The following is a 288,358-nucleotide window of genomic DNA, read 5'->3' on the forward strand; positions in this document are numbered from 1 at the left end:
CAAGCCAGTGATGCATTACTTCTTGCCCCTGAGCTTTTTTGAAGGTAAGTTTTATTTCCAAAATATGTTTTTGTCTCACTTAAGATGTCTTTTTTCTTAACATTGCTTATAAAATCTCATTTTCTCCATAAAATGTATTAGCTTCAGGGAAGCAAAAAGCAGATAATACTTCACTACATGAATATGTACCATTATGTGACTCTAGATCATGACATACATTAAATATAATATAAATGTCAATAGACAGTCCATCATTTTTGTGAATACATGTATGATGTTCATTTTTGTCAGGCTGAATTGATTTTTAGCACTAAGATAAACCACAGAGTGCTATTAGCGTCTTTAGTTTTAGCATATATACAGTTTATCACATTTTGTAGCATTCCTTGTTGAGAACTATTTCCATGATTATATCGGGGTATGCCATTTGTTGGATCTTATCCCTAGATTTTGGGAAGATCTTTGGCATAGCCTAAAGTATTTCCAGAAATAGTGGGACTGATTTTAGCTAGACTCCTGGCTTTGTTTTATTTTATTTTATTTTATTTTATTTTTTATTCCACTCTCTGGACATCCATTAAATTCAAAGAATGTCTTCCTTTACTTACAAAATGCCTGCCTTTTAATTTAATTGAAAGTCATACTGGCCACTGTTATCGCATTTCATTTTGAAGCTGGAGCCAAATATATAGTGGCTGAGTTGCTAATGCAGCTTAATACCAAGCTAATGTAGAAAATTATCTTGGTTCAATGTTATTTATCCGTGGAAATAAGTGAAAGTTGTAAGTAATAGGGAATATTGAAAACAATCTTTCTGTAAATGGATATTTAAACATTTCATTTGTTGATGAAGAGTGTTTTGTTAGCATGAGGAAATGTAGCAATTTCAAAAACATACACATGTTCTGGCCTTGGGTTAACTACTACTTGCCTCATGTTGACAAAGTCATACAGCCACTAAGGTACTTAGGATTTTGTTCTTAAAGTGGGAAGAAAAAGCCTTGTTTTCCATGGAGTTGTCTGTGAAAATGTTTCACTAGCTTTGTAAAGGTCTTTTTCTAAGAGACAGATACTAAGAAAATTATGTGAAATAATCTAAAGTTTTATGTATAGGTAAAATTATTGTTAGTTCACTTCAATAATTTGTTCTTTTAAAGGGCGATATGTATATATTAATAATCATAAATCTATTAGTAATTGCTTACATACAGATGACACTTGGCAAAGAATCTCAGTCTTCATGTAGCACGTAAAATGTTTGTTGTAACAAAGCAAACCAGCTGTGGACCTTTGATCGATACATCAGTATCTAGATGTTTTTCAGCTTTTTTCCTGTTCCATTCTGCCAGACAGAGCTCTTTATGCAAATGTGAAAGAATACAAACAACTAGTAACACACTTGATGCATCGTTCTGATGAACCTTAGAATGCTTGATATCATCTTGTTTAATTTCATGTTTCATAATAGCTTCTCAACTGCAGGATCAATTACTTTCAATCTCCACATCAGTCAGTCCAGATGGTTCTCATTATTTGCTTAGCATAGCTGCAAATTGACATTTTTGAACCTGTGATGCATAATGTGTTAAACCTTGATGTGGAAGAGTCTTTCTAAAGAATAGTAAGTGGAGTTGAAAAGAATGTGTCTTATACTCACAAAATGAACATTACATTAGGACTGAAAGACAACATTTAGAGTGTTAAACCAAGATGAACACTAAAAACAAATTTGAGAAAAATAAAGTGTTCAGCTGTGTCATTAACTTGGGTATTATATTCATTGCTGAAATAAGAATGTCAATTCATTTCTAATTCTAATTTGGAATTTTATTTAAAAGTCAAAAAGCACTTCAGAATCATATTGCATTTTAGAAAACTATAACATGGTGTGTAAATACTTTGTTGCCCAGATGGAAATCTTTTTATATATAATGGTAATTATTTTCAATATTCCTGAATTTGTAGGCAGAATATATTTTAATTTAAATAGTCTAAAACATGTAACTAACACAGGGCAATAATTTCACTTTGGGTACTAATTTGATTAAGAAGGTGATATTTAGTTGATTTATATTAGTTACATTTTCACCTACTTTATTTTCTGTATTGAAAACAATTATGAAGATTAATTCTTATGCAAACCTCTTGCCCATTGCATAAGCAATTTAACGGCAAGTTGAATTTGAGGGTGGTCAGCCTCAGTTCAATCCTTATGTTGAATAGTTAGAAGGAATGGAAATTCACAAGACTGAGAAATTATAATCTATACTCTCCATTACATTGTATTGAAATTCCTTCATTTCTTTTTTCCACTAGATCTTGAGCTCTTGCAGTCATTGCTTTTCAAGCAATATTTTTAGGGAACTTGTGAATAACACTGTTGGGATTAACTTGCTTTTGAATTACAGATGTTATTTGGAGAACAAAAGAGAAGGAAGAGGACATAACCATTATACAGTGAATAAAACATCTGGAAGCCTGGACGCTTTGTGTACTTACTGCATACATAAGTTCCTGGGGATGAGAGGCAGGTATAAAAGGATCCTGGAATGCAGAATGACATATTTTGAGATAATGTCCAAAATACATTACTAGGTATCATGAAATTCTTCCATAGAGTTTCTCCTGAGAGGTAGAACTGGTGAACATATTCCATCCATGTGGAATATAGACTCAGGCTCAATGTGATTTAGGAAGGAATATACCTAGTATTTTGTAATAAAATGTGAATAAATCCATCTGATTAATATGGTTCTTCTGGAAAGCAGTGAACTGTGATTACGTTAGTAAGGTAATGGTTTAGGAAGATAAATTTTCAGTGTTTGTATGATAGGTATAAGAATTAATCCATTTACCTTTATAAAGTACTTCTTGTCTTCTGTACTGATGTTTGCCAAGGTTTGTGTGGCCATGTACTTTCATTATGATTATATGTATATATATATATATATATATATATATATATATATGTACAAAAATTGAAACTAAAATAATTGAAAGTGTGTAAAATTGCCATCTCTAAAAAAATCTTATTCTGGGAACTATAGAAGGGTAATGGCAAAAGAGATACAGCATTATGCTCTTCAGCTTGACAAGCACACCTCACTCTGATGTTAACTATGAATAGATGCTGCAGTGAAGGAACTTCAATGGAGAGGGAATATGAATAGTCTATGCTTATTAAAATAATTGTTTGGTGTCTCTTTTGAGCAAATATACCTGTTATTGTCTTATATCTCTCCCTCCCTCCTTTCCTCCTTCCTTCCTTTGTTCCTTCCTTCCTTCCTCCATATAAGAATTTTTTTATTAGAAGAATTGCTGTGCGATGATTAGGAAGAGGTCTTCTAGATCTAAACTGCTTGGATTAAAATCATGCCATCTTCTGATACTAGATCTATGAACTCAAAACAGCCACCAGTCTATAAATTAGTAACACTGAGATCTTGTTATTGGACTGATGATATGAAAATCTTTTTGTGCATGCAAATATTTGTATATGACAATGACTGTGTACATTTTAATTGCATTATTTTTGTTTATTGAACAACCAGCATTTTAAAGTTTTTTTTCTATTGAAGTAATTATAGATTCAGAGAAAGTTTCAAATATGAAGCAGTCTCAAGTATCCTTCATTCAGTTTCCTCCAAAAGTTAACTATCACAATCTGAGCATTGACATTGGTACAATGTGCCTGTGTAGTTCTACATCTGTCATATCACTTGTGTAGAGTCATGTAACCACCACTGCAATCAAATTATAGACCTATTCCATTACCGCAAATATTGCCCTCATGTTTTGTAATTGTACTTATATCCAATACCCCTACCACCTCTAATTTCTGAAAGTCACTAATCTATTTTTAATTTCCACATTATTTTAAGAAAATGAGATAACTGGTATCATGTACCATGTGAGCCTGGCATTTTCCACTCAGCATAATGTGCTTGAGATCAAATCAAGTTATTTCATATGCCATTAAATATTGCCCTGTAGTACCCCATCCTATGAATGTATGCAGTCTGTATAACCATTAAAAAAGCCAACATTTTGTTTGTTTCCACTTTTTTCTTATTGAAAGTAAAGCTGCTAAGAAAGATCATGTATAGGTTTTAATTTCTCTAAAATAAAGTTCCAGTAGCATAATTATTAGATAATGTGATAAATATATGATTAGTTTTAAAAGAAACAATTTTTCAGAATATTGAACTATTTTACATTTCTATCAGAAATGTAAATAATGCAGCTTGAATGATATAGTTTCTAAATGCTTAGTGGCATGCAATACTTACAACTATTTTTATGTCAGCTGTTTTAGTATGCCTGTGGTCTCCTAGTAAGAGCTTAGGATATAAATTTGAATATAATCTCAAACTGAATGAGATACAATAAACAACAAAGCAAAAAACCCAGAAAACAGTAATTGAAGATTATGATGGAAATAAATGAAATGAAGACATACCTAGTAAACAAGGAAGCAACTTGAATTAAAATATTTTTAGCTGAGATTTCAAAGAAACAATGATCTAAATATATAGTCAGGGAAAGATTATTCCAGATTATTCCAGAGAAAAAGAACAATAAGCACATAAACTTACATTCAGAAAGGATTCTTATATCCCAAGATGGAAAATGATCAAAAAGTTTGTAGCATGATAAGAAGAAAATAGTATGGAATGTGGTTGAGAAGGTAGGCAGGAGGTTAACAAGGATGTATCACAATCATCAAAAAAAGAAATTAGATTTTTTTCTTTCAATTAACAATGGGAAACAAATCAAGTAGTGGAAGAAGGATGTAGGGAGAGATCTTGTGTGCTTTTTAAAAGTGTCACTCTGACTACTATGGAAGAACTAACTGAAGGAAGGGGTGACGTGGGGACAGAGAAGCAGATTGCTATGTGTTATTATATACTAAAGGACAGAAGAGATGTCTTTAAAATAAGTAAACTGTAGAAATACAGGGGAGTGGAAATTTGGGGACATGAGGACCGGTGGGAAGGAAAGAATCTAGGCTGACCTGTCATTTTAGGGCCTGTGTCCCATAGGCACAGTGTGGTGACATTTACTGAGATGAGAAAAAATGTTGGAGAAATTTTTTGTTTTATTTCTTTGGAAGCATATATGACAGATTGATATCAGAAAATTAAGTTTAAAGTTTTTCTTAGGCTTCAGGAGATTTCAAGAATGTGGTTAAATATATTAGCTACAGTAATACAATTGCAAGTCTCTTTCCTCAGCTGATCACAGATGAATTCATAAATCAGACAAATCAGTTATGTAACAGCAGAAAGAAGATTCCATTAAATGTGTGTTTTGAGGTACCATGTTATATATAACAAATAAAATCTTATGTATCAACTCAAAAGTATAAATGTGAAAAACGAAACTGGATAATCTGGGTTCTTTTTGTGATTCTTTTTATGTTCTTATTGGGTTGGTTTCTCCACTTTTATACTGTGTGACTAGAATGAGTAACAAAAATTTCTCTGAGATTTTGTTTTTCATCTGTAGAATGGTTAATGGTATTATTAAATAATAGTACTATTAAAAAAATCTTCAAGTAGACCATTCATCCACCATTTTCACATGAATCAATCTTTCAGTATACTGTACAGTGACATAATTCTTCAGAAGCCAAGGTATCATTAACCTTAGGTACTTCTTTTTCTTTTTCAGCAATCCAAGAGGTCAACTTTATAGCACCAATGCTCCTCTCTCAGAAATGGAATGAAATTCATATGCGAGACATAATTTTGTGGAAACCCTTGCTTGGGTTTTTCTCAATCAATTTTCTTCATCACGTATAATTCCTCTTCAGCTCACCCAGCATGCAGCTGCTTGCTTTCATCTGGCTTCAGATGCCTAATTTCTGCATTAGTGACTTCATTTAACCTATTCTACTGAATCGTGCTTGTCTTTTGTTTCATAGCTTGTCTTTTTTCTTGCTGGCTAGGAAAACGTAGGTAAATAACTGGACCTGTAGTTTCTTTTAGCTTTAAGAATCTAGGCATTGTCTTGGACATCCCATAAAAATGGTAGCCAGTGTGTCTGCTTTCTGACTCATTCTCCTCATTGTAATAGCAGTGGAAAGTGGAGATTTAGGCATTTTTTTCTGTCTTAGAGGAAATGACCCAAAATTTCCTACAAATGTACTAAATTTTAATTAGTAGTGATTTCTGAATAATATAAGGTTAAACTGCATGTGTTTGTGTGTGTGTGTGTGTGTGTGTGTGTGTGTGTATGTGTACAGGGCTGTGGGTACATTTGCATTTTCTCTCTGTATGAACTTTTTGTACCTCTATTATCATTTATATAGAGAAATTTGATAAATGTTCAAATCTTTTAATAGAAATGGAGTATCTGGGTTAAAATATAGTAAACAACATAGAATCATACATCCTTGGTTTGGAAGCTTTTCTGCACAGTTCCTTGAAGAATTGCTCAATTTATAATTATTTCAGCCTTCTCCACAAAACAGACTAATATTTGAACTGAAAATAGAAAAGAAAATCTTGAAGTATAAGTGGAATTTCTTTAGGAAGTAATTGTAGTTGAATTAAAATAATCACCATAGGAATTTCCTTGTTAGAGAATATCCAGCCCGGCCTTGGGGAAAAATGTATTTCTCTCTTGTTGCTTTGTTTCTCATGTCTTTCACTATGCCAATTCCCACCTACTGCAACCTGTTCCAAGACCATGGCTCTTATAGGTGCTAATATTTATTGGAATTGATCGGCTCTGGTTCAATTATATTTTTTTCCATTTGTGTCTTTCCTTAGCTTCCATAACAAACAATTCTCTGAAACACACACACACACGCACACGCACACTCACACGCACACACACACACACACACACACACACAAAAGCATATGCCTGAGTTTCAAAAGTGGTCTCTTTTGGGGACATCTGTTTTCTATTCCTTGAGTCTGCTCAATGGCCTTTGCGGGATGTAGTTACTGTTTCATTTTCTATTCAATCAGAGTTAGATCTTTGACATTCTTGGCCTAGTCTTAAATTTGGTTTTCCATTGCAGAAATAACTCTCATATCAATCTTAAAGCCCCAAACAGATAACAAGATCATAATATTTTTGAGTACTCAACCTGGACTTTTGTTTAATTTAATTTTATTCTAGGAAACCAATTCACTTAAAAGTTGGATTTTAAAGTGATTGTCAGTGATTCCTAAAAATTACTGTGTAGAACAGGTAATATACTTGATTAGAATGTTACTTCAAAGACTCCCAGTGAACAGTGTCTCATACTCATATCCTTGGGTGGTCCTCTCTGACATTGCCTTTAGAAATACTTGATAAGTGATAGGGAAATCAGGCTTACCAGATTGAAATAGCATTACTGCCGTGTAAGAAACTTGATCTATCCTTCTGAAGAGGACCAGTGGAGAAGAATTAAGGTTCCTCAGCCAACAGCACTAATGAACAGCCAGACATTTGATTGATATGTTTTGTGACCACATCAGCTTCATTAGTCAAGCAAGAAAACCTAGGTAAAGCTTACAATACTATCCTATTGAGCAAGCCCAATTCATTAAATTGTATGCTTTTGTTTTAAACAACTAAATTTTATATTGTTTGTTACAAAACAATTAATAATTGAAATAACAACTGAGAGTAATGATGTAGAAAGATACTATAGTTAAAGAATTATCATATTAGTGTTTCATAATGTGCTCATCCCCCATGCTTTTATAAGCTCATCCCCCATGCTTTCATAAGCTATGTTTTACTGGGCATTATTATTATTATTAGAAGAAATTATTTAGGCATTGATGAGAAAGTGAACCTTCATACTATTTATTTGTTTCAGTTATTGTTTGAAAGCAGGATGTTACTTTCAACAGCATTTAAGGTATTTAAATTGAAGTTTTTTAGGGTGTTTTCACATATCAGGTCAGGAAATATGGATAGGATATGATAAAAATAGGTTCATTGCTCTATACCCAAATAATGTTACTTAAATGTGTTTAGTACATTGAGGACGTCTTGATTTGATGTTTATTCTGGTGTGTGATATAAATTTCTTCTACAAAATTTCTTATGCCTCTTCTTTCTTTCCCTTTTAAAAATTATCAATATAAGTACAACTACTTTGGAAAACAATATGGAAGCTTCTTAAAAATTAAACATAGATCTGCCATATCCAGCAATCCAACTCCTAGGGATATACTCAAAGGAATGCAACTCACATTATTCCAAAGGCACCTGCATACCCATGTTTATTGCAGCACTATTCACAATAGTCAAGCTATGGAAATAGCCAAGATACACCACTACCAAAAAACAGATTAAGAAAATGTGGTATTCATACACAATGGAATTCTACTCAGTCACAAAGAAGAATGAAATTTTTTCATTTTCAAGTAAATGGATAGAACTGGAGATCATCATCTTAAGGGAAGGTAGCCAGGCTCAGAAGACCAAAAATCATATGTTCTCCCTCATATGCAGATTATATACCTAAAGCAAATGTAGTAATATTATTGGACATGGGTCACACTCTAAGGGGAGATTGTGCACGGGAGAAACAAAGAAAGGGAAGGAAATCTAAAACTTGAAAGCTAGAGGAGCTAATAAAGTAATCTTAAACTGGCTGAGGCCACTATGGGAAGGGGACTAGGAGGTAGTGAAGAGGTCTGGCAGAGATGAACCAATGTGGGTTTCAATACACATATGCATGGAACCAATGCTAGGAATCTCTCTGTATAGCTATCTTTATCTCAAGCTAGCAAAAATGCTATGTCTTTCTTATTATCTTATATTTTCTCTTCAACAAAATTGGAGAAGAGAACAGAACAGGTTCTGCCTGGAAGCGAGAAGGGTTGGGAGGAAAAGAGGGAGGAGTGGGGAGAGGTGGCCCAAACAATGTATGTGCATATGAATAAATTTATAAATAAAAAATAGGAAGCATATATCCACATACATTCTTACATAAAAAATATAGATAATAACACAGCATGTATACATAAAAATGTATACATATTATAACTGGAGAACAGTGAATATTATGTTGTGTAGTATTATAATTCTAAAATATTGACCCAGGTTGGAATAATGACACAATTTAGCATGATAAAATCGAATGGAATATGGAACATATAAAATCCTGCATTGCTTTATGAAATGTTGCTTAGTTGCTGCACTTATTTTTAAAAACTATCAGTTTTAATTTGTAGTGGGATATGCATAAACCAGTTCTCAATAAGCTAATTTTGAAGCACAGTAAAATGAACAAGTTTATAAATGCATTTTCATTTCTTTTCTGCTCTTGCATATGTCTGGTGTCATCCAGAATTATAAGGTGAACTCTTACAAATGGTTACATTTGGCCTATAATTTTAAAATAAAAAATGTTCTTGAAAATTCTTTTAAGTTTTTTTTTTTAGTAGTCATTGTGGAGTTTATAAAGTACGTGACCGATAGTGATCCTATCTATCTGTTGGAATCACCTGCTATCCACAGTAGGCTACATTATTATTTCCATTTAATATTGTAGAAAGAGAATAATACAAACATTTTAAGAAGTGAGTTTAGGCTCAGCAAGGAAATTCATTTAAGATTATTGTTGCTTCCACACAAATACAAGTTTGTTGAGTATGTTAATGGGCCATGTTGTAAGATAGAATGTACCAGGTGGTTTACACTCTGAGACTAAACTAAAATAACTGTGACCACAATATAAGAAATAATATTTATACTTTTGCAGCTGTCTAAGGGCATTGTTCACTCTCTTGAGAAATATTGAGTTCTTTGTACCTGAACAGATTAGTGAATCAGAAAGGATCTGGGCTCCTTGAGTGTTCAAAATCCATTTAGACCATAGAGATTTTCAGTCTGTGATGGTAATTACCATTTCATGAGAGTGTGATTAACTTACTTTAAGAGACATAAGTGGTCCCTCTGTGATATCCCCAGCCACAAATTACCCCAATTGCCTGGAGCATTTTAGCAATCCACCTGGAATTATTCTCAATGAGGCCGAGAGAACATGTGAGATGAGGAAAATGTGGCATGGCTCATAGCTAATTTTGCATCTACTACTGTGCAGACCTTAGATTATGGTGCATGTCAGAATAAACATCAGGGCTGTTAGACTGGCTTCAGTGATAGACTGCCTGCCTAGCAAGCATGGGACCCTGAGCTTAAACCCTTGTATCATCAAAAAGAATTTTAAAAAATCATTAGAACCATGACAATTCAGAAAAATAGTCATATACTCTGAACCTGTGAGTCAACATCAATCTCTGCTCTAAGGCCTGCAAAAGAATTTTACCAGTTTCATTTCAATGATTTCTGTTCCTTTCATTTTGTTGATGTTCACTGAATAACAAAGTTGTCACTATTAGATAGAGATCAAAGTATCTTTATTAATAAGAAAAACCTCATGACTAAGTCCCATCATTCTGTTTTGTAAGTATACTCTGAGAAAATTACTTTGAATAGAGCTGTCATATTAGAATGAATAAGTTACACATATCCATTGTCTAAATCACATTTTAAATAGTACCACTTTCAGTTCTAACCTGGCCACACAGTATATGTTCCTCCTGGTTGGTGAACATAGTGTTTTAATGATTTAGAGACACTGTTCTACAGAGGCATGTAAACTCAGAAATAGACTGAGTGTGTGACTCTTAAAGGGACTCTCTTTGGTGTGTTTTATTCTCATTAGTACTCACACTGAATAGCTGATTGACCACTTCATCCTCAGGGCAAGTGTCAGGATTCCTATAAGCATTTAGTTGTTTCAAAAACAGTGTCCATGTAATTAAAATCTTATATTTTCCCAAGTTTTTATTTGCCCTCATTTATATAGGTTCAGAACATTTCTCAATTAAAATGAAAATGTCTATTTCTTTCTAATTCCTGAAGCATGTAATTGTGTATGGGGACTCTTATACTGCTTGGAACAAATTTAATTCACAGTGGAGAGGCATTTTTATATAGATAGCCCCCCAAATGAAAATTTTCAAAATAAGAGCTTTCAGCATCAAAACATCCAGAAGAAAAACTGAATAAAATCTATCAGGTCCAAAATGTTTTCTTTAAAAATGCTAGCATGACCATGACATTTTTACAGAGAATCTTTCAAATTTAAGGATAGTCTTTCCTAAGGTGAAACTATTTTTGGCCCACTCAGACTTTGGATAATGTTTAATTGATTTAGACGTTCCTTGGACAGAACCAGGGTAGGTAGTAAGAATTATTATCCCAGGGAGAGAATTAAAATTCTTGCCAAATCTGCTTTCAACCCCTGTTAGAAACTCTATACTGTGGGTAGAGCTATTACTAATTGAAGTAGTTTTGAGACTAAGCCAGTGAGCCTTAATTATTGATTGATTGATTGTATAATTGTTAAATATTGCTTTTAATGTAAAATATTGTATATCCCTTAATAATTAGTTTGCTAGGTTTCTGATGCCAAGACTACACAGGGTATACATTTAGGTATTAGTTATACAATTGATAGTATGAGTGCCTACATTAAGAAAAAAAGATATAATTCAGAATCCAGTAAGCCAGACTTGAGGCATTCTTTTTATTATTATTATTCATTTGTTCACATGTCCATACATTGTTTGGGTCATTTCTCCCTCCTGCTCCTGCCCCCCACCTTTTCCCCCTCCCCCCTTGCTTCCAGGCAGAAACTGTTCTGTGCTTTTCTCCAGTTCCGTTGAAGAGTAGAAATAAACAATAATAAGAAAGACATAGCATTTTTGCTAGTTGCGATAAGGACAGCTATACAGACAGATTCTTAGCATTGCTTTCATGTACAAATGTGTTACAACCCAGGTTGATTCATCTCTAACTGCTCTTTACACTGGTTCCTGATCCCTTTCTCATGTTGACCTCTGTCGGTTTAAGGTTTCTGTATTAATTCCTCTGGAGTGGGGACGTCAAATGCTTACGTGTTTTGGGTTTTCTATCTAACCCCGTACCTCCCGTATATGTTCTCCTCTTGTCATGTAACCCAAGTCCTACAACATTGCTGTATTTGCCCTAGATCTAAAGACCACATAAAAGGGAGAAAATATGATTTTTGATCTTCTGATTCTGGCTAATCTCACTCAGAATGATGTTCTCCAGTTCCATCCATTTACTTGCGAATGATAAGACTTCATTTTTCTTCATGGCTGAGTAAAATTCCATTGTGTATAAATACCACATTTGCTTCATCCATTTGTCAGTAGTGGGGCATCTTGGTTTTTTCCATAACTTGGCTATTGTGAATAATGCTGCAATAAACATGGGTGTGCTAGTGGCTCTGGGGTAACCTGTGTCACATTCTTTTGGATAGATCCCCAGGAGTAGGATTGCTGGATCATATGGCAGATTGATCTTTAGATTTTTAGGATGCCTCCAAATTTTTTTCCAGAGTGGTTGCACCAGCTTGCATTCCCACCAGCAGTGTACAAGTGTTCCTTTTTTCCCACATCCTCGCCAACACATGTTGTTGGTGGTGTTTTTGATGATGGCTATTCTAAAGGATGAGGTGTAATCTTAGTGTGGTTTTGATTTGCATTTCCTTTATGGCTAGAGATGGTGAGCATTTTTTCATGTGCTTTTTGGCCATTTGAATTTCTTCTCTTGAGAAAGTTTTATTTAGTTCAGTTGCCCATTTCTTAATTGGTTCATTGGCTTTGGGAGAATTTAGTTTCTTAAGTTCCCTGTATATTCTGGTTATCAGTCCTTTGTCTGATGCATAGCTAGCAAATATTTTCTCCCACTTTGTGGGTGGTTTCTTTCATTTAGAGACCATTTCTTGTGTTGTGCAGAAGCTTTTTAATTTTATGAAGTCACATTTGTCCATCCTTTCTCTTAGTTGCTGGGCTGCTGGGGTTCCATTGAGGAAGTCTTTGTCTATATCTATTAGTTCCAGAGTGTTTCCTGCTCCTTCCTGCACTAACTTTAGAGTTTGGGGTCTGGTATTAAGATCCTTGATCCATTTTGAGTTGATACTAGTACAGGGTGATAGACATGGATCTAGTTTTAGTTTCTTGCAGATGGATAACCACTTTTCCCTGCAGCATTTGTTGAAGAGGCTGTCTTTTCTCCATTGTATATTTTTGGCCCCTTTGTTAAAAATGAGGTGGGTATAGTTGTGTGGATTCTGTTCCACTGGTCTTCATGTCTGTTTTTGTGCTATTACCATGCTGTTTTTATTGCTGTTGCTTTGTAATATAGCTTGAAGTCAGGCATTGTGATACCACCAGCATTGCTCTTTTAGCTGAGTATTGCCTTGGCTATTCGCGGTCTCTTGTGTTTCCAAATGAACTTGAGGGTAGATTTTTCAATCTCTGTGATGAAAGTCATTGAGATTTTGATGGGAACTGCATTAAACATGTAGATTGCTTTTGGTAGTATAGCCATTTTTACTATGTTGATTCTACCGATCCATGAGCACGGGAGATCTTTCCATCTTCTGTAGTCTTCCTTGATCTCTTTCTTCAGGAGTTTGTAATTCTCCCTGTAGAGGTTTTTTGCATCTTTTGTTAAATTTACTCCTAGGTATTTGTTTTTTTTGAGGCTGTCATAAATGGAATTGTTTCCATGTATTCCTTCTCAGTTTGTTCATTTTTGGTGTATAGAAAAGCTAATGAATTTTGTAAGTTGATTTTGTATCCTGCCACCTTGATATACTTGTTTCTGGTGTCTAAGTTTTTGGGTAGAGTTTTTTGGGTCTTTAACGTATAGGATCATATCATCTGCAAATAGGGATATTTTGACTGTTTCTTTACCTATTTGTATTCCTTTTATTTCTTCTTGCCTAATTGCTCTGGCTAGGAATTCCAGTACTATGTTGAAAAGGAGTGGGGATAGTGGGCACCCTTGTCTCTTTCCTGATTTAGGGGAAATGGTTTCAGTTTTTCACCATTAAGTATGATTTTGGCTGTAGGTCTGTCATATATAGCCTTTACAATGTTGAGGTACATTCCTTCTATTCCTAGTTTTCTTAGAGCTTTTATCATGAAGTGGTGTTGGATCTTGTTGAAGGCTTTGTCTGCATCTATTGAGATGATCAAGTGGTTTTTGTCTTTGACTCTATTGATGTGCTGTATTACATTTATAGATTTGTGTATGTTGAACCACCCCTGCATCCCTGGGATGAAGCTGACTTGGTCATGGTGTATGATCTTTCTGATGTGTTGTTGAATTCAGTTTGTCATTATTTTATTGATTAAGGCACTTTCAAAAAGTAGGAAAAAGAAACCAAAATGCATCATGTACTGCTCTGGATTCTACTAACTGTATGTAGAATTGGTACCTGTATCCACCCATTGAGAATGGCTTAAGAAGCTGAGACTGTCTTCACTATCAACTTTCCTGCTCAAAATGATCCATTTCTTCCTCTTGTCCCTAAATAATGACAATAGTAACTCGTATCCCTGCATTAAGGAAAAGAATCATATAGATTAAGATATTGAAAAGTTCTGAAAAATGAAAACTCTGTATCAGAAGGTATAAAATATGAATTGGAATTTCTAAACTTTTCTGATCATTTTTCACAGCCTAACATACTCCCAACAGGGACCATGTGCTACTATAAGAAGTGACTCTCAATTTGAATAAGGGTAGAAATACAATGCGAAACTCAAAGAGGCAGATACTCTAGATGGGGCGTATACATTTATGCTGTGTCTGTAGTGTATACCAGGAGTAATACAGAGGTATTATGTTATTTTTAGTCTTCTTTTTCTGGCAAACAAGGTATGGGTGAATAAAATATGATTCTCACCAGTTTGGTAGTATATTAGATAAATGCTAACAACTAATAAACAAACTCCAAAATTTGTAATGTCACAGCAAAAAAATAAAAAGTGTATTTCTTACTCACCTAAAGTCCAAAATTGTCAATCCACATGGCATGTGATCTTCATCCATGTGATGGTCCACGTACCCTTCCTTCTTTGCTTTGCTATTCTACCATGATCTTGTCCATAACTGTGCCATCTTCATTAAGCCAGAAAAAAGTGAAAAACAGAAAATCGTATGGGGTAGTATATTTATGGATAATACCTGGAAGTAAGGCATATCATTTTACTCATATTGTCTAGTACTCATACAGCACTCTTCTTCAAATGCAAAGCAGACTGGGAATTATAGTCTAGCTATGTACCCGGAAAAATGATGAAACAGAATTGGAGAATGGCTAGCATTTGCTGCCATGTGCAATGGCATCAATGTTGTTCCTTAGCATCTCTACTCTAATGAGTATAAGTGCAAAGTGAAGAGACATAAAATAAGACTAAATACAGATTCTTGTCTGCCAAACTTATGGCACAGAATTCCAAGATTTGTGTATTATATATAATTATGTATTTCAAATGATGTATTCAAAAGTTAGCTATTGCATGCTGTACTTTAATTTATGTTGCTTTTATGGCTTACCATAATTGTGGTCTTTGGAATTCTACACATCTCTTTAAACACTTTTAGCTCTTTACTTAGTAACTCTGGAGTTCTTATAACATGACAGTGTGTTTAATGTACAGTCATGAAGGTCTCTTAAACAGAAATGGGTAAAGGATATTGAATCCTAGGGGAGAGTAGGGAGAAGATATTGTACATTCCAGAATTTGCAACATAACATATCTACTTGCCATTCAATGTAACATTTCAACTCCAGCATATTCACAGCTGAAGTTGAGAGAAAGAGGTGATACAAGAGAAGTATCTGCATGTTATAGCTATATTAATCTGATCAACACCTCTCTGTGTTTCTTATTTCTAAGAAACAACAGACTAGAAAGAAAACTTTAATTTTTTCTCTTTGTCCAAATTCCATTTATAGTCCTGTAAAAATACAGTTTTTGAAACTGTTTCTAAAAATAGAAGTGTTCTCAAGTGACCCTGTACAATTGTATGGCCCATGTGAGGATCTTTGCAATACTTTTCCTTTCACAATGAAGATTACAAATTCACAGCATGAATGGGATGAAGATCAAAGGATAGTGCTGCTTTATTAATGCTTGGAAGTCCACAGTTTTTGGTATAAAATTGTATTTCATTGGCAAAATATTGACAATTCTTTTTAATTTGAAAGCTCAATGCTTTAATTGCATCACTAAATAGGCATAGTTTTTATATTAAAAATATTTCTACTATTTAAAAATCTTGTCATGAATATAAGATCTGTAGCCTGGCTGCTTTTCTGAAAGGAAAGGATTCTTTGTTGTGGTACAGTAACTACTCTACCTCTTGTCTTGCTGAGCTTCCAGCTCTGAGGTCATTAAGCACTGAGCTGGCAGCAAATCTTTTATACAGCCCAGTGGGAAGAATTTGTTCTTGATGCAGGGTAAGTAGCAGTCAATCCTGAAGATATTTGGCTCTTCTCTTTGAAGTCTTTCTTTAAGTAACCTTTTTTCTTTTTGATCATCATATTCTTTACCCTTTTACATTAATTCTAGTCCTGTGTCTTTCTCTGTCCTTCCTTTTTCCTTACCCTTTCTCCCCCTCCTCACCTTTTTTTCTCCCTCCCTCCCTGCCTCCCTTCCTTCCTTCCCCTCTCCCTTCCTTCTTTTCTTCCTTCTATTTTCCATGTGCCACTTTTTTTTGCATTATGTTACAAATTTCTTTAATGTACTTTGAGAAATTCAGTACACACTAGTAAAATGAGCAAAACTTTATGGCTTATTCATGTGAATTGAGTCAGCAAAGGCAACCACCCCAGACAGGCTTTTGCCATGGGGATTGAGCAAGGCAGAAACAATATTCATGTGGCATGCAGCACACTAGATTTTGTTTAAGTCTGAAATCATTTGGGCTTTATCCTGGAGCAGAACTCCACAGGAAGTTCTTATCTACTGCAGAGGGAAGATTGGGTTATATAAGTGTCAACAAACATTGCAGATCACAGATATTCTGATCCTGCAATGAAATAAATATTTCAAAATTCAATTTTATGAACTTTTAACAAGGAAGGTCTGGGCAATGGAGAATTTCAGGGAAACAAACCAACAAATATCTGAATATCCTCATTCTTCCTGCCTTGTGCTATATTTGGATATTAATAAATGTAAGATTTTGATAATTGTGCATAATGTTAACAGATGTTACATGACCTTAGAATAACTTCTGAATATAAATTCTAATTAATTTTAAAGGGATCAGAAAGGTTTTGAATTTGTTGCATTAGAAAAATTATGTATTAAGAAGTTTGAAACTCTAAAGAGTTTCTGAAATCATTCTATTCCTATTTTATTGATGGGGAAAGACAGGTATAGAAAGGTTGAGTGACTCTTGCCCAAGTTTACAAATGAGTCACATATGTGGAGGTCTTTTGATTCTCATTATAATATTCTTTAATATTAAATACATATGTAGTTGTAGAAAGTTATTTTAAAGAAGACATTCATCTTTGCAAACTGGAAATGTACATGTTTTCAATAGTCACAAGAAATGAAAAGTCACAGTTTTGACTTTTACTATTTGAATGAGGAAAAAAAGTCACATACTGAAATAAGTAAACATTGATCTAGGATCACTCATTGTAGTTTTACACTAAAAACTTCTGAAATAGTCAGGTGTTGGGTGCTCATGCCTGCAATCTTAACTACTTGGGAGGCTGAGATCAGGAGGACTGCAGTTTGAGGACAGCCCAGGCAAATGGTTTGGGAGATCCCATCTTCCCATCTTCAAAATAACCAGAGCAAAATGTATGGGAGTTGTGGTTCATGTTGTACACCTCCTGCTTTGCAAGTGTCTAGCTCTTAGTTCAACTCTAGTCCCACCAGGAAACAAAACAAAAAAAAAATTTCTGAAATAAAACCTTAATGGAGAAGAAAGATTAACTGAAAATTATCAAAGTGAAAAAAATCACTATTAAGCAGGTCAGTTATAATAAAAATAAAGCTAAACAAACAAAGAAAGACAACTAAGAATTTCAGCATCTTATTATTCATAGACATGGTGTCACTAGGTTATTATGGAAATGTGTAAAGGCAAAAATCCAACTTCTGGAAGCACCAAATTTCTGAAAGTAATTTACTTCTGCTGATAAACAACAGTTTATATATGTCAGAGGAAAATTCTTTGGATCTTGGCAGTGTTTTTGCAGGAACTAGCTGTAATGGGAATGTTCAAGGGTACATTTTACCTAAATTAAACAGAGAATAAGACAAATTAGGTGAATGGCTGTCACCTCTGAATTGGGAGAAAACATGAAAGATGGACCTTTCAGATAGACTTTCAGATTTATATACCCCAAAGTTCTGGTCTTGGTGAAATACTGATTAAAATAATTAATGTGAATAGTAAATTTACTTGTTCAAAGTTCATCATGGTATAATTATACAATGCTAATTCTATAGTTTACCACAGAATGAGCTTGGTATCCAGAGAACATGCAGAAATATATGTCAGGTATAAGATAATTACATTATCATGTACATACTGAATCTATGCCTCCCCTGTATCTTTCTAAGAGTCATTAAATGGGTGTGTATACATTGATGCTTTAACAATAATAAAAATCTATATTAATAAACTTTATAATGTGCCTACATGAAATTACTATGGGAATGGGCTACAGGAATGATTTGAAAATGTAAATTTTGTCTCTTTTTTCTACAAAAGAAAGGCATAACTCCTACTCATTTGAGTGCATTTTTCTGGAATGCAAAAATCAACATGGACATCAAACAAGCAGACAATTCTACATATTAATTTCAGATAACGTCATTTAACCATTGCTCTTTGGGTATACCATTTTTCTGTTAAATGTAAATAACTCCATTAGAATGAGATATTTAAATCCTATTTAGATGTCCTTAAGTCCACTGTAGCATGAGGCAATGCAAGTAATAGTAATTTTCATTTAATGACATATTCTTTTCTATCTTCTGACTGCTGTCAAATAATTTAATTGCTCCTGAGGGAAAGGCCCATTAAAGAAAAGCAGCAGGTGCATTGGGAAGGAATCCTGATGAGTGTAGTTTATTAATTTAGCTATAAAACAAACTTATGGCAAGATTCCATGCCTCAAGTGATGGTGACGTTTTCTAAGAATTGAAATTAATAAGCAAGATAAGTACTGAAGTATCACATTTTACTATCTACATTTGAATTTAAAATGATACCGGATCTTTTTTAAATAGAGTTAGACTGATTAGGCTAATTTAATGATAATTCAGTTGGCCAATTAAGTTATATATTATAATTTTTTTCCAAATTGTTCTAAATTTGTAGCTCCAAGTATTTGGTATTAATATATTTAAAGTCTATGAAGAAAGTACTTTAAGATGGCGATGGAGACAGAGCCGCAGACCTTGTGAGCTCATGAACCAGGGACCCTGTGGAGATGCTGGAGACACACTTGGCTGAGGTAAAGCACCAGAGAGAGCCAAAAATACGGCACTCTGAACCCTTAGATCGTGGAAGGCTTCTCCACGCCAAGATCCAATAAAAGAACAGCCGGCCTGCAAAGTCCCCACCCTGTAGGCCTGCAGAGCTGCTGCTCCACTCTGCCAGGCTCTCTGCCCCTTGGCTGCACTGGGTCACAGCTCCACACTGGATCCATGCACCACCACCACCACCACCAGGATCCCTGCACCTCAGGCCGTGTAGAGCCCTAGCCCCATGACAGATCCACACCCCACCGGGCCCCCTGCCTCTTGGGCTGCACCGGATCCACTCCATGCTGGGATCCCCACCCCTTGGGCCACACTGGATCCACACCCCACTAGGATCCCTGCCCCTTGATCCCCACGCCTCTCCTAGAAGTTAAGTCCTGTAGACTTTCCCACATGGTGCCTGTCTCTCAAACCATGGAAGTTTAACTTCTTGAAGCCTAGCAGGAGACCTCTATCCATGAAGTGGATTTCTCAGATTAAATAATATAACCGAGGATGATATTTATTTTTATAAATTTAAAGTCAGCAAGTATGGTATGGATCTTGATGGCATCAGCAGAATACCTTTACTATTGGCATTTGATGTTGTCTAACAATGGTAGCATGATGCATTATATCCACAGTCCTACAGACATTCAAAGTTGAGTGGGAGGAGATGAAACAGAGTATGTATGTTTGCAAGGAGATGAGAATGTGAAGGTCATTTTATAACTTTGCCCATCACAGTGTAGTTTCCAGAACTTGAGAAGGAAAAGTAATATTTTAGGACTGGTAACTATTTTCCAGTTATTGATTATAATTCCAGTTAGGTGGCATCCAATAAGGAAACTAGTGTATATGCTAAACAAATATAGCAGCTGATTATTAAAATAAATATTGTTGGTCAATCAAAATGTGGTGTGCAACAGACAATATGGAGGTATTTCAAGGAATTGAGTGCTGTTAAATCCTTTTCCATTACCATTTGCTCAAATTCTTTGGTCTCATCAATATCTGTTTTCTGTTTTTTCTGAGTTCATAGACATTTTAGCTGCATTCAAGACTCCAATTCTAGAGACTACATTTCTGTTTCTATTGCAGTTGGTAGTCAGTGACTAAATTCTTATTGATGGAATGTAAGAATTGAATTATGCAATTTCTAGCTCTGGCCTTTAATGTATTGAGTAAATTCCTCTTCGTTATTTCTTTACTTTTTAACAAACTGAAATAGTGTGTTAGTCAGCTTCCCATTGCTGTATCAAAATACCTTAGATAAACACCTTTATAAGGAGGAAAGGCTTATTGTGGCTCATGGTTTCAGTTCATGGTTGATTGGCTCTACTGATTTTGTGCCTGTTGTGAGGCAAAATATCATGCTAGAAGCTTATGGCAGTAGGAATTATTCATCTCATGGCAGGAGAGGGACAAAAAGTGAAACAGGGAGGATCTGAGTCCCCAATGTTCTCTTTAGGACACATCACAAATGACCTAACTTTATTCAACTCATTCCATTTCTTAAAGTTTCAACTACCTCCCAATAGTGCCACAGGCTGGCAACCAAGCTTTTGACACATGGACTTTTGAGGGACATTCAAAATTCAAGCTTTAGCAAACAGGAATTGCTTGGAAACCAGATTTGACTAACTTAAACAACACTTTAGGAGGTGCCAATACAGAGTACAAAAAATTATATCTTCTGGTGATCCTACAGAGCATATTTACTTCATTAAATTGGACTCTTACTTAGGGACTATTGCATGTTAGAAAAACCATCTCTGTTCATTTCTCACTTATCTAAATCTTTACTGCTAGTATTGAGAAAGGCAGTAGTTTTGGGTGAGTTTTTTGAGTCAGCATTACTTTTCCTCTTCCTGGTTTCTGACAAGTATGAATTGCAAATGGCTCAGATTGCTCAGAGGTTAGATCTATTGGACTAAAATACTCCAATCTTCTAAAATGTGCCAAATAATACATATTTACTTATTTATTCTTTTGTCAGCATTCATAATACAAAATGTCACTGTCAGTTGAGTAATTGGTTTTTGACATCCTTTCCAACTTCTGTCTAGTGAAATTTTCTCAACTGAATAGGGTAGAAAAACTGAAAACACCTGTTTTGAATTCCTTTACAAGTAAAATTCCTGAGAAACTGGGAAATATTTTCATGCATCGTGAAAGGTAGAAAGTGAGGCAGAAGTCAAACATTTAATGTTTCTGAGGATTCTGCCTATAACCTATGTGATATAGACTTTTAATTCTATTTATTTTGTATTTGTTTGCAGAACAGTCAACCTAGGTACGGGTCTAGTGAGCATCAGCATAGGCACCAGGAGAACATCTATTTTGAACATGAAGAACATCTATTTTGAACATGACCATTACCCCATGATTTGGAATCTGACACCAGCTTGTCAGTCATTAAGAAGGGACTCTATGTGCAGTTGTGGTGTGTGGACTAAAACAGCTCTGTCAGTATCTCAATTCAGCATGTGGTTTCCAGATCATAGAAACCCTGGCACTTTTGGTAGCTCATTCTCTGATGTAGTTTTGGCAGTGTTTCCTGAAAGTATCATCTTGTATTTATTTTTGTCAACCTCCTAATGATTCATTAAACTATTTAAAACCCTGTAGTGAATTTCTTATTGCTCTAACCAGCTAGAATGTATCCTCCTTTTTGTGGAATATTGTCTAGTAGCAGTGCTACTTCCTTATTTTTACTGATCATTCCTATTGCTAGAAAAAGACATAGTCACCCTACTTGTAGAATAGTAATTTTACTTATTTCCATACTTACTCTCAGGCCCTCTGGATATGAGTGGATCAATGTAACTAATTATTGATGCTTTTTTCTTCAACTTGAAAGATTTAGAAGTGACCCCTTAGAGTTTGGACTCAATTATAAGTGCACTTAAGGATATTTTTCCTCAAATCTGTATGATGGAAGAGAACAAGATAGTTTGTCATTAGAATTCAATGACTATTAAAAATGCCCATTCATAAAAAAAGGGAATGCATTATTGCTTATTGTAAATTCACTAAAAATCTTCAGATTAAATGGTCTTTTCTGTAGTTAAATGTGTAGGTTCACTGAGACACTTGTCCATGGTTATTCTTTACCTGTCAAATTAATTTTCTTCTTTTTTTTAGTAACTGCTACTTTAAAAGTTTTTACCCCATAAAATCTCCAAAATTGCTCTAAAATGTATGGAGAATCTTAGTTTGAGGAATAAAGTTGAATCCTTGTTTCTTTTCATGTTTACAGTGCTAACATGCCATTATGCTTCAAACTGTATAGTGTGTTGAGAAAGTGGACTCAACATAGCAGAAAAAACATTTGGTTTTAATGTAACAAGACCTTCTTGGCAGATAAGCTCTTTCAGCATAGCAGCTACCTTAGTGTCTTATTATGTACTCGGTATGATGTACTCATCAGAGAATATGCAATGTTTGAATACTTATAATACTTTAGATGATATGCTGAATTTTTAACCTTTTACCTTAAAACATATTTCATTAAATCATATCATGTATGTGTTAACAATGCCCTCTTGTTTCCTCTTTCACAACACTCATTATATTTGCAAACCTTTGTGTAATATCTGCTCCTGTCGCTAAACTCTGAGTTCCATGAGGTTCCGAAATCTTTTAATCTTTCTCTAATGTACTAGTTATTGAACTCAAGGCCTCTCATACACTAAGCATGTGCTCTACTACTAAACCACACCCCAGCTTCTGCATCAATTGTATGTCTCGCCATTGTTAGTTCATCACACCAAATAACTAAAGACGTGCAGGAGAACACCTGTCTTTAAACACTACTGTCTTTAAACACAGAATAGTAGAAACATAAAGGCTACAAAAACTTAATGCCTTATAAGAAATTAAGGCAGTTTGAATTCATCTCCTATTTATTTAACAAATAAATAATTAATGCTTATTGTGTGTCATGAAAAAGTCTAAGTAAAATTCAGTATTTACTTATGTTATTCTCAAACAATCCTTCAATCAAACAGTTCCTTTTAAATCACTTTGAGTCATGATTGACATGTAAAAAGTTGTATATATTCAATGTATGCAACTCTATGAGTTTGGCACTGAGTATACTCTTTTTTTTTTATTTTATTATTCATATGTGCATACACGGCTTGGGTCATTTCTCCCCCCTGCCCCCACCCCCTCCCTTACCATCCACTCCACCCCCTCCCTCTCCCTCCCACCCCCTCAATACCCAGCAGAAACTATTTTGCCCTGATTTCTAATTTTGTTGTAGAGAGAGTATAAGCCATAATAGGAAGGAACAAGGGTTTTTGCTGGTTGAGATAAGGATAGCTATACAGGGAGTTGACTCACATTAATATAAAAGCATTTACACCATCAAAGGCCATAAATATATTCAATCCATCATCTTCCAAAGTTTCCTCCAAGACCTTTTTCTGCTATTATTTCATATGGAAAGAATACTTAACATAAGATATATATTAACAAATATTAACTATGTACTATAATTATGTTATCTGCAGGCATTCTGCTGTTCAGTAGATCTCTAGAACTTGTTCATCTTGTGCTATTGTCTCTTTGTACTCTTTGATCAATATCACCTCTTTCTCCCCAACTCTAGCTTCTGGCAAATACCACCAAGCTTTCTACTTCTATGAGTTAGACTATTTTACATTTGGCATATAAATGAGAACATAGGGAATTTTTTTCTGTGCCAGGTTTATTTCACTTAATATAATGGCCTCTAGGCTCATCTGTGCTGTTACAAATGGTAGGCTATCCTTGTTTTTTAAGGTTGAATAATATTCTACTTCATGTATATGCTATATTTTTTATCCATTTGTTCATTGAAACATTGGCTATTATATTGGCTATTTGAATAATGCTGTAATGAATATAGAGGTACAGATAGCTCTTTGATGCTTTATTGAAGGATCGCTGATCTAGAGGCAGTCACAGATAGCTAGTTAAGGTCCTGTTTTTAATTCATGTGTGTGTTTGCATGTGTGTGTGTGTATTTTCCATTTCTTGATTCATATGGGGTTTGTAGGTTCATATGGAATTTGTATTTTCAATTTTACTTATTTCACTGTGATAACCTGATAATTAGTGATTTTTTCATATTTCTTCCATCTTAAGTTAGGAAGCATAGCATAACATTGACTAGCAGTTATAGTCATATCTCCTTTTGGTTCTGCTGGTCATTTGTATATATTCTTTGCAATCCCATTCTATAATGTAAGGCAATTGAAACAAGGAAAAGTTTGTTTAAGGTTTCTCAGGGAGAAAATGTCTGAGCCAGTATTTAGATCCAGAGAAGCTGGATCTATAGACTAGGTACTTAATAACTACAAGGGGGAAGTCTTCCAAACTTTGTGAATTTAGGATAAATACCTATATTAAATATTATATTAACCATTTATGATAAACAGCAAGAATCCATATAAGCATCCAGCAATAATAATAAAAGTTACTTATCAAATTCAAACAATTCACTTGTTTTCAGAGGAAAGTAGAACAAAAGCAGCTAACAGTGATTCAGTGAGAACCCTTTGCCAGTAGCTTTATCTTTTCAGTCTTTTCCTCTCTGTTTGATTCAACTCCTCCCTTCTTATTCAGATGCTCCCAACTATGAAAATTTGGGTGGGAAGACTCTTGGTGGGGTCCATAAAGAAAATACTGTAGAGTAGCAATTATAGAGTCAAGCTTTTTGGAATGGTTTGTCTAAAGTGTTAGCTCTGACTAAAATGTTCTCTCCTACAAAGCACTAGCTCAGAAGTCCAGGCTTACGCACATCACAGGTGCTTCTGGTATGTAATAATGTCTATCACTGTTTTTTAAATAGTGTGGTAAATCATTCAACACTTTTAAAAGCTGTGGAAAATTTCTCTTGCTTGCTAGAGTATGAATGCAATAGAAAATCTACTATATAGTTAAGATATTATCATCCTCTGATTATTTAAATAAAAATATGTGAATTTTTAACTCAAATATAAAACTGATAAGTATTCTGCTTTTGGTAGTAGAATTCAGTCCTATCTCTGCTCTTACCACTACAAGAACTTAAAGTTACTAATGTCATATGTGCATGAAAAGGACATGATTTTTCTATAAAATTCTCTGACCATTTATGGCTGTACTTCTGCTGGTTAGAAGTGTCATGGTTTAGATCTTTAGTAACTCTCAAAGGCAGATGTGTTGAAGGAGTGATCACTAGTTTATTGTGCTACTAGAAGGTAATGGAACCTTTGTAAGGTGGGACTGTTAGAAGGGAGGTCACTGGGATCATGCTCTTGATGGACAGGGAAATTGGGACTTCGTCCTCTCCCTCTTTCTCCCTGATTCCCGGTTGCCATGAGGTAAACAGCTTTGCTCCACCTCAAGATCCCCACTATGATGTTCTGACTACCACAGGCTCAAAAACAAGAGCGTCAACTGAGACAATAAGCCAAAGTAAACTCCTTGTCTTTTGAAGTTGTCAGTCTTAAGACTTTTGTCTCAGTAACAGACAGGTCACTAACATAACAATGTAAATCACAGTATGCCACTGTGCTTCTTTGCCTCTCTCTGGATTCCTCACTATTCTTGTGAGTTCCTTGAGAACACAGACTATACCATGTTTTTCTAAGGGAACTAGAAATTAGAACAGAGTCCTCATTCAGCAAATACAGGTTGAAAGGTTAGCTAAGCAGAAACTTGTACCGTTTACTTTCTAGGTTTGTTTTTATGTTGCTAATGTAACAAACTATCAAAGACCTAGTGACTTTTTAGGACAATACAAACTTATCTGATAGTTCTGGAGGTAATAAGGCTAGCACAGAAATGACTTGCTAAAAATCAAGGGATTAACAACTATATTCGTTATGGAATAATAGAGGAGAATCAATTTGTTTGCTCTTTCAAGATCATAGAGGCGGCTTTCATACTGTTACTTGTGGTTACTTGTTCCATCGTCAATCCAACAGTGTGTAACATTACTCTGACCAATGATTCATGGTCATCTCTCCCTGCTTCTCTTCTGCCTCCCTCTTCCTTTTTAAGATAGTCATAATTATATTCAGCCCTCCCAGGTATCTTGATATCATAGCACAGTGCATTATTTATGTCTATGGTGATGCTGGTAAGACTAAACTTACTGTGCTGCTAGTCATGTGAAATTATAGCAATAAAGTTATGCATATTTGATCAAACTTGATAGTACACAACTACAGTACTGGTTCATGTATCTGCTATAGTGTGATTTTAAATCATTAGTTTAGAGTATATTCCTTCTACCTGCTATAAAAGACTTTACTATAGAACAGAAAGCTACTATTTCTCACATCTTTGAGTTTACCACATCTCATTTCATCAAGAGGCCAGTTCAAGTGATTCACCTGTACTATCTAGGTTTACACAGCAACAAAATTGACTAATGACCCTTCTCAGAATGTATCCCCACCATTAAGGGACATGTTGCTATGCGTGAAATAATGATGTGTTTGTAATCAATGTTGCCAGATATGTGAAGTATTGCTAGTTTCTCTCTTGGAGCATCAACTAGCATGGTGCTGGATGACCATCAATCCTGTCTTACAGTCATTGCTTCACTCCTAGGTCAACAGCTTGTGACCTTTCAAATTCCATCTAAGACATAGACAAGCATACATTTCTCTGCTTTCCTTTATAGTATGTGTGTTCTGACAAACAATGGTGAAAAATGGGCTTTGTTCAGTAAAACAGTATCACTGCAAATATATTATTATGTAAAATGCATAGGATGATCTAAAGAAAAGTTTGTCATAATTAATTTATAAATAAATTAAAAATGATTCTGATGATTTCACTTTCCAATTTGATATTATTAAAGTCACAATTTATCATATACAAGATCTTTTATTAGGTTTTCTGAATCTCATTGCCTTTTCTCTACTCCAAACTGTTGTATATGAAATGTCAAAATATAGAAAGTATGCATGGTATTGAAAACAATTTATCTTTTGCCTAAAATTTCAATGTTAATTCATAATTCCAACCTAGAAATCAAAGTATTTGTAATTAAGTTATAAATATTATGCAAGAGGACAATGATAAAACATTCATAGCTGTTCTAACAATAAAGATGCAACTGTAATTTGCTTGTGTGCTCTTAAGGTTAAAAGCAAGGACAATGCTTCACCAGTTAGCTGATATTTAAGCCTTTACATTCCAAGTCTTAAAAAAAATTCCATTTGAAAGAACTGTTCCTAACATGTCTGCCATGCATCCTTGATGACTGGTTTACACTCTGTCTTAAACTTTTCTTGGTGACAAATGCTTATTCTATGCTCATGCAGCACTGTGGTCAGGTGCAGATCTAGGTGGGAAGGGATGTATTTGATGGGGTTTCTGTAACCATGTTGACTCTGAAGATTTTCTTCTTGAAAAAGGATTGCAGAGTATTTTTGTCTATTTTTCATGAAGGTTGAGTTAAAAATGTTCAGTTTCACTGTTCCCCTAACAAGCCCAAAAGCTTCATTTTTGTGAAAAGAATCTGTGCTGAGGAAGAAAATAATTATTGAGTAGAAAGTTACTTTATCATTACCTCTCCTAATCAGAGTCCTTTGACTTATCTGCACAAGTTTCAGTATCAGTTATGATTTCTGTATCACTAACACTGTGAATCACAATGTGTCTGATTTTGCATCTTGCTGCTGTGTTTGCCTAGGTTGAATATCTTCATCTGTTCAGTGTTCAAAAATACTTACGAAAATGAATTTCTGGATGTTTCACTAAAACATTTCTTTCTTTTTTTGTGGGGAGTGGGGAAATAGCTTATCACTGTGTAGCTCAGGCTGGCCTCAAACTCTCTATTCTCCTGCCTCAGCCTCCCAAGTTCTGGGATTATTAGGTCACTTTTCTTATTTGATACCAAGCCACAATCTCTGCTAAGTTTTACTAAAGAAAGCACTATAGAGCAAGTAAATTTATAATTCCATGTTTATTCTAAGAACAAAGTTGAAAGTTCTCTACTGGATCTTTTATGTGATAACACTTTACATTCAGAGACTTAATATCATGGTTGATAGTTTGAATGTATGAGTAATACTGAAAGTTCAGGCCAATAATATAAAGTGTTTCTAAAGTTTATGCCTGCCCCATAAATGTTTCTTGGTATTCCATATATAAAAGAATACTATTGTATTCCTACATTTATCAGGCATTCTGCTAGAGTTACAGAAAGGACAGATGTGACAAAGAGGGCAAATGATATTATCTCAGGACAGCACCTATTTTATTGACAATATATAAGAATGATAAGATCAATTGGAATGTGTTTTCATTCATCTGTAACTTGTTTCTTTTCTGTCAGCAACAAGTAAGAGCGCTTAATGTGGGTGTTGATGCCCAGTGTTTTATTATCTCTAAATAAGAAGTCAGTCTGACTTTATTCTCTGCTGGCACAAAGTGAGATTTGATTTACTGATAATGTTTGTGATAAGCATTTAAAATCTATTTTGATGTTTAGCTATGTTCAAAATTGGAATGCTCTAAGGAGCACAATGTATGTGTGTGTATGTGTGTATTTGAGAGAGAAAGAGAAATAGAGAGAGAGAGAGAGAGATTTAAAGCTTGCTATTTTCTGCCTTGCTGTGTGTGTGTGTCAGCTTGGAATACCAACATCTTTTGCAAAGGCAAGTGGCTCAGTCAATCATAGTACTTTATTACAGGACTTTATGATGAGTACTAGATGGTATATGTGGAAATGATCATGTCTCTTCACCACTATCTATTAACAAATGAAGTCTATGTCATCTAAATTATGCAGTTCTGTAGTACAATATTATAGCATAACTCTAGATTAACCCAGAATGAAAATTGTTATAGCTGATTTCATGAACAATAAGATATGTACAATATGTACAATCATCAGAAATTTACTGTGAACAAAAAATTTAAAGATTAAAAAAATCACCTCATCAATTGCTTTAGCAACAAAATTATTAAATAGTAAATTAGCAAGATATTTTTAACCAAAATGAAAAAAGACTTGTATACTGAGAATTATAAAACAAATGAAGGAAAATTTAAAGGACACAAGTCAATGGAAAAATATTGTATGCTTACAAATTTTAAGAATTAATATTTTTGAACTCTCCATTCTACTCTGAGTGGTCAACATCAATATAATCTTTATCAAAATTCCCATGTTTTATAGAAATAGAAAAAACAGTTCTGAAATTCACATGGAGCCACTGAGACCCCATGTAGGAAAGCAATCATGAGCAAGAAGAATAAACCTAGGGGCAGCACATTTCCTTACTCTAAATTGCATTATAAAGGTATCACAATCCAAACAGCATGGTCCTGCCATCAAAACAGACATCAGAAAAACAGCAATAAAATTTACACATCTAAAGACAGAGTTGCCAAGAATACACAATGGAGAAAAGATAGTCTCTTCAAGAAGTGGTGCTGCAATGGAATTTTACTCAGCCATGAAAAATGAAATCTTATAATTTGCAAGTAAATGGATGGAACTGGAGAACATCTGAGAGGTTAGCCAAGCTAGAAGACCAAAAATCATATGCTATCCCTCATATACAGACTTTGTATCTAGGGAAAATGCAGCAATGTGGTTGGACTGGAATCACATGACAAGGGGAGAGCACATACAGGTGATATAGAAATAGGTAGAAAACCCAAACCATGAAAGAATTTGATGTCCCCACTCCAGAGGAGCTAATACAGAAACCTTAAAAGCGACAGATGTTATCATGAGAAGGGGATCAGTAACTAGTGTAAAGATCATTTAGAGATGAATCAACATGGGTCATAACATGTGTACACGAAAGCAATGCTAGGAATATTTCTGTATAGCTATCCTTAACTCAACTAGCAAGAACACTTTGTCTTCCTTATTATGCTTGTCTATTTTCTTCAACAAAATTAGTGATAAAGGCAGAGCAGGACCTGCCTGGAACTGAGGGGGACAGGGGGAAGAAATGACCCAAACAATGTATGCACATGTGGATAAATGAATAATAATAATAATAAAAAAGAAGTGCTGCTAGATAGCTAATGCTATTAGATATCTTTGATATATCATAAAGCAGTTAACTCAAAATACATTAGAGACTTAAATAATTACACTGTTTCTGAGGGACCTGAAAAGAAGCCTGATCTAGGTTCTATACTTCTAAGGGTAACTTGAAATGCTGAGTCAAAGTATAGAAGAGAATCCTCCGTCCAGGTGGGGACTGTGATAGAGCCACGTTGATTTTAGCTCCTTCCTTGCCTCAATACATTGCATTCCCTGCATACTCTGCAATTATTTGATGAGGCAAAGGGGAGAACTGGGTCAGTCAAGGCATCCAGAGAACTGTCCTGCATCCATTTCTAGTTGTAAACCCAAGGAAATTGAAAATAAGACCAGGAGGAGATGCCTGCATTCCCATGTTCATTTCATCATTATTCAATATGTTTATTTAAACATATTTTCTCTATATATACTAAACTTTTGCACATTGTTTTTGTATTACTACTTTTTGAATTTCAGGAGAGGAAGGTTATATTCTATAAAGATGGATGACTTCTGACATGCTTATTTTGTTCCATTGTTTGAATTAACATTATTGTTTAGCAGATAGCACTCATTTTTTTTTATTAAAGTAGTTGGGTCTTCTTTTTTTTATTTATTTTATTTTTTTGTTCATTTATTCACATAGCACTCATTTTTTATTGCTCATTTTATTATTACACTGTCCACTTTAACCTGTGTAAAACTCTTGCTTGGGTCTCATGATATTAATGCATGAACTGCTTTAATTTCAATGACACATATTTAATACTCAATATTGGGAGCACGTACCAAATTAAAATAATGGATTCCCAAAAACTGAATTGCTGTCTTTATTTTTGAGTGGACTAGCTAACATATTTTATGATCTCATTTATATTTTCTTTTCTCTTTGCCTGAATAATTTTGGTAAAATCTCATTTAATATTTATGTCCATTTTAGCATTGTTTTAGATGAGGAGATCAAATAAAAAAGATCTGGACTTGCTTCCATTTAAGTCTGAGTGCTCAAAAGTAGTAGAGAATCTATAGTTGTGAGGCATTGTGAGATCAAGAATTAATGAGGAAGAACTTTAAAGGAAAAATTTAAAACCTCAGATTGGAAGAAAGGTGTGGTGGTAAAGACTTATAATCCTGGTAGTCTAGAGCAGAAGCAGGAGGATCACCAGTTTGAGGCCAACCTGGGCTACATCAGAAGACCCTGTCTCAAGAAGCAAAAACAAATACTACCTTTATTGGGTAATAAAGACCCTAGGAACCCAAGATTAGAAATGGCATATGATATGGTGATTAATCATTATGTTGATTCTTAATAAAATTCTTTTTATGAGTTACTGATAATTTATCTGGAAAATTAACAATTCACATCATTATTTGAAACCTACTATTATTCCCCAAAATATTTATCTTATACATCTCATTGAGGGATATGTTCCATTTCTAAGAAGTTAGTTTTATAAGTTTTTGGAATGCCTCATCCAGCATCTAATTAGCAATGGTATAATGGGAGCAGGAAATTAGATCTAATCTAAGAACATCCTTTTATAATGGGAAGAATGGGAGACACCCAGAAGTCTTGGGTCCATAGGAATTCTGGCATTATCTTGTACAGCAGACATTACCTCTGAGAGACACTATCTTTTCAGTTGTTTTTTGTGTCTCCTTACTGTTTTCTAGTTACTTCTTCTTTGTTTACTATTATTCATGTACTTCTAGATTAAGTGCTGAGAATTATAGCCTCCTTGGGGAAAATGAGCATAAATCATTACTGTTCTTGAAAATTCAGTGCTCCAAGAATTATTACAAATTAAGACTATTAAGGCCTTTTTAAAAGTTTTGTGGCTCTTTGTGTCTTACCAATGAAATTCTCAAAATGTTAATAAAATTCTGATGATAGTGATGGTGACAATGATGATGTGTTTCAAAGCTGTCTCATGTAGCATTAACCAGGAAATTGTCTAGGAAATTTTAAGCTAGAAAATTTAATTTTTTTCCTAGACAGTACACAGGGAGGACGAAACCTGCTAGAACTTGGCGTCATTTTTCCATTACTGGTTTCTGCTCTATCAGCCATAATAGGGGTTTTATTGGGAATAGCAATTACTGTTCAGTTTTAGTCTTTGAATAAAGACACAAATTATAGTGGAGGATGTTACCATAAATACATAAAACTATTTCTTGGCCTAGTTATAATAAAAATGAAGACAAAATAAACAAACATTGAAACCAAATTAACCTGAGGACAAGTTATGAAGCAATCAAATAATTCAGTAAATGCAAATAACTATAAACATTATTATATTCATGTGTGATATAATGAAAGATAATGCTCAAAATTATTCATGCTACCAGGTGTTGCTTCATAGAGATTACACAATGGGTTCTAAAATTTTATGTGGCAGTGAGTGTAGCTCAGCAGTGGAACAATTGCCGAGCATGCACGTAGCCCTGTGTTCAAGTTCCAGCCATGCAATAATAAATAAATAAAAATAAGTAAATAAATAAATGGATACTTTCAACCATTTGCAACTCTGTGCAACTTCTGAAGCATTTTATGCCTCTTTCTGTCTTTGAGAACAGCCTGGGAAGATTGTTGAAAACTATTGTTGCAGAAAAACGTTAAGTACTCAGCTATTTGGAAAACACATTCATTCTCTCATTCAGTTATTCAGTAAGCATTCATTAATAATTTCCTATGCATCAGATATGGAATTAAGTTCTAAAAAATCCAGAGACTAAGAAAGTACAAAGAGTGGTTTCAAAAATCAGATGTCTCTGAATTTCAAGTCTTTTCAGTTCATTCATATAGCCTTAAAGAAATTCAGAACTTTATCCTGTAAACACATTTTATTATTATTTCAATGACTGCTGTTGAATGAATGTGAACAACAGAGCGAGTAACTCATCTACAGAGAAAAAATATATAGAAATTAAAACTTAAACATCTGTGTGCTAACATCTAATAATTGTTGAACAGATCATATTCTACTTAAAAGCTTGAAGTCACATCATAAGAAGTAGCTGAAATATTCTAGACAGGCCCCTTTGCTTCCTTCCCCTTCTTTTCCCTTCCTTTTCATGTCTTTCCTTTTCTTTTTCCTAAATTCAGTCAGATCCTATCACCTTTAAATAAATATGATAGTTGGCCAAATAGAAAATGTTAACAGATTTTAGGCCTTCACAAAGTAGTAAAGGGCACTATTGGAATTATTTTTTCAAGAAGTCTTTTTTTAAACTCATTCAAAGAGTTTTAAATATATATTGAATATTCTACACAACTTAGGGATGAAGATATAATCTTAGATCTTTTCTGCAGAATTCTACCATGGCAGTTAAATTCCTTAATGATTGGGAGTTGAATTTCACAAGAAAAGAAAATCTCCTGAATAGAACCCTTCCAAATGTGGGAAATGAAAATGATAAATCAAAGAATTAAAACTAAGGAAGCTGATGCTTACCTGGGAATTATTCCATAATGGGAATGTGGCATTTGGATTTCTGTCAATTTATAAGGTTACAATTTCACATATAATAAACCCTATTTTTAAAAAGCCATCCTCTGCTTTAACTTTAAAGATATCTACGTTTAAACCTTTCATCATATTTTAACTGTACACAATAAGAACAAAATACAAATAATCCAGTTTTTTGCTCATTTTTTCTGCAATTCCTCACAGGTTAGACATTTCAGAGTGAGTAAAGAAATCCAAAACTTAGAGATTTTTTGATGGAGGGAGTCCCAGAAGTCACTATGCAAATGTTCCTTTTGCTGCTGTGTTAGCTGTTCTATTCTAAAGGAAGCCTGTTTCCTGAAGCATTTCTTGATCTAAATGTAAATCTGATATTTTACACTTAGAATGTTACCTGTAAACCTTCAGCAAAGGTCAGGGAACCCTTACTAGGAATGTCCTGAGTATCAACTGAAAATTTACACAAATCAGGATGATATTTTGATTTCAAGCAAAGCCAAGTTTTCCAAGGCTGGGTGTGTAAAGCAGATTAAGAAATTTGGCTTTAAAGAATATATGAAAACAATTCCATTTACAAAAGCCTCAAAAAAAATCAAATGCCTAGGTGTAAACCTAACAAAGGATGTGAACAACCTCTACAAGGAAAACTGTAAACTTTTAAAGAAAGATTGAGGAAGACTATAGAAAGTGGAGAGATCTCCTGTGCTCATGGATTGGTAGAATCAACATAGTGAAAATGTCTATACTTCCAAAAGTAATCTACATGTTTAATGCAATTTCCATCAAAATCCCAATGATGTTCATCAAAGAGATTGAAAAATCTACGGTTAAATTTATATGGAAACACAAGAGGCCACGAATAGCCAAGGCAATACTCAGTCAAAAGAACAATGCTGGAAGTATCACAATACCTGACTTCAAACTATATTACAAAGCAATAACAATAAAAACAGCATGGTACTGGCACAAAAACAGACATGAAGACCAGTGGAACAGAATAGAGGACCCAGATATAAAGTCACACAACTATAACCAACTTGTCTTTGACAAAGGTGCTAAAAATATGATGGAGAAATAGCAGCCTCTTCAACAAAAACTGCTGGAAAAACTGGTTAACAGTCTGCAAAAAACTGAAACTAGATCCATGTGTATCACCCTATACCAAGATTAACTCAAAATGGATCAAGGATCTTAATATCAGACCCCAAACTCTAAAGTTGGTATAGGAAAGAGTAGGAAATACTCTGGAATTAATAGGTATAGGCAACAACTTTCTCAATGGAATCCCAGCAGCACAGCAACTAAAAGATAGCATAGATAAGTGGGACTTCATAAAACTGAAAAGCTTCTGCTCAACAAAAGAAATGGTCTCTAAACTGAAGAGAACACCCTCAGAGTGGGAGAAAATAATTTGCCAGCTACACATCAGACAAAGGACTGATAACCAGAATATACAGGGAACTTAAAAAACTAAATTCTCCCCAAATTAATGAACCAATAAAGAAATGGGCAAGTGATCTAAACAGAACTTTCTCAAAAGAAGAAATTCAAATGGCCAAAAAGCACATGAAAAAATGCTCACCATCTCTAGCAATAAAGGAAATAAAAATTAAAACCACACTAAGATTCCACTTCACCCCTGGTAGAATAGCCATCATTAGCAACACCACTAACAACAGGTGTTGGCAAGGATGTGGGGAAAAAGGAACCCTCTTACACTGCTGGTGGGAATGCAGGCTGGTGCAACCACTCTGGAAAAAAAATTTGGAGACTACTTAAAAAGCTAAACATTGATCTACCATTTGATCCAGCAACACCACTCTTGGGGATATACCCAAAAGAATGTGACACAGGTTACTCCAGAGGCACCTGCACTCTCATGTTTATTGCAGCACTATTCACAATAGCCAAGTTATGGAAACAGCCAAGATGCCCCACTACTGACGAATGGATCAGGAAAAGGTGTATCTCTACACAATGGAATTTTATGCAGCCATGAAGAAGAATAAGTGCTATCATTCACTGGTAAATGGATGGAACTGAAGAACATCATTCTAAGTGAGGTTAGCCTGGCCCAAAAGACCAAAAATCGTATGTTCTCCCTCATATGCGGACATTAGATCAAGGGCAAACACAACAAGGGGATTGAACTTTGATCCTATGATAAAGCAAGAGCACACAAGGGAGGGGTGAGGATAATTGGATTTTTTGCCCTCAATGCAGAGAAACTAAAGCAGATACCTTAAAAGCAACTGAGGTCAATAGGAGAAGGGGACCAGGAACTAGAGAAAAGGATAGATCAAAAAGAATTAACCTAGAAGGTAACACACATGCACAGGAAATTAATTTGAGTCAACTCCCTGTATAGCTATCCTTATCTCAACTAGCAAAAACCCTTGTTCCTTCCTATTATTGCTTATACTCTCTCTTCAACAAAATTAGAGATAAGGGCAAAATAGTTTCTGCCGGGTAGTGAGGGAGAGGGAGGGGGCGGGGGGGGGTGAGGGGGTGGAGACAGGAGGGAGAAATGACCCAAACACTGTATGCACATATGAATAAAATAACAAATTAAAAAAAAAAAGACATTTGACTTTGAACTCTGAGAGATCTGAATGTTAATTCTGATACAGCATCAACTATCTCTGTGAACATGAGCAGATTAACAAGATTCTCACTTCATAGTTACACACTTTTCATTTCTCAGGTTCCTCGTCTGGTCAAACCTGAAAGTGCTCTGCTTTTGAAGTACTTGGCATAGTAGGCAGTCCAAAATGTTACCACTATAAACCTCATGGTGAGTTTTAGAAAATGTTAGCATTATTATTTTAAGTAGCCAGTTTAATGTGTATGCAGTCTTTTGTACGTATTATTTGGCAAATTTTATTGTTATGCTGATATCTTTTACTTTCTCAAAGATTGGCATCATTTTAACTTTCTTGTGCTATAATTTACATAAGATAAAACACATTTACTTTAACTATACAGTTTGCTGAGTGTTGGCAAATGTATACATAGGATTTTTTTTTGGCAAATGTATACACTGCAATTGGATTAGAAAAAGGTTTTTTTTTTATTACCCCAGGATAATCTCTTTCCAGGAAATCACCCACCTAGCCTTAGAAAGGCTAGTCTGCTACAATAAGAAAATGATTTTGAGAGTAAAGGTTCTATCAATACTAATGTATGCAATTTTGCACAAACATAGGCTTTTATTTCTATTAAGGATAATGCTGAGAACTGTTACCGTTGCATTCTAAGTATGTCTATAACTTTATAAAAAAACTGAAATACCATATTTCTAAATGATTATGCCATCTTGAATTTGAGGAAACAATTTATTTGAGTTTGAGATGTTTTATATCCTTACCTACAGACTGTCACTCTTTTAAAACAAATACTTGTATTTGTTTATTTATTTATCTAGGGAGGTTTTGAGCTTTCATTTTCTTTTTGGAAGTATCAGGGTTTGAATTCAGGGGTGTGCTTGCTAAGCAGGAGCTCCACCATTTGAGCCACACTCCAGTCCTTTTGTGCTTTAGTTATTTTTCCAATAGGTTCTCATGTCTTTGCCTGTTACAGACTTCAGACTGTAGGATACCTATGCCTCCAGCATAGCTATTATTACAGATGCAGACCACCACACACTGCTTGCACATTAACATGGGGTCTCGCTATTTTTTTTATTGTTTTTTTATTCATATGTGCATACAACGCTTGGGTCATTTCTCCCCCCTGCCCCCACCCCCTCCCTTACCACACACTCTGCCCCCTCCCTCTCCCCCCCACCCCCTCAATACCCAGCAGAAACTATTTTGCCCTTATTTCTAATTTTGTTGTAGAGAGAGTATAAGCAATAATAGGAAGGAACAAGGGGTTTTGCTGGTTGAGATAAGGATAGCTATACAGGGCATTGACTCACATTAATTTCCTGTGCGTGTGTGTTACCTTCTAGGTTAATTCTTTTTGATCTAATCTTTTCTTTAGTTCCTGGTCCCCTTCTCCTATTGGCCTCAGTTGCTTTTAAGGTATCTGCTTTAGTCTCTCTGCTGCCTGTCTGACTTTGCACCACAGTCCTTCCAATCTCTGACTACTGAGTTGCTGGGATTACAGGAGACTGCCATCATACTTGCCCTTTCATTTTTTCTTTATGGGCTTAATGATTGCCTTGAAATTTGATGTAATGTTAAAACATTTATAAGAGATTACAAAGATTACACATTTCTGAAAGTTTTATTTTTATTTTAATTGAACTAATTCTACATATTTATAGGGTACAATATATATTGTGAAATAATAATTCAGAATACTTAGAATATATATCACCTTGAACATTTAATATTTCTTTGTGCTGAAAATATCAAAACCCTTTTGGATATTTTTGGAACACACAGTGTGTTGCTATTAATTATAGTTACTCTACTGTATAATACAACATTAGAATTTACTTCTTTCATCTTAGTGTAGTCATATGTCCTGTGCAAACCCATCCACAGGCTCTGGTAACCACAGTCCATTCTTGACTTCTGTGAGACCAGTGATTTTATATTGCACATGTGAGTGAGATGAGGTATGTGGTCTTATCTTTCTGCACATGGCTTATTTCCTTTCACATAATGATCTCCAGTTCCATCCATGTCCTGGAAAATGGCAGGATTCCTCTCTATGATGAGTAGTTCAGTGTGCATATGGACATTTTCTTTATCAATTCATTGGTTGTGAACACCTAGGTTGTTTTCTGCTTTTAGCTATTATTCACTCTATGTATCATTTTTGGTTAATAATTGCATGTTTTATTTTACTTATTTTCTATTGTTGTGCTGGTGGTACATTGTGGCATTTGCTAATGTTCTTACCATGTATCAAGTATATCATACTTGAATTCACTCCCTCCATCACTCTACTTTATCCCCCTTCCCACATTTCTGGAATGGTTTCAACAGGTATCATTTGTCCATTTACATACATGTGTACACAATATTTTTTGCCAAGTCCTATTGGGTTTTGTAGGCTTTGTATAGAAATGTACAAGAATATTATTTTTAAGGTTTTTTCTTTAAAATTGAAGCATAATTCACAAATACAGAACCTAAAACTGCATGCTAGCTGTTACAATAATAGATTAACATAAGAAAAAATTTTAAGTATTTTTCTGAAAATGGTTTTAATTCAGAATATATTCTACATAGACTTGTGATCAAGAATATCTGGCAGGCTTTCTGATACCATGTTGGATCAAAATTTCTGACACTGAATTAATTTCATAGATTTTGCCATAGTCTGAGTCATATTCTAAGGCAAACAAAATACTATTTGAAAATTTAAATGCTACTGGTTAATGTCTTTCAACAATCATTAGCTTTTTGGATTTCAAAGCATAATTTTTTTGCCACATAGATACTGCATTTAATTCACACAATATAAAGATGACTATTCAAGCACTGCAGAGCTATATACTTACAATAAGATATAGATTTAGTGAAGATTATTTTTGTTTTATAGCCTAAAATACATACAAATTTGTATAAATTATCAAAGATTTAATAGTTTTATTCCTCTTCATAATGTTGATTTTTCTGGTCTCTAAACCTCAATGGTTGTTAGACATTACTTATACTTGACATATTTATTGGTGAGAATTCCCTGAGGTATATTAAGCACAAAAGATACTACCAGCATTTTATTATTTCTGTACTATGGAGTTTTTTCAATTCATTACTTTGGAATTCCACCTGACTAGAGTTCTATATATCATTTTCTCTTGAGACAGGTATGTGAAGCTATTGTTTTTCCATTTAAATGGCAATCAATTTGTGTGCTACCCAAGCAAATCAAAATCCAACAAGATTCTTATTTAAAAATCAGAGAAGACACAAATTAATCATCCTAGAAATGAAGGGGGGAACCACTGCTAATAGGACAGACTTCAAAATGATAATAAGTGATTCTTAAGAGCAACTCACCATCCCCCACCTCCCAAAGAATCTTAATTTATCTGAGCATCAACATTTGTCTTGTTTGGTTCATACTCTGTCAAAGTTAATGCTTCTAATAACTACACATTTTATTATTTTATTCATTTCTTCAAAACTGATAAGGAGCATCATTATGCAACAGCTGCTGTTTGGAGCCTTGAGGGTACAAAAACATCAGTGCATATTACTCTAATAGAGTTTTGGTATTGTTTGATACCTACCAAGAGAAAAACTTTTCAGTAGGTTATGGTGTCTCTTACATGGTTAGTTCATATAATAGTGAATGTTAGCACACTTACATGGGCTCATGTGGCACTTGTTAAGACATCAGTGTTCATGGGGAATGGCTTTCTTAGCTTTTATCCTGGTATTGTACTAATTAGTAGAAGTGGGAAGGAATTAGTAGTTTAAGTTAGATAAGATTAGTTGAGAGTGATTGAATAAATAATATCAATGAAACACTTTAGTGTTTCATTCATATGTATGAATTATGTTCAGATTAGTATGAATATGTTCAGAGACTATATGTACTACATATAGGGTTGCTTCATCTCCATGTCTAAATAACTTGTAGAAATCTTTTCTATATTGGAGATGACAGTCCATTTTCTAGCCAAGTCTTAGTTTTCTTTTTTCCTAAGTTTGAAAAATCCTCTTCTTTATCATATATATTCATTTATAATATACTGGATTGATATATGATATTGCTTTCAATTTTTGAGGCTTTTATTACAAATCTCATTTTTCTAATTATTAACTTCCTTTTTCAAACTTAAATGTACACAAATTGATGTTTGTATGTATTTTGAGACATGTGATAATTTGTTTTCCAATATTTGAAACATAATTCGCTGCTGTTACAAGTATTTTTCAAATCTTGTCATTGGAGTCGTTGGACAAATAAGTAAATAACAAAAATAAATATGAAATGATGATATGCTAATAATAACTGGGTGTGGTGACTCATACCTGTAATCCTAGCACTTGGAAGGCTGAGGCAGGAGATTCACCATTTCCAGTCTAGTCTTAGTTAGCATGGTAAGACCTCTCTAAAAAGCAACAACAACAAAAAAATGAAGTATTGATAATTAAGAAATACATTTAAATAGGATAGAGATATGTCCCAGGGCTGTTAAAGAAAGATAGGGGTAAATGTGTGCCTGAAATGAAAGAGTTGGTTTTCAAGTTCCAGGGATGTAGTTATCTTTAGCGCTACACGTTAGGAAGGAATTTGAGAATTTCCCGAAAAGTTTTGTTAAATTGTCCTGTGACTGCTGATATTTCTTGTATTTGAATTCCAGTTTTCTGACGATAAGAGTTGCATCAGAGAGATACTTAGTAGCAACTCATTTATTTTGGGATACAGGAGATTGAACTCAAAGCCTCATGCTTGATCCATGCCCCAGTCCTTGTGCTTTCAGTTTATTTTTCAGATAGGGTCTCACTAACTTTTGCCCTGGCTGACCTAGAACAGTGATTGTTCTACCTCCCAGAGTAGCTGGGATTACAGGTGTGAGCCACCCATACTCAGTTATTGGCAATTCTATGATTGGTGATGACTTAAAAGAATTCATTGTGACCTTAAACTTATAACAATACATCTGTACCTCAGTGCATTCAAGTATGTTTAATTTAATTGATAAAATAATATTTTAAAAAATTGCCCATTGTCAAAAAAGATGGCTCAGCCCTTTTTATTAAGATTTAATCCTCTTTTACAGGTAAAGATTTTATCACAATAATGTCAGACCCATACAATTTTGTTATGATCTAGATATTTATTGCTTAAGTTGGTATGTGAGACCCATAAACATCTTTTCAAGTATGCAGCAGTCAGGATAGTTAGTTGTTCACCAAAATTTTTGAGTGAAGTTACCTAATATACAGTCCTTTTAAAAAATTAGTCCTATTATCACCAATGTAAAATTGGATGATTGTATAATTAATGGCAGAGTATAAGAAAGTTCTTAAAAAAATTCCCAGTTATTTTCAAACTAATCCAACCCAAATTCATGATATGCTAAGATTAAGAATATTAGCTATCACATTACCTGATATACATGGTACTGCTCTAAGTAAAATCAACTTAATGGTATGTTTATTTCCTTTAATTTGATAAGGATTAGATCTATTTGCTCTGTTCTTCATTCTCTTGTGATTTTGTTTGTTTTTGTTTATTTTACTTTTCTATTATGCTACTTTTTCCTTTCCCATCTCCCTCAATGATTCTTTAAGTTATATGTTCTTCCCTTAGATGGCTATTGCATTAAGTTTCAAATGAGTCATTACCTCTGGGCAAATTTATGTGTTTTTGCTAAAAAAAGATAAAATCAAAAATCAGGGTTTTATTTGAATTTGGGGCTTCATGCTTGCAAAGCAGGTGATCTACCACTTGAGACACACCTCTAGTCTATTTTTCTCTGGTTATTTTGCAGATGGGGGTCTCAAGAACTATTTGCCTTGTCTGGCCTCAAACCACAATCCTTTTTATTTCAGCCTCCCAAACAGTTAGGATTACAGCCATCAATGTCCAGGTTGATAAATATTTCAATGTGGTTTCATGAAGTCATGATTCATGACAGAAGGTCTCTATAATTGTCCCTATAATTGTCCAAACTCCAGCTTCAGTATCAGGGAATGTATATTTGCCTGGGTCATTGAAAAAGAGATTGAAATGGAATTTCTGGATGTGACTAAACAACATTTTTGAGAAATAAGTATCATTGCTAGAGTTAAATGCATTGGATGACCTTTGTATGGGTGTAATGTTGGTTGCTGTAAGTGTCTGGACTTGAACATATACAATAGACATATTGAAGAAGAGCTGGACGATTTGTAGGGGCTATTTGATACTGCCATAAAGCTACTTGTAGTGAGAGCAGAAGGTGTTCTCTTGAATGAATGCTGGGTGGTCTACAATGCGGGTGCTGCTCCCTCCAGAGTCAGCCATAGGCATCATGGTCCCAACCGTCTATCATTAGGTCATATACCTCATGATAGTTTTCTCGTCTGTGCAACTGAACTAACTTCACTTTATTATGGGTTACAAAAGCTTAATCTGCATTCTTTTCATCACATTGTCTTTACAGTTAATTTCAAAGTTTGAGGTCCCTTAGTTTTTAGCCAATTTGGAACTTCACAACACTTGTCTTATTCAAATAATTTACCCCTTATAAACTCCTTTCATGCTTATGTTTCTTGGGGTAGGTTTCAAGAACTTATTCTGAAATAATTAAACAAAAGATAGTCTTTTGCCTTGTTTATTTATTCATTCATTCATAAATGATCATAATGCTCAATCAGCTGATCTGGGTAACAAAATAGAGATAATGGCAGCTTCTGATTTCTTATAAAACCTGCATCAGTGGAGAGAGATGAGGAAGGAATAAGAGAAAACAAGTAAGTATTCAAAAAAATATTAGAAAGTTGACTGCATTGCAGAAAAGCTCTATAGGGAAAGACGATGGCATGACTTGATAGCTACTTTAGTTTACGTGGCCAGGTTTGGTCACCCATACTAGAGAAAAGGTTAGATTAAAAAGAATTAACCTAGAAGGTAACACCCACGCACAGGAAATCAATGTGAGTCAATGCCCTGTATAGCTATCCTTATCTCAACCAGCAAAACCCCTTGTTCCTTCCTATTATTGCTTATACTCTCTCTACAACAAAATTAGAGATAAGGGCAAAATAGTTTCTGCTGGGTATTGAGGGGGGGAGCGGGAGGGGGTGGAGTGGGTGGTAAGGGAGGGGGTGGGGGCAGGGGGGAGAAATGAACCAAGCCTTGTATGCACATATGAATAATAAAAGAAAAATGAAAAAAAAAAAAAAAGAATGACCTATATGTTAAAATCGAAAGATTAGTGTCACTCATCAACACAGGCATATACTCAACTCTGAACAAGTGAAATGATGTGAAAAATGAAGGTCAAGGAAACACAAAGGACAATGCCATCAAAACAAACCTGTTTTAGTTGTTTAAACTGTATTCCAAAACATTATCCACTCTTGAGGAATACTCAATATATTTCTAGAATATTGTTGAAACAGATAAAATCCTAGGCCATCTAATATTCTCTTTTCTCTCTTTTTCCTTGCATTTTTTCTTTTTTTACTTTTTTCCCTCCTTCCCTCTGTCCTTCCTTCCTTCCTTCCTTTCTTCTTCCTTCCTTCTACCTTCCTTCTTTTTCCCTTGTGCTGTTGCATTTAATTCCTTCTTTACATCCTTCCTCTCTCCCAATTGCATATATTAAGACAGCTATCATACAATAGACACTCTGTTGGACACTGGAAATGCTGTAGTATGCAGGAAAAATATAAATCTGCTTCTCATAAAAGTTAAACTTCACTAGGGACAATAAACATGACAAATATGGTTATGTGAATATTTATTTAAGTCAACTTATCATAAATACATTCCCAAGAAACTGATTCTAAGTAATTTTGATCAAGTTTATATTTAACTACATGCTGTATTTAAACTTATGATATTTCGTGCATAATAAAATCTGCCTTCCAGTTTTGTCTAATAAAAGCAACCAACCAAAATATCTAAATAGAATAGAAGAAAAATAAGTTTTACTCTAAGGAAGTATTTCAGCAGTAATTTTCTAACTTTATCTATATTAAATTATTGATGGTGTTTTTCATAATCTAAAGTTCATATTTATTTGATTTGGAGTCGGGCTTGTGTTTGTGAATTATTATCAAACTGCACAGGATAGTTCTCTATACTTTGAGAAACCACTTGGTGTAACTATAGTAGAGACAGCATGGACCCCCATCTAAATTGGTTTTCAGGCTAAGACTGATGATGTCACAGACACACCATGAGGTTACAAAAATGCCATAATAAGGCTTTCTGGGGGAACCCAGCCAACTTTTTCAAATTGTTTTAAAATTGTCTTAAGAAAACAAGGAAAAGAAATTGGCTTCCGATTTTTATGAAGGTTACGGAAAGAAAGTTAGGTAAGGGTTATAAATTTCTGCTAGCACAAAAGGCGGAATACATGGCCTTTATTTTAATCTGCTTTCCTAGAGATGAGGAATAAGTGGGACAGGGAGGGGTGTGACTTAAAAGCTGCCAGTAGTCAAATGCTAAACAAGGATTCAAGCCCCTTTTTTACATATCCAAGAATAAATACTTGCAGAATTGTGTAATCTCTTAAGAGTTTCGAATGAATTCTGTTCCTAGACTTCCTAATCCTATTGAACATTCTTTTTCATTTAAGTCAAATGGAATGTATACTTCAGTTACATATGGCAGCACGCTTAGATAAGACTTTTGATTTTATCATGGCTCATCGCACATTCATACCAGCTCTAACTTATACAAAGAGAAGGCACTACACTAACTTAATTGATATTGGACTAGGCCATAAGAGTTTTCTTTGACAACAAATGAGATAATGGAAAAAAGTGGCATGTGCTGGCTCTGAGCCTTAGCTCAGAGAATGTTGCCATTCTCTCATTTTAGAGCTTGAAAATATTTTCCTGAAAAAAAAATAATCATCCTTTAGTTTTGAAGCTTCTGATCTAAAATGATGAATATTTAAATAGACCAAACCCACAGCATTGAGCCAAACCCAGCTGGACTCAGCCTTGATCAGTTAAACTCCAGCAATTTATTTATTTTGTTCCTTTATTGTGTTGGATAGGGGTACACTGTGGCATTTACAAAGGTTCTTACAATGTATCAAATATATCGTACTTGAAAAACCCTCTCCACTGCTCTTCTTCATCCCCCCAGCCCCATTCCTGGAGCAGTTTCAACATGTATCATTTTTGCATTTATATACATGTGTATACATTATTTGCATCATAGTCACCCTCCTAACCCCTTTCCCAGTTACCTCCCCCCTCCCACTGGTGCCAATCTCCTCCCACAACCTGTTCTACCCTCCTAGTCTCTGGTTTTGTAGAAAAAAAGATAAGATATAAAAAGAAAAATATGACATTTTTGCTAGTTTGGATAAAGATAGCTATGCAGGAGTTTCCTTGTGTTATTTACATACACATATGCATTACAGCCTCAATTGGTTCATCTCCTCCAGTCCTCTTCACTCCTTCCTAGTCCCGTTCCCATGGCGGCACTGGCCAGTTTAAGAGTTCTATATTCGTTCCTGTATAGAAAACACATAAACCACATTCAAGTTTTTAGTTTTCAGCAAAAACAGAGCCTACACAGCAACCTAAATATTAGTGAGCATGAGAATAATATTCACTGTTGTATGGCATTCAGTATGTTTTGTGGTACTGGAATTCGAATTCAGGGCCCTGTGATTGCTAGTCAGGAACTCTACCACTTGAACCTCTCCACTGAATGTTGGTCATTCTCTCTCTCTCTCTCTCTCTCTCTCTTTCATCTATTTTATTTAATATTGGCAAAAATCTTAAACTCATTTTAACTAAATATCTTATTTATTTATCATCAGCCTGCGGAGAATATATCTAAAGAAAAATATCTGAATCCAAAACAAAAATCCACCATTTAGTGCCATAGTTATTCAGCTTTTTCTTGTCTTTAATATTATATTTCTACCCACTCTTTGGAAAGTACTTTTTGGGAAATATGATTTCTTAGGAAGCTCACATTGGACCCTGTCATTTCTTTCCAATTCCATCATTTTTACAATCATCTTGCTCTCTTATAAGAGGTTTTTTATTTTCATTCTCACCCCCTCAATATTATAAGATACATTAATATTACTGGCAAAAGGTAAAAGTTAATTTTTAATACTTTGACTATTTTTCTTATGGGGAACCTGAGGTAGCATATTAGAAAGGTTCACCAACTAGAAAAGTATAATTGATAATGCACTTGGAACTTATTTGCACATGATTTTCATTCAGCTGCATATGTTGAGTTAGTGATCAATAACTATTTCCACTGTGTTTAAAACATTATCCAAATATATTGACATCATCAATGAAGCTGAAGGGTATTTTAGAACTTCTAAATAAAAAAAATCTTTATTTCAATGTGGTGGATCCTTCAAACTATACATTCAGTTGATTGAGCCATTTTAATAATCAGAGACTATTATTAGGCATGGGTGCACAGCATCCAACTAGAAGCTATATACATATTATGACACATAATGCTAGAAAGACAGCCACATTTGACCCCATGATAAGTGAAGTTAGTTTTAAGCATTTAAATTACAAACTCTCAAATTAATAGTCATAATATCCCTGTGAGGATTAAGTATTATTGTCATCATTTTGCAAAAAGAAAATAGAGACTAGAAACTTTAAGGAATTTACAGTGTTTGTCAGGCCCGGCAAGGATGGATGGCGACAACAAGCTTGAAGTTCAATTATCTTAATGCAGAAAAAGTTTATTACCAGGTTTATTAAAAGAATATGCTGCAGATTTCAGTGATTCTGCAGGGCAATTTTCCTTGCAATGGTTTTCAGGATAAGGGAGATTCTAAAGCCAGTAGCTTCTCAAGCTCCTTGGAGAACCAAACATTGGCTTTTAAAGACTGCCAGTCAGAAGGAATTCTCACCAGGTCTGGTCTTATTTCATTAGTCAAAGATAAATTCAAGTTTCCTACTATCCTCAAGGGGAGAAGAGGAGAAGTGGAGATTGGCAACACCTGCCCCAACTAGACCAGATTGTCCAACTAGGAAGCAGAAGAAAAAGACTCCAAATTCTGTGTCTTGATTATTAGGTTGTCTTTCCTTCATATGAATTAATTAGAAAACAATTTTTTAAATTCATATGTGCATACACTGCTTGGGGTCATTTCTCCTCCCTTCTCCCATCCCCTCCCTCCTTCTCCTCCCCACCCCCTCGCTACCTGGCAGAAACTATTTTGCCCTTATTTCTAATTTTGTTGTAGAGAGAGTATAAGCAATAGTATGAAGGACCAAGGGTTTTTGCTAGTTGAGATAAGGATAGCTATACAGGGAGTTGACTCACATTGATTTCCTATGTGTGTGTGTTACCTTCTAGGTTAATTCTTCTTGATCGATCCTTTTCTCTAGTTCCTGGTCCCCTTTTCCTATTGGTCTCAGTTGCTTTTAAGGTATCTGCTTTAGTTTCTCTGCATTGAGGGCAACAAATGCTATCTAGTTTTTTAGGTGTCTTACCTATCCTCATACCTCCCTTGTGTGCTTTTGCTTTTATCATGTGATCAAAGTCCAATCCCCTCATTGTGCTTGCCCTTGATCTAATGTCTGCATATGAGGGAGAACATAAGATTTTTGGTCTTTTGTGCCAGGCTAACTTCACTCAGGATGATATTCTCCAATTCCATCTATTCACCAGTGAATGATTACATTTCATTCTTCTTCATGGCTGCATAAAATTCCATTGTGTATAGATACCACATTTTCTTAATCCATTCGTCAGTGCTGGGGCATCTTGGCTGTTTCCATAACTTGGCTATTGTGAATAGTGCTGCAATAAACATGGGTGTGCAGGAGCCTCTGGAGTAACCTGTGTCACAGTCTTTTGGGTATATCCCCAAGAGTGGTATTGCTGGATCAAATGGTAGATCAATGTTTAACTTTTTGAGTAGCCTCCAAATTCTTTTTCAGAGTGGTTGTACTAGTTTACATTCCCACCAACAGTGTAAGAGGGTTCCTTTTTCCCCACATCCTTGCCAACACCTGTTGTTGGTGGTGTTGCTGATGATGGCTATTCTAACAGGGGTGAGGTGGAATCTTAGTGTGGTTTTAATTTGCATTTCCTTTATTGCTAGAGATGGTGAGCATTTTAGAAAACAATTTTTAAGTTTATGAAAACTCAGAAGAAAAATAATTTTAAAAAGTAGAAAACTAGCTTCATGGAAACAGCTAAAGGATTTGTAGGATAATTTGATATTCTGAGGGTTTGAATGGGTGCTTTGTACATCCTACTAAAGAAGGAGCCTAAGGAAGAAAAGAAAACCTAGACACATTTAGGGAAAACAACACATACTAAAATAACTAAATGCTCTAGGTAACTTTGACTGACAAGAATTGACTTCCTAGGCAACAAAGATTTTTAGTGGGGAACGACATACTCATACTAAATATGATTTTAAAAATGTATTCTGTGTCTCAGACAAAAACCTCTGAGTATTGGATTCAGATAAACAATCTATTTGGATTCTTGGCATTCTGTCAAATTGAAAGCAGAATCTCCTGAGATGTCTTTCAACAGGAAAGAACTTCTCTGTTAGGAAAAAAGTTAATTAGTGTTTGACTGACCTGTTGAAACTGTAGTTGGAACATGGGATATAAGACTCACCTTTCCTGCATGGTCCTTTGAGAAACCTCATTTCCCATTGCTCTAAAAGAGATGCATTAGCATTCTGACTGCTCATGATTTGACATTATAGATATGGCTGGAGTTACAGCTTTCCTCTTACTGAGCAATGATGTCTAATGATGTTTTCATTTTGAAAATAAAAATACCTTGCATTCTTTGCATAGCACATCATGTCAGACAGTAGCTTTTTTTTCATGACAGTTTATTTATTTATTTTTATTTCTTTTATTCATATGTGCATACAATGTTTGGGTCATTTCTCCCCCCTTCTCCCACCCATTCCCTTATCCTCCCATCCCCTACTTCTCCCCCAAGCCCCCTCACTACCAGGCAGAAACTATTTTGCCCTTATCTCTAATTTTGTTGAAGAGAGAGTATAAGCAATAATAGGAAGGACCAAGGGTTTCTGCTAGTTGAGATAAGGATAGCTATACAGGGAGTTGACTTGCATTGATTTCCCAGACAGTAGCTTTAAACAGGTAAAAGTCAAAGGAAACAAGCAATGTAAGATCTAACTAGATCTGTTTTAAGGAATAACAACATATCAATCCAAAATAATTATAATTTATTACTTTACTCAAATTTATTTTTTAAAGCCTCCTTTTTGTATCTTTGAGGGTTGAGTTGCTTAAAACATAAAAAAAAATTCAAAAACCTATTGGCAAGCTCTTCATAATTATAACTACTTAAATTTTTTATACACATGAACAGGATTGGGACAAAAGCAGTTGTCAATTTGACTTTACTGATTGCAGGGCTGCAGACAAATTTTAAAAGTCTACTGCTCTTATGATTTTATATGACAATTAATGAAATAACCAATAAATGTTTAAAGATAATTTCGGGTAATGTATATTCTTACATATTTTTAGCAGTCAAAAGAATGAGACTATAATTGGGAAATTCCATTTCTAATCTATGTATGGAAAATGTTGATACTTTAAGCTACAAGTTATTGCCATGATTGAAGAAAATACTGCACAGAAAAGGGCAACTTGAGGAATTTTTCACCTTCAGTGTCAGCAGATAAATTACCTGGTAACTTACCAAAATTCATATTAAGGAGCATTAAACAGTACTTGAAGTCTTTTAGAAAAAGCCGTGCACCTGCCAGGCTAAGGTTCCTTGGATTTAGTCACACAGATTAAATTTTCAATTAACACCACTCTTCCAATATTAGACTAATTTTTCCATAAGAAAAAATAGACACATTGGCTTCTTATAATTTGTGACTCCCGATTTAAAGTAATATTTTGGAACTTCTTACTACAGAAAAACAAACAAAATGTAAGAACGCAGTAAAGTTTTGATTAGATCTGAAGTAATTTTATAAGAATTTGTTGATTATGCTTATAATTAAAATTCTGCATTGTATTTTCTAGTGATCCTTCTAACAGTGTCAAAAATAAGTTTTCCTTAATGGAGAAAAGAAGAACAGAATAAAAGGGAGAAGATAAAATGTATGAATAAAAAAGGCCTATGTAAAATCACACACTGAACTGATATTTAAAATTTGAACATGTGTAACAATGAAACATTAAAATATCATGTTTTCCACTTTATCATTCAGTAGAGATTCAATTAATAGGGTCTAAAATGTAAATAAGTTCTATGGTATTAATTTGTTTGTTTTTGAGATAGGTTTTTGCTTAGGCCAGGCTGGCCTTGAATTCAAAATCCTTGAGGCCTCAGTGTCCAAATACATGGATTAGAGGCATATACTACCATATCTGGCTTGACAATGAATTGTGAAGAAAAATTTAACATCTTTTTGGAATCTATTTGATCATAGACACCAGTCATTGAAAGTACAGAAGGTTATGCTTTAAGAGACCAGGATGTCAGAGTTAGAAAGTGCTCACCAATTCTTAGGAAAATATTAACAGAGTTTTTAACATCCTTTATGATTTTATTTTAAGTATATTTCTGTCTTTACCGAATCTTTTATGGCCTAAAGAAATGGTGTAAGACAAGATTCCTTAATCACATTATCTACATAACATGAATAACAGAAAAATTTGAGTGTGTATAAGGAGAAAAATATTTAGCCCTGGTCCTGCTGTGTTTTTTTCTTTGACACTAAGTGAATGACTTGGTGTCTTAAGCCTAAATTTCCTGCTATAAAATGGGTAAACTGCCTTTGCTGAGACTCTCAATTGTGTTGGAGGTAAATAGATAACATACAATGAAACACTTTCAGAATTGAAACTTGTGATATGAATTGCTACTAAACAGAACAACTACACTAGAAACACACAATTTTAATTTATACTTTCCTTACTACTACATGCACCTGAATTCCAAGTTGGTCAGCCATACTGTTTTATTTCCTTTTGTAATCAACTCTTGGTTTTGAACAGGACTTCCCTCATTTCCTCACTCCTATTTTCAGGCAGCTTAAATCTCATTTACTTCTGTACCTGACTACATCTCAGGGAAACAAGTCGAATAATATCAAATGGTAAGAAATTTACCAAGAACTGCTTCATGTACTTCATCCTTTCTAAATATTTTCCTGTTTTCAGTCTTGCTCCATGTTCCTTTCTTGTCTTTCTGTATTAGAATCAAAGAAAATACCAGAGCAAATACTTTATCTACATCTACCATGGTGCCTATCACCACCACCACCACAACAATTTTGACACCTGTTTCTTCTTCTTATACTGGTATTACTCCTTGTTAGTATGTTTCAGGCACTGATCACAGCATTTCACACTTAATGTTCCACAGAATCACAACAATCTTGTTCAGAGGATCCACCAGTATCTCCAGTTTGCAGTCAAGTAAACTGCGACCCAAGTAGATTTCCAAATTCAGTGACCAGCCTCTCAGACAATGAGGTAAAATTGACATGAGGGAGGAAGAATTTAAAATTTGGAAAGAGAAGAACTCCACATAGGCAGAAACCAATATAAAATGTATAAAGAGTAGACAAGTGTTTCTATGAAATTAACCTTCTTCAGCTGTTGTCCAACAGAAACAAGTGGATATCACAAAGCAGAAGCAAATAATCATTAGGCAAGTCTACTTGCAACAAGAGTAGAGTGGAATAGAAATTTTGGGGTAAGATATTATGAATTTTTTAATGAAGGAAAAGAAAGACCTTCTGGGAAAAGATAAATTTACCTTGACTTTGTAAAAACTGGAAGAACATCATAATGTGCCTTTTCTAAATCCATCATCACCCAAGCATATTTTGAAATTTGATCTTTTATGATACATGAATTAATCTGACTTAACTGCACTGCTCTGTAGTTATTTGACCTTCATTTGGCTAAATTGTTTCGGTATTCATCTATAAAATGGAGGTGATAATAGTGCCTAGGTATTTAGAGCTCATATGAAAACTGAACTTGATAGTTTATATTATTGAGCCTGACCCATCATAACTTTTGCACATGAATGCTATAATTGTGATAATTATTAGTACTGACCAAAAGATTATTAATCTCATTTGTTTTAGAAACTTTCTCCTAATACCGAGTATTCATGGCCTGTAAGGCCCTAACCACCATTAGTTTATTTTTCAGGATGTCTTAGGGAAGACAAACCTAATTATCTCACCAAATACCACTTTTACAAACTAGTGCATTAGTATTATAACACTATACTACTAATGTTCACAACTGTGAACATGTGTCTTGTGACTTCCCTTATGATCAATCAGTGAACCAGAGTTTGGATGGAATTTGCCATCTGAAATTTTTCTTTAAATGAAATTCCACATTGTTTCTTTTTATGTGTGCTCAGGTGAATAGCCACAAGTTTTAAATGTCCTGTGGTAGAAATATGTCACAAATTTTCTTCTCTGTAATAAGATCAAGCCAAATGAACCAGCTTTAAGTGGGAAACTATGGGACAATCTCATCAGTGGGAGAGATGCTTTATGCTTAATAATGTATTATTCTTTCACCTCCTTCCACAGATTTGGAACTTTATTTATTTTTACAGCTTATCTGGACTCAGAAGTCTAATTTTTAAAATCAAAGCCCAAGTGATCTGTTTTTTCTAAAATAATGATCTTCCTTTGCTTGTGACATTATAAGAGACCTTGCCTTGCAGAATTTAAAATCTACTGATGTGTGTCTCAAACCTAAAATGAGTCTGTAAAGAATAATTGTCTCACTTTGCCTCCTCAGGCTAAAATATGCCATGCTGTGGGAAGTCAGTAGCAAAAACAAATAACACTTCAATAGGAAAATCAGCAAGTAATTCAAAGCATAAAACTTCCTTGATACTTCAACTTATCTGAAAAAAGCCATACTTTCACTTACTGTACATTATTCTGAAAAGGGCAAATGTAAATGGTATTAAAGATGATACAAGAAGATTATGATAGTCTATGTAAGAAATGTTTATAAATTTAAAACTGAAATTATCTTCAGGTCAAATAGTTCTTATTTCTTTGATATTCTTAAAAAACCAATAGCAAATGAAAAATACCATAATTCTAAATAAGAAAACTCATACACATTATCTCATTTTTTATTTCAAATGTCCAAATTTTACAATTAATTTTATCTTCCTTATTTAAATTTTGGATTCATCCAAAATGCACATCATTTCTTCAATTGATGGTACTCACAGCCCTAGATGTTTCAGGACCTCCTGAATGTTTACTTACATGTATTTTTTGTAAATGTTAACTCAATCCTAAGAACATTGCATATGTCTATACTGCCTTTCATTTTCTCTTCAATGTACAACTATGAGCTCTATGTTTCTCTATCATTGTATTAATTATGCTAACTGTCTCAACCACTGTTTAGTAACCTGGGACAAAGTGATTGGTTTTGCCCATTTGGGTCTTTGTCAAGACTTGTCTGAACATTATCTTAACTCAACACATGATTTCAACACTTCCCTGATTTCTTCACCCTGTCTCTGTCATTTTCAAAGAACCCTGTGCTTTGAGTCAATGACATATAAATTCTTTCATTATGAAATAAATTGAATCTATATGTCTTAGTATAATATTCAACTTCTTTTAATAATTTTAGACCTGCCTAATTTAAAAAGATTCAGAATTTTTTATATTTACTCATCTAGTTGTTAATGTCCTTATGAGAGTTGTTTTAAGAAAATTGTAAGCAGGGTGGCCTGTGTGATATTTTTGAGTAATTATAGAGTTAACAAGTAATAAGACCTGAATCCAATGACAGGAATAAGAATAGTAAAAGTTTCTCTGCTTTTCATCTTGTGGAATTCACTTATGATAGTGATAGAAGTAAAGAATGTGTGTGCGTGTGTGTATGTGTATGTGTGTGAGAGAGAGAGATAGAGACAGAAAGAGAGAAATAAAAGAAGAGAGAAATTTCTTTCTGTTAAGGATTTGGCTTATATCTTGAAATCAGGCTTTTGTTTTGTAAGTAAATGTATTAAAAAGAAGATGTTCTTACAGCACAACTGTGAAGGTGCAAATTTGATGTGATGACTATATTTTCATAGACATTAAAATAAAGAAAGACATAATACTCAAAAAAAAAAGGATTTGGCTCATATAATGGAAGATGATAAGCCTAAAATGATAAATTCAGTGGAGTGATGCAATTCTGTAGCAGAATTTCTTTGCTGTGAGGCTTCATATTTTGCTTTTAAGGCCTTTAACTGGTTGGATGAGGTCTAGCCACATTTTTGAAGGTAATTACCTTTACTCAAAACCAACTGATTAATGTTCATCCCACCTAAAAACATTCATGACAACACCTAAGTTAGTGTTTAGTTAAATACTGGAATCTCCCTGTATATCTATCTTTATCTCAAACTAGCAAAAATTCCATGTTTCTCTTATTATCTATTATTATCTTATATATTATTATCTATTGTTTATGTTTTTTTCTTCTACAAAATCAGAGAACAGGAGGGCAGAACATGTTCTGCCCAGAGGTGGATGGTGGAGGGTAAATGCAAAAATTATACCTGTTGAAACTGTTCCAGGAATTGGGGGTGTGGGAATGAAAGAGAGCCGTGGAGGAGATGAATTCAAATATGATATATTTGATAAATTGTAAACACTCCAATGTACCCCACCCAGCACAATGATTAAAAAAAAACTGGTCTAGCCATGCTGACCCATAAAACTGGCATAGTCACTTTCTTATTTACCATATAATATTTGTTTTGTACAATGGTCTCAAATAAATTTCATTACCTTTTAATGTTTAACCATGGATCATTTAATTATCCTTTTAATTATTACCTTTGATTTTCAAGGAAATCTTTCAGCCATAAGTTACATAAGGAAGCTTAATTAAGTTCTCTGAAGTAGTAAAATATGTCTTGGGAGGTTTACAGAAGTTTATTCGAAAGAATAAATAAGAGATATACTTGAGAAAGTTTAAGAGCCTATGAAAATACATGGAATTACAGAAGATCTCTAGACTAGACTATTTATCCTCCCTCTCATTTTTTTGTGTTTTGTTTATTTGTTTATATTTTTGGTGTTCTGACATTTTGTGAAGGCAGAAACTTGAAAATGGGTTTTGTGCTGCCTCATGAAAAGCTTCCAGATCCCACACAATGTGTACAGTGGAACATTTTACATGAAAGCAAGAACTGTCATTCACCAAGATTCTGTTATTAAAAATTAAGGTTGGCAGAATTGACTTCCAGCTATATTTTGCTTTCTTTCACATATTTGATACAGTAGAAGAATAGGAAACAGAACTGATACACTCTCCTCTATTTAATTATAACTACATGAAACTTAGAAGTGTTAAAGGAAGGACTTTAAAATCATTGAAATAATTCATTGGTGAAGGAAGATGTATAAATAAGGAATCTCCAGTTCTAGATCTCAGAAAATGTTTTAAAAGCAGTCTTTCCCCATGCAAACCAGACTTTCAGGACTTTTTCTTATTTTTATAAGGGAAGTAATGGTTATAGAACCAAGTGATAGATCTCATGGACAAGTTTTACATTAAACAATGGAGGCTGCTGTTAGAGAAATTCTGCACTGTGCTCAATTCACAGTTATTACCACGATAGATAAGATGTGTGGATTAAAAAAACACACTTAACGCCCAGCTCATTGATCATATCTTATAGCTTTGTTTCTCATTGAGGAGGAGAACTAAGTTTTCCAAAAAAAAAGGCTAAGAAACATGAAGCAATGAATTATTACCTGAGTTCTATAGAGGTACTATAAAAAAATAGAGTTCACACACTTGCACACACTGGAATAGATAAAGAACATTATCGGAAAATATGTTGCTACAGAGCAGATGAAACCTCTGACCTAGTGTCTTCCAAGAACAAAAATAAAAAGGACAAATAGGGCAAAGTTGTTTCTAATATAAAAAGACAAAGTAGATGTAAGTAAAGTATTCTAAAGACAAGTCAAAATAATAGATAGATGGCTATGAAAGTTAAAATAGCCTACAAAAATAAAAGCTGAATTCAGATGAACATGAGTATGGATATGGTTGAAATCACAGTAGGGATTTTTTTTCTTAGTTTAAGTTTAGGAAATAGAACCGAAGCAGGAAACATGCATACCAATACCTTGTTAGGGTGCGTATGTTCCGGGATGGCAGGAGGACATGGAGGAAATGAATGAGAGAAAGCAAGTGTTTGGTAGTAAATTACTGACTTTCACAGAAAGTGCAACTGTTTGAGTGCAGTCTGCATCTACAGAAAGACTTTACAACAATACCATGCCTCTGAGCATTCTATCAAGGCAAAGGAGGCAGAAAAATTATTTGATGATTCTTTCTAGTCTACTTTTCCTTATTGATCAAATTAGGCTCATGGGCCGTTTACTTTCATTCACTTTTGATTTGTGGTATGTGGTCCAATGAGTAGATCTCTGGGTAAGCCAGATACCAAATTTCATGATGCAAGAACTTCACTTGAGTTGGATCCAGTTTCCATGGATATAATTGGTTGAGCTTGGAAACTGGAACTACTTCAGCTATTGTGACTTGAGGGATAAAAACTGGCCATTATTTCAGTGGAAATTGAGATAATTAAGGCATTGTTAAATGAGTAAGTCATGAAGCCAAAATCTGGAAGTCAAGAACCAAGATAAAACTGGGAAGACTCATACCTTGTGTCCCAAAAGTCAATCAATCCCTTTCACTACTCAAATTCGGGATCCTGATCTTATATAAGAATGAGGAACGCTTATTGCATTCCTGAAAGGCAAAATACAAAATCTGCAGTCAGTTGTAATATCTTTACGAACACTTAAAGATTTTTGATAAAGCAAAGCAGGATTCTCACTGGTGTAACTTTCTCAGGCCTATAAATTGCCATCAACACCTCTATAACCCATTGTTGACTCCTCATACCTGCAGCTCGCACTTGCTTTATTCACAATATCATTGAAGTCAGAAGCATCAAGAGATACCCAAATATCCCTTGATTTCCAAATTTGTTTCTCCCTGACCCTTATGTGTGAGCCACCCTGGCTCTTCATAATAATTAATTACAGTCAACTACCCTACAAAATGCAATGTTCCTTTCTGCACCCTCTGGGTCCCTGGGGTTAGTTATAGATTATGGTTCAATAATGCTATATTCCTCATCTAAATTATCCACTTCTTGTCCTATCACCATCACCAGAAATTAGAGACACAAATCTATTAAATCTTTAAGAATTCATGGGATAGAAGCAAAACTGGGAATGTTGAGGCAAGTTATTTCTGTCATTTGTTCCACAATCTGTACATTCTGGTGACAGAATATATTTTGATCATTTCTATAGTGGTGATGTGGCATCCTGAAGAAGAGCAATCCAAAAATGCAGATGCTCCTAGCTGCACCTCACCTGAGCATTCAGTATTCCTTTCAGTCATTCTATCAGGTCAGCTGGGTCTAAATGATGTCACATATTATAATGAAGCCATTGTTCATTGTTATATCTGTTGGTCTAAGGAATCTGTGTAAGATGTCATGTCAATAAATCAGATATTCCATTAGCCTGTAGGTGACATTGTTCTTGGAAGTACTATAGACTGAGGGGACAGACCCATATTTAGAATATAAATCATTTTGGTATGTGAGCATCACTGAAAAATTCAATGTGAAATAAGTATGATATAATCAATTAGTTTCTAGGTTCCTATCTTGAGTGCTTAACATTAATCTCTCCCCACAGCAAGTTGGGCATTTAGTAGTGACAATAGCTAGAATAACTTTCATGTGAAAAGATGTATGTTTTTGATCCCACATATTCCCCATTTCTGCCTCCATGACTATGCTTTTTAATGGCTCAACTATATGAGCATTGGAATGACTGAAGATAGAGGCTGGTTGAGTCAGTCTGTCAACCTGCTCACTGAGAGCATTCTTTCCTAGACATATGTCTGGTCAAGAGCATTTTATCAAACACAGTATAGCTCTTAACTTTAAGAAACAATAGATATGTGTTAACATAACAACTATTATGTTAAGGCTTACAAAAAATTTCACCCATGCTTTTTAGCAATTACAGATACATAAAGTACTATCTTACTTGCCAAACCATATGGTAGACATAAAGTCATGACCGCTGTCTTTAGAACATGGACCTGTCACAGAGTCCTGTCCTATTTGAAACTGGCAGTTTTCTGTGTCTTCCCTAAGTATTTCTGAGTGAAATAAGCACAATTCAGAAGATCACCAAATTATTTTACTCAATAGCAGTAAAAGGTATAGAAGTGAGGGATGACAACTTGCTTCTGCCTTAATGGGGATGTCCCAGCATGTCTCAGACCATAGAACTTCTAAAAGCTAAATCAATGTCACATGTCTGAATCTTCATGAAGTTTATTTCCTGAAGTCTGACACATAAATGGCTTACATGGATTTCTAGTGCTACAGAAAGAGAGATGAATGATACAAACAGATCACTAAAAATACAAATGGTTTGTAAATATGGAAAAAATTTCAGTCTCTTTCTTATAAATAAGAAATCCAAATTAAAATTATCCACTCATACTATTTTATGTATTTCAGATCATCAAAAAGGTATGTGTCAAAAAGAATGAGAAACACATTTACTTATATATTGCTGGGTATAATACAAGAAATTTTGACAATCTGCTTAAAAATATCAAAATTTCAAATGAATTACATCATTACTGTTTCAATTTCTTTCCTCACAGGCAGTTTATTTCCTTGGAATTTATCCTACAGATAATCTTGCATGTGAGAACAATGATATATGTAAAATTATTAAGTAGAGCTTTGTTTATAATTGTCATATTAACAAATGATTTAACAAGAGATTGGTTAAAGAATGTCATTCAAAGGGGAAGACTTATTGAAAAAATGATTATAGATCTTACTAATATGGAATGATCTTCAAAAACTATTTTAAGTGGAAAAACAAAGTCCTAAGCAGTGTATATGGCATGATACTATTTTTGTCTGTCTCTGTTTATGAAGAATCTTGGAAACAATATTCAAGAAACTAATTACTTTTAAAAGTGTTTTCTCCAGCAGTGGAAAAATTGATAGTTTCTATGGCAATGATGTAAAAGCATCTTTTCTTTTTCTGTATAATTATTTGTTCCTTTTAACTTTCTACTATGTGCATATTTTATTCATTTATAAACAAATATAAAATTAATCCTATATAATGCAATTTAAAAATTCAATCACATAATTCAGAACTTCTTTCCTCTTTCTAACTTAGGTCTTAACAGGGACTTGGAGATTTACAGTAAGGAAGACAGTAAGGTCTGCTTATTCAGTTTCTCTTCAGCCTCTCCTGTTGTACCCATTGTGGCTACCTCATTAGGCCACATGGGCAATTACTTAACTGACCCTCTTCTTGGAAGTTTCACGACTATTTTAGGGTATTACTAAATGATATAAAAAGTAAACCCTCTATTTTGAGTCATATAATAAAATGTAATCTTATTGTCCAAATAAAGTCTTATGGAAATATCACTAGTCATTGGAGTTGAAGAATAGTTGTGGGAGGTTTTGGCCTGCAGTCATTTAAGAACCCAGGATGTTGGGTTCTTAAATCTCATGCTTTCTTCACCATGAGATTACATAAGATTTCTTATGCACTTCCCTGCAACCAACACAAAACATGAAAACATAGAGGCTTATAGTATGGAAATGTTTTACTGATAGTGGAATATACCACTTCCAGTTCAATTTCATGCAGCAGAACTAAGTTAAATAGCCATGCAACACAGCAAGGAAAGCTAAAAAAATGTAGTATTGGGCTGGTCAGCAAATTCCCACTACCACTCCACACCATCGAAGAATGAGGATAAGATTTTTAGTAAGCTACCTGTCTGTGGCATGCATTCTTCAGTGATTTCTCGTGTCAACTGCATCTGACAGTCTCTTATTGCTGAAAAGGTAGGGTTGCTTTTCTCTTAGAAGGCAATCTTATTCACAGAATATTCAGTATAAATACTCAAGTTTGGCTACCTTTTCTACTTTACTCAACAGGAATCTTGCAATCATTTAAACATTATCATTGCTGTGTCTCCTTGTCCAGTTTTCAAGCAAAGCCTTAGAAGTGCTCCTGGCCTTTTCTAAGTTCTCCAAGTAGCAAACACACTCAAGCCTCTTTGTTATGTATGTAAAATATACATGAGTTGAATACTATGATGAGTCAAATACACACAACTCAGTCCAAAGTGTTCCAAGAAATATTTCATGATGATCCACTCTATGTCAGGGGTGGGGAATTCATGTTTCTTTGGATAAATTAAAGCTAAAATATTACATTTGATGAGTCTCCGGGAAAGAGACATTGAGTCAGAGTTAGATTATATGGTACTTATGGGGATGATTAGTGGAAGTGCTGGGACATATTCTCTTTTCTGCTAGTAAAGCTGACATGGGAGTTAAAGAATTAACTCCAGAAGGTAAGTAAATGGTAATCTAAGAGGACTATCCATAAAAATTGAAAAAATAAAAACAAGACAATCTAATTTGTATAGGCAAGACAGCCATGGCATTGGTGACTCAAAATTACTTTCATAATTAAACTACCCATTCAACTTCAGGGAGTGCTTTTTAGCTGACAGCTTTCATCCATTAATACCTTCAGAGTTTATCTCATCTTGTGGGCTAAGCCCATGTTCTTTTTACCCATTCCCAATGATTGAGTATGTTATTTTACTAGACTGTCCATTTTACCCAAATGTGGATTTATTTTAACTTGCTATCCTTGCTCTAGGGCTCTCTATGGGGTTGACCAACACTTTTTCAGATTCACCTTTCAGCCAGAGTTTCTGCCTACCCAATCTTATTTCCTCCACTCTTTTCTTCACTGTCATCAAAATCAACAATATCTGAAGGCTTTTGGGTTCAATCTTGCTTCATCAGACATTTACTCTCCACAATCATCCCGATAAGTACCATTAATTCTAACTCTGACTCAATGTCTGTTTCCCAGAGACTCATCAAATGTAAGATTTTAACTTTAATTTATCCAGAGAAACATGAATTTTTTTATTGTTTTATTATTCATATGTGCATACAAGACTTGGGTCATTTCTCCCCCCTGCCCCCACCCCCTCCCTTACCACCCACTCTGCCCCCTCCCTCTCTCCCCCACCCCCTCAATACCCAGCAGAAACTATTTTGCCCTTATCTCTACTTTTGTTGAAGAGAGAATATAAGCAATAATAGGAAGGAACAAGGGTTTTTGCTAGTTGGGATAAGGATAGCTATACAGGGAGTTGACTCACATTAATTTCCTGTGCATGTGTGTTACTTTCTAGGTTAATTCTTTTTGATCTCACCTTTTCTCTAGTTCCTGGTCCCCTTCTCCTATTGGCCTCAGTTGCTTTTAAGGTATCTGCTTTAGTTTCTCTGTGTTGAGAGCAACAAATGCTAGCTAATTTTTTAGGTGTTTTACCTATCCTCACATCTCCCTTGTGTGCTCTCGCTTTTATCATGTACTCAAAGTTCAATCCGCTTGTTGTGTTTGGCCTTGATCTAATGTTCGCATATGAGGGAGAACATACAATTTTTGGTCTATTGGGCCAGGCTAACCTCACTCAGAATGATGTTCTCCAATTCCATCCATTTACCAGCGAATGATAACATTTTGTTCTTCTTCATGGCTGAATAAAATTCCATTGTGTATAGATACATTTTCTTGATCCATTCGTCAGTAGTGGGGCATCTTGGCTGAGAATTCTATATCTATTCTCAAATGGCTTATCACTTGATTCCCATTTGAAATCAATATATAAAGTGGGAGAGAGATGAATAGAGAGAGAAAGAGAAAGAGAGAGAGAGAAAGAGAGAGAGGGAGGGAAAGAGAGAGAGAGGGAGAGAAAGAAAAGTCAGAGAGGGAGAGGGAATCGAGAAGATATCAAAGCCATAAATAATAGAAGTTTTCAAAAAAGAAACAGACTTTAAAATATTAAATAAGTCTTGTTAAAAATATTAAAAAGAGAGAGCAATGGATGGTGGGGTTAATCTAATCAAAGTATAATATATGCGTTGTGAAACACCATGGAGAAACCCCTTTGTGCAATTAATATACACTAATAAAAATTCTAAGTAGATTAAACCTAAAGTATAAAAATTTAAAAATTAAAAACATTTATATATGGACTAAATAAGTTGAAAATGCATATTAATTTAGTGGACAGGGAAAAACTAATAAATGCAAAGTAGATTAATTCAAAATATCCAGCATTTAAATAACCTTAGTCAAAAATGTAACAAAAAGCACAACTTTATCACTCACTATCTCTTTATAACATACATTTTCATAATGTACCTGCATACAATGATCTTAAAATGTTCATAGTCCCCAAAACCACCTCCATGTTCAGTGGTTATTTTGGAAGGACTAATGAAGCTCAAGATATACGTGGACTCTTGGTTAAAATTTATTATATCAAAAGAATGCCAAGTAAAATCAACCAAGGAAAAGGCAGGGGGAAAGTTTGGGAAAAAGCACATGCAAGCCCACAAGAGTTCATTCTTACTGAATTAATATAGAACACACTTAATTCCTTCAGAAATGAGTTCTGACATGGGTGGAACTTGATTTTATTATAGAAGCTCTTTAGAGACTCAGTGCTCAAAGATTGAGGGGGACACTGGCTGTGTTGCTACTTTCTGCCTTGTATGTAACAACGTTTAAGACTGATAGAAGAAAAGCAGATGATCAATGTAAACCATGTTGTTTACAGACAGTAGAGGCAGAGAAAAACTGTTCTTATAAGATAATGGTGTGAGAGTACTCCTAAAATTCAAGTTCCCAGATGCTAGTCCAGATCCATTATAATAAGGATGACTTTCTGCAGTCAAATGCTCTACCCCTGAGCTATACCCCCACCTAATAAGGATGACTTTCTAAGGAACCTGCTTAGACTGTGTTATAGTTTGAATATGGAGAAGTGTATAGTTTTCCTTGTAGAGGTCGTTCTCATCTTTTGTTAGGTTTACACCTAGGCATTTCATTTTTTTTTGAGGCTATTGTAAATGGAATTGTTTTCATACATTCTTTTTCAGTTTGCTCATTGTTAGTGTATAGAAATGCTAATGATTTTTCTATGTTGATTTTATATCCTGCTACCTTGCTATAGCTATTGATGATGTCTAGAAGCTTCTGAGTAGAGTTTTTTGGGTCTTTAAGGTATAGGATCATATCGTCTGCAAATAGGGATATTTTGACAGTTTCTTTACCTATTTGTATTCCTTTTATTCCTTCTTCTTGCCTAATTGCTCTGGCTAGGAATTCCAGTACTATGTTGAATAGGAGTGGAGATAGTGGGCATCCTTGTCTGGTTCCTGATTTTAGAAGGAATGGTTTCAGTTTTTCTCCGTTAAGTATAATGCTGGCTGTAGGTTTTTCATATACAGCTTTTATAATGTTGAGGTACTTTCCTTCTATTCTTAGTTTTCTTAGAGCTTTTATCATGAAGTAGTGTTGGATCTTATCAAAGGCTTTTTCTGCATCTATTGAGATGATCAAGTGGTTTTTGTCTTTGCTTCTGTTAATTTGGTTTATTATGTTTATTGATTTTCGTATATTGAACCACTCCTGCATCCCTGGGATGAAGCCTACTTGGTCATGGTGAATAATCTTTTTGATGTGTTGTTGAATTCGGTTTGCCATTTTTGGGGAGACTCTTGATTGTTGCTTCAATTTCATTTTGTGTTATAGATCTATTCAGGTGGTTAATTTCCTCTTGGTTCAGGTTTGGATGATCATATGTATCTAGAAATCTGACCATTTCTTTAAGATTTTCAAATTTATTTGAATATAGGTTCTCAAAGTAGTCTCTGATGATTTCCTGGACTTCCATGGTGTTTGTTGTTATCTCCCCTTTTGCATTCCTAATTCTATTAATTTGGGTTTTTTCTCTCCTCATTTTAGTCAGGTTTGCCAGGGGTCTATCGATCTTGTTTATTTTTTCAAAGACCAACTTTTGGTTTCATTAATTCTTTGTATGGTTTTCTTTGTTTCTATTTCATTGATTTCAGCTCTTATTTTTATTATTTCTCTCCTTCTATTTGTTTTGGGATTTGCTTGTTCTTGTTTTTCTAGGAGTTTGAGATGTATCATTAGGTCATTGATTTGGGATCTTTCAGTCTTTTTAATATATGCACTCATGGCTATAAATTTTCCTCTCAGGACTGCCTTAGCTGTGTACCATAGGTTCTGGTAGGTTGTGTTTTCATTTTCATTGACTTCCAGGAACTTTTTAATTTCCTCTTTTATTTCATCAATGATCTATTCTTCCTTAAGTAATGAGTTATTTAGTTTCCAGCTGTTTGCATGTTTTTTGTCTTTACTTTTGTTGTTGAGTTCTACTTTTACTGCCTTGTGATCAGATAGTATGCACAGTATAATTTCTATTTTCTGATATTTGCTGAGACTTACTTTGTGCCCTAGGATATGATCTATTTTGGAGAGGTTCCATGGTCTGCTGAGAAGAATGTATATTGTGTAGAGGTTGGATGAAATGTTCTGTACACATCTACTAGGTCCATTTGATCTATTGAATATTTTAGATTTTGGATTTCTTTATTGATTTTTTGTTTGGATGACCTATCTATTGATGATAATGGGGTGTTAAAGTCTCCCACAACCACTGCGTTGGTGTTTATATATGCTTTTAGGTCTTTCAGGGTATGTTTGAGGAAATTGGGTGCGTTGACATTGGGTGCATACAGATTGATGATTATTATTTCCTTTTGGTCTATTTCCCCTTTTATTAGTATGGAATGCCCTTCTTTATCTCGTTTGATCAATGTAGGTTTGAAGTCTACTTTGTCAGAGATAAGTATTGCTACTCCTGCCTGTTTTCGGGGGCCATTGGCTTGGTAAATCTTCTTCCAGCCTTTCATCCTAAGCCCATGCTTATTTCTGTCGGTGAGATGGGTCTCCCGTAAGTAACAAATTGTTGGATCTTCCTTTTTAATCCATTTCATCAAGCAGTGCCTTTTGATGGGTGAATTAAGTCTGATAACTTTAAGCATTAGTACTGATAGATATGTGGTGATTCCTGTCATTTAGTTGTCTTAGTTGTTCAAAGGTTGGATTGTGTATCCCTAAGTTGAGGTTACTCTCTACTGTCTTGCTTTTTTTTTTCCTGTGGTTTGGTGCTGCTTGTCTTTTTATGGTTAAGTTGGGTTTCACTTTCTGTGTGCAGAATCCCTTGAAGAATCTTTTGTAGTTTTGGCTTTGTGGTCACATGTTGTTTTAGTTTCTGCTTATCATGGAAGACTTTTATTGCTCCATCTATTTTGAATGATAGTTTTGCTGGGTAGAGTATCCTGGGGTTGAAGTTATTTTCATTCAGTGCCCGGAAGATCTCACCCCATGCTCTTCTTGCTTTTAATGTTTCTGTTCAGAAGTCTGCTGTGATTTTGATGGGTTTACCTTTGTATGTTACTTGTTTTTTCTCTCTTACAGCCTTCAATATTCTTTCCTTAGTTTCTGAACTTGTTGTTTTAATGATGTTATGTTGTGGGGTAGTTCTATTTTGATCTGGTCTGTTTGGTGTCCTGGAGGCCTCTTGCATCTGTGTGGGAATATCTTTCTCTAGATTTGGGAAATTTTCCATTATTATTTTGTTGAATATATTATGCATTCCCTTCTCTTGCACCTCTTCTCCTTCTTCGATGCCCATGATTCTCAAGATTGGTCTTTTGATGGAGTTGGTGAGTTCTTGCATTTTCTTCTCACAGGTCTTGAGTTGTTTAATTAATAGTTCTTCTGTTTTTTCTTTAATTACCATTTCATCTTCAAGTTCTGAGATTCTGTCTTCTGTTTGTTCTATTCTGCTGGATTGGCCTTCCATTTTGTTTTGCAGTTCTGTTTCATTCTTTTTTCTGAGGTTTTCCATATCTTGTGTGGTTTCCTCTTTAATATTGTCTGTTTTTTTCCTGAGTTCATTTATCTGTTCATTCATCGTGTTCTCTCTTTCACTTTGGTGTTTATACAGTGCTTCTATTGTTTCCTTATTTCTTCTTTTGCTTTTTCAAATTCTCTATTTTTGTTGTCTTGGAATTTCTTGAGTGTCTCCTGTACATTTTGGGTGACCCTATCCAGTATCATCTGTATAAAATTCTCATTGAGTACCTGTAGTATGTCTTCTTTTAAATTATTCTTGTGGGCTTCATTGGGTCATTTGGCATAGTTTATCTTCATTTTGTTGGAGTCTGGATCTGAGTATCTGTTTTCTTCATTCCCCTCTGGTTCCTGTACTAATTTTTTGCTGTGGAGAAACTGGTTTCCCTGTTTTTTCTGTCTTCCCGTCATTGTCTTTGGTGTTGTTACTGTCCCTGTACTGTGTGCAATTAAGTATTTTCTAGCTTGTAATAATAACAATGGTAATACTTAGAATGGAAGTATGAGCAGAGATGGAAAGAAAGAAGTTAAAGAAAAGGGAAAAACAAATAAACAGACAAGAAGGAGAAAATAGAACAAGGATTCTGACAAGAAAGTTTCAATGGTATAAACAGGGAGCTTTAGTGTACTAATTGACAGTAAGCTGAACAGACATTAGAGAGACAGAGAGAGGATTGAAAATCAAAACTAAAAAAAAAATAAAGATAAGAATAAAAATAAAAAATTAGTAAATGAAAGAAATATCTATATATAAAAATAAATTAAAATAAAATGAAAATTAGAAAATTAAATAAAAAACCAAAATACCAAAAAACCAAAAAATCTCCAAGTTCAAATGCAATGAAGTTTCAGTGTTAATAATTTTGGTGTCCGTCTCAGTCTCCAATCCTGGAGATGTGCCTCAGTTGTTCTGTAATTTTCTCATCAAAGGGAATGCATAAAGTAGAACAAAACTATACACACAAAAAAAAAACTCCACCAAGTGTCCCAAGTTCAAATGCAATACAGTTTCAGTAAGTTTTTCAGCATGCAGGTGTAATTCGGTTATTCTCTCATCAGATATAGGGATAAAAAGAAAATGAAAGAGTCTGAAGACAGTTCTGTGAATAGTATCTGCAGCTGTGGTTTGCCTGCCCACTGCTGTCGGTGTGCTGTTGCTGGTGGCATTATTTATGCAGATCTCTGGGGTGAGTTTAGCACTCACCTGGCCCCACAGGCTTTGTTTACTCAGAGTTCTCCTGTGTGTGAGCCTCTGGTACAAGCTTTCCTCTTTCCAAGCACACTGGGAAAGGTGACACTGCACCCGCATTCTCAGGCCTGCGTTTTATTTACAGTTCATGTGGGAAGTGGGTCTTCCCCTGTCTCCTGTGCAGTTTTCCTCTCACCGCCACTTTCACAAGCTTTCCTGCTCCTGATTACTGGGCAGTGCTGCTGCTCCTGCCAGCCGCCATGTTTGTTTACAGTTCACGTGGGAAGTGGGTCTTCCCCCTCTCCTGTGGAGTTTTCTTCCCTCTGTCACTCTCACAAGCTTTCCAGCTCCTGGTTGCTGGGCACGCCCCCGCTCCCACCAGAGCCTTTCCGTCCCGCCTGGCTTGTTTATTTACAGTCCCAGGAAGGATTCCCTTCCCCCAATCTTTGGCACTCAGTGCGCCCCCACCCTCTTTCCCATGTGTCTTTATTGTTCTTATTGCTTATTAGTCAGTTTCTCTTTTTTCCCTGGGTGGAGGTTAGTCTGTCAGGGGGCTATGCTTCTCTGCCCCAGGCTTGTCTGTGGGAGTACTGCAGTATTGCAAAGCTTTCCTGGTCCATGTCTTCCCAACCCATCTGGGCATGGGTGACTGGCGGCCTGGGGGACCTTCTTGTTTCTCTGTTTAACGTGAAGTGGAGATTCTCTGTGCCGACTGGAGGTGTGGAGGGGTCAAAGTTATGCCTCTTCTCAGAGATTATGCCTGCAAAGTGTGTCTCCAGCGTCTCTCCAAGATTTCACCTTAGGAGGCTCACTTTCTGCTTCCTCCCTCTAGCTGCCATCTTGGAATCCCCCTGGCCCTCAGTTCTGATAATACCTTTTTCATGATTCTTCCTCCCTAGATTAGTTTATCCAAACTAATTTCCTAAACAATTTTTAAACTTTAATGATTCTGAAGTTCCTATCACATCCTCAGATCTTACGAGGTCCACATCAAATTGATAATTTGATCTTCATTTTGGATATAAATTTACACATTAAATTAGCATATTTAAAAATAGCCTGATAAGTTTGAAAATATTAAACCACTGCCTTGACTATATTACATTTTTAAAAATTTTTATATTGTTTTTATATTAGTCCACTTATAATCTTCATGTGATATAAAATGATACATTTATTATTTATTGAACACATTATTCAATACACATTATACTAATATGTTACACTTATTACTCATTTGGTCATCACAAAACACTGGGAGATGCTGAAATTCCTTTTGTATTGGTGATGAAACTCAAGGTTATGAGATATTTTTTTTGGATTTGGCAAGTAACTAAGCCTCCTGAAAGAGCTGGGACTTGAGAACAAGTTTATCTTACATTTATATCCATATACACCCATCAGCAATTCTATTTCCAGTCTTTTTCATTTCAGTTATGTATTGTCAAGGAGAAATTATTTCATTTAAGTCATTATTTGACAACTTGCTACCCACTCTCTTGCCTGTTGTAGGCAATTAAAGACATTTATTCAATTGAAAAGGAATTATGTGGGAAAAATAGCTGTGAAATCGCTTAGGGCTTTTTAGTTATCTTTTGAAAGTTTATTACCACTTCAGGTTTGTCTGGAAATTATTTCTTTATGGACATTTTACTTTAAGATGTTGTTTTGTCATATATTTGGTGATAAGTCTGGTAAGATGTGGTATAGAGTCATGTTTTAGATTTTATTTTTGAAAAAAACATATTTTCCCAACTTAAAACATTTTGTAATTTAGTAATGACACATACTAATAGGGTGCAGTGTGACATTCCAACACGTGTGTTGTGTGCAGTGATCAAATCAGGGTCATTGTCCTTTCCCTAAGAGTTATACTATGCAAATCATTCATGTTGGTGAAATAAGTCCATAGAAACATAGTCAAGATTTCCAGAGTCCATACTTTCTTGTATCAGTATCCAAATCCTGTTTTAATGGAAAATGGATACATACATACTTATACACATTTGATATGAAGAGACTCAGAGACTTAAAGCACATGATAAACTGAAACCTACCTTTGGTGACTTGCATTTCTTGTTACAAATAAGCTTTCAGTGAAAATAATAAATCATTTTAACATAATGTATATTTCTTTATTATTTATGTCTGGAACATCAGCCCTTCCCGATTACCTTTGTATAAATATATATGGATATACATATATATATATATATATATGAATATATATATATATATATATGGCCAATGAACCTTTTAAATAGTGAAGCTTTATAAACCAGGACATAGGCTCATATATAAAAACTTCTGGTCATAATCCTTCATTTTTAATATACTTCACTCAAAGTATATTTTAGGATATACTTCATTTTGACAGTAGACCCAAGTCTACTTGTCACATCACACTTTATGCAATGCTAATAATTACTGACAAATACTGTCTGCTGTCCCAGCCCAGCTTGGTTTTCAACCTCTTTTTTTGGTGGCACTGGGGTTTGAACTCAGGGTCTCACGCTTACTGGGTAGGCACTCTACCACTTGAACCACTCAGCCAGCCCCTGTTGTTCAATTTCTTACCTTTCTTGTTTACTAGTGACTGAGAAGTGGTAGCATCATGCTCTGAACCTGCTCAACAAATAAGTGGCAAGGGCCCATTTAGGGTAACAGAGATTATGCAACACAGAAAAAATGAACAATTATTAAATAGCATTAGTCAACAACTACAGACCTGGTAGCAATGGTCCTAACACCGTTAAAGAATTAACTTCAGGTGGGTGTTCATGGATTATTCCTGTAATCCTAGCTATTGTGGAGGCTGAGATAAGCAGGAGGGATTTCTGTTTGAGGCCAGCCTGGGCAAAAATGTTTGTAAGATCTGATCTCAAGGAAAAAGAGCTGTGCATGGTATGTACATCTGTCCTCCTAGGAATGGCAGGGAAGTTTAAAATAGGAGGATCGTTGTCAAGACCAGCCTGGGAAAGAAAGTGAAGCCCTATCTCCAAAATAAGTAGAACAAAAAGGGTTGGCTGTAAGGCTCAAGTGGAAGAGTGCCTGCCTGGCAGGAATGAAACCCTGAGTTCAAACCCTAGTACCTCCCCCTGACAAATTAATCTCTACTATTACCTTCCTGAATGCAGACCTTGACGACAAGAAAGTGCAGTTAGTGATACTTACAGGGTCAAAAAAATCTCATTAAAAACTTAGAGCCCACTCTAGTGACTTATATTTCTTTAGTTACAAATAACTTCTCTGTAGAAAATAATAAATCTCCAGGATAAGTAACAGATGGCTTAGATTGGCAAATTTGCATTTAGTAAATTCATAGGAGAAACAAAATCCCTTATGTATCAAAAAGGCAGCAATAGGTCAAATATTCAGATTTGGATCCGATCCCTTAGCACCTGGACTGTGAATGAATTTCCCTGATTTAACACTACAGTTAAGAAAATTTTCTTTGGAGTGCTGGGCATCTTTTAAAAAGAAATCTGATTACTTTCTCATATGCTCTGCAGAATTGCTTTAAGTACCAACCTCCTCTGGGAATTAAATATTTAAGTGTGTGTATGTGTTCACTGCTCTATGTAAGTTGATAATAGGAGCATAACTACAGACTCAAGGCAATATTATTATTTGCATGGAAATATCCTAGAACATCCTTTCATTCCCTGAGTTTATTTTGCAAAGGAGAAAATGCCAGATAAATAAATGAGAACTTGTATCTTAATTTATACTAAAATGAGCTATGTATTTTTTTCTAGCAAAATTGAGGCTGAATAGACATAAAAGATCTTGTCAAAAGATTCTTAGGTAATAATCTTCTGAGTCACTCTATCAGTATCTATTTGGCTCTGAACGCATAAAATTCTACCACTATATTTTATAACAGTTATAGGTTAATATTTCTCATGTGAAGAAATTCTGAAGGAGGTTATCCAAAGCTGGTAGTTGTGACGTAACACTGCATTGGAAACTCGGCTTCTTTTATCTTCCTAGTTAAGTAATTTTAGTCTTTCATTTTTGGCATTGTGAATCACAGGATGATTGACATAGATTCAGGATATACTTTAATTAAATTAAGTAAAGAGGAAAGCACCAAAAGAAGAAAGGACCTTAATGGGATGCTTTACATAGCTAGTCAGAGCTGCAAGAGAATATTAGAAGATATACACATTAGCTTTGCTACTTTGCAAATCACTTTTACAAAGTCCATCTAAGTCCATCTAAGTCCATGGTTATTAATTAAAATGTCATCTTTTTAATGAAAAAGGAATGTGTCACTTTTAGTAGTCAATTGAGCACCAGAGTGAAATTAAACTTAATACATAGTAAATTTAGAAAATTTGATTTAGATATAATTGCTCACCATGTGTTTATAATGTATAGAGTTCTTTATTCTTTATTTTGCAGTCTGACACCTGTTATAAAATCATAATTAGTAAACTGTTAGCTCCTAAGAACAAAAGTCATCAGTTATTCATATTTCTCTTTTTTTCCAAACAATTGCATTGTTTGGAATATCAGAAGATATTTCAAAATACTTAAATTAATAAGTATTGTAGGACTGGAAGTGTGGTAGAGCACCTGCTTAGTAAGTGTGTGAAGCTCTGAGTTCAAACCCCATACCACCAAACAAAAGTATCTTAACCACTTTAAAATCTCTAGTAAGACATAAATAAGGTAGTTTTAAGGAAAATTTTATTTATCATAACTATCATATGAGCAACATAATTTAGTTAATAATATTAAAAACTATTAAGAAAAAGTTGTGACAAACTTCACAAGAGCTCAATGAAATATCTGATTTTATTCTGTTCTGGGCACACATCCCTCAGAGATGAGAATGGTCACATGATTATGTTGATCAATGTCATGTGAACCTAAATTAACATATGTATTTTCTGAGTAGGAGCATTGAAGAGTCGAATATCCATGTACTCTTCCTCTGCCACAGCAATAGTGGAAGCACATGTTAAGATAGAGTGCCATGAAATCAGAGAGGCCTGGAGTGATTAGTCTACGTTTACAAGACAGCTGCTTTGAGAGTCATCTAGACACACAGCAGAATATGCATGACTGAGAAATAACCTTTACATAAGTCTCTGGTCCTTTGGTGATGTTGTTAGTACAATATAAATAAGCCTATTCTCACTGAAAAGCCTACTTACAGCACTGTCTTATTGACCTGTACAATAGCTTCCTCCGGTGCATAAATGTATATATGTACACCTCTATCTGTCTATCTATCTAGTCATCTATATTTTCATTTATCTTCTCCAATTATGTGACTGGTATTTCCATTCTCTTAATATTACATTTTGATAAAAGTTGTAAATTTTATAAAGTCCAATTTACCAATGTTTCCATTGTGTTTATAACTTTTTATTTCAAAGAAGGTTATCATAATAAAATTATGCTGAAATCTTTATGTGGTTCCTGGTACAATAATATGTTGAGGGGATAATATTTGTTTTCATTGTAAACTTCTCTGTTGAATAATTCAATTGGCAACTCTCATATACAAATAATGACAAGGAGCGTCCCAAATGATGAGTCTAGATAAGATCATTTGGGTTAAAAATGGCGTATGTGGTATTCATTGCCTGTGATTCTCAAAATTTAGGTATGAACAGAAAAGTAGATTTCCAGTCCTCACACAATATAATAACAATGAGATATGAGATGCTTGAAAAAATATCTTACATGGATTTTCTCATTTAATTATTTAAAAAACTATCTCATGAGTTATTTTTTCATTAGTTTTTCAAATTAGTAAAGGAAGTCTAATAAAGAATTCCATAATCTGGATTTTATCAAGCTCTCCAAGTGATTGCATTAGAAATGGTTAAGACTACATAAAGTGAGTTATATTACTTATACTAGGGTTATTAATATCTAAATATGATATACAGTATATTTGCATGATATAACATTATATATTCTTTAAATTCCCATTCAATTAATGAGTCCAAGACACTGCATTAAAATTATACATTGGCCTATGATAACAGATGTAAACCTACAACATTAAATGTATGAAGAATGTATGATGAATAAAATAAATAGGTTTCTTTATCTTTGAACTATACTGAACTATTCACACAATTGGTAAATATTTTGAAATTGAATTTTCTAATCTTAAATTTATCACTTTATCATCATTTGAATTTCTTAAGCTGAGTATTATCCTTGTTTGGACAAACCCCAAGCTCCTTGATTCCTAATTAGGATTGAACTGCACAATTGTAGCTGTACCCAATTAATCCTCTTAGAATAGCTGCTTATGAATAAGCAATGTTTACAAATCAACTTCAAAAACTTAATTTTTAAAAGCAATTTTATTCAGTATGTATTAATTGCACAAGTTAATGTGTTGCATTATGACATTTCATGCATGTATATAATGTAATTTGATCATATTCACCACCCCATTTCCCTCTCTTGTCCCCTTCCTGATGATCCCTTTCCTCTTCCCAGTCAAATGTAGATTCTGCATGTGAGAGAAAATGTGGTATTTGTCTTTCTGAGTCTGGCTTAATTCAGTTGACATGATGATGTCTGGTTCCATCGGTTTTCATGGAAAAGACATAATTTTGTTTTTCTTTATAGCTGAATAAAACTCCATTGTGCATACATGCCACATTTTCTTTATCAATTCATCTGTTAATCAATACCTAGACTGATTCCATAACTTGGATATTATGAAAAGTGCCATAAGAAACATGGGTATGCAGGTATAATACAGTAGAGATTGTGTATATGCTGACTTAGCTTCCTTTTGGTGTATACTATGGAATGGTATAGCTAAAACCTAAGTTTTAATTAATTTTTAGGAGTTGTAAATTTGAAAATCTGATGACTTTTGCTCAAGAACAAACAAATCATCTTGCTTTTGCTCTTTGAAGGAAAGATTTGTTGTAAGATTTTAAGTAACTAAAGAGCAACTATTTTAGGTATAAGACTGCTGGCCATATCCAATTAAGGTAACCTCTCTTCAGGTCTCAGATAATTATTTACAAGCAAACATAGAATGAAAATATTTTTTCACAAAGTTGATTGGAAGAAAAGATGTCTATTGGTTCATTTAAGTAAGTGTTCGTTTAGGACTGGCAATTTGGATGAATTTGTCCTTTTCTTAATTAAAATAGCAAGTTTCAAGGTTTAGGTAATGTATAAGGATAATAAAGATAATATTATATATAAACACAGGTAAATGAAAAGTAAGTTTCTTAGCTTTAAAGAATGCATAAAGGCGCTAAGAACTTCAAATTTAGGTTGGATTTTAAAAAGTCCCCAAAATTTAGGATTCCTTATGGAAAGAATTTTCTGAAGAGAAAATGTAAATGTTGAGGTTCAAGTTCCCCACCCAAGCCTCTGACTGGAGACCCATGAGCAGAGTACCCACAATTTACTACTCATTGGTCATAACATTTTTCAAGGATATGCTCAGTTCTTGATGATGATAAGTGAAGTATGGTAAATAGAATAATGCCTTCCCTAGTTTCTTCACATGAGTAGAAATTCCATCACAGTCTCATTTTTCGTTGGGATTCCTGATATGTGCTCCTACACATGTTTTTCATTTTTGTAAGCACTGGATGAAAATAAGAACGCTTGGTTGTAAGAGTCTCCTTCTCCAGTTCCATTCCAATTCAAACACTGAAGACCTTCAACATAGTCTTATTTTTGTCAACCCCCTGAACAAATCCTCAACAAAGCAGAAAGCTGTCTACTTTAACCATGCAAAATGTTGTGTCCTGTGGACCTGAGTTAAAGTAGTTCTTTCCTTAGAAAGAACTCCAGCTGTCTATAGCTTCTGTTAGGTTTTTCCCATTCAGTGTTCTGAATCAAAATGAAATTCAGTTTACAAAACAGAAAGCATATTTCATGAGAGCAGGGTATTGTAACTTTTCACTACAGTACTTCACCGATACTTATATGACAATATTTACAGAACCCATGCATCAACCAATTAATATTAGTTTTAGTCTTCTGTCTACATCTTTATCAGGCTGAAATATGATATTGTATCTATTAATACAGATCAATATTATCTTTTAGGGACTTCATAACATTTCTCCCTTCCCTAAATTCTCTTAGAAGTTTTGTTCCAGACAGATACACTACACAAAATTATCTGTCTAACATAAAATGTTATTAATTTTCAAATTCTGCTCTCAAATTTTAATTTCCAGATTGGAGACCCAGAAGCATCAACTGGCAAGATTAATATAAGTTTTCCTTGTTCCTTTGATTTATATAAATTGCTGGAGCACAAAGTAGTAAAAAAAGCCTAGGTTTTATAATAAGCCGCATCAGAATTCCAATACAGGCTCTGACACTGTAAGTGTGTTGTGTCCATAGGCAAGTTTCTTCATTTTATTCAATAAAAAATAATTGATTGTGTGTTCCAATTCATCAGGCAGTGAAATATAATCCAGGGTTATGAAGATGTAATCTAGCATTCCAGTGTACTCTAAGCCTTGCCATCTCTCCTTGAAGGAAAGGGCACAATCTCTCTGGTTCTGATTTGTCATACTAATCTTAAACAATATACGTTATGTTATTTCCCTGTTTCAAATTCTCCAATGCCTTTCTACCACACTTACAAAAAAGCACAACTGTTTATCATGGGCCACATAGCTTTGGCACAGTGAGTAACTAATCACTAAACCTTCTGTAAGGTCAAACAGCTAGATGGCACGTCTGTGCTATATAGAAGTATGCTAGTTTTGTGAGTCAGTAAAATATGGATTCATATTTTCCAAGTTAGATGTGACTGCTACCTTGCCTTCATGGCCATGATCTCCCCTTCTACCTCCTGTGTGCTTCAGGCATAGGCTTGCCTATTTAACCCTATTATTGTCTGCTATTTCACAGCCTGGAACTATAACATAAACATTCTTTAAATATACTTCTAAGCAAAGTGCAATACACTTAATAGATCAAAATTATTTACTGAAATGAATTGTATTTTCTAAAGAGCATTTCCTGATTTTTTTTAAACAACTCAACTCAGATTTTTCACCCTCTGCCATATTTAATTAAAATAAAAAAAAGTAAAATGAAATCTTTATCCCTTATACTCCTATTTTCTTCATGGATATTCATATACATGTTTGTATAAGATTCATTTTTTTGTGATTCAGGATGCCAATTTCCACACTAAATTAAGCAAAAAGCTATCCTGCTGTGCATATCTGAATTGCAGGTGCAGAAATTCAGTGCTTAAGTAAATGTAAGGGAATTGGTGATGCCTGTGGGTTATTTGAAGTGTATGCACTTTCCTGTTGGGTTTGAAATATTATGTAAAGGCACTCAGTTAAGAATGTAAATTTTGCAAAGCTGCCTTCAGAAGGAATTTAGATAACTCAAGCAAGATAAATTGCAAGAGCCTAATCCCATGAAGAACAGTACTAATTTTCATTTGCCCACTTAATTGTTTTCTTTGATAATAATCATTTCTGGAATTTTGGATAACAGTTTTATTCCTTTCCTCTAAGTCACATTATTTATTAATGTATTAAAGTAGATAATGGAAGTATTTGGGTTTGATGAAGGTGTCCTAGCATAGAGGAAGCTCTCAGAAGGTATAGAAATAGCATTAAAGCTACTCATCTGTATTAATAGCTGTCATAGAGATCATAGTGTGTAGATAATGTTGCTAATGAGTTGAAGTCCCCTCATGAAAAGCAAGCGGTACCTCCTTATCTGCAAGGGATATGTCTGAAACTACAGAGTGTCATACTCCATATGTACTATGTTTTACCTACACATACATCTACAATTATGTTTAATTTCTAAATTAGGCATAGTAAGAGATTAACAACAATACCAATAATAAAATAGAAAAATTATATGATATACTTTAATAGAATCATGTGGTGAGTGTGGTCTCTCTCTCAAAATATCTTTTTATATTATATTCACCTTTCTTCATTTGATGATGTGTGGTTACCCAAATGTAATTGGAACAGCAGAAAGTAAAACATAGATAAGAAGAGACTATTATATGTGAAAGATAGTATCAATATTGTATGTATAAAAGTACCTTAAATCAATCTACCAGTGAAACCAAGGTGTGGTAGAATGTTAAGAAGAATGTTGTAAAATTTTGGTAGGTACAGAGACTTAAATAATAATAATATTGAAAATTATACATCACAATTGCCAGAAAGATTATTAGTGATCAGAAAAACAGTGACTATGGAGGAGAGAGAGATGTCAGGTATAGTCACCTGAGGTTTATTTTAGGAATTAGAATGTCACTCTGTTATTAGTCTCTATGATTGCTACCAAACCATCACATATTTGTAGGACTTTTGTCTATCTACTTAAGTGTGACCTTAGAATTTTGGGTAGCTTTTACAGTGATATAATAATTCTGTAGTTTCCATTCCTCATTGGGAAATACAAATGGCATCATAAATTTGTATCCATCAACCCCATAATGAACAACTTGTGTTTTATATACTTTTTGAAATCTTCTGAATGGTGTAACTATTTACTGTTTTGCCCCTCTAAGAATGTGAATGACCACCAGTGACTCTTTCTGAATATTATAGCACATATTAAAATTTTTTGAGTTTGTACAATCAATTTGAGAAGCTGCAGAACTTTAGACTGCTCGATTTAGAGTTAAGGGATGGCACTTGTGACATCAATGGGATAGTAAGAAGGTTGAAGAGCAAGCCTATACCATTTGAAAAGCTGGGGCTGTAAACAGAAGGACATAGACAAATAACTAGAAGGTCATGCAAGAATAAGTCACTTTTCAACAGAAATGAGACTTCAGTGGGCTGCTAAAGTTTTTGAGACATTAATTAAAGTCTACATTTTCAACATCAGAAAATTATAAGTAATATATTAAATTGAAATAAGCTTGCCATTTAGCTTTTTCTCTTCATATTATACATAAAATAAGAGGTTTATGTGAAATGGTCTTTTATGCTCTCTTTATTTCTAAATTCTGATACTCTAGGCTAGCTTTTTGAAAAAAAATTTATCATTTTTACATTTACTCATATGTATATACATTGTTTGGGCCAACACCCCCTTCCCCCCAAAGCTGTTTCTGGACACAGGCTAGCTTTTATACAGAAGGTAGAATTCACATGATGCTAACAATGAAAGAGATTAGCAATAATATTTATATTTCTGGCACTATAAATGAGATGAAACTATTCCTTTAGCACACATAGATGCAACAAAGCAGTTATGCTTTGAGAAAAATTAGGCAAATTTCTTTTGGATCATCAACTCATTTATTTATTTTCAATTTTGTGGGAAATTACTGGTGGCAATTTAAATATATGCTGTATTCTTAGATTGATGCAGTTGTGGTGATGGTTGAAAAAAATTTAAGTACAAATTTTGAAAATATTTTTGGCTTCAAGTTTTTTCGTCAGTGCTTCATACAGAAATGTCGAAGTTAATACATAGAAGTCTTAAAATCCTATCACAACAAAGTAGAATTGCTTGTGAGAATGCTACTCAATACACTAATTCTCTTGACAAGATTTTTTACCTTAAGGCAAACTTGATTTAACTTAGTTAAAATGAAATAAATGAGTATAACTGAGTACAGATCTTTTTTGTTATACTTACAAAATTAGCATTACAACTTTGTTCTGTTTACTATACATCCTTGAATCAGAATACTAACTTTTCATCTAGATTGGTTTTTTTTCTTTTATTATTCATATGTGTATACAAGGCTTGGGTCATTTCTCCCCCCTGCCCCCAACCCCTCCCTTACAACCCACTCTGCCCCCTCCCGCTCCCCCCGACCCCTCAATACCCAGCAGAAACTATTTTGCCCTTATCTCTAATTTTGTTGAAGAGAGAGAATAAGCCATAATAGGAAGGAACAAGGGTTTTTGCTGGTTGAGATAAGGATAGCTATACAGGGAGTTGACTCACATTGATTTCCTGTGCGTGGGTGTTACCTTCTAGGTTAATTCTTTTTGATCTCACCTTTTCTTAGTTCCTGGTCCCCTTTTCCTATTGTCCTCAGTTGCTTTTAAGGTATCTGCTTTAGTTTCTCTGCATTAAGGGCAACAAATGCTAGCTAGTTTTTTAAGTGTATTATTTAACATTTCTTGCCCTATAGATTGAATTGTGACTTCTATGATTTTTCCAGAGCTTTTTCCTTCTGATCTAGAACATAAGAATTAAAGTCTTAAATTCATGGTACGTCTCCATGGTTACAAAAGGACAAGTTGCCTCTTTGTGACTGGAAGAGCTGGAATTGTTTCTACCTGAAATTGAAAACCATCCAGGCTGCATTTGCAGAATGATAAGCTCAATAGTGAGTGACAGATTTTTATTCCAGTATAAACAGAATGCATTTAAATCACATTAAGTAGGGATGAAGAACATTAATACAGGCACCTACTATTCTAATCCACACTGAATTGGTGTTCAAAATCAGAAACTCTAGAGTGCAACTGTACAATTTTAAAATTCACTGAATAGTATACTCAGAAAGAAATCGTTTCCTAGAATTAGAAAAAAAACTAAGCTGAAATCATCCAATAATTGATAGGACACATAATATCTACCTAAATGTAAATTGGTGTTTTCCCATTTGGGAGTTTCCATCCTTTAAATGTACATAAATCCTCCAAACTAAGTAATCCTCCAAGTTAAATACATATATACTGTAAATTATTTTTTTCTTCTCAGTACTCTTATGATCAAAGTAATACTTTAACTTGGAATTTTCTTATGATCTGAAAAGACTACACTAAATTATCTGGTGTTTTGAGTTTGGTCACAATTTTTGAAACCCTTCTCATTTTGTATGGAGCTGTTTCATTGACGCTTAGTCTAAGGATGTGACAGTAGATTGGCTTGCTAGAGCAAGCTAAGGAATGATGTGGGGCCTAAACGGGCTATCCATATGTAAGAAAAGGAAACCAATCAGAAGAAAGAGCAATGAGCTCCTCAATATACATACATCACAGAAATATAAGAAAAAAATGTAAGACTCAAACTAAAGTGAAAATAACAGTAGGAATTGGCTTTCATTTTATAACATTAAAAAAATTATCTGGTTAAAGATATAATTTAGCAGTCAAGCTGAAAATCTAGAAGTTTCTTGAAAAAATAAAACTTTCCAGCCATTTCCAATGTGTAGAAAAATAATTGTATGCCATGACCAGATAGGAGTTTTCTTATGTGGCAAAATAAGCCTAGCACTTAATGATCAATTAATGCAATCCATCACATCAACAAAGGAAGAATCTTATGATCATATCAACATATAAAGAAAGCACATTTGACAAACTCTAATATCCATTAGTAATTAAAAGAAAATCGCAAATGACTAAGGAGAGAAGAAGTTTTCTTGACTTGATAAAGAATTCCACAGAAAGGTACAGCTAATATCATATTTATGGCGAGAACCCCAAAGTTTTCCCACGAATATGGAGAGGAAGGCAAGAATGTCCCCTCTGATCCTTCCTTTTTAAGACTATTGTAGAAGCCTTAGATAATTAATACAATAAGATAAGAAAAGGAAATGAAGGTTTGGAGGATAAAAGGAAGAAATAAAATTTTCTTTGCCGAAGTCATAATTATCTAGGTAGAAAGACTGAAAGAATCAACAGAGAACCCTGTAGGAACTGATGAACAATTGTAAAGTATCAAGATAGAAAATTGGTGTTTTGGGGGTGTTGGAGTGGTTCAAATGGTAAAGCACCTGCTTACCAAGTGTGAGGCCTTGAGTTCAACTCCTATTACCACACAAAATAAAAAAGATTAATATGCTAAAGTCAGTTGCTCCCCTAAATACTACCAGCAATGAAGAGGACAAATTTGAAATAAAAAGAAATACAGTACCATTTACATATTTGCACCTGAAATAAATGATATACTTAGGTACAAATCCCACAAAATATACCATATTTGTTTGAAGACAACTACAAAATATTAGTACTCTGGTAAAAGAAATCAAAGTACTAAATAAGTGGATAGATATTCCAAGATTGTGCATAGGAAGACCCAATATTGTCAAAATGTCAGTTGTTCCCAACTTGACCTATATATATGACAATCAAAATTCCTGAAAGTTACCTTGTGACTATTGACAAACTCATTCTAAAGTTTAGATGGAGGAAAAAGACCAGAATAATCAACAAAAAATTGAAGAAAAGGAACAAAGTTGGAGGACTGACAGTCCCCGTCTTCAAGATGTACTGTAAAGATACAGTAACCAAACCAGGTATTGGTGGAAGGACAAATAGATTGACAGAACAGAATAGAGAGGACAGAAATAGACATATAAGTTTAATCAACTGATCTTTGGTAAAACATCAAAGACAATGCAGTTGAGAAATGATTAGGGTTTTATTCAACAAACATCAGGAACAAATGAACATCTTCATATAAAAATTAATTAAATAACTCTAGACAAAGAATTTGCACACTTCACAGAAATTAACTCTAAATTAAACATAGAGCTAAATATAAAATTCGAATCTATAAAATACCTATATTATAAATAGGAGAAATTTTACATAAGCTTGGATTTGACAAAAACTTTTTAGGTATAAAAAAGGTACAACCAATGTAAAAAAGAATTGAGAAGTTGGACATAATTAAAATGTAAAATGTTCATTGTGCAGGAGACATTGTCAAGAGAATGAAAAGATAAGCCACAGAGTGGGAGAAAAGATTTGCAGGACATAGCTGATAAAGACCTGTTATCCAAAATATACAAAGAACTCCTAAAACTCAATAATAAGACAATGAACAACCTTATTAAATAAAAGGCCAAAGACCCTAACACACACCTCACCAAAGGACATATAAGATAAAAAAAATAAACATATGGAAATATACACCACATCACATATAATAAGGAAAGTGCAAATTAAAATCTCAGTAAGAAATTACTACACACCTATTGGAAGTGTCAAAATCTGTGACAGTGACAATAGTAAATACTGACAAAGATAGGGGAACAGGAATTCTCATACATTGCTCATGGGAACATAAAAAGCAGCAGCCACTGTAGAAGACACTTCCATTTGTTCCAGCAATCATGCTCCTAGGCATTTATTCAAAAGAGTTAAAACCTTACTCCACAAAAAGCTTAGACGTAGATGTCTACAGTAGTTTTATTCATAATTACCAAAGTAATCATCTTTTAGTAGATGAATGGAATAATGATTAATTTTAGGTGCCAAATTGACTGAATTAAGAATTACCTAAAGAAATGGTAAAAAAAAATTATTTCTGAGTTTGTCTGATAGAGTATTTCTACAAGAGATTGGAATGTGAATCTGTGTACTGAGCTGGAAAGATCCATCCTCAACAAAGGAAGACAGGCACTATCCAACTTGCTGAGGGCTTGAATAGAGCAAAAAGATGTTTTTTCAATAAGCATTATCATAAAAGTGCATAATTGTTGAATTCTAAATTTCTTCATTCAATTTTATCCAGGTTTTTTTTAACAAAATTAATATGTGTATCCTTTTTTATAAAGTCACCATAGGGCCAGATGTGGTGGCTCATTTCTGTAATCCTAACTATTTAGGAGGCAGAGTTTGGAAGAATCACACTTTGGGGGCAGTCCAGATAAAAAGTTAGCAAAACCCCCAACCCAACAAATAAGCTGGGCATTGTGGCATAGCCTGTTATCTGCTCCAAGAAAGGCAGAGCTAGGAGGATCATGTCTCAGGACTGGTCCTTGTAAATGTATCCCCAGTACAATAATAATAATAATAAGTTAAATTATGGTAGATAGATAAATGCTTCATCTATAAAAATAGATGGCAATATTCTTATTGGTGCATTTTATGCATGAAGAAAACTTTTAGATGTTATCAAGAGGTACAAAGGAAAACAGATGTAAAGACTTACTATGATGTTCTTGGAAAATAAGATGGAACATCAAGGAAATCAGTTCTCCCAAAATTCACCTGTAATTTTGACCTAATAAAAATAAAGACCACAAAAAGAAAAGAAAAGAAGCAACCCTAACCAGAATGTAAAGAAAGCATAAAGACCTTGGGGGCATGGCTTAAGTGGTAGAATGCCTGCTTAGCAAAACAAGTCTCGGAGTTCAAAACCTAGTACCACAAAAAAGTCAATATACTTGCCATATATATTTTGTTACCATTCTCATTTGATTATAATATCAATAAGAGAGGAGACCATGTCTGCTACTTATTGTTAAAGTTAAAAGGCATGACACAGAATATTGTATCACCTCAATAATTGTTTGTGGGAATAATGACTAACTAAATGAATAATTTCAAAAATTATGATTAAACACATTAAGAAAAGATCTGTGTGGTTGTTGAGCCAGTACATAGTCTATAGATTAATTTTTCTGAAACAGCGTCCATCACATAACTTCCTTATAATGAATTATCCCCTAATTTATATACATTAACATCTGAGTGAATTCTGACAACCTATCCTAGAACTCAAAAGTTCTCTAAACCTCAATTTCCTTAAGAGTCAGCAGAGTAAATAACTTTCACAGTGTTGTGTTGTAATTAGAGATAATCTTGGTAAGGCACTTGCTATGCATTTAAAGATATTCTCATCATGATCCTTACTATACACTACTTCTGTTGAATCTGTTCTCTCAGTTTTATTGCCCACTTCAAGGCTAAATATGCCTTATCTCTGTCAAATGACACCACTCACTTTTTACTAAGATAAACTATGGAAATTTCTATAAATTCAATTACTCATATACCACCTTCCCGATATTCATCAATCTGTATATCACCTGTATCTATTATTTATTTACTTTTCAAAATACACCTTAAATTCATTTGTTTCTTAAATCAATTCTTAAAAATACTGAAGATATTATGGGCTTGATATTTTCTTACATAAGTTCCCTTATTGTTAAATAAATAAACACATGCCTACATTCTTGTCTTTCTAACACAACTCATCTCACAAATAATACATGTACATGCTTTGAGAGACAATGCCCTACACCAGAGTGGCAATTGGTATTGTAGAGTCATTTTCTGGATTCAAATCCAAAATTCAAATGTCAGCGCTTAACTTTTCACTGTTGCTGGAATGGCACTAAACATGAGATTAAGGACAAAAGTTGTTCAAAAATATTCCTGACTGCTCAATTCAGGCTGAATGTAGTGGAAATATTATGTACACATGTGTGAAAATGGAAAAATGAGACATTTTGAAACTATTTTAGGAGTGGGGGATGGGAGATAAAATGAATGTTGGAGGGGATGAATTCAACTATGACATATTGTAAGAACTTTTGTAAATGTCACAGTGTACCCCCAATACAACAATAATATGATAATAAAAAAATTAGAAAAAGATTTAAAATAATGACTAATTCAGTGGAAATGGATATTCCTGGCACCTACATTTTACCTCTAAACACTATTTTACATTATAAACATTGAGGTTTTCTTAAAGAAATTGCTATTCCAATTGTGAGGAAGGACATATATAAGATGAGCTCAGAAAGAAAGGAATCCATACAATACTGTTGGATTCATATCAAAAGGAACCAACTTGAATACTACCCACTAACTAAGCGTGGAAAAATGAAAGCAAGGATAGGATAATTTAATGGTAATGAATTGAAATGATTCAATATTATCTCATCCATGAATTTCCAATGAAAATACAGAACAAAAGTTCATTTATCAACTTTGTCTATTGCCAAGAACTCATCTTATTGTTCTGAAAACTGACAGATGAAAGAATGAAACATATAGCCTTTCTTTCCTATACTATATTTCTATATTACCATATAGCTAGTGTAGCAAATGCTTCTCTACTGAAGAAATTTAGCTAATAAATGCAAGAAAATAATCATAAACTTCTCTGTTCATTTGCATGCAGTTTATGAAAGATACAAGTGCATTCAATAATGAGTCCACAGTTTATGGCCTGAAGGTGATGGCAGAGTGGATTAACTACTAACTAACCAGTAAAGATCCCTTAATTATGATTTATGGCAAATAATTCAACCCTGTAAGATGTAGCTTCCCCGTTGGCAAGTTAGGAATCATAATTTCTACACTAAGATTTAAATCTTAGGAATTAAATGACATGATGTATATAGGCAATCATGTGTAGTAAAATGGCTCTAAACAGACCTTTCAAGTTACTAAGATGTTTTCTTTCTGAATTTGAGTCTTCCAAAATCTTTCCATGGACCTATTGCAGTTATATCTTCTAGTTATTTGCACATTCTTGCAAACTGTCTACCCCTTCTTGTAGATGATGAAATCCCTAAAGAAATGAAAAACATTTTATCCATTTCATATGCCCTAGTTTTCATATCTAAAAATTTGAAAATATCTGCATGCAACTGAACTTATTCTCCTTAATTTTCACCAGGAGATAATACTTTTATTCATTTCCAAAGGGACAAGGGCACAGACGTAGCAGACATAGAAACGTAATATATCCTTCTATACAACTACTGTTCTTATATGGCACGTGAGAAAGACACCTATTTATCACAATTTACCAGTACTTTAATGGCACCAAGCAGACAATTATTGAATCTACGAATGCAAAGTATAACAAGCTTGGATTTAGGTTCATGAGGTTTGTCTGTAAGTAAGTGTATGAGTTTCATTGCAAACATTTTTGCAATATTTTTGCTTATTGAAAGTTTTACCTACTTCATAGATCTTAGATGTTTCTGGTAAGTTATAGACTGGATACTAGATTGAGAAATTGTTAATATAATGTGGACATGATTACCATGACAATAAAAGATAAAACTTCAAACTTTATTTTAAAATGTCACTATTATATGCTTCAAATATCTACCATTAATCATTATAATAGGGCCTGATTTACAATGGAAGGAAATGTAAAGTACTGGGGAAATGACAAAAAGGAATTGAGTGCAAGTACATCCAAGGTCAGTTTTTGGCACAGCTTCCATTTTATAATGATATAATTCAATTCTAAGTTCACAAAGAAGTTGGTAGAGATGCAATTATTACAGCAATTTAGAGTGATTTTTTTCCAGATACAAACTCTAGTCTCTCATCTGTAATGAACTAAATTAAAATTATTGTCCCCAGGAGGTTTTTTTTTTTGCAGATTCTCATGCTACAATATCACATTCTTTCTCTCTCACCCAAGCCCGACCTGAGAATATTTCCAGAATATCATTTTGAGCCATTCTTTTGAAACATTATTTCACAAGGACATCCGAATTCAAATCTAAAAGTTAAATCTATTCAAATTCAATGTGTACAGGATTTTTGTATGTGTATATAGTTTACGCATGGTATTTAAATACTTTTAGAGTGAAATGCTCCTTAGAATACTTACAAAGTTAAATGATTTCAAGAAGTTTTAATTAGCCATGTTAATAATGTACAAACAATATTATAGTACGGTGAAATATATGTACTCAGACGTGTGTATTTTCTGGGAGAGTTCTACTGGAAACTGTTTCCGTAAAAAACATCAAAAACAGGCTCAATGTTCTTATCTGTAAAATGGGTACAGGAACACACAGAGCTTTCCTTATGTCTTTTGAACAACAAGTGTTGGTAAGGATGTGAAGAAATTAGAACTTTCATATCTTGCTGATATTAATGTGTGAAAATGCTTTAAAAAGCTTCATAGGCTAGGCATGGTGCACAGGCTTATAATTCCAGCACTAGAGAGGCTGAAGCAGGAGATTTGTTTACTCAAGGCCAGTCTAGACTGTATTGAAAGTTCAGCATCAGCTTGGCATACATAGTGAAATGCTGTCGCAAAAACAACTGATACTTCTTCAATAACTTACTTCTAAAGTTACCATATTATTCAATAATACCTTAACTAGTTATGTACATATTTTAGCTGAAAACACATTTGAACATCAAAATTTGTAATCCACATGATTTACAACAATTACCTCCATAATTCTCACCCCGTTTATTATTTTCCAATTAAAAGTAAAAATATTCAACTTTTCACCCAACCCCACACCCAAAAATATCGAGTCTATAAAACAAGACAACCCTTGAGAAAAAAAATGAATGAAAATCTATTTACCTCTTCCATTACATTCATTACATGAATGTTCACATCAACATTATTCATAATAGTTAAAAAGTGGAAGCAACCCAACTGTCCACCAACTGAATAATGGAGAAACAAAGTGGTGTGAATGTACCAGCATATGCAACTATAAGAAAAAAAAAGGTATTGATTCATCTTACAACATGGATGGATTTTGAAAATATTACACTGAATAAAAGAAATAGAGAAGAGGCCACACAGCATGTGACTCCATTAATATGAAATGTCCAGAATAGGCAAAACCAATATGACAAATATTAGATTAGTGATTGTTGGATGCTGTAGGGACTGTTAACAATGTTATCCGGTTTCTTTTGGGAGTAATGAAATGTTAGGGAATGAGTATCAATGGTTAGAAAATTTTGTGAGTGTACTGAAAAGCACTGAATTATGTTTTTTAGAATGTGAATATGGTATGTGAATTTGATGCCACTGGGGGAAAAAGATCCAGTGGGAGGAGTAGGTGTCTAACTACTATAGACATACTGTACCTCTTACACTGAATCATAATGCATTTATGCAGGCTGTGTTGGCTAGTATATTTTCTTAGATTCATGACACATTTAAAGCCAAAAGAGACTTATTCCTGCATTCTAACATTATTGGTATGGATTTTTATTTTCTATTCATACAAGAAAAAAATAAGAAATATTCTGTGTTGGAAAATCCCCACATCTGCATTAAACCATTTTATCCTTGCTATAGCAATTTTCAACCTTAGATTATCTCAAAGAGAGTTTAAAGGAATGTCCTATTCTTTAAAGCTCACTTTAAAAAAAAGATATTTAAATGAATAAAAAATAAGAAATATAATTTCAAAGCATTGTATAAATGTGTATTTCTAGATCACCCCCAATATTATACTGTATTATATAAATGCAATAGTAAAATATATCCTTATTTTTCTATTAAAACTATTTAATATGTTAATAAAAATAGGTTAGTAGCAGAATGTGAAATAAAATATGAATTATTTAAGATGAAATTTTAATTATTTGTTTTGAGAGATTTCAAAGCTAATTTTAAATTAAAATGATGTAAAAATATCTATACATATATCCATACTTACATGTCCTTAAAGTTACATAAATCTTAATAACACCCACAGAGAACCTGAAAATACACTGTTAAACATAAATTTGTAAAACAACTCAGAGGTTATATGTAATTTACCTATGATTTATATTTTCAAATAAATTTCTTTAAAATAATGGAAATATTGCTGTAAATATTAAAATGCCAGGGCTTAAGATTTAATTTCTTTTATTGTCCTTTTCCTGAATCTGTTACATAATATTGCCATTTTGACGGCTTCTGAGACGTAGCAATGTCAAAACACATAGGCATTTAACTCAAAATACAAAAATATATTTTCTTAGGATGCGGGCCACATGAATTATATTATTCTTCAGTTTGCCATAATACTCACAAAGTCTGATACCAATAGGAAATGTGTGAGATCAATTAAAGGGATCTAGAGTCAATGTTAAATCAGGGTTTTTTGAAGAAATGGCTAATTCAAGACTAGCACAGTAATTATGCAAAATGAGCCTGGAGTATCCTGCAGAGACACACACAGAGTACAAACTGATGGGGTATCATAAAGATATTAAAGAGACTCAGGAATCAACTGAGAGTACTCTCTTTCCTATGGCCAACCTGAAACTATTAAAGCAACAAAATTCACAAAGTCATAGTTGATTGAAATTCAAAGTACAAAATTAAACCCACGATGACATACTAACATAAATAAATGTTGAATAAGAAATTGAGTAGAGAAAGTAGTCAAACATTTCATGTAGAATTCCAAATAATTTATGTAGATGCTCAGACTCAAGAACTCAAGGTATGATTCCCCATCTTAAAGTATGTTTGTACAAATTGCTTTGTTTATAAACACTGCTATATGGCATGAGGGAAAATATAACTTTATAGTAAAAAAATTATTTAAACACTACCTCAGCCAGCTGATGAAGGTTAACATCAATAGTGATAAATCATATTGATTGTATGTAGACTTGATATGTGATGAAAATGCCATTTTACTTTTGTGGTTTTTCTCCCAAACATCCTCCCAAAATTCCAGTGAATTGGGAGTGATGAGGAGTCAAAAAATTTTAGTTGAGAAAGATTCTACAAGATATCTGACCAGCATTCCTCAAAATGTCAAAGTTATAAAAAACAAGAAAGTCATAAAATTTGTCACAGCCTGGTAGCTACCTAAGCTAGGTTTAGATTTTGGAATAGAAGACATTGCGTAAAACCTCAGAGAAGATGAAAAAAGTATGGACTTCAGTTATAATGATATATCAGTATTGGTTTATTAGTTGTGACAAGTGTATAATATTAATAGAAGATGCTAAAAATAGGGAAACATGGGTGATGGGATGTGAGAACTCTGTAGTATTATAACAATTATGCTTTACATCTAAAATTACTCTAAAATAAAAATTTGTATTTTAAAACTAAAATATTTGCAAGTTGATATATCACTTAAGGAAATGAGAATGAAAGGTTTAATATTTTCTAGCATCACTCCAGAATGGTGTCAATGATATTTTTTGTTTTACCTACACGTGGTTGGTGCCATTTTCCTTAACATCTTAGAGAGGAAATAATGAGAAATTTATTCAAACAAGAGTCACACAAAGTACTTAAGATGAAGGTAATAGAAAGGAAAATATTGTGAGTTAAAATTTGTATAAGCTCACTCAAATGTTACAAACAAGAAACAGTGAACATTGTGACAGAGCTTTCCTAACCTGCAACACCATGAAGTAGGACATGCAAAATTGTATATGTGCTTGATGGGAAGTTCAAGAGATCTTACAAGGCATTTTTACTTTGAAATTTTCTCCTAATTCACTGATTTCAAAATGTTTTCCTACCTAGGGATTTTCCTTACCAGATTTAGGCCAGTGACTTTCAAACTATAGCACGTTCATAATTTTCTAGAATAAATGTTAAAAGAGGAAGACATAGTTGCTTAAAGTCATAGGTTCCACCATTAATTCTGACCAGATTTATCTTTAGTAGTTCTGTGCTAGAAAATGATCATGTTGATTGTTATGCTATTTACCTTGGAAAATAAAGTATATTAAAATATTATTAGAAATTTTCATTTGTCTTATTTCATGGAAATTTCTGTTTGCATACTGACATTTCTGCTGTGCCAGAAATGGAGTAATGGGAACTGATGGACCTGTACTCAGTCCTGTAAAGCACAATATCTGTATTTTTTACTGGACTTTTAAGAATCCCATATTTTTATTTAATTTGCCAAAACAATGAAGTTAGTAAGAGAGCTATTCAAGAGTTGAGGTGGGAAAGAGAAAAAAACTATTAGAAAGGGAAAGACATTGAAACAACACATCTACATATGAATATAATATAACACACTATACAGTAAACTATTGACTATTAAGGCTCCATGGTGATAGAGAATGAGTAAGTAATGGAGGGAAAGGGGTTAATTTGATAAAAGCAGGATACATACAGACTGGAAGTACCAAGGCAACCCCCCTTGGACTAAATACACTTAGTTAAAAAAACTGAAGGTCAGGAGGGAAAAGTAAATCTTTTCCTGGGGTGGGTACCACTGGGAAGGAGTAGGTACAAGGAAAGAGGGAATGAGGGTATATGTGGTGGATGTGTTTTGTACCCATATATGAAAACAGAAGAATGAAACCTGTTGAAATTGTTCTAGGATGAGGGGGAAGAGGGAAGAAGGAGAAAAATGGAGGAAGTAAATCTAAAATGTATTATAAGCACATATGTAAATACACAATGTATTCCCCTGTGTATTAGCACTACTATATGCTAATAAATTCATTAAAAAAGAAAAAAATGACCACCATCAAAATTAACCCTTGCTGGCTGGTGGGGTGGTTCAGGTCCTAGAGCACATGGTCTGTAGGTCAACAGTTCGAGACCAGTGACCACTTAACAGAAAAAAAAAATTAATCCTTGCATTTCAGGCCTCAAGCAGAGTCTGGTAAAGGAAAGCATAGAGATATGGACTTTAAATAGGTCTAGAAATTATTTGCTGCACATTAGAGGAAACTTCTTAAATTCTGAACTTCAGTTCTTTCAAATGGAAATTATAATACTTAAACCATGAAATCCTTGGGATTATTAATTGAGATAGAAGGTGGAAATCCTCTGATAGGTTGTAAGATATATACTTAGTTCTAGGAACATATCAGATTCATTCACACATTACACTAGACTTGAGAATAGTAGCCTCCACAATGTAAAATTTGTTAAATGTTAAATGCTATGAGCAAACTCTGAAAATGGCCACAGGTCAGGTCAGTACAATCTACTCATGGAGGCACTGAATTCTAATGAAATTAAACAATGTGCCCTGGGACATAGATTTTGTTAATGCTGATTTCAGGCCAACAATCAACCTTCCATCCCATGCATGTTTCTAATTGTTCTTTTTTTTTTTTTTTTTGGTAGTACTGGTGTTTGAACACAGGGTCTCATGCTTGCTAAGCAGGCTCTTGATCATTTGAGCCACTCCAACCAGCCCTTCTTATTATTCTTAAAATAGCCAAAAGTCATACTTAAACTAAAAATCACAATTCTGTTCAGTGGTACTGTTGAAATGAATATTTCAGAAAAATGAATGCAGATGGTACAAAAACTCCTACATGCATCCATTTTTTAAAAAGTAGATTTTCTTCTTAAACTGTTATATAAGATTTTTTTCATTTTAGATTCCCTTGAGAATGCAAACTGCCATTTAAATTCAAGCTTAAATTTTACCCCAAACAGCAGGAGGTATAACTAATCCTTACTGAAACTGATGAATATTCATTTTCCTTGTCAAGAGTATTATACTGGATTCAACTTATTGAAATCCCCTGAGGATATGCTTATGATTATAGTAGTTGACTGATTCAATAAACAGGATAAATGATTGGTAACCTTTCCAGGAAACTATTAAAAAAATTATGCCCAATAGTGCTGGAAATTCTTCACTGTGCTTGAAATCTCTCCAGTTTGGGGACAGAATCATTTTAAATGTCATAAAAAGATCTGAAAGATTTGGACATCATCTACAAAGACAAATACAGTTCATGGCTGGAGATGTAACTCAGTGTTAAAGTGCTTGCCTAACATGCTGAATCTCCAACATGACAAGGGAAAACAAAAGAGGTGCAAATTTTCAAACCTTATCTCAGAATCTTTGAATAAAATATTCTAGGAGTGAGAGAGAACTAGCAACCCGAATTTTAAAAGTAAATAAATAGAATTCAATCATATGGGATGAAGCTTCTAAAACATTTTAATTCAATTTCTACCACAAGTTTCTTTTCCTGTGATAACTCAAAAAATAACTTAGTAAAAGAGAGCTGGACAAAGGATTTCAAATAAATACATTATACCAACTCTCAATATCCAATAAGTTGCTATATATTCAGAACAATATCATTCTTGTGCCCAGTGTCCTCTCTTTAATGAATTTGCAACAAAATGATTAAATTCTTAGGTTTCCTATTTATGTACTTCCCATGGCTGTAAGTGGAATAAGAGATTGCAGGTTTGAACTCAGGGCTTCATGCTTGCTAACCAGGCATTCCTAGCACTTGAAGCGACTCCACCACCCTTAGAATGTGCTCTCCTATTTCTGACCACATTGTTCTTCTTTCTGTATCTCAAGTTCTATACCTTGGACTTTCTGCTTCCTCTAACCAGGCTTTCACAAGCCTGCTCCTTTGATTCATTTGTATCTTGGCTTAAAGACTATTTGCAGGAAGTGGTTTATAACTGAAAATGGAAGCTGAGGAGAAATAGAGTAGCTTCCAGGAAGGAAAAAGTAGGCAAATTCAGTAGAAACTCCTCTTCCCCTACAAATGAGTAAAGGCAAAATGTGATAAATCCTGTTGAAGAGAGGAAGGGACTCCACTCTTCCTGTTTCCTTCTGTGGAAACTCCTCTGATCCTTGTGACCTAATTCCCAGTACCTTTAGCAAAGTATCCCCAAGGAACAAGGAGCAATGTAACTGTATAACCTTGGCTTATGCATCTCCATCACCTTCTCTTCCCATACAAAGCACTACTTTGCTGGATCCACCTTAATATACATTGTACAAAGGTAGCTTCTGCCCTTAAACTTAGTAGATAAATCTGTCCACATCCTGCTCAACTGAAAATATTAGCCACATTCTTACTGTTTACTTTATCTGCATAGTCTATACTTTACTAGTGGTTGCTCCATGTCTTTACAAGTCTTTTAGCTTCTGCAGTTCTCAGGTGGAGAAATAGAATGGCATTTGCCAGAATTTCTTATATCCCTCCAAAAGGAGTGTGTTTCCAGTCCATTACTAAAATGAACTAAGGTTGGTTGCAAGCAACAGACTGAAATGAAGCCTTAGCCTGACTGGCGCTAAGTAGTTTTCCTTTTAGTAAAGGTCTTGTGCCTTCTAATTAGAACAAAAATTAGTAATGGCCACCTGAATTAAAGAATTGTTTTATAAAACTGTAATTCATAGCATGGACAAGTGCCCAGTGATAATTTTGTGAAGTACAGAATGAATGAATGAGTGAATGGGCAAACGAATAAATTAAAAGGGAATTCTTTCTCTCCAGTAGCAAAAGATACAAATGGTTCAACACCAGCAGGCAGATACAAGCACAGCAATAAAGCATCCATACGCATATGAAGAATAGCTAAGGTGATGATAATGAAGGGATATGACAGTTGCTTTCAGCAGACAAAATTTACAGAAAATGATGGCAGATGGATTCTAGAAACAGTTCATATGCATAGGCAGTTTGGGAAGAGCTAAGAGTCCACACAGCAAGTTACAGCGAGGTGGTATATGAGAGAATGGGGGGAAATGGCAATTTAGGATGAAATCAGAAGAAAATAAAAGATTTATCTTTAGTACATCCAAACCTGGAGGGACAACACTTCTCCCAACAGTTTCCTTGTAAACTATTGCACCTGTTGAATTATATTTTATTAATTGCCTTCTTTTTCCTGTAGTTCCTGGCCTCCCTGAGTTTAAAAGTGTGAAAAGTAAAAATTAGCTAGTGTTACAAGAAGAATTTTCTTGAAATTTCATTTAAATTCCACAAAATAGTCTAACACAGGAGAAAATTAAAAATAAAGGAACAGAAAATGAATCATTTGTAATTTTATTCAGCTAGTTAACTAACTTCTTGTATTAAGCAATGATTTCATAAAAATGTGTGAACACTTACTTTATTAATTTCCAGAAGCATTTAAAAGTTCCCATGTTTCTTTCCTGAGCAAACAACAAAATCTAGCCTCACAAGAAGAGATTCCAATTCACAGCTGTCTGGCATCTTATTATCAAGGCCTATCAAAGCCGCCTAGATTGTCTCTTAGAAGATCAATTTCCTAGTGAGCAATCAGATTGGGAGTATTCAATCTAATTCATTCACTTAAATGACCAACTAACTGGAATAGCACATGTAATTTTGATGATTAAAATGACAAATATAATTCAATTGTGCAAAATTGGCTTATCTCAGTGCTTGGCTGTGATGCCAACATACATATACAAATAAAAACCCTCTGAGTCTGACCAAAGCACTTCCTAGACACAATCCATACTGTCCCTTCTCTTGGCATTGCATTTTGTGATTCAAGTCTGTCACTTTTGACAACACATCCTAATAGTTACATTTTCCATATTCCTTGCACATCCTTATATTAGTGAAGAATAAATCAAATTTCACCCTACTTCAATCATATTGGATTTAGAGGAGGACTTATGACAATGTGATTAAAGCAATCACAGTCACTTATCACTTTGGTGGGAAAAGGTTCCTTCATTTGCAAAACAAACATAATACCATAATTTGTAATTTTGGAGAACATTTAAGCAACAAAAAAGAAAAAAAAAGAAGAGAACTGCCAGTAGCATTTTAAATGCTGCTTTACCTGTTTTACACAACCACTGAATCTTGCCATCTGGGCCAGTTTGAAATTTCTAGTACGATCAGCCAAATTGTCAAAAGAGCTTCTTTTTGCTCATTCATTGAAAAATGGGCTGCTTGGGAAAACTCAAAACTACATTTGACATCAGAAAACTATCTCCAAATGTGTGAAGCCTGAATGTCATAAAACGATGGAAAGAGTATCAGGCTTATACACCGTATAATCATTTCCAGTGAGGTGCTACATTAGAATTGGGAATTAAGCCGACAGAGCATGTTTGTTTGAAATTGTGTTAATTGCTGAGTGCAAAACAGTATTAAATTATTCCTTAAAATGGATCATTGCATTTGCTTAATGGTCAACTAAATAAATAAACATGTTTTTAGTATTTGGTAATAGAACTCTTTAAGGAGAAGCAACATATACTTGTGATCATAAACTTCATGTGAAACACTTTAGATAATACCAGTGAAATTTAATTATACTTAAACCATTTTATCTACCACGACTGGGGGTAGATAAATTCTGAATTGTCTTCAGAATTATTGACTAAAATGAAAACAAGAATCAGATCAGAAGATTATTGACTTGATAAGATGGGCAGCGTTTTTAATGGAGTACACTGTACAAATGGTGAAATGCACAGACTTCAATTGTAATATTTCAATACATACACCAACCACATGCATCCATGCCCTGACTCAACATACTTGCCAAGATACAGAATATGATCAACCCTAGAAGCTTCCTTTTCATTCTGTTCTCAAACTCCTCTCTAACTGTAGAATCTATGTCCTACTAGTCTAATTTCTTACACCAGATTTAGCAGCTAAAAATTTCACATGAATGAAATGTTTGTGCTTTTTGTGTGTCTGCTTGCTGTTTTAAGTTGTTCTTACATCATTGCATGTTTAAGGGTTATTTCATTGTATAGATCCATTAACAATTAATATATTTTTCTCACTGAAAGATAGTCAATAGGTTGTAGCCAGTTTTTATTTGTTTTGAACTAAACTGCTATAAACATTATTGATGTCTTTTATGGATATATGATTGCAATTCACTTGGGCTATATACTTTTGTGGGATTTCTGGATCATAGCAAGATATACCTTGATAAGAAGTTGCCAAAAAGTTTTCTCAGGCTCTTATTTTTTTCTAAATTAACATAATTTCATAATAATTTCTCAAGAATGGATTGACTGAATTCAGAATACTAAGTTGATAGCTGTTTTCTGCCCTTTGATGATATGGTTCCGTTACACAATTCTCAAGAAGAATTAGGCTTTTATTCTCATTTCTGTCCTCCTCTTTGTTGTGTGTCTTTTTCTTTTGAACTCTAACTCCTTAAAAGATTTTCTTTAACTCTTTCTTTCTGGTTATTTATGATATTTTGAATCATATAATTCATTGAAATTCTTGATCTTGGAGGTTGATTTGGGGTTTTGGGGATATTTGTTTTTTATCAAATTTGAAATTTTTCCTTCCACAATTATTTCAGTGAGTTTTTCTGTCATAATCTCCCTCTCTGTTCTGCTTCTGGATCTCTAGTTACTTATATATTTGATTGTTTGATAGTTTCTAACAAGTCTCTGGAGGCAAAATTCAGTCTTAAGTCTTATTTACCCTAGTGATTTGGCTTACATAGTTTCCATTTTTTTTTTTGGTCTGCAAGGGTTTAAGTCTTTTCTTTTGCCATGCCAATTTTTAAATCCTATGGATTCATTAGTTCAGACATATTATTTTTCTGTTCTAGAATTCCATTTGGATCTTTGCTATAGTTTTTGTTTCTCTGTTAAATATTCTCCATAGTTTTCCTTAATATTTTTCATTTTCATGAATTCCTAAATGTATTTATGATTATTATTTTAAATATTTTGTTTGCTAGTTTTTTCACTTCTGTATCCTTTGAATCAGTTTCATTGCCTGCTTTCCTGATAGTAAGTTACACTTTGTTTCTTTAAATTTGATTGGTTGTCTAGCATTATGGATGCTACATAGGTGATTCTAAGTAGTGTTGTATTTTATTTTGGCACAAAAGTACTTTTATGGCAGGTCACCTTACCATTTTTAAGCTTTTTCAAAGTTTTTTTGAAGTGCTAATCTAAAGAAGACTTAATTTTAAGGCTATAATATTCTTGGTCCAGAGGCAATGCATATTAGTGAAAGTTCTCCAGAGACACAGAACCAATAGTGTGTAGATGATAGATGATAGATAGGTAGATGATTGATAGATAGATTATAGATAGATAGATACATAGATAGATTGATATATAGATAGATGATAGATAGATAGATCTATAGATGATAGATAAACTAATTATGAGGAATTGGTTCACATGAATATGGAGGGTGAGAACTCTCACATTCTGTTGTCTGCAAGCTGGAAACTCAGGAAAGTTGATGAAGAAATTTCAATACGAGGCAGAAGGCCTGAGACCTAGGGGAGCCAATGGTGTAAATCCCAGTTTAATGATAGAAGAGAAATGCTGCAGCTCACCTAGGCGCATGGGAACAAGCAGGAGAGAATTCTTCCTTCCTTTCCCTTTGTGTTCTACCTAGGATTTCAACAGTTTGGATGATAGATACCCAGCAGATAAGATGATTTTACTCAGGGGATAACAGAGAATGGTGGAGGGGGTGAATTCAAATATGATATATTTAATATATTGTAAGAACTTTTGTAAATGTCACAATGTACCCACACCCAGCACAACAATAAAATTTTTTAAAAAGAAAAAAAAAAGATGATTTTACTCCTCAACTAAGACCACCAATTCAAATGCTAATCTCATTTGGAAAGAAACTTAGAGACAAATCCAGAAATAATGTTTAATCTGGCCTGACGTAATGAAGCTGACACATAAAATTAGCCATTCTGATGTCTCTATTAAATGCCCTGAATGACATTTCTCCACTCCAACTTTTCTTGGAACTCTGTTTCCTTAAAGTTTGTAATAAATCAGACCCCATTTGGTTCAGAGTTTCTGGATTCTCTGCTATTCTATGCCAGGCCCCAGAGTCCCACTGTATGAATATACAACTTAAACATTTGGCTCTCTTTTCTGATTCTTTGCCCTGCAAACTACAAGTAACTCTCCAATCTCAACCTTTAGTTATTGCCTCCTGAGCTTGGTAAGACTATCCTATCTTGTTTAGAATCCTTTTCTCTGTGCCACCATTCATAAAATGCTTCTAGGCAGAGAGTCAAGGAGTTTCTGTAATTAACATTCTGTGTGTTTTTTCAGGGATTATAATCCTGCAGATTTCTTCCTCTTAGCCAACAATTAGCTTTCATGTTTTGTCTAAAATAGTATATCCAAGACAAGCAAACATCAGGAGCAACAATTATAGTAATACTTATAGAACATAAGCATTCATAACCTTGCAAGCATTTGCAACCAGAAGAAGGTATTATAGAGCCTGAAACTTATACTATTTAGGTAAGTTTCCTTTAAAACAAAGAATATATAATTAAGGTTAAGTATGGACTGACTACCTAAAGAAAAGAAATATAGTACATAGAAAAGAAATCACATTAAAAATTGGCAATTGGGGAGAAAAAAATGGCTAAGGTAGGGAATCAGATTTCCTAAATTCTGTGACTTCAGAAATCTCCTTGAGAAACTGGAGCCACACTTGGGTAATTCTGATTGCTCCTAGACAAAATAATAACCACCATCACATTAAGTGCAGATAAAATTCAAAGACTGACCCTTAAATCAGCCTTAAATTGCACCTAACAGCCACCTTTAAAGAACTAATACCAACTCTTCTTAAACTTTTCCATGAAATAGAAAGGGAAGTAACACTGCCCAACTCATTCTGTGAAGCCAGAATTACATTCCTCCCAAAATCAGACAAGGGCACATCCAAAAAGAACAACAGGCCAACCTCTTTAATGAACATTGATGCAAAAATCCTCAATAAAATAATGGCAAACTGAATCAGCAACATAAGATCATTCACAATGGTAAGCCTCCCTAAGCTGTGCCACACTGAAAAGAACAGCACCAATTTTCCCCAATAGCTAGCTCCAAAGCTGCCTGCATGAAACTTCAGAAGATACAGGTGAGCATCATGCACCACCTGAGGCTCCCCTACCACCCAAGAAAATAATCCAGTGCAGCCCCTGGGCAGACTGAACCCCACCACCAGCAAAACTGAAAGCCATAAACAGCGAACTGTAATCTAACACCAATATGGGAGGAGGGGTGGAAAGCTGAACCTGCCCTGAAGAACAGAGGAGAGGCAAAAAGCCAATCTCTAACTGCTCAACTGTCAAGAGTGTGGCAAGGAACCAAGCTCTCAGTGCCAAACTCTCAGTGACATGCCATAAAGATTCAGAGCCTGAGAGTGGGGACTGGCCAACAAGCCAACCACCTACAGGAGCTGCTGGCACCCACCAGAGGTCAGTAGAGGCATAAAGGCTAAGAGAGGAAGTGGAGCAGCAAGCTAACTTCCCAAAGCAGGGCAGGAGGTGGATCCCAGAACTGATTCAGACATAACTGAATTGCCCCACCTTGCTGGAGGAGGAACTGAACACACAGAGCTGCAGCTGAAGAAAAACATAGCTGCCACCTGCTGAAAACAGCTCTGACTACCCTGCATGAGCTGGCAATCTTACCTTACCTCACAACTACCAGACCTTCAAAGAAGAGCTAATACAAACCCTCCTTAATCTTTTCATTGAAATAGAAAGGGAAGGATCACTGCCCAACTCATTCTATGAAGCCAGAATTACAGTCCTCCCAAAGCCAAACAAGGGCACAACCAAAAAGGAGAACTACAGGCCAATATCCTTAATGAACATTGATGCAAAAATCCTCAATAAAATAATGGTAAACTGAATCCAACAACATAAGATCATTCACCACGACCAAGTCTGCTTCATTCCATGGATGCAGGAATGGTTCCACATATGTAAATCAATAAATGTAATACAGCACATTAATAGAAGCAAAGACAAAAAACCACTTGATCATCTCAATAGATGCAGAAAAAGCCTTTGATAAGATTCAACATCACTTCATGATAAAAGCTCTAAGAAAACTAGGAGTAGACAGAATGTACTTCAATATTTATAAAGGCTGTACCAATAAACCTATAGGCAACATCATACTTAATGGGGAAAAAACTGAAACCATTTCCCCTAAACTCAGGAATGAGACAAGGATACCTACTTTCTCCACTCCAATTAAGCATAGTCTTGGAATTCCTAGCCAGAGCAATAAGGCAAGAAGAAGAAATAAAAGAATACAAATCAGTAAAGAAATAGTCAAAATATCCTTATTTGCAGAATACATGATCCTGTACCTCAAAGACCAATAAAATTCTGCCCAAAGCTTCTAGACTACATAAACACCTTCAGCAATGTAGCAGGATACAAAATCAACTTACAAAAATCAGTAGCCTTTCTATATACAACAATAAACAAATTGAGAAAGAATAAAGGAAAACAATTCCATTTACAATAGCCTGAAAAAAATTAAATACCTAGGAGTAAACTTAATGAAGGACATAAATGACACTTCAAGGAGAACAACAAAATGCTGAAGAAAGAGATGGAGGAAGACTATAAAAGATAGAAAGATCTCCTATGTTAATGGATTGGTAGAATCAAAAAGTAAAAATGGCTATACTGCTAAAAGCAATCTACATGTTCAGTGCAATACCCATTAAAATTCCAATGACATTCATCAAAGAGATTGCAAAATCTACCCTAAAGTTCATTAGGAAACACAAGAGACCTCAAATAGCCAAGGCAATACTGAGCAAAAAGGGCAATGCTGGGGGTATCACAATACCCCACTTCAAACTATACTACAGAGCCATAGCAACAAAAACAGCATGGTACTGGCACAAAAACAGATATGATGACCAGTGGAACAGAATAGAGGCCCCAGATATGAATCCACACAGATATACCCACTTTATTTTTAACAAAGGTGCCGAAAACATATGAGGGAGAAAAGACAGCCTCTTAAACAAATGGTGCTGGGAAAAGTGATTATCTGTCTGCAGAAAACTGAAACTAGATCCATGCCTATCACCCCTTACTAGTATCAACTCAAAATGGATTGTGGACCTTAATATCAGACTCAAAATCTTGTAGTTACAAGGTAACTGAAAGAGCAGGGAATACCCTAGAAACAATATGTCCAAGCAAGGACTTCCTCAGTAGAATTCCAGCAGCCCAGCAAATAAGATAAAGGATGGACAAAAGGGACTACATGAAATTAAAAACTTCTGCACAACAAAAGAAATGGTCTATAAACTGAAGAGACAACCCACAGAGTGGGAGAAAATATTTGCAAGCTATATATCAGACAAAGGACTGATAACCAGAATATACAGGTAGCATTGTGGGAGTTTGCTAGCTGAGATATGGGACTCTTGAGGCAATTAGCAGGAAGCAATGTTTTATTGTGCCAGAGCAAACTCAGTGGGCTCATGTCCAAAGGCTGAGCTCCAAAAACAAAGGAGTCTCACCTTATATACCTTTGCAAGCATGTTACAGAAACAAAAAGCAAGGTCTAATCCATATACAGTTTTATTTAATTTTATTGGCTACTTTATCCTAATGCTACATGACTTTCCCCTCCCTGGTGCTACATGACCTTCCTCATGCTATGTTAGCCCTATCTTCCTGCTACTTTCTCAGGATTCAGGCCTAGTCTGTTTTCTTTTGATCCTCCTCTCCATTACATTATTCCTCCCCTTGATGCTTGGACACACTTAGGGTCAAAGAGCATCAATCTTAATTTAGGGGTTTGTATTTTTATAACATCATTACATGTAAGGCCACTTGTCATCCTTTTCCCAAGCCCAATGGTCTCCCATGTTTGTCCCCCTGACAAACATAGCATGAACTGACATTTAGTGTCTGGGCTATGGAATCAGCCAGTGAGAGGAACAATTTTTTAGCTTTTGCAGATATGGAAAATTCATTTTTCATCTCCTTATAAAAAGAGTGAAAAACCTGGTATGAGGAACTCTCATTGGTAATGGTTACTAATTTGAGGTGTATCAGACTCTCAGGATCAAGATCCTTTTTATCCATTTTTATACGAAATATTTTCCCTGTGTTTAATCAGATGGCTTAATTACAGTGAAACTTATAGGGTTACAGGTGGCATGGGTGCAATTAGGGGCAGCTTTCCCTTATGAAGGAGGGCTGCATATCTCATCCTTTGTTAAACCAGATCAGTAAAAATAAATAGTAATTATGCATCCTGCTCAAAAGAGATAGAAGAGAGCAAATAAAAACCTTTCACCATGAGACCAATCAGCCATAGGTTTCTGCCAAGTCTATGGTGAAGACTAGGGTGAGAACTACAGCAACAGATACAGACAAGGGGTGACAATGCATTACAGTGAAATAACTGGTGTGAAAAACATAGCCTGTCTGTCCTGTTGGAGTGTTGACTCCTCAAGCTTCTGCCATGCATAGACTAGTAAGCTTCTGAGGTGACTAGTGCAGGGGTGTTGTCCCTTTATTCTTCGTCCCCTGTTGTTTCCTGGGAAACAGAGTCCTGCTGAGGGAGGGCCCTCAGGTTCCAGAGGTAATCCTACATAGAAGAGCTGGATCCACTCCCACTCGAGAGAAGCTGGCTTGACTGTGGTGGATCCAAGGAGCAATCACCACTACTTTAACTATGGTGGGAGTAGACAAGATAACAAAAAGAGGGCCCCTCCACTGGGGTTTTAATGGTTGGGCATTTTAGTTCTGTTTTTTTTTTTCTTTTGTATCCAGACAGTATATTTTTTTAACTGAGTAGAATTACCTTGGCAACAATATACTGTTAGTATATATGTCCAAGAAAACTCGTTTAAAAAGTTAAAACTACCATCTTTAAGTATTAAAGGACATATTTAGAGCTGGTAAATATAGTTATTTTGTCTCTATTTTAGTAGAAGACCCTGTCTAAAAATATGAGTTTGTGTGTACAAGGGCTTTAATGCCAGATAACCACACACACATAAGAACTATTCCTTTAATCCTCTTGGCCTTGGTTATTTTTGAGAGGTTTGGCACCAGTGACTCCATTGGAACTTTGATGGCATTACCCCCTTTGTCTCCAAATTGCTAGTCTCTGAGCAGTCTCTTCTGAAGATCTGCCTTTCATTCAAGTACTAACCAGGCCCAACCCTGCTTAGCTTCTGAGATCAGACAAACTCAGGCGGGTTCAGGGTGGTATGGCCATAGACTGAAGACCTTTCTTGATTGGTTGCGTTTTCCTGGATTCTGTTTGATTGGTTGGTTTTGGTCCCACATTGTAGGGGGAATAACAAGCAGATCAGGTGGAAGTCAGTGCCAACTAGACCCTTTTGGCCAAATTTAAGCAGCAAAGAGTCTTAGAAGAAGTGGCTCTTAGGCAGTGGGCTTCTAGACAAGGACAATACAAAACAAAATCTAGCAAAATCAGATGTCTTAAACACATAAGTTGACACATAATATTAGAGTTATTTTTTATGGACTTGATTGTAAATGTCCCAGATGAATCAGAACTGTAATAACAAAAACTTAAGAGACATGGTTAAAATTCTAATGAACAATTTAGCAACTAACAGAACCACAACTATCAGTACCACTAAATTTTTGTTACTGCGTTTATCTAAATTTTTTATTTTAGAAGACTTGATATACTTGAAAAATATAAAATTTAATATATAGGAACCAGCAACAGCATCACAGCTCTATAGAGGTTATATATACATATTAATTTAGTTGTTGCTCATGAAGTAAAACTTTGGATTTTTTCATCAGTTGGGGGATAGAACAGTTTTAGTAAACACAAATAGTCCAGTCACAGACATATGGGGTACCAATATGTGTCTCCCAAGACAACATTAGAATCTCCCAAGACAACAGTTGTTTAACCATGAGGTCATCTAGAAAGTTTTTTATAAACTGTTAGAAAATAAGAGGCATGGAAGAGGCAGAGAGATGGTTCAAACACCAGCACAGGGTTATTGTTTAGGCAGGAGGCCTGTGGAAGGAGAACCCAGCAAAAGGGCTAGAGCCCATTGCCATACACAGGCTTAGGTAGATGTAGGGGGCTGGTGGAAAAGTACCAGGAAGATCACTAAGGGATATTGTTGCTGTGCAACCAAGAAAGATATAAGTTGTAGCTAAGTCACTGCTTGCCCAACTGTCCATGGCATCTATCCAGGGAGATAAAGGTAAGCCATCTGTAAGGGGAAGGAGGTCTAGTCCTAACATGGCTGTCCTTATTGTTAACCAACTCTTAAATGAACATGACTCAGTTACCTTAGTAGTCAAAACCCTGATAAAAATCACCAGAGAACACAGGTAAATATTTATGGGGACTAAGTGTGGAGTTAAGAAACACAGCGGCCAAGAATCATGGCTCAGATATTGATAAGGGATCACATCCCAGATTGTTGGCATTAACAAATGACTCATGACATACAGCAGGATCCCACCAATCTGTAGTCAATGGAGCCCCGCTAAAATAACAGACCCAATCTGGCCATCCCAGGGCAAAAATTGCCTCCATCTAATATGTGGAAGGAGTAGGACCAACATCTCCACTCTGTTGAGTCAAATAAAAACTGGAGGTCTTGACTTCCAGTGTAGTGCTCTTTTTTGATTTTTTTTTTTATACTATCTGGAGGGTGCACTTTGGCTTTACATAAGTAAGTTTGTTCTCACTGTCACATCAGTGCAGCAGTATTCCCTGTGCTTAACTGCCTCTTGGTTTTTTGTGTTTTAATAAACTCTTGTTTTCTTGACAAATTTGTGGATTAACCTGTTGCATCAAAAATTCCTGACTATTATCTTAACAAAACAAAAAACATTTTAAGACAATTTTTTTGTAACTGTTATCAAAAACAATACAATATTTATAGATAGCCTTGTTGTTATGAACTTAGAGAATTAAGTTTAGTTTAACATCAGTATATTAAGTTTGACCTTACAAAACCATTAATGTAACTGCATTTTAGTTAATCACTTACATAAGCATCTATAAGCTCCATCTTTTATGATGACTTACTTTGTATCTTTATGACAACTTATTTTGTATCCCTTGGGGGGAGCTTGTCTTTATCTTTTTTTAAGAGTATTTTCTTTTACCTTTTATTTTTTAAAAACCATGCCCTTAATACCTTTTATATATTTTTGTTACTTGTTGAAAATAACTCCTAAAATCTTTCAATTTAGAGCCTTACATTTGTATGAAAAACAAGAAAGAAAGCAATCTTGAAATTATTTTTGTATAAAAGTAATTTATAGAAAGCCCATTTGTTAATAGACCTATATATTATAAGAGAGAATTTAATTCCAGATTGTACTTGTGACAGAATGAAACTTGTGAATGTCTTTTCTTTAACTACCAAAATTTCAAAATTTTTGATGCAGGCTGTGGCCCCCCTTTTCTTCTTTTTTTTTCTTCTGGTCTGAGCTGGAGTGTTAACCCATAAATGCCTGCATCCTAGTGAGACCTGTTTGAAATAAGTTTGATAACCTATTTTTTAAAAGTAGCAGAACAGAGTGATAATTTTTACATTGACTCTATAATAAGAACCATTCTCAAGATGTTTACATATATATGTGTAAAAAGCCTAAGGAGTTTATAACAGAGATCTTTAAAATACTCTGGATTTTTGTAACCTTGAGTATCATGTTAACCTTATGGCAGCATTTTAAGAACCATTTTGAAGATGATAACATACATACATACACACTGAGCACACCATCAGATAGCAAGGGAAACATAAGTATCTCATGACTGTCTCAATAACAGACCAACCTTTTGGAACAGTTGTTTTTTTGTTGTTGTTGTTGTTGTTGTTGTTGTTTTACCAGCAACAGTCAAAGTTGCTCCTTTTTTCTCACCCTTTTAGGTAGGTTTAGGTAGGTTCTCCCTGTTTATGCTCCCTAGAAGTAAAGATGCCAGCATTTCAGTATTTCTGGCATATTTTAACATCCTAAATTGTTTCCTATTTACTTTTTATTTTTAAGTCATAAAAACTCAACTGAAAGAGTGTATTAAACCTTTCATCCTTTTTTGTCTTTAAACATTTTATGACATTCTCTCTCTCTCTTTTTCTCTCTCTCTCTCCACTTTTTTCCTCGCTTCTCTCTTTCTTCCTTCACTCTCTCCTTTCTCTCTCTCTTTTTCTCTCTCTCCTCACTTCATCAATGAAGACCTCATGCCAATTTTGTTTCCATTTCTCCACTTCTCTCCCTCTACATTCACAAGCCTTCTGAAACATTCCTTTTTTGTCAAGTCAGACCAGACTTTATGTATCAGTGCAAGTCCAGCCTTCATGTGTTAATTGTTGTGAGAGCTCATTTAGTGCTGAGCCTCAGTCCTCCTTCAGGATACCCATTTTGGATGAAGATGTGCAAACTGGGGCACCAAAGCTACCCATCAAGATTGAAAGACTCTGATTTTTTCCTCAATCTGTCCAATAAATTGCCACCTGAATTTAAATAAACAACAAAGTCTAGTTTTTGAAGACCAATTTTAGCCTCTTTGCTTTTCCCATTCTCCTAGGTGTTAGGTTTTTTTTCCTTTTACAATTACTCTGTAAACTTCATTAATCACAGTTTTATCTAGTGACCCTTCCAGGGGCCATCCTACACCAAAAGCAGGCCAATCTACTTCACAAAGGACCTTTAGCTTGTTAGGAGTTCCTTAACTCTGTAATTGCCATTAAATCTCTTTTTAAAATTATTAATCATATACTCCAAAGAAGTGTTTTTACTCTGATTTACACGTATCTCCTCCCATTACCAGACTGCCAGACAGACACAGAGTGGGAGGGAACTTCTCACCCACTTCGCAGCTGGGCTGCATCTCAGCTCGCATTTTCAAATACTCTCATACAGCACAGTACTTCCATACTGCTCCCTGAACCTGACAAACATGGTTTCACCCCCAAAGTGGTGGTTACCAGGTGTCCCATTGGGAGGTGATCAGGCTCCCCTTCTGCCTCCTGAGGCAGTCCTGAATTTGAACCAGTATTCTTACCAGTCTGATGAGCAGTGCTCCCCACCCCTCGCTGGTTCCTGTGCCTCACTGGGTTCTGTTGTGCATCCAAGGCCTTCACCCTGACTCACTGAGAGGATGAATCCACCTGTGGTTCAATCTGTCCATTGGCACCTGGTGGGATCTCCTCCTGGTGGTCCAGGGGGATGCATCTCAGTGACAATGGAGGTGATAACTCACCATCTCCACAATCCAGGAAATGAGCCCCCAGGAAATGTTGCAGGAGTTTGCTAGCTGAGATATTGGACTCTTGAGGCAATTAGCAGGAAGCAATGTTTTATTGTGCCAGCACAAACTCAGTGGACTCATGTCCAAAAGCTTAGCCCCGAAAACAAAAGGGTCTCACCTTATATACCCTTGGAAGCATGTTACAGAAGCAAAAAGCAAGGTCTAATCCATATACGGTTATATTTAATTTTATTGGCTACTTTATCCTAATGCTACATGACTTTCCCCTCTCTGATGCTACATGACCTTCCTCATGTTCAGATTTCTCAGGTTTTATCTCTCTGCTATGCCAGCCCTACCTCCCTGCTACTTTCTCAAGACTCAGGCCTAGTCAGTTTTCTTTTGATCCTCCTCTCTGTTACAGGAGCTCAAAAAAATAAACTCCCCAAAAATCAATGAACTAATAAAGAAGTGGGCAACTGAACTAAACAGAAATTTTTCAAAGGAAGAAGTCCAAATATCCAAAAACCACATGAAAAAATGCTCACCATCCCTGACAATAAGGAAAATGCAAATCAAAACTACATTAAGATTCCACCTCATTCCTATAAGAATAGCTATCATTAAAACACCACCAACAACAAATGTTGGCAAGGATGTGGGTAAGAAGGAACCCTCATACACTGCTGGTGGGAATGTGAGCCAGTACAACCACTTTGGAAACAACATGGAGGTTCCTTAAAAAACTAAACATAAATCTGCCATATGATTCAGCAATACCACTCTTAGGGATATATCTGAGGAATGCGACTCAGATGATTACAAAGGCACCTGCACACCCATGCTTATTGCAGCACTATTCATAATAGCCAAGCTATCAAAACAGCCAAGATACCCCACAATGAATGAATGTATCAAGAAAATGTGGTATTTATACACAATCGAATTTTACTCAACCACGAAAACAATGAAATTTTGTAATTCGTAAGTAAATGAATGGAACTAAGGAGCATCAACTTAAGTGACGTTAGGAAGGCTCAGGAGGCCAAAAATTGCATGTTCTCCATCATACGTGGATTACAGACCTAATCCAAATACAGTAATATTATTGGACATGGGTCAAACATTAAGGGGAGAACACACATGGGAGAAATAGGGAAAAGAAAGGAAACCTAAACCTTGAATGTGGTTGATGTGCTCCCTGTTGAGGAGTAAATAAAGTAACCAAATTTGTCAGAGGCCACTACGGGAAGGGGACCAACAAGTAGTGAAGAGATCAGGTAGAAATGAACCAATGTGGGTTGCAATACAGAAGTGCATGGAAACAATGGTAGGTATCTCTCTGTACAACTATCTTTATCCCAAATTAGCAAAAATGGTATGTCTTTTTTATTATCTCTTATGTTTTCTCTAACAAAGTTGGAGAAGAAGAGGGCAGAATATGTTCTGCCTGGATTCTGGGGGCTGAGGGGGAGTGGTCTAATGTATACACATGTAAGTAAGTGTAAAGACAATAAAATAAGAGGAGAAAAAAATTGGCAATTAACAAGTATCACTAAAAGCAAAAAGTAATGTACTGATTTTATTAGCTGCCTATTTGCCAATAATAATAATAATAATAATTATAATTTTATATCCTAAATATTTAGCTCTACTATTTTATTATTTCTTTATACATCTTACATATCATTATACATCAATAAATTTATGCTATCACTTTATTTGTTAAGGAATGGCATGATTAATTGAAAATTTTTATTAATAGCTTAGAATAATTTATTTAACATTTACAACTTCTAATTGGTACTTTTACTAAAAAATTTCACATTATACCCACATTAGGAGGAAAAAAATCACAGATTTTTAAAAATACATGAGGTAAAGTACTTCTGTGCACTTCAAGTTTTGTTACACAGTAATAATAGCAAATAAATTACCATGAAGGTTATAATTTTTAAGTTTTTTCTAATGTGCATATTTATTCCCTGCATTTAAATGCATCAACAAATAAAAGTGCAAATTCATTACTACTATTCAAATTATGTCTCATATATGAAATTATGACTTTGATATTATATGACAATTTGTTATAATTCATTTCTGAATATTTTTGTACTATTCCATCACTTGACTATATCATCTTGTTTTAGTTTTGATGAAATTATACTTAGTTTCCTTGAATTTCTTTTGAGGACATGTAGATGGACAAATGAAGATACCATTTATGAACATCAAAATCAAAATTCTAATATTCCACTTATTTTTGAAAACAATCTAAAATGTCTCTGTAACTGATAAATTAAAATAAGGTTTTTACATCTTGTGAAATTTTAAAATTCATTTGCCTGTAGTCTTCTCTTGCATGTGGTAAAAATATGCCTCAGAATCTTTAAAATGTTACTGTAGCAATGTGACTGAACTTTCACAGGTTTAGAGAGGTCAGGTCATCTCATTGCCCTCATATTTTTAATGAAATGGGCAAAAAATTTTTGCCTTTGACTCTATTTATTTGCTGTATTACACTTATTGGTCTGAAAATGCTGAAATATCCTTGTGCCCCAGGAATGAAACCAACTTAGGCATGGTGCGTGATATGTTTAATGTATTGTTGAATTCTGTTTGCAAGTATTTTATTGAGAATTTTTGCATCAATACTTATCAAGGAAATTGATTTGTAATTTTCTATATCCTTATCAAGTTTTTGCATCAGGGTAATACTGGATTCATAGAATATGTTTGGTAGGGCTTATTCCCTTACCATTTTTTAAAATAGTTTGAGGAAGATTGGTGTTAATTCTTCTTTAAAGATTTGGTAAAACTTGAGAGTAAATCCATCCAGTCCTGGACCCTTCCTTCTTGGGAGACTATTATTTCTTCAGTATCTTTGCTTGTTACTGATCTGTTTAAATGGCTTATATATTCTTGGTTCAATTTTAGTAGGTAAAATTCACCTAGAAATTTCTGTCATTTCTTATAGATTTTCCAATTTATAAGAATATAAGTTTTCACAGATGCAAAAATATCTTTGTTGATGAAAAGAAATGAGGTAATGCATTTTAAAACTCTTTGTACACTTATTTATTTCTCAAAGTGTTCAGTTTTTCAAAAAACAATGTGTACAATGCAAATGTAAACTATGAAAAAATGGAAATAAAACATATTTGAAGAGTTGTTATAAGCATAAGTGAAAAAAATTTAAAAATTAAGTTTGGATACATAAAAAGAGAATATATTTTTTCAAAATATTCCCTAATTATACTTTAGATTTCATTGGTTTTGTTGTAATATCCCCTTTTTCATCTGTATTTTTATTGGTTTGGTTCTTCTTCCTCCTACTTTTGGTTAGTTTGGCTAGGGTTTTGTCAATTGTATCTATCTTTTGAATAAACCAGCTTTTAATTTCATCAATTTTTTAATATTTTTGAGTCTAACTTTGGTTAATGAACCTCTCCCCTAATCTTTATTATTTCTTTCTACTTTCTAATTTTGAGTTTGTTCTTGTTTATTGAGGAACTTAAAGTACATCATTAGGTTACTTATTTGAGATAAAAATATACATAAATACATATATGATCTTTTAGATGATATGTGTTTAGATAGATGATAGGTGTTTAGATATATGATAGATAGATAGATGATAGACAGATAGGAGAGAGAGAACATGATTATAATAGAGAGTCTGTCTGATGGGACTAGGAGGAAGGAGGAGAAAAGAGAATGATAGAGTGAGTAATATCTAAAGTCATTGCATCTGTGTAGGAAGATAGCATAACAAAATCCACTGAAAGCTATTGAATAATAGGGGAGCAGGGAATAAAGAAAGAATAAGTAATAGAGGACTTAATCTGATTAAAGAACAATATATATGTGTGAAATACCATGGTGAAACCCCCTTGAACAATATGCACTTAGAAAGTTAAGGGACAGGAAAGTAAAACAGGTCCTGTCAGTGAAAGGAGGGAGGATAAATGGAGAGGGTGAAAGGGTTGAATATGGTTGATGATATTTGTATGCATATATGAAAAAAAGAACAATGAGGCCTGTTAAAATTTTTCTAAGAAGGGGCAAGGGAATTAAGAGAAAATGATGGAGAGAGTGAATCTAATTAAGATACATTGTATAAAAGTGGCAGTGGGAGGAAAAAAGCACAGAAAAGGGGGAAGACCCACTTCCAACATGAACTGTAAATAAACACGCAGTCCTGAGAATGCCGGTGCAGTGCTACCTTTCCCAGTGCTTGGAAAGGGGAAAGCTTGTAGCAGAGGCTCACAGGAAAACTCTGAGTAACAACTCCTGCAGGGCCAGGTGAGTGCTAAGCTCACCCGAAAGATCTGCATAAATAACGCCTCCAGCGACAGCAGGCTGAGAGCAGTGGGCAGGCAAGCCACAGCTGCAGATACCATTCTCAGAACTGTCTCCAGACTCTTTTCTTTGTTTTTTTTTCCTTTCTTCTCTTTTTCTCCCTACCTTTGATGAGAGAACAACCGAATTACACCTGCATGCTGAAAAACTTACTGAAACTGTATGGCATTTGAACTTGGGACACTTGGTGGGGTTTTTGTGAGTGTGTGTGTGTAGTTTTCTTCTACTTTATGCATCCCCTTTGACAAGACAACTACAGAACAACATCTGAGGCACCATCTCCAGGATTGGAGACTGAGATGGACACCCAAATTATTAAGACTGAAACTTCATTGCATTTGAACTTGGAGGTTTTTTGGGTTTTGGGTTTTTTTTTTAAATATTCTATTTTTCATTTCATTTTATTTTATTTTATTTTTATATAGAGATATTTCTTTCATTTACCTATTTTTTATTTTTATTCTTATCTTTTTTTTTTAGTTTTTATTTTCAATCCTCTCTCTGTCTCTCTAATGCCTATTCAGCTTACTGTTAATTAGTACACTAATGCTCCCTGTTTATACCTTTGAAACTTTCTTGTCTGATTCCTTGTTCTGTTTTCTCCTTCTTGTCTGTTTATTTGCTCTTCCCTTTCCTTTAACTTCTTGCTTTCCATCTCTGCTAACCCTTCCATTCTAAATATTACCACTGTTATTATTATAAGCTAGAAAATACTTAATTGCACACAGTACAGGGACAGTAACAACACCAAAGACAAGGACAGGAAGACAGAAAAAACAGGGAAACCAGTTTCCCCACAGCAAAAAATTACTACAGGAACCAGAGGGGAATGAAGAAAACTATACTCAGATCCAGACTCCAACAAAATGAAGATAAATTATACCAAAGGACCCAATGAAGCCCACAAGAACAATTTAAAAGAATACATACTATAGGTACTCAATGAGAATTATATAGAGATGATACTGGATAGGGTCAACCAAAATGTGCAGGAGACACAAGAAATTCCAAGACAACAAAAATAGAGAATTTTAAAAAGCAAAAGAAGAAATAAAGGAAACCATAGAAGAACTGTATAAACATGAAAGTGAAAGAGAGAACACAATGAATAAACAGATTAATGAACTCAGGACAAAAATAGACAACATTAAAGAGGAAACCACTCATGATATGGAAAACCTCAGAAAAAAGAATGAAACAGAACTGCAAAACAAAACGGAAGGCCAATCCAGCAGAATAGAACAAACAGAAGACAGAATCTCAGAACTTGAAGATGAAATGGTAATTAAAAGAAAAACCAAAGACCTATTAATTAAACAACTCAAGACCTGTGAAAAGAAAATGCAAGAACTCACCGACTCCATCAAAAGACCAAACTTGAGAATCCTGGGCATCAAAGAAGGAAAAGAGGTGCAAGAGAAGGGAATGTGTAATATATTCAACAAAATAATAACAGAAAATTTACCAAATCTAGAGAAAGATATTCCCATACAGGTGCAAGAGGCCTCCAGGACACCAAACAGACCAGATCAAAATAGAACTGCCCCACAGCATATCATCATTAAAACAACAAGTTCAGAAACTAGGAAAAGAATATTGAAGGCTGTAAGAGAGAAAAAACAAGTAACATACAAAGGTAAACCCATCAAAATCACAGCAGACATCTCAACAGAAACATTAAAAGCAAGAAGAGCATGTGGTGAGATCTTCTGGGCACTGAATGAAAATAACTTAAACCCCAGGATACTCTACCCAGCAAAACTATCATTCAAAATAGATGGAGCAGATGATAAGCAGAAACTAAAACAATATGTGACCACAAAGCCACCACTAGAAAAGATTCTTCAAGGGATTCTGCACACAGAAAGTGAAACCCAACTTAACCATGAAAAGACAGGCAGCACCAAACTACAGGAAAAGAAAAAGCAAGAAAGGAGAGAGTAACCTCAACTTAGGCACACACAATCAAACCTTCAAACAACTAAGACAACTAAATGACAGGAATCACCACATACCTATCAGTACTAACACTTAATGTTAACGGACTTAATTCACCCATCAAAAGGCACCACTTGACAAAAGGATTAAAAGGAAAGATCCAACAATTTGTTGCTTACAGGAGACCCATCTCACCGAGAGAAATAAGCATAGGCTTAGGATGAAAGGCTGGAAGAAGATTTACCAAGCCAATGGCCCCCGAAACAGACAGGTGTAGCAATACTTATCTCTGACAAAGTAGACTTCAAACCTACATTGATCAAACGAGATAAAGAAGGACATTCCATACTAATAAAAGGGGAAATAGACCAAAAGGAAATAATAATCATCAACCTGTATGCACCCAATGTCAACGCACACAATTTCATCCAACATACCCTGAAAGACATAAAAGCATATATAAAAGCCAACACAGTGGTTGTGGGAGACTTTAACACCCCATTATCATCAATACATAGGTCATCCAAACAAAAAATCAATAAAGAAATCTAAAATATACAATAGATCAAATGGACCTAGTTGATGTCTACAGAACATTTCATCCAACTTCTACACAATATACATTCTTCTCAGCAGCCCATGAAATCTTCTCCAAAATAGACCATATCCTAAGACACAAAGCAGGCCTTAGCAAATATAAGAAAATAGAAATTATACTGTGCATACTATCTGATCACAATGCAGTAAAAGTAGAACTCAACAACAAAAGTAAAGACAAAAAACATGCAAAGAGCTGGAAACTAAATAACTCCTTACATAGGAAGAATGGATCATCGATGAAATAAAAGAGGAAATTAAAAAATTCCTGGAACTCAATGAAAATGAAAACACAACCTACTGGAACCTATGGGACACAGCTAAGGCAGTCCTGCGAGGAAAGTTTATAGCCATGAGTGCATATATTAAAAGGACTGAAACCTCCCAAATCAATGACCTAATGATACATCTCAAACTCCTAGAAAAACAAGAACAAGCAAATCCCAAAACAAATAGGAGAGAAATAATAAAAATAAGAGCTGAAATCAACAAAATAGAAACCAAAAAAAATACAAAGAATTAATGAAACAAAAAGTTGGTTCTTTGAAAAAATAAACAATATCGATAGACCCCTGCCAAACCTGACTAAGATGAGGAGAGAAAGAAGCCAAATTAGTAGAATCAGGAATGCAAAAGGGGAGATAACAACAAACACCATGGAAGTCCAGGAAATCATCAGAGACTACTTTGGGAACCTATATTCTAATAAATTTGAAAATCTTAAAGAAATGGACAGATTTCTAAATACATATGATCATCCAAAACTGAACCAAGGGAAATTAATCACCTGAATAGATCAATAACATAAAATGAAATTGAAGCAGCAATCAAGAGTCTCCCCAAAAAGAAAAGTCCAAGACCTGATGGATTCTCTGCAGAATTCTATCAGACCTTTAAAGAAGACCTGATACCAACCCTCCTTAAATTGTTCCACAAAATACAAAGGGAAGGAAAACTGCTGAACACATTTTATGAAGCCTGGTTTATCCCAAAACCAGGCCAAGACACCTCCAAAAAGAAGAACTATAGGCCAATCTCCTTAATGAACATTGATGCAAAAATCCTCAACAAAATAATGGCAAACCGAATTCAACAACACATCAAAAAGATTATTCACCATGACCAAGTAGGCTTCATCCCAGGGATGCAGGGGTGGTTCAACATACGAAAATCAATAAATGTAATAAACCACATTAACAGAAGCAAAGACAAAAACCACTTGATCATCTCAATAGATGCAGAAAAAGCCTTTGATAAGATCCAACACCATTTCATGATAAAAGCTCTAAGAAAACTAGGAATAGAAGGAAAGTTCCTCAACATTATAAAAGCTATATATGACAAACCTACAGCCAGCATTATACTTAATGGAGAAAAACTGAAACCATTCCTTCTAAAATCAGGAACCAGACAAGGATGCCCACTATCCCCATTCCTATTCAACATAGTACTGGAATTCCTAGCCAGAGCAATTAGGCAAGAAGAAGGAATAAAAGGAATACAAATAGGTAAAGAAACTGTCAAAATATCCCTATTTGCAGATGACATGATCCTATACCTTAAAGACCCAAAAAACTCTACTCAGAAACTTCTAGACATCATCAATAGCTATAGCAAAGTAGCAGGATATAAAATCAACATAGAAAAATCATTAGCATTTCTATACACTAACAATGAGCAAACTGAAAAAGAATGTATGAAAACAATTCCATTTACAATAGCCTCAAAAAAAATCAAATACCTAGGTGTTAACCTAAAAAAAGATGTGATTGACCTCTACAAGGAAAGCTATACAGTTCTGAAGAAAGAGATTGAGGAAGATTATAGAAAGTGGAGAGATCTCCCATGCTCATGGATTAGTAGAATCAACATAGTAAAAATGTCTATACTCCCAAAAGTAATCTACATGTTTAACTCAATTCCCATCAAAATTCCACTGACATTCATTAAAGAGATTGAAAAATCTGCCGTTAAATTTATATGGAAACACAAGAGGCCACACACAGCCAAGGCAATACTCAGTCAATAGAACAACACTGGAGGTATCACAATACCTGACTTCAAACTATATTACAAAGCAATAATGATAAAAACAGCATGGTACTGGCACAAAAACAGACATGAAGATCAGTGGAACAGAATAGAGGACTCAGATATGAAGCCACACAACTATAACCAACTTGTCTTTCACAAAGGAGCTAAAAATATATGATGGAGAAATAGCAGCCTCTTCAACAAAAACTGCTGGAAAAACTGGTTAGCAGTCTGCAAAAAACTGAAACTAGATCCATGTATATCACCCTATACCAAGATTAACTCAAAATGGATCAAGGATCTAAATATAAGACCACAAACTCTAAAGTTGATACAGGAAAGAGTAGGAAATACTCTGGAGTTAGTAGATATAGGCAAGAACTTTCTCAATGGAACCCCAGCAGCACAGCAACTAAGAGATAGCATAGATGAATGAGACCTCATAAAACTAAAAAGCTTCTGTTCATCAAAAGAAGTGGTCTCTAAACTGAAAAGAACACCCACAGAGTGGGAGAAAATATTTGCCAGCTACACATCAGACAAAGGACTGATAACCAGAATATTTAGGGAACTTAAAAAACTAAATTCTCCCAAAACTAATGAACCAATAAAGAAATGGGCAAGTGAACTAAACAGAACTTTCTCAAAAGAAGAAATTCAAATGGCCAAAAAACACTTGAAAAAATGCTCACCATCTCTAGCAATAAAGGAAATGCAAATTGAAACCACACTAAGATTCCACCTCACCCCTATTAGAATAGCCATCATCAGCAACACCACCAACAACAGGTGTTGGCGAGGACGCAGGGAAAAAGGAACCCTCTTACACTGTTGGTGGGGATGTAAACTAGTACAACCACTCTGGAAAATAATTTGGAGGCTACTCAAAAAACTAAACATTGATCTACCATTTGATCCAGCAGTATCACTCCTGGGGATATACTCAAAAGACTGTGACACAGGTTACTCCAGAGGCACCTGCACACCCATGTTTATTGCGGCACTATTCACAATAGCCAAGTTATGGAAACAGCCAAGATGCCCCACCACTGACGAATGGATTAAGAAAATGTGGTATCTATACACAATGGAATTTTATGCAGCCTTGAAGAAGAATGAAATGTTATCATTCTCTGGTAAATGGATGGAATTGGAGAACATCATTCTGAGTGAGGTTAGCCTGGCCCAAAAGACCAAAAATTGTATGTTCTCCGTCATATGTGGACATTAGATCAAGGGCAAACACAACAAGGGGATTGGACTATGAGCACATGATAAAAGCGAGAGCACACGATAAAAGCGAGAGCACACGATAAAAGCGAGAGCACACAAGGGAGGGGTGAGGATAGATAAAACACCTAAAAAAATTAGCTAGCATTTGTTGCCCTTAACGCAGAGAAACTAAAGCAGATACCTTAAAAGCAACTGAGGCCAATAGGAAAAGGGGACCAGGAATTAGAGAAAAGGGTAGATCAAAAAGAATTAACCTAGAAGATAATACACACACACAGGAAATTAATGTGAGTCAACTCCCTGTATAGCTATCCTTATCTTAACCAGCAAAAACCCTTGTTCCTTTCTATTATTGCTTATACTCTCTCTACAATAAAATTAGAGATAAGGGCAAAATAGTTTCTGCTGGGTATTGAGGGGGTGGGGGGGAGAGGGAGGGGGCAGAGTGGGTGGTAAGGGAGGGGTTGGGGGCAGGGGGGAGAAATGACCCAAGCCTTGTATGCACATATAAATAAAAAAAAAGATACTTTGTAAACACATGTCATTGAATCCTCCTATACAACTAATATATGCTAATAAAAGTGTAAAATAAAATAAAATTTTAAAAAAGGAATAATCATTATCACAGCAAGTCCCACTGGATTCATGTCTTGCAGGAAGTGTAGGCTTATTCTGCAACTAGGTCTGCCAGCCTCTCACCAGAGTTGCTTAAAGTGGTGGTTGTGTCTTCAGCTTTCCTTCCCTGCACCTCTGGGGAGAAGGACTGAAGCTAATTTTCCCTGTCTCCTTTCTGTTTCTGTATGCTTTTCAATTTTTCTGTCCCTCTTTCAGGATTTACATTGCTCTCTCTTGAGAATATAGTCTCTCCTTTGTTACCTTGACTCTGTTAATTTCATGTACAGAGTCAAACAGAAGAAGCTTTTTTCTAACCTATCATCTTGCCCTGCCTCTTTTTTCTTTTTCTTTTTTCTTATTGTGCTGGAGATTGAACCCGGGGCCTTGTGCATGCTAAGCAACTGCTCTACCACTGGTCTATATCCCCAGCCGTTGTGTCTGCTTTTCCTATTTTATTCACCACTTCTTTTTGGTTATACACTCCTATTATTTTGTTTAATTCTTCATCAACCCTTTTGAATAAAGAAGTCAGTTTTCTTTAACTGGAAAATTTTTGAAAGTGCTGTGCCAAATGTTGATCACATTCAACCATTATCATAGCATTCCCCTTACCCAAAAAGTCTTTTGCATCAAGACCTCTGAAGAGTAAACCTCATTCACTTACAACATAGCTGCACCTACTTCTTTTCACACTTTAAAATAGAATGGATTGTTCTGTACTGTCTTCACAAGACACTGAACTTTGATTCGATTTTTCAAAAATGAAAGTGAATATAACTTTCGTTGTCTATTGTCTTCATGATTTATAAGAGCTCTAAATGTGTTCACCCTCTCTGAAGATCTAATGTAAATAAGGCCTTTTTTGTTATTAATCAGTTGATAAAAACACAAGGAACCTTTAAGATTGTATAAGCTAGCAAAGATCTTTTACGAATGCTAACATTTTTCATATTTTTCTCAACATCTGTTTGGGAATCATTTCCTTTTCCCTTATGTATTCTCTTTGATTCTCTGTAAATGTTTCTAGCTCCAAGATTGAAAATAAATAATACATTATTCATTTACTAATGAATAATGTTATTGCTCACTAGAGTACCTATTAAAGATCGTCATACTAATCAGTCAAGGAAGTTATTTAAACAAAACTACTGCTCTTCATACTCAGATCACTTAAAGTGTATGTTTCCCCACCTCCCACCTCTGTTTGGCTACACCTTTGTTCTCATAATTTTCTTTATCAACTCAATTGTCAATTTTATTATTATCATTGTTCAAAATTTTTATTCTTTCCATTATTTTCACATTTTTTGACTAATACAAAACTGTCTTTTATTTTTTTTAAGCTACAAGGTACAATTTTATTTTTTATATTTATTAGCATATAATTCGTTATATAGGAAGGGATTCAAAGGGACAATTCTAATTAGACTTGTACATTAGTTGCATTGTCCCCATTGTCTCTACCCCTCAACCTGTCCCCACCCCACTTAAAGCAATTGCAAGTGTTTATTAGTTCTGTTTCATATACGTATATGATACCCATCTACTGTAAGCCATTACATCAACTTAATCTCCTTCATTTACCCACCCCCCACACTAATACCCCTCCCACACACATTTTACCTATTTTACACTTCTATTTTTCATTGTTGTGTTTAAATTGATGTTCAAAGAAATGTCTCAATGTATGCCCACTGTGGGTATAATATTTTTGTAATTTTTTACCATAATTGTTCCATATTTAAATAGAGTCTTTGACATTTTAATCCTCTTTGCCAATAATTTTTTGGGGGAGAGAGATGCATCTATGTTTTGTACTTCTATCAAATGATTTGGGTATAATTCATAAAGCATATATAAAATTATTTTGAATTTAAATCACATGCAATTGAAATTTTGATGCCATTTAAAATTAGTGTCGTGTGTATTGAGTTGTGTATGTGTGAACTACAGTTACTTTAAAATTTTGTATTTCTTTACTGTCTAATGAGTAAAATTTTGTCATTAAAACATTTATATTTTCTTCCCATTTCTCCATATGGACACAAATTTTGGTGTTTGCCTGCAATAAACATGAGAAATGCCATATACACCAAGAGGTGATCCAATACTCTGATTTATGAAATATTTAATGTCACCCATAAGCATACAATGTTGATAGTGTATCTATGCACTTTTACTCTATGGACCCAAGAATTCTAATTAACTTTATTATGACTCCCATCAAGAGTAAAAATTGTCATGTATTCATAATTGTGCATTTTGTAATTTCCCCTATTTATACATTACAGACAGGATAAAGCATCTTTCACTCAGTCATCAATGAGAACTAAATCTCTTGGATTTAATTCTGCACATTTGATGATTGGGAGAATTTTTGATATAATAACTTCTAATTTCATGTATTTTAAATTGCATCTTCCTACACCCACATTCTTGTGGTGCAAGATGCCCTAGGAAGTGTTTATGTCACAGTAGGATCCTCTGTTCCTTTACCTTCAGTGTTATATGACTGCATAGATGGAGGATTTCTGGAATCCATTCCTATTTCAGAATGGTTAATTTCCTGGGTAGAGGTTCATTCTTTTTCTAAGTGACCTCCTGGAACTTGTTGTAGTTATTCTTGGTTAACTGTGTAGCTTTTCATAAAGTTACATAGCTAAGCAGGAGATAGGGTATTTCATGTATTCCCTCTGGACCCATGACTATAATCTCACCCCAGTTCCTGTCTGGAATGACTTAACTTCCAAAACTTGTACACATTATTATCTAGATGGATGACTTATATCTATTATCCACTCCCCTTGCCCTAGCAATTATTCAAGGTTATTCATCTGCAGTATAGAAATGGGCAAAGACTACGATCACTTTTTGTCAAGTAAGGGAGAAGGACAACCTAAGTTTTATTAATTCATCCCAGAATTTATTGGGATTTTCCAAAAGCCTTCCAAACTTCCTCTTGCATCGTCTTAAGTGTGACATACATACTGGGGGATATACTTTAGCAAGAATGTCTTCCCCATGAGATACCTCCCTTAACGGAAAGACTCCAGTAGCTAGTTCTAATTTTGTCCCAAACCTGAGTAGATAGGGGAGATTAGTGCTGGCCTCTCAGGATAAAGTGGTGGGACAAAAGGAAAGAATGTCAGGAAGCAGAAGTGTCAGGTAGCTCTGAGTACTGCCTTGGTGAGGAGGGTTTATAAGAATGAGTCATCCAGAACTTCTATCTCTTTCAATGGATGGGAACACAGTTAATACAGGAATTCTGAAGCTTAGAATCTTGATTCAGAGTCATAAAAGCCTATGCAGAAGGGACTTCTTCCCACTTTCCTTGCCTTTTGAAAAAAAAATATAGATGTAAAATGGTATTGAAATTAAGGGAGCCATGGAAAGTCTATTTCTCATGACTCTCAAGAGCATATTAAGCCAAGTGTAGTGGTACATGTCAGCAATCCCAGCTACTTGGGAGATGGAGACAGAAGGGTCACAAGGCAAAGGTAGTGAAATCTTATTTCAGAAACAAAACAAAAATAAAGGACTGGAGGTATGGCTAAAGTGGTAGAGTGATTGCCTGACATGCACCCTAGTACCACATACATATTGGGGCCATGAAGTATTGCAAAAGAATAAATGATCTTTTTTCTTTAGGCATCTAGTTTTATTTTACCACAATGAGATAGCAGACAGCCTAGCAGGGAATCTTGAAATGCCACTGACGTCCATTTATGTTTCCCAGCTTGCAAGAAGTCTAACAAATAATAGTTCTGACACCAGTTCCAATAAAAACCCAAGACATGCCTCACCTGCTCTGAATCTTGAGACAACACTGAAGGTGTTTTTTAAAAAAGGAGGGAAAAACATGGGTTATTGAGATCATCTTCCAAAATGCTCAAACAATGCTACAAATGAGAGCTTCTGAAATAATCAGTTGGTGAAAAAATGGGAACCAGAATTAGAGAACAGAAAAAGGGGGAAAAAAAGGTATAAACCAAATCCAAATGAGGCAGTCCGCCACCTTCTATTGTTATTCTCCAAATGAGAGTAATAAGTTCTGGTGAAGATCTCTTGTGCCCAGAATTGAATGAGATATAATTGTGGGAGCTTTGTTCAACAAAGAATATTCTATACCCTGACTTTAGCAGGGTGCCTCAAATGGAACAGGACTTTCAATGAAAAGATAACCAGTGAGCTTCTCTGCATACAGAGTTCATATTTTTCCCAGATCCTGAGGAAGTTGTCAGTTGTCATGAGATGGCCATTTGAATCTGTAGAGTACAATGCCATCCACCCGAGAAGGGGAGCCATGGCACATCAGGTAGACTGTGTTTATGTGTCTTGTTCTTTGAAAGCAAAAGAAGTAAAAGACAGAGGAAAAAATGGGAACCTGGGAAGACCAAGTCATACCTTTGCAGTGACTCTGGAAAACAGATCCAGGAAGCCACATAGTGTGGTTTGTTAGGAATTATGTGTGGAGTTTCAAGTTCAGCATGTCAATACCCTCACCTTCCTTCCACCAGTCCTGTCAGTGTTACCAAAATAACCACTGAGGCAGGGTCATTAACATGGAGATGATAGAAACGAGACTGAGCCAAACATGTGGGAATGCTGGTAAAATTTTTCTTGGAGCTTCAACTCATGAGATGGAGGGAGTTCGTATTGATGAAAGAGACCACAGTGCCTCTGAATGAAGAGAAAGGCAAGCTTTTATTGATTTGCTGGGAAGAGCTAAGTAGCGGTTCACCTGACCGAGACAATGTACAACTCTTCCTGCTATTAGAGCCACCATCATGAAGGACTTCAGGTGTTTTAGCTGCTGTACCTGCTGAATGAGCATGATGATGGGGTAGAAGAAAACCCACACCATGCTTTTAACTGGTGACAGACTTCAAGCCCAGTCATGTATTTCCCCTCTATTCTCTTGTGGTAGTCTCTGTCTCAGTGGCAAATACACCTTAACCACATATTTGGGTTGATTTAGTTTGAATGAGTTTTGTATCATATAAACAAAATGTAAGTGCCTACAAACTGGAATATTTTATATTCCTTCTTTTAACAGAAATATCTATTAAGTTGCCTCTAGTTCAATGTAAGTGGAAGGAAAGAATTCAAAAGTCTCCTTACCAATGGAACAACAAAGTTTATCTGAACTATTTCCCAATAATTCATGGTAATTATCTGATTTCTAGTAATTTGGAAGATGGCCAAAAACTGGACATGAAAGCTGGTTAATCAAGCCCTTGCTATGTTTTCAATTAAAATACTGATTTTTAACTGGACCCTTATTGATGATATATCACATAGACTCACAAAGCTCAAAATCTTATACTTATTCCTTTACTTAACAAATATTTCCTCATGATTACTCTGTGCAACTTGACAGATAAGATCAACCAAAGTTTCTATTCTTATAGAGCTTACAATCTAAAGGGAAAGCATAATAAACCTAACAAGCAATAAATAAGTTGTTAGGTTTTATATATGAAATGTCCCCCAGGGGCCCATGCACTAAAGGCATGGTCTCCAATGCAGCAGTGTTCAGAGGTGGGGTCTCTGATTTCTTTAATTTATTAATGGGCCATTCAGAGATGGGACTTGGTTGAAGGAAGTACATTAATAAGGACATAATTTCGAGGGTAAATTTTGTCCCTAGTATCAACATCTTGCCTTCTCTCTTTTCTCTGTCTCTCTTTCTCTCCCTCCTGACCACCATGAGGTGAGAAACTCTCCTCCCTCATGTCATTTCACTGTAATGTTTCTGCCTCGATCTGTGTTTTTAAAAGATCAGCCATACTGTGGAGCAGCAAATCAACTCTAGTAGGACAAGAATGGAAACAGCGAGGCTTAGTGCAATAGATAAAGTATAAGGATTTGGGCTATAGATTAATAAAGTAGTTGTGGAAACAGTGATGAAAAGGACAGATTTGGGTTTAATTTTAAGTAATAGCTCAAAGAACTTGATGACAGGTTAGTCGTCATCAAAGGAAAAGGGAGAAAAATAAAGGATAACTGATAATGTTTAAGGCTTAATTCTGAGCAACTGTGTGATTGGTTTTAATGTTTATGAAATGGGGGTTTGGAATTAAAGGGAGGGTAGCATAAATGAAGATTCCAGATGCCTGTTAGCATCCAAGAAGCAATGTCATGTCAAGTAAGCAGCTGGATACAGGAGTCTGAATGCAGAGAATTAAGACTGGTTAATGTTGAGATGTCTTCAATATAGAAATAGTATTTCAGTGCTTGTTTGCCCATTTTTCACAAAATGACCAAAAGTCAAAGAGAGTAGCAAGTAAATATGTTTTTCTGATGCGTATTTTCTGATGAATTCCAAGAAACGTTTCTGGAGAATTTCCCATAAAGCTCTTGAAGATTAGGATTTAATGTAGCCTTTTGAAAGTGGTGATCTGCAACTCAGAAGAGCAGAAAATGTAGATTTGTTATGTTCAATGGAGTAAGCTAGAGGCAGCCATGCCACATGTGTGGAGCTTTCGCCAGTTCTAACATGTAAAGAAATTCTCCACTGTGGCACAGTTGTGTAGACCATTGGTCTGTATTTTTGTTCATCTCATCATTGGACTTTATCATGTATTGGATACCAAAGCATAGTAAATATAAAGCATGCTTATGCTTATTTTTACCTTCCTGCCTCTGCCTCCCAAGGAGCTGGAATTATAGGCTTGGACCATGTTAATTTCCATAGCTTTCTGGTATATTGCTGTCTTGTAGCATAAGTCATTTTTGTTTACTTTTTTCAGTTTTATGCTTCAATAAGAATTTTATTAACTGTTTACTGAATCCCATAAAAGCCTTAGTGGAATCTATAACACAGATGAATTTAGAAAGTACTAATATCTGTATCTTGATAATGTTGAAATTTTCATTTGATACGAACAGCAAAGATTTCCACTTGTTCATGAATTTTAATGCCCTTCACTAACATTTTAAATTTTTTTCCATAATAGCACACTAAGATTATTAGAAATTTTAAACTCTGCATTTGTAGAAGTTAAATTCTACATTTGCTAAGTGGTTAAAAGTTCCTGAAGCTAAGAATTCTCAATTATTATGATTATTATCATAATTATTATAGTTTTAATGCTGCTAGTGGGAAAGTTATTGATTTTATTTTTGATCTTGTCTTGGGCTGCCTTGCTTGATCAGTAATAGTCTTGTTAAAAATTTATATCTACTTATAACTATGGAACTAATAACACTGGATATATCTTTCATGTTACAATCAAGGAACAAAGTCTGAGAGAATATCTTGTTAACTTTACACAGAAATTAGAGGATACTTAATCCTAGAATGTAAAGGGTTTTGGGGGGGCTACCACATTATGTCCCTGACACACTTATAGAAATCATTACAGAGCAGGACATCAAGCAACATTGGCTTACCAAATAAATTCTTGAATACACAGAGAGATGTTCAGATTATTAACAGGATTATGATGAGAATAAAATGAGAAAATTTGACTTTATTCCTGTACAGAAGTCTTGAAACATCATTTGAATGTGGAATATTAATCTTGTTACATGAGAAGCAGTTTTATTTCGTGCTTGAAGGATAAGTTGTGGAAGTTAAGTTTTGACTCCAGTACATATGGTGCATGGACTTTGGAAAGTTCACATAGCTTCTTGCATTTCAATGCCTTCGTATTTAAGATGGGGGTAACAATGTGCTACATAAACCTAAGCTTGTAGTGACCAGGACATGTATTAACAGGTAAAGAATTTACCCAGCACCTGTCACTTTGAAAGAATTATTGATTGGTAGCTGGTATTCTATTTGCAGCAACAGGGTCTTGCATAAAACAACTTGCATATAACAGAAACTTTAAATTTTTAATTTAATTTTTGTTGGTACTTGGATTTTTGACTTTAGGGCCTTGTGCTTTCTAGGCAGGTGCTCCACTACTTGAGTCACACCTCTAAACCATAAAATTTAATTGGAGGGAGACACTATTGCCCAGATTAGCTTCAAAGAAAGCAGCATTCCTATATTGCCTTACTTACTGGAGATAAATATCTTTCCATAATTAGAGATGCTTCTCTCATGTTGAATATGAAGTTATTCTGTTTGACAACTGGGTTGCCCAATAGTTCCACTGGAACATTTAGTACACTACAGATGTATATGATGCTGCCTGGATCTGTACACACTCTCTTTCCCCAAAATAAGTTTACAAGTGCCGTTAGTTTCCATGTCATTCTAAGATGTTATACTCTCACCCCATTCAAGGACATGGTTTATCTAATCTCTCTCTTTTGCTGGATACATTTAATCCATTTTCCACACAGCAGGCCAAATAATCTCTGAAAAATAAAAAATATCTCAGATTATTCCTAGTCTCAAAACTCTACAGTGATGCAACTTAGATTTTAAACTTTAAAACACTCTTAACCCTATTCTAAAAGGTTCTTTCTAAAGGACCCTTGTCCACTCCCTAATCTCAACCTTTTTATGGGCAGAGGTAAGAAAAAGGACAAAAGTTCTAAACAGAATAACGTTTGCCCAGCCTCACTCATTTTCCTTTTCTTCAACATCTTTTTCCTCACATCATTAAATAGAAGGCATTGTATCTGGTCAGACCCCAGCTCCACTAGAACCCTGAGATACATCTTTCTGGAATTTTCTACCCAAAGCAATTTCCCAAAATCTACCCCTCAACACTTGCTATCATTTATTTCACCCTATTTTAACCATAACAGTCATTCTTACCTATAATTATGTTTTTATTTATTATTTCTTTATTGTCTGTCTCCACCCCTCTCTACCTTGTTTTCAAAATTAAAATCACATTAAAATTCAACAAGGACCTTGTTTTTCTTGTTCATCATTGTACAAGAACTGTACAATGCTCCAGCATCTAGAAAACTTCTTCCCATGTGGCATATTGCCAGTAATTATTTGTTAACTGTTAGTATTTGGATGTTGCATTGATATCACTCTGCTCCTTTAACATATATTAGTTCAGTGTTCTAACTTCAGCTTCTGGAACTCACTATTTTGTTAACTTTTACTTTACAACAGACTTCTCAAAAGGCAAGACTTATTACATATTTATAGGCTCTATCTACCTTGTACAGTTCACTTTGATTAATGAGGTAAAAAATTATGGTGGGTTAGGATGAGATAGACATCTTCTGCATGTATAAACTTGACTTAAATCACTAGATAAACTTTTGTTATAAACTAACCACCTCCTAATATTTCTAGACTTAAGTTGTTCCAACCAAGCCCTTCAAAATGATAAAACTCCTAGCTTCTCAGTACTTGTATTGTGGCTACTTAAACATACGTCCACCTCACCCAACCTAAAATAGTATGTCTCTTGGAGGTTATTGGTGGCATAAGTCATATGGCTTTGTGTTGTGTTCTCCCCTTTTGTATGTATGTGCATATATTCAACTTCTCTGTAAACCTTTTCTCAGTTGGCCTGTGAGAGTTGAATTGGTGTGCCTAGTTCAACATTCAAAGTTCTCATTATGGCTTCGAGAATTTGGATAAGGCATGATTTTCAAATCACAATTATCAGTTTTTTCTCTAGAGAGGAAAAGTCATGGCTTCAAAAAGAAAACACTTTATTTTGGAATTCATCTCTATTCTTGTTTCTATAGTCCCAATTGATTAACTTTTTGTCTTTATATATTATTTATCCTTACATTTATGTTTTTGTAATTGTACAATTCACGTCACTTGTCTGGTGGGATTTCCCACATTTGGTTTTCACTGATTGTAGTTTTTGAGTTCTGGAATGTTTTTCTAATCACTCTGTAAGTAACTGAAAAATAAAACCTGAGAATAACTTAAATATTCAACATAGGGGACTATTTGAGTAAACTGTGGTATCCCCACATAATGAAATACCATGTAGCAGAAAAGAAATGAGAAATTCTTCCAAATAGTACTATATCATGATCTTGAGGGTTGGTGGATAATAAAAAAGCAAAGTGAAAAGATATATAAGGTGCTGCTATTTATCTAAGAAAGGACAAATAACAATAAATGTGACTGATTCCTAATGTTAAAAAATATCTGCCTGCATAAGTAGCAATTTTTTTTCTTAAAAAGTGATTACATGTAATGAGTGAAGAAAATGGGGTGAAAAAGATGGAGTGGAAGAAACTTTTAAACAAATATTTTTAGAGTTTACATAAAAATCTGAATATTTCTATTAATTATGAAATGAAAAATCTTAGGAAGTAGTCTCTGAAACATGAAAGTAACATAAAACAATTGAACTTATATAAAGAGCTGGTGCAACAAAGTGCACAGAGAAAAATTATTTAATTTAATTTTAAGACATGCTAATTTGTTTATACGTCCTTAGTGGGACATACCCTGTAATAGGAACTAAAATAGCTGGAAAAAAAAACTTCAGTAATTTTAGCAATGATATATTTGGTGACAGTATAAGTATTGTATTCCAAGGTGATGGTTGTGATGGGGTGAGGGGCTAAAATAAATGATAAATTAGGTTGGTAACACTAAAATCAGTTTGTTTGTTTTGATATTTTTATTTTTGTCTTAAGACAAAGGTCATCAAGTTATAAAATGAATAAGTTCAAATTAAAATAATGTTCAACTAGAAATATGAGTATTAAATCATGATGAAATTCATTTGATAGATGACAGATAAATTGAGGGATATATAGATGAAATAGATCGTGTGTATTTGCTAAAAATGTCTAGCAAAAATGAATGCTCAGCAGCAATGAGCACAGGTGGCATTCAGATTTTCATTGATAAGTACCAATTTTTCACAAAAAAAAAAACAGATTTTACTAGTGAAATAGGAGATTCTTGGTCTGGATCAAGATATGTACAAAATTGGCTTAGACTATGCTATCATACCAGAAAATAAGAAAGCCATAAAAGATTACTAGTGGCAATCCAAAGGACCCATTTTAATGGGGTTCCACTAGGCCAGACTGAACACAATTTGAATCCTGGTGAGATAACAGAATAATATATAAGATGAATTACAACACATTCACTACATTTAAAATCCATTCATGATGACAAAAAAAACCACAGTGGTCAAGTTTAAAAGACTTTAGGAACAAAATCATTATTGTAAAAACCAGAAAATAAGTGAAAAAACAAGGCATTATCCTGACTTTTCCCTTAGAAAGCATGTCTTCAGGTAATCAAAATTCGATGAAGACAAATTTCTATTATAAAAGTAACCCAACTAATGCAAAAAGAAAGACTGGAATAATTAGAATGCACTGATTTTGCAGTGCCTTTAGAATTAATAAATCAAGGCAATAATCATCTGTGTCTGTTAATAGCACTAAAAGAGAGCAATCTGGCATTGTGTACCCCTGATGGAGAGTCACAATGCTCTCTATAAAACAGTCTTGCTGTGTGTGTGTGTGTGTGTGTGTGTGTGTGCATGTGTGCGTGTATGAGAAAGAGAGAGAGAGAGAGAGAGAGAGAGAGAGAGAGAGAAAGGGAGTGAGAGAAAGGGAGTGAGAGAGGTAGAGGAAAGAGCCTTCAAATAATAAAAGAAGAAAACTTTAACACTTGAAAATTTTTAATTTTAATATCCACAGCATCTCAAACTTGACAAAACACATCCAAGAGGTCACATACATATTAGTGGATGACAATATCTGACACTGTGTTGAACCTCAAAATTGGATGAATAGCTACATACATTTTTTGAAGTTACATACTTTGGATTTGGAAAGCTGCTGAAAATGCTCTGAAAAACATAAGTAGAAAATATTTATAAAATAACTATTTCCCTAATGACTATTGAACATATGTGGTTATTGAGTAGGAAGGGAACAACAAAACAGACAACATAATTCACACTCATAGTCTTTATCTAAGACAAAGTGTATCTCCAATATAAAAGGAAGACACTATTTGCAATGGCTATGACTCACTATTAAATTCAGCTTGCATACCTCTTTCACAAATAATCATAATAAGAGGTATTTCTAAAGGGATATTTTTTCAGGTTAAGGTTTGAAAATCAGCATGCTCTGCACAACCCCATGCAGGGGAGAATGGATGTGCTGAGGAGGTGACAAGCTCTTTGTCCACAGGAGAAGAAAAAAACTGTGTCATCCATAACCTTGGAAAAGCCATCCTGCTGGGCAGTAGCTTTGCAATGATAACTCTCTTTGTCCACTCTGTTGGACTCATATGGCTCTGAAAAACATACTACTACTTCCTACATAGTCTATGGCATTGATTATCTTGTGATGATGTTACAAAATATGTCTTGGGCATTTTCTAAGAGGCTATCCTCTTTACACACACAAGATACACACAAACAAAAACATACACACTCTCCATTTTATATGCAACAACCCTTACTTTAAATCAGCTTTGTGAGTTTAAAGTCAAAGCAAAATATCATTCTACTTGTATAAAACAGGCAACCTAAGGAAAGAAACAATTGTGGTAAGTGGAACAAAGCATTGGTTTTAAGTAATAAAGCCTTGAGTATCAAATAATGTTTAATAACCAGTGATATTTATCTTCACATTATGGTTATTTGATCATTGACTCAAAAGGTTATAAAGGACTCACAATATGCCACCAGCTAACATTGCATCCTAGGGAAAGTCATCTAACCTCTTTAAGCCTCCATTTCTTTGTTTTGGGAGTGAGGGACAATTGACATACATCATCTTCTGATAAAATGGTAACCTTTAGCATGCTATTCCAACATCATAAGCAACGTCTATCTATGCAGCATGTGTAACTGACTGCTTGTATGTGTGCATTTAAGATCATGATTGCAACAATATTTTAATATATTTTTCTTGACAGGCAAAGGTCATGCTTATTGTATTACTTAGTTAAGTGAGAAACAACAAAAAAGAATCCAACAAATATCATGCCCTAAAAGGTTCATGAAACAGTGGTAATATAGATAAAAGCAGGTAATTTTCAAGACTCATACAAAGTGAATGCTCCCACAGAAGTAAAGACAAAGTACACTTTCAGAATCAGGGAAACAGTCACATGGGTGGTGACTTTTGAAGTTATGTGGGAAGTCTGGTATAGTGACTTGTACATGTCTCCAAACCTTGTCATAGTTCCCTAAGAACTGATACTGTGTCTCATTAGTCCTTATTTTCCAGTGGTTTTACCCATTGGGAGCTAAAAAATATTTTCTTCATTCATTTGAAAATGGATAAATTCTAAACCACAGAATTGCATTTACAAAATACATTTTAAAAACACAGAACAAACTCTAGATGATAAGAACAAAACTTCCAAAAATGTCATTCGTCAGAACTTGAAGAAATTTCTCAAAATTTTAGGAAACTTTTAAACCCAAGTTTGAATATAAAGTTGGTAGACAGTTCAGGTAATAAACCATAAAGATAATCAGTGCATTTTTCTATTGATTATGACCAAATTATCTTATTTTAATAGCAACTAAATCCATTTATTATTTAACTCTTTATGGAGATAGAAAAAAAACTCAAGTAAATCTGTCAATAATAATCCTTTGTATAATTAAATTTAAGAGTTAATATGGTGGGAATGGTGGTAGGATAAACTCCCAAGAATAAAAAACTACAGAGGATTTATTTTCTTAATTTCCAGTAATATTTTAATTTCTAGATAGACCCATTCTCCTAATATATTAGAACCTGAACTGGATATTTTATAGTTAAAAAAAACTAAAGACCTTTAATAAAAACTTAATCATATCCAGCATAAGGTTTTCTCAAGTTGTGCTCCAAACAAAAAGTAAATTAAAAATAGAAAATTTGTTCACAACCCAATAGCTGGAGAGAATAGTGGCTTTAAAAACAGTATCTGAAAACACTAAATGAGCAGGGGTCCTGAAACTGACAATTACTACCTTGCAAATTCTGAAAGTGTTTGAGTCATTTTTCCCAATTACTATCACCATATGATACTCAGTTATTCACAGTGTGAGAGAAGATTGAAAGCTTTTGATTATTCCAGGGAGCCAGGGAGAGATCATATGGCAAAGGAGGCTATAATTGAGCAGGAGCTGTTAGGAGTCACCTAAGGTGACTGTAAGCATGACTGCAAGTTGTCAGCAGGGCTAGGGGCAGAGGGCACTGTGACATCAGCTCCAGGTCTGTGGCCCAGCAGTTGAAGACCCAGCTCATTCATTTCTGTGCTAAGTTCCTCTGTGCACTTTAAAAAACATCTTAAAGTTCTTCTCTTGCCTCAGTCTTTCTTTGGTAAACAGAAAAAAATTCCTCTTTTAAACTATGGGCTTGGAATGATAAAATGACCATCAGAAAGAGTTTCTGTAACTAAGTATCACACATGCAACCAGATAGCAACAAATCCCAGGAATAAAGTCAAAAATTTTACAGGGCTTTGGTGATTTGATTAAATGACTTTGAAAGGGTGAAATTCTATGAAACTGCTCATTATTTCTATTACTGATACAGCGGCTAAGGGTAATTGCCATTATACAGTAGCAGAAGAGACAGAATTTTTTTTTTAAAGTATTCCCTTTAGACTTAGAGTTTGATTCATGATTAAAGTTTGGTCATATGCTCTTGTCTAATATTAAACGTTCAGTATTTAATACTATTTTTTGTTTCTGTATTTTTGTGCATGTTTTCAAATACACATACATATCTATACTAAAAAAATAGAAAAGTCTCCTAATAATTTTATATTTATTGTTCAGGTGTTGGATCATGTCTTCATATATCTGAGACTTCTTTAATTTGTACCTTGGAATTTGACTGACAATAACATCAAACAAGGAAATATCTCTTAAAATTCAATAAAATAATTTATTTGATGAACTTGCTTCTTAATGCACTGTCTTTAGAAAATCAGAAAATGGCTACTTCCACAGTATGCATATGTATATGTCTATGTGTTTTCTTTGATTAATCAACCAAATACAACAGTGATCCTCAAGCTTTAGCATACACCACAATTACCTGTAAGGCTTTTTAAAACTCAGATTTCCAGGTCTTACCTCAAAGAAGGCAGTCTGTGGCAAGGCCTGATGAGTTCATATCTATCACAACCTAGGTGATACTGATGTTACTGATCCAAGGGCCACACATTTGAGACACACTGAATCAGAAGAGAAGTATATTGGTTTAAATCTCTGTTTGTTACTTTCGTGTAGCAATGACCAAAATGACTGACAGAAACAACTTAAGGGAGGAAAGAATTTTTTGGACTGATTCTGTAGTCCTTGATTCTGTTGATTCTGGGCCTGTGGTGAGGCAGACCATCATGGAGGTAGGAGTGTGTGTGAAAGTGGAGAGCTGTCCACCTTATGGCAGACAAGAAGCAGAAAGAAAGAGAGAGATGGAACAGGGGTCAGGTATAACCTTAAAGGGTATGGGTCCAGTGACCTACTTCCCATAATCTAGGCCTCAATTCCACCACCTCCCAAAATAAGACCATCAGTTATGTTTAACACATTGGGCCTGTGAGAGACATTTCATATTCAAACCATAATTAAATAAATAATTAAATGCAGAGAATCTTAATAATCATTGAAACAGATAGAGATATTGAACTTATTTGAACAAAGTATATCCTGAGAGACAGATAATATTAACAAATCTTTTAATGTGAATAAATAGTATTATCGTAATGACAAAAGAGTTTTGGAAATGATACAGATGCATTCTCATCAACAAGGGAATATGGCATCAGTTTTATAAGACAAGAAGTGAAATGCAGTCCTAATAGGCATAGCAGCCATGTACAGTTTCAAACCAAACACGAGAGGTTTACAATTTGCTGGTGTAAAATGAGCAAATCTCATTTGTACCCAACCTCAGCAGACACTGTACAGATGACACCGCAAAGGCATATCTCAGTTATCATGTAAGTTATAGGAGGTCATAAACGCTATATACACTAGTCATATAACAAATTTTACATTACATAATATAAGAATTGCACCTATTACCTTGGTGATCATAGACCTTAACAAAATTCCAATTACAAACAAATTCAATTCATAATAGCAGGCCTTAAATTGATTTAAAAAAAAAGTCCAAGGATGAAAAATATTCACTTAAGGGCCATGCAAAGCACACACCTTGAAAAGGCAAAGTAGAGCCCACAGAATGGGAGAAAATCTTTGTCAGCTGTACATCTGACAAGGGACTGATAACCAGAATATACATGGAGCTCAAAAAACTAAACTCCCCAAAATTCAATGACCCAGTGAAGAAATAGGCAAAAGAACTGAATAGAGCTTTCACAAAAAAAGAAATACAAATGGTCAAAAAACACATGAAGAAATGCTCAACATTCTTTGCTATTAAGGAAATGCAAATCAAAACCAGGTTTAAGATTCTCGCTCAGTCCTATTAGAATGGCTACCACAAGAACACCAACAACAGCAAATGTTGGCGAGGTTGTAGGGAAAAAGAAACACTGCCAGTGGGAGTATAAAATAGTACAGTCACTATAGAAAACAATATGGATGCTCCTCAAAAACTAAAAATAGAACTGCCAAATAATTCAGCAATTCTACTCTTAGGGATATACCCAATAGAATGTAAATCAGGTTACAATAAAGGCACCTGCACATTCATGTTTATTGAAGCATTATTCATAATAGATAAGCTATGGAAGCAGCCAAGATGGCCTACTACTGACAAATGGATTAAGAAAATGTGGTATTTATATACAATTCTTTTCAGCCACAAAGAAGCATGATATTTTGTTGTTTGCAGGTAAATGGATGGAACTGGAGAACATCATCTTAAAAGAAGTTAGCCAGGTTCAAAAGGACAAAAGGTGCATGTTTTCTCTCATATGCAGAATATAGACCTAATACCAAAGTAGCAATATTATGGAAAACACACTAAGTGAAAGTCACGCACGAGAGGAGAAGGATAAAAGAAGGAAGTTAAGGTGAATATGGTTGACTACTCCCTATACAAGAATGATCATAGAACTTTTAAAGTGATTGAAACAGCCATAAGAAAGTGAAGTAGAAAGAAGAAAATAAAGGAAATGAACCAAATCAGGTTATAATATACACATACAAGGAAGTGCCACAAGGAAATTCCCTGTGTAGCTATCTTAAATAAGCAAAACTTTCATTTCTTTTTCCTTTCCTTTGCAAAATCAGAGAACAAGAGGGTGGAACAGGCCCTGCCTGGGGGAAGGCAGATACAAGTGAGAGGGAGGAGAAGGGTATAGGTAGGTATATATGGTACAAATACTGTATACATGAATGTAAACAGAAAAATGGGACCTGTTAAAACTATTTCTCAAATGGGGGGAAGGTAGATAAAGGAGAATGGTGGAGGGTGTAAATTCAAGTATGCTGTATTTGATTAATTGTAAGAACTTTTATAAATGCCACAATGTACCCCCACCCAGCAAAACAATAGAATAAAATTTAAAAAAAAGAGAGAGAGAGACAATAAAAGAAAATGCAAAGTAGAAATCCACTGTCTTAAATAGCCATTCCCCAGGCCTAGAAAAGGAATCTTCCTAAATAGAACTTTTGCTGTTCAACATGGACTAATTAAATAGAATTGGATAATATCAATTTTTTTCTTGGCAATGGATGAGAAAGTCAGAATTGTAGCTGCAACTCTGCCAGTGGGAATTAGTCAATCATTTCAAAACAAGTTGGTTTTCTCTCTCTCCTGTGCTTAGGGTTTGAAAGATTGATATACATTCTTACTTCAATTCTCTGTCAGAGTTTGAGTCAAGTGAGAGATAGGCAAAGATCCAAGCAGATGGAGATCAAAATGACAGCCTCATTTTAAAAAAAGCCACTGAAGATCTTTGCAGCAATAATGGATTTCTGTATTACTGTAGACAAACTTACCTTCTCAGCCACAAATAGTGCTAAACAGCTTAAAGCCCCTACCATACCTCCCAACACATTAGATGTACAGAAATTTTCTTAAGATGCTGATAAAAAATTATTCATCAACACATCTATAAATAATTCTAGATAGTAATATGATTTCTGAGGTGAAAGTGTCTTTCTAATATTCAAACAAAATATACATGATTGAAATAGCTACTAGGTGATATTTCTCTTTCTTTGATAATAAGCCTAGGGAACAAACAGACCATGTTTGAGTGATTGATTTTAGTCCAAAGTCATTCAACAATGAAAGCACCCATATTCTTGAGCCACTATAAGCTTTGAAATATCACTCATACAAATCCAAATGAGGATATATTTATTACAATGAAGCATCAAATTCAAAGTTAATGAAAATTCCTCTTAGGCTAATTGTCTAGTTTGGATGCATTAATGGCATAGAAAGTTAGATTTGAGGAGAAAAGTGCCAAGGTAGAAAAAACAATTAAACTCTTTCTTCTTGCTTCAGGATAGTTCTTAGGGACCAATATCAGAACATTCACAGGTCAGACAGATGACCTTGGATATTTTCTAATAAGTGGCATTGAACAACATATTTTAGAACTGCATTAATGTCCATACTGATATTGATAGCAACGGTTACAGATCTCCTTAACAAACATTGCTTTTTCTCTTAATAACTTTTATCAGGTATATCTCAAGTTCAGACCTCTGCTCCTCACATCAGACATACAAAGCTGCCTAAATATTGTCTGCATTTGAAGGCATAATGACATATTAAATTGAACTGTTCCCAAATGGAACTTTAAAATTTTCCTTTTCCATTCTCCCCACTTCCCTACTATCATCACTGTCTCACCAACTCCCACCATCTTCCCATCATAGTTAACATACTCCATCCTTATAGTTAATAATCCCAAAGAGCTTGTCTTCTTCAATTCCCTCATTCTTTTCATGATCCATACTATATTAACAAATCTTGTCAATTCTATTTCAAAATATATTTTCATTATGTCCATGTTTCACCATGCTCACTATCACCCCAAACTAAACCATGCTTATTTGACCACTGTCACATTAGGTTTATTACTACAACCCTAACTAATTACCCTGATTCTGTGCTCCCCTGTCTCCTAAATTCTCTTGTCTACAGCCAGGGTGATTCTTCAGACATATGTCAGATCAAACTATGTCTCTGGTTAAAACTCTCTGAAGGCTTATTTCTTCACCTTACTCAAAGCACTACGTTCCAGGGGCTGTTGTAACAAGTTACTACTGAGTAGCTTAAAAGAACAGCAATTTATTCTACCAAAATCTGAATTCTAAAAATCAAGCAATGTGTTGACAGGACATCAATCTCTGAGGGTTCTATTGGAGGATCCTTCCTTGCCTTTTCCTAGCTGCTTTCAGTCCTTGGCATTCATTGGCCTACAGGTGCATCACTTCAGTTTCTGCCTCCATCTTCACATGACCTTATCTATTATGTGTCTGTCTGTCCAGCTTTTTTAATTAAGGATACTGGTCTTTGACCTTATCTACTTGGGCCTTAGCATGTTGTGCAAGATACTATTTCCAAATAACTTCATATTCACAGGTTCTGAGAATTCAGTCTTTATTCAAGAGGAAGGACACAATTCAACCAACAATTCTCAAACCCAAAGTCCTAATAATATCATATCACCCCAATCTTAGCTTTATAAAGTGTGATCCAAACACCAGTAGCACCAGCATCATCTGGTTGCTTATAAGAAATGTAACCACCCCAGAATCCCTGAATCAGACTCGCCATTTTACTTTGGATACAAAGTGATGTATATGCAAGTAAAATTTGAGAAGCAATACCTCTCAAAATGTCCTGCTACTTTTCTGATTGCTTCATATTCTCTTTGCTCCATGTTACTCCATCATCACTCTACTTCAGCTGTATTGGTCTTTTTACATTGTTCCTGAAATGCCTGGAATAGTCCTCCCCTCGATATTTATACAGATTATCCCCTCACCTGTTTCAAATCTCTATGTAAATATCATGTCAGTGAAATACTTCTTGGGTACCCCATTATAAATTCATATCCCATCAACCCATCTTCTTCTTTGCTTTTTTTTTTCTTTTTACCATGCTTTTCACTGAATTAACTTGGGCCCAATTCTGTATAATTTTGTTTTTTGGAAAAGAAAATATAACCTCTACCCTCAATAAATTTGTACAACCTTGTTAAGGAAATATAACTTCAGAGTTGAGGATTCCCTTGCATTGATTTTTATTATCTTATCTTCAAATACTTTGAGAGGCCAACATTTTATGTACTTATAGACTACCAGCAATATGTTTAGAAAACAAACTTACAAATATTTGTTATGTTGTTACAATGATCTGGTTGTCACTAATTAGCAATTGTACACTGAAAAGAATGTTTAAATTGAATTATTTCTAAACCTGTAAATAAGATAAAGCAATTCAGTCAGAAAGGTTTAAGTTCCTGCATCTAGTAATTACATATGAGTAAGGAAATCAATGGAATTGATTCTCCATTGGTGATGTAGCAATTCTTGAGTCTACTGACTTTCTGGCTTTTGTGGCAGCTGAATGATAGAAGAGACATGAGACTTCCTTCTAAGATGATGCATTGAGGAAGCAATTCACCTTCACTCTCTCATTTTGAACAAGATTCCACTTAGGAATTTTAAAACATACAGTCACAGAAAGAAGAAGGGAACTAAGTATTTCACCATCAGCTTTATGCTATATACCATATTGGATAATCACATAATCATGGCAACAATACTATAAGATAGAAATCATACAACTATTCTATATTTTTACAGAAGGAAAAGTTGAGCTCTAAACAAGAAGGTGAATAATACTATATCTAAATTCATTAATAACAGGTAAAGCAAGGTTTTAATTTCAGAATATATTTTTTAAAAAACATTGCTCATTTTATAATAATTTAACTCATAAATTGTGAAAATAGTAAAGACAATCACTGTTATTTGCACCCATCTTACTCCAGTGATCATATATTATTTACATAGCAATGGTATATTGTCAAAATCAAGAACTCAATCATTGGTATACCACCATGAAATCAGGTTTAGACCTCATCCAGATTTCAAAAAGTTTTACATGCCTTGTGTATCTTGATTTGTAGGGGAAAGGAATGTATGTGATGTGTGGTTCTATGAAATGCAGATTTATTTAACCATTACCACAATCTGGAGGAAGAACTGCTCTTATCACTACAAAGAACACACCATGCTTCCATGTTATTCATAGTCACACCTTCCACCCATCCCTAATTCTTGACAACAAGGAATTGATTCTCCAACACTAGACTTCTGCTACATAATCCAGGCTTTTTTGAAAACAAATCTCATGAGATTACTAAATGAATATTAATATTGTTCTAAAATTTTATTTCTAATCTTTATAAATGTTATATTGCAGCACATATTCAAATACCCATGTATGTATATGTAAAAGTGACCTGAAAGTTGAATATTAAGTTCATAAAAGAGAAAAATACTGTACTATGCACTTTCATCATGATATCCCCATTTATAATTCCTCTCCAAAAAACCTGTAGTAGTGACTTTTGCTTTATTTTATATAAAATATCTATCTAAATTATAATCATTATGAAATAAGTTATGTTTAAATACCTCATGATGCCATTTACATCAGGTATCAAAAGTAGTCAGACTAATATACTGTAGAGTGATGACCGCCAGGGTCTGGTGAAAGAGAACTGAGGAGTTGTGACTCAGTGTGTATAAAGATTCAGTTACATCAGAAGAGCAAATTCTAGAAGTCTGTTGTACCACAATGTGCCTATAGTTAACAGTACTGTATTGTGCACATTAAACATTGCTAAGAAAGTAAATTTTATCTGAAGTGTGCTTGCTTCAACAAAAAAGGATTAAATATTTTATGCATATTAAAAACTTTAAACATGTCTGAATTTTACATTATTTTGCATAATGCATGCTGATGCATTTCATAATGGCATGTTACCTATAAAAGGTATGTTTATATTTAAACTCATCCATGAAAAACAAAGGATAAAAATAAATGATCTCTCACTAGTAAAATTTGGGAACTGCTATTTTTATTTTGAACTCCACCCATTGTTAGACCTTAACAATTATGTTGACATTATGCAAAATAATGATTTCTCAAGAGCCAACAGAGAGTAAACAGTGGACATATTCCTGAAGAAATTTTGAATTAAGTTTAAGTAATTTTTATCACCCTCTTTTCTTCTCCCAACTTCAGGTACTCTTTCCACCCTCTGGTCCTCTCCAGAGTCAGGGCAGGTCAATGAAGCTGGCTGCAGCTGGACTATCTCAGGGCCTGGCTTCACATCAACTTGGCAAACCCTGTGGACTATTCTCTTAGGTCTTTTTAGGGCAGTACATAATACATTCCATGCTAATTACCTAATGAGAGTAATTAGATAATTATTTTATTATACCAGGTAAAATATCCTTGGACCTAATATCAAAAAATCTCCAGTTATGTCACTCTTCTGGGTTAAAGTCTAGGTCTAATTTGAAGAGATTAGCATAACAATGGCAATTCTAGAACAGAAAATGGTCCCAGTTTTTAATGGAGGCTCCCTAAGACCACACTGCCACTCACCATTACAGAGTGCTTTTCAGCAATAAAATGAAAGCTATTATTAAAATGGAACCTTACTCAATCCTGTATGACAGGCAGGATCTCCATTATTATTCATAGTTTACAGATGAAGCAGTTAAGTTCAGCAGTATTAAAAGATTTGTCCCAGGTCACTGGCTTATTAAATGATAGACTAATATTAGAACCAAGTTTTATAATCATTTAGGACCATAATGAAGAGGGCTCATTCTGATGAATTATAAAATTTTCTTATAGCCTCAATAACTACATTTGCTTATCCAATGATATTTTTAATAACAATCTGAGATCCCATGATGACTGTGATAAAATCAATATGATCTACTGATCAGATTTAGATACTATTTTGGGGGGAGGTTTAAGTTTTGCTACTTTAAATTATTTTCAGTATAATACAAGACATATTGATTCATGTAACTTTTTTCCTCATATTATTAAATAGATTACTTACAGCAATTCTTCCCTGTTCAGAACTGAATGCCACTTAATAGTTATTAATACTATTAACTAAATATTTCTGGGACATACACTCTTTACAAGGTGATTTCTAGGCTGTGTTTGAAGACTGAGTAAAACAGTTTCCTTTTTCTTATGAAATTTATATTACAGTGGAAGGAGGCAATGTGTCAACACACAGTAATTTAAGAGAATATCTGTGTTAAGATATGTGTCAGTGATAAGTACTAAGAAAGTAAAGTTAGTTAAAAAGTGATAGGCATTACCCATTTGAGGTTGGGCAAGTCAGCAAAGGCCTCTCTGAGTTGGTGACATTTGAGGAGAGATCAGAATGACATGAAGAGTAAATATATGAATATCTAGAGGAAGAGCTTCCAAGAGCAAAGAACAGCAAGTGACAAAAAAAAGTATGAGGTGGGAATGAATTTGATGTATTTGAGGAAAGGCAAGAAGGCAATAAAACAGGATTAAATGGAATGACTAGAAGAAAGAGAATGGTGTAGGAGAAACTGCTGAAAGCTCCATTGTGTAATTACTGTGGGATTAAGGACTTTAGAATTTTACTTTTGAGTGTGACAAAAAGATAATAGAGGACTTGTGCGTGTGTGTGTGTGGGTGTGTGTGGGTGCGTACACACGCATTTGTTTTAGTTTGCTAGGGTTGCCCTAATAAAGTACCACAGAGTGGGTGGCTTAAGTGACAGAATTTACTTTCTTACAATTCCAATATCAAGGTGTCTTCAGACTTGATTTCTTTTGAGGCCTCTTTGTTTGGCTTCTAGGTCTTTTCCACTTTTCCATATGTCTTCATTCCTTCTTCCCTTTCAACAAGTCTGTATTCAAATTTTCTCTTCCCATAAGGCCACTAGCTAGATTGGATTGGGGCCTGCTCAAATGACCTCATTTTAGCTTTATTAACCCTTTAAAGATACTATCTCTAAATGCATTCACACTCTGAGGTACTGCTTTTTAGAACTTCAGTGTATGAATTTTGGGAGAACAAATGCAAGGGAGGCAAGGATGGCCACAAAGACAATGTCAATAACAACTACAGTGGCCAAAGGAACAAAAAACAATCACTATATGAATTAATATAAAGAATGGAATTGCAGTGCTCATCAAGGTAATCTCACAAAAACCTTTTAACATTTTAGATTTGCTACTGTTCTCCCATATATAATTCACACACCTAGAAATCCAGAAGTTAGAATGAAAACATTGGTAAGTCAGATTCCAAAGATCATATTCTGTGCTCTACAATATGATTCCAAAAGTTTAGATTTTACCCTCTTAATGTCATTTAATATTGTGTGTGTAAATTATCTTAATTAAAAATCCTCTGATCCTAGAATTAAAGAGCCAGAAGATTCAATGCTTTCCCTGAATTGACCACATATATTTAGCTTGCCTTCATACAGAAGTATCAACAGCAACTAAACTTTGAATCAAGGCTTTTGCTTAACAGTTATTCACTTAGACTCTATTACCTATGGGATGAACAAAAAATTCTTCAGAGCGTCAAGAGAATTGACTACCTTTGATTTGAAGGAATTTCTTTATCATGTTGAAAAGAAAGGTGATTCATATATATAGATAGATAGATAGATGGCATTTTTGCTATGTACTGGATGAATTAGCTGAAAAATACTGCTAGAGGAGTTCAGAATGGGGAAAGGGAAAATAACTCCAGGTTTAGGAAAAAAGGAATAGATGAAGTTACACTTTGAAGAATCTGTATAAATCCAATCAATTAATAAGCCAAAACCTAACAAAGTCAAGTTTACAAAGCAGACACTTGTCTTTCTTCCAGGTAAGCAAAATTCTTTTTTGAAGTCCTCTAAATCTGAGCCCAAGAATTTTAGGTTTCTGAGTCTTGCTGTTTTACACTCAGACATCATATTGTGTTTTTGCTTCCTATAAATATTCAAAGATTGATTTCTTTGTTTATCCAACACCCTAATCAGTTGGTTATTGGCACACATCACTGAAGTAGAGATGAATAATACCTGTTTTGATGTCCTTTTATTCCCCCAGTATATAGAAAATATTGTGAGCAAGAAGTCAATAGATTAACTTCAAGATATAAAAAGTGGCAGCAGTAGTAATCAGATGAAACATTTTTATAAACAGATAATTTAGTTGTAATTTTTTAGATCATTTTCTTTATGAAAATTTGAGTGACATGCATGTTCCTTCATAGATTTTGTTGTGGTTGAATGGCTTACCCAGAAGATATGAATGACTTTCCATATTAAATCATGATTATAAATAATATTACTTTAATAGCTCTATAATACTTTATTCTATGATTTTATCATAGTTCATTCATAATTTAACAAATGCCATATTTTTGAATGTGTAGACTATTCCTGATTGCTTTCTTTTACAAAAAATTCTTATTATATATTTCTGCCTATATTTTTAAGATGTGAAATTGCTGGGTCAAAAGCTGGCAATAAATACAGGGTCTTTGGTAAATACTGTTAGCATGCTCTCCAGAGAAGATACAGAAAACATGTCATTTCAGAAAGGAAGAATAGCTGCGGGATATATATATATATATATACATATATACATATATATACATATATACACATGAGACTTCTTGTACTTTTTTCTTTGTAAGGTTTCTTTTGGCTTTTTGGAATTTTTTGTGTTTTGTTTTTGTTAAGTAGGTTGTAGAATTACTTAGTATTCAGTGTCCATGGATATTTGAAGAACAATTTTTCTCTTTGGGATTATTTCTCTAACATCTACAAATAAATATCAGCATGTTCTTTCTCTAAAGGAAAATATAAAGCACAGAAAAATTAAATGCTGCTTAAAATCTGAAACTATGAAAACATAACAATGGAGAAAGCAAATAGAAAGTTTTTAGTTACTTAGTGACTTTAGCAGCTGGTGAATCTTACCATGCCTATTTTTGCATAGAATGAAAAAGACACAGCAGGTTCCTTTGGAATATCAAACTGAGAAAATTGACTACAGTTTTAACAGCCTTAAAAGAATTTTTGGCAGAATAAATAAGTACGCATAATTGAGAAAAATACCCTAATCTGTAGGGAAAAAACAAATATAAAAAGAGACTAAACAAAAATGTTCTTGCCTGTTCTTTTTACAACAATCTTCCACCTGTCCCTTACTACAATCTTTAAGGAACCAAGGTTTTAGTGCAAAAAAAGAATGGGGAGCTGGGGAGTTCAGAATGGAGGCAGTATATGTCTATGCAAATTGCAGAAGACTTAGAACCAGAAATCTTGAGAGCATGCAATGGTCTATGAAGTCTGGAAGCTTGTCTTTTCATCCCAACTCAGCTACTTAATAACTTTCATCCTAACTAAATAATGTACTTCCTCTGTGGTTCAGTCTCCACATTTTCTAATGGAGGTAGATAACAACAGTGCATTGATTTCTCTGTACCTGTCATTATAATAAAATAAAGTAATAACCTAGCAATAAAGTAATAGTCATTATTTTATTTCATAAGTAGACTGTAAACTTGGGCCTGACATTTTATCTTGTGACTCAATTTCAATTGGAAAATCAATTAGTTAAATAATATGAGCATGTTATGTCATTTCCAGATTTGAAAGTCTATGATTCTATGAGATCAACAGCAACAACAAAATCACCAGATGTTATCTTATCATCATCAGAGTGGATTTGTGAGTGACTTGAAGCCAGCAATGTGAGTATAGAAATGAAGTATTGAAGCAAAGAGAGGGGAGAAGCAAAAGGGAAAGAAAACACAGAAAAACTCTTTATATAGTTTCCTTAAATCTTCATTTACCATCTCATACTGTAATTATATCAGCTATTATTTACTGAATAGACTATAAAGCTACTACAAAACAGGCATCTGTCTGCTTCCAGAGCAATGTTTTTCCTTCCAACATCCTTTCCATCAATATCAAGCAACCTCATTAATGCTTTCTGTTTTCTCATGGTTCTTCTAAGTATGAAAGCTGTAGTTGTGTGCAATTTTATCTGTCCTAAAAACAAAACTGCTTGTAGTTCACTTAAAATTGAGAAATGGATCCATGTTGCTGGCTTTTAGCAAGTTGTAATTTCAACCACAAATCAGGACTTCTTAAACTTGAGTTTGAGTTTCAAGGATTCCATAAGGTGGACATTAAGCCTCCTCTTGTGAGAGTGTTCACAGCATTAAAAAGGCTCCCAAAGGCAGATTTGTTTTAAAAATGATTAAAATCAATGCCCAACTGAATTACATACTAGAATATTATTGTGGTTTATTACTGAAATGCCAGAGACTGTCCAGTGCCTATTACAGTGTATACTTCAAATACATATAATAGAACCAATTAATAAATTAAATAAGTGACTGGTAACACTTGATAATGAGGACTTCACTGATAAATATTAATCCCTAGGTTCACATATATCACTTTATTTTTCATCAGAGCACTTAGTCATTCCATATATTTATTTGTTTATGACTTTCTTTAACTATTAGAATATAAACTCTATGAGAATGAGGATATTGCTGGTATTTTGTTTTGTATGATTTCTTTACTGCTGAATTTCCAGTGTATATAGAAAACACATAATAAACATTTATTATATGGATATTTTAACCAAATTATTCACTTTGTGATCTTTCTTCAAATTATTTGTGTCACTTTGAAGTCCAAATCTTTTGCAACATCACTTTTCCTTCAGTCTTTGCTTTTAGTATCTGTCAATAGCAAACTTAGTGAATATGGTTTCCATCTGAACCAACATAGAAATCTTTCAGCAGAACTGTGGTGAAAATCTATTATGTAATGTTTAGTTTGATCCTGATGTATGATAAGCTATTTGATATCTAAAACATATGATATCTTTTGTTTAAATGTATTTGATTTGGGTTTTCGTTAGTTTCCTTTATAGTGCAGATTCTGGAAACTAACTGCTTAGTAATAATGATATAATAGGAAGCACTTGATTTGTGAGGATTAAAGGTAGGTCTTCATTTTACATGATGGCTCCTTTTACATGGTAGATACTTCGCTTGATGATCTTTCATTCTATAGGTGAATTTTTCTTTATTTTAATTCTAACAACTTTTAAGCTGATATTACTTCTCATTTTGAGTATATATGTGTTATACTTGAGTTCCTACTTTGCCAATTTTGTAATTTTGACAATTATTCTAAGCTTCTCTTCTGTTTCCTTACGACCACAATGGACAGCATAATCCCCAATGCCTGCCAAATGCGTGGTGATGAAACTTTAATGAGCTCATTTACAAAAAATTATTTATGAGCTCCAGATATTCATTATTAGTTTCTATCATGCTGTATTTATTCAAGCATAGACAATGAACAATTCATCACTAAATTTGACTGCAACTTAAACTTCAATATTTAAAATTTCTAAAATTTAATTCATATTATTATTACCCACCATTTTCCACTGCTGTAATTAGGGATTACTGAAGAATGTCAAAGAGTCAAGAGTATTAAGTTTACCTCTTATTCTCTAAACACAGTTTATTAAACACTTTCTCAAATGTGTATTGAGTATTCATCTGTAATGGATGCTTTACCATGTATTTCACATGCACAGTAGTTTATTTCTTAAAACAATCTTGTGAAGTATATTTTAATATCCCAAATTCTAGGGTGGGAAAACTAAAATTAAGCACATTAGTATGCTTAAAGTTACATAGTTTTGTCAAGTTGAGATTCAAATCTCTATTTGCCAGAAGTAAAAGCCAAGATTTTAACCATAATCCCCTTCTATCTTATGTTTTTTTCTTGGTAGTTATTATTTGGAACTCTTGTTTCTTAAATTCAATTACCTTCCATCTAAGCAATGGACATGTGACTTGGGGTCCATTCCTTTGTTCTAGCCTTCCTCCAAGATCCCAGTCTAAAATTTCAGTAGTCTGGCCATGGACCCTGATGCACATTTTCCTCTGCCATGGCAATGACCTCTCCCAGGATATCCTTTCTTATTTTTCCAGGTTCAACATGAAACGAACCCTCCACAATTAGATACTGCTATTAGTCAGCCCAGGTTAACAAAATAAAATATCACATACTGGGTATATTAAACCACAGAAATTTTGTCACAGTTCTGGAGTCTGAGAGTCTCCAGATCTGGATTCTAAATGGTCAGTTAGTGGTGAGGGTTCTGTTCCCAGCTTGCAGATGACTACCTTCTCCTTGCATCTTCAGAGGATAGAAAAAGAGCAAGCTGTTTAGTAAGGCTTATTTAACTTATGACTTTATTTAACTTTAATGGTAAATACATCTTTAGATAGAGTCACATGTAGAGTTAGGGCTTAAATGTATGAACTTTGGGGGGACACAATACATACCTTATCAGATACTTAAAAATGTTTATTATGAAAGGAAATGGTCACTAGATTAAAGAGGCATCCCACACAATGAGAGAAAATCTTTGCCAGCTATACATCTAACAAGGGATTAATAACCAGAATGCACAAGAAGCTCAAAAAACTAAACTCCCAAAGAATCAATGACCTAATGAAAAAATGGGCAAATGAATTAAACAGAGCTGTTTCAAAGGAAGAAATACAAATGCAAAAAACACATGAAGAAATACTCAACATAACTGGTCATAAAAGAAATGCAAATTAAATGGTGCAATAAAATGTGCACACATGTAAGTAAATCCAAAAATGTTAAAAATAAATAAATAAAACCACATTAAGATTCAACCTCAGTCCTCTTAGAAATGAATCCTCATATACTGTTAGTGTGAATGTAAATTACTACAACTACTATGAAAAACAATACAAAGGTTCCTTCAAAACCTAAAAATAGAACTACCACATTAACTAGTAATAGCACTCCTAGGCATGTACCTAAAGAAAAGTAAGTCAGGTTACAATAAAGACATTGGTACATCCATGTTTACTGTGGCATTATTCACAACAGCCAAGCTATAGAAACAGCACAGATGTCCTGAAATTGATGGGTAGATTTTAAAATGTGGTGCTTATGTACAATGGAATTCTATTCAACCATAAATAGGATAGACTTGGAGAAATTATCATAAAAAACTTAGCCAGGTTCAGAAAGACAAAATCCACATCTTTTCTCTCATATGTGGAAAAGAAATCCAATACAAATACAAGCACTATCACATACACATATAAATATATAGAGAAAAAGTCTTCAAAGAGGGACTATTAGTGAAGACTAAGGAAGAAAAGAATGATAGTGAATAATAATGAAATACGTCAATTCTGTGTAGGAACAAGACACAACAAAACACAGTGAAAACTACTGGACGATACAGGGTAGAAGAAAAGGGGTAAGGAATAGTAGTGGATGGAGTTTGACTGAAGCACAATACACTTACAGGCAAAATCCCCACTGAAAAGTAAACAGACCCCTTAACAATGAAGGACAGAATGTAAAACAGGTCATGTGAAGAGGATGGGACTTATGGGAGATATTGGGTAAATGAAGAGAGTAAATGAGAGTGAAGCCCATGGAACTTTTCTCCAAAATAGATCATGTCTTAGGGCACAAAGCAAGCCTCAGCAAATATAAGAAAATAGAAATGACCCCCTGCATACTATCTGATCACAAGCCATAAAACTAGAACACCACAAAAAAAAGGAGAAAATATGCAAACAATTGGAGGCTGAGTAATTCATTGCTAAATGATCAATGAGTCATAGAAGAAATGAGAGGAAATAAAAAGGTTCCTGTAAGTTAATTAAAATGAAAACACAAGCTACATGAACCTATGAGACACAGCAAAGGCAGTCTTAAAAGGAGAGTTTATAGCCATGAGAGCATATATTAAATGGACAGAAAGATCTCAAATAAACAACCCAATGCTACATCTCAAACTAGAAAAACAAGAATAAGTAAAACCCAAAACAAGCAGAAGGGAAATAATAAAAATAAGGACCAAAATTAATGAAATGGAGACCAAAAAAATACATACAAAGAATCAATAAAAAGCTGATCATTTAAAAAAATAAACAAGATTGACAAGCCCCTGGCAAATCTGACTAAAATGAGGAAAGAAAAGACACAAATCAGTAAAATCAAAAACAAAAAAGGGGAGAAAACAGCAAACACCAAAGAAATTCAGGGAATGATCAGAGTCTATTTTAAGAACCTATATTCCAATAAATTTGAAAATCTTGAAGAAATGGACAAGTTTATAGATACTTATGACCATCCAAAACTTAACCTAGAGGATATTAACCACCTAAACAGATCTACAACACGAAATGAAATTGAAGCAGAAATAGTCTTCCAAAAAAGAAAAGTCCAGACCCTGACAGAGTCTCTGCTGAATTCTACCAGATCTTTAAAGAAGAACTAATATCAACACTCTTTAAACTTTTCCATGAAATAGAAAGGGAAGGAGCACTGCCTAATTCATTCTATGAAGCCAATATTACACTCATCCCCAAACCAGACAAGGACACACCCAACAAAGAGAACTACAAGCCAATCTCCTTAATGACCATTGATGAAAAAATTGTCAATAAAATAATGGCAAACTGAATCCAACAACATATCAGAAAGATCATTCACCATGACTAAGTTGACTTCATCCAAGGGATGCAGGGATGGTTCAATATATGCAACTCAATAAATGCAATACAGCACATTATAAAAGCAAAGACAAAATCCACTTGGTCATCTCTTAAAAGCAGAAAAAACCTGTGACAAGATTCAACACCATTTCATGATAAAAGCTCTTAGAAAACTAGGACTAGAAAGAATGTACCTCACCATTTTAAAGGCTATAAATGAAAAACCTACAGCCAACATTATTCTTAATAGGGAAAAACTTAAATGATTCCCCCTAAACTCAGGAATAGATGATGGTGCCCATTCTCCCCACTCTTATTCAATATAGTCCTGGACTTACTAGCCAGGGCAATAAGGCAAGAAGAAGAATTAAAGGAATACAAATAGGTAAAGAAAATGTCAGGAATTCCAAGATGGCGGCTAGAGGTAGGAAGCAGAAAGCGACCCTCCTATAGTGAAATCTTGGAGAGACGCTGGAGACACACTTTGCAGGCATAATCACTGAGAAAAGGCATAACTTTGACTCCTCCACATCTCCAGCCAGCGCAGAGAATCTCCACTTCACGTTAAATGGAGAAACGAGGAGGGCCCCCGGGGCCGCCAGTGGCTGGCGCCCATACGGCTTGGGAAGACGCGGACCAGGTGAGCTTCGCGGTACCACGATAGCCCCACAGACAATCCTGGGCCAGAGCAGCATAGCCCCCTGGACAGACTGACCTCCACCCGGGAAAAAAAGAGAAACTGAGTACTAAGCAATAAGAACAGTTAAGACACGCTGGAAAGAGGGTGGGGTGCCCTGAGCGCTGAAGATTGGGGGAAGGGAATCCTTCCCGGGACTGTAAATAAATGAGCAGTGCGGGCCGGAGAGGCTCTGGCGGGAGCGGGGCGCGCCCAGCAACCAGGAGCGGGGACGCTTGTGAGAGGAGGGAAGACCCACTTCCCACGTGAACTGTAAATAAACATGCAGGCCTGACAACGTGGGGCAGTGTCACCTTTCCCAGTGCTTGGAAATGGGAAAGCCTGTGGCAGAGGCCCCCCGCACAGGAGAACTCTGAGCAAACAAAGCCTGTGGGACCAGGTGAGTGCTAGCTCACCCCAGAGATCTGCATAAATAACGCCGCCAGCTACAGGCTGAGAGCAGCAGGCAGGCAAGCCACAGTTGCAGATACCACTCTCAGAACTGCCTCCAGACGCTTTTTTTTCTTTTTCTCCCTACTTTTGATGAGAGAACAACCGAATTACACCTGCAAGCCGAAAAACTTACTGAAACTGTATTGCATTTGAACTGGGGACACTTGGTGGGGCTTTTTTTTTTTTTTTCTTCTGTGTGTGTGTGAGTGTAGTTTTGTTCTACTTTATGCATCCCCTTTGATGAGACAACTACAGAACAACATCTGAGGCACCAACTCCAGGACTGGAGATTGAGACAGACATCCAAATTATTAAGACTGAAATTGCATTGCATATAAACTTGGAAGTTTTTTGGTTTTTTGTTTTTTGTTTTTTAATTTTCTATTTTCCATTTTATTTTAATTCATTTTTATAAATAGATATTACTTTCATATACTTATTTTATATTTTTTTATCTTTGATTTTCAATCCTCTCTCTGTCACTCTATTGTCTGTTCAGCTTACTGTCGATTAGTACACTAACACTCCCTGTTTATACCTTTGAAACTCTCTTGTCTGATACCTTGTTCTGCTTTCTCCCTCTTGTCTGTATATTTGTTTTCCCCTTTTCTTTAACTTCTTGCTTTCCATCTCAGCTCACTCTTCCATTCTCAATATTACCATTGTTATTATTACAAGCTAGAAAATACTTAATTACACACAGTACAGGGACAGTAACAACACCAAGGACAATGACAGGAAGACAGAAAAAACAAGGAAACCAGTTTCCCCACAGCAAAAAATTAGTACAGGAACCAGAGGGGAATGAAGAGAACAGAAACTCAGAGCCAGACTCTAACAAAATGAAGATAAACTATGCCAAAGGACCAAATGAAGCCCACAAGAATAATTTAAAAGAAGACATACTACAAGTACTCAATGAGAATTTTATAGAGATGATACTGGATATGGTCAACCAAAATGTACAGGAGACACTCAAAAAATTCAAGACAATAAAAATAGAGAATTTGAAAAAGCAAAAGAAGAAATAAAGGAAACCATAGAAGAACTGTATAAACACCAAAGTGAAAGAGAGAACACAATGAATAAATGGATAAATGAACTCAGGACAAAAATAGACAACAATAAAGAAGAAAACAGCCAGGATATGGAAAACCTCAGAAAAAAGAATGAAACAGAACTGCAAAACAAAACGGAAGGCCAATCCAGCAGAATAGAACAAACAGAAGACAGAATCTCAGAACTTGAAGATGAAATGGTAATTAAAGGAAAAACTGAAGAACTATTAATTAAACAACTCAAGACCTGTGAAAAGAAAATGCAAGAACTCACTGACTCCATCAAAAGACCAAACTTGAGAATCATGGGCATCGAAGAAGGAGAAGAGGTGCAAGAGAAGGGAATGCGTAATATATTCAACAAAATAATAACGGAAAATTTCCCAAATCTAGAGAAAGATATTCCCATACAAATGCAAGAGGCCTCCAGGACACCAAACAGACCAGATCAAAATAGAACTACTCCATGACATATCATCATTAAAACAACAAGTTCAGAAACTAAGGAAAGAATATTGAAGGCTGTAAGAGAGAAAAAACAAGTAACATACAAAGGTAAACCCATCAAAATCACAGCAGACTTCTCAACAGAAACATTAAAAGCAAGAAGAGCGTGGGGTGAGATCTTCCGGGCACTGAATGAAAATAACTTCAACCCCAGGATACTCTACCCAGCAAAGCTATCATTCAAAATAGATGGAGCAATAAAAGTCTTCCATGATAAGCAGAAACTAAAACAATATGTGACCACAAAGCCACCATTACAAAAGATTCTGCAAGGGATCCTGCACACAGAAAGTGACACCCAACTTAACCATGAAAAGGCAGGCAGCACCAAAACACAGGATAAGAAAAAGCAAGACAGTAGAGAGTAACATCAAGTTAGGTACACACAATCAAACCTTCAAACAACTAAGATAACTAAATGGCAGGAATCGCCACATACCTATCAGTACTAACACTTAATGTTAATGGATTTAATTCACCCATCAAAAGACACCGTTTGACAAAATGGATTAAAAAAGAATATCCAACAATTTGTTCCTTACAGGAGACTCATCTCACCGACAGAAATAAGCATATGCTTAGGATGAAAGGCTGGAAGAAGATTTACCAAGCCAATGGCCCCCGAAAACAAGCAGGAGTAGCAATACTTATCTCTGACAAAGTAGACTTCAAACCTACATTGATCAAACGAGATAAAGAAGGACATTCCATACTAATAAAAGTGGAAATAGACCAAAAGGAAATAATAATCATCAATCTGTACGCACCCAATGTCAACGCACCCAATTTCATCAAACATACCCTGAAAGACCTAAAAGCATATATAAACGCCAACACAGTGGTTGTGGGAGACTTTAACACTCCATTATCATCAATAGATAGGTCATCCAAACAAAAACGCAATAAAGAAATCCAAGATCTAAAATATGCAATAGATCAAGTGGACCTAGTAGATGTCTACAGAACATTTCATCCAACCTCTACACAATATACATTCTTCTCAGCAGCCCATGGAACCTTCTCCAAAATAGATCATATCCTAGGGCACAAAGCAAGCCTCAGCAAATATAAGAAAATAGAAATAATACCATGCACACTATCTGACCACAATGCAGTAAAAGTAGAACTCAACAACAAAAGTAAAGACAAAAAACATGCAAACAGCTGGAAACTAAATAACTCATTACTTAAGGAAGAATGGATCATCGATGCAATAAAAGAGGAAATTAAAAAGTTCCTAGAAGTCAATTAAAATGAAAACACAACCTACCGGAACCTATGGGACACAGCTAAGGCAGTCTTGAGAGGAAAGTTTATAGCCATGAGTGCATATATTAAAAAGATTGAAAGATCCCAAATCAATGACCTAATGATACATCTCAAACTCCTAGAAAAACAAGAACAAGCAAATCCCAAAACAAATAAAAGGAGAGAAATAATAAAAATAAGAGCTGAAATCAACGAAATAGAAACCAAAAAAACCATACAAAGAATTAATGAAACAAAAAGTTGGTTCTTTGAAAAAATAAACAAGATCGATAGACCCCTGGCAAACCTGACTAAAATGAGGAGAGAAAAAACCCAAATTAGTAGAATCAGGAATGCAAAAGGGGAGATAACAACAAACACCATGGAAGTCCAGGAAATCATCAGAGACTCCTTTGAGAACCTCTATTCAAATAAATTTGAAAATCTAAAAGAAATGGACAGATTTCTAGATACATATGATCATCCAAAACTGAACCAAGAGGAAATTAATCACCTGAATAGACCTATAACACAAAATGAAATTGAAGCAGCAATCAAGAATCTCCCCAAAAAGAAAAGTCCAGGACCTGATGGATTCTCTGCTGAATTCTATCAGACCTTTAAAGAAGAACTGATACCAACCCTCCTTAAACTGTTCCATGAAATAGAAAAGGAAGGAAAACTGCCAAACACATTTTATGAAGCCAGTATTACACTTATCCCAAAACCAGGCAAAGACACCTCCAAAAAGGAGAACTATAGGCCAATCTCCTTAATGAACATTGATGCAAAAATCCTCAACAAAATAATGGCAAATCGAATTCAGCAACACATCAAAAAGATTATTCACCACGACCAGGTAGGCTTCATCCCAGGGATGCAGGGGTGGTTCAACATACGAAAATCAATAAACGTAATAAACCACATTAACAGAAGCAAAGACAAAAACCACTTGAACATCTCAATACATGCAGAAAAAGCCTTTGATAAGATCCAACACCATTTCATGATAAAAGCTCTAAGAAAACTAGGAATAGAAGGAAAGTACCTCAACATTATAAAAGCTATATATGACAAACCTACAGCCAGCTTTATACTTAATGGAGAAAAACTAAAACCATTCCCCTAAAATCAGGAACCAGACAAGGAAGCCCACTATCTCCACTCCTATTCAACATAGTACTGGAATTCCTAGCCAGAGCAATTAGGCAAGAAGAAGGAATAAAAGGAATACAAATAGGTAAAGAAACTGTCAAAATATCCCTATTTGCAGATGACATGATCCTATACCTTAAAGACCCAAAAAACTCTACTCAGAAGCTTCTAGACATCATCAATAGCTATAGCAAGGTAGCAGGATATAAAATCAACATAGAAAAATCATTAGCATTTCTATACACAAACAATGAGCAAACGGAAAAAGAATGTATGAAAACAATTCCATTTACAATAGCCTCAAAAATAATCAAATACCTAGGTGTAAACCTAACAAAAGATGTGAAAGACCTCTACAAGGAAAACTATACACTTCTGAAGAAAGAGATTGAGGAAGACTATAGAAAGTGGAGAGATCTCCCATGCTCATGGATTGGTAGAATCAACATAGTAAAAATGTCGATACTCCCAAAAGTAATCTACATGTTTAATGCAATTCCCATCAAAATTCCAATGACATTCATTAAAGACATTGAAAAATCTACTTGTGAAACACAAGAGGCCACGAATAGCCAAGGAGTCAAGGCAATATTCAGTCAAAAGAACAATGCAGGAGGTATCACAATACCTGACTTCAAACTATATTACAAAGCAATAACAATCAAAACAGCATGGTACTGGCACAAAAACAGACATGAAGACCAGTGGAACAGAACAGAGGACCCAGATATGAAGCCACACAACTATAACCAACTTGTCTTTGACAAAGGAGCTAAAAATATACGATGGAGAAATAGCAGCCTTTTCAACAAAAACTGCTGGAAAAACTGGTTAGCAGTCTGCAAAAAACTGAAACTAGATCCATGTATATCACCCTATACCAAGATTAACTCAAAATGGATCAATGATCTTAATATCAGACCACAAACTCTAAAGTTGATACAGGAAAGAGTAGGAAATACTCTGGAGTTAGTAGGTATAAGTAAGAACTTTCTCAACGAAACCCCAGCAGCACAGCAACTAAGAGATAGCATAGATAAATGGGACCTCATAAAGCTGAAAAGCTTCTATTCATCAAAAGAAATGGTCTCTAAACTGAAGAGAACACCCACAGAGTGGTAGAAAATATTTGGCAACTATACATCAGACAAAGGACTGATAACCAGAATATATAGGGAACTTAAAAAACTAAATTCTCCCAAAACTAATGAACCAATAAAGAAATGGGCAAGTGAACTAAACAGAACTTTCTCAAAAGAAGAAATTCAAATGGCCAAAAAACACTTGAAAAAATGCTCACCATCTCTAGCAATAAGGGAAATGCAAATTGAAACTACACTAAGATTCCACCTCACCCCTGTTAGAATAGCCATCATTAGCAACACCACCAACAACAGGTGTTGGCGAGGATGTGGGGAAAAAGGAACCCTCTTACACTGTTGGTAGGAATGTAAACTAGTACAACCACTCTGGAAAAGAATTTGGAGGCTACTCAAAAAGCTAAACATTGATCTACCATTTGATCCAGCAATACCACTCTTGGGGATACACCCAAAAGACTGTGACACAGGTTACTCCAGAGGCTCCTGCACACCCATGTTTATTGCGGCACTATTCACAATAGCCAAGTTATGGAAACAGCCAAGATGCCCCAGCACTGACGAATGGATGAAGAAAATGTGGAATCTATACACAATGGAATTTTATGCAGCCATGAAGAAGAACGAAATGTTATCATTCTCTGGTAAATGGGTGGAATTGGAGAACATCATTCTGAGTGAGGTTAGCCTGGCCCAAAAGACCAAAAATTGTATGGTCTCCCTCATATGTGGACATTAGATCAAGGGCAAACACAACAATGGAATTGGACTTTGAGCACATGATAAATTGTTGCCCTTAATGCAGAGAAACTAAAGTAGATACCTTAAAAGCAACTGAGGACAATAGGAAAAGGGGACCAGGAACTAGAGAAAAGGTGAGATCAAAAAGAATTAACCTAGAAGGTAACACCCACGCACAGGAAATCAATGTGAGTCAATGCCCTGTATAGCTATCCTTATCTCAACTAGCAAAAACCCTTGTTCCTTCCTATTATTGCTTATACTCTCTCTACAACAAAATTAGAAATAAGGGCAAAATAGTTTCTGCTGGGTATTGAGGGGGTGGGGAGGAGAGGGAGGGGCGGAGTGGGTGGTAAGGGAGGGGGTGGGGGCAGGGGGGAGCAATGACCCAAGCCTTGTATGCACATATGAATAATAAAAAAAAAACTAAACACAGATCTGCCATATGATCCAGCAATACCACTCGTAGGGAGATATCCAAAGGAATGTGACTCAGATTATTACAAAGGCACTTGCATACCCATGTTTATTGCAGCACTGTTCACAATAGTCAAGCCATGGAAACAGCCAAGATGCGCCACTACTGGATTAAGAAAATGTGGTGTTTATACACATGGAATTTTACTCAGCCACAAAGAAGAATAATATTTTGTTTTGCAGGTAATTGGATGGAAGTGGAGAACATCCTCCTAAGCAAAGTTAGCCAGGCTCAGAAAGCCAAAAGCCAATGTTCTTGCTCATATGAGGATTACAGACCTAAAACAAATGCAGTAATATTATTTGACATGGTCACACACCAAGTAGAGAATGCACACAGCAGGAATAGGGAAAGGGGAAAAAACCTAAAAATTGAAAATGGTTGATGTGTTCACTGTAGAGGAGCAAATATAGTAATCTTAAACTGGCAGAGGGCACTATGGGAAGGGGACTAGAAGTGGTGAAGTGGTCTGGTAAGGATGAACCAATGTGGGTTGCAATACACATGTGCATGGAAGCAATGCTAGGAATTTCTCTGTATAGCTATCTTTATCTCAAACTATCAAAAATTCTATGTCTTTCTTATTATCTCATGTTTTCTCTTCAACAAAATTAGAGAACAAGAGGGTAGAATAGCTTCTACCCGAAAGTGAGGGTGGAGGGAAGTGAGGGGAGATCAACAAAACAATGTATACACATGTGAGTAAATGTAAAAATGATAAAATAAAAAAAGGAGGGTGAATATAATTGATGTACTTTCTATACAATTATGAATATGGAACATTGAAACCCATGGAAATCACTTTAAGAAGAAAAATTGGGGACAGGGAGAATAAGGGAAGGGATAAACCAATTTGGGGTACAATACATGTATATATGGAACTGTCACAATGAAACCTTCTAGGTAACTATCATATACTAACTAAAATGCTTTTTTTAAATGGACAGGAAGGGGAAACAGATCCTGTCCATGCTTAAGTACTAGTGGGAAGGCAAAAGGAAAAGGTAAAGGAGGGAAAATATGATAATTGTATTTTGTATTCATGTATGAAAATAGAACAATGAGAACTCTTGTAATTGTTCCAAGAAGTGGATAGGATAAGGAAGAAAAATGGCAGGGGAGAATCTACTTATGTATTGTAAGCACATACAAAAGTGTCACAATGTATTATCCTATACAATGATAACATATTAATAAAAATAATTTAAAAAGCAAAACAGAAAAATGTTTGCTATTTATGACAATTTACATCTGTTTTTTATGGAACTTTTATTTGCTCTGAAGACAAATTTCTCCATGGAGCACTACATATTCTTAATGAAAGAAAAAGAATTGTTGGTATCAATAAAGGTAAAACTAACCAGTATAAAGAGCAAATATCTGTGATAGTAAATCCTTAAATTCTAGAGTGACCCACAGTAAACACCATTATCTGGTTAGTCTCACACTTAAAGATCACACCATGATTGCTCTATGCTACATAGCATGTAGAAATGATGGTGTGCCACCTCTGAGAATTGGTTATAAAAAACACAGCTTATATATTTCCATTTTTAGGGCTCTTTCCCCTTTTTTCTCCCTCCACCACTCCCCTCCCCCCTTCCTTCCTCTTTGCCTAGCTCTGGTGAAAGTCACCTGACATATAAGGAAGATACTCAAGCAGAATGTAGAGAGGCCAGTGTGGCAAGAAACAGGGTCTAGGGAAAACAGCCAATGACAAATTGAGGAATGCCAACAATCCTGTGCGTGATCTTAGAAGCAGATTATCTAGTTTCAACTAGCCTTGAAATGACTACAGCTCCAACTGACAACTTGACTCACCCAACTAAGCTGCTCAGGTCACTGACCCTCACAAACTGTAAGAAACAATAAAGTTTGTTGTTTTAAGCTGCAAAATTGTGGGTTTATTTGTCATGGAAAAATAGAGAACTAATTTATACACAAATTCTCCAATTCTCAAAATGGCAGCTTATTTCACACTTAAAATAGGTCCAAAGTGAATGTTCTTAATGAGAAGCTAGCTCTCTCTTCCAAGTGTTGATTCAATAGTGAGGTAAATTCTATATTGTATATCCATCATCTTTCCATGGCTTCTAGGCTCATGGCTGTCATTTGTATTATGCTATTGAAAGTAGAAAGACACACAGAATTGCAAATGAGATATTTTAATGGGTCAGACCCAGAAGTAATATCTATCACTATTTTTTACTGCCATTAGTTGGAAGTGAGTCATAAAATTTTGCCTTACAGAAGGGAAGCTGAGAAACGTAGTCTATCTATGTGTACAGTCAGAAAAAAATAATGGGTTTGGTGATCATTACAGATCTCTTCCACAATGGTGGCACTTACTCTAGACTCCCCTTTGAGCTTCAAACCTTAATATCAAACTGTGACCTATGAGATATCTTCACTTAGAAGGTGATACTTCTCAACCTCAACATAATTGGCATTTAGGGCTAGGTACTTCTTTTTGGTAGGAGGTTATCCTGTGTCATGTAGAATTTTTGATGAGTTCCCTGGCCTCTGTTCTTTAGATGCCACCAGTACCTAGCATTCCAATTGGGACAAAGAAAAATGTCCTCAGCATTTAATCAACGATTTACTGTTACAGAGACATTGAATACTTCCTTTTCAATAATAAATTTATCATCTCTAACAAACTCAATCTCTTTCTGATTTCCTTAATCCAGGGAATAGCAGAAATTTAATCTAATGTTTCAGTGCTACATAGACACTTATATTTGACTCTATTGTTTCTTTCAGCTTATCATAGAAGCAATCATGAAATTCTGCCAGTCCTACTTCCTTAACATATCTCAAATTATCTTTAGTTTCTTTATTGTCAATGCCAACATACCAGTGTATAACTCCTCTTATTAAAGGTCTTTGGACTAGTCTTCCAGTCTTCATTTTCTTTTTCCTCTACCCTCTAATAGTCAATTATCAGAAAGATTCCCTTTAAAATAAAAATCTGGACTTGTTTTTGAATTATTGATCTGAGACTCCAAATTGTAATCTTATTTTCTCCCTACACTCACATGAAAAAAATAATAAAATGTAGGAAAAATAAAATGAGAAACACCTATGAATAATAATTGCCAATGTTAGTTATACTTGTAAAATTTAAACTTATGAGTGTAGAACCTGTACATTTTTCTAAACAAAGTTTCAGGGAAAAGACTTATCTAAAGTAAGTGAGGTTATCCACTAGGGCACTGTCAAAATCCATTTTCCATGAAAATTGGAATTAATGAGAAAAGGTATATAGCTTAATGAGAAAATTCAGTTTTGAAAAGGAGACAAACAAAATAACAGCTGTCAAAACAATGTCTCTTTAAAGGAGGGATACAGAAAAACTAAAGTCCTCTCCTAATTAACCAGTGTAAGGAAATAAAAGAAATAATAGACAATTAGAAGTACATCAAATTTAAAAGCTTCTTCCCAGCAAAGGAAACAATCAACAGAATGAAGAGACACCTACAAAATGGGAAAAAAATACTTGCAAAGTATAAGTCTGACAATGGGTTTATACCTAGCATATGTAAGGGAACTCCAAAAACTCAATCACAAAAATATTTTAAAAATAGGCAATACATATAAGTCAACATTTCTCAAAAGAAGACATAAAAGTGGCCAACAGCTATATACAAAATGTTTAACATCACTAACCAGGGAAATGTAAATTAAAACTACAATAAAATATCACCTTATCCCATATGAGTGACTATGATTAAAAGAACTAATCATAAGTGCTGGCAATGATGTGGAGAAAGGGAAACACTTGCACACTGTTGGAAGAAATGTAAATTAGCTCAGCCATCATGGAAAACATTATAGAGATTCCTCAAAACAATGAAAGATAGAACTACCATATGATCCAGCAATCCCACCACTGAGTATTAATGGAGAGAAAATGAAACCATGCATCAACTAGGCATCTGAACGCTAATGTTTATTGGAGCACTATTCACAGTAGCCAAGAAATTGAAACAACTTGAGTGTCCACTGACCAATAAGTGGCTAAAGATAATATGGTACCCATACACAGCAGAATACTGTCCAGCCATAAAAAGAATGAAATCCTATTATTTGCAACAGTACAGATGGAGCTGGAGATCATTGTATTAAGTGAAATAAGACATGAATAAAAGACAAGAAATACATTATCTCACTTATAAGTCTAAAAAGTTGACCTCACCAAAATTGAGAGGAGAATGGTGATTATCTGAGCCTGGGATAATAGGAAGAATGCAGGGATAACAAAATGTTGATCTGTGGATGCTAAGCCACTGTTAGGACTAAGAAGTTCTGGTGTAGTATTGCTTGGTAGGGAGACCACATAAGAAGTTCTGATGTAGTATTTCATGGTAGAGAGACCACATCATAAGAAGTTCTGATGTAGTATTTCATGGTAGAGAGACCACATAAAACAATAACCTACTGTATGCTTCACAAAGCTGGAAGAATGGATTGTGAAAGTTTTCACGACAGAGAAATGATAAACGTTTGAGGAGATAATTCTGGTCAACTGATTTATTATACATTATCAAAGAATCTTATAGTAACCATGTATGATTTTTATGTTTTTATGTATCAATTAAAATAAATTTAAATCAATAAATACACAAATATATACATTAAATTATCATATTATAGAATGTTCCAGTTATACAATCATTACACACCAAATAGGCAATTATTATCTTTCTTCTTCCTACTATGTTACAAAAAATTACTATGTGAAAGAAGAGCTTAGACTATATCTAGGAGCCTTCTTGTATCCAGTTGAACACTCTAGCATAACAGAAAAACAGCACTGAATTTGAAATTAGTAGTTATACTCACCTTTGCCAGTAGGTTATGTCTGAAAAGGGGAGAAATTTTACACTAACATACTCTGGACTGCCAATAATTTTGTCATCTGAAAAGATAAATGCAGCAGAATAAATACAGAAAATAAAAACCAAAACTATCAAGGTTAATTGAGTCAACAAAACTCTCAACTTTATAGAAAACAAATCAGGTCAAATGGGGAAAGGAGTGTTGATGAGATGTTTCCATAATCCACAGAAGAAAGCTCAAGTTTTCTGTGATAACTACCCACTCTCCAGGCATTTCCTACATTATTTATGGAAGAATAAATTATCTGTTCCCAGAAGAACTTTCTCAATTTAAATATAAGGAGCAAGTTAGAGCTATCTATGTAAAATTACCATATTTTCTCTAGTTATGAAACTAGAGAAATTTGTAACCAATCTTTCTTGAACTAATGCATGACATCTATAAAAATAAAATTTAGCCACAATGACAAGAGAACATCAAGGAAATTGTGAAACAACAGAGGAGTATGAACAGTGGGATAGTTGTTTAGTAAGAAAAAAAGCAAGGGATTAGTTCCAAATGAAAAGTAAAAAAAAGATTTATGGACATGCTGGATTTACATGTGGATTCTCCAGCATGGTGGGTTCATTTCTTACATGGTAGTCATTATAAAAGCCAATGTCAACAGAAGCCGAAACTGCATGGTCTTTTCTAAGCCAGCCTTGGAAGCATCACAACATCATTTCTGTTGCATTCTATTGATTAGGAGCAGTGTGCTAAACTTTGCCAAATCTAAGTAGAAAGGCTGTAGATGGCAGGTTGACAAGGTCTCTCTGTAGAAGAGCATGTGGAATGAAAATATTGCTTCATCATCTTTGGAAAATAGTTTCCATAGAAAGATACTGAGGGACCACTTAGAAATAAGTTATCCCCACATGGTAGGTATTTGTCAGGCATATTTTACAAAGACAATAGAAATGGTAGGCTGAAAACAAATCATTCAAGGGGAGATCTGTTAGGAAATCTAATCTCAACCAATTTCACACATTTTTAGAAGTTAGTAAGAATTCAATGAAAACTACTTAAAAGGGATAATGTGAATAAAAGAGATTTATATGCTTCATTTAGGGTATAAGTGTAAATATTAACAAGGCTAGAAACAAAATAACCAAGTGGTGAAGAAGAGAGAGAGAAGCTAGAAGGAAATGTGTATACACACATTTTCATCAACCTAGACTGAGCCACAATCTCTAAAATGCCACATTAAGATCCAGTATTTTGCAGTCTTTCCTTCCATTTACTGCATGGGGAGCAGAAAAAGTTTCTTCTTTTTTCCCACTTCTCCCCACTTTTACTCTGTTATACTAAATATCTTACAAAAAAAAACTTTATTATTTTTAATACAAAAAAAAATCCAGTATTCTCCATACCCATCCCATATGTAAGAAGATTTATCAGAACATAGAAATAAAATGTTTCTGTCTGTAGTTTTTCAAGTCTGGAATACAAGTGACAAATTTATTTTTTCATGTATTTCATATAAATATTGACAATTTTACATATAAAAAGTATATAATAATTTTATATACACATTGGAAATGTATTCTAGATTTTAAATTTAATAATAGTGTATGATCAAAAAGTTTAAGGATTCTTGGCAAACAGTTAAAACACTTACACAATGTAGATTATAAGTTTTTACTCAAAGAAATGTAGCCTACAAAAACTCAAAACAAAGATAGAGTGAACAATATTTTGTTTCTATTAAAACAAGAAAGTGTGAGAAAAATAAATTTTGAATACTTTTACTATCATATCAAAAGACAAAAGCATTCACTTAATTAACAATCTCTTAAAATGATATAAAACAAAACCAAAAAATGTATTATATGCAAATATTTGAGATGTGAACCATAACTTGGTTACAAAAGAATGTTTAATTCTACAATTGTGCAATGAAGAAAACTATAAATCACTGAAGAAAGAAATCTATGAAGACAACAGAAGATGGAAGGACATCCCATCTTCCTGGATCTACAGAATCAATATTGTGAAAATGTCTACACTGCCAAAAGCAATCTGTATTTTCAATGCAATCCCTATAAAAATTCCAATGACATTCTTTACTGAGCTAGAAAAGTCAATCTTAAAGTTAATATGGAAGCACAAAAGACTTCATATAAACAATGTAATCCTCAGCCAAAAGAGCAACATTGGAGGTATCAGGATACCTGACTTCAAACTATAGTACAGAGCAATAGTAATAAAAAGAGCATGGTACTGGCACAAAAACAGACATGAAGACCAATGGTATAGAATAAAAAACGCTGACACAAGCATGTGTAACTAAAGCCATCTGATATTTGAGAAAGTTGCTCAAAATATGCATTGGGAAAAAATGATATTGGGATATATGCTAATAATAAATTTAAAAATAAAAATAAATAAAATCATTATCTCAAAATCACAGCAGACTTCTCAACAGAAACATTAAAAGCAAGAAGAGCTTGGGGTGAGGTCTTCCAGGCACTGAATGAAAATAACTTCAACCTTAGGATACCCAGCAAAATTATCATTCAAAATAGATGGAGTAATAAAAGTCTTCCATGATAAGCAGAAACTAAAACAATATATGACCACAAAGCCACCACTACAAAAGATTCTTCAAGGGATTCTGCACAAAGAAAGTAAAACCCAACATAACCATGAAAGGGAGGCAGTACCAAACTACAGGAAAAGAAAAAGCAAGAAAGTAGAGAGTAACATCGATTTATGTACACACAATCAAACCCTCAAACAACTAAGACAACTAGATGACAGGAATCACCACATACCTGTCAATACTAACACAATGTTAACGGACTTATTTCCCCCATCAAAAAGCACCATTTGACAAACTGGATTAAAAAGGAAGATCCAACAATTTGTTGCTTATTGGAGACCCATCTCAATGATAGAAATAAGCATAGGCTTAGGATGAAAGGCTGAAAGAAAATTTACCAAGCCACTAGCACCCAAAAACAGGCAGGGGTAGCAATACTTATCTCTGACAAAGAAGACTTCAAACCTACATCGATGAAACAAGATAAAGAAGGACATCCCATACTAATAAAAGGTGAAATAGACCAAAAGAAAATAACAATTATCAACCTATATGTACCCAATGTCAATGTACAAAATTTCATCAAACACACCCTGAAGGACCTAAAAGTATATATTAACTCCAACACAGTGGTTGTGGGAGACTTTAACACCCCATTATCATCAATAGATAGGTCATCCAAACAAAAAATCAATAAAGAAATCCAAGATCTAAAAAATACCATAGATCAAATGGACTTAGCCGATGTCTACAGGACATTTCATCCAACTTCTACACAATATACATTCTTCTCAGCAACTCATGGAACCTACTCCAAAATAGATAATATCCAAGGGCACAAAGCAAGCCTCAGCAAATATAAGAAAATAGAAATTATACCATGCATTTTATCTTATCACAATGCAATAAAACTAGAACTCAACAACAAAAGTAAAGACAAAAAACATGAGAACACCTGGAAACTGAATAACTCATTGCTTAATGAACAATGGTCATTGATGAAATAAAAGAGGAAATTAAAAGGTTCCTGGAAGTTAACGAAAATGAAAAAACCTACTAGAACTTATGGGACACAGCAAAGACAGTCCTGAGAGGAAAATTTATAGCCATGAGTGAATATTAAAAAGACTGAAAGATCTCAAATCAATGACCTAATGAGACTTCTCAAACTCCTAGAAAAACAAGAACAAGCAAATCCCAAAACAAATAGAAGAAGAGAAATAATAAAAATAGAGCTGAAATCAATGAAATAGAAACCAAAAATACATACAAAGAATTAATGAAACAAAAAGTTTGTTCTTTGAAAAAATAAACAAGATCGATAGACCCCTGGCAAACCTGACTAAAATGAGGAGAGAAAGAAGCCAGATTAGTAAAATCAGGAATGCAAAAGGGGAGATAACAACAAACACCATGGAAGTCCAGGAAATCATCAGAAACTACTTTGAGAACTTATATTCACATAAATTTGAAAATGTTGAAGAAATGGACAGATTTCTAGATACTTATGATCATCCAAAACTGAACCAAGAGGACATTAATTACCTGAATAGATCTATAACACAAAATGAAATCAAAGCAGCAATCAAGAGTCTCCCAAAAAAGAAAAGTCCAGGACCAAACGGATTCTCCGCTGAATTCTATCAGACCTTTAAAGAAGAACTAATACCAACCCTCCTTAAATTGTTCCACAAAATACAAAGGGAAGGAAAACTGCCTAACATATTTTATGAAGCTAGCATTACACTTATCCCAAAACCAGGTAAAGACACCTCCAAAAAGGAGAACTATAGGCCAATTTCCTTAACGAACATTGATTGAAAAATCCTCAATAAAATAATGGCAAACCGAATTCAACAACACATTAAAAAGATCATTCACCATGATCAAGTAAGCTTCATCCCAAGAATGCAGGGTGGTTCAACATATGAAAATCAATAAATTAACACAGCACATTAACAGAAGCAAAGACAAAAACCACTTGATCATCTCAAAAGATGCAGAAAAAGACTTTGATAAGATCCAACACCATTTCATGATAAAAGCTCTAAGAAAACTAGGAATAGAAGGAAAGTACCTCAACATTATAAAAGCTATATATGACAAACCCACAACCAGCATTTTACTTAATGGAGAAAAACTGAAACCATTTCCTCTGAAACCAGAAACAAGACAAGGATGCCCACTATCTCTAACCCTATTCAACATAGTTCTGGAATTCCTAGCCAGAGCAATTACACAAGAAGAAGGAATAAAAGGAATACAAATAGGTAAAGAAACTGTCAAAACATCCCTACTTGCAGATGATATGATCCTATACCTTAAAGACCCAAAAAACTCTACTCAAAAGCTCCTAGACACCATCAACAGCTATAGCAAGGCAATAGGATATAAAATCAACATAGAAAAATCATCAGCATTTCTATACACTAATAATGAACAAACTGAGAAAGAATATATGAAAACAATACCATTTACAATACCCTCAAAAAAAAACAAATACCTAGGTGTAAACTTAACAAAGGATGTGAAAGACCTTTACAAATAAAACTATAAACTTCTGAAGAAAGAGATTGAGGAAGACAATAGAAAGTGGAGAGTTCTCCCATGTTCATGGATTGGTAGAATCAACAAAGTAAAAATATCTATACTCCCAAAAGCAATAGCTAGCATTTGTTGCTCTTAACTCAGAGAAACTAAAGCAGATACCTTAAAAGCAACTGAGGCCAATAGGAAAAGAGGACCAGGAACTAGAGAAAAGGTTAGATCAAAAAGAAATAACCTAGAAGGTAACACACATGCACAGGAAATTAATTTGAGTCAACTCCCTGTATAGCTATCCTTATCTCAACTAGCAAAAACCCTTGTTCCTTCCTATTATTGCTTTTACTCTCTCTACAACAAAATTAGAGATAAGGGCAAAATAGTTTCTGCTGGGTATTGAGGGAGGGGGAGAGGGAGGGGGCGGAGTGGATGGTAAGGGAGGGGGTGGGGGCAGGGGGGAGAAATGAACCAAGCCTTGTATGCACATATGAATAATAAAAGAAAAATGAAAAAAAAATGGGTGTAAAAGTAAATGGGTGTAAAGTAAAGCAAATTACTTAAGTAAACTCATTATTTAATAAACCTTGAAGGGAATATTTTTCCTAAATAAAATTTGTTGTGATTCCTAATAAAACGTCCTTTTTTGGAGGGTAGGAAGGAAATATTTGTTGCCCTAATGTATACAAATTCTTCTGAGACTTAACAGTATATTTTACAATATTATAAATATAATAATTACAAAATCTGGTTAAAAGTAATGTTTCAAAAAGTAGCTTTAAACTTTTGGTTTTGGGGTTTTTTTTTTCTTTATTTTTTTGCAGTGCTGGGGATCAAATCTAAGTTGTTACACACCCTAGGAAAGCACTCCTCCATGGAGTTATACCCTGCTAAACCTTGTGTCTTGAAACTGCTTGTTAAATGCGAAATTATAACTAAAATAGAGCAGCTTATTTAAAATTTTTTTCCATAGAAGTTATTAAAGCCTACACACACACACACACACACACACACACACTTAATAATTTACAAACTTATGAACTGTAGAATTTGTTTTCAACTGAAAAAAGTAAGTGGCTATTATTTTTCTTAAATAGAAATTTCATTATATTAGCCTTAATATTACTAGACTGACTTTCTACTATTTACTCAGGTTTGAGATTCAAACCTCATATTAACTTTCGAAGTAAAAGTGAGAAACTTGACTTAAATTAAAAATTGGTGAGGAATTTTGAAATGCCAGGTCCTGAATATTCTGGCATATTTGCGGGCATGTTTGTAAGTATATTAACCCCACACTGTTTCTATTTTTATATGTTGATGTAACAAGTAACTGAGGGAAAACTGAAAATGTATAACAGATGTGTAAAGAATTCTATTTAGTAAATACACAATACGTAATAATGTTTTCAAGTCATTGAATTGATATGGGTTTGTGTGTATTACTTTAGGTACTCTAAGTTTACAAATACGTGACATTTGCTGAAATGCAGTAAGCGTTTTTATATGAATAAAGCTGATGAAATAAAACTAGTTTTATTGCCAAAAATAAAAGAAAAAGAAAATGGTGTTTAACAATAAATAAATAAATAAATAAAATTTTAAAAATAAAGTATTTCTGTGTGGAACAGATTACTGATAAATCAATTGACCAAAAATCTGTGGTAACCTTTTATAACACATATAAGGAGTGTTTCAGTTCTCCCAAGGCATTGAGAAAGATGGCCAAAACAATTCAAAATAAAGGCCAGGTGTGGTGGCTCATGGCCACCCACTCAATACTCAGAAGGCAGAGATCTGGAGAACTAAGGTTTGAGGCCAGTCCTGGAGAAAAAATCAGTGAGACCCAATTTCAATAAACAAGCAGGATGTGGTGATGCATAACGGTGATCCTAGCTACATGGGAGGCATAGGTAGGAGGATCATGGTCTGAGACTGACCCAGGCATAACACACAAGACTCTGTCTGAAAATAACTAAAGCAAAAAGGGCTGGAAGCATGGCTTAAGCTGTAGAGCATGTACATAGCAAGCACAAAGACTTGAGTCAAACCCCAATACTGTCTAAGTAAATAAATCGGCAAAGCACATAAGAGTTCACAGAAAAGGAAAAAAAAAAAAAACCATGATAAATCCATGAAAAGATGCTTAACCTCGCTCAAGCTAACGCTATGGAAAGAAAAACATGAGACTATCAGAGCTCAAATTTTGATAGTAAGCAAAGTTAGCAAAGGTGGAAAACATTTATCTATAGCAATAACTGGTACAAACCCTTCAAAAACCAAGTGAGAGACAATATTTAAATCAAATGCACAAATCTACTGAAATTTCATTCCTAATAGCATACATTACAAAGAAAGACTATGCATGATTGTGGAAGGAGAATTATCTACCCAAGGAAGACTTTGCTGATGGCTGGAAAATACAATTCAATTTCTTGATATTAATTACACCTGCACCAAGATGCTGATCTCCCTGTATCCCATTTACCATTCTATAAACATCTTCACTTAATTTAACAAGTAATTTATAAATTACTTGAGGGCAGGGATCACTTCAGTATCTCCAGTAGTTTTTATAATGTCTGGCAAAAATTCATTGTTTAACACAGTTTTAGATATATGTTCAATAAAAACAAGGTGGGAAAATATTAATAAAATAATTATTAATAAAATATGTCCCTAAATTTTGGTTAAGAAATAGTATATGAATTGCCTTTAATATAGAAAATTTTCATGTTTCCACTTGTAGGCTTGATTTGGAAGAAAAAAAGCCCAGAAGCTATAATTTAACTTACCCATTTCTTGATTTCTTCTCCTTTCTTCTTTTCACATCTCAGGTGAGAAAACTGATCTCAAATGCTAGAAAGTGTTGTGCTTGTCATTCACAGAAGTAATAACAACTCAGGAAACAGCACTCTTCTAGCTTCTTACTCCTAGTTGATTTGTTGTGTTATATTGATAATAGATGCCTTTCTCAAAGCATACCTGTTCCCTTTTCATAGGTAAAATCTCTTTTTCTTTACTAAAACTTAGTGAATGTAGAATTCTTCCTCTATGGTACAGTTGAAGGACAACAGAAAGTAAGCCCTACATATCACTAAAAGAAATTTTAAAAAAGAAAGAAAGAAGCCCTACAGGACAGAAGAGGCAGACAGCAGCATCAGAAAGAGAATGTAATAGAACAGGGCATTTGGAACACTAATAATGGTAGAAGCACTACGATTTCAGGAAATAGCACAAATATATATAAATATATATATGTAGATATATATATATATAAATAGCAGAAAACTATTTATTTATATAAATAAATAGCAGAAAACTAATGGGAAAGTTAAAATACCTGAATTAGTGTCAATAATAATTGCCAAGATGGAAAATCAAGGTGACCTAGTCTTGATAATAGTTATTAATAATTGTACATATTAGCCAAGTGCCAGTGGGGAGAGAGTGGGGGAGGGGGACAGGGGGGAGAAATGACCCAAACAATGTATGCACATGTGAATAAAAGAATTAAAAAAAAAAAAGAAATATCAGCTTACAATGTTTTTGAATGCCACTTTACCTAAATCAGGCTTTCTTATAGAATAAACTCTGAGTTTCTAGGCTTGATAGCATGCTGGATCAATAAAATATCCCCAAAATTATCTGACCAAAGTTCTGTTCTATGTTAAATTTTCCATGATTAGAAGAAATTGAGGGTACCAGCCTCAGTGATAAACGTGAAAGAGTACGCTTAAGTAAATGATTTCAGCCTGATCCTGACAGCTTTATTGATCTCCTCAGTCTCACTAAACTTTAGAGAGTATTTTTTGACTATAGGAAACATTTTTCTTAGAGAGCATTTATTTGAGAAAATTTGCAATTGTGAGTTATTTTTCTTCCTTTTGGAATATGTGTAAATCTCCCTAACTCTTGCCAGTATTAAGACCCAAGAATGTCTTTGTTAATGACCTGAAGCCCATCTCTTTGAAATGTAAACCTTGTAGGAAACAAACTTCTACCTCAGAATCTCTGTGGGAGAGCAGGAGACTAAGCTCAATGGTACCAGCTAGTGAACACAGTAGGTCTAACCTCAGTAACAAAATTACAAAATCAGGAATAATTCATTGTGCAGGACATATCTCATTGATCAACCTCCTTCCCATAGTCCCTCAATACTTTTCTACTAGTTCACCCTAACAGACTCCCCATCTCTTCTTTAGTTGGACTTGATGCTCTTTTGAAATCTCTTGAATACATCTTTCTTAAGTGTTTCACTTTGTACAGTGCAATTTTATTTTTATAAGCCCAAAATGAATGCATTCTGAGATGGGGAACACATTTACCCATTTGAATATGGCTTTGGGCATGATAGAGTTTTTATTTAGTTGCAATAAACACAAGTATTTATGGTATGCCAACTGTTTTTGACCTTCTATATGTACATTTCTAAACCATTCATTCATATGACATCTTGGTGATTAGAAAGATCTAGTGGCATGACTTGACAAATAGCATAAGAATTTTAAGAAATCACTACATAACAGAGATGCAGAAAAAAAAGTGCTACAAAAAGCTGCTTTTTACTTGTAAAAAAGTATCCTTAAGGTTTAAAATCAGAATTTTGACTGTTTTGCACAAATTACTAATATACAATGCTTTCTTGAAGTAGAAATACTCAACTATAAAAATATATGCAATTAATAACAATGTAATTGAATTATAATCTTATCATTTGTTAATTTTAAAAGTAACATAAAGCAGACTTGATATTTAGGAGGGGGTAACCTACTAATTGTTTTTGAGATAGGGTCTCCTTATAGCAGGCTGGCATGGAAGTTGGTATGTAGCCCAGGTTGGCCTGGAACTCAAGAGCCTCTTCCAAGTGCTAGAATTACAGGTGTGTGCAGCCATCCCAACTCTTATCCTCTTTTGTTTTATTTAAAACTCTTTGATGTTTTAATATGTGTGTGTGTTTCATTATGTTTTGCTTTTTTAATATAATTGCATATGACATTCTTAATTTCTTAGGATTTTTGTGTCATCAACAAAAGGATAAATGGCAGTACTGAACAATCACTTAGTATGTGAAAATGAAAATGAGACAAAAAAGTGAACCATTTTCCATGTGTGAAATGTTTTCAGTATAATTCATAAACTCAATAACAAATAACATTTGTCCCCACTAAATACAAAAACAAAAACATCAAGCAAGTAAATGCTAGAGATTAAAAAAAGTAGAAAAAAGGGAATGTATATGAATGAAAAAGTAGTAAACTAATCAAATGGGTTTATTTTATTATTTTTCTTTTCAAAGAATGGATTGTGTTATTTTGAGCTTCATACCTGCTTTTCATTAAAGTTGTTGAAGGTTGTCATTAAACAAAATATTTGGATTTGATAACATGATACTGAAGACATTGAATCTTGGAAGATTTCAAAATCATTCAAGAACACTTTTTCATTTGTTCTTTCGAGCTTGCTTTTAATGTAATGCAAGCCCTAATGAGAATATAGCAGAAGTTATTTTGAATTTGCTTGACTCTTTCATAAAGGATTTTCTCCATATTCTAACAGGGCTGATCTGGCCATTTGAAAATAAGCATGAACATAGGTGAGTGGATATTATTCTCCAAATAGCTGCAACGTCTGTTCAAGCAACACATTTTCCATTTTCATTACTCAAATCACACTCTCTAATTATGTGTTACAGTTGCTGAAAGCTTTTTAGTAACACTCTTTGCTAAACTTCTTTAGAAAGTATCACTGTGTCATGCATTGCTACTCTGAATTCTTAAGGTTTGCTTTTGTTTAAAAAGTGTAGTTGCAGGAAAGTTCTTCTGTTTGCTATTTTATTTTAATGAAAAAAGTTTTCATATTAACTGGATAAGGTATATATAATATTACATAATCTTGAAAGAACTTATTCATATTTTTACCTAATAAAAGGAATTTTATCAAGTTTAAATATACCTATGATATATAAAAACATGTATATTCCATTTTTCCATTATTTACCAAGCCAAAAATGTATCAACCCACATAGTTTTCACACTATGATACTGTATCTCAGAAAGTCAACTATGTAAATATTTGATAAATGTAACATTTTAATTGCCCTTGGTCTTTTGAATACATTACTCAAAAGACATTAATCAAACTATAAAACACATTTGTACTACATTTACTCAAAACAGTGCTATAATTTAGAGGTTTAGAGTTAGGCACACTCTAATCTTAATCAGTGAAGGAAATAAATGTCATAGTATCCTTGCAATAGGATAATGGACCAAGTTGATGAAACATACACATGGTCAAATGCATGATGATTTAGATAGGTATCAATGATTGAAAAGGTAAAACCCAGGAGAGAGGGAATGGGACTATAAGAGAGAGGGAATGGGATCATAGGATAAGGATGGGCAAGAACCACTTCTTGACAACAGGGCAAGGAGAAGAATGAATATCTTGGCCAGCTGCTGTTTCTAGAAAGATGCACAAGGAGTTGAAAGGTGTAGAATTTGGCTCCAAAGGGGAAGGGTTGCCAAAAGCAAGCATTGTCAGTTTTCCAGAAAACTTGGTTGGGATTCATTATAGAATGCCAAGTCAGTCTGAATAGAAAAGAAGCAGAGCAGAAGCTTTCTTATTTTGATTCAGCAACAGTAGTACAAATAATTATGAGCATCTTATAGTCAATAGTAACAAGAGTTTATTCCATTACTTGAGCTCATGAAATCCAGACCTCAATGAAAAGTCAGGTTTCTGATCAGTGATGTACTGAAGCTGGCTTAAGTAGTCAAATGATTCAACTACACCCAATGATTGGTATAGTTATAAAATCTTTCCAGATTTCAGTCATCACACAAATGAAGGTAGTTTTCTCTTGGGTCAGTTTGTTGATAGCCTCAGTTCTCCTCCATGTCACCTTTATTCAGAGACTCAGAATTATGGAGCAGCCCCTAATTAGGAACATGCTAGACTAGTGACAGAGGAAAAGGAATGACAGTGGAAATACATTGTGCAGGGTACACTTATGATCAATATACAACATGTTCATTCAAGATTTTTTGCCCAAAGTCAAGTTAATGGTGGAGAAGTTAGTCATAATCTTCTTAAAGAACTCATATATGATTAGAACAATAATATATTATAATCCATTCATCACAATTTACTCTTCTCTTGGGTATTCACATGTTCTGTTAAATTCTTTGAAGAACTATGAAGCCAAAAAAAAAAAAAAACAAGGCCTTTAAAATCATCTTCTAGTTCCATTGTAAATACATTGACATTTATCAAGAAGTTGCTTCTCCTAATGAATCATTAGATTGCTATTAGAATATTGCTATTTCACTGTCAGCACACCAAGATAGAATCTCTATATGTATGTTAAAAATTCATGTTTCCCTTTCACCCAGAACTGAATTTTTCTTCAGGGAAAAATTTTGTAAAGTAAGACATTTTTATTTTTTATTAAACTTTAAGTCAGCTACTCCTGTCATGTCCCACTTCTCTGTGATATTTAATCAACATCTGTCTTATTCCATTCTTCTGTAACTATACTGGAATGCTAGACACTGGGAGACTGAAAATGAACAGGGAACTATTTAGTTCTGGAGGCTAGGAAGTCAAAGATCAGATGGCTGCGTCTGCTAGGGTCTAGGGCTGTGCCTTTACATGAGAGAATAGCAGAAGTGCGAGTGGTAGCAAACAATACACAGCAGCCATGCTTTATGAACATCCACTCTCAAAGTTACCAGTCCAGTCCCTTAAAAATTGATCCAGTCCTGCAAAAAAGACATAGAATCTTCTTAAAAAAAATCTAATGATCTTTTAAAGGCTCCAGCCTGACACTGTCCTGATAGTGATCAAATTTCAATGTGAGTTTTAGAGGAAAAAAACATAGTCATACTGTAGCAACACATGAAATATGACTCTCTCCAGACTTTTCTGGCCCCATAGAAGTTTCAATGTCCCATTGTTCTGTATTTCCTTGGCCTTGATATAATTTCCCACTGTTCTTTCAACACTTCTTTCTCTGAACTTTTTAGTCTTTGTCAGACAATAACAAATCTGTATCTACCTTCTTGACTTACCTTACTTAAAAATACTCCTCCTTGATAATGTTACTGTCTTTCACACTCAGCGCAATCCCCACCTAATAATACATCACCATGTATCCTAAGAGACAGAATTTGGGAAACTTATTTCTTAAACTTGCCTATCAGCAGAATTCCAATGGAGAATCCAGTGAGTCATACCCTGTGAAATCGGTGCTTCCTTCTGTTACTCTCCTACTTCAGGTCAGCTAATGGCCAACAATATTAGTAGGTTTTCCTCAGCTTTTTTCTATAGTAATTTCCTGAATGAACAAAAAAGCTTCCTTGTTTAGACTTTAGATGATCTCCATTGAATCATTTCCTTGAAATGTTTCAAGAGGCTTTCATTTTCCCAATAACTTGATGACAGACAAAACACTACTCTTCAAAAAAAAATTTCTGTAAACTGTTGCCTTATCTCCCATATTCTACTTTCAAAAGTTCAAGCTAATCATTTATTATGGCATGGTGCTAATTTAGGGCATCACTGTTTAATCCTGTACCATACCTTCTACTTTGTTCCATGCTACCTCACCATTCCCTCAATATAATTCCCTATCACTTCAATTTTCACACCACAGACCTTGTTACTTGGATTTCTAACTTCCTTTCTACTCTGACATCTACTACCATGTTCAGTAGAATTAATGACCAAGTGACAAAGTACTCTAGTTTTTGAGCCTTTCATTTACTATATTTTTCAGAATTCCAAATATTTCATGCACATTCCATTCCTACTGCTTACTCTGATGTCCACACCCTAGGGTCTGTTATCATCCAATAACTCCTTTGCTTCTGAATGTAAAATTAAAATATTTTACTCGGATTAAAATAGTCAATCCTTCTAGGGTATGCTTTTTAGCATTAGCTTATCCCCACCAAAATCTGTCTATAAATAAATTTAAGAATCCATCATTTCTATGAGTTCTTCCACATTTCATACACAATGAAAAACCATAGTCATGTAGATGGATACTACTAAAATATCATAGTATTAAACATCAACATGGCTTTTGTTTCAAAGATTTAATTATTGACTGATGTATTTATTGGCAGTATAGAGTTTGCACTCAGGGTTCTGCACTTGGTGGCAGGTACTTTACCACATGAGTAACATCTCCAATATTCAACACTAATATGGACAACACTTTTCTCCCTATACGAGTCAATTTTCTTTTGTCTCTTCTCTTCTCCTAGCATTATTTTCTGACGCTCATGGGTTGATAAAAAAATTCTTGATATATTTCTTCAAAATGGTATCTACCAAGCCCTGGATTCTGAGTTCTGTAGTTGCTCGTTCCAGTATTACATCTGGACACATCCTAAGAAATAGAATTATTTTAATTATACAGAAATATGAAGAGTTCCAAGTCTATACTTCAATTCCAAATATCCCTTCTGAATTTTTAGCCAGAGTTTGTTCAGACAAGTAGTTCAGAGAATACTTTATATACTGTATTTCAGTATTTATTTTTTCTCTTAGAAGAATAATGTTAGGAAACTATCTCTAAGATCCAATATATTTCTCATCCACCTAACTTCTTAACCAAGTACTTACAAAGTACTAAAATTGTGATTGGGACAATATACACTTGTGGTAATGACATTGAATTAATGAGAACTCTTTATTATACATTCAATAGCAGAAAACTGTGAATCAATATCATATGATAGAGTAGTTTTTTGAGAAAGAGAAGTATATACTGCACTATGTCCTAGACTCAAGAAATGAGTCTTAATTGCATAATTTTTTTAGTTAAAGGAAAAATATGAGTAATCCCAACATCAGGTCTCTTCTCCAAAAATCTATTAATTTTCTAAGCTCATTTGATATAAAAATCACAAAGTATTGCTTCTTGGCTCATGGAATTTTCTTTTCTAAACTTCTGTGAATTCCTTCCAAAATTACACTGGCCCTCAGTCTTGTCACTTATTTATTTCATTTCCATTTCTAATAAATAATTTACTCCTAGATTCTTTTGCAACTTTCCTCACAGAGAAATATAAATTCTTAACTATTTCATTCTATTTTAGAATAAAATTCTATTTGTATTCTAGTTTGTATTCCAGTGATTCATTTTTCTTTGTCAGTTTCTTTTTAGAATACCAACACATTTTGATTTTGCTTCTTGTTCCTTTCATGACATTCATGTAGTATTCTTTACAGCTTGAAGCAATTGCTACATTCCAGGCTTCTAATAATATGATACTCACATCTGAACCATTTAAATATGACAAGATAAGAAACATCTGCTAAGAAATGACAGAAATAAAAAGGACACTTTTACTAAGACCTTTATGGTGATTCCCAATAAATAATAATACTACCTCTCTGCTGTTTTAGGTGGGTGACCTCCAATGGTCAGTACATAAAGGCTTAGTCCCCAGAATGGCTGTATTGGGAAGCACCAAAGTCTTGTAAGAAGTGAGACCCAATAAGATGTCACTGGGGTATGTCCATGAAGGAAACTGTTGGAACTTAGCCTGTGTTTTCTCTCTCTTGCTTTCTGTCTTGAAAGGTGAGCATTCATTCCAACATGCTCTCTGGTCACAATGTACTGCCCTAACCAGAGATGCAGAAAATCGCACAGCATAATCTTGGACTTGAATCTCCAGGACTGTCAACCAAAATAGATCTTTTGTTACTTCGTAACTAGCCTGTGTCCGTTATTTCATGATAGCGACACAAACCTGACTAATCCTCTCTCCCATTCTGCCCCTGATGCCACATAAGGAATTTTATAGATTGATATTGAACTGTCAGCATGACTGACACAGGCAGTTACCATTGGTGTTTAATGAAGGACAAGAATGTGGAGTTTCCTAGGATGGTGCATATAGTCCTGCAAAATTAAGAGTTTGTTTTGCTCAATGTGAGAAATGATGGTATCTAGTCTCATCAGTGATTGAAACAGTTAAGAAATTTAAACAGATAAACTGTGGAAAATTGACTATCTTTACTATTTCTCTGTGGCTATATCTTCCTCATATAATTTTGTTATTTGCTTGAAATGTAGTAATTTTTTCCAATATCAAATGCCTTTGGGCTATATTCAAACATATCTATAAAAACTCACTTAAAAGTCTAAGAATTCTTCCACTTACAGAAAACAAAAATTACTGATATTTCTTTAATACTATGGCTTTAAAACATTACTGCAAGTAATTTATAGTAGACTACAAAATCCGTACAATCTAACCATAATTATGTCTCAGCAATGCAATAAACAGCTGTCAAGCAAAACTCTAAATGCTAATAGATTTGAGGTTACTCATTTTTAATTTGGCATTTAGTTATTTAAAGGGACTCAGGGTACTCACAGATAATAAATTTGCAAAAGGTAAGGTATCTTATCCAACCAAATGGATGCACATATCAATGAGTGTTTCACATAGGACAGATGTCTGGAGACTGGGTAATAACCAAACAGCAGTTTCTATGACAACCATGTCAATGATCTGTGCAGAAAGGTCCACATTTCAAAGATAATGTTAATTCTCCTTAAGCTCACTACATCCATGATATTTACCATGTTTTAGTCTTTCTTCAGCTAATTGCTTTGTGACTTGCCTCAATCGGAGGTCTGTCAGCAAACATAATTACTTTGCATTAAATCTATAACTTAATTAGAATTCAAAAAGGATTAAAACACAACAACAGGTTCTCCAATCTCTAATTGAGGTCTTCCAAATGGTGCCATTGGAATCAACCCTGAGGTGAGCATAGAGAGAGCTGATGTAACCCTCAGTGTGTTGTCTTTAAATCCTGGCTGACCAAGGGAGAGTTATTCATGAAAACTCTTCACATTTTTCTACAGATTCTAAGTTATTAATATTGATAAAATGACATCTTTGTTAGCAGTTAAGGTTGGAATTTGCATTTAATTAAAAATATAACTCTAATGAGGTTGGTCTCTATTCAGTTATAATTAAGACTGTTACAGATTGTTACAAATAGGAAAGGAAAGAGATTTGCATATCCCTCATTCCGTCTGGTATTTGTCATGTTTTTCCTCTCTATCAATGTAGAAAGGGGATACTGGAATAAAGCAAGATCCTAGCCTACAAGCTAGGTTTATAGTCCACCCTGATATAATCCAGTTTCCTGATTATTTCTTCAGTGTGTTGTCGATTTCCACAGTTTAAAATAAACAGGTCTGGCTTGCCTTTGTTTAATAACCTGTCTAAATTAGTTCTTTCAGCAATTTGCAAAGATCAAGATGTCAAATTTCTCTAAGCTCTTGTGAGTCTTTTCATAAAATTAAAGATCTGATTTATTCAGCTCCAGAGAAGGCTAGAAAAAAAAAAAAAAAAAACGAGGTAAAGTGTTACACTGTGTAGTCAGCATTCAGCCAACTATGTATTTTTATTAGCTTCCTACAATGAAAATAGCACCATAAAGGTATTTGTCCTCATGGAAATTACAGACTTAAAAACAAAGTACTGTGCAGAACCCTTCACTTTGTTATAACAACCCTATAGAAATAAAAACACATCATTTGTCTTTCTGCCACTGGTGATGGCAGGACTAATATGAAAAATGCCTATAACACTTTCCAAAATGTAAATATGCAGGATCAAAGTCTACAATAGTGTGAGGTTAAACACAGACACAAATGAAGAAGCCAGAAACTTTGAGTCTGAGAGAATCTTAGTGTTCAATGTCAGGTAGCCCTCGTGGGTCCTTTATGGATAAATGCATGCTTGCTTCTTGGACCAGAACATCTCTCTGCAATATCTTTTCCTGATTTATTTCAGGCACTAGGAACATAAAGTTCCCATCATTATTACTCTTCACAATGGAAGCTCTTTTGCTTTAGCTTTTCCTTTTATATTCGTCTACAAATTGTCACGTTTACTTGGAGGGTTTTTGTTGTTACTTGACACAAAGAAGTAAAACATAATGAAAACAATAAACAAAGGAATAACAAAAATTAAGAAATGTTACTAATGTCTTTAAGAAATATTTCTGATTCCCTTGTATGATAGTGCTAGGAAATCTTTTCTTTCTTGGCTCAGTAGGAGCAGAGGTTTTCTCCTCCCTCTCCACCATCCCAGCAGGTTTGATCTTGTTCTGAATTTCACACAAACACTGAAAATGTACTCAAAAGAAACTGATTCCCTCCATTGCCTCAGTGAGTCAGTTTCCTTTCTGAGTATTTTAAGATTGAAAGTCATTCACTTCTCTGTTCATGTAATTTATATGCTCAGAGAGATTAAATTTCACAACTGTACATTGTAATTTAACCCATTTTAAAGTGGTGGGTTAGAAAGGTAACCAACTGGAAATACTATCATCATTACTACCCAGACAATGTCACTGCTCTGTAATGTTTTGCATGTGTATTGATTTACCAGCTGCTAAGCAATGAAGAGCTGGCATTTATTATTGTCAGAAAAGGATATTGAGGATGAGTGCGGATATGACAGCTAGGAGACCTCAAAAATCTTAAAGGAAAAGCAAATACAAATACAAAACCAAAACCTGGGGGTACATCTACCTTCAAATTGATGGTCATCCAATTAGTTACCCAATGAGTTTTTGAGAAGAGATACAACCACAGATAATAAACAAGCAGTTACATACTGAAGTCAACAAAATAAATTGCTAAATAACAGATACAGCACATGAGTATAATATGGTGTTAAGAAACTTAAGATTATTCCAGACCAAGAGCCATCAGCAAATTCTAAAGTATATAACAAGACTCTACTTTAAGAATATCCATTAGAAGCGGGACATTTCTTGTGTGTACGGGTAGGTAGCAGAGGAAGCTGAAAAGTGATTGAAATTAGACAACCACTCATATAGGAAATTAGTGAAAATAAAGTGACATGATTTCAAAAGACCTGTGAATCAGTGGTAAAATTATGAGTAAACTAATTTTAAACAAAGTACTCCTCCATAGCATGCATATTAACTACAAAGAAAATAATGGAAAATTTTAATTTTTCATATGTGTTTCCTATGGTGAGGCACAAAACAGCTAGACTATTTTTTAAAATGTGAATGTTAGGAAATGAAAGAAAAATCAAAGAATTGTATCATACCAAAGGAAGCTGAATAGATGTGACTAGTGAGTGCAACAAAGGATCCAGGATTCTCTTTGAGACAATTGTCAAAATTTCAATAAGGATTGTATATTTATCTGTGACGATTTCCTGATATTTAAGATTTATGGGAATTGTGTAAGATGGTTCATCTCCTTTTCAGAAATAATACACTGAGAATATAGGTACGAAAGGGCAACTCAAGTCACAGCATGTGCCAAAAAAACTGTACAGAGAGCAAGATAAAAGAAAGGACGAACAAACACAGTAAAATGATAACAAATGAGTGATCTGAGTATAAGGAAATCCCTTACAATATTATAACAATTTATCATAAACCTGGAGATATGACACAATAGAAAGTAAAAAGGTCTAGTTATTGAGGCATTTTTCAAGACAAGAATTCAGATAAAGGGAATTAGAAAAAGAGAAAATCAAAGTCTCAAAAACAAGAGTGCTACCAATGACTCTTTTCATTGCTAAGGAAAAAAATGTAACTAGAACTTATAAAAAAAGAGGGTGATGGGAAGGTTAGTGTGTGAGTTAATGGATAAACTCCAGAAACCAAAAGCAGTAATAACTTCGCTGTCTGAGACTTACAGACTTCTCTATATATTTCTTCTATCCTCACCTTAGCTTAACTTTCAATATCAGCCTCTTCTACAAGATGACTTTCTCTTTTCATTTAATGTATATATCTCAGGAATGAACATTGATTTACCTGGAATGGTCACTCATTAAATTAATCACTTCAGATGGGAGAATACAGCATTAGATTTTCTCTGAGTCATATATCTGGCCCTGGGAATGGAATGTTGAGATAGTAACACTGAGATTGGCAATTTCACACTTATGAAGCTGCACTAAATCAAGGATCAATTCCCTGAAGGTAAGAGGGAAAACAAATATTATCATGTAGTGTTACACTAGTGCGATCATTTGAATGGAGATTCACTCTCACCTCATATCAAGGATGAGTCCTAATTTTGCAATCTGTTACATTGAATAGCATGTCCTGGACAAGAAGATCTGGGCAGAATGGACAACTCATGAAATCAGAGCCAATATGGTGCAGTAGAAAATCTGCTGAGGCTTTAAGAATTCTGGTGTATAGTCGCCTCCTTTGAATTGAAAATTGAAAAAATTGAGCAGCTACTCTTATCTTGTCACCACATACAGTCCAACAAGGAAGTCAATACATTAATGAGATTTATTCAAGATTGGAAGAAAAGCTGCTTTTGATGAAAGTTTTTTAAACTCAAGGAACCATATTTGAAGCCACTCTTGACACTTTGTATAAAAAAATCAATAAATTAACTTTATTTATATCCATTTGAGTTTTGATTTTTGTTCCTTGTGTCTTTAACCAAAGAAAGGAGGGAAAATACTCAGCACACCTCTCCCCAATCGACACTCAAAAACACAAACATGCGTGCCAATGTGAATTGCATCACTATGAGTAGAAATCAAAAAATCAGAATAACTTATCTTGGTGTATAAAGTGTTGTTAAGATACACCTGAAAGATAACAATAATATTTGAAGTGGAGCTTTTTTTATTTGAGATGGAGGGAAGAAAAAAAAGAACTTTGAAAGGAAGAAACCAAATATATGATATCAACATTTCAACTTGAGAATTGAATAATTATTAAAGACTGCTACAAAACACACTTTACTTAACCTTTGACTACCTACCAGTTTGTACAAGAATTTAAGTTAGGTCTCCAAAAGTACATTGATTGATAATGTCCAAAATATATCTTCCTTTTCCTCACCTTATTACCATCCCAAAAGAGAATAAACTCATGCTGTTTAATCTTGTCTGTCAGGTTGACTGAGTTAAGCAATGCCCAGACAGCTGGTAAAATATTTCTGTCAGCCAATGAAGGTGTTTCCAGAATGTTTAGTATTTGAGTCAGTAAACTGAGCAGAAAGGATCACCAATGCAAATGGGCATCCAAACCTTTTAGAGCAAAAATAGAACAAAAATACAGGAGGGAAAATTTGCTCCTCCTGCATCACCTGAACCATGCATCTTCTCCTGATGACAGACATCAGTACCCTGATGTTCTAGACTAGGACGTAACACCATGGGCTCCCTGGTTCTCAGGCCTGAGTTGCCCTGAAAGTGTGCTATTGACTTTCCTAGCCTCCAGCTCTCAAACAGCCAATAGTAAGACTTCTCAGCCTCCATAATTATGTGAGGCTACCCCACACATGTATCTACTTCTATATATCTAGCTACATCTATATTTGTCTTTTATCTAAATATCTATTGGTTTTCTTCCTCTAGAGAAACATGACTAATACAAAGAGTCATCAGATATTGGTTGTTCATTGTTTTCAAGTAATCAGATTGACGCTTGATATTTTTCAAATAATAAATGACTTATTTTTTACATCTCTCTGGGCTGATTGCTTAATCTCTCTCTTTTTCCATTTTCATCTGTAAATGGTGTTAATTAAACTCTCCCATCTCCCATAAGTGCTGTGATAATTACTGTTGGTAAAGCACTTAGGTTTCCATGGATAAGGGAGACAGTGTAAGGGCAATGTATTAGCATTATAATTATCACTGCCCTGGGCATCTGCTCATTAATGACTTCATTGGAGTAAAAACTTATGAAAGATTTAATTGATATGAGACAGAAGTTGGTCAACCTCAGCCATATGCACTGTCAAGTTTTAGTCCAGAGAGAAAAACTTTTCTCTAATTGGATCATCTCAAATATCATCATGAAGAGCTACACAAGAGTTTTAAAGATTCAGTATTCATTCACTTAACAAACATTTTTTTGACTGTCTGGTTTGTGCCAGGCACTGTTCTGTGTTCCAAGTGTACAATAATTAAGGAAAAAAATCTTTCTGGAGCTTACATTACAGTTTTTAAAATACACACCTGGGTTATTGTTTTTCTCTTCTGATCCACATTCTGTCTTTTAAATTCTTTTTCAATTTTTCTATCTCTAATATCACCTTTGCAACATATCAAAAACCACTTGTACTTTTCTCCCTCTGGTGACCTAGGTCATAAATATTTATTTTTCAGACAATAAAATTTCTGTACATTATGTGAAACTATTTCATATTTGCTTGCTATTATTCCCTAGAACTGTTGCCTTTTTCCAATTGTCTGTGACATCTAACATAGCACTGTACACATTATGTGCTCAGATATGATTCCTTAATTAAATTGAACACATAGTATCTCTCACTACTATTTTTTAAAAAGCAATGGAAGTTTAGAAGTTCTTTCCTGGCACATGCAATTCGTTTCTTACTTGATCAAATAAAAACCAGGATTTTAAAAAATGCAAAATTTAGAAAAACAATATATTTGCTGGCTCTGCCTGTCCAGTCCCACCTGCTGTTGCAGGATTTCCAGCTTCTAGCAAGACATTGCCTGCCAAAATCACTCCAGGCATCTCATGGTGTTAGTTCCTGGATACTCAAGCCATATCAATTAGCAACCATAAGATATCCAAGAATGATTTCTTCTATTCTGGCCCTCTTCATTATTGTCAACTGTGGAGTCTCCAATCATCCCCAAAGCTGCAGGAAAGCACTTTGTCCCTTATTAGGTTGAGCATTCTTTTCCCTATCACTATCAGTGCTATTTCTGCTGGTTAGCATTTTAACTACAGTATCCTAGAGCACTGGCAATAGCAAACAAATATTCTATTTTATCCAATGTTAACGTTTCAAGTCCAGTTTTATGTTCAATAGAAAGGATAGAAATGCAACATTTCCTTTATTTTCTTTCTTTTTGTTGCTCATTGCCCCCAGAACACCAAGGAATATGTTTTCTTTTTGTAAATCTCATGGATACATTAGACAAAATATTTCCATCAGTAACTACAGCTCTTGGCTAACATCATCCCATTCTCTCTTATCTTTACCACCTTTCTTCCTCTCCCAGAGTGCATAAATGAGAAACTAATGTCTAGACAAGGAACAAATATGACAAACACCATAATATAAAAAGACTCATTTCTGAATTCAAAAAATATATTTTAAGACAAAGTTTAAATTTTTAATGTAACATTGTCTTTTCAAAACTTTCTCCATGCAAATATTTTCTTGTAGCACATTGATTGTCTCCCCCAAATAGGTTTATCTCAGGCAAAGGCTGAATGAGATAGTGTCCTTAAAAAAATGACCTTTCTGTACCTTCTATTTCTTTATAGGATTAATGAACTAGAAAAGTATAAATCAAACAGTTCCCCTACTTTGGTCACTATACCACACTGACTTTACAAGTATGTGAAGGTTGTAGAAAATAAAATAAATTCTGCATTGGTATAAATAAATAGGAACCATAAAAAGGTTCATTTAAAGTATCTTTGTGGTATAAAGTTGTAACTAGTACAATGTACATTAGAAATGACAGTAGGTTTTGGATGAAGTTACTTGACATTAAAGGGAGAATGTTAATGTGTTTATTCTGTCAATTAAAACATTGCACTCCCAAATTCCAACTGTAAACGTAAGGAATAGCAGCAAAATGAAAACTGAATATTATCCAATACATTTATTGCCACAATCTGTGGAAAGCTGATTTAAATACCTCCTTTAGTCTTGGGAGCTAAATAAAGATCTCCACTCCCTCCATCACTTTCACATTCTCTTCTTCTACAAATCAAGGTCTTGAGTTCTTGCCACATTCTTAGTAGGCTTTTTGGTGGTAAGAAATGAAGGATAAAGAACAAGCCAGATGGCTGAGCTCAATTTCAGCAATGCAGCGTCTCAGACAAATCATGTAATTTCTTTTTGCTTCATTTTTCTCATCTGTGAAGTGGGAGTAATAATCATGTCCATCCCACAGTTGAATTCTAAGTAATGATTATGCTAACTCATGTAAAATGCTTTGCACAATAGATGCTTGATAGTAAACATTCAAAAATATTAGGTATCATCCCGATTTAATATCATCGTCATCATCATCATCATACTATCTTCATCTGTACACAATGGGTCATGCCCCCACATAATGACTTATTTTCACAAAGAAAGGAAGAAACGGAGAGAGGCTCATTCTGAGTTGTTTGACCCATTGAGTCATATCAAATGGAAGAGAACAATCAGAAGATGGGCTCTTCCACCTGGGCAAAGTACCCATATTATAGTAGCCTAGTCAATTGTTTTGATCTTGAGCTAACCAAATAGACATGCCCCTCTTCCTTTCCAGAAGATAATAAAATCTGGTCAAGTGAAGGGATTCCTAGATGTAAAGAGAAACTGAGGAACAACTCTCCTCTACATAAGAGATATTGAATGATGGCATGAGTTACCTCAAAAATGTTGAATCAGAAATTAAAAGATCAACTCAGCAAGGCTTAGGGAGAATTGCCTGCAGTGAAAGGAAGCTGAACTTCATGTTCTCAAGGAAAAAGTTGGAAAAGTAAGGCGAGAATCAGTGGAGGGCTAGAGCTGTGTGAATGAGGAAGGGAAGATATCAAGACTGTGCTCAGAGACAAAAGACTCACTGAGTTTAAGATATGTCTTTGTAGATGAGCAGATGAGAAGGGGAGCTTTGGTTTGTGTGAGTGGTGGGATATCATCTTGAAATGCTCATATATTCATTTTGTGTGTATTTCTTCATAAAGAATAAAAATACAAAGAAAATGGTCTATGTCTAATGAGCAATATTGAGCACAAATACTTACCAAACAAATGCTGACCAATCTACAATTTACTTTTTAGCAATAAGCTTTCAGAACTTAAAATTTCCCCAATATTTTATAAGAATAGCCACAAATTCCATTTGTAAGCATATTACACTTTTGCAAGGAATAAGCTGATCATATCTGCACTGTTTTTACTCACCCACAAAATTGTACAGCCCAGTTCAAAACAATTAATTACTTTGCACTAGTCAAGAAAAGCAGGTCTCAGAGATGCCTCTCTGTGACAGGAATGCTCTGTTACATAATCTTGTAGAAAGGAATCATCCATGCCACTTCTAATACAAATAACAATTGTGTCACAAGTTAAAACAAACAGCACTGGTCCTACTAAGCTAATGAGTGTTTTAAGCAAAGCAAAATCATATTACTTATCCAACCTCTCAAGCAAACTGTGCCCAAGAAGATTCCAGCAGTTCCATATATTGCATTATGCCACACAAGGCAAAACAAACTATCCAAGTAATATCAGAACCCAGAATGCAAAGGGAAGATGCTATGAAAAATAGGTAATGCGAAAAAATCAATAATGTACAAATAAAATATTTTTAAATAAGGACAAGATTCATACTGAAGTCTGAAGTAAAAAGAAAAATCAGTAATATGAAACTTCTTTTTGTTTAAAATTGTGATATTTTCCCTGTTTGTATTTTGATTTTTATTTTCCTATGACAGAAAGCTTTTAAAATTAATAAATAAATAATGAATTTGAAAAAAATGGGTACAAGTAACAAAGATGAGTCATTTTATGTTGCATTGTGTTAGCCCTATTTACTCATTTCAGTTCTTTCTTGGAAAAGTGATAGCTTAAGTGTTCTCTGTGTGTCTGTATATATCTGTTCCTAGGACAATCATGACCCATTCACTTTAGTGACTCATATTTTGAAAGATACCAATTTTCTTTTTCTCTTTAACAGGATGGTGCCTCTTTGCTTTGGTTTCTGACCTCTGCTTGTAGCATGTGAAATAGCCACATGGAGGTAGAGCTATTTGTGATTGTATTGTTGGGTAGTGATAATATAGCAGGAGACTATCATTAGTCTAAGCTGTTTTTTCTTAACAGAACTATGTTTAAAAAACATAGTTGCTCAGAAATAAGGAATAAGAAAAAATGTTTGGCATATTTAATCTCGGATATAAAATCTGTGTTTTAAACCAGTACATTTTTATCAAGAATTGCTATGAGGTTAAACAATAGAGACAAATAGTATCAATGTGTTAATCAGAGCTAAGATTATTTTCTTCTATTTTGCAATTTTAAGTCTTTGATTATTAACTTCTTGTATATTAAGACAACCTGACATCATATATTTGACCTCTTTCTTGAAAAAGTATGTGACATTTGCTTTTAATTAAAATTAAACTGTGTTCAAACCATCCTGTAAGAAATTTGAAGCTTATGTTAGTTGCTTTTCCCTTGCTATAACAAGTACTTGAAAAAAAACTTAAAAGGGGAAGCACTTACTTTGACTCAGAGTTCCAAAGTTTTCAGTCCATGATTACTTGGTTCCATTTTTTTCTCAGCCTATGTGTTCAGAGGCAAAACATCATGGTAAGGAACATGAGGTATGCAAAGTGGCTCATATCATGGAAGTTAGAAAAAAGAAATAGGGAGAGAAAGAGAGGGAGAAAGAGGCAGAGAAAGAGAGAGAGAGAGAAAAAAAACAAAATACATCTTTCCTGGGCATGCCACTAGTGACCTACTTGCCACAACCAGGCCCATTCTCCCAATAGCCCAATCAGCTCTAAGTCAGCACTCTCATAATCCAATCATGTCAATTACTAGCACCACCAAGTCTTCAACATATGAGCCCTTTGGGGATATACCTTATATCCAAGGCACAACAAAAATACCATTGGGGGAAGAGACAACTTGGAAGTCAGGGTTACCACAGGGTTAAAAAAAAAAAGTGTTTTCCCTTCTTTTATCTATAACTTCCTCAGTTTACCTTTAACTCTCTCTTTCCTGTGACTTCCTTTATTTGTACTGACTTCTTTCCATCTTAGAAAAGGTGATATGGGAAACAGACTTAGTTACATACATCACTATTCCTTATCAAACTTCAACTCAGGTAAAAAGACAAGCTTTTTACAAATGATTTTAATCTCAAAATTTACATCTTGATAATTATCTCCTAATATCTACTTCATGTGGACACTAAACTTATCTTCGGAGCATTTTACAACTAAGCAAAAGACAGTTAATGGTCTCTTTTTCTTTTGGGAGTGCTAGGGATCAAACCCAGGGCCTCACACATGCTAAACAAATGTTCTACCACTAAACTACGTCTCTCCTATAGCTATGTCTCACTAACTAAAACATGTTGTGAAAGGATTTTCTCTATTTAGGTATAACACAGTAGTAAATAGCATGATTCCAGTGTGTATAACAGGGAACAGTGGTTACCATGAAGAGAAACTTCAAGATAAATTCAAAGTACAACAAACAGAATCTTGAAAAAGACAAAGTAAGAGCAATTGTCCATAAGTTTATTGGGAAAGAATTTTGGTATAACAGGATAAAAGTGGGGAGAAATCAGGAAAAAAAAAAAGACATTTTTCAAGAATAAATTTACCTTAAAAAGGAATTGGTAAATTAACCCATTAAATGGAAAATAATATAATTAGTCACATGTGGAAATTAATAAAAGTAGATAAATGCAATGAAAGTGATGTAATACTATTAATTTTTCTGTTTTGTTTTCACCCATAAAGGATTTTAACTAATTATTGGAGACATGTACAAATCCTACTCACACTGAAGTTTCTATATGAAGTCAATAAAGAGCAGACATAGTTTTCAATGGAAATTTCCATAAAATTATCTAGACAGTAGAAATACAGACTTTTTATCTAAAGAAAAATTCAGCTGGCAAAATAATTTTTTTTCTTTTGTTTGTTTATGGGAGCATAATTCATAATGCCCAAGAGGTGCAAACAGCCAAATGTCCAACAGCCAATTAAGAAACAAATTATGGCATAATTGCACACTGGAATATCATTTGTTCATGAAAATGAATGGTGCATTGGTACATGTTACAACATAGGTGAACCTTGAATATCTAACACTGGGTGAAAGAAGGCAATTACAAAAGACAAATATTATTATATAATATATTATTATATAATATATTATTATATAATATTATATAATTGTATTATTATATAATATTTGTCAGGACAAGACAGTTCTGAACAGGGAAAATCTGTAGAGACAGAAAAGCTGGTGAAGAGGTATGGGAACACAAGTTTAGTAGCTAAAAGTAAATGTTTCTTTCTGAGATGATGAAACTATTATAAAATTGACTATAGTAAAATCAGAGAACAAGAGAGTAGAACAGGTCCTGTAAGGAGGGGTAGTATTAGTGGGAGGGGGAGGTGGTGGGGAAAGGGCATATAAGAGGGTGAAAACAGAGTAAATACTGTGTACATGTGCATGCAAATAAAAAATGATACCTGTTGAAACCATTCCCAGAATGGGGGAAGGAAGGGATAGAGGAGAGTGGTAGAGGGGCCGAATTCAGGTATGAGGTATTTGATAGATTGTAAGAACTTTTGTAAATGTCACAATGTACACCCACCTAGCACAACAATAAAAAAAAGAAAAGAAAACTATTCTTGGAATGGGGCTGTGGGGAGGGGGTTAAAGAGAATGGTGGAGGGGGTGAATTAAAGTATGATATATTTGATATGTTATAAAAACTTTTGTAAATGCTACAATGTACCTCCACCCAGCACAACAATAAAAAAAGGAAAGGAAATAAAAAAATAAAGTAAAATTGACTGTAGTGATGCTTACACATTTTTTAAACACATAAATATGCAGGCATAGAGGCTCACACCTATAATTCCAGCTACTCAGGAGGTAGAGGTCAGGAATATCATGGTTCAAGACCAGCCTGGACAAAAAGTTAGCAAGACTCCATCTCAACCAACAAAAGCTGGTATGGTGATGCATACCTGACATCCCTTCTTAGAAGGAAGGGTAGAAAGGGTAGGAAGGAGGAACACAGTTCAGTTAGTTGGGGCAAAAACATGAGACCCTATTCAAAAAATAACTTCAGTAAAAAAGGCTAGAGATGTGGCTTAAGTGGTAGAGTGCCTCTCTAACAAGTGGGAGGCCCTGAATTCAAACCCCAATATTGTCAAAAAACCAAAGAATATACTAAAAAGACATTTAATTATACATTGTGAAAGGGTCGGTAGTATGATATGAGAAATCTCTATAAAGCTGTTAAAAAAGAAAACAGACAGCTGTCTGCTACAGTTGTTCCTAGTTCTCTCACTACATCTGTTCTTTTTGTTTAAAAAGTAATGTGCCTTTTATTTTTGTGGTGGAAATGAGATTCTTATTCCTTCTGAGTAGAGTAAAATAATAACAGGATGAAAATTTTCTTTATCTTCTTTGAGAGTGTATAGAAAATAATAAATCTCATCTAATAGTGTATATTGTATCATTTATTTATTTCACAATAACCAAGTTATGAAAACAGCCAAGATGCCCCACTACCAAAATGGATTAAGAAAATGTGGTGTTTATACACAATGGAATTTTACTCGGCCACAAAGAAGAATGAAATTTTGTCATTCACAGGTAAATGGATGGAACTGGAGAACATCATCTTCAGTGAAGTTAGTCAGGCTCAGAAGGACAAAATCCGCATGTTCTCCCTCACATGCAGATCATAGACTTAAAACAAATGCAGGAGTATTATGGGACATGTGTTACACTAGGGGAGGCTGTGTAAGGGAGCGGTGATAGAGCAAGGGAAGGAAACCAAAAGCTTGAATGTGGTTGATGTGCTCTCTGTACAGGAATGAATATAGAAATCTTAAACTGGCTGGGACCACCATGGGAAGTGGACTAGGGAGGAGTGAAGAGGACTGGAAGAGATCTACCAGTTGGCTGATGCATGGAAACAACACAAGGAAACTCTCTGTGCAGCTATCTTTATCTCAAACTAGCAAAAACTTCATGTTTCTCTTTCTATCTTTTGGTTTTTCTTCCACAAAATTGTAGAACAGGAGGGCAGAACAGGTTCTGCCTGGGAAGGGTGAGGAGGGAGTGAGCCTGGCACTGGTAGGAGGGGGGAGGTGGCAGGGAAATGGGTAGGAGGATGAATATGGTGCAAACAATGTGTACACATGAATGTAAATGCAAAAATGATGCCTGTTGAAACTGTTCCAGGAATCAGGGGAAGGGGGATGAAAGAGAGCAGAGGAGAAGGTGAATTCAAGTGTGATAAACTTGATACATTGTAAGAACCTTTGTAAATGCTACAATGTACCCCCACCCAGAACAATAAAAAAAAGAAAAGAAAGAAAGAAGTAAAATAAAATAAAATTATGTATTGTTTCCTATCTGTCAGGAACCATAGTATGGGCCCAGGTTAGATACTTAGTGGACAATGTTAAAATTCTGTGAAATGTTGCAACACAAAATGGTGCTAGGATTCAATTGTTATTTATAGAAAATACAAAATTCCGCTTTTACCTCATCTATAAAGCACGTCCGTATATTATCTTTTAAAAATAAAATGTATCATAAGATATCCCCTTACAACTGCTACAACAGTGGAAAAAGTAAAAGAAAAGAATCAGCTAAAAGAAATGGAGCATAAAGGAGAGCAGGATCTTTGGAAAATTCAGCTCACAGAAAGGTTTCCACGGTATGTAACTTATTCATGGCTCCTGCTGGACTGAGTTAATAGCAGCTGCTTCTCCTCTTGGTTGTGGTATTCATTCCCCTAAAATGTCTCAGTTCACATCCAGAGGCAGGAGGCACCGCTGCTCAATTGCAGCTTTATCCTCTGAAACAATATTATGCTCACAAAGAGACTGAGAAAGAGGCACGGTGACCCTCGTCTAACATATGCCCTCTATTTTATGTTTTTGTTTATTTAGAAATATGTGAAAAGGAAAGCCAAAATAATTATTTGATTACATTTAAAAGAGCCTGTAATATAAGACTGAATTTATTGTGAATTTCACATATACTGTCATAATGGGTTTAAGATTATATATGACATTATGACATTGTGAGACTTTAGAGATCTTGCAATTTAAATAATGTACCTATTTATGTAACATTTATTAAGTGCTTCCAATACACAATTTCATTTATTTCTTTCAGCCATCCTGTAAGGAAATATTTTTATTCCTAATTTTAAATTGAGAAAATATAATCTCATGAAAATACTTACAGAATAATCTACCATTACTCTCTCAATGAAACTAAATTGCCTGAATTCCAGTCTTGAGTTCTTTCTATTGCATTACAGCTGCCATTCTCTGGTTCTTACAACATGATTCAACACTGAGCAGAAATTGGAGAAAAGGGTAGAGCCATGTAACTGAAAAGTCTGTCATTCACTGATGTCAGGTATGTCCATTGCATCCATTGGTCAGATGAGAAAAGAGCAAATAGCATCACTCAGATAAGAAGTAGGATTATTCCCACCTTTTAAGTAGCAAAAAGATCTCTGACACAATCTTGAAAATTTTTTACAAACTGGCATACACCATTGAGGCCACATGGAAAAATCATAACCTAGCTTACCCAATGAAAAATTCAAGTGAAAAATGCTACCTCACCCCAAATGGGGAGCATACTTAGAACTGGTCTTGAATACAAAGATATATCAAGTCATAGAAGAGGAAATTTGATTGCTTACAAAATATTTATGAGGCCCAAGATCAAGCAATACTAAAGAGCACCAAAGTGGCATCTGCCACATCATAGAGATGGACTTTAACCTATGGAAATACATGAATTCAAGAGGAAATGGACTTTCTCATTCAAACAAGTGCCAGAAAACAAAAACAGATTTGCAGGAATGGATCAGTCACGAATAGGCCTGCATGGACAGATTTGATCTCAGAGACTAGTATTCAGGACTGGATTTGAAAGTACAACCAGGGGATGATTCAAATCATTTCTACAAATTAAAAAAAAAGAAATACGTTCAGTAACTCTACCTGGAAATGGCATATACTTACTTGTCTAACATTTAAATCAATTCAGAAATCTTCCTATTTGTTTCATAAATAGTTGCAATAATAGTCACGTTTACAACTTCAGTGGCTCTACTCTTATACTTTAGTATTAATAAAGTCTAATTAATAAAGTTGTCCAGGTTGATATTTGTGTATTAGAGGAAGCTAGCTACGGTAACAAATGGATTTCAATATGTATCTATATCAATCATGATAAAAGTTCAATTTTTATTCACATGAACAATTCAAAGAGGTGTTGCTAAGCAGGATTAGGTTCATTTTACTCAGTGATTTGAACTCCTTCCATTTAGAAGATGTACCATCCCTAGAATCTATCTATATTTGCATTTGGTCAATGAGGGAGAAAAAAAGTACATTCATTTCCTAAAAGGCTTGAGCAGGAAATGCACATATCTCTTCCACTCATAATCTTTTAGCTAGAAGTCTGCCATATGGCCAAACATCACAGTAAGTGAAACTAGAAAATAGAACCTAGCTCTTTTTCCAAAAAGGAGAGAAGAATGTGAGTGTGAAGTATGATAGTAGCAACAACCAAAGGCTGAAACACATTTAAAAGGAAGGACATCCCAACAAAATTGAAATGCAGTATGGTAAGTACTAACAAATTCAAAAGAGGTACGCAGCTTAGTGAAAGGCTAAAACATATAGCCATGACTGGTTCCTTTTTATTCTAATGTAAGCACTTGTTTATCTTATCCCATATGCTGTATTTCAATAATATGGAGAGGGACAGTCATGAATAAAATATTTCTTTTGATCATACAAATGACCTTTCTGTAATTTGAGAAATAAGAAAATCACAGTCTAGACATTGAAATAGCATAGATGTCTAGAAATAGCTAAAACTGCATGTGATGTTTTCCAGTACTAATAGATTGACAATAAAACTATAATTTGTTATGAGCCAAAAACAATGAAAACTATTTAACTGAGACCCACACAGGATGCATATCTCCAAACGGCAGGTGAAGTGATGCTGTGGAAGAAGGAAGGCTATCTTGCAGAGCAGTTACTAGTGTCTTCTAGTGAAGTTTTCAGGAAACTTGGAAGGAGCTGAGCAGCTGTAAATATTGTGCTTTAATCACTCCAACCCCTCCATTATTTTTCCTTATCTTTTTCCCTAATCTCCTGTTTTTCAAAGGCTTTCATTGTGTTGCATTGTACCTTATTCCTATACAAATGTGATGTATTTCAATATTATTCACTCTCTATCATTCTCTTCTCCTTTCTCTCCTCCCCTAATCTCCTCAAATAGTCCCACTACTGGAAACATGTGAATATGGTCATGTTTATATTTGTATTTGGATCTATCCTCCATATTTGAGAAAAAAAATGTGACCTTTGTCATTCTGAAACTGCCTTACTTCACTTAACATGATGATCTCCAGTTCCACTATTCCACTCATCCTAAGAATGACACAATTTCATTCTTCTTCATGGCTGAATAATATTTATAATGTGATATCACATTTTCTTAATCCAATCATATATTATAGGACATACCAAGCCACAAAAACCCTCTGAACAATGAACACACACTTGAACAATGAAAGACATTGTTCAGGTCATGATAAGGGAAGGGTACTGGTAGAAAGGGAAGGGTAAATGAGGAGTTTAAAGGAAGGTGAATATGACCAGGTACTTTCTATACATGAATGAATATGGAAAATTGAAGCCTGTGGAAGTGACTTCAAGAAAAGGGAAGAGGAAAAAAATGGAAGAGATGTACCTAACTGGGGTACATGTGTATGGAAATGTATACCTACATATACTAATGTAAAGGTTAAGAACCTGTTACATTGGTGGGGATTTTATCTATGTAAATTCGCTCCTTGAAAGTGAGATTGAGACATTGTCTTGCTTATGTCCATGACAATAGCAGACATCTGACTAGCAACAATATTAGCTAAACTTCTATTTTCAAAGGTTGCAAAGCATAGAACACAATAGTTCCAAAGTCAGAAAATTTCCAAAATCCATGACATATGGTTTATGCAGGCAATGAAAAATCAGCAAGTAGAGTTGAGTTCAGCTGAGGTTGCCAGGTTTCCATTTCATTTGAACAGTCCGTTTATACATGGGGTTTTTAATCACTTCACCACTTGTTTCTGAGGCCTGTGCAGGAAAACAAATGTATCTGTGTGCAAATGTATGCCTCACGTTGAGTACACCAAAAGGTATGGAAGAAATTGAGTCAACAGCAATACCAAGCCTTTTGTTCTCTTCTTTCTTCTGATGAGGCTATCATTAGACTATGATAACTAAAATTTATGGAATTAAAATAAGTTCTCCTTTTAATTTTCCTCTACTTCATCCTCAAAATTGCAGAGATTATTTTGAAGAGTGAAATTAATTTGAAGTCTATTTCAGGGCAAAAGATATTAGAATTGAAATAGGAGGATTAAAGAATATTATAGCCTTCCTGGAAATAAATGGACAAACCTAAAAGTGCTGCCTTGAATGACCTGAGTTTTACTCAAGAGTTAGATTCAATGACTTGAGTTATTTTCTCAGTTATTTCATATGTAATTTCTATGTGGACCTTTCTAGCCAATGTTAGAAAAAATGGACTTTGCCTGGGTTGCCCTAAGGCAACGTTCAATCTAAGGAAGGCCTTCTTAGATTTTCAGGGTCACATCATGGAAAAAGTCAATATATTAATATAGACAATACAGATTGTTAACTATAGTTGTATTGGAGCATAAAGAAATCTTAGCAAACTGGCTTTCTTGTCAAAAACTGAATAAATGTCTGATTCAATTGGAACACAGATCATTCTGCTCTACAAAATCCTACAAAAGAATAAAAGAAGCAAAATTCAATTTATCAAAACTGGATTTACCAAAATAGCTAAATGTTAGATTTATCAAAAATTTAATAGGAAACTGAAATATCTGCTTTTTTTGCTAAATAGAACTATCATTTTCTTTAAGTTTTATTTTTATTTCCTGAAAACTGTACTCACATGGATAACATGCAATGAGGGGGCCCAAAATTCTGGCATTAAAGAATTGAGAAATTTTTAATAAAATGTACTACCCCAAACAATTTTAATTTCCAAATTCCTCAGTAGAGAGACTAAGAAAGAACTTGAGCTTCATATTTTAAATTTTTGAGTTTAATTATTCATGAATTGTGGCATAACTGAATACAGAGCTCTGTTGTGTAAGTTTAACAAATACTTTTGATAACTACATAACAGACAATATCTTGAGCCTTTTTATTCATACTACATTAGGTAAATATTATAATTTTCTGTCTACTTTCATGTATCGACTCCAGATCAAAGCAATAACAATGTTACTTACTTTTCAATTTATTTGATCTTCTCTAAGCCTTAGGCTATTTGAATTCAAAGTATGAGTGATTCAATTGCAAGTGAAAGGAATTTCTATTACCTAAATATAAATTCAAGGTGGTAAAAGAGCACAACTTATACAACAAGCAGATGCTGATAAATAAAAGGGAAAAAATCAAAATGTCAATATATTCAAAAGTTATTGAAGCTATTTCTCAAATGGAGGGAGGAGGAGAGAAAAGAGGGTGGTGGAGGGGGGCAAACTCAAGTATGATTTATTTGATACATTGTAAGAACCTCTGTAAATGCCGCAATGTACTCCCACCCAGCACAACAATAAAAAAAACTCAGTTTATGTTTTCTTAAGTGCTATTTTATTCTTAGTTAGCATATAATAACTGTATAGCCATCTGCATTAGCTAATGATCAATGCAGTCTTTAGGACATCCATCACTTCAAATATTTATAATCTTTCTGTGGTTTAAATTTTATTTTAATTTCTACTTAATTTAGATATTACTTCACTGCTACAGAGTAAACTCTGCTCCCCTAGGGGTATTTTTGTCATCCAATAAAATCACTAGTGTCCTATACCTGTATGTTGTCTAATTTAAAGAATAGAAAGTGTACATCTTCCCTTGTTTATTGTGCTCATTTTAATACTGGAATTAACAGAAAATTTTCTCTAATATAGTAGAATAACAACAGTTTTTAATTAAAAGTTTGCATTAATATTGTAACATTTTTCTTCTGATCTTTAGTTCATTGAAGCATGGACATTTTTTGGTTATATAATTGAGTTTTTGTATGAGAAATAAAGTTTTGAATTGGCAGCAGAGTGCAAATTTAGTTAAAGACACAATTCCTGTAATGACCAAGATGGTGCCATAGTCAAATAGTTCTCACTGCTTATATTGCTCAGACCTTTATTTCAATTTCACATAATGTTTATTTAGTTGCTGATATTGGGCCACTGTTAGGAATTTTTTAATCTTTCGAGACAATTTGGTGTATATATACAGCTCATGTAAAGTTAATTAAAACAAGTAAGTTCAAATTTTTTAACTTTATTTTAAGAAATTATCCAACTTTAAAAAACCTCAACACAGAAAATTTACTTAAATTATCTTACCCAGAGAAACTGTACATATATAAAAATTAATTCCTCATAAAATTATTACTGGAGAAGCATAAAACTTTTGTATTTCAGAGTTATTTTTCTTCCTTCTTTCATCTTTATAATTGAAGAAAAAGAAAGATATTAAATGTAGATCTATACATATATACGTATCTATATATATATCTATAGATATGAATATATACATATATATTATATATACACATATATATACATATATTATATATACATATATATATTATATATATATACACATATATATGTATATGTATATATATAGAAATGGGGGAACATTTCTCTTCTTTAAGTTGAGGTTAAACTGGGAAAAATTAAACTGTGATATATGTTTTTTTTATTTTGAAAAAAAATAGGTTTTCAAAGACAATATAAAAAGGCACCCAAGTCATGAGAAAAGACTTTCTAAGCAAACAGAAATTACCAAAACAACCTGGTGAGAAACTATCTGCTTCTATGTTTTAAAGATTATACAATGACTGTAAGAATTTTTTCCAATTTTCAAAGAACATATTCAATACAGTAGATGAGAATAGATGAGTTTAGAAATAATTCTCCTTTAGAAAGCAGACAATAATGGGCAGTTGAGAAAGGAAGAGTACAAAAGCATGGATACAACATGGCTGAAGTCGTAACATCAGCAAATAGAGTGTACGATCCTTGTCAAGCCAAAACACCATCAACTGGATTCTATTCTGCTGTAAGAAAAAAATTTCTTCATAACAACTACAAAAGAAACAGCTAAATAGAAAATACTTTGATTTATTTATCTATCCAGCACTCTCCAAGTGCTAAAGGAACCCATAGAAAAGAATCCAAAGAAAAACAACCTAAACTAAAATAACTTATTTGAAAAACCGAATTTTACATTTAAATTTTTTGATAGCAAAAATGATACCTGTTAAAACTACTCCAGGAATTGGGGTGAAGAGGAATGAAAGAGAATGGTAGAGGAGGTGAATTCATGTATGCTATATTTCATACATTGGAAGAACCTGTGTAAATGCCACAATGTACCCTTACCCATCTCTACAATAAAAAAAAAATAGATGCAATATGTCCTTTCTCTCACACTAAAAAGGAAGTTTGATGAGAGTCAGAATTTTTTCCTCTGCTTTCCTCATTGCCATACACTTACTCCACAAAAGAATGCCTAGGATTAAACAGATGCATAATAATGTATTTATCATAGGGAATACACCTGGCATATAGAGAGTACATTTGTCCTTACCATGGTCAGGATGAAATATAACTTTTAATGAGCCATTTACACTTGACCTAATTCCATGCTAACCAAAGAGCCATTCAATTAGTGAGCCATTCTCTCCAACAAGCAAAAGCATTCTGTATACTAATCGGAAGGTTATATTCTTCATTACAAGGTGTAATTTCTATTTTATTCAAATACTCAATAATTCAAAAACTGTCCTCTCTGACCCAGGGTTTGAACATGAAAAAGTTGATTTTTTAAACACTTCATGCATGTCACCAAAACCAAGATTTCCAAGCCAACGCCTGTTTGAAAAAGAAAACCTATGATACGAATAAAGAAAAGAACTATCCAGAAGGAATAGAGAATTTGGAGAGCTTGTATAAATTGATTATTGTGGGAAGCCCTGAAATTTCTTCTTCTACTCAATTTTACATTTTGTTTTTAAATTATATGATCACTCTTTGTGACAGAATTGAGTGATTTAAATCTATAAATAACAATCTATAAACCTTCTGTTGATTTACTATACCCTTTTGACCTGAATCATTATCTATGAAGATGAAGGCTTGAGACAAGAACGATCTCACTTATTTCAGATATGACATATCAGATCTCAAATGATTATGGCATACCTACTCAGAACAATCTCAGAGGTCTCTTCAGAGAATGGCATGGCTTTCCTGTTGTTAGGTCATTTTATATGAGACTCTACTTTTGGTTCAACAATTCTCAGTACACCAAGAAATGAGAAAAGAAGTCTGACCTGCCATTTGGAAAACCAGGACCATAAAACAAGTGGATGACCCCCAAATTCATGTGTCAAAATTTGAATCCTTAATGTAATGGCAGTAGGATCCCTGGGAGGTGATTAGGGCACAAGGCAGCCTTCATTAGTGGGATTAGTGCCCTTTTGAAAGAGGCCCAAGAGATTTCCCTCACTCTTTAACCATCTGACAAAGTGAGCAGCCTCTGAGTCAAATGGTAGGCTCTCACCAGACAGAAAATTTGACAGTAACTTCTCCTTGACCTTCCCAGTGTCCAGAACTATAGAAGCAAATATCTACTGTTTGCAAGTCCTAGACCACTATCTAGCACGTAGTTTGAATGAATAAATATGAAAATGGATGTATGAATGTGAATTGTTCCTTAAAGGCCTGATTGCTTCTAAACAAAACAAATGCAGCCTTGTCTAGGTTGGTAAACTCCAGGCCAAACCTAGCACTATAAAAACAAGCCTATGGTACTACTTCTCTATGAACCATCTTTAGGATTCTAGATGCCTTTCTAATCTTCTCTTTTTCTGCTAACGTCATTAAATTATACTGTACTTACCTTAATCCTATATATTTTATTTGTTTTTGAAAGGTTAGTTCACTATTGGTCTTGATAAGATTAATAATAATAATAATAATACAAGCATATTTCTTAATGGCTGTATATATCTATTTCAACATTTGCAAAGCACAATATAAGAGGTGGCTTTGAAACTCAAATAAAATACTGTGGAAGCAACTGATAAAATATAATAACTTTACCATTTTATATTCTTATTTTAATACAATTACTGGAATAAATTTTCATAAATTCTATTCAAATTGTTTCCCCCATTCGATCATCCACTCATGCAATAAGTATGGAGCATATGTAATATTTCAAGATACCCTACGGATATAGAAGTAAAAAAAAAACTGGTATTTCATGCCCTTTTCGAGGTTTATACATTCTAGTCTATGTATTTGGGAGATGGGGGAAACAGACAATGGCAAAAATATGCATCACTAGTATTAGTTTTCTATTGCTATTGTAAATATTGCCATCAATTTAGTAACAGGAAATAGCATAATATTATTATCTTATAGTTTTTCCAAGTTCAAGGTCCAACAGAGAAGTCTGGAGTGGTTCTAAACTAGAGTACTTGCCTAGCATATATAAGGCCCCATCAATGCCCAGTATCACAAAAAAAAAAAAAAAAAAGAGTCCAACACAAGTTTCATTGGGCTAAGATCTTGGTGTTGATAAGGGTGCAACCTCTCTGGATGCTCTAGGACTGTTTCTTTACCTTTTCCTACATCTATACACCTTCCTTCATCATCAAAGCCAACAATCTTTCTTCTCTCTGGCTATCTTTTCATAGTCATCTCCTTCTGACTACAGAAGTGGTTACATATTAGGCGTAAATAATTCAAGATTATCTCCCTGTCTTAAGGTCCCTAATTTGATCATATTTGCAAAATCTCTTTTGGTATGGAAGATGGCATATGCACATATGCCATATGTGAAGGTAACTTTGGAGCCCATGATCCTGTATATTCAACCATGTCACGTAGCAAAGAGGGCTCTGAAGAAAATAAAGATCAAAGCAGCCAGAAGGTGATGGGGAAATGCTTCCTTTTCTTAAATTTGCCAAAAATATCTGAAATGTGAGACCAGCACTTCTCACACAGATTTATTTTAAATTGAATAAGCAGAAGACACAACATGACACCTATCAAACATGTAAAGGGCATAATAGTGGTAATCAGAGGTTATAGCACGACTACCTATTGTTAGTGAACAACTGTGCCTAAGTGCTTTTGTGACATAGACTTCCTCTGGTTACTTTTGTCATCTTCAAGAAATTCCCACCTTTGCAGCAGAGAATCTCCTCCATACTTATGAACCAATCTGCTGTGGTGGCCATCTGCCAGAAGAGTTAAAGTTCTTGCCATCATAAACTGACTATTTATTTGGATCTTCTTCAAATCACATCAACACTTTCTAAAGCTGAATAAGGATGGGCAAAATCCCTTAATTACTGTTGCTAGACATCACTATTTCTCCTGATTTGCAACCTCATTTGCTTATTAGCTGCAATATTATCTTCTGTCCTTGGCTTCTCCTAATCTTTCTTTCACCCTTTGAATCAACACTATTCTGTAATTGTGTCCTCTAAAATATTGGGCTTTTTTTTACTTTTTTCTTTTACCTGACACACTGAATATTTATGGAGCTTAGTGTGATATTTCAGTAAGTTATCCAGTGTGTAATGATCAGATACAGATAATTGGCACATCCTCCACCTCAAACATTCATTACCTCTTAGGGCTGGGAACATTAAAAATTCTTTCCATTGGCTATTTTGAAATATATGATTAATTCTTGTTGACCATATTTATCATATTGTGCACTAGAATGTACTCCTCCTAACTAAATGTACTCCTATGCCTACTGACCTTCCACCTCCTCCACCCTCACCCCACTACTTCCCAGACTCTGGGAACCTCTATTCTTCCTATTACTAAGCTTTGTACACTATTAAAAGCAAAAGTCATATTATGTATCATGTATTACTGACCACCATTAAAGATTAGAAATTATCAGCAATGTAATTACCAAGAAAGCTAAAGCTTAGCTGTTTTTTACCTAGTTTTCTAATTAAAATTTTAATTAAGACGCAAAATATGTTACATATTTTCTTTAATTGAAGATATTCAAAAATTACTCTTTCCTTGAATTAGAGACATTATTATAGTCATTCATTACTGTCTTAAACTGCAGTGGATTATTTTTTCATACTTGTTTTCAAAATGTCATAATATGTGCTAATTCATTTACAATTTACCTGAGCTTTATAATTTTCAATTTGTAACCTATGGTCTAAATGCATATGTAACCAAGTATATCAAAGTAGTTTGAAAACCTCAAGATAATCAACAAGAAATAAATGGTCTTAGAGATTTCCTATAGATGTAGTGTGCGAACTTGAATGCACAGAGGTCTTTACTATGAAAGGTAGAATTTTATTATTTTGCATTATTTCTGTTGTTAAAACTGTAGCTATTGCATTTTCTCCTCTTGCAACATTAACTTGCACTGGTTATCTTCTTATTGCTTTGTGAACTATGTAAAAAAATATAACTTCCCTGTAGTGCTACTTTCTAAAAACACAGAGGACTATACATAGTTCCTGCCAGAATAAAAGGAACTTCTCTTTACTGAGAAAAGGAAGTTTTCAGCTGTGGTGTAGAGAGATTAGGGGATTTGTGGAAGAACTGCCTAGAACTGACTACGTGAAGCTAAGATAACACAGTATAGGAAAACTAAAATGAATTTAAGTGTTCTTAAATTCTAAATGTTTGGATTACTTTCCCTAACTTGTTCCATCACTCTAACATAAATTATAGAAAACGTGGTAATTTAGAAGTTGTTAAAGGAAAAGAAAATTTTAAGCAAAGAAAAACTGGGAAATGAGATTTGAAATATCCTATCCTCTGCAATGCATATTGCCTCATATGACAAACTGGCAGCGTGATTCAAGAAGCAGTGAGGGAACTGTGAAATGTGGATGTTCTTTTTTTATTATTATTCATTTATTCACATGTGCGTACATTGTTTAGGTAATTTCTCCCTCTTGCTTTCCTTCCCCCACCTTCTTCCCTCCTCCCCCCTCCCCCAAGCAGAACCTGTTCTGCCCTTATCTCTAATTTTGTTGAGAAAACATAAACATAATAAGGAAGACAAAGATACCTTAAAAGCAACTGAGGCCAATAAGAAAAGGGGACCAACTAGAGAAAAGGTTAGATCAAAAAGAATTAACCTAGAAGATAACACACACACACACAGGAAATCAATGTGAGTCAACTCCCTGTATAGCTATCCTTATCTCAACCAGCAAAAACCCTTGTTCCTTCCTATTATGGTTTATACTCTCTCTTCAACAAAATTAGAAATAAGGGCAAAATAGTTTCTGCTGGGTATTGACGGGGTGGGGGGAGAGGGAGGGAGCAGACTGGGTGGTAAGGGAGGAGGTGGGGGCAGGAGGGAGAAATGACCCAAGCCTTGTATACACATATGAATAATAAAATTTTAAAAAAAGAGCGTTTTTGCTAGTTGAGTTAAGAATAGCTATACAGAGAGATTCCTAGCATTGCTTCCATGTACAAGTGTGTTACAACCCAAGTTGATTCATCTCTAACTGATCTTTACACTGGTTCCTGAAACCCTTCTCATGTTGACCTCTGTCACTTTAAGCTTCTGTATTAGTTCCTCTGGAGTGGGGACATCAAACACTTTCAGGTTTTGGGTTTTCTACCTATTCACATATCTCCCTTATGTGCTCTTCCCTTGTCATGTGACCCAAGTCCAATCACATTGCTGTATTTGCCCTAGATCTGAAGTTCACATATGAGGGAGAATATACCATTTTTGGTCTTCTGAGCCTGGCTAACCTCACTCAGAATGATGTTCTCCAGTTCCAACCATTCACTTGCAAATGATAAGTTTTCATTCTTCTTCATGGCTGCGTAAAATTCCATTGTGTATAAATACCACATTTTCTTAATCCATTTGTCAGTAGTGAGGAATTTTGGTTGTTTCCATAACTTGTCTATTGTGAATAGTGCTGCAATAAACATGGGTGTGCAGGTGCCTCTGGAGTAACCTGTGTTGCATTCCTTTGGATATATCCCCAGGAGTGCGATTGCTGGATCATATGGCAGGTCTATGTTCTTTAATTGTCTCCTCATCTTGGTGTGCTGGTCTATCTTCCACATAGCTTTGTCTTTCCAGAATGCCTCATATTTCTTTAACCTTTGCAGCCAGCTTAATGCCTACTCATCAGACATCTTCCTGTGCTTTGTTTGCTCTCAGAAGCCTCATGCACCCATCACCCTACTCTCATCACACCAATATGGCTGTCTACCCACATGTCTGTATTCCCTTGTTGAATCTAAACTCCATGGAGACACACACATGTTTTTTCTTAACTGTTGTAGCATGAATAAGCAGTTACTCAGCAACTGGCACATACTTAATTCTCTCATACAGTTTGTGACAAAGTAAACACTGTGATAATTGGGTATTCTTCAACTGATACTTGGCCTTACGATGAACTCCAGCCCTCTTAGCAAAGACTGCACTTGAAGGGCATAGTGCCTGCTGGGAAGAGGAGGCCTCCCTCTCAGGCCACACAATCCTCAGGTGTTTATTCCTATCATCATCTTTTCCTTTGTCAAGAAAATTTTTCAAAGACTATAAAAATACAGGATGAAAATGCACCCTGTATTGCCTTTGAACTATTTTATACATCAGTAAATTGTAGAAAATTGACAGTAATGCAAATGAATTGCATCCTCCAGTAGACTGCAACTGATGATTTTCCTATGTATTTGAGCTAATATTGCATTTAGTTATAAAAGTGTTTATCTTTCTGAATGCCTTCATATGTATGTGTTATGTAATTTTTCCTTAAACCTAGTTTATTTATAGAAATTGGCATATATATCTTACATTTGTGTATAACTTAACATTTTATCTTTTAAAAATTATTCTTTCACACCTGTTAAAATTTACAAAAGAAAACCTATTCAGCTTCAACCAAATGAAAGGCCTAAAAATGTATTTTATAAAGTATGTGTTGAGAATATCACGAGTTTGATTTTAAAAACAACATAAAGCTGACAGAGCTAGAGCTGCGCAAGGCAAGGATGGCGGACGCAGATCTCGCGTTTCCATTATGTACACAGCTCCACTGCAAAGGTGGTCAATGTACTTAAAACTCGAAGGACCTTCTGTAAGAAGTGCGGCCAGCATCAGCCTCACAAAGTGACCCAGTATAAGGGCAAGGATCCCCTGTATGCCCGAGGAAAGAGACGCTATGATAGGAAGCAGAGCAGCTATGTTGGGCAGACAAAGCCAATTTTCCTGAAGAAGGCTAAAACCACAAAGAAGATTATACTGAGGTGTGAATATGTTGAACCTAACTGCAGATCCAAGAGGATGCTGGCTATTAAGAGATGTAAGCATTTTGAACTGGGAGGGGACAAGAAGAGAAAGGGCCAAGTGAACCAGTTCTGAGAGTTATGACTTTTTTTTTTTTTTTGGTCTTAATTCGAGGGTGAGATACTGAAGCTATATAAAAATTGCCTGTTGGAAAATAAAATTAGTGTCAATCCCCCCACCCTCCCCCAAAAAATCTGACAGAACAAGTATTGTCCTGTCATCCTCTGCTTGGTCTTCATAACAGTGACATAATCACCTCCTTTAACTAATACCATCAGGCTAAGCACATATTTTTAATGACTAAATGCTATTTAATCTTTAATTTTAAAGGGAGCATTAATAATGCAATTCCATAAAAGTAAATGAAGGTGAAGATGTATGCCAACATCAATTTACAACTTTCTTCTGTTTAATTAATATTATTACATGTTTTAATTTGAAGTGTGTTTTGCTCATCAACATGAGATGTTTAATTTATATGAATCTTCATTCAAAGGACGGCCTCCAGAGAAGCCACAATTTAGTCTGAGCTGTGCATACAAATTTTGGAAAAAGTATTCAGTTCACAGTGGACTTTGTGGCAAGTAGTCACAATTATGTTGAGCTTACAATGATACAGGATTATTCTTAATAAATTACTTCAACATAATTGATAACAAAAACACTAACTGGGTGACTCCCAGGTTCTGGTTCTTCTTCAATTCCTGAACAAGTAGATTTTCTTATATTACTTGAACACACTTTCCTACTGATGCCACTTGCCAGGTATTCGTTGTCCTTGCTCAGATCAGAGCAGTAATCCTTCACCTGATCTCTCCCGATCTGTTTTCATCATCTAACATACAGCCATAGTGGTTACTTGACTCAACTCAGTATCTTCTACATTCTTCTGTAATTCTTGATTTTTTTAACCTTTAGAGAACACAAATTTGATAATGTTAGTACTTTATGCAAAAAATGTTCCAATGAGCTGGGCCCAGTAGCCTATGTCTTTAATCATAGCTACATGAAGGTAGCAATTGGGAGGGTCATGGCTTAAGGCTAATCTGGGGGGAAAAAAAAGAAAAACATTAACACAATCTTATTTCAATCAATAAAACCCTGAGTGTGGTGGCGTGAACCTGTCATCAAAGCTATTCAGGAAGTGTAAATAGAAGGATCTCAGTCTAAACTGGCCCTGTCATAAATCCATGACTCTGTTGAAAAAACAACTAAAGCAAAAAGATATGAGGGTGTGGCTTACATGGCAGAATACCTGCCTAGTGAAGATAAGATCCTGAGTTCAAAGCCCAGTACAACACTATGTTCCAGTAAGTTTTCTTGTCACTTATTTCCAATTTCTCACACTCTGTGCTATCTGCATATTTCTCCTTGTGGCACTCAAAATTTTCTTCAGCTCTTCATATACCCTGCCTATGATATTGTGCAACACAACACATTCCTTCACATTCTAACTAGTTCTTACTCATCCTTCCAATCTTAGTTCAAAATAAGCTTTTGTGTGAAATCTACCACAACTGCCTGGTAGAGACTGTCTTCTGAGCATCCAAAGAACTCCATCTATATGCAGTTCCTCCCTTTTCTATAAATTTCTTGAGAAATGGAATATTATTTTATCTGTAATATACTGACCTATTTATTGTATATTTATTATATATAATAATATTAATATAGTATATTAATAATTAAATATTAATGTATTTATTATATTAATGGAAAGTAGTAACTCAAGAAGTCCTTCTGAATATACTTTTTTATAAATATGAACTTGTATGTTATGCAACCAATTTCTAGCAACCAATTAGGTTATCTATCAGCAAGAACATTGAACAACTAATTTCAGGGTCCTTTTGAAACTGACACAAAAATTACAAAAATAGAAAGCACAGAACAAATAATAGATTTATTCTCCTTAACATTTTATTTTGCCCAGGGGAATATTATGGGAAATTATACCAAAGTATGAAAATTATACCTTAGAAACACATAATTTTATCAAAATGTACAAAGACCTTACTATTAGTAAGATATTCAGGGTACAAATATCATTAAGATACTTCTCAATCAGCTTTTTTCCAGAATATCAAATTATTACATATGAAGTTTTTGGTATAATAAGTCAAAAGTATTTGACTATTGTACATTTCATATAAAACTAAGACTATGGATAGATATAGAACTTAAAATATCAAAAGTACATGGTCTCAAGGCTCTGAATACAAAAAGAAGTTACTAAATACAAAGAGAAAGAAAAACTTCCACAATTATGGACAGAATTCAGAAAATCCACAAATAGGCAGTAGGGATTGAGATAGATCATATAACATTTGCACAATTTCAAAAGATAAAAATGACATTTCAATTAGAAGGCACAAAAAATGTTTAAAGGGAAACTGGAAGTCTCTCAAAGCCTGTTTTGGATAAAGCATGGAAATATAGTTAAATTAGCTCAACTACAGGAGGATGTATCATATCTCAGATATTAATTATACTATTCTAACCAAACTTAATTTGAAATGCCAGCTTACCTACTTCATAAGCCATATAACCTCATGTAAGTCATTTACTCCATAGTGTTTGATGTCTCCACTGCAGAGGAGCTAATACAGAAACATTAAAGTGACAGAGGTCAATATGGGAAGGGGATCAGGAACTAATGAAAAGGTCAGGTAGAGATGAATCAATTTGGATTGTAACACATTTGTACATGGAAGCAATGCTAGGAATCTTTCTGTATAGCTATCCTTATCTCAACTAGCAAAAATGCTTTTATCTTTCTTATTATTGCTTATGTTTTCTCTTCAACAAAATTAGAGATAAGGGCAGGACAGGTTCTGCCTGGAAGTGGGAAGGGGCGTTGAGGGGAGAGGGAATAAATGAATAAAAAAATTTTAATGTGGAAAAACAATAATGAGGCTTAAATGATATCAACATTTGCAAGACAAATAGTAAAGCTACATATGGATTTACTAATGTTTACTAATATTTTCCATTCTCTTTTTTTTTTTTTCCTCCCTCCATTGACTGGATTCTACCAGTTCATCTTACTTGTTGCCCAGCATGAAAACTTCCTAACTCCTCTCCACAGCATGAAACTACTTTCCCTCTGGCAACATAATGCTGGTTTAGGGTCAGATGTATATTTGAGTTCACACTGGCTAGACATAAGAAATTAATGGTATCCTAGGATAGAAAGAATGCTGAGGAACCCAGTAATAAAATATGATTTAAAGGAAACATGCATCTTTTATTCTAATAAAAGTAAGTAAGTTCAGTAAGATGATTCTGTGTTCATAACCACTCATCCATGATTATTTTAGAAGATGTAAAATGACCAGACAAATTAAAGTCCAACTTGAGGGCTATGACTATTCTGACAAGGAGTGAGACTTCATTTGTGGGTAATAGGGAAAAAAATCAAAGACATTATGCAATAAGGTATATTTAACAATATAATACTGAAAGCAATATGGAAACAGTAAAGAGAGAGAAGTGCATGTGAGGTAAGAAGAAAGGACATGAAAATATTTTGTGACTTGACCAATATGGTATACATAAAGAAACCAAACAAGCCCAGAGAAAGCCAAAGTCCTTTACTTCTGTGTGAACCACAGATTATGTATATTTAAGCCTTGAAGACATTCCTCACTTGTAAAAGATACATGAAAATTATTTAATGTGTCTACTTCATCAGATTTACTATATAAAGATCAAATTATATCTATATCTGGATACATATAAAAGGATTCTGTAGATGCTAAAGTATGAAGTTACTTAAGGGCATATATTAATATTATTTACTATCTAAAACTTACTCTCAATAACAATTCAATTCCCAAGGACAATGTCCTATATAGTATGTTCAAAAATAGTAGCCAACCATCTCTCACTTATATTTCTACATTTAAAACCTGGAATCAGGAGATTTGTGGCACAAATTCAAGCTGGAAACTGGCTGTTCCAGAAATTTTTTATTTTCTCTTTTTTAGCATTGTAGTGGTACATTTTGATTTTCGAAAAACCAGTGATTGAAACTGGCAGGGTTTATGCACAGAAGCAGAGGGGCAGAGGGGGAGGTGGCTCAAATAATGTATACACATGTAAGTAAATGTAAAAACAATAAAATAAAATTTAAATTTAAAAAAAGAAAACACTGGCAGGGTGAAGAGAGATCTTCACAAAACAGAGTTCTATCTAATACAGCTATAGTGACTGCCAAATAATTAGTTTACAAATTTCCAGAGTTCATTGTTTGGTGAACCCAAAATATGCCCTTGGGAATCTTTGAACTGTTCAAATACGGGTAGCTTTAAAACCATTTAAAGAAACTTAAATGAATAAACATTTGGGAGACAATGCTATTCTACCCCATTTGTTCTGTTCTTGAGTGTGGATACCATCATTGCATTCTTTCCATTCTTCCCCAGTGTTTCTTCAAAGACATTACCTCCAGGATGAACACCTTCTGTTTCATATTTCTCCTATGCCAAGAGCATTCTAAAACATTTTGCTCAAAAATATATGAGAACAATAAAAAATTTCTAGCATTATCATTTCTAATCATTTAGTCAGTTTTAGCATGTGTTGGCTTGAATGTTTTGTTAAATATTTCATCACTGGATGCTAGTGTTAAGGCAGCCCTTTGTTAATGCTAATATCATAGGTATGGCCACAAGATGCTAAAAGGTTCAAAAATGCTGCAAAGAATAGTCTGTTCCTGTAGAGTAACTCCTTTAGTGGGTGGTACCCACTGCCTAGGTTCCAAGACTGTTGGATGCTAATGAAACAGAGTGGCTCACTCTCCAGGCATTGAAAGTCATAAGACTTTTTGTTGTGGTTCAACTTAATAGTAATTTATGAAACAATCACGGTAAAAAGTACTGAAGGCTTAGAAGTAAAATCTCCATTAATAATGTTCAGTATTATTAATCTCTTACTGGAAATACATCTTGCCATTTTGCTGGAAGGTGAATGAGGAAAACATTTCCATGTTTAGTGTATACAAACAAACTAAGCTAGAACAAGCACAAATTTATTGGTCATAACCTCTTAAAATATGCCAGCCTTATAATAATCCCAATGATCTTAAAAGTATTAGTTTTAAATTTGGTCCTTTCAGTTGATTATTCTGACTTCAAATTGAATTTAAACATTTTGCTACAATGATTATGTTCATCTCAAGTCAGCTGAATATTTATAAGTTATTCTTTTTACCAAATCAATGTTTTTACTCTCCCCAATCCTGAATATTTGGGAAGAATAGATAAGGAATGGTTTCCAATTATTAAAGCACGAATACATTCTTTTTTAGTGTTTTGGGACTTCAGATCAGCAATACAGTTTGTTACAATGTCTTCCTCTTTATTTTTTGAAAACATTGGTGCTACTTGTATTAATGGATCCTTCTTGCATGGAATAGTTAATGTCATTTTTGTTTTGAGATTGAGGGAAATAAAATTTTCTGAAATTGTAGATGGTACTAAAGTAGTAAGTGTATTTAAACTTCATAATGACCATATTTGAAAAGCACTTTTGTATCACTATATTGTACATTGGAAAATAAAGGTAAAGAACTGTCAAGTAACTTGTTTAACATAGCACAGATAGAATCCAAGCTGCTGGCTCCAGTATCTATATTCTTATCTCTTAATGCTCTATAATGCTTTAATCACCACAAAGAAAACAATAGTTATGATACAAAATATAATCCAGCATTATCATTGCAGTAGCATTTTCCATGACCAGTCATAAAAGTTTAAAAAGGTAGCTTAAGTACCATATTTATGTTAAAAATTTTGAAATTTTGGCTTTGATTCAATAATGTAATATTAAATAATTTTCAGAATATGAAAGTAAACTTTAATTACTGTCATAAGCTTTAATTATTTTTATTGCATATTGAATAAAATAAGTTTAAACCACAAGCCACATGTCTCAAATTTTAATGAGAATGACTTTGCTGAAAAACTTCAAGGAACTATTGACACAAATGATTTTGAAAATGCAGAGCACATATCTAAGTGTTAGGTTTTAATTTAGAATCATAGAGAATAAAGTTTTTGAATATTCACTCATCAATTAACAAAATATTCTTTTTTATTGTTGTGCTGGGTGGGGATACATTGTGGCATTTATAAAAGTTCTTACAATATAACAAATATATCACACTTAAATTCACCCCATCCACCATTCTCCTTCAATCCTTCCTCCCCTATTCCTGGAATAGTTTCAATAGATACAATTTTTCCATTTAAATACATCTGTACATCATATCTTTTATTACATTTTTTTCAATGACAGATAACAGTCTACAACCCAAAAAGGCAAAAACCTATTATGTCATTTAAAGACTGTGATTTTTATCCTTAAACTATTAATCCCTGTGGTAGGAAGCTATATTTTTTAAATTGATTGTAGAAAATTGTTTTTCTCTTCAAGTTGTAAATCCTTCTGTCATAGCAGCTTGATTTTATTAACTATCTTTGTGAGTATTAACCCACTGATTCTTTCCTTACTGGTATTCTCATGACTAATTTAATTAGTTATAGGAAAATTCTTTAAAATAAGAGACATGCTTCAACACCTCACTCCTTGTAAAAGGAAATAACAGCTTATTTGATTAGTTTAGTGAATGAGTGGTTCTAACAAATTAACCTTAAAACTCAACACAGAATCTTGATTTTTCCACCTCAGGAAGACACTGACAACCTAGGGGTTGAACTGACACAAGTGACCCAATGAAAGTGACTGCAACTGTTCTGTCTGCAGAGTTGAAATAATAAAATTACTTAATCTTGGGCTGGGAGAGAGATCCCAAGGAGTCAGGATCAACAAAAATAACACCTACATAACACTCATTACTCTAAGTGGAATCTCTTTCCCATCCTTATTACAGACCCCATATGCTTCACGGGCAGTCAAAGATTAGCATAGCTATTTGCACCATGTAAACATATATGCACACAAATGAATTCAAAAGCATGTGTTTAATTCTAAAGAATTCTATTTGCCATTACTATCTTTGATTATGATGATGACCCTTTTATAAAATTGAAAATTAATATTAAGAAATTTGAATTTTAACTAGATAACCTAGTTAGGGTGCACCTTTCTCATGGTACTGTCCCCAATAATGGCAAGTTTTAAATAGCTGAATGCTTGACATGTCAAAAGAGTAGTATATTTTAATAAGAAAAACCTCAGACTGGCTTATCTTAGCTTTAGAACTAGACAGAACCCAAGAAAGATGAACAGTGACCTACTAAGGCCAGCCTGTTTCTAACTGAGAAAGCAAGACCAATACTTTGGGGCAAGGTTTCATGACCTCAGCACTGTTTACAATTGGGAACAGAAAATTCTTTTGTGTGGGGATCTCTGTGCATCCAAGATATTTTGCAGACTTTCAGACCTATTGACCCTAGTTGCCAGTAGCAACCCTCAGTTGTGAAAACCAAAAATGTTTCCAGATAGTGACATATATGCCTTGGAAATCAAAATCACCCCCAACTGAAAACTACTACTTTGGGACAAGGAGAGAGAATCTTCCCTCTCAAAAAACAATTACCAGAATAGAAGGTTTAAGGTAATAGCAAAGCACTGCAGAAGACAAAAATGAATCACAAAAGGAGAATGTATATACAGCTAGAAACTTGATTAAAAAGTAAAAAGTGTCAAATGCAATCAATCCAACCCCCCAAGGGAGCAAGTAAGAGTACTGTCTCCAATTGCAAGGTCTCCTATCCCTTCTCTATTCATCCCTATCTAAGAATGACAAGACTTGTGTTATTTTTTAAAATGGAACTTGGTGTAGAAAAATAAAATCCTCAAGTTCTATATGAATATTTTAAAGCACAACATCACTTATTTCACCCCATTATTCACCAAGGACATTAGTGTACAAAATATCATCCCGCTATGCTTTGGCCATAGCAGGTTTCACTATTGATAGCAATGTTTTCCTGCCACATTTCAATGCAATTCAAATTCCCCTTAACATTGCATTCTAGGCAGAACCCATCACTAATCAGAGTTGACATGTGGAATAAAATCAATTTTTCATACCTGTTATGGATGCTATGTTTCTCTCTATGCATTCTAAGTCTAATCCAGCTATTTTGGCAATCACTTAAATCTATTCACTTCCGGTGAGCTTCTCTTTATATCAGATGTAATAGCATGCTTTCACCCATGTTGCTGTAAACTATCTAGACTGGCAAGTTCGAGGCACTGTGGAATGTTATCTTACTAAGGAAGCTCTTGCATTATTTACTTGTGCTTAAATCATGGAGATATCTGAAATTGCTTCCCATGCCACATACATACATTACATTTTCAGGTAGCTCAAGTCACCTGTAAATTTGATAAGAATTATTTCTATCTCTTTATCAGATAACCCAATAAAAATTTCAATTCAACAGATTTCTGTTGTTTAAGAAACCTCACTATTTTATCACAATCTACCTTTGGATAATATTGGTTCAATATTTAATCAACAAACATCTCCAGAGAAGTAAGTCTTTCAACAGTTTTCTAAATGATAACTATCCAAGTGTAGCTTCCAGTCACATATCTCTGTCAAAAACTTTACTGAAGTATGGATACATGGGATCCACCACATTTTCCAATTCCACTTCTAAAGACAGAAGTAAGGCTAATATGATATGACTTGTTTTTAATGAATATTTTAAATGAATACCATTCTTAACAGCTCCCTCTTCTCAGGGCTCTCAAAACTCTAAGGCTATGCAGATGTATTTATAATCTCAAAGATAAAATGTCTCCCCTAATTTCTTTCAATTTCTATGAGGGGATTATCAATGTTCCTTCTGGTTTCTAGCTTTATGCCTCAATGGAAGGTATTCAGTTAATAAAGAATCCAGCCATCCCATACAGGCTAACATAAACTACACGTTAGTGATTAGGTAATCCTCCCATTGAAATGACCTATGGTATCTCTAATTTCAGAAAAGTTTCTTGGACCACACTATCCCACATTGTGTTTCAAGGGCTACAAAACATTTTAGAATTCTCTCTCCCATGATTTCCCATTCCCTACCCCTGTATGTCTCCCCTTCATTCTTAGAAGCAAAACTCAATATTCTTTTTGTTTATTCTCTCAAATGAACACAGCCATTTGCTTTGGCTCCTTTTCATTTTACCTATCATCTTCTACAAAGGCACTTTTGTAAAGTAGAAGAGGGTGAAAATTCATTTACTTACCAAAAGACTTGTAGTATGAGTGGCTAAAGTAAACTGGATGTCAGGGAAAAAAAACAGTGCAAGTCCAGTGAAGTATGGCAGCTGACATTCTGCTTCAGTGTTGGGAAAAAAACAGGAACTGATGTGGACCATGGCAGCTTGTAAAGGGTATGCCTGATCTAAGAGGGCAGCTGTTATTTTTAGCTACAAAAAAAGTGTTTGACATGTAGACACATTGATCTGGTCTGTTGAAAGAATCTGGGAGTCAAAAGTCTGTGTAAATATCCTAAATTTAAAATACTGGTTTATTTTAATATATCATTTAAGTCAAAATAAATATCTATAGACTGCCTAAGGCTTGAGGTAAATCAGTAGGCAACCACTGTTCTGAACAAAAAACATCTTTCCCAGTTCATCTTGGTGCTGGCTGTTAAACAAATAAAATTTTCACCAGCACCACATCATCTATATTTTAAATGCCAGAAAAAGCAGTTCATGCACATGTAGTAACTTGTCAATTTCAAAGCTAACACAAGAGGACAGTACTAAAATGGTCATAGAATTTCTGTGTCTGCTTCGTTCAATTCAGCTTATTCTATATGAACATGGCTTTAAGTTTTTCTTTGAAAGGACAATTTGATGATTTTAATTGCTATCATAAAGATGCATTAGCATCGGGGAGAAATAATGACACAAATTGACAGATCCTTATCTTTTTTGTTGTTATTTTTCTCATATTTAAAAATTCTTACTATGTACCCATGATGCACTTATCAGGATTGCTGGTTCAAAAGTAAACAGCTTTCAAATGCAAAGTCTTGATTCAATAACCTAAGAAAAGGTACTTTTTTTCACTCTTTCTGTTGTTCTGTATTTTTCCACATTTGTCTTCCACTTTCAGAATGCATTGTGTCTTCTGTCCTACCTAGTCATCATACTCCTTATGGCAGGAAAGGAATTAACATCACTTTGTTAATAGTTTCCTGAGCACTAATTTGATCTTCCTAGAAGAGAGTACTCTATGACTTTAGTAAATGAGCACATGAGATAACTGGAACAAATATTCTCTAAAACTTCTATGTCACCTGTAACAAGCTCTCATCATAGGTCAAAGTGAAACTAATTCTCAAAGACTTGGTCTTTCTATTTTTTTTTAAATCACACTAAAATTGAATTTGCACAGCCAGCATTATTTCTTCCCTGAGAGTGAAAATGGAACAAATTTCACAAACATGTCTCAGTCTGTAGATGCTAAAATAAACTTAGCATCCTACAATTCCTTTGAGACATACTATTTTTATCCTCTCTTCTTTTCAAAATATCCTTTGAATTTTTAAGTACCCTGATTACTTTTGTAGCTGATAATAATTACAATCATCATAATAACAAAAGTCGTAGGCAGCAAATGAAAGATAGAATTAACTACTGAGATTCTGGAAAGGCAATAAATTGTTTCTAGTTAAGAATTAAATAAAGATTTGCTATTAATAACAATGTTTAACACAGCTATGCACAGTTTCATGCCTATCTACATAGTGTCAATATGAAAAGGCAGGCCAAAGGAAAATCTAGCAAGAAGGCTAAATTTCATTAAAGTTTCTTTTATGTGTGTTAATATTTTTCTAGTTTTGCAAGGAGATTTTTGTGTGTGAGATAATCCCAAGTATATTATAGAAAAACATTTTATTTTCCTATTAGTCAAGTAAAATGGAGATTATTGTAAAGGACTGAAAATTGGGTTTGATAGTTCTCAATCGGCTCAGAACCAAAAGGTTTGGAATCCTATTTTCTGAAGCGATTGGTCATTCTCCCACTGGCTCTTAAGTGTCCTAGTTGATCCTGTGGGACTCTATCCAATGTTTGGGTGTTTTTAATGTGTGGTACTGGACAAGAGAGCTAATCCTAATCATTGTTCTGCTACAAAAGGAAATCTTACTAGTTTTGGAGGTTAATGTGCCAGAGCAAAGCCCACGGCTATTTAAGCAGAAGTTATTAGTGCCATGGCTTAATGGTCTGTCAGTGTTTGTCTGGTCCTAGCCTCCATCCATCCAACTCTATACTGGCTGTCCTAAGCCTTGCCCAAGACAATTAGAAGAAACTCATCAGTACTTCAGTAACCCTCACCCTTGAACATACTAGTTTGGAAGATGTCAGTAAAATAGTTGTTATTTTTCCATGTCCAAAAACTAAACCACTATTCATGTCATTATAACCCTTTTCTACTATGAAGTTCCTAAGACATAGACAAATTTCCCATTCTTTTATCTACTGTTTGCTGCCAAATGTTTCTCTTGCTCCTCTCCTTCCAGAAGAGCCACCTGTCTGCCTGGCTGTCCCTGGACTACCTTGGTGACAATTGACCTGTCTGCACTTTCCATCAACAGACCCTTGGAGACTCTAATTCCCAAGCTAATTCATCTCACTACTAGTAACAGAATCTAGATACTAACATTTAAGAAAAGTCTGGCATTATATTTCTAAGATAGAGCTTAAAAGACATTAGAAATTCTTACTCCCAGACAGGTACATTTGCAATTAGGCTAAGGAACAACCCAAACAATTGAGTCAACTCTTAGTCCTTAATTGATTTTTAAATGTATACACCTTGTTTGTAACCTTATTATAAAGCAACAAGACTTTCTTTTAAGTAAGTATGACTAGCATTTTGAAAAATGTTTACATCCATTTTGATTGAATAAAAGACTTTGTCCATTAGGGTGTGTTGTGGCTTTTTTTCAATCTCTATAAATGTCTCCACAAAATAAAAAATGTATGAATGCACTCCATGAATACAATTAACAAACTGCAGAAGATTTTTGGAAACACACCAGACTTCCTGAAAATGTCAGTACCAGGTCAGACAGGCAAGAAAATGTTCTGTCTTGTCCTATACTGCCACCAGGTGGGAAATGTGAGTAAAGCAGTCAATTGTAACAATTCAGTCATTTGCTAGGAAACTCAGCTAGCCCTACCTCACAGTGGGCCTGGAAGGAGCCCACTGGGAAGAAAGCTTTAAACCTCTCATCACAGCATAATCAATCATAAAACCACCTTTTACTTTTAAAAGATTCCTGGTTTAGATGTTAATACATAACTGTAATAAATATAGGCTTAGCCTGAAATATACAACCTCTAGCCATTCTCTACATTGCCTATTTAATCTCTGTTGTTTATTATATTCCAACCATCCAGACAATAAGTTTCATGAAGAGGCCAAACCATTGCCCCTGCTGTCTACTCTACTTGGAGTACACTCTTCTCACAGATTGTAATAAAGCTGTTTCTGTTCCTTATTCAGGTCTCAGCTCACCTGTGGGCCTTCCTTCTCTACACTCCAACTCTACTACCTGCCCTGAATTGAGAAAAACTGGTCTTATTAGGTCCTTTATTCCTTCACATAGCTTTCACATATCTTGTGCTTTGTAGAAGGGAGGATAAAGAAGAATGACAGAGGGTGTGAATTCAACTATGATATATTGGGAGAATTTTTATAAATGTCACACTGTACCCCTGGTACACAATAATAATAATAATAATAACAATAATATATAAAGCCCCAGATTCCAGGCCACTCCTCATCTCTCATACTCTAATCTTCACAGGGCAATTACAGATATCCTGAAGCCAGGTGAAACTGAAATTGTGCCTATTTGTTGTTATATACATCAATATCATTCCCTTACACTTTCAGAAATATCCTCTTGGACGAGATTCCAAGATGGTGGCTAGAGGGAGGAGGCAGAAAGCGTGTCTCATAAAAAAAAATCTTGGAGAGACACTGGAGACATACCTTACAGGAAAAAACACTGAGAAGAGAAAAACTTTGACTCCTCCAAAACTCCAGCCTGCGCATAGCTTCTCCACTCCATGTTATTTTTTTTATTTTTTTTTTGGCATGCTCTTTTTTTTTTTTTTATTCATATGTGCATACAAGGCTTGGGTCATTTCTCCCCCCTGCCCCCACCCCCTCCCTTACAACCCACTCCACCCCCTCCCTCTCCCCCCCACCCCCTCAATACCCAGCAGAATTTATTTTGCCCTTATTTCTAATTTTGTTGTAGAGAGAGTATAAGCAATAATAGGAAGGAACAAGGGTTTTTGCTGGTTGAGATAAGGATAGCTATACAGGGAGTTGACTCACATTGATTTTCTGTGCGTGGGTGTTACATTCTAGGTTAATTCTTTTTGATCTAACCTTTTCTCTAGTTCCTGGTCCCCTTTTCCTATTGGCCTCAGTTGCTTTTAAGGTATCTGCTTTAGTTTCTCTGCATTAAGGGCAACAAATGCTAGCTAATTTTTTAGGTGTCTTACCTATCCTCACCCCTCCCTTGTGTGCTCTCACTTTTATCATGTGTCACTCAGAATGATGTTCTCCAATTCTATCCATTTACCAGTGAATAATAACATTTCATTCTTCTTCATGGCTGCATAAAATTCCATTGTGTATAGATACCACATTTTCTTAATCCATTCGTCAGTGGTGGGGCATCTTGGCTGTTTCCATAACTTGGCTATTGTGAATAGTGCCGCAATAAACATGGGTGTGCAGGTGTCTCTGGAGTAACCTGTGTCACAGTCTTTTTCCACTCCATGTTAAATGGAGAAACCAGGAGGACTCCCATGCCATTGCCAGATTGAATAATAAGCAATAACAACAAAAAAGACACATAGCAAAGAGGATGGGGTGCCCAGGCACCAAAGGGGGTGGAGGGGAAATCCTTCATGGAACTGTAAATAAACAAGCCAGCCAGAGAAGGCAAGAGCAGCGGCACATGCCCAGCAACCAGGAGCAGGAAAACTTGTAATGGTGGCAGTGGAAGGAAAACTCCACAGGAGAGGGGGGGAAGGTCCACTTCCCACATGAACTGTAAATAAACATGCCGGCCTGGGAAAGCGGGTGCAGTGTCACCTCCAACAATGTGCTTGGAAAGGGGAAAACTTGTAGCAGTGGTGGTCACGCCCAGGAGAACTCTCAGTAAACAAAGCCTGCAGGGCTAGGTAAGTGTTAAGCTCATTCCTGAGATCTTCATAAATAAAGCCTCCAGGAACAACAGGCTGACAGCAGCAGGCAGGTGAGCTGCAGCCTCAGATAGCCATTCACAAAACTGTCTAAAGACTCTTTTTTTTTCTCCCTACTTTTGATGAGACAACAACCAAACTACACCTGCATGCTGAAAAACTTACTGAAACTGTATTGCATTTGAACTTGGGACACTTGTGGTGTTTTTTTTAGTTTAGGTTTGTTTTGTTTGGTTTGGTTTTTTTCCCCTTTGATGAGACAATGACAGAACTACTTCTGAGACACCATCTCCAGGATTGGAGGATGAGGGACTAACACCAAAATTATTAAGACTTAAACTTTATTGTGTTTGTACTTGGAGATTTTTTTATTTTTTTATTTTTTATTATTATTTTTATTATATTTTTTTCTCAATCCTCTCTCTGGCTCTCTAATGCCTGTTCACCTTACTGTTGATTAGTACATTATCTCTCCTTGTTTATATCTTTGAAACTTTGTTTGTTTGGTTGGTTTGGTTTTTTTATTTGTTTACTTGTTTTGCCCTCTTTCTTTAATTTCTTTGCTTTCCCTCTCCTCTCACCCTTCCATTCTAATTATCACCATTGTTATTATTACAAGCTAGAAAACACTTAACTGCACACAGTACAGGGAAAATAACAACACCAGGTCAATGACAGGAGGACAGAAAAAATAGGGAAACCAGTTTCCCCACAGCAAAATTTAGTACAGGAACCAGAGGAAATGAAGAAAACAGATACTCAGATCCAGACTCCAACAAAATGAAGATAAACTATGCCTAAGAACCCAATGAAGCCCACAAAAATGATGTAAAAGAAGACATACTATAGGTAATCAAGGAGAATTTTATAGGAATGATACTTGATATGGTCAACCAAAAAGTACAGGAGACACTCAAGAAATTCCAAGACAACAAAAATAGAGAATTTGAAAAAGCACAAGAAAGAATAAAAGAAATCATAGAAGCACTGTATAAATACCAAAGTGAAACAAACAACATGATCAATAAAGAGTTAAATGAACTCAGGACAAAAATAGACAACATTAAAGAGGAAATGACTCAGGATATGGAAAACATCAGAAAAAAAAACAAAACATAATTGCAAAACAAAATGGAAGGCCAATCCAGCAGAATAGAACAAACAGAAGACAGAATCTCAGAACTCGAAGATGAAATGGCAATTAAAGGAAAAACCAAAGAACTATTACTTAAGCAACTCAAGACCTGTGAAAAGAAAATGCAAGAGCTCACTGACTCCATCAAAAGACCAAATCTTAGAATCATGGGCATTGAAGGATAAGAGGTGCAAGCAAAGGGAATGTGTAATATTTTCAACAAAATAATTACAGAAAATTTCCCAAATCTAGAGAAATCTATTCCCATACAGATGCAAGAGGCCTCCAGAACACCAAACAGACCTGACCAAAATAGAACTGTCCCACAGCATATCATCATTAAAACAACAAGAACAAAGAAGAGAGAAAGAATATTGAAGGCGGTAAGAGAGAAAAAACAAATAACATACAAAAGTAGACCCATCAAAATGACAGCAGACTTCTCAACAGAAACATTAAAGGCAAGAAGAGCATGGGGTGAGATCTTCCGGGCACTGAATGAAAATAACTTCAACCCCAGGATACTCTACCCAGCAAAACTATCATTCAAAATAGACGGAGCAATAAAAGTCTTCCATGATAAGCAGAAACTAAAACAATATGTGACCACAAAGCCACCACTACAAAAGATTCTTCAAGGGATTCTGCACACAGAAAGTGAAACCCAACATAACCATGAAAGGGCAGGAAGCACCAAACTACAGGAAAAGAAAAAGCAAGAAAGTAGAGAGTAACATTGATTTAGCTACCCAAAATCAAAACCTCAAACAACTAAGACAACTAAATGACAGGAATCACCACATACCTAACAGTACTAACACTGAATGTTAATGGACTGAATTCCCCCATCAAAAGGCACCATTTGATGAACTGGATTAAAAAAGAAGATCCTATAATATGTTGCTTACAGGAGACCCATCCTACTGACAAAAATAAGCATAGGCTTAGGATGAAAGGCTGGAAGAAGATTTACCAAGCCAATGGCCCCTGAAAACAGGCAGGTGTAGCAATACTTATCTCTGACAAAATAGACATCAAACCTACATTGATCAAACAAGATAAAGAAGGACATTCCATACTAATAAAAGGGGAAGTAGACCAAAAGGAAATAACAATTATCAACCTGTATGCACCCAGTGTCAATGCACCCAATTTAATCAAACATACCCTGAAGGACCTAAAAGCATATATTAACTCCAACAAAGTGGTCGTGGGAGACTTTAACACCCCATTATCATCAATAGATAGGTCAGCCAAACAAAAAAATCAATAAAGAAATCCTAGATCTAAAATATACAATAGATCAAATGGACCTAGTTGATGTCTACAGAACATTTCATCCAACTTCTACACAATATACATTCTTCTCAGCAGCCCACAGAACTTTCTCCAAAATAGATCATATCCTAGGGCACAAAGCAAGCATCAGCAAATATAAGAAAATAGAAATTATACCATGTATTCTATCTGGTTTTACGCAATAAAACTAGAACTCAACAACAAAAGTAAAGACAAAAAACATGCAAACAGCTGGAAACTGAATAATTCATTGCTTAATGAACAATGGGTCATTGACGAAACAAAAGAGGAAATTAAAAAGTTCCAGGAAGACAATGAAAATGAAAACACAACCTACCGGAACCTATGGGACACAGCAAAGGCAGTCCTGACTAAATACTTCAATAGATCTATAACACAAAATGAAATTGAAGCAGCAATCAAGAATCTCCCCTCAAAAAAAAGCCCAGGACCTGATGGATTCTCTGCTGAATTCTATCAGACCTTTAAAGAAGAATTGATACTAACCCTCCCTAAACTATTCCATGAAATAGAAAGGGAAGGAAAATTGCCTAACACATTTTATAAGCCAATATTACATTTATCCCATACCAGGCAAAGACACCTCCAAAAAGGAGAACTATAGGCCAATCTCCTCAATGAACATTGATGCAAAAATCCTCAACAAAATAATGGCAAACCAAATTCAACAACACATCAAAAAGATCATTCACCAATACCAAGCAGGCTTCATCCCATTTCTATGAACTGAGAATAGCTCAGACCAAGGTGATAACTGGGATATTTAATTGTTGAGAAATTTGACAAGATGTTAACTACATGAGTGTTAGGTGACATCAGCAGTTGAGTTCTGAGGTGACACACAATTAAAAGGTCTGGTATTAATAGGAGAGAAGGTAAAACTGTCTAAAAGCAAGAATGAGGACTAAGAAAAAAATAAATAAAAATGTTGATACTCCCAAAAGTAATCTACATGTTTAATGCAATTCCCATCAAAATTCCAATGACATTCATTAAAGAGATCAAAAAATCTACCATGAAATTGTTCTTCTATCAGTTGTCCTCAATTCCTGGTAAAACTTTCACACTTCATCACAGCAAGAATTCAGTGAGAATGTTCTACTTACCTGGGGGAAATGATTTATAAGCTATTGCTTCATATTAATACAAAAGGTTGAATTAGTTTATCCCACTAGTTCACTGTTACAGTCACTGATAGATAAAACTATTCTAATAAAATAGGACACAGGGGAGACATGCTTAAAGAAGAGAAGTTAGAAATGGAGTTACATGAGAAGAAATTGAGTGAGAGAGAACAGGTGAGTAAATAGGATTCAGTGAGGAACAATGTAAGGCCATGTCAAGTCAAGAAAAGGACACCCTGGAGGGTATCTAGGAGCTTTTGACAAATAAATTTGAATGGCGAGGGGTGGTCAGAGAAAGGTATAGAATAGACAAGTGATTTTACAACTTATCTTCATAATAGGATATTTCTTTATTTTTTTAATTTTTATTTTATACATATGTGCATACAATGTTTGGGTCATTTCTCCCCGCTTCCCCACCTCCCCACACCCCACCACCACCTTGCTACAGGCAGAAACTATTTTGCCCTTATCTCTAATTTTGTTGAAGAGAGAAGAGAATGATAACATTTCATTCTTCTTCAAGGCTGCATAAAATTCCATTGTGTATAAATACCACGTTTTCTTAATCCTTTCGTCAGTAGTGAGGCATCTTGACTGTTTCCATAACTTGGCTATTGTGAATAGTGCAGCAATAAACATGGGTGTGCAGGTGCCTCTGGAGTAACCTGTGTCACATTCTTTGGGGTATATCCCCAAGAGTGGTATTGCTGGATCATATGGTAGATCAATGTTTAGCTTTTTAAGTAGCCTCCTAATTTTTTTCCAGAGTGGTTGTACTAGTTTACATTCCCACCAACAGTGTAAGAGGGTTCCTTTTTCCCCACATCCTCACCAACACCTGTTGGTGGTGTTGCTGATGATGGCTATTCTAACAGGGGTGAGGTGGAATCTTAGTGTGGTTTTAATTTGCATTTCCTTTATTGCTAGAGATGGTGAGCATTTTTTCATGTGTTTTTTTGGCCATTTGAATTTCTTCTTTTGAGAAAGTTCTGTTTAGTTCACTTGCCCATTTCTTTATTGGTTCATTAGTTTTGGGAGAATTTAGTTTTTTAAGTTCTGTTCAAGAGCAGAAATATATTTGCTGAAAATAAGTAGAAAACTTTCTCTGTTTTGCTTTAGAATCATGTCTTTTCAAGAGCCAGGGTACTGTAGCATATTATTCATCAAATCCTGGCATAGAGGTACTCAATACCTGTTGTAAATATAATTAAATAGATCATTTAAATGTATGGTTCAGTTGACCTTGTATGTGTGAGAAGATTACATTTCTTAAAAAAAAAAACACATTGAAATGTGAGAGTTAATGGAGATGTTATATGTAAAGCAGCATGGTTCTGGCACATAATACAGCCTCAGTACTATGTAGCATTATAAATTTTTCTTTTCTTTAAATGCCTTCTGAATGAAGCACCACAATTCTGAGTGCATTTCTCAGACTGTTCAGTACTTCACACCTTGATTTTGCATTGACCACTAATGAAGAGCACTGTGATTCTCATGGTAAAACTTTGGTAACAATGGCTGAAGGGATAAAAGAAAAGTGGGCTATAAGGAGTGAAATAAAAGAACACATTTCCTTCTGTAGGATTTTTGCTGGTCTTCACTTTTTTACAAACAGGATTTGGAGGAAATTAAACTGTTAGAAAAGTGATAAAAGAGCATAAAACCCAAGAACAAAATTAAGGGTCAACTTGACCCCATGGCTTTAACTCTCTGACTCTTCTAAAAACATAGCAAAGATTAGTTATTAGGGAGAGGTAAAGCAAGTTTCTTCCTTTAAGACAGCATATAGAGAGGACACTTGTTTTGCATGCCTTAACTTGTCTATCCCAACGATAGTTACGAAACATACTCAATGAGTATCTTAAGTAATGTCATTTTCTTTTAATTGCAACTTTTATTCTAAAATACATTTTCACTTTGCTTTTTAACAAATAAATATGTGCATATGAAAGACTCCATATAGGTGTACAGAAAACTGCACAAAAACATAATCAAGATAATTAACAATTTTATTATTGACTAAGGAAAATCTTAAACTGAGTGGTACTTCCTATTTTATAGAGAACAATTACTAGTATAGAGTAACATAGGAGAATTGGACATTTCACTTTTACATCTAAGTGGCAAACTGTAAGATGGTTACTTAGCTTAAGAAGAATGTGGCTTGTTACATATAAATCAAATTTTTATAGTTAAGAAAATTCCTTACTTCAAAACCTTACTTTATTTAAACATACATCCCTTCTTTGTTCTGCTGTTAATTTCACTCAAAATTCATATTGGGTACACTAAGGTAAAAGAAGAACTGCTAAGTACTTGGTTCCCTTTAAGGATTAACCTCACTAACTTTGTAGACATATGACCCAATATTTTATTATAATGATGAACCCATAATTACTCAACAATCAGCATTAAAAATTATTGTAATTTCAGTTCTCTGATGACTACTTCAACATAAAAACTTTTTTACTATCTGCACCAAATCTAAAGGTAGAGAAGGAGGCATAAATTACAAGTTATTCAAAACATTTTTTTGCTTTTAGTTATTAATATCTAGGTTTGATCTATGCCTGGTTAAATTTCAGCTTATTTATTTGTGTTTCCATGTTCACTTAATGAACAAGGGATCCAGGCTCTTTGTTCTAAAGAGCTCAAAGTAACATCAAGAAAGAAGAAAGAAACAAACAAGAGAAAGCTGAGTGTGCTGTGAAGGACAGGAGTAAATACAAATCACTTTCTGCTCATGTCCCCTTCTGCTCTTTTCCTCCTCACCAATAATCACTGGTAAAAACAAGTCATTCCTTCAGTTTATCACTAAATCTAACATGTCAGGACCACTTTTGCTTGGGACATTATTTTTTTTCAGTTTCCAATATTAAAGCATGTGTGTGTGTGTGTGAGAGAGAGAGAGAGAGAGAGAGGGAGACTGTAGAAGGATATTTAGCTAAAATCTATAAAGAATATGTTTGCTTTCTTAAGTTCTTTTCATAATGTTAATGTTCCAGTACATTTTTGAGTATCTAATTGGATTTTAAAGTTGGGAGAAGAGAAGAGATAAAAAGACAAATAGCACATTTTTGAAAGAGCAAGGCCAAGAGTGACAAGACACTAAACAAAAGAATGTCATCAAAATGGATCTCCCAGATTAATTAGAACAAAAAAACATTAAAGTGTGGAAAGGGTGAGCAATCCAAGATGGTGACTACAGGGAAGAAATAGCTAGCAGGTGCTCCTTAAAGTAAAAATCTTGTTGAGACGCTGGAGGCACACCTGGCAGGAAAAACCACCAAGAAAAAGCAAAGTTCTGACATCTCTATGACCCCAGCCCTCACATAGCTTCCCCACACCACAATATACAGAGAAAACAGAAGGGCATCCTCACCACCAGGCACCAGATCCTAACTTGCTTGGGAGACTCAGACCAACAGGTGAGCAAATAAGTGGCACGTGGTATTCCCACAGCCACCCCTGGGATAAATCAGCATAGGCCTTGGACAGACTGACCCCCACCCTGCAAAAGAAAAGCTGAATAATTAACAAGCAACTGAAAAAAGACATGTAGCAAAGAAGGCAGGGTGCCCCAAAATAGGCAGGAGTAGCAATACTTATCTCAGACAGAGTAGGCGTCAAACCTACATTGATCAAATGAGATAAAGAAAGACATTCCATACTAATAAAAGGGGAAATACACCAAAAGGAAATAACAATTATCAACCTATATACACCCAACTTCAATGCATCCAATTTCATCAAAATACCCTGAAGGACCTAAAAACATATGTAAACTCCAATACAGTGGTTGTGGGAGACTTTAATACCCCCCTATCACCAATAGATAGGTTATCCAAACAAAAAATCAATAAAGAAATCCTAGATCTAAAACATACTACACATCAAATGGACCTAGTTAATGTCTTCAGAACATTTCATCCAACTTCTACACAATATACATTTTTGTCAGCAGCCCATGGAACCTTCTCCAAAATTGATCATATCCTAGGGCACAAAACAAGCCTCAGCAAATATAAGAAAATAGAAGTAATGCCATGCATTCTATCTGATCACATGCATTAAAACTAGAACTCAAAAACAAAAATAATAACAAAAACATGCAAGCAGCTGGAAACTGAACAACACATTGCTCAATGACCAATGGGTCATCAATGAAATAAAAGAGGAAATTCAAAAGTTCCTGGAAGTCAATGAAAATGAAAACACAACCTACCAGAACCTATGGGACACAGCAAAGGCAGTCCTGAGAGGAAAGTTTATAGCCAGGAGTGCATATATTAAAAAGAAAGCATGATCTCAAATCAATGACCTAATATTACATCTCAAACTCTTAGAAAAACAAGAACAAGCAAATCCCAAAACAAATAGAAGGAGAGAAATAATAAAAATAAGAGCTAAAATCAATGAAATAGAAACAAAAAAAATTAATGAAACAAAAAGTTGATTCTTTGAAAAAATAAATAAGACCAACAAACCCCTGGCAAACCTGACTAAAATGGGGAGAGAAAAACCCAAATCAGTAAAATCAGGAATTCAAAAGCAGAGATAACAACAAACATCCTGGAAGTCCAGGAAATCATCAGAGACTACTTTGACAACCTATATTCTAATAAATTTGAAAATCTTGAAGAAATGGACAGATTTCTAGAGAATTATGATCATCCAAAACTGAACCAAGAGGACATTAATCACCTGAATATACCTATGACACAAAATGAAATTGAAGCAGCAATCAAGAGTCTCCCCAAAAAGAAAAGCCCAGGACCTGATGGATTCTCTGCTGAATTCTATCAGACATTTAAAGAAGATCTAATACCAAATCTCCTTAAACTGTTCCACTAAATAGAAAGGGAAGGAAAATTGTCTAACACATTTTATGAAGCCATTATTACACTCATCCCAAAACCAGGCAAAGACACCTCCAAAAAGGAGAACTATAGGCCAATCTCCTTAATGAACATTGATGCAAAAATCCTCAATAAAATAATGCCGAACCGAATTCAACAACACATCAAAAAGATCATTCACCACAACCAAGTCAGTTTTATTCCAGGAATGCAGGGGTGGCTCAACATATCCAAATGTATAAATGTAATACAGCACATTAACAGAAACAAAGACAAAAACCACTTGATCTTCTCAATAGATGCAGAAAAAGCCTTTGATAAGATCCAACTCCATTTCATGATAAAAGCTCTAAGAAAACTAGGAATAGAATGAAAGAACCTCAACATTATAAAAGCTATATATGACAAACCTACAGCCAACATTATACTTAATGGGGAAAAACTTAAACTATTCCCTCTAAAATTAGGAACAAGACAAGGATGCCCACTATCTCCACTCCTATTCAACATAGTACTGGAATTCCTAGCCAGAGCAATTAGGCAAGAAGAAGGAATAAAAGGAATACAAATAGGTAAAGAAACTGTCAAAATATCCCTATTTGCAGATGATATGATCCTATACCTTAAAGACCCAAAAAACTCTACCCAAAAACTCCTAGACACCATCAACAGGTATAGCAAGGTAGCAGGATAAAAAATCAACATAGAAAAATAGAAAGTTCTGGGAAGTCCAAGAGGGAGGGGATAAACTAGCATTTTCTGGAGTTTGTCAGTATGTAATTTATTTTCAGATATACTAAAACTTTGAATTGTCCTCTTGGCAGGAACAATGAAGAATATTTTTCTATTAAAAAAAAGAAAAATAATTAGCTTTTTTATACACTAATAATGAACAAACTGAGAAAGAATATATGAAAACAATTCCATTTAAAATAGCCTCAAAAAAAAAAATCAAACACCTAGGAATAAACTTAACAAAGGATGTGAATAACCTCTACAAGATAAAGTATAAACCCCTGAAGAAAGAGATTGAGGAAGACTATAGAAAGTGGAAAGATCTCCCATGCTCATGGATTGGTAGAATAAACATAGTAAAAATGTCGATACTCCCAAAAGCAATCTACATGCTTAATGCAATTCCCATCAAAATCCCAATGACATTCATTAAAGAGATTGAAAAATCTAGCCTAAAATTCATTTGGAAACACAAGAGAACATGAATAGCCAAGGCAATACTCAGCAAAAGGAACAATGCTGGAGGTATCACAATATCCTACTTCAAACTATATTACAAAGCAACAGCAATGAAAACAGCATGGTACTGGCACAAAAACACACATGAAAACCAGTGGAACAGAATAGAGGACCCAGATATGAATCCATACACTATACCCAACTTATTTTTGACAAAGGCACTAAAAATATATGATGGAGAAAAGACAGCCTCTTCAACAAAAACTGTTGGAAAAACTGGTTAGCACACTGCAAAAACCTGAAAGTAGATCCATGTTTATCACCCCGTACTAGTATTAACTCAAAATGGATCAAGGACCTTCATATCAGACCCCAAACTCTAAAGTTGGTATGGGAAAGAGTAGGAAACACCTTGGAAGTAAAAGGTATAGGCAAGGACCTCCTCAGTAGAACCCCAGCAGCTCAGCAACTAAGAGAAAGTATAGACAAATGGGACTTCATAAAACTAAAAAGCTTCTGCTCAACAAAAGAAATGGTCTCTAAACTGAAGAGACCACCCACAGAGTGGGAGAAAATATTTGCCAGCTATACATCAGACAAAGGACTGATAACCAGAATATACAGGGAACTCAAAAAACTAAATTCTCCCAAAATTAATGAACCAATAAAGAAATGGGCAAGTGAACTAAACAGAACTTTCTCAAAGGAAGAAATTCAAATGGCCAAAAACACGTGAAAAAATGCTCACTATCTCTAGCCATAAAGGAAATGCAAATCAAAACCACACTAAGATTACACCTCACCATTGTTAGAATAGCCATCAACAGATGTTCGTGAGGATGTGGGGGGGAAAGGAACCCCCTTACACTGCCGGTGGGAATGCAAACTCTGAAAAAAAGTTCAGAGGCTTCTTAAAAATCTAAACATAGATCTGCCATATGATCCAGCAACACCACTCTTGGTGATACACCCAAAGGAATGTAACACAGGTTACTCCAGAGGCACCTGCACACCCATGTTTATTGCAGCACTATTCACAATAGCCAAGTTATGGAAACAGCCAAGATGCCCCACTACTGACGAATGGATTAAGAAAATGTGGTATTTATACACAATGGAATTTTATGCAGCCATGAAGAAGAACGAAATGTTATCATTCGCTGGTAAATGGATGGAACTGGAGAACATCATACTGAGCGAGGATAGCCAGGCCCAGAAGACAAAAATCATATGTTCTCCCTCGTATGTGGACTTTAGATCAAAGGTAAACACAACAAGGGGTTAGGGCTTTGATTACATGACAAGGCGAGTGCACACAAGGGAGGTATGAGGATAGGTAAGAAACCCAAAAAACTAGGTAGCATCTGATGTCCTCAATGCAAAGGAAATAATGCAGAAACTTTAAAATAACAGAAGCCAATAGGAGAAGGGGACCAGGTACTAGAGAAAAGGTTAGTTTGAGAAGAACCAATTTAGAATGGAACACATATGCACAGGAAAGCAATGAGAGGAATCTCCCTGTATAGCTATCCTTATCTCAACTACCAAAAACCCTTTGTCCTCCTTATTAATGTTTATACTCTCTCTTCAACAAAATTAGAGATAAGGACAAAACAGTTCCTGCTCAGAAGCGAGGGGGTAGGGGAGGAGAAGGAGGGGGCAGGAGGGAAAGGGAAGGGGTGGGGGAAGGGGGAGAAATGACCCAAATGTTGTGTGCACATATGAATAAAAGAAATAAGAAATAAAAAATAAAATAAAATGTGGAAAGTGTATGCTCCAAAAGTTTGTATGTCTCTGGGTGGTGGTAATACTGTAATTTTTTATTTAACATTTTATATTTTTTGTATAAGTGTTCTACAATATTTGTATTAGTTTCACACTCAATAAAAGTAAATGTTAATTTTAACAGAGGATCATCTAAAAATGACCAATGTAACATAGTAGCTAAGGGAATAACCTGGAGCCAACAACTCAGTAGGCCTATGAGTTGATATCTCATATAAATTCTCTTTGGGAAGAAGATGCATTAAGCCACTGTGGCACAGCAATTACTGAATAAAGACCGGAAGCTAATGAGTATTTTGTTGTTAGTGTAATAGAACCCAGTAAATATACAAATGCATATAAAACCTCTTAAATAACAAGATATGAATTAAGGATATCAGAAATTTCATACCTATCACTGAAACATAAAGAATTAATCCATTTCACTATTGTTTTTCCGAAAAGAAAGGCTTTCTATGCCAAATATTCTGAATCACACCTGTATATACATTTAATTGTACAAGTTGGAATTTACCACAGGGGAAAAAGCCTACAGAAAAGCTCAAGAACTTCAAAGGCAAAACTTTTTGCCTACTGAACTTTACATGTTCTTTCTTGTATATTAAGTACTGTTCTATCTCTGCCCCCTTAAACTCCCAAACCCTACACTTGAGAAAGTTGAATTTGCCCTTCTTACTCAGTTCCATTATCTTTCTGTTCATTTCACCTGCCTTTACCTTCTAGGGAAAGAATCCTGGCTATAGGTTGTTATAATATTATAACACATGCATGTATATATGTGTATATTCCTAGAACATAATATAAACGCAACATGTATTTGTTGAATTGATTGAATAAATAAATTATCTATAACTAAAGTTACCCAATATATTTATATACTTTATTTTTTGCTCTCATAACCCTATAAGGTTGTCAACAAAATGTTAGTAATTCTATTTTATACATGAGTAAATAAAAATTAAAGAGATTAAATTCTCACACATGATCATATGCTTAGGGAGATGACATAAAGTGTTTATCTCCTGATTTGGTACTCATTTCAGTACAGTTAAATAATTAAACTATGCTGTCATTCTGACTCACTCATTCATTCCATGAAAAGCACTTGCTTTTCTAAAATATTTTTCTTTTATCCATGATAAATATTGCAAAATGCCATTTTCAGTCCCCTTCTTCTCTGCCTTGTCACTGCCATGGATAATAAAGAACTCAACACATTTTCCCTGACACCCTATATCTAGATAGGGGCTTCCCTTTTCATTCCTGCTCAAAAGCGTGAATTTCTGGATCACTGGGCCTCCTTATTACTATCACTGCACAGTCACTGAAGCTGTGGATGGATCCAGTGCTAAAAATAGCTCCATTGGGTTGTTCAAGCCCAGGCATTGTCTAGAAATGACAGGCCCTAAAGCTCACCTCTAGCTTTTATCCTAAGTGAAGGCAGTTAACAGTACCATACAAAGTGTAGTAACAGCTTGAATATGCCTGAACTCTTCTTCAAAATCTCAAATGGGGGAACTCACTGTAAGGAAAACTTCTCTAACAAGCTGTCAGTTATATCTGTTTTGGACTTTTTCTGCTTTCATTTTTAAATTTTAGGAGACTGTAATTTCTCAGTTTCATGAAAATTTATGAGCTATTTTTCTTGGCAATACACTGTGAAAGTGGAATAAATTGCTTAGTGCCTTTCCCATTGATTCAATTTATATCAGTGATCAGATTCAAAAACCAATTAGCCATCCTAGTGGGATGTGCAAAGGAATTTCTACCCTAAAGAGTCTTAAACAGTCCTGAACAGGACATGTGACTGTGAGATGTGATTAAATAAAAAGAAAACAATTAACATTTCAGTTTGCTTTTTTTTTCTTAAAAGTAATTTTCTCCTTTATTGTTGTGATGGGTAGGGGTACATTGTGGCATTTACATAGGTTATTACAATGTATCAAATATATCATACATGAATTCACCAGATGTTTTGTTTTGTTTTGTTTGACTGTACTGGAGATTGAACTTAAAGCTTGGCACATGCTAAGGAAGCACTATGACACTTGGGTCACACTGCCAGCCTTTTCTTTTATTTTTTTTCAGATAGGCTGGCCTGGAACTGCTATCCTCTTATGTCTCTCTGCCTCCCAAGTATCTGGGATTACAGGAATGTACACCATCAATTTTCTGTTTTACTTAACTCATTACATGGCAATATTTTCAAAGATTTTTATTGTTACTCTGGAGAAAGAAGTAGCAATTAACCTGAAACCAGTTTTTCACTGGTCAAACTGACCAAAAAAACCCAGAAGTTTCATATTAAATGCTATGTAAACTGTGGAAAATGGGCACTGCTCAAGGGATTCTTTTTCAGGGCTGTCAGTACACTCAATAACTTTCATTTTCATTTCTCTGTACACATTCTTTTTTTCTTCTGTGTCTCCTGGAGAAGGAGAATGCTCCAGTTCTTCTTCCCCCTCCTCCCCCTTTGCCTGGGGAAGAGGAGGAAAGAAAAAGCAGACAGAGAGGGAGAGAGTTGAAAGAGAGAAAGAGAGAGAGAGAAAGAAGGAGGAGGAAAAGGAGGAGGAAGAGGAAGAAGAAAGCTCTCTATATATTCTTGAAAAATTCTGGCACTGAACTAGTAGGAAGCCATGTTTGAGGATGCTTCTTGCTTCTCAAAAATAGTAAAAAACTAGAAGCAATCTAAATGACCATTAATAGAGGAATGGGTATTAATAGAGGAATGTGGATCACAGTACACCTGAGGCAAGTCTCCACGCTCTAGAATTAAGAGGTCTTTAAAGCATATTATTGTGGGTAGGGGAAGTAAGTTGTTATTATGTGAAAAACAAAACAATGCTTTGTATTTTCTGCAGTAATACATATTTATATGATTCTACTACAAGAAAGAGATTAAAACATACAGAGGAGTTGTTTCTTTAGGTATTTATGGGGACAGATGAAGGGGACCAACACTGCAGCCATAGAAAAGGACTAAGATGTAACTGTCATGTTTTAGTGATTAAAAAGGACAAATGCAATTAATATTTTACATATATAATTAAAATTTCTAAAGAAGTAGTCTAAATATCATTTAGTTTTAAATGTATTGCTTTGAATAAATGCTTCAGAAAAATTTTGACCTGGCCATCAATTAATTGACCACAAACAATAACCCACATCATATTTTCTCCTAAAATTTATTTTCTAAAACAATTTAAAGTTGTCAATCTAATGACACTCTTTTCTGAGTAGATTCTAGAAGAAAATAGGAGAAGTCATTATTATCTACAGTTATGATCCTGGAGAATTAGTTCAGTTAGTTTCAACAGGCTCTTCTGCACAGGAGAACAGAGAAGGATGGAAAGAAGGGAAGGGAACACAGAAACAAGTCAGTGGGCAAAAGGGCCACTGCAACTTCTAAACAGACACAAACTCATGGAAACACCTACCAGAGCATTGCTGACAAAACAGCAGAACTGTAGTGCTAATAAGATGAAACATAGATTTTAATAAATTTCTGCTATCTCCTATTCTGAGCTTTATAACATCCTTGGACTTCAACCAACTGTCACTTTTTATATGCATATTAAAATCGGATGTCTGAAATAGCAAAAATTATCTAAGTTGGGAAGATGAATAAGAATTAATAGAAAATAAATATAAATCTGGCTGATACAGCAATAACCAAATCCTACTTGAATACAGTAGTCAATAAGAAATATCTACAATGCAATAGCCCAATAGTCAAACTTTCTGATCCCACTTATACATATAAAGTAGATACAGCATGCTTTTCATTAACATGCCTGTTAATAAATGGAGTAGATTAGGACATAAAATGAGAAGGTTGTTTGCATTTTCAAATATTTCAATTTCAGTTTTCAGAGCAATCCCAGTCATTTTTAACCTCGCTTTTATAGCTAGTCTTTATTAACTCTAAATGCAGATGAAGTCTGAATTTTAAATTAACATATAAATGACTTTATGTTGATTTAGAAAAACTAAGCTGACCCTCAGGTCTTTTAACCATCAATGAAGACTAATGAAATCAAGAGCACTATAAATTATGGGGAAGGTGTTACCCAAACTTCATTGGTTCATTCAATAAGTATTCAGAGAGCATAGTTCGGAAGAATACAAAATCAGCTGCACTCAGGGTCGTTATCAGGTTCCTAAAAATCACAATTATAAAATGCTATCACTTGTATCAGTCAGGGCTCTCCAGGGAAACAGAAACATTAGGTTAGATATACATGTCCATGTATATTTAGAGAAATTAATTTTAAGGAATTGGTTTCAACAATTGTGAAAGGCCAACAAGTCTACAAAGTGTGAGACAGACCAGTAAGCTGGAATCACAGGCAAGAGACACCCCATCTGCCTGCACCATTTCCTTGTTTGTTTTTGCCCCACTGCTATGAGTCCTCAGGACCCACTCAGGGAAGGTGTGGAGGTACAGGGAAAATGGACAGCTTTGGCCTATCAGGCAGTGTGCAGATTTTCCACATAAGTTCAATAAAAGAATCAGCCTCAAAACAAAGCAAATCTGATGATAAACCATCACAAGGTTTGAAAATATAGAGGTAGTGAGAAAAGGGTCCTGACTGTGTTACTGTGGGTTAATCTAGGGTCAGGGGAAGAACAGAAAAACACCAGGAACAGAGAGAAGCCATCAGAGGGAGTGGCTTTCACCCAAAGCAAAGCTCTTCTTCATGAAATTCTGAAAAGCAGATGAACTTGTGAAAAACAGTTGTGCTATTTAATCAGTGTTTTCCTCAGGAGACTCCATGTTAAAAGTTTCCATGATTAGTTTTTAAACAATTATCCAAGCAGCAGTGATGGGGAGAAGTAGTGAAGAAATAACTAATATGGAAAGATTTCCAGAATGTTCTTCTTTACTCAACACACAAGAACTCACTCAAAAGATAACTCCTACAAATTAATGAGTATTGTTTATTGTTTTAAAGAGGCTATCCTACATTTAACATGGAAAGTCGTAAGGATATGTAATATTTCAGTGCAAAAAAATATTAACTATAAACATCAGCATATCTTTTCATGAACACCAATAATTTTTTTAGGCCTCTTTGTGTACAAGCTGTCCTCAAAATATGAGAACTTTGTCTAAAGGGAAATTCTGTGGATGTCACCAACCTTGGTTACCTTTTCCATGACTTCTACTTACTTGTGCTTTTCTACTTGTATCTCCCTGCCATTCCCTGTGTTCTCCTGCCTTTCACTCGTCCTCCTATATTACTGTCCTATATTCAATGTCCCTTTTATTTCTCACTTACACCTACATTTTTTTCTAATGAGTGCCACTTTCATTTTTTTAGTGAAGAGGGGTGTGTAAATCTCCATAACGTTCCAGGATTTTATCAAATTTTTATTTTGTGTAATTTTAAGAACGGTTATTACAAAACAACTATTATTTCTTTTACCAAAAAAAGAAAATTATAACATCAAAAAGGAAAAAGGGAGTGAGTAGGGCGCCGGTGGCTCATGCCTGCAATCCTAGCTACTCAGGAGGCAGAGATTAGGAGGATCACAGTTCAAAGCCAGCTGAGGCAAATAGTTTGCAAGACCCTATCTTGAAAAACCCTTCACAAAAATAGGGCTGGTGGAGTGGCTCAAGGTAGAGGCCCTGAATTCAAATCCCAGTACCATAAAAACAAAGAGAAAAAAAAGGAAAAAGGGCATAATCTCAGAATAAGGGACTGTTTCTTCCCAAGACAGGACTTTCAGCAAACTGAGGACTTCATTTTCCACATACACACACAAACACACACACACACACATGCACATGCTTTTGTCCTTTTGAATTTTCCATTTTGCCACACAGTTAACAAACTCTTCACTTTGGGCTGCTTACCGGATGAGAAGATCTTTCCTGTGTGCTTGAAGTCTATGATTTTATTAATGTTTTATTTTATTCTATTTTATAACTTTTAATTATCTGGGTCATTGCCATCAGTTATTAATATCAATTTTCAAATTATAATCAGGCTTTCTCTTCCTCTGTTTTGTTTTATAAGTACTGGGGATTCTACTCAGGGTCTGGTGCTTAAGAACTCTCTGCCACTTGAACTACACAATCAATCCTTTTGTTCTCAGTTTGTTTTTCAGATAGGGAATTATACTATCTTTGCCTGGGCTAGCCTTAAATTGCAATACTCCTACTTTCTCCTCCCTAGTGGCTAGAATTATATCTAGCTACCACATCCAGCCTCCTTCTTCCCTGCTAACTTTTTAATTTGATATTTTTATGGATATTGTCACAGATTCATAGGCAATTGTAAGAAGTATAACAAGAGCCATGGTAACTATATTCAGTGTAACATAATGACATTTTGCAAAATACAGTCAGAATACCAAATGGATACAATCTACCGATTTTATTCTGGTTTTTCCAGTTTTACTTGTACTCATTTGTATGTTTATATTTAATGGATACAATTTTACCTCATGTGTATATTTACTTATCCACCACCAGAGTTGACATACTGAACAGCTCCATCACTACAGTATCTCTGTTGTAGCCCTTTTATAACCACACCCACCTCCATCTGCTCAGTCCCCATCCCTAATATGTAGAATTTTTTTTTCATTTCTGAAATGTTATAGAAATTGAATAATAGGATAGAAGATTTGAGGGATTGGCATATTTCACTCAGAATATTCCCATGAGACTTATCCAAGTTGCTGTGTGTATCAACAGTCAGTTCCTTTTGTTGTTGAGTACTATTCCATGGTGTGGTAAGCCATGGATGATTTGGACATTCATCTCTTAGAGAACATCTAGATTGGTTCCAGAGTCTGCCTATTAAAAATAAAATCACTTTTTATTGTTATGGGAAAATAGAACAGAAGTACAAATAGTACAAATAAAACCTTCAATGAATTTTAAGTATTATTTGTGTCTACTGTGCTTATCCAGGTTAATGTGCCATTTTCATCCTAGGCACTATTCAAAGATGGTTTTAAATCACTTAACCTTCAGAAAAATTCTGTAAAGGAAGTGCTGTTATTTTTCAATTTTCCTGGTGAGAAAACTGAGGAAGACTGTGGTTAAGTAACTTTCTCAAAGTCACATAATTTATAAGTGACCAGGCAGGAATGTAAACCAAGGAAACCTTACTCTAGGTATCATTATCATAATCATATCTCAATAAAAACAGAAAAAAATTGAAAAATAATTATTTGGGATGATTCATAACTATTTCACAACTCTTATGAATTTGGTTGTTGCCATGTTTGCTATGGTTGAATATGGTTAGTGGGCCCCCCAAAGGTTCAAGTGTTGAAAGCTTGGTCCCCAGTGTGGTGATGTGGAAAGTGATGCCCAGTGGAAGGTGTTGAAGGGTTTTTGAGGGTGTTTCTCCCAGAAGAAATTATCATTGCTCTCATGGGACCCCAGTTCCTGAGAAATGGGTTGTTATAAAACAAGGCTGACCCTTTCCCACTGTCTGGCTTTCCATTTCACCTCACACACACAGTTCTACCTTAATACCATCTGCCATGATGTGACACAGTCAAGGGAAGACTTACTAGAGTTGATAGCTTGTTGTTTGAACATTCAGCTTCCAAAACTATGGCCTAAATAAATCTCTTTATAATTCTAACTCAACACATTTAAACATATTTAATGATAAAAAGGAGTGGACCTATTCCATTATGTATGTGCTCCCTTTGAGAATGCATAGTTTAGTTTTTAGCCTGGTATCAAAAAAAGGCATGTCTAGATGGGAGGCTTCTACCTGTTGGACTTGAGAAGTCTCAAAAATTTCAGGACACTGAAATTTAATCTGAATACAAAGCAGAATTTTTCTGTTTTTTGTATTTACTTTAAGAGAAATGATTTTTAAATGGTCTTATCTATGACAGAAATGTATTTCTTCTGAGAAACATTTTAGTTCTTTCTTCATGGAAGAATTTTACAAACATCTGTGCCAATGTGCCCTGAAAAAACATCTACAAAATTTTATGAGCTATTAAATTTATTGCAGAATGACTCAGAATAAAACTTTCTCTTTACCAGTCTACTTGAAATCGAATTTTAAAAATCAATAAATAATGAAAAATAAGCATATTTTTATAACTTCTGTATACACATATTTTCCCTTTCATTGGCAGCAAAGAAACTATAATTTTGTCTTTGTAAGTCTTATTTCAGAATTTATGTTTTCTTTAGGGTCTTTTTAAAATTCAAAGCTATTTAAATTGTATTGGTAAACTAAAGTATAATACTTAGAAATGGTGCAGAAGTTGAAATTTCTACACAACATAGTGGTAGACTTATTTATCTGCATCAAAGTAGATGAACAGCATAACCCCAGGCCAAAATGTTATATTTTATAATTTACAGGACAAGGAAGATATTATTCTGTGAGAGCAACAGTAAATTCTATTACAATCTATAATGGGGAGGTAAGGGAGTGGCGGGGGAAGGGGGGAGAAATGACTCAAACATTCTATGCACATATGAATAAAAGAAAAATATCTGTAATGATTCTTTATGCCATCAGTTTATTTTTAAATCATTTTTTAGATATGAGGAAGAAATCACCATTGTTTCACAGAAAATAAAGCTTGAAATACATGTCTGCACTGAAAGTCTACAAAATATTCTTCAAAGAGAAAATTCACCTTGATTCTGTTCTCATGGAATTTGATTAACCATCAGAGGGAAGAAGTGGAGGTTTCACATCGAAATATAGAAAGAGAAACTGACATCATTTTCCAATAGTCAACAATTTGACAGACACTACAAAGAAGCAATGTTGGTGTCCACAGTCTTTCATAAAGTTGTTTTTAAAACACGCACATACACAAATCACGTCAATCTTATACTGTGCCGTTACAGACACATAAAAAATGGTTTCCCAACAAAGCCTCTTTTTTTTTTTATTAAATGTTATGTCCAATTAAGTTCAGTTAATCATTTTGGTATAAAATGGGTTGCTGTGGAGTTATTTTTCCTGAGGGAGTAAGCAGCTATCTAGTTTTAGATTATAGAACAAACAGCTAAAAGCAATCATATATCATTCCAGCTCCAAAAAAGTTTTTTTTCTTAAAACTATTATAGGATCATTTTGTCTAGATATCATTGGCTGATAAGCTAATAAAGGGTTTCTTTAAATGACAAGATGTGGTGTGGTATGGTTTGGTTCGGTTTTTCTAAGTGCCTAATGCTCTACAATACAGTTTCTTACAATGTAGGGGGGCTTAACAGCTTATGATACTAGTATTTTGAAAGTGCAGTGGATAGGAAGACCTACTAGTCTTCAGCAAATTTATCTTCAACACAAAGAATTTAAATGCATGTTAATGGTAAGTGTACTTTTTATGATGTGTTTTTTGAACGTTAAGTTTTATATCAATCGTAACAAATAACATTGATGCTACATTTTTTATATTTGCCTACAAAATTAGGACTCAAAAATGTTTTCAGTGATATACAATAGTTGAAAGGTTCTTAGTCATCTTAATAATAGTATTCAAAATATTAAATTATTGAATAAGAAGCTCTTAAAGACTGGAGATTGAAGACAATTGTATTTTTATTATAACAATGATGGAAGTCTGAATAAGAAAATTTCTCTGGACTATTATATCTCTAAAACAATGTATAGAACTGCTTCAATAAGAAAATACTGCACCATGAAGAATGGTGACATTTTTCCTTATAATTCCTAATTTACTATAGTAAATAAGAATGTATATTAAAAAGACAAAGCATTATTATTTCTATACATAATCTTTTTAAGGAATTACACAGTAATCAACATTTTTCAAAATTTTTTTTGATTTCTTGTTTGATGTTCTAATGAGCAAAGCAGATGCTGAAACACTATAAGAAGAATACACTGCAAATTTTATTACATAAAAGGACTTTCAACTTTCATAAAATGATTAATTTAAAATTAATTCACTACAATAATCTAGTGTTTTCAGAATTAAAAAGCAGAAAAGTGGCATAAGGATGTAATAAAAATAAATGTGAAAATTTAAGTTTGCATTTTTAAGTCATATTGTCAGGTAAAAATGTTTTAAAGGATTTCTAGAATTATCTCAACCAGAAACTTCAAGATTTATTAATTCACTTTATTGTGTTGGGTCCAGACAGATTTATGGGGAATTATGGAAGTCAGGGGAACCCAAAGGTAGCATGGAGAGGTCACAAGAAGGAAGGGCATAGGGACTGATGGAAGGTCTGCACATCTGAGTTGAGTATATACCTATGTTGCAACAGGTGATGGTACACCAGAGGCAAACTTTGAGAAGTTAAGACATATCACCCAGAAGGCTAAAAGTCAAAAGGCCTAATTTGATTCCATGTTAGTGTGAACTGGAAGCTACATTAAACAGCAAGGAGGACTTGTTAAAAACATACAAACATTTCCCACAAAAGCAAAGGGGGAAAATGTCAGTGGAGGCCTCAGAAAAGCATGGACTCAACAGTTGGAAAGCCACAAGAAAAGCCACAAAACTATCCTCTTCTATCTCCTGTTCTCTCTCCTGACCTGCTTCACTCTTCTCCCACTCTGGAAATAAACTTTATATGATTTATGCATGCATGATAAAAAGTGATCTATTGTCAGTAAATCTCTTAGGATATTTTCTCCTTTCTGGAGTGATTGCAGACTGATTGGAATGACTGGATTTATTTTCAGACCCCTTTTTAGCTTAAGTCAGCTGTTCAATGTGTCGTGTCCAAAGTGGGTAACAGGTGATTGAACAATGAATACTACCATAAAGTCAAGAAAACAACCTATGATTTCCATTTTGAATCTTAAGAGAAGGTTCCAAAATAGAAAGGAGAAGTGGAAAAAATACACTGAATCATCAAAAACCCCATCACCTGGATAATTTTCTGATGAAACCATTAATACTAGAGCGACAATAGGTAACAGACAATGATTCTTTGATGCATCAACTGTGGAAGAGTCCTGGTGCATTGGGGAAGAATGGAGAAGGAGAGGAGAAAATAGGCAAGGAAAGTAAGAAGTTTGCCCAGTGGATAAAACCTAGACCAGAGACTGCATGAAGACAACTCAGGGGCACACCCAGAAGTTCAGCAGTTGTGAATGACCACCAAATACCAAATTTGAGAAAATAATTATATTTCCAGGAAATGTAAGTTCTGAAGCTATTCACATATACTTTGCATGGTTTGGAAAATAGAGATAAGCTGAGCCAGCCAGCAGTGGCTCTAATGACTCCATCCCTGGGGTGGGGGTGGGTGCAGGTGCGGATACAAGGCAAAGACAGAGGAAATAAATGAAGGGGAAGTTGTCATTTTTATTAGGTGAGTGTTCTTTATAGCTAGGTCTGCATGTGCTATTCTTTTAGCCAAGAATGTCCCCTTGCACAATAATTTTTTACACAATTACTAGCATATATTAGTTGTACCTGTGGGGTTTCATTGTGACATTTACATATGTACTTACCATGTACCTTGTTTGGATTCACCCCTTCATCATTTTCTCCCATCCCTCCTTAAAACAACTTCAACAGGTTTCATTGTTCTATTTTCATAAGTCTGTAAAATGCATTGACCGTGTCTTCCTTCCTTTACCCTTCCTTCTCCCCACTGGTACCACTCCCATAAAAGAACTGTTTTACCTTTTACATTCCTGTACCTCATTTTTTAAGTATATATTAATTGTTCAAGGGGGTTTTGCCAGGGTATTTTTCACATGCATATATTGTACTTTAATCAGATTACCTCTATTACTCTCTTTCTCCAGCAGCTTTTGCTGTTTCATTATGCCATCTTGATGTCCAGTGCAATGTTATTTTGATAGCATTCACTATCTATCATTCTCTTGTCTGCTCTCCACTCCCCTAGTTCCCACAAACAATACCACTAGAATATATATATATGTATATGTACATCCACATATATAAATATAATCATGGATGTACTCATGTATACATTTATCTTTGTATTCTAACTTGCACATATGAGGGGAAACATGTGACCTTTGTCCTTTTGGACCAGGCTTACTTCACATAACATGATGATGTTCAATTCTATCCACTTACCTGCAAACAACAAAATCCCATCCTTCTTTATGGCTTTATGAATAATACTCCATCGTGTATATATACCACATTTTCTTTCATTTTTTTTTTTTGGTGGTGGTGGTGCTGGGGTTTGAACTCAGGGCCTCACACTTAGCTAGGCAGGTACTCTACCACTTAAGCCACTCCACCAACCCTATACCACATTTTCTTAATGCATCCATCAGTTTTTGAGCATCTGGGCTAGTTCCATAGTTTGCTATTGTGAATAGAGCTGCAATAAACATAGAGATTCAAATGTCTCTCTTTTCTCCTGACTTACATTCTTGGCTATATGCACAAGAATGGTATCATTGGATCATATGTAGTTCTCTTTTTAGTTTTATGAACAACCTCCATACTGTTTTCTATAGTGGTTGTACTAATTTACCTCCCCACCAACAGTGGATAAGAGTTCCTTCCTCCCTTGCATCCTTGCCAACATTTGTTTTGCTTGTGTTTTTGATGACAGCCATTCTGACTGGAGTGGAGTGAAATATCAATGTCAATTTAATTTGTACTTCCTTTATGGTCAGGAAATGTTGAGCATTTCTTCACATACTAATTGGCCATTTGTACTTCTTTTGAGAGTTGTCTGTTAGTTCATTTGCCCACTTATTCGTTGGGTTGTTGATTCTTAGGGAGATTAGATTAGATTAGTATTTCCTGTTTATTAATCCCTTGTCAGCTGTATAACTGGAAAAAATTTACTCTCATTCTGTAGGCTGCCTCCTCTGTCTAATGACTGTTTCCTTTTGCTGCACGGAAACTTTTTTACTTTGGTACAGTCCCACTTGTCAATCCCTTCTTTTAATTGCTGAGAAATTACAGTTTTATTCAGGAACTATATGATCCAGTGTTTTTCCTGTAGTAGTTTTCAAGTTTTAGGTCTTACATTGAGATTGTTTTTACATGAGATTTTTTTTATTATTGTGTAGGGTTTTGTGTACTGTGGCATTTGAAAAGTTCTTATAATATATCAAATATACCATGCTTGAATTCACTCCTTTTGATCAGCTTTAAAGTGACACTAGTACAGGGTGAAAGACTGGAATCTAGTTTCAGTCTTCTACAGGTATATATCCAGCTTTTCCAGCACCATTTGTTGAAGAGGCCATCTTTTCTCCAATATATGTTTTGGGTTCCTTTGTCAAATGGCTGTACCTGTGTCTGTGTTTGTCTAGGTCTTCTTTTCTGTTCCACTGGTCTTCATGTAAGTTTTTGTGCCAATACCATGCTGTTTTTATTACTATGGCTCTGCAGTATAGATTGAAGTCAGTATTGTGACACCTCAAACATTGCTCTTTTTTGCTCAGAAATGCTTTGGCTATTCAAGATGTTTTGTGCTGCCATATGAATTCTAGGATTAATTCATTTACCTTTGTGAAGAATGTCAGTAGAATTTTGGCAGTGATGCATTGAGCATACAGGTTACTTTTGGTAGAATATCCATTTTCACAATATTGATTCTCTCAAACTATGCTTATGGGATGTACTTCCATCTTCTGATGTCTTCTTTGACTTTTTTCTTCAGTGATTTATAGTTTTCATTGTCTTTCATTTTCTTCATTAAGTTTATTACTTTTTTTATGCTATTGTGAATGGGATTATTTCTGTGATTTCTTTTTCAACCTGTTCATTATCACTATCTAAAAATGCTACTGATTGTTGCATAATGGTTTTATATCATGGTACTCTCCTGAAAGTATTTATGAGATCTAAGATTTTTGGTGGAGTTTTTAGGATCTTTTAAGTATAAAAGTTGTTTTAAAATACAGGGAGTTAAAATGAAAGTAATTTAAAGTTTTTTGAGGGATACATGAAAATAATTTCAAAACAACACAAAAACTGCTTAATCAGTTTTATCCAAGGCAGAGAAAGAAGGAATCTGGTCAGCATCAAAGGACAGAAAATAGTTCAAATGAGATCTAACTAGCACGTAAGACTTTACTTTTTTACAAGTAAAAATTATCCCTAAGAAATTAACAATGCCCCCAAAACAAAGCTCAAAAATATTTCTAGAATGCAAAAATATTGAGAATTCAATCATGTTTAACATTTACAATATTGTGTATCCTGTCAATAATTACAAGAAATGCAAAAAATAAGAAAACAGGACCAACAAAGATAAGTAAATATAATCGACCAAAACTTAAGTGACATGAATTTATACCATGTGATGTCACATTATTACAATATCATAATAGAATATTTGACAATGACAAAGACACACTTACTAAAATGTTAGTGCTCATATTCAAAACTATAGAAAATTTTGAGTATGCTCAGTAATTGATAGAAGAATAAACTTTTATACAAAAGATAAAATATCTGAAATTAAATATACCTTCATGGTAATTAGGGCAGATTGAACACTGCCCTTAATTGTGAACTTGTAGATATAGCAATAGAAACTATACAAAAATGAAAGAGAAAAATACTGGAAAAATTAAAGTAGCCATGGGACAATTTTAATTGGCCAGATTAAGGTGTAATTTGAGTCTCTGAAGGAAAGGAGAGAGAGGGAGAGACAAAAATTTTCAAGGAATGATTGTCAAAATTTTTCCACGTTTGAAGAAAACTATAAACCCACAGTTCCAAGGAACTCCACAAACCTCAACTACAAGAAATTTGAAGAAAAATACTACACCAAGAGACATTATAGTTAAATTACTTGAATCCAATGTTACAGATAAAAATATTAAAAGAAAATGAATAGAGGGCAAAGGCAGAGGAATAATGAGAATGACAATAGACTTGTTGGCAAAGCCTGAGTAAGCAAACAAAAAAAAAGCATTATCACTAAGTGATGAAAGAAAAGTCTGTTTACTTAAAATTCTATAACCAGCATATACATATATATATTTTTTTTAAACCAAGGATGAAATAAGGATTTTTTCAGACATGAGAAACCTGGGCCAGCTCATTGCCAACATCTTTCATTATAAGAACTCCTAAAGGGGTTCTTAAGTACAATGATACCAATGAACACTGGAAGTTGAAACTTTCTGGGTACATGCAAAGACTAACCGCCCTTTATCTATTTCTCAATTGAGTTTGCAATTCTAAATCTTCCCACAAAGAAAACTCCAGGTCCACATGAAAACACCATTTTACCAAATATCTAAGGTAGAATTAATACTAATTCTTCACAATCTCTTCCAGTAAATAGAAGAACAAGGAAAACTATGCAATTAATTCTGTAGACCCTCATACTGAAACCAAAAAGACAATTCATGAACAAAAATTTAAACAACTACAGCACCCCCAAAAATAGCTCTTACAAAAATTTGATACAAAAATTCTTAGCATTTTTATCAAATTTAGTCTAAAAAATATAAAAATGGTAATACAGTTTTTCATGACCAAGTAGCATTTATTCTAAGAATGAAAGATTGGCTTAATATTTGAAAATCAATGTAGTTCACCATGTTAACAAAAGAAAAGATATGATCACCTCAATGGATTTTTAAAAAGAGCATTTCTTAAAATGCAGCATTCATTCCTTCTTTAAAACAAACAAAAACTCTAAGTAAATGAGAGATAAAAAGGGAGACTATCACCTTGATATATTATATTCACATATCAGAAAACTTGACATTGCTAAGATGCCAATTCTCCCAAATTTATCCACAGATTTAATATTTTCTATATCAAAATACCATTAGGCATTTTTGTGGAGGTTTAAAGATTCTAAAGCTTTTATGAAAATTGAAAGAACTTCAAATAGTCAAAACAAATTTGAAAAAGAAAATCAGAAGATTCAAGATGGTGGTTAGGGTAGGGAATCAGAAATACTAAGTTCTGTGACTCCAGAAACCACTTTGAGATGTTGGAGCTACACTTGGATAATTCTGATTACTTCTAGCCAAAATAATAAGCACCATCACCTTAGTTGCACATAAAATTCAAAGGCTGACCCTTAAATCAGCCTTTAAATGCACGTAACAGCCACAAAAATCCTGCACAGCACAGCCAGCAAGGCATATCCCACCCTGGGAAAAAAACACCCTGGCCACTTCTTTTTTTTTTTTCTTTTCTGTCTCTGTTGTTTTTTTTTTTTTCTTTTCTTTCTTTTTTTTTTGTACCAACAAGCAGAAGACAGAACATCAATCAGAATTGAACTCTGCAACATCCTGGACCCCTAACCAAGGAAAGCCTCACTATGCTACACCATTTCTCCCTGCAAGCTGGTTCCAAAGCTGCTTCTGTGAATCTGTACAACTAACAGGTGAGCATCATGCACCATACATTACTCCCTTACCCACCACCTAGGAACATAATCCAGGGCAGCCCCCTTGGCAGACTGAACCCCCTCCAACAAAAGTGAAAAGCATAAACAGTAAACTGTAATCTAACACCAACAGTGGAGGTGGGGGTGGAACACTGAACCTGCCCCAGGGAATGGGGATAGGGCAAGGAGCCGAACTCTAAATGCCAAACTCTCAGTGAACAAACGTAGGAAAAACAACAAAGGCTGAGAGCAGGGGTGAGGAAACAAGCCAAGATCCTAAATCGAGGCAGGTGGTGGATCCCAGAGCTGATCTTGTGGGTCAGAGGGCAGTATTCAAAACTAAATTGTCACAACTTGCTGGGAGAGGAGCTGATCAGATTTGCAGCTGAAGGGCAACACAGATACTGCCTGGTGAAAACAACATCAGCTCTGACCACCCTGCACGAACTGGAAGATTACCTCACCTCTCAACTGCAACTAGCTCTGTGGACAGAAGGAACCAAATATTTCTCACAAGCCAGTACCTGGTGAGACCAAATAAAAGCTCCCACTTGTACACCAAAACCAGGATTGGACACCTAAGTTATAACTCCAGAACTTTTATCAAGAGACTGAACTTTTTGTTGTTCCTGTACCTGATTTTTTTTGTTGTCTGTGAGTTTTTATTTTTTGTATTATTAACTTCACCATAACTATTTACTTATTGCTATTCTTACCTACTTCACTTTCCCTCCTTTTCTTGTACTACAATCCATTGTTCTCCATCCCAACTACTCTTTTGCCCCTTCTCGTCCACTCTGTCCCCCTACTTCATCTCTCCCTCCTATCCTCTCCCAAATTGTTACCACACTACCCCTCCCTTCTAGCACCAACTCACCACCCAACTAGCATAGTTTACCAACTGTACACAACCCCAGCCCCCTGCAATCCCTAACATAAGCACTCACAACTACAACAGCATAAATACATATAAACACACACAAGGGCTACAAAACCCAGCAACCCCCTTACCTCTTCCCCACCCAACCCTTTTCCTGCCCCCTCCTTTTTAGTGCCATCTTTACCAATTACCCAAATTTCTATATCTAGCTTAATAACAATTACTCCCTCCCCCCAATGTTGACTGTTTATAGACATTATCACCAAGGGGTTTTCTATATAATATGTAAACAACAGGTCTGGCATTGAACCTGTGAAATTGTTATTGCTAACTTACACCTCCAGGCCAGGGACAGAAAGAGCACATCAACCTAGCTAACAGCCAAGTCAGTTGCAACACAAAAATTAAACCAAGGGAAAGAAAACAGGCAAATAAAACCACCAACTAGCCTATCAAGAATATAGTTGCACAGCACTAAGTGGAGTGATAAGAAGAAGGGCTGGAAACCACACTTCAGAAAGATAATTCAATACAGGATTCAGGGTGAAATGATGAAAATATGTACCCAGTTTCCTGACCCAAACAAAACAATGATAAATGTCACTGAGATGTCAAGTGATGCCCATGAAAAAAACCTCAAAAAGGAAATCTTGGAAGAAATCTCTGAGAAAGACATGAAGAAGATACTAGACCTGGTTAATCAGAAAGTAGAAGATACGCTCAAAAACTTTCAAGACACCAAAAATAAAGAACATGAGAAGACACAGAAACAAATAAATGAACTCAAAGAGGACTTATAAGTGAAACAAAAGACACGATAAAAAATGAGATACCTGAATTAAAGATGACAATACAAAATACAAAAGAGGAGTTGAACAAAGATATGGAAAAACTCAGAAAAAAGAATCAAACAGAAATCCTGGAAATAAAATGTCCCTCTAGTTAAAAAAAAAAAAACACAGTGGAAGGCCATTCTAGCAGACTAGGAAAAGTAGAAGACAGAATCTCAAAGTTTGAAGATAAAATAGAAATTAAAGAAAAAGCAGAAGAAATCTTAGTCAAATGACTCAAGAACTGTGAAAGGAATATGCAAGAACTCAGCAACTCCATCAAAGGACCAAACCTGCAAATCATGGGCATTGAAGAAGGACAACTGGTGCAAGCCAGAGGAATACATAATATATTCAATAAACAATGTGAGTGCATATATTAAAAGCACAGAAAGATCTCAAATAAATGACCTAATGTTACATCTCAAACTCCTAGGAAAATAAGAACAAGAAAACCCCAAAATAAGCAGGAGAGAAATAATAAAAATAAGGGCCAAAATTAGTGAAATAGAAACCAAAAAAACCATACAAAGAATCAATGAAACAAAAAGCTAGTTCTTTGAAAAAATAAACAAGATTAACAAGCCCCAGACAAATCTGACTAAAATGCAAAGGGAAAAGACCAAAATTAGTAAAATCAGAAACTAAAATGGAGAGATAACGAACACCAAAGAAATCTAGTAATTAATCAGAGACTACATTGAGAATCTACAATGCAATAAATTGAAAAATCCTGAAGAAATGGACAAATTTCTAGATACTTATGACCATCCAAAACTGAACCAAGAGAATATTAACCACAGAAACAGATCTATAACACATAATGAAATTGAAGAGCAATAAAGAGTCTCCCAAAAGAGAAAAGTCAGGACCTGACAGAGTCTCTGCTGAATTCTACCAGCCCTTTAAAGAAGAACTAATACCAATTCTCCTTAAACTTTTCCACAAAATAGAAAGGGAAGGAGCACTGCATAAATCATTCTATGAAGCTAGTATTACACTCATCCCCAAACCAGGGGACACATCCAAAAAGGAGAACTACAGGCCAATCTCCTTAGTTAACACTGATGCAAAAAATTGTCAATAAAATAATGGCAAAATGAATCCAACAACATCAGAAAGATCATCCACCGTGACCAAGTTGGCTTCATCCATGGGAGGCAGGGGTGGTTTAACATATGCAAATCAATAAATGTAATACAGTGCATTAATAGAAGCAAAGATAAAAACCACTTGATCATCTCAATAGATGCAGAAAAAGCCCTTGATAAGATTTAATACCACTTCATGATAAAAGCTCTAAGAAAGCTAGGAATAGAAGGAATGTACCTCAACATTATAAAGGCTATATATGACAAACTTATAGCCAACATCATGCTTAATGGGGAAAAACCAAAACCATTTCCCTTAAAGTCAGGAATGAGACAAGGGTGCCCACTCTCCCCACTCTTATTCAAGACAGACTTGGCTTCCTAGCCAGGGCAATAAGGCAAGAAGAAGAAATAAAAGGAATACAAATAGGTAAAGAAATAGTCGAAGTATTCCTATTTGCAGACATTATGATCCTATTCTTCAAAGACCCAAAAACTCATAGACACCATAAATAGCTTCAGCAATGTAGCTGGATACAAAATCAACACAAAAAAATCAGTAGCCATTCTTTACACCAACAATGAACAAATTGAGAAAAAATATAGGAAAACAATTCCATTTACAATAGCCTCAAAAAAAAAATCAAATACCTAGGAATAAGCTTAACAAAGGATGTAAATGACCTCTACATGGAGAGCTACAATCTACTGAAGAAAGAGTTCAAAGAAGACTACAGAAGGTGGAAATATCTCCCATGCTCATGGATTGGAAGAATCTACATAGTAAAAATGGTTATTCTACCAAAATTAATCTACATGTTCAACACAATTCCCATCAAAATCCCAATGACATTCATCACAAAGATTGAAAAATCTACCCTAAAGTTCATTTGGAAACACAAAGAATCGCAAATAGCCAATGCAATACTGACCAAAAAGAACAACACTGGAGGTATCACAATACCTGACTTCAAACTACACTACAGAACCATAGCCAGAAAAACAGCATAGTAGTGACTCAAAAACAGTTATGAAAACCAGTAGAACAGAAGAGAGTATCTGGATTTGAATCCACGCAGCTATGCCCATCTTATTTTTGACAAAGATGCCAAAATCATACGATGGAGAAAAGACAGCCTCTTCAACAAATGTTGCTGGGAAAACTGGTTATCTGCTTGCAGAAAACTGAAACTAGATCCATGCCTGTCACCCTGTACTAGTATCAACTCAAAGTGGATTAAGTACCTTAATACCAGATCTGAAAGCTTGCAGTTAGTAAAGAGCAGGGAACATTCTGAAAGTAATAGGTATAGGCAAGGACTTACTCAGTAGAACTGAAGGGCCCAGCAACTAAGAGAAAGGATAGACAAAAGTGACTACATGAAATTAAAAAGATTCTGCACAAAATAAATGGTCTCTAAACTAAAGAGACCACCCACAGAGTGGGAGAAAATATTTGCTACCTATACATCAGACAAAGGACTGACAACCAGAATATACAGGGAGCTCAAAAAACTAAACGTCCCAAAAATCAATGAACCAATAAAGAAGTGGACAACTGAACTAAACAGAACTTTTTTGAAGAAGAAGTCCAAATGGCCAAAAAACTCATGGCAATATACTCACCATCCCTGACCATCCCAACCACACTAAGATTCTACCTCACTCCTTTTAGAATAGCTAGCATCAAGAACACCACCACCACCAAATATTGGTGAGGATGTGGAGAAGAAGGAACACTCATACACTGCTGGTGGGAATGTAAGCTAATACAACCACTTTGGAAAATAATATGGAGGCTTCTCTAAAAACTAAACATAGATCTGCCACATGATCCAGCAATACCACTCCTAGGGATAAGCTAGAAGGAATGCAACGCAGGTTATTCCAAAGGCACTTGCGTACCCATGTTTATTGAAACACTATTTACTTAGCCAAGCTACGGAAATAGCCAAGATGTTTCACAACTGACAAATGGACCAAGATAATGTGGTATTTATACACAATGGAATTTTACTCAGCCTCAAAGAACAGTTTAATTTTGTCATTCACAAGTCAACAGATGAAGCTGGAGAACATTATCTTAAGTGAAGTTAGCCAGGCTCAGAAGGCCAAACATCGCATGTTCTCCCTCATATGTGATTATAGACCTAAAATAAATGCAGTAATATTATTAGACATATGTCAAACACTAAGGGGAAAATGCACACAGAAGGAATAGGGAAAGGAAAGGAAACCTAAAACTTGAATGTAGTTGATGTGCTTAATGTAGAGGAGCGAATATAGTAATCTTAAACTGGCAGAGTCCATTATAGGAAGACGACTAGGAAGTCGTGAAGAGGTCAGGTAGAGATGAACCAATGTGGATTGTAATATACATGTGCATGGAAGCAAAGCTAGGAATATCTCTGGATAGCTATCTTTATCTCAAACTAGCAAAAATGCTATGTCTTTCTTATGATCTCTTATGTTTTTTCTTCAACAAAGTCGGAAAACAAAAAGGTGGAACAGGTTCTGCCCTGAAGCAGGGGGTGGAGGGATGGGGAGTGTGTGGAGGGGGCCCAAATAATGTATACACATATGTAAGTAAGTGTAAAAACAGTAAAATTTAAAAAAAGAAAACCATGGAGATGCTTCACTTTCTAATATCAAATATAATTTTATTGTCAGATCAACAACAAATGTTGGCAAGCAGGCAGGGAACAGGATGCAGGATGCCGGTAGGAATGTAAGCTAGTACAACCACTATGGAAAACAATATGGAGGCTCCTTAAAAAACTAAAAATAGATCTGCCACACAATCCAGCAGCACCACTCCTATGGATATACCCGAAATAATGTGAGTCAGCTTACAACAAAGGCATCTGTACATCCATGTTTATTACAGCACTACTCACAATAGCTAAGCTATGAAAACAACCAAGATGCCCCACTACTGACAAATGAATTAAGTAAATATGTCATTTAAACACAATGGAATTTTAGCCACAAAATAGAAATAAAATTTTTTCATTCAAAACTAAATGGATCGAAGTGGAGAACATCATCTTAAATGAAGTTAGTCAAGCTCAGAAGACCAAAAGCCACATCTTCTCCCTCTTATGTGGATTATAGATCTAAAACAAATGTATCAATATTATGGGACATGGGTCATATTAAAGGGAGGCTTTTTGAGGGAGGGATAAGGCAAGGGAAGAAAACCAAAAACTTGAATGCTGTTGATGTGCTCAGGAATGAATATAGAATGTACAAATCTTGTACTGGCCTGAGTCACCGTGGGAAGTGGACTAGGGCAGAGTGAAGAGGACAGGAAGAGATGAACCAGTTGTGTTGTAATACATATATGCATGGAAACCACACAAGGAAACTCCCTGTGTAGCTATCTTTATTTCAAACTAGCAAAACCACCATGTATCTCTTTTTATCTTTTATGCTTTTTCTTCTACAAAATCAGAGAACAGGAGAACAGAAGAGGTTCTACGAGGAAGGAGGGGCTGGCACTATTGGGAGAGAGGAGGTGGCAGGGAAAGGGATGAATACAATGCAAATAATTTGTACACATGTATGTAAATGCAAAAATAATACCTGTTGAAACTGTACCAGGAATTCAAGGTGGGGGGGAAGAGTTAGATGAAAGAGAGCAGTGGAGGTAGTGAATTTAAGTATGATATATATAACACATTGTGAGAACCTTTGGAAATGATACAATTTACACCCACCCAGCACAACAATTTAAAAAGATGCAAAAAATAAATAAATTTATAGTCATTGAATAAGTGTAAATAGTTTAATGAAAAACAGTAGAGTCCAGAAATAGAATGAATGTTTTTTAAAGTGCTAAGGTAATTCTGTACAGAAAGGACAGTCTTTTCAACAAATAGTACTTATCCATATTAAGACAAAAATTTAAAAAAGAAGAATTTCAACCCATAGATTATACTTTATACAAAAATTAACTCAAATAGGTCACAAACCAAACAGTAAAGCCTACAAATTACAGAGGAAAATATAAGTGAAAATCTTTTTTTGGAATTGGATTAGGAAAAAAATCTTTCACAAAGAAAAATACTTATATATTGGTTATTAGCAGAATTTATAACTGCTAGCTTTTGCATAACACTATTGAGGGGAAAAGCAGGAAAACCAAAGTCTTGAAACTATTGACAGACTACATTTGTGATAAATGATTTGTACCCAGAATAAATAAAGAATTTTTAAAAACTCAATAACAAGAACATATGCAACACAACTTTTTAAATCATGGAAAACATTTTAATTAGACAATTAATGAAGACATACAGATGGCAGAAAAGCTCATGGAAAATGCACAAAATCATTACTTACTAAGACAACGCAAATTAAAGGTCACTGAGCCACTCAAAGCTTCAGATGTTTGATATTAAGAGAGTGTAGCTATCCTAACTGTTGGTTAGAATATGAAACAGCTGGAACATTCATATTGATCATCTGTAAACAGAAAACAGCCAACTTTGGAAAACAGTTGCTTTCTTATACAGTGAAAATATTAAATATATAAGTATTTGAATGTAATTACAGATGGGACATACAAATGTATAAAATGAATATATATGGCAGATAAGTCTTCCAGCTCTACCAGTTTACCAGCTATACCACATCTAGATATTTATCCAAGAACATGAGCCCACACATTCACACAAAGATGTGTGTGTACATAGACACTATGTATGTACAGATGTTCATAATTGTCATCAGAAACCAGAAACAAGCATCCATCAACAGATGAACAGATAGGCACACTAAAATTCAATGCATTGAAATATGATAGTGTAATAAAAACAAATGACATTTTGATGCATGCCACAAAATGGAAGTCTGAAAATTATCCTGTCTTAAAGAAAGCATGCAAAAGGATGCATACAGAATTATATAAAATTCTATATAGAATATCATAACAGAAATACCAGTGGTTTCTGAGGATAGGGAATCAGCCGAATTAGTGGAAGAAATGAGGAGAATTTGGGAGGATGGTGAATACATTCGTTACCTTAATTATTATGATTTCATGGGTATATGCATATATGAAAACTTATCAAATTTGTCTACTTTACATACATTCTGTTTTCTCACTTATACCTCAGTAAGGCCATAAAAAGAAAGAAATGTTGCTTGTAAACATAACACATACAGAATAATCCATTATGACAATAAACCTGACTTTTTTTTAATGAAGAGGTTTAATTATTTACTTGAAATATTTTTTCAAGTAAGACAATGAACTCCAGGAAGCAAGTGCTGTGTCATATTCATCTTGTGTGTGTCGCACCACGCCGCACACATAGTGGTTTCTTAGTAAGTATTGCTATACTAAACTAGTTTACCATTTTCTTTATAGCAGAAAGGACACTGGAAAGAAGCATATTTAAAACTGCCTAACTGATGATTTTTTAAAGACTATCTTCAAGCCGTTTCACTTCTAGGTCCTTAAAGAAATAAACAACATCCGTCCCTCTGTGCCTTATTGGTGTAACAAACTTTGTTTTTAAGGACTATAATGTTCATTAAATATGCAAATAATTTCTCATTGTGGCAAAAAAAAAGAGATTAAAAATTAATGATAATTACTTTACCTTAAAAGACTTTAAATTAAATAACATACATTTTTAAATTCAATCTAATTCTTTCTTTTTTCCCAAGGAGGAGGTAAAAATAGCAAACCTGTCTCTCCCCTCTCAATGAAGTAGCTGTATGCAAGAGACTTAAAGAGAAAGATGGGCCTTTGTACAATACTTCAAAGCATCTTTCCTGCCAAAAGCATCTATGCTCTGTCCATATTTACTGGTTAAAACTCACATGAAACCAATTCAATTGAGATACAGTTATTTTCAAATATACGTATATTTACTTTTTATTGCTTCAATTTGTTAGATAAATTAGGGAAAAGACAAAATAAAATGGTCAGGCTTGCATTTTCCACTTCACTGCAAATCTCATACTCCATTTTATGAGTATCTGGTATAACTGACTTAAAACATAATTTTCTTTTTTTTTGGATCTGGATTTTGCTATGTAGACCAGGCTGACCTCAAACTTGCTTCAGCCTTCCAAATGCTGGGATTACAGGGTGTGTCACCAAACTCAGCTTAAAATATAATTCTTCATGGAGTTAGTTTCATTGCATAAAGCATATATATCCATTGTGCTTATGCACCCAAAACATGCCTATCTTAACCTTTCAGAACTGTTTTGTGTACAAGCACAGTACTGCACTGAAACTGTCCTAGTCTCTCTCCACATATGATGGGCATTTAATTTTCAGGAAGAAAAAAAATCCTTTTTTTTAAGAACCTTTAAATGAGACTTATTTATTTATTTCGTGGTACTGGGGCTTGAACTCAGGGCCTCATGCTTGCAAGGCATACATACACATGTAAGTAAATGTAAAACTGATAAAATTAAATTTTTTTAAAAAGTCCTTTACTTTTAGCTAGGCAAATGCACTTAAGGAAGAAGGGAGGAAAACATCCTAACAATTCAGAAATGTATGTTCATTACGGGGATTTACTCCCCTGACAGAATTAACTGAGTTGCTTCCCTGTCTCAGCTTTAATTGAAACTGTATGCCTTCAAGAAACATATTGGTTATGAGTATAAAAGAACAGTCAACTTGACTTTTTTACACATGATGAAAAGGAGTATTTAAAATCTCTTCCAAAAACAGTGCACCAGTGGCAAGTCAGAGCAGAGCTCCAACCTACATTTCACCTGAGGTTTGAACCTGTGCTTAGAGCTGTGTGGGAGAAAACAAGGTCTCCCCTACCCCTCCCACCCTGCCTTCCTCCTGCTGGTTTAGACTGGTGTGCTCAGACTCAGAGACAACCAGCATCAGGATTCAAAACAACGTGGAAAACTGTTGTGAAAGTTCCTTGCTTTTAGGAGCCTTTTGTTCAGTGACATTTTTCAATTATGATTTTCTTCTTGGCTCTAAAGAATATAACATATGGAGACAGAGTAGATTAGAAGTTAGGGGCTTAAACTGTATGTAGGGACTACCGTTATGAAGTCACCTGACTTATTGGTGGTCTCAACAGAATCGTATTCTAGAAGTATTTGACCATCAGTAAAAAATATTTTTTTCTCAGGGTTAGGGGATAAAGGAGAATAATGGAGGCTGGGCCCATGGCTCACGCCTGTAATCCTAGCTATGCAGGAGGCAGAGATCAGGAGGATAGAGATTTGAAGCCAGCCCAGGCAAATAGCTTGCAAGACCCAATCTCAAAAAACCCTATCACAAAAACTTGGGCTAGTGGAGTGGCTCAAGGTGAAGTCCCTGAGACCAATCTCCAGTACTGCAAATAAATAAATAAATAAGAGAAGGATGGAGGAGGCAAATTCAACTATGATATATTGTAAGAACTTTTGTAAATGTCACAATGTACCCCCAGTACAACAATAATAAAAGAAAGGAAAAAATAAATTTTAAAAAAAGATTTTTTTTCTGTGTCTAGAAAATAAAACAATAGATGGGAAAGTCTATTTTTAAAATAAAACAACAGGCAAATGAGCAAACCTGTTTCATTCTTATCCTTAATCAATATTTTAATTGTGCTTTTGTTTGTTTTACCTTTTTAACTTTACTTGCAATTATCAAAGCAAGCTGAGTAAGTTAGAAAATTCAGAATTCCTTGTCTATTTGTGTTTAGCATGACTCTGACTCCAGTTAAACTGAGCACATTCTTTTTTTATTTCCTAAACATTGGCCACTATCCCCCTCTTAGGGCACTTGCACACAACCTACCCTCTGCCTACTGCCTACTCAAGCAAGGCTGGCTCCTCAGCGTCTGAGATCTCAGACCTCATTACCTTATTATGGACTTTTCTGAAAAATACACCTCAGGTAGATTCTTCTTTCCTTCTCTCTTATGGACTTTACTATGCTTCTTTATAAAACTAGTCACAAGAAATTTTTATTAATTTTTTCCCTAAACTGTACAATCCATCAAGGTAAAAAAAATACATTAATTTTGCTTTGTTCTAAATGATCACTTAATGGCCACAGGTAAGTTTAGAACAAACACTTAGTAAATGTTTTTAATAGCTATGTTGATTTTTTTCATTTAGAAAAAAAGGAAAATACTATATTTTAACTCCTCACCATTTATTTATAAAGGGAGATTTCATTACAATAATGTTTAGTGTGTGTCTCCAATAATTTACCAATCCTTTACCACACATCCATATTTGATGTGAAAGTATCAGTTATGGTTTTTAAATAATGGATATTTCACTCAGAATTTTTATTTGAAAATTCTCTTTAATTAGAACTTCAACAATTTTTGAAATGCAGATATTGAATAATGATAATTTCTAAAATGTTCTTCTCTGAAATTGTTCCTAGAAACAGTTTAGAAACAACGAAAAAAACCCCAGTCATTATTTATATTTTGGCTGCTGATATCATAGCTTAAAGTAGTCATCTAATTTTTTTACCCTGTGACTTTTGGATTATTTCTGAAGTAAAAATTTGGCATAAAATAAATAATTTATTTACTTAATCAATAATCTTTTATTCAATAAATTTGTGCAGAAAATGCATAAAAATGTACTACTAGGACTAAAACATTGTTTCAAAATATAAATTCCTTGATAATAAAGTATATAAACTATAATAAAATAGATTTTGCACCCATTTGAAAATGATGTTTGCTAAACTAGGCTTCTTCTCTTTTCCCAAGGTTTTTGGAAATCTGCCAGCTTTAGTATGAAATATCCTGAAAATGAACCATCCACCCTGCCACTGCCAGCATCTTAATTCAATCCTCCATCATGTATTGCCTAGAAAATTTAAGTAGCCTCTGAGCTAATCAGAATGGATATATATTAAATCTGAGGGTTAAGCATTATAACAGGTCTGTATTCTTCAAAATGCCAAGGCCACTATATTAGTCTGCTTGCTCTGCCATCACAAAATGCCATCGACTGTGTGGCTTAAATCATAGAAATTTATTTTCCTTATCATTCTGGAGGTTAGAACTTCATGATCAAGGTCTACCAGAGCTACCTTCTGGAAGAGCTCTCTTCTTGGTTGATACATTATCAGCTTTGTATTTGGTCTTCACGTGGTTTTTTCTATGTGTGACTCAGAGAAAAGGAGTGCTCTGGTATCTCTTCTTCTAAGGGTGTCAATCCTTTGGGCAAGACCCTGTCCTTATGACCTCATTTACCTTAATTAATCCCTTAAAGGCCCCATCTCCAAATACAACCAAACTGGGGAAAAGAGTTTCAATATTTAAATGTGGATGACATGTGACAAAAACCTCAGTTCATAGAGGTCACAAAGGACAAAAAGAAAAAGAGAAAGAAAGAAATTTAAAAAAAAAAAGACTCAAGTGGTAAGAGTACTTGCTTAGCAAGCATGAGGGCCTGAGTTCAAACACCAGCACTGCCAAAAAAAAAAAAAGAAAAAAGACTGAAGAAATGTTCCATATTAAAATAGACTAAAGGGACACAACAAACTGGACATGTGATCCTACATGGGATATTACTGAAAAGTTGGCAAAACTTAAGTCCTAAAGATTAAATGTTAGTTCTTGGCTGGGTATAGTGGCTGACACTTATAATCCTAGCTACTCAGAAGGCAGAGATGGAGAAGAGGAAAATGTTATCCAGACCCATCTCAAGAAAATGGCATGGTGGGAAGCACCTGTGATCCCAGTTATATAACAGGCATAGGTAGGAAAATTGTGGTCTAAGTCCAGCTCAGGCAAAAATAAATAAAGCAAATGAGGACTGGGGATTTCTCTCAAGTGGTAGAGTGCCTGTCTAGCAAGTGTGAAGCCCTGAGTTCCAGCCCCAGTACTGCCAAAAATAAATAAATATATATTATATATATATGTCCACATATATAATACATACTATAGTATAATATATACTATATGCCAAAATAAAGAAGGAAAAATACATATATACATATATCTATAAAAAGAAACAAATGAAGTATATGTAAATATATGTATAAACACACATATAAAATTTTTTTCAAATGAAAAATGCTTTTAAAAAGTATGTTAGGCAGAATGGGACCTGCCTGGAACTGAGGGGGGGAGAGGGGGAAGGGTGGGAGAGGAGAGCAGGGTGGAGAATGTATGCACATGTGAATAAATGAACAAAAAAATAAAAAATAAATAAAATAAAATAAAAATAAATTAAAAAATAAAATAAAAAGTATCTTAGCCATAGCTATTCATGCCCTTTAAAAAAGTCCCAGGAGGCAGGGGGCAGAAATGACCTAAGCCTTGTATGCACATATGAATAATAAAAGACAAAAAAAAAGTCCCAGGATACAGAATATAACATATATATACATATATATATATAAAACATGTCATATAAAATACAGAAAACCTCTCCTTATTCTGTGCCAAATGCTGTACTAAGCAGTGTTTATGTATTGACTTTATATATACACACACACACATATGGACAGAGAAGAAGAGTTAGAGCAAAAGAAATAAAATGTCAACATTTGGGAAATCTGGATGAAGGTAAGTGAAATACTTTATAGAATTTTTGCAACTTTTCTCTAATTCTTAAATTACAGTCCTTGGTCTCTGAGTCTACTAATTCAACCAAACACAGATCAAAAACATTCAGAAAAAAAAATTTCCTCCCTAGTAAACATCCGCAGATTTTTTATCCTTGTTATTATTCCCTAAGCAATACAGAATAACAACCACTACATTGCATTGAGTCTTGTAAGTAATCTAAAGAAAGTTTCAAGTATACAGGAGAATGTGCATAGGTTAAATAAACATACTACGTAATTTTATATAAAAGACATGAGCATGTTCTCATTTTGATATAGAGAGACATTCTGGAACCAATCCCCAAAGGATCTCAAGTGCCAACTATATTTCAAACTACAAGGCTTGTAGAAAAGATAATTATAACTCCATAAGCTTACCAAGTCAAAGTAACCTGCTTGATTTTTCACAGCAAAGTATTAAATTGCTACTAATAAATGAAGCGTTTGCCATCTGGGTTGGTGAATTCAAATAATGAGCACCTTGGTTTAGAGCACTTTTGTATTTGGAACATACCTCACGTGGCACACACCTCTTCATTCAAAATCTTTTATCCTGTGCTTGCTTTGTCAGCACATATATTAAAATTGAAACTATACAAAGAAGAGTAGCATGGACCCTGCACAAGGATGACACCCAAATTCATGAAGCATTCCAAAATAAATCTTTTATCCTTATGTTCAGTAAACAGAGGTCATTGGTAATATAACTACAAAATACAATATAATTTCCAAGAATGTGTTTAAATAGTAAAAAGGGATTCAAAATCAGGGAATAATTATACATCTTATTCCACTAGTTCTCAATGAGAGGTGAGTTTGCCTGTAGGGACATTTTTATTTGTGAGAATCCTGAGAGATGGAGGTGCTATCAGAATTCAGTGGGCACAGGCCAAGAATGCTATGAAACTCCCTCAAATGCAAAGGACAGACCTCCAACAAAGACTTTTCTGATCCAAAATTCCAGTAGTTGCTTACTCAAATATATCAAGAATCACTGACTGGTTTCTTTCAAATATGACTTTGTGGATTTGTGAAAGAATCTCATTTTTAATGCCTTGAAATTGCCACAATTCACTTTTTCTATTGAATACTCACAGAAAGAAATTCCCCTATGTGCTTTGGGTGTCTTTTTTTTTTTTTGGTCTGAACTATAGATTTGGATTAATCTTTACTTATAAATTGAAGCACTTCATAAGTCATTTGTACTGCTAACTAATTCCTGAATTAGTCCGTTGTTAAGTATAATTCACATTTTCGTCATGATTCAAAACTCTAGAGAACAATGACCATGATGTTTGTTTTGCTTTATGGAAAATAGTGTCATATACAGATAAAATATTTTAAAAATAAAATGTTTAAGTGAATATTGTCTGTCTTCACCCTTTCTCCCTCTACCCCCATATTTGGTCTCCTTAGAGTGCTCTTGGCCATCCATCTCTGCTGCTCAAAATTGCACCCATTATTCAATTCAATCACAAATGCCACCTCTTTCAAAAAGCACCTGGGATTATTCCAATATGAATTAATATGTCCCTTATCAATGTACCAAAAACACAAATATGCAAAGCTTTATTACAGCACATTGCATAAAATAATTATTTCAAATATTTCCTTTTCCCTCCAATTATGTTTATTTTAAAAAGTGTCACTAAATTGTCTGTTCTGTATAGTACCCACCATAGTGTCTGACATGGTGCATGCCTCTTGAATACTTTATGACTTTTTTTGGTTACTTATAACATTAGTGGTATTCAAAGCAGGGTGACAATAAATAACTACACATTTAAGTAGCTTTTAAGGAGCAGTAGGAAAACAATGAGCATGTCAACAAAAGTGAGAAAGGGATATAGAAGCAATAGAAATTGCCAAGGAATAATTTTCAACCTCAGTGGAAATTTATGCCAATTAAGCAATAAAAATAGAAAACCTCCCCATATTCTGTGCCAGGTGCTGTACTAAGCACTGTTTATATACATTCATTCAATCTTCACAACAACAATTGCAGTGCACATATACTGTCCTCTTTTTACCAGAGTGGGAACAGAGAAAGGCAGGTAATTTGCCAGTGTCTTGCAAGTAATAGTCTGATGTGCAAACACAGGCAGTTTGGCTTCTGAGCCCAAATACTTAGCCACCAAAGGTGCCATTTTGCCAAGCATCTTGACAAGCATCTACTTGGTTATAAAACTCAGAAAACACAAATGAATGTTTTTATATTATATAAAATTATTACATATTAAATACCAGGCAAAAGAGTCAAATTAATATAAAATACTCAAAATCCAAGAAACTTTGTTTTTATGTTTCATAGTAGAATAGAGATCAATTTTGGTTAGATTAATCTCACTTAGAATCTTTGTCACTCTAGCACATCTGATTGAGACTGTGACTGTACTCATCCGAGCACATTGAGAAAGTGTTATTAAAGAGAAAGATTTGTACAATTTGATCAGACAAGAAAGATTAATAAAATAGATCTTCCACATTCTCCTCATAGGGAAAGGCACCTAAAGAAACTTTTTTACATTATTTTAGCTAAATTGTGGATGTGTGGGACAATGTAAATATAAAACCATTTTTTCTTTCTTGTCAAAAGTCTAACTCTGTTACCAGGGCAGGCCACTCGTCCTTGACCTTGGATATTTCTAAACAAAATAAATTACCAACAACAAGCTAATACGAATGTGAAGAGCATTACAGAAAATAAGCACAGAGTTAAGACAGAAAAAATGGGTTCTCATCTGTAAACTGCCTTTCATATTCTCTGAGGCTTCAGCAAGTCATTTAACTTAGCAAGATCTCTCCTTTCTCACATATAAAGTGAGGTTATTGGTCCCTGTCAAATTTTCAAACTTTTAACCCAAACAGTCAAGTGACAATCTAGAAATCACAGAACAACCTGTACTCCTTTCATCTATTATCAAAGGTACATGAACAGGTAGCCAAGAAGCCTTCCTGACTCCTTGAGAAAATTTTTTTTTCAGGATTTCTGCTGAATACTCTGCTAGTTATTTTGCAAGGTTTTAATTCTTCTACAACCCTGTGAGATCTTGACCAAGCTGTTTAACCTCTCTGTGCCTTAATTTACTTCTGTAATATGAAGATGATGATTAAACTTCTTTATAAGGTTGCTGGGGGATTCGTTGTGTCAGTCAATGTAAACATTTAAAACATATGCTAAGTGTTCGATTACTGTTAGATGTTGCTTATATTAAACCCATTTCACAGATGAGAAAACTGAGAAATATAGATATTAATTAACATGTCCCAAGATTATACAGTTTGTAAATGTCAGAAATAAGATTTGAAACCAGATCTTACTGACTCCATAATCTGTATCTAAGCACTGCTTCATACTCTTTTCTAACATCTCAGTCTAGGTATTGAGGAAAAAAATGTTTGTTTTTAAATATTTATTGACAGAATATTGAGAGAAGACATATAAAAGATATAAATTACTATAATCGATAATACACTGAAAGAAAATAACAGACTCCTAAAGTCGTTATATAAATGGAAGGCTGAGAAATCATATTTCTGCAGTAAGTGTTGCAGGTATAGGATTTTCCTTGTTTCTAGTAGAGAAACATCCAGAGATTTGAAGAGGGAAGACTGCCATAAATCAAGACTGAATAATCGATCCAAACCATGAAAAACTGCCAACAAGCCCTAAAAGCATTTGTCTGCAAAACTTTAAGAAATGTGATTTCATAAATACTTTGCAGTATAATATATAAATTATACTGCTTTCTCTCAAAAACTAGTTTAAGTGCAATCTGGAAGAATTCCCTGTGCTTAGACTGATAGAAAATTCAGTAAATTAAGAAATTTGAGAGAAAAGACAATAATAATAAAGACATCGAAGGATTATAAAATACTGTAATTATCCATGCACACATGATAGCATTTTACCTTTCAATGCCTAAACAATAAATGAATACCCCAAAAAAGTGTCCTGTGGGAAAATTAGTTCCAAACCATTCTAAGAAATAACAGGATTTCCCATATTAAGTATTTCAGCATCCACTAAAACTTGCAATCAAATAACACACATTTTGACATAGACATTTTAGTGATCTTTCTTTAAATACTTTTAGATTCCATATTTAAAATTATACATATTTTGATCAATAAGTGGGATGTAACCTTATAAAGGAGGTTTAAATAGAGGCTTCACTTTAGTTAGTGCTAGAAATAAGACACATATAGAAAGAATTAAGAAATAGTATGTAATTAAGAGTTAAAATGGAACTCAGTAGTTTAAATAAAGACTAATACCAGTCTGAAGTTAGTCAGACAGGGACATAAATTTCTGTTCTATTTCTTGCAATGAGCTATGTGATCTCAAGCAAGTTGCTTAACATTTTTCAAAAGAAAATTTCATAATGATAAGAAAATCCATTTATAGATTTGTAAGAATTAAATGTGCTAAAATGTACAGAATACTTATAATACCCTGTGGCATGTAGTTATATATCTAATAAATAGCAGTTAATATTACTATTTAGTACTAATGTAAATGCCTAAATTAAGAATGACACATGTATAAAAGAGCTCAGAAAGTTTCAAGAGCCAGCAAAGTATAAGTTACTGACATATAGCATATGGCAGGAACCACCTGGTACCCTCATCTTCAGAAACAGAACAGATAATAAAGCCATTGCTTCAATGCCAATACTGGAGCCTATCTGCATTACAGATACCCTAACTCTGAATAAGACATACCTTTTGTGTGCACTTTTCTTTTTGAGACAGGGTCGCACTATGTAGCCCAGGCTTCTCCATTACCTAGGCTTAAGGATCCTTCTGCCTACCCTGTCAAGTAGCTGGAACTAGAGTGCATAACTGCACCCAGCTGATAGAGACACTTCAGAATTGTGGTTCTCCCTGCAACATAGGGCTCATTTTAAGTGTAAAGCTATACAGTCATATAAATGACACAAAGAGGTTAAAACAATTAGTACAATTATATATATAGCACTTACCAACATGATTCTTGTCATAGGAAATGAATTGTGCAAAGGGATGAATCTTGTGGAAAAAAAAGTCATAAATTTCTAAAGTTCAGGAGGAATCTGGAATCACAAATATCTCAATGGAGTACAGAGTGGGTTCTATTTTTCAACTGAACATCAAGAGATATCCTGAGAAATATATGCAGCCCGATAAGAGAAAGCAGTATATTAATTTTCTCCTTCTGCTTTTCTGTTAGGAGATAGCCTACAATTAATTGCTTGTACACAATAGGCATTCAGTACATGTTTGTTAAATGAAAGATTTAATTAAGTAGTATGATGTAGGGTTCTAAGAAGCATAATTTTAAAATAACACAGTAGACAAGTGTGGTGGTTCCCATCTATAATCCCAGCTACTTGGGAGACTGAGGCAGGAGGATAGCAGGTTCAAGGCCAGCTCAGCCTATGTAACAAGATCCTATTGCAAAAAGTAAGCAAATGACAGAAAAAGAAATTTAGCTGGAAGATATTTAAGGATCATTTTAGGCCACTTTTTTTAAACAGGGTCTCAGTAGTCCATCCTTGCTTGCCTGGAAGTCACTATGTAGTTCAGGATGCCCCTGAATTCACAATTTTGTCTCTGCTTCCCAAGTGCTGGGATTACAGGCATGTACCACTACCACACTGTCTCATTTTAAGCCACTTCACACACTTAATATACTAAACTTAGGAAAGTTTACAAAAAGAGACTTATTCAATGTCACTTATCTATGTAATAACAAGGTTTCCACAAAAATTCCAATCTCAATTCCCAATTTAACTGGGAGACACATGTAATTTGAATTAAAATGTGATATGTAAAAAATGTATGACTATATCAAGAATTTGTCAGTAGGGTCATACCATGTAAAGGTTATTAATAGTAGACTAATATCTTGTTCTTTTTAACTGCTCTATATGCACTGGAAAGAGCTTTTATGAAGGAACACATGGACTGGAGGAGTGGCTCAAGTGGTAATGCACCTGCCTAGCAAGCAGGAGGCCCTGAGTTCAAATCCCAGTACTGCAAAAAAAGTTAGTTTTAGACCTGCTTATCCTTGTACAGGTCTAAGTGACCCTCAGTTTTTAAAGAAGTAAAATAAAGGGCCTTAAGTACTCACTATATCTGCTGCACTGACCTAGAAGCTGGGATACAAGCAGAAATAATTCAGGTTGTGCTATGAGAGGCTGATAAATGGTAGAGGCTAAACTCATTGACTGAATCGCATTTTGTGAGTTTGACACTTGGTTCCAACATTTAATGGCCAATGACCTTGGACATTTATTTGGTTTCTCTTTGTCTCAGTTTCCTCCTCCATAATGTGGAAAACAATGATGACAATATATCTAATACAGAGAGTTATGGAGACTAACGTCTGTATATAACACTGAGAATAGGGTCCACCAATGTTCTTTAAATACTGGCCCTTAGTATTAACTATAAGGTATTTATAATAATATAGGGCACTTAAGTATAAAAATATGCATATAATTAAATTAAGCTAACATAATGTTAAGTTACTAAAATAAAGCATAAAGTGCTGTTGTAATAGTTTTAAGGATCACTTTATTCCAACCAAATAAAAAAAGTATGAATTAATGGACGCATTCCTTTTCTATGATACATACAACGATTCAAAAAAAGGTGAAGGAAAATTAGTAGAGAGATGAGTAGGATGGGTTATGAGAAGTGACTATAGGATTTAGAATTTGAAGGCCTAATGGTCATTTTCAAGGTTTTGAAAAATCCACTGCCATGGAAGGGACAGGCAAGTTATATAAAGTCTGTAGACTAAAAGAAGAATTGAAAATATGAACGGCCAAAACAGGATGCATTTTTTGAAGTAATTATTTATTGATGACTCAGTCACTAGTTAGTTCAACAAACATGAGGCTCTGCTTGCTTATTATTCCTGGCACGGCAGCAGAGGTCTTACTGAAGTGAAGACATAGAAGCCACACGATGGATGAGTCCTGTCCTCCTTGATCTGGGTGTGTACACAAGGCTGCCCTCAATAGAGGGAAGATCAGATACCAAAGAGCTGAGAAGTCTAAGAGGAGCACAAAGAAGAGCACTGGCTTCTGGTGAACAGAGAGCTGAGATATTGCTATGCACTCAACAATGCACAAAACTTCCCCCATAACAAAGAACTATCTGACCCAAATGTTACTAGTGTCAAGGCCAAGAAGTCCTGTCCTAGAAAAATATTCAGAATTATGATTTACTCATGAAGTTATTTTAATGCAGTACTTTTGTAATTGTTTACAGATATTTGCTAACAAAGACCAAAGATAGGGACATTTCTAGTGTTACTTGCCCTGAAGTAGAACAAGGTCATTCCTAAAAACCCCTCTCTCTAGCTTCTCAAGGGGCTTCCAAACACCAAAATTTTTAAATAGAATTTTACTTATACATTAAAACTCAGTTTCAAAACTCTGTTTTGTATTGATGTACATTTTCCCTAAGTTAAAATAACCATAAAACCTTCAAAATAATGAAATTCTTTTATTCATTCTAGGTATTTGTAAAATTACATGAAGATTGAAAAAAATCTGGAGAATTTTTGTTGAAATATTATCAATACATCATAATTATTCTGAAAAAAATTTTCTATGGTATCAACTAATTTGTACTTAAAGTACACTTCTATTGATTATTTCATCTATGTGTCTATTGATGTATAATAAATATCTCATTGTGCTGCTCAGTGATTCAACAAACCCAATAAAAGGACATTAAAGGAAGAAAAATGGACATGGTTGTTCTATTGCTGTCATCTAAAATGGCTTCATTTTAAAGTATGTATTAGAGATATTTAAAAGTTTATATTTCCTAAAATAGGCAAGTAAATATGAAAGTGTCAATTATCCTACATGGTCATTTTACTAATGATAGCTACACAAATGGCAATTGATTTGGCCTTTGTATATAAAATGCTATAAAGTTTTTCTGGCAGCCAAATTTATATCCATTAAGAAGGAAAAGAGTGTCAAATGAAAGGGCTGTGAACTCTGAGATATAATTATTACAAATATATCAGGATTTAGTGGATTTTAAATGTAGTGAGATAAATTTAAAGCACTGTCTTCCAAAGGAACATATACCAATCTCCTGCTTTGTTACATCTAAGAGGCAGGTGTGACATGGTAAATAGAAATACAGAATAGGGAGACATATTTTTAGTGAAATGTTATAAAGACAAGCTATGTAGATGCATGGTGATGGAATCATTTCCTTCAGTAAAATTTATTCAATGCTGCAAGTTGTATGGAGTCATAGATTTATACAGGAGTGAGAGATCATCTTGTCTTACTTTCTCATTTCACTAGAGAAGAAATAGATCTAATAGAGATTACTTGACTCACATTCTGAAATTGAAACAGAACCAGAATTATAATTTGTAGTTCCCAATATTCTGTTCATTAATAACTTCACATCAGGATAAAACTTTTGAGAAACTTAAAGACTCATTTCATGCAAAATTCTGACAAATTTTTGGAAGGTTCCATTCAAACTCTTAAGGTAATATAGGAGAAAATAAAGTAAAATCATTTGGTTACCTGGATGACCCTAGCATCCTCTCTTCTGGTATCCTAGGGGTCAGCTCATTCAGTTAGGATGTTGTGAAAATGTATCTAGATTAAACCAGTGCTGACATTTAAAACAACACATCAGAGTACAGTAAATCTTCAAATTTCCAATAAGAAGGAGATGCAGATTCTTAAGTTCAGAGTTTTCTGGTTTGGACAATTCCTCAAAATCTCCAATTTGAGAAGCACCAGTTAACTCAATCATTCTAGAGCAAAACCCTATGAAACATACCATCTTAGCAAGGGATTTGCATGTATTATTCACCCCTACTCACAAATTTCTTTGAATATGAACCATGTGTCATCTGTAACTAGTACCCACGCTCAACAGAAACACAAAGAAGGTTAAAGAAATCTAACAATATAATTCTACATAAAGAGTTATAAAAACATAGAAAATGCACATAACTGCCTATCTAGCCACATGAATACAGGATTTGGCTTCAGGGCACTACCAAGAGCAAAATCTCTGCTTCAGTCCTACATTAAGGATATAACATGCTTTGTCTATTTTATGCAACAATTGCCCATGAATGAATTTGCTGTAGTTTAAGAGAATTTTATAGGAATATAATGTGGGAATTTAGCATTTAAAACACTAACAAAATAAGCAAATATAAACTTCTATAATAGCAAAATTTCTTTAGGAATCATTCAATTATAAGTTATTATTTTCTTATTAAAATAAAGAAATATTTATATAATTCTTCATGCTAATGAATTATAATTTAGAGAGACAAGAAGATCTCAATCTAATACAATTTTGTCAAGTACTCAGTGGTGGAGGATAAATACCCTTTATTTATATGAATTTGGATATTAACAAACAGGAACACACAGCAGATGTAATAGAAGTATAGGTGAGAAAGTAAATATGATAAAGATGAACTAAAATTACCCAATAATTTTTTTATCCCCAGTAATACAATAAAGGCTAGTACAACAGAGTACTTGTTTGCTCTCTACTGCCTCTTTTGTAAAATACCTTCTTGAGGGAAGAAATCTTGAACAATAAATCTTATTCTTTCATGAACAGGTGAGTTACCCTTTTGAGAAAAACTTCCTTAACTACAGACCCCCTAAAACATAATGGCATCATTAAACTTCATCCTCACCCTGCTGCACTGTTTGTCTTAGCCCTATCACCATGACTTATCACTGTCTTCTCCACTGGAATATGATCACCATAGGCATAAGGATGCGACTTTGCTCATTGCTTTCTCTGCAGTAACTAGGAGAATGAATATAGTTGACCATTGACATATATTTGTGGAATAAAAGTTATACATCAGACAAGACTGAACTTCGAATATTTTGAAAAGTAAATCGTTTGCATTTAGCATGGGTGGAAATTTAGTAAACCCATATGGAAAGGAGTAATATGTATTGCATTGATAGGCACTGATAATAACAAATTACCCTTACACAATTTTGACATTTGATAAAATGTTCTAGATTATTGGATTTATCCAAACTTTCAAATCCTACTTAATAAAACTATATATATATATATATATATATATGTATATATATGCTATATATACTATATATACTATATATATGGGCTTTTATATGTTTGTAATATATGGTCATAGAGTTGTGTTTATAAGTTTATTAAGTATAGTATATTATATGGTGTCTATCAAGTAGAGATCTATTTAGAGATGTCTCTTTCCCAATTTCATTCTTCTTTTACATTTTTAATCAAGAAAAATAAGATCAATGAGAATTCTAGTTTATCACCAGCCTCTTGTGAGTGTATTCCACGACTGAACTAACTAATGGGTGAATACAGAGAGATAAATAGAGTTGTTGCAAATAACGTCAGGAGTGGCATGTCTTTTGTGCAAAGAAGGGGATCCTTCATAAAAGAGATCTATCATGGTTTCCCCTTCAGAGCAAAAGCAAGCACACTTTATTTAATTTCCTCAGATATCAGTGACCATGATTCAACAAAGGAAAAAAGAGTTACAGGAAAAAAAATAGTTTGGGACAATTTTGTTATTTACTATCTTATATCCCAGCAAAATAGTATGATCCATCTGACTGCTAGTAGGTAGTTCACAGAAATAATGGTAATGAGTCCTCTTTTGTTACTGTTCGAATGCTCTGCTGTTGAGAACACTCTTCTGGTATGTGAAGATGCAATGGGAGGCAGGTTCTGATGAAAGCTTTCACTTTGGTTATTTAAAAAATAAGCCAAAAAAATAAAAAATACAATCCTTTAAGAACTTTTTTGAATAGTACAAGCCATTGTTCCTGGGTTTTCTTGATTTATTCAGAACCAATGCTTCGATCCATATGTTCCCTGATCCTGATGACAAACAATAGTAGTCAAGGGCATAGGTTTTATTCCCAAAGACCTGGAATAAGATTCCAAGTCTGAGGGCTGAGGTGTGGCTCAAGTGGTGGAATGCTGGCCTGGCATGCAAGAGGCTCTGGGTTCAGCCTCCAGAACTGAAAAAAAAAAAAAAAAATCAAGCCAAGCCCAACACTTAATGCCAAGTTATTTAACTTCACCAAACTCTAGTGTCCTCAGGTTGTTGATAGGTGTATTTAGAAAGCAATCTATGTGAGAATGAATTTTAGATACTACTTAAAATAATGCCAGAACATCATTAATGTTGAATAAATGCTTTCTATTATCATTAGCCTTGCTTTCCACATGCTCTCAGTTACTACCTTAGACAAAACCCATCCTTGTTAACTTGAATAGATAATTGAAGTAACTTCCTAGTGTTAGAAATGCCATTCCCAAATGACAAACAAAGAAACACTCAGGAGTCACTCAACAAGGCAAAAAGAAAAGTTTTACCTCTGCAGAAGAGTACAGCCACAGGTCCTAGTCTGATAGGCAGAACACACTGAGTGGGGAAACAGCTCAGTTTTTATCTCTCTCTGCCCCCAACCTTGATGGATTAGTTTCAGTTCACAATCTTTGCAATTGGTTACTTAGAAAAAGGGGCACTTTGAGTAGGTGGGACCTTGAAGTAGGGAGAACAATAAAATCCTTTTTGGGCAATACTCATCTTTAAGCAAGCAGTTTGAGATTAAGCTATCTGGTGATAAACAGCTCTTCGTTTGAATACGAAAGCCTTGCAAGGTCAAGCAATGTTTCACAAAGCATGTGGGCAGCAATTCAGAGGGTTAGCTGACCTTTACACAATGATGGTTTTACATTAACTCCTTTGACAGAAAAGACCTAACTTTAGTTGATTCTCACAATTCCCATGTTTTCTTTTATTTACAGTTGTCTTTCTTTTTTTTTAAACTTAGCTAGTATTAACTGAATTTTGGTTAAGCCCGACCATCTACTTGCCCTTATCCTTATCAGACTGGACATTCCAAGAGGGTCCTCATTAGTTCATCCCACTCTTGAGGATTGTTATCTGTATTTTATGATTACTGCTCATTATTTTGGTGAGACCCCATTTTTTATGTGTGGGGGGAGAGTTTGTTGTGCCTCAGCACCTGCATGTGAAGCTGGTTTTTCATGTCTTTTTAAATGTTTTTCTTTTAAGTATGTCTTTTTGTTTCCTTTATCTAAAACAAAGTTATTTTTGTCATTTGCCCCTTTAACTTACAACCTCAGGGAGATTTTTGTTATTTTATTATTTTTACATTTGTCTCCCCCCCTCAATAGATAGCCCTGACTTCTGTCAGGAAAAGGGTCATTGACTCAAGGGGTTCCTGAACAGTCAGTCAGTGTCAAAGGGGGTCTGTCAAGGAGTCCATTGTAACAGGAGGAGGTCTCGAACATGTGGGCTTTGTCTCCATTATCATACGGAACTTGATTGTCTCCAAGCTTGAAGAAACAAACTTGACAAACACATTAAGAGACCAGGGGCCTAGTAGAGGGAGGAACTGAGGAAGGCTGGAAGTAGAAAAAGTTTTGGGCTCATGTGGGTTGCCTGGGGTTGGGCCAGACCACCCTAACCTGGCTGGGAACTGCCCATGTCACTCCCAACTCATTCATTATTGGGGAGGAACCTCCTGGACCTGCCACCCCATGAGGTAGTGTAGGTTTTAAAGGCACCTGAATGAGTCAACTCCCTGTATAGCTATCCTTATCTCAACCAGGAACACTTGTTCCTTCCTATTATTGCCTATACTCTCTCTTCAACAAAATTAGAGATAAGGACAAAATAGTTTATGTTGGGTATTGAGAGGGTGGGGGGGAGAGGGAGGGGGCGGAGTGGGTGGTAAGAGAGGGTTTGGGGGCAGAGGGGAGAAATGACCCAAGCCTTGTATGCACATATGAATAATAAAACAATAAAAAAAAAAGAAAGGCACCTGAAAAAGAAAGGCTCGCCCTCTCTGTTGGTGGACTCCACCTGTGCTCACCATGCCCCCTTCTTCTTCTTCCCTTTCCCCACGTGTTCTGCTTGGATTTTTCCATTTGAAGTACAAAAACTAGACTCTTCTGATCACAGACTGCACCAGCACCATTAACAGAACCAGTTTAGAGAGAGTAGTTAAGATTTAATTCTTTTTCCCATACTTGTAAAAGAGGTATTGGCCATAGTACATTTTTTAAATGTCTGAACCTATGGTTTGTCTTGTATTGAGTAGAATTACCATGGCAACAATATATTATCAGCATATATGTCCAAAAAAAAGTCCATTATTTTAAAAAAAAGTTAAAACACCATCTTTAAGTATCAAAGGACATGTCTAGAGCCAGTAAAAATAGACAATTTGTCTCTATTTAAGTTAAAGACCATGGCTGGAAATACGAGTTTATGTCTGGAAGGGTTTAAATGCCAGGTAGCCACACATGCATAAGAACCATTTCCCCAATCCTCCTGGCTTTGGTTATTTTTGAGAGGTCAGGCACGAGTGACTCCATTTGAACTTTGATAGCATTCCCCTCCTTCTCTCCAAACTGCTTGTCTCTGAGATCTTTCTCCCATCCACTATTAACCAGGCCCGATCTTGCTTAGCTTCCAAGATCAGATAAGATTGGATGCTTTCAGGGTGGTATGGTCATTTTCATCCCTCATCATGAGGATTTGCTTTTTCCTAGATTTGTTTGCTTGTTTGTTTTTGTCCCATATAGGGTTGGGGGGAAGTAATGAGCAGACGAGGTGGGAAACAGTGCCAACTAGACCCTTTTGGCCAAATTAAAGCAGCAAAGAGGCTTAGAAGCACTGGCTTTTAGGCAGTGGGCTTCCAGACAAGGACAATACAAAACAAAATCCAACAAAAGCAGACATCCGAAAAGCTAACCTTGTTGACACATAAGCTAAGTACTTATTAGAGTCATTTTCCATGGACTCAATTGTAAATGCCCCAGAAGGATCAGAACTGTAATAAGAAAAACCTAAAAGAGCCATGGTTAAAATCGTTATGGACAATTTATCAACTAACAGAACAGTAATCAGTAACATTAACTTTTTGTTACAGCATTTATCTAAATTTTGTATTTTAGAAAAATACAAATATATTTAATATGCAAGAACCAGCAATAGTATATACATATATATATATGTATATATATATGTATATATATATATATGTATATATATATATATATGTATATATATATATATATATATATGTATATATATATATATATATGTATACATATATATATATATACTACTCTTGGAATAAACCTTAAATTTCCTATCAGTTGGGGAAGCAGTGTCGGTGACCCCAAATAGCCTACTCATAGACACATACAGGGTACTAACTGCCTGGCATCACCCAAGACAATAGTTGTTCAATCATAATTATGAGGTCATCCATAAACCAACTCTAAATGAACTTTTATTTAGTTATGACTCAGTTATTTCAATAGTTCAAACCCTGACAAAAATCACCAAAGAACACAAGGACTAAGTGTGGAGTTAGGAAACCTAATGGTCAATAACAATAGTTCAGATGTTGATAAGGGATCACCTCCCTGATTGTTGACATTAACAGATGGCTCATGACTACAGCAGGATCCCACCAACCTATAGTCAATGGAGCACCCCTAAGATAACAAGCTCATTCTGTTCATCCCAGGCCAAATATTCCCTCTACCAGACATGTGAAAGGAAGGAATAGGACTAACACATCCACTCTGTTGATTCCAATAATAACTGGAGGTCTCAAGACCTCCAGTGTAGTATTCCTTTTTGAGTTTTCCCTTTATCCTATCTGGCGGGGTCGGGGCAGGGGGGGAGTCATTTTGGCTTTGTTGTTTTTACTTTGCTTTACATAAGTAAATCTGTCCCAACCTTCATATCAGTGCAGCAGCATTCCCTGTGCTCAGCTGAGTATTGTCTCTTTGTGTTAATATAAACTCTTGTTGTCTTAATAAATCTTTGGATTAACCTGTAGCAACGAAAATCCCTGACGGTTATCTTGACAAAACAAAAAACTTTTCGTAAGACAGTTTTTTTTCATAAATGTTATCAAAAACAATATTTTAAGACAGCCTTGTTGTTATGAGCTTAGAGAATTAAGTTTTAGTTTAACATCAATACATTAAAGTTTGACCTTACAAAACCTTTAATGAAACTCTTAGATTTTAGTCAACTTAATCATTTACATAAGCATTTATAAGCTCCATCTTTTTATAATAACTCACTCCGTATCCCCTGGGAGAGCATGTCCTTATCCTTTTTTTCCATTTTGAGACACTTTTGAAGACAAACCTTTCTTTACATAATCCTTTATCTAAAGGTATGTTTTTAACCTTTTATTTTTAAAAACGATATCCTTAATACCTTTTATATATTTTTTGTTACTTGTTGAAAATAACTCATAAAACCTTTCGATTTAGAGCCTTATATTTGCATGGAAAAAAAAACCAACCTTAAAATTATTTTTCTATAAAAACAATTTATAGAAGGCCCATTTGTTAACAGAAGCACAAGAGAGAATTAAATCCCAGAATTTATTTATGACAGAAAGAAATAGGCTAAGGTCATTTCTTTAACTACCCAAATTCCATGATTCCTGCTGCAGGCTGTGTCCTGCCCCCCCCAACCCCATTTCTTTTTTCTCCTCTGGTCTGAGCCAGAGTGTTAACTCCTGAATACCTGCATTCTAGTGAGTCCTGATTGAAATAAGTTTGAAAATTAGTTTTCTTAAAAGTAGCAGTAAAACGGAGTAAAAGTAACAATTTTTTTACATAGACCCTACAATAAGAACCATCCTTAAGATCTTTACACATTCATATATAAAAAGCTTAAGCAGTTTATAACAGAGATCTTTAATACAAACATCCTGGGTATTTTGTTATCTTGAGTACTACATTAACCTTGTAACAGCAGTTTAAGGACCATTTTGAAGCTGCTTACACACACATACACACACACACACACACACACACACACACACACACACACACACAAGTTTTATAAATTAAGTGTGCCAGAAAAAAAATGTCGATTTAAGTGAGCATAAGATGAGCTGGAATTCAAGGAGCAAATTAAATTTTCCCCAATGCTATAAACAAATTGACACACACAAAAATTAGAGCATACTCTCAGCAAAACCTTTTTAAATGATACCCAGAGGACTATCTGGCAGAATGGTAGATGACACAGCTATTCTCTTGTGAGTCTCCCTCTTTGGAACTGAATTTTTTTACCCATTCCTTAATCTTGGTTGTGTCTAGTTCCCTGGGAAAAGCTCCCTAACTTTAGTTATTCTCACACTAGCTAGTATTCCTACATTCAGTTTTCTCCTCTTTTACCTTTTATTTTCACTTACTTTCTTCAAGAGCACAATTTCAAGAACACACAGAAAGCAAGAGACAGAGAAAAGAGATATAGAAGGAGGCTGAAATAGACAAAAAACAATAGGTAGCACTTATTAAGCACCTAGTCTTTGTCAGGAATCCTTAAAACATTCTCCAAATTTAATTCTCATAATAGTCCATTGAGATGGATTTTATCTATGAAGGCATAGATAAAATAAGTTACTTAACCACAGTTTTACTGCTTGTCAGAAGTGATTTTTTTCAAAATACATAATAACAGCAGAGATACTTATGAAACAAATGATAGGTACCCACCTCTCCTTGGGACAGAAGTTAAGCATTGTTAGAGCACTGTTAAATATTGTTAAATTACTGTTACTGATAAGTCTTTATTGGAAGCATGCTTTTGAAGGTTAATTTCTTTCCTTTAATTGACAGTGCTAGACTCTTCTTAAAGGCCCCAGTTGCCTTAAGCAAAGAACTGCCAACCAAGCAACCAGACTCCCCTTGTACTAACACCCAAAGCATAACTCCAGCTCCAGAAGACATTCTCCACCAAAGAGCTTGCACCTGACTTCAGCTCAACAGAAGACCAACTGTAACACCTTCCACTTTCAGTCAGGTCAGAGGGGACATTTCAGGCCAACAGAAGATTTCTGACTAGTGCAGACAGGAGAGGACTGTCATGATTGGTGCAGACACACTTATCCCTTCCCCCCTTCTGTCCCTCTCCACCCTTGTCCCCTCCCCTTATCAGCTTTGTAGGCAGGCTTCTCAACTCACTTTGTAAGTAGCTGGAGATATACTTCTTGGTAGCTTCCTGGTGTTACAACATCAGGTCTCTCTTTTGAGTAGTCTTACATACCTTTGCTGAGCTGGTAACATGAAGCAAAAGCAGCAATGACAAGAGTGGAAGCTGCTCTGGTAGCAGGGCAACAGTAAGACTAGGAAGCTAAGAGGCCCAGGCAAAACTGACAGGAGTGGCAGGATCAGGCAGCAGCTGGCAACAGAAAATATCAGTGGTTAGTGGAGACCTATAACTTAGAGCCTCAGATTACCCAAGGTACAGGACCTGTAACACTTAGTGCCATGAACCCTGTGACCTAGTTATTAGGGCTCTTGGGCCCAAACCCCATACCACCATCCTAGCTGTCAAACACCTAGGGATTATTGCCACTGCCCACTCCCATTGACTCTGCCACCTACAGATATCTTCAAGAGCCCTGAATAACTGGAAGAGCTGCTTCTCACCTCATCAAATTTTGACATGGGTAGAGCAAAAGAACACTACCAGCTAGTTTGTAACACTAACAATCAGAAGAGAATGATCTATCCTGAAGTAATATATTAGTTGATTCTTAGCCCAGAGCTAATAAATGTCAGAGTTGCATTTAAATCCATGCATTCTGAATTCAGAGAATGATCTTAACCATGTATTAACAATGAGATCAATGATAGGGAAAACTATTCTATGGCAAATAAAAACAGGTCAGTTTGCCTCTTTGGGCTAAGACTTTCTCTAATATTTCAAGTCACCACATAAGATACAGGACATAGATTAATTCTCAATCATTTTTGTGATAAGTGCTCTGTATGTTCAAAAATAAAAGGCTCTTCTAAATAACTATGCAACTTTCAACTCACAAATAAATTTCCTTTTAGAGTTTCTCATAATTTTTACAGAAATGCATAATGAAAAGTTTCTAGCTAAAGATAAAAAATGCACCTTTTAATTTGATATTATTCATATCAATACATGAAACAATGCATCTTGCCTAGAAAAGAGCTTTCTGGAAGATGGACTTTCTGGGTTTTTTTTTTTCTTTTGGCTCTTCAAACAGCAGAACCAGATATACACAGATTAAAGCAATAATTAAAATGATGCTACTGTTCTTCATTGCCACATTCTGTGTTACTAATGTTTGTAATATTATAACATTCATAGAAACAGATGTATCTAGAAGCCATGAAAGGATCAAGTATAAAATTTGAAACTTTTATTATTTTGGCCATATGTTAGGGTTTTTCTAGAAATTTCAGCATTTGAAAATAAATATCTAATGAACATGCATATACAAATATGTGTACTAATTGCATGTATATTCAATTATTATCAATGCTAAATATAATGAATATATACACTTAAATAACAATCTGTTTTCTAAACCTTCTAGATGGGTAGGGGTTAGGTTAGAAAGCAAATATAAGAGCTGATAGTGTCAAGCATCATTGGCTCATGCCAATAATTCTAGCTACTGAGACTGAGATTCAGAGGATCACAATTCAAGGCCAGACCTGGAAGATGATTCAAGAGAACTCATCTCCAAAATTACTAGAGCAAAATGGGCTGGAGGAATGACTCAAGCTATAGAGAGTGAGTGCCTTCTTTGCAAGTGTGAAACCCCAAGTTCAAACCCAGTCCCACCAAAATAAATAAATAAATAAAAATAAGAGCAGATAGTATTGGTGAAAAGCTATGGTGAATATGTTAGCTACAAATTCACAAGGGCCCTGACACTAGGCTATTACCGATTTCCATACCACTCCTGAAGTCAGCAGTTTCCCAATGTCAGCTACCCTTTAGATAATCTCTCACCAGGCAACTGTAGGAATAGAGAAGCAGGAAATTATTGGTGTGTAGAGACAGGCTGAAATTCAGTTGCACTATCTTTAACACATTGCTGACTCTTTTCTTTCCTAGCCTTAACACTCTAGTAAGAAATTTTGTACAAACTCCAGGTTCCTATAGAATCACACTGCTCCTGTAGTACTAAGATTGTCATAGCAAGTTGAAAATACTGAGACTTCATAGGAGAAACATCTCTTGCTTTCAGTCAGTGGTGATTGGCTCAAATTCTTAGCTTTGTTTTATATATTATTCAGACCTCAGATAAACCTTTAAGATAATAACATTCATTATCATTAATATTTTTAATTCATGCATAACCCTTAGAAATCTGAAATATGCCTTCATGTATATTGCTTCATTTGACTACAACCACTGTGAAGTAGAATTATTTATAATTTACAGATGAGGAAAAGGAAGTTTATCAAGCTTAATGAACTTGCAAGAGGTAACATGAATTGAATGATCCCTACACCAAAGTCTTTCAGCACTAACTTCAGGTAGTTCTCAGTTTAGGCTGTCTTTTGTCAGAGTCTTTCCTCACATCCATTCCCATGGGGCTCCTCTTTCCACTTGCAATTCAATATCCTTATGCTCTTCCTTAGATGCCAAGAATCTCTTCTGCCAGTCTATTTACAGACCATGAAGTCCTGCTCCCCAGGCTGTCTTTAACTTTGTTCCACACAACATGGCTTTCTTGCATCCCAACTCACTACTCTGTACCCTGTGAAAGAAGGATGATATGAGAAAGTGTTCCCATGTTTTAAGAGGATGTGGCTTCATGTTATTCATTCTGGAATTCACAATGATATTTTAAGAAATTTCTGTGAACAAAAAGACTTGTGGGAATCCATGTATGATGTATTTGATACATTGTAAGAACCTGTGTAAATGCCACTATATATATATATATATAAAGATAAAGATAAAGACTTGTGGGAAACGGTGCATTCTACTCCTGGCTGCATGTTATAATTAAGAATGCCCTTTTCCCCAATTTATTTGATTTTTCTTGGTTTATTTAATGATGAAAAAATATACTACAGTAATAATAACATTTTAAAGTGTATACAGTTTTTATAATTAGATTTCACAATGCTCAGTCATATTGTTACCTAATGCTCAAAAGTAAGAGCCATATTTATTCCAACATGCTTCTTGCAAGTCTTCCTGTTATGGTTTGGGTGTACATCACAACCTTTTTTCCTCACAATTATTTTTACTATAGTCATCACCAGCACAGACATTATATGACAATCTAAAGAGCTGAAAGAAATAAGGAAGGTAATGAAGGATATAAAAGAGGAATTCACTAAAGATGTAGAAATTCTGAAAAAAAATCAAATTGAAATCCTAGAAATCAAAAGGTCAATAACTCAAAAATATCAATTGAAAGTCTTGTTAATGTATATGAAATAAAACAAAGAAACTTCTTGCAATTGCTTTAAGTGGGGTGGGGAGGGGATTGAAGGGAAGAAAGGTTTGGAGTGATCTAACCAATGTACAATATAAGACTAATCAGAATTGTCACTATGAATCCCCCTTGTATAAACAAATATATCCCAATAATAATTTTTTATAAAAAATAAAGTCTGTTAATACCACAAGTTGAAAATACAATACCAATGATTAAAAATAAAGTAGAGGAATTAGATCAAAGACAGATTTAAAAGTCTAAAGAAAACACAAAGAGAACATGCATGATCTCTGGGACACCATCAAAAGACTAATGCTACAGATCATGGGTATAGAATAAAGAGACTAGGTACAAGCTAAAGCAGCCAACATATCCAATAAAATAATAGCAGAAAGCTTTCCCAATCTTGAGAAAGAGAAGGCAATCCAAGAACAGGAGAGTTTAAGAACACCAGACAGGCAAGCTAAGAAAAGAAACACACAGATAGAAATACTCTAGTTAAAACATTAAATATTCAGTATAGTGAGAGGTTATTGAAAGCTGCAAGAGAGAAGTGGCAAACTGATCAGAATAACATCAGATTTCTTAAAAAACTGTAAAATCAATAAGGGTATAGAATGATCTATTCCAAGCCCTGAAAGAAAATAACTGTCAACTACATATCCAGCTAAGAGAACATACATTAAAAAAAAAAAGAAAATGAAAGATCTCAAATAAATAACCTAATGATTACACTTCAAGTTCCTAGAAAAACAAGAACAAAACAAACCCAAAACTAGTAGGCAGAAAAAAAAACAATAAAGGAAGGTGGCCCAAATAATGTATACACATGTAAGCAAGTGCAAAAATGATAAAATAAAATTTAAAAATAAGAAAGAATAAAAATTAAGACAGAAATTAATAAAATGGAGAGTAAGAAAGGAAAAGTCATCAATTAAATGAAATGTTGGTACTCTGGAAAATAAATAAGATGGATAATCCCTTAACCAAACTAACAAAAAGACAAAGGCCAAAAATCAAACTAATAATAGATGAAAAAGTGGATATCACAACATATATCAAAGAAATTCAGGGAATCATTAAGGAATACTTTAAAATATTATGTACTAATAGTCTGAAAAATCTAGAAGAAATGGGTACATTTCTAGATACATTTGACCTACCAAAATTGAATCAAGAAGATATAAACCACTTAAGCAGATCTATAACAAATAATGAAATTGAAGTAGTAATAAAGAGTGTCCCAAAACAGAATAGGACTAGGTAGATTCACTTCTAAATTCTACCAGATTTTTAAAGAAGAACTAACATCAGTGCTCCTCAAACTATTCCATAAAATAGAAGAGAGAGGAATAATACCAAACTCATTCTATGAAGTCAGCATCACCCTGATACCAAAATAGGATTAGGACACAAAAGAAAAGAAAAAATAAATAAACTAATTTCCTTTGTGAATTTAATAATGCAAAAATTCTCAATAAAATACTTGCAAATTGAATTCAACAATACATCTAGACAATCATACACCATGATCAAGTTCATTCCATGGATGCAAGGATGTTTCAACATACATAAATCAATAAAGGTTACAGCACATAAATAGAATCAAGGTCAGAAAAACACACAATCATCTATAAAACCTTGAAGAAAGAAATTGAAGAAGGCACCAAAAAATGGTAAGACCTTCCATGTTCATGGTCTGATAGAATTAATATTGTAAAAATAACTATTTTACCAAAAGCAATCTATGGATTCAATGCAATCCCCATAAAAAGTCCAATGTCATTTTTCATGGAAATATAAAAATCAATCCTAAAATTCATATGGAATCATAAGACTCCTAATAGCCAAGGCAATTCTGAGTTAAGGGCAAAGTTGGAATATTACAATAACTGAATTAAAAATCATACTACAGAGCATAGTACTGGCACAAAAACAGACATATAGACAAATGGAGCAGATAGAAGTCTCATAAAAAAAAAAAAAAAACAGCCACAACCATCTAGTTTTTTAAAAAGGAGCTAAAAACATACATTGGAGAAAAGAAAGCCTCTTCAACAACAACAAAAACCTAACAAAAACTAATGGGTTCAAAAGGTACAAAAGTAGGGCCAAGTAGGGTGGCACACCCAGCTGCTTGGGAGACAGAGATAGTGTTGTGGGAAAATTTGTCAGACAAGAAACCAAGCAAAACCAGAGAGCCTCCAGGCCATCAGACGCCCACGCCCAGACGGCTTGGGAAGACGTGGACAAGGTAAGCTTAGCGGTACCGCGGTACTCCCACAGACAAGCCTGGCCCAGAGCAGCATAGCCCCCTGGACAGACTGACCTCCACCCAGGGAAAAAGAGAAACTGAGTAATAAGCAATAAGAACAATAAAGACACGCAGGAAAGAGGGTGGGGCACCCTGAGTGCCAAAGATTGGGGGAAGGGAATCCTTCCCAGAACTGTAAATAAACAAGCTGGGCCTGGCTGGAGAGGCTCCGGCAGGAGCGGGGGTGCACACCCAGCAACCAGGAGTGGGAAAGCATGTGAGAGTGGCGGGGGTAGGAAAACTACACAGGAGAGGAGGCAAGACCCACTTCCTACATGAACTGTAAACAAACACTGCAGCTGGCAGGAGCAGCAGCACTGCCCAGTAATCAGGAGCGGGAAAGCTTGTGAAAGTGGCAGAAGGAGGAAAACTCCACAGGAGGTGGGGGGGAAGACCCACTTCCCACGTGAACTGTAAGCAAACATGCAGGCCTGAGAATGCGGGTGCAGTGTCACCTTCCCCAGCACAGGAGAACTCTGAGTAAACAAAGCCTGCAGGTCCAGGTGAGTGCTAAGCTCACCCCAGAGATATGCATAAATAACACCTCCAGCAACAGCAGGCTGACAGCAGTAGGCAGGCAAGTCACAGCCGCAGATACCATTCACAGAACTGTGTCCAGACTCTTTTTTTCTCTCTTTTTCTCTCTACCTTTGATGAGAGAACAACTGAAATACACCTGCATGCTGAAAAACTTACTGAAACTGTATGGCATTCGAACTTGGGACACTTGGTGGGTTTTTCTTTATGTTTTTTGTTTTTGTTTTTGTTTTGTGCAGTTTTGTTCTACTTTATGTGTCCCCTTTGATGAGACAACTACAGAACAATATCTGAGGCACCATCTCCAGGATTGGAGACTGAGGCAGACACCAAAATTATTAAGACTGAAACTTCACTGCATTTCAACTTCGAGGGTTTTTTTTAATTTATTTTTTATTACCTATTTTTCATTTTGTTTTATTTTATTTTTATAAATATATACATCTTTCATTTACTTATATTTCAATTTTATTCTTATCTTTATACTTTTTATTTTTTATTTTCAATCCTCTCTCTGTCTCTCTAATGCTTGTTCAGCTTACTGTCAATTAGTACACTAACGAACCTGTGTATGCCTTTGTAACTTCCTTGATTGATACCCTGTTTCATTTTCTCCTACTTGTCTGTTTATTTGTTTTTCCCTTTTCTTTAACTTCTTGCTTTCCATCTCCTCTCACTCTTCCATTCTAAATCTTACCATTGTTATTATTACAAGCTAGAAAATACTTAATTGCACACAGTACAGAGACAGTAACAACATCAAGGACAATGACGGGAAGACAGAAAAAACCAGGGAAACCAGTATCCCCACAGCAAAAAATTAGTACAGGAACCAGAGGGAAAGAAGAAACCAGATACTCAGATCCAGACTCCAACAAAATGAAGATAAACTATGCCAAAGAACCCAATGAAGCCCACAAGAATAATTTAAAAGAAGACATACTACAGGTACTCAATGAGAATTTTATAGAGATGATACTGGATATGGTCAACCAAAATGTACAGGAGACACTCAAGAAATTCCAAGACAACAAAAATAGAGAATTTGAAAAAGCAAAAGAAGAAATAAAGGAAACCATAGAAGCACTGTATAAACACCAAAGTGAAACAGAGAACACAATTAATAAAAAGATAAATGATCTCAGGACAAAAATAGGCAACATTAAAGAGGAAACCACCCAGAATATGGATAACCTCAGAAAAAAGAACGAAACAGAACTGCAAAACAAAATGGAAGGCCAATCCAGCAGAATAGAACAAACAGAAGACAGAATCTCAGAACTTGAAGATGAAATAGTAATCAGAGGAAAACCCGAAGAACTATTAATTAAACAACTCAAGACCTGCAAAAAGAAAAGCAAACACCTGGAAACTAAATAACTTATTAATTAATGAACAATGGATCATCAATGAAATTAAAGAGGAAATTAAAAGGTTCCTGGAAGCCAATGAAAATGAAAACACAACCTACCAGAAACTATGGGACACAGCAAAGGCAGTCCTGAGAGGAAAGTTTATAGCCATGAGTGAGTACATTAAAAAGACTGAAAGACCCAAACCAATGACCTAATGATACATCTCAAACTCCTAGAACAACAAGAACAAGCAAATCCCAAAACAAATAGAAGGAGAGAAATAATAAAAATAAGAGCTGAAATCAACGAAATAGAAACCAAAAAAACCATACAAAGAATTAATGAAACAAAAAGTTGGTTCTTTGAAAAAATAAACAAGATCAACAGACCCCTGGCAAACCTGACTAAAATGAGGAGAGAAAAAACCCAAATTAGTAGAATCAGGAATGCAAAAGGGGAGATAACAACAAACACCATGGAAGTCCAGGAAATCATTAGAGACTACTTCGAGAACCTATATTCAAATAAATTCAAAAATCTTTAAGAAATGGACAGATTTCTAGATACATATGATCATCCAAAACTGAACGAAGAGGAAATTAATCACCTGAATAGATCTATAACACAAAATGAAATTGAAGCAGCAATCAAGAGTCTCTCCAAAAAGAAAAGTCCAGGACCTGATGGATTCTCTGCTGAATTCTATCAGACCTTTAAAGAAGAATTGATACCAACCCTCCTTAAACTGTTCCATGAAATAGAAAGGGAAGGAAAACAGCCTAACACATTTTATGAAGCCAGTATTACACTTATCCCAAAGCCAGGCAAAGACACCTCCAAAAAGGAGAACTATAGGCCAATCTCCTTAATGAACATTGATGCAAAAATCCTCAACAAAATAATGGCAAACCAAATTCAACAACACATCAAAAAGATTATCCATCATGATGAAATAGGCTTCATCCCAGGGATGCAGGGGTGGTTCAACATATGAAAACCAATAAATGTAATGAACCACATTAACAGAAGCAAAGACAAAAACCAATTGATCATCTCAAAACATGCAGAAAAAGGCTTTGATAAGATTCAGCACCAACCATGATAAAAGCTCTAAGAAAACTAGGAATAGAAAGAAAATACCTCAAAATTATAAAAGCTATATATGACAAACCTACAGCCAGCATTATACTTAATGAAGAAAAACTGAAACCATTCCCTCTAAAATCAGGAACCAGACAAGGATGCCCACTATCTCCACTCCTATTCAACATAGTACTGGAATTCCTAGCCAGAACAATTAGGCAAGAAGAAGGAATAAAAGGAATACAAATAGTTAAAGAAACTGTCAAAATATCCCTATTTGCAGATGACATGATCCTATACCTTAAAGACCTGAAAAACTCAACTCAGAAGCTTCTAGACATCATCAATAGCTACAGCAAGGTAGCAGGTTATAAAATCAACATAGAAAAATCATTAGCATTTCTATACACTAACAATGAGCAAACTGAAAAAGAATGTATGAAAACAATTCCATTTACAATAGCCTCAAAAAAAATCAAATACCTAGGTGTCAACCTAACAAAAGATGTGAAAGACCTCTACAAGGAAAACTATAAGCTTCTGAAGAAAGAGACTGAGGAACACTATAGAAAGTAGAGAGATCTCCCATGCTCATGGACTGATAGAATCAACATAGTACAAATGTCTATACTCCCCAAAGTAATGTACATGTTTAATGCAATTCCCATCAAAATTCCAATGACATTCATTAAAGAGATCAAAAAATCTACCATGAAATTATATGGAAATACAAGAGGGCATGACAGCCAAGGCAATACTCAGTCAAAAGAACAATGCTGGAGGTATCACAATACCTGACTTCAAACTATATTACAAAGCAATAACAATAAAAACAGCATGGTACTGGCACAAAAGCAGACATGAAGACCAGTGGA

At 34.7% G+C, this 288,358-nt stretch overlaps 1 protein-coding gene, 1 long non-coding RNA gene and 1 other non-coding gene across 3 annotated transcripts; 2 read left to right on the forward strand and 1 right to left on the reverse strand.

The window, feature by feature from the left end:
• Positions 1-14,851: 14,851 nt before the first annotated feature.
• On the reverse strand, positions 14,852-215,916 carry LOC141410772 (uncharacterized). Its single transcript, XR_012435555.1, has 3 exons — positions 215,794-215,916; positions 45,838-45,945; positions 14,852-14,967 (listed from the first exon to the last, which is right to left on the reverse strand). It is a non-coding gene; the product is annotated as an uncharacterized lncRNA (long non-coding RNA).
• Positions 202,067-206,753, forward strand: LOC109675679 (large ribosomal subunit protein eL42-like). The gene is made up of 2 exons (XM_020152336.2): positions 202,067-202,185; positions 206,319-206,753. The coding sequence occupies exons 1-2, from the start codon at positions 202,067-202,069 to the stop codon at positions 206,647-206,649; spliced, it is 450 nt and encodes a 149-aa protein (XP_020007925.1). The 3' UTR covers positions 206,650-206,753.
• Positions 215,917-262,422: 46,506 nt separating the features above from the next.
• LOC141411131 (U6 spliceosomal RNA) lies at positions 262,423-262,529 on the forward strand. Its single transcript, XR_012435972.1, has one exon. It is a non-coding gene; the product is annotated as a U6 spliceosomal RNA (small nuclear RNA).
• Positions 262,530-288,358: the final 25,829 nt, after the last annotated feature.

Source organism: Castor canadensis, chromosome 9, assembly GCF_047511655.1.
Source record: "Castor canadensis chromosome 9, mCasCan1.hap1v2, whole genome shotgun sequence".
In the NCBI taxonomy this organism is placed as follows: domain Eukaryota; kingdom Metazoa; phylum Chordata; class Mammalia; order Rodentia; family Castoridae; genus Castor; species Castor canadensis.

Coding starts and splice junctions, on each gene's coding strand:
- LOC109675679 (XM_020152336.2), top strand. CDS start 202,067: ATGGCATATGCACATATGCCATATGTGAAGGTAACTTTGGAGCCCATG. Junction 202,186..206,318: donor AAGATCAAAGCAGCCAGAAG/GTGATGGGGAAA, acceptor TTATGTACACAG/CTCCACTGCAAAGGTGGTCA.